Below are 283,764 nucleotides of genomic sequence, written 5' to 3' on the forward strand. Positions count from 1 at the left end.
TTCTGGGTGAAACTAGTTGCATTTTTTACATTTGGTTCTCAGGCCATTTCTGCAGCCCCCTCAGAGCTGGAGAAGGAAAGGTTAAGGACAGCTAGTACTGGTTACTATTCACACACCCAACTTGAGAAATAAGATCAGTGTAACACCCTAAGAGTGATAAGCATTAGTCCCACAATGGAAGTCACTGTCAGTCAAACATTTTACACTTAAAGTGAATATAGAAGCATTTTATTGAACATTCAAACTTCATTAAGACATGTGCAATATGGCAATTTTACTGGGTTTAACCCTAACTTAGACAATATGATTGCTTGCTGGGGCTTCAACAGGGTCCAGATCACTTACCACTATTTAAATACTTTATTGAATAAATACATACCAAACAATAATGCATTTTAATACTCTTTATAAAAAGTTATATATTTTAAAGGCCTTTCCAATTCAATCTAAAGTATAAGTAAAACATACAATAACAGAAGGTATGCTAGTTTAACATAATTGGCTGATTTGATACAGCACTTATATCTTTTAGTCCATAAGTAAATTATCAAATGATAAAGAACATCTAACACAACCACTTCTATTGAACTAGGAAATAAATTTCTAAGAAAGGAAAAATTTACAGACCCCATGACTTTCCACCCAACCCCAACAGTCTAACCCTAAAGTGGATAAAGCCAATGGCTTTCTCCACAAGAGCTCACGACAATGTCGCTTCGCTTATCAAAAATCTGTATTTCTGATACGTTATGAGCATTGAGACAAGATTCAATATATCCCCAAAGAAAGCACAATGCACGTTGTGAATCGCCTATTCAGCAACAGCGAGCACTGCATTCAAAAAACCTCTTATCCCAGGGATTAAATGAGATCAGCCACATTCATTGGCATCTCCTCCACTGTAGTATTGTAGAAAGTCTCAATATCCCGAAGTATTCTTTTGTCCTCTTCAGTGACAAAATTTATAGCCACACCTTTCCTGCCAAAACGACCACCTCGTCCAATTCTGCACAGAACAGAAGATATTAAGACATTTCTAAGGAGATACCCTCTTATAGGAATTTGAGAGATTTATGTCCATTATAGAGAGATCAGACTAGATGATCACAATGGTCCCCCCCCTGTATGCCCAGTAATCTATTGAACATATTTGTAACAGCCTCAATCCACTTATGTTCAAAATGCTAAGATCCTTATCTGCCAAAGGCCAGTGTATCCTTATTTGCAGTGCTAGTTGCCAATCAAAGTTATATTTGGCTAAAAAGTTAGCAGTTAGTGCCAACACCTTGTTAGAAATATCCAACCTATGAAGAACACAGTAGAGAAAGATTACTGTTTTGGCTGCAACATAATGGTGTAGCTCTTCTTGATGTTGTGGACATCCAAGTGCAAAATTATTTCAACTCCCCACTCTTGCACTTTTGAGAATGGCTTGCAATAAGACTTACACAGCCAGTCACTCTCCAGCCACTCATTCATTTCCCAAGCATGGGCAGAGCTTGGTCAGCCTAGCACACAGATCAATAATTCAAGAACATTAAAAATCAACAAGATTTAAGTACCATTCCATCAGATTTACTCCAATTATGTTCTGTAATGCAGAACAGTAGGTACTATTTCATAGCAAAAACTTTTTTTAGGATTTAAGATGCTGTTTTCAGTGGGAAAACTTAATAGTTTGACAAACCTAAACAAAAAAATCATAGCTTTTGTGTAACAGTTTTAAGAGATATTACACCACATTAGTTTTAGTTAGTTCACAGCCCACCACAGTTCTGCCTTCCATCATGAAAAAAACTGGACAATGTGAAACACCTTTTCCGTAATAACTAAAATGCACAAGAATGGCTCATGACAAAACTTAAAGTGAATAATCATGACAAAAGAAAAACAAATATAAATACCAACTCGCTCTTTATTCAAACAGTGTGCCGTTTACGAATCCACGTCCTAAATTAGGTCAACGCCGTTTCTGAGCACCATCTTGTGTCATCAACTGCTGCTATCGACTCCTGTATTTTTTTACATCAAGTAACAGAGCACAGTTTACTTCATTTAAGGACAAAGCCACTAGAAGTATTTAGCTAAGCCTACGGAAACAAAAATTTCTACCGGAAAAAGAACCATCACAGAGGAAATAATCCCACTATAAGAGGAACCACCAAGAACAAACAATGTAGTCACAAAACAGCACAATTAGACCTCTCAGGAATTCAACATATACTAACTGAAGTTGCTAATATGGAAGCCTACTAGCTGAACAGCAGCAACACAGGAAGTTAGCTAAGACTTATACAGTAAGATGTGGTGGACAAACTTTTCTAATAGTGTTCATTCATGCCAAGTCTAGTTATTTTGTTACAATATCTGCAACTCCACAAGATAATTCAGCAGCAGATGCCAATTGGACTAGACCTCAGCAATTAATGGATCTGGTAACAATGCTAAGACATCTAAGTTTTCCCACTGCTTTGTTTCATCGACTAACCAAGAAGCTCTGCCCCACCCCCATTTCAGAATTACGGAAACAGCTAAACATTAAAGCACAGATAGGTATGCCCTTTCTGGTATGGCTGGATACACACACACTATTCCAATTTTGCACCCATTGAGTGAGCCAAGAAAACCAAGAGTGGTAGATGTTGCCCAAGTTATGCAGATAACATGTAAAAAAAATGTGAAGCAATGAAAATACGAGAATCATTAAGTGATGCAGTGCTGCAGCTACTAACCTGTGAATGTAGTTTTCACGATTGGTCGGCAGGTCGTAGTTTATAACTAACGAAACCTGTTGCACATCAATGCCACGAGCCTAGAAGCCAATACAGATTCTTAATACAAGCCTATACACTTCACAGTTAAATAATTTAGTCTGTTTTGTTGACCACATTATAGTGATGAACTACAACTGTGTAGTGCATAGTGGAGTGTAGTCTTTACTCTTCCAAGAGCTTGAGTGGTTTGGTCACAGTAACCTTCACCAAATTCAGAAGCTTTTGGCAGCAAGTGTGCACATGCTGAACTAAAAGACACTGGACAGGTGCAGTATTCAAGTAACTAATATATTGGGGGACATGGATTAGGATTCACATCACATTCCTCCATGGCAGATGTAATAATCAAGCAGTGGATCAAATTCAATGATGAATCCTAGTCATGTGCCACCTGAAGTACATTGTACATATGCTAAAAAGATTGATATTTACCAACAAGTCAGTAGTGATCAAGACACGGCTTGATCCTGATCTAAACTCTCTCATGATAACATCTCGTTCCTTCTGGTCCATGTCACCATGCTGGAGAAATTTAAAAACATACTTTTACAATTCCAATATTCCATAACAGGTAAGTCTGTTTACTTATTTTAATATGTATGAGACCAAGCGTCCCCATCTGCTATGGGATTAAGACAGGCAGGGATAGTATGAAACATTTTGCTTTGAGCAGGGGGAACGACAATACAGCACTTCACAGCTACATTGTAACTTAACCTGCTTCTCTCATTTAAACAGCACTAGTTTTGATGCCCAGAGTCTGAATCCATCTGTTCAGCACTTTAGTGCAGGGAACCTTTAGCTTGAGGCTACAGACCCATGGGGTGGGGTGGGGTGGGGTGGGGGGGGGGGGGTGGTATGTGGAAGAAAAAAGGTCAGGCCACACAAGTGGGAAGCGAAAAAACCTGAAACCAACCACACCTTACTGATGTGGTCCCTTATTGAGAAGGAGAGACACTCTCCCACATTTGTCTTGCACACCAGCACCTACAGGGCACTGTGCTAGATTGTGCACTCCAGCTCTGTGGGGGGAGCCCTTAGCCTTGGGGGATGGATCCAGCAAGCCAGTTCCCCATCCCTGTTTTAGTAGGAATTGTTTGATTACATGAGTGAAGTGGAGATCAATATATTTAAAGCAGTCCTAAGGAGGACACAAAAGCACAAGATGTCTTAAGATTAAGCAAAACATCAACTCTTACCAGAGCAGAGACCGTGAAGTCCCTTGCATGCATTTTCTCTGTAAGCCAATCCACTTTTCTCCTTGTATTCAGGAAAATAACAGCCTGTGTAATGGTCAGTGTCTCATACAAGTCACAGAGAGTATCCAGCTTCCATTCCTAAATGAATTTTATATACATTTAGGACAGAATTTAATTTGAAACCCTGTGAGATTTTTCTTAAACTGGGTTTTGGGAAGGCAAGAAGTACAGAAAAACCAATTACAGTATTTCAGTATGTAGAATTATGCAGCTACAACATATGAAACCAGTTTATACTTAAGTGTCCACATAGATATTGCACCAAATCTTAAGACCTAGGACACTGGACATTAAGAAAGAGGTCCACCCAAGTCATTTTGGATCTAGTGCATTTATTCTTCTTCTTATGTGTACTCTGCTAGCATTACTACAAAAACTAAGGCTCAGCCCTGGTTTCTGTAATTTTAGCACAGTGCTTGAACAAGAAGGTGAAAGGACAAGAGTTCTAAATACTGCCAGGCTAAGGAAATGAAGTGAGCACCTACCTCTCTTTCAACATTAATATAGAATTGTTTGATACCCTCCAGGGTCAATTCTTCTTTCTTCACCAGAATACGTATAGGATCTCTCATGAACTTTTTGGTCACTTCCAACACATCCATTGGCATTGTGGCCGACAGCAATACAACCTAAGAAATACAATTTTAGAAGCCTCTCTCCTCCATTTCCACCATCAGGGAAATACCAATATTCAGAAACTACACTAATCAGAAACACTAATTCTAATGATACCATCAACACCAATATACAAGAGGGCAATTTGTGCAATATGAGCACACAAAAGAAAAAAGATCGCTAAGTCTTATCAATTGATTAATATTAATCTTAACACTGGAAAGTAAAGATATTACATGTATGAGACCAAGCGTTCCTGTCTACTGTGAGATCTAGGCAGACAGGTATAGTATGAAACAATTTATTTGAGCAGGGGGAACGACAATACAGCACTTCACAGCTACATTGTAACTTATCCTGCATTTCCCAACACAAGCTGCTCATCTTAGTTAGAAATGAACTCTGATTTTACCTGAATATTTGTGCTTAGCTTTTGAAAAATTTCATAAATTTGATCTTTAAATCCACGGCTCAGCATTTCATCTGCTTCATCCAAGACAAACATTTTTATCCATTTAGGTGCTAGGAGAAAGGGAGAATGTTCAGTGCATCTGAAATGGCTGTGAATTATCATCTCTCTCCTGAAGTGAGCGATCAGTATAAACTTTTATCATCATTTCTAAGTCAGTCCCGAAAGATGGTAAAACATCACTTCACTCAATTTTCACACCCTGCTGGTTGTGTAACTCATGTAGTTTCAAACATTAACTTTCTCCAAACTGTTGAATAGGAATATTTTTAAAGGAATATTCAGGTATACATCTACTGCCTTTAATGAGCAGTAGTTCCACAATTATTTACTTGTGAAATTGAACCCCAGAAATTAAAGCCTGCTTTCTTTGTATTGTCAATTGAAACTATCAGGAACCCCCGCATGTGAATATACTGGTTGCAAAAGTGAAACTAAATTCAGTACTTACAAAGATATCGTCTGTTTAACATATCAAACACACGACCAGGAGTTCCAACAACAATGTGTGGAGCCTCAGCCTGAAGCTTCTGCATCTCATTGCGAACATTTGTGCCACCAATACAAGCATGGCATGTTGCGCCCATATAGTCACCAAGAGCCAGAATTACTTTTTGTATCTAAAATAAAAACCTTGAAGTCAGTACTTCCAATGTGTTAACTTTCTCTAGGTTCCAAAACGGATTCCTATAATTCACTATTCAGTTCTGAACAAGTATCATGCACTTGCCTGGTATGGTAACTGAGTCAGAGTTAGTACTAAACTCCCCAAAATGTATTTAAAATATTAATTCAAGAGTACCACCAAAGGCATAATCAACATGTTAGTTTCTTGGGATGAATTTATACTAGTTATTTTCTTACCAACACAGTTCTATTATCAACTGCACCCTAGAACTTTTCCTTCAGATACGATAAGGAATTTTCTTTCATACAAGCCAAACTGCAAAGTTTCAACAGAGTTGAGAAAGCCATCTCTGGTGACATGCACTAGCAGAACAGCTTGCCAGCCAAGCCGAGACTTGTTTTTGGTCAGACAATCTACTCAGCTATGTGGTAAACTCATTGCTTTGTTAGGCAAACAAGACCCTCAGTGTTAAGGCCAAATGATGCAGGTAGCATCACCTGCAAAATACCCAGTTCTAGTTAGTCTCATTTTGTGAAGGCAGTGGCAGAGTAAAAATATTAGTGAACAATCTAATGAGAGATATCCACTAAACTGACTAATCTAGCACCATAATTTTTCCTCAATATCTTTTAGACTTTGATCAATTTGGGGTTTAGAATCATCTTTGGACAACTATCCAAGCATAGCAAAACTCTGATCTTTGATCTGAGGAAGCCAAAGATATCCTCACTTGAGTGCTAAGCAAATTTTTTGTGCTGTATAAAATGGTCTGCAATTTGGTTTTAAGATTGCTATTTATACTTTCACTTGTATCACTAAACCATGAATCAATGGATTCTTAGAACCATTTAACATTGAATCCTGTAATTTTAATCTGGAGAACCACGAAACAGCTCCACTTTAAGATGAATAAATTACTTGAATCTTTTGAGGGTGAAGTAAACATGCGAGGAAGCATGGGACAGACACCACAAGACAATGATCATATGTGCACTGCAGTTTTCATGTTGCACAACTGCACACTCAAATGCATTGTTTCCACTCAGAACATATTGCTTATTTAAATATTTTTACCCCGCCTTTCCATTTAAAATATTCAAGGCGGCTTACAAAAACAATAAAAAAATACAAATATTAAAAAATTTACCACTTTATCATATCATTTTTAAGATTTCACCATTTGCTGGGAGATGCCCATTCAGAACTACACAGCATATCAGCTGTTACCTGCACCATGTCCCAGCATCATCTCCCGAAGTCACATCTTAACTCCCTCTTTACGTGGATAGGGAAAACCTAAAACAGAAGCTAGTCTGTTTCCCCATTACACTCAAAGCAACAAGGATTCTGAATGGATATTACAGTTACAGATTCCTTTAAAAAGATCTGTTAACTGTCCTTCACAGTTGTGAAACCCGAAACCTATGCAACGCGCAAGCAGCTTTTTTTAACTACACTATCAATACCTGTTGAGCCAGTTCTCTGGTAGGGGCCAATACTAGTGCTTGGGTCTCCTTGAGATCAATCTCCAATTGCTGCAGGATGGAAATAGCAAATGTGGCTGTCTTGCCAGTACCTGACTGAGCTTGAGCAATCACATCATACCCTAAAAAAAGTAGGATATATATTTACTCCTCCCACAAGTAATTCATATTTAGTTTAATTCTATTCCTTTTGAAGTAAGTGATCAGCAATTAAGACCTCTCCATTCATCTCCCTTTTTCAAGCAAGAATTAAAAGTAGTATGCCATCACCACACTTAAATACAAGTGCATAAAGTACATACATTTAAAAAAGACCTATTTTCTAACATGTATATCTGCTATTGATGACCAGACATAAAATTTTTTTGTGCTTGCCTACCTTTAATACATGGAATAATAGCTCTCTGCTGAATAGCTGAAGGCTTTTCAAAACCATAAGCATAAATACCCCTGAGAAGGGATTCTTTTAAATTCATATCATCAAAATTGTCAACAATTTCATTCCAATTGCTCTGTAAGAAGGAAAAGAGGCAGATTATTACTCTATTACCTATGCCCATACTGAATTTGGGTCTAAAGGCTATTATGCTGCTGCTCACCTCAATGACACCATCAGGGTCCATTCCCTCTGGGCCGCCATGGTCTCTGTTGCCAAAAAAGCAGGCTGTTAACACTCTTTGCAGCTAACAAATGCCATGTAGGACAGGATCTCTATATCTTGGATACCACTAATCATCTAATAAACCATCTTGTTAGTCTTTAAAGTGCTACATTGTCCTGCATTTTGCTCGGATACCACTAGCATTTCTCACTCCATTAGAACTTAAACCAGTGATTGATTGATTATGCTAGCAAATGCTTTAGCATTTTGCCAGCCTGGAAACTACATCTCCTTTGCACCTCATTCATATGTATGCCATTACCCCAAGTCTCCACTGTCGCCCGCAGCCAGGGGCTGCCCTGTGCAGGTTTTTTCCTACTGGTATTACTAAAGCGAGATTCATGCTGATTGCACACATTGACTGAGACCGCCATACACTCCCTCTGCATTCATCTGAGGCACTGCTATGGTTTGAGGGATACACCCTGCAAATTACAGACACATACGAAATTAGCAAAACTATCCTATCCCAGGAAACTGTCTTGGTTCCAATAATCTTGCAGCCCCCACGGAGATGGAGGGCCAATCATAGGCTTAGGCTGCCCATCGCTGGTGTAAGATCACCTATATATTTCTAGGCGCGGCACACCCCAAAGGGCAGTACGGCACGCAGAGCTAGCAGGCCCCAACGTGCAGCACCTCCCTCGCCGCGGAAGCGGCACGTGGCAGAGGGTGCGCCCCCCCCCCCCCCCAGCACTCTCACCCTAATGGCGGGATCTGCTCTGAGCGCTGCAGCACCCGCCTGGCGAGGGTGGAGGCAAGAGCGGCCCGCGCCTGGGCCAGCTCGTCTGTAGAACCCAGAGCAAAGAGTTTCCCGCGGCACCCCGCCTTGCTCAGCCACCACCGGCCAACTCTCGCGAGAGCTCCACCCACCCCCGGGGATTGCGCAAATCCGACTCACTACGCAGGCGGAGGAACGCGCCCGGAGGGCCGCGCCCCTCCCCCTCTGCGTGAAAATGAACTCGCCCGAAGCCGGGTTCAGGAAGCGCCGGAATGAACCAAAAGGGGCGGGAGAAGGGGTTGCAAGCCGAAACGCCATGGCCGGCTTCCTTCGAAGTCGAATGAGGTCGGGCCACAGGAGTGGGGGTTGTGGAGAGGCGGGTCCCCGCAACGGACAAGCTGCGGGAAGAACTGGCCGATCAGACGAGCGCGAGAGGGACCCACCGGGGCTGGCACTTCCCACCAACGGCAGCGAGCCGACATCGCACACGCTTCCTCCTCCCCCGCCTTCCTTTTAAAATCACCTCAGAACGAAAACAAGACACGAACTCGCCCCCCAAACCCAGGAATACCTGCTATAATCCGTAGTACCACCTGACATGTTCCGGTCTCCAGCCCCCACGTCTGTTCTGCCCTCAACTGAAAAGGCAGCGCCTTCCCGGCGCCGGCTTTATATAGCCATCCAGCTGCCGGAACTCGTTCCGCCCTTCACAGCGGAGGCATATGTCTATCGTCACACAGCCCGAGCCATATACATGCCCCGTTTAGAGTTTACCTGTGTCACGGATAGCCCCACGACCACGGAGTATGATATTTCTCGTGGGGTTCGTGAGGCTGCAACGGCCAAAAGATCGGGCGGAGATGGGGACTCTTTTGTGTGACGCGAAGGCGGAAGGATATTGCAGCAGTTGGCGCTGTGACAGTGTCTCACTCCTTCCTCATCCTGCTCGTGCCCCCACCGCTTGAGCACGGGGTTTCTTTGGCCGCCCGTGCTGCAGACAGCCTCAGAGCGGGAGGGGGAGGAGAGCGAGAGTGGGGGAGGGGGGAAAGAGGAGCGGGGTAGCTGAGTCCTAGAGAAAGGGGCAAAGAAAGAGGAAGGGAGCTGGGGGTGGAGGGTATGTGGGTCCCAGGAGGAGAGGGGGAAAGTGGCACTTGCTGAGAAGGATTAATGGGTCAAAGCCTGAGCATCAGCAGTGGGGAAAGCCCACATGACAGGATTTTATCACCAGTCTTATAATGCTGGTGCCAAGCCCGAGCTCCAGGAGTCATGGGATTATGGGAGACTCTAGGCATTCATTTATCTCCCTCCTCCCACCCACCAAAGTCTACCCCTTGTGGGGAAAGGCTGGAAAACCATCCTCTGAAAGTCTTCAAAATGAGACCAGCAGCCAAAGAACCCCAAAAAGAATTGAAAGAAAAAAAAATCTTTTGATATTTTTAAATCAATCTTGTGGTGTCTTTGGGGTGGGTTGATTGATAGTTTTGAATGCATGGCTTTGGCAATACTGGAGCAAGACAAGGGGAAGGAGAAGCTGTAGAACCCCGTGTGGAAGCATCTCAGAGAACAAATTGCAGGGGAAATGGGGTAGTGAGTTTCAGCTGGCCTGACCAGTTCAGTATATCCCAATTAATGTAATATATGTTATAATCTGCATCTGTTGTGTAAGGTAATATTAGAAAACCCCCTGACAGACTGATTCCTGCATCGCTTATGTGTGTGAGACCTAAATGACTACACAAATATGAAAGAAATATGGGACTAAAATGTGTTTGGACCAGAAAAGTCTGGGAAAGTTGGCAAACATGTTTTTTCCAAGCAAAGGAAAAGCTGATGGCTCCATCCAAGTTCAGTTGCAGACATTTGGCAGACATTGACATAACAGAGGTTGGAGGAACCCATCAATTTGTATTATAGAAAGCACCAGTGGGAAAGAATCCAGCATGGAACCTCTCCATTAGATTAATTGCACTTTTCTTTGAGAAAGATACATTTCTAAAGTTCACTGGACTGTAAAAGAGAGGGGCAAAGAATCCCAAGTTATCTTTCGCATAGGAAGAAAAGCAAAGTCCTGTAGTTCCGTAAAAGGCCCTGACAAAGAGAAAATCAACTATGTCTGGAAAGAAGAAACATGGGTAAGAAATCTACCTTGAACAAAGATTGTAGTTTAAGTTTTCATCTCTAGAAAGCTTATTTTGCTTTTATTTTCTTGTAATCGTTTCTTTATCTCTTGTAATTGAACTCACATAAGACCTATCACTTTTTTATTACATTTTGTTACATAATCTAACTCAGCCCAGAATTAGGGTTGCCAACATTCCTGACCAGACAGATTAGATGCCATTCATGGCAATGGCATCTGGTCTGTCCTACTGGAAAAGCTGACAACCTTAATTTGAACTGAAGTGGTTATTAGTTCTAGGTAAAATAATGAGTTGTGCTTTTGTTTCTTTAAAGGAAAACAAATCTTATTGCTTCTGAGTATTCCAGGAGAGGGCTGGATACTTTTGGGACAGTTTGGGGAAATTTCAGAACTTGGTGTGTGTTGGGGTTAACCTGAAAGTAGTAAACAACGCAGATTGAGACCAGTGTAGGGTTGTGGTAGTGTAGGCTGGCTGCTGGAGTTCTAGCACACAGATACTCAGGAAACTGCATGCTTACCTGCTGACTGTGGGTGTTCAGGCTGTGAGTCACAGCACTTGGGGTTACAGGACAAGTGGTGGCAACCTCTTACTGGTCTGGGTTGAACGGCAAAAGGTCACACTGGCACAATTAGATTTCTAGTTAGAGCTAATGGACTCTTAGATAAAGCTAAAAGATAGTGAACACGCCATTTCTTTCTGTTTAGTTAGATAAATCCAAATATACAGAGTGTACCTTTATGTTGTAAGGAAACCACAAAACTGTATATTTTAATGTTACTAGCAGGCTGTGCCCCATGCTCACTACGCTTGCCAACCCCTCCTCTTTCTGACTGCTTTCATGGCCTGAGAGTGAAATAATGTCATTCTGTCACCTGGCATGAAAAACATTTTATATAGAAAGAGATAATGAGGACTAAAAATCCATAGGTAAATGGGAAGATTTCTGTGGAAGGCAGGAGGTGCAAGGAACTAAGTCATCATTTTATGCATAATTTAATTTGTAATTAAAAAAAAATGATTCCAGGCAATAATCAGAACCTTTGTGTCTGCCTTTACCTCGTGTGCCTTAAACTTTCCTGATAACTAAACTTCTTTGAAAGCTCATGCACTGGCTATATTTTGAAAAATAGGTGTAAATAAGCAAAGTTATTAATTTTGAATATGGATAGTTATGTTCTAGTTTTGCTCCTATGAGAGCACTTGACCCAATCCACTTCCAACTGATGTCAGAGTGTTTTTTTTCCTATTGATTTCAGGGAGAGCAGGATTTGGCAGCATGGCTCCAACATGCGCAGACCCATACACTAGCTATTTGCATGACTATTTTGATTTATTATATGATTTGGTGATTTATTTCTCATTTGAACGGAGCACCATTGGACTCAACTACCTTTTGGTACATTCATAGGTGTAATATACCCAGGGAAGTTGGCTACAGTAGTTTGGTGGAGGGTAGCTGGGTGAATGGTTTTCTGTTGTCTAAATAAACTGCCAGAGACTGCAGGCAGGCACTTGAGTCTATTTAAGAGATTGCCTGAAGTAGCAAACTAAGTGGGCACCTGCAGCAAATTAAGGCCTGCTGGGCTATTTTAAAAGGATTCTTCCGCAGGTAAGGGAGGGGGAAGGAGAAGAGTGGAGGACTGAGAGGAGGAAGGGGGTGGCTAGAGAGTACAAAACAGTGAGAATATTTGGGTTGAAGCAGGAAAGATTTGCTCAGGTATCAGTGGAGCGTTTGGGGAAATAGCCCAGGGAAAAGGCTGCTATATTGGTGGTAGGGGGAAAAACCCTGAGGCTATGTCTACACTCGTGGCTTCTTATGTGAGAAATATGCAAATGAGGCTAAGTGTAGAATATTGTGGAGCCTCATTTGCATATTTAATGAGCCACCATTTTTAGAGGCTATTGCGCCAGAAGGAGCTGTCTACACTGCCCCTTCTTGCACAAGAAAAATCCTCTTGCACAATGCCATTACGCCGATTATTTTCAGGAATAACTGCATTGCGCAAGAGGGTTTTTCTTGCACAAGAAGGAGCAGTGTAGACAATTCCTTCTGGAGCAAAAGCCTCTTATGCAAAAATGGTGGCTCATTAGGTATGCAAATGAGGCTCGGTGATATTCCACGCTTAGCTTAATTTGCATATTTCTTGCAAGAAGCCGCGAGTGTAGACATAGCCTGACAATGGCTGCTATGTAGGATCCCTGGGCTGGAGCCTGGAGTAGTGGGCAGGCAGGCCCGGGTTCCCCCAAACCTCCGCAAACTACTAAAAAAAGTCTGTTCCTGGGTAAAGGAGGCCAGGATTAGAAGAGGGATTCCTCCCATTTCTTTGACTGCCAATGATGAGAATGGTTCAGTAAGCTGTGACTCTGGCCTCAAGCAAAGATAAAAGGCAGTGTGGAGGACCACAGCGAGCCTCTGAGGCATACAATAACTGCCTAGACATGCAGGATCCATGGGGATCCATGGGGGCCAGAGCATTGCCACATAGGTTATAAGGTCCCTGTAGACTGCAAGCAGCCACAAGCATAAGATATTTGCTATGGTTGTTCTTGGCATGTATACATAGGCAACAGGTGCCTGGAAGGGAGGGGCTGCAGGGAGGGCCATGCAGAGGAACAGGGAGGGGGCATGAAGGGTCACCCAAGTTAGCCATTAGAATTTTGATGGGGGCATAGGAGATCAGTGCACCTCTAAGTGCTGTCATGAGTCACCTATGCATACATTACCTACAGATGATGTAGTCCTTAATTTTTCAGATGCCTACCTGTTTGCAGTAAAATCCTAAAATGAATGAGTCGGTGAGAACTTCCAGAGAATGAAAACAGTCTTTCTCACTACATCAGCTTGGATGGTCATTGCTGTCCACAGATGTATCCTGAGCTTTTTATGATGGGACTACAAGGCTAGATTTATAAAACAAACAAACTCTCTGTTCCCTTCTCAAAGAAACCCTCTTTGTCAGAAAGATATGTAGCGGGGAATCCAATCTTTCCTGCCAAAAAATCCATTGACTTAATTTCACCAAATGAGAGGGGGGAAGAGACTAATTTCCATGATGTGCAAATTAATAAAAAGGAGATTCTCAAGCCATTTTGCATCTCTGGGACACAACCCAAAGAAAGTTCAGGATTGTCACTTTGGTAACCATTCTGTCTCTTTTATAGAAAGGTAACTGACAATGCACTATAGAACGTGTTGCTATTATTATTGTGTTTGAGCAATGTCCCTAGTTGTAGGGAGAACAGCACAGCCAGTTTCTCTTTTTGTCTGATATCTGATCTGAATGTTTTTTTTTAAAAAAATGCTACGTAGCACACATGGCTTGCCTGGGGATTATATGTATTTACAGTATTCTCTTGATCAGTTATCACATAGGAATGTGCCAACAGGTCAGTTATTGTCACCTGTCTTAGACGTCCATTAGGATTTATTGTTAACGCTATATAATTCTTACCTATTCCTACCAGACAACTTTAAACCTTAATAATCATTCTAGACCTCACACATCTCAAAAACCTCTTGCCTAAAGACAGAATGAAAGACATCAGCAGGCAGAAGGGATATAAAAGAGTCACTAAATAATTGTTTTTCCTGTGCTACCAATGTTAGGCAGCACAAGCAGAAGTGGGACACTTGGGGACAAGAGCTAGGAAGCTTTGCTCTATGTCAGCCATAAAAATGTTGGAATACTGTGGGGCCATAAAGGTACCTATAGTAGTGCTGCTGACTTGAAATGATAAATTGTCCCCAAATCTGAAATGATTGTGGGTGAGAACAAAGTCACAAAGCACAGCAACTCGTCCTCTCTTATGGACAGCACCCCAAACCGGAAACATCTACTCAGCCATCAGCCTCATGCCCCACAACAGAAACACTTACACAGGAACCAGTCCCTGCAATAAACCTGTTGCCAACTCTGCCCATACATCATAGGATTATACTAATCACATCAACCCTACCATGAAAGGTTTGTTCACCTGCACATCTGCTAATGTAATATATGCCATCATGTTCTAGCAATGCCCCTCTGCCATGTATATTGGAGAAAACAGACTATCTCCATGCAACAGGATAAATGGACACAAATCAGACAAAAATGGCAACATACAAAAACTGGTGGGAGAATATTTTGACATCTCTGGATGCAGTTACAGACTTGAAAGTTGTCACCCTCAAGCTAAAAACTTAAAAAAAAAAAAAAGCTGCAACATGAAACTGTTGAGCTGGATTTCATATGCAAGTTTCACATAATCAGAATAGGTCTGAGCAGGGCCTGGGAATGGCTCACTCATTACTATAAAGTAGTAATAGAAATGTAGCCGTGTTAGTCTAGTGTAGCTGAAGCAAAATGCAGGACTATGTAGCATTTTAAAGACCATCTTTGTTAGTCTTTAAAGTGCTACATAGTCCTGCATTTTGCTTCTACTATAAAGTAATTTTCCATTTTAGATAGTCTCACCTTCTTATCCACATCTATCCTGATTGAGTTATCTCTGTTGTAATGCTCCCATCTCTTAAAAAAAAAGGAGTCCTGTAGTATCTTAAAGACTAATATTTACTTGGGTATAAGCTTTCATGGGTAAAACCCACTTCATCAGACGAATTGGAGTCTGTGTGTCTATTATCTGTTTCCTTTGTCTTTAACTTCATTCGTCTGAGGAACTGAGTTACAGTTCACAAAGGCTCATGCCATGATAAAATTGTTAGTTTTTAAGGTGCCACTGGATTCTTTGTTGTTTTGCTGCAAACTAACACAGCTCTGAAACCTGACATTGAAGTCAGTGGTTTTGTCTAGGAATACAGCCTCTTTCCGAGTTACGAACAAGCTACGGACCAAACACTTGACCGTAACTCGAGCTGTTCGTAACTCGGATCCCATTGAGTTACATGCGACTGCGCTGTTTGTAAGCACGGGTCACATTCGTAACTCAGGGACCACCTTTATGACCGCTCCATGGGAGCTTTGGTCGTAAGTGTGAACGGTCGTAACTCGACCGTTCGCAACTTGGGGAGCAGCTGTATAAAAGAGTAGCCGATGAGTCAACTACCCATAAGCATAGGCTTATTGGGTAGTCAAGTCAACTATTCACATTTCCTCTCCCCCTTTCTGCCTCTATTTCAGAGGCAGCAAAGGGGTGGGGAAGCAGGAGCTGGTGCTGGAGAGAACTGGCCTAAAAGCTGGTTCCCCAGCACTGTCTCTGCAGTGTGTGAGCGGGGCTGGCAGGGGAGGCAGAGGTGTAGTGGTGCTGCAGCTCTGCCTGTTCAATGTAGTAAGAGCTGTGTGGCTATTACTGCATTTAAAAGGCAGCGGCACAGTAGTCCAGACCCGGACTGCTTCAATCCTGGCTCACGCCAGGTCCCAGACGTACCCCCGCTGTGGCTGTACAGTTAAATGTAGTAGGAACTGGGCTGCCTGCACACTCAGCTACTATTGCACTTAAACTGCAGAGCCACAGCAGACCCTTATCAGCTAATTGTGTACTTGATCCAAATTGTATCGAGTACATGTTTGGATTGAGTATATGATTAGTCATTTACTCGCTACTTAACATCCTTAGTTTTGTCATTGGTTTCAATGGAACCAGGATCAGCTCTTTGTCTACTCTGCACTGTAGTTTCCTCATCTGTAATGTGGGAATACCAATACTTCCATCACAGGGGTTTTGTGAGGGCAAATTAAATGTTTGTGAAGAATGTTGAGATCCTTAATTGTAAGATATTTTAGAGTGCAAAATATAATTAGTTAATGGGAGTTGTGTGCATGTGTCTGAAGGCAGAGTTTGTCCTTTAGACTGCAATGCAAGAGGAAAGAAAGCTAGAAAAATTAAGCCACTGCTGATAGTATTTGGAAAGAGTACTGCATTTACATCTGTTTTTGCAGGCCAAGGAAGACTTCTGCACTACCCTAGTGTGCTACGTGTGCATTTGTCAGAAGCAGTCTGCAAAAAATAAGAGTGGTGTTTGCCTCAAAAATTCCAAGAAAAGGTACATTTGAACATATATATTAACTTGAGCACAATCTTGACATTGACTTGTTTTTTTCCTCAGTACAATTTAATCCTTCACGTAACATATTTATTCTCATGTTTGTTCAATTTGGTGTTGACAGATGATATTTGAATTAATAATTGCCAAATTAAATTAACTTCAGTTTGTACCAAAGTAGTCACATAGACTACTACTTATCTAACAACTGCTACAGTTGGGCCTGCTCACAATGTTGATTCCTTTTGGGGTCTTTTGTTTGTTCTGCAGCCATACAAATCTGTCCTACTATTGGTAAAATCTATTGATTATTCATTGGTAATTAGAATTATAATAATTTAAATTGTACAAGACTTCATTGGGGGACTGACAGATTCTCTGGGCCCCTGGGCAAGGACGGGGGGACTGGTTCCATGCCCTCAGAAGGGGCAGGGCCTCCAATGGTGATTTAAAGGGCCTGGGGCTCAAACAACCACTGTTCTCTCCGCAGAAGCAGCAGAGACTATGAGACCTGGGCCCTTTTGAATCGGCAGGCCCTGGGGCAATTACCTCCAATGCTCCCTTAGCAGGCCTGTCTGTAGATACAAAATTGATGGCAACTGTTGAGTGAAGAAAAGAAATCTTGTTACATTACTGTATACTATGAAGTTTAATTTTTGTGTGACTTCTGGTTGCAGTAGATTATACACCCAACATTAATTATGAAATCAAACCTATAAAATAGTGTGCTCTTAAAATTATTTACACCATAATAATATATATTTACACCATAAAATAATAATAGATAACTTTGCTGTTTTAGGTGAAGGCAAAATAACTCAACTTACAAGTGTCTCACTAACTATGGTGCTAAAAAAGTAACAACATATGCGTGAGTGGTTTAATCAGGCTACTGTCAGGCTAAAAGTAACAACTGACTAGGTTTTTATCAACTGGTAAAACACTGTTCAGAAAAGATCAGGGTTTAACGGACTTTCCAGACTTTTATTGTCAGAACATTAAAAAAATTAGCTTCATAACCACCAGAAAAGAAATGACACGAGGTATTCACTTGTCGGAATTGTAAGTTGCTTTTTGCTTGTTCTGCTCTTCATATGTCAGCCAACTAAGGCAAAAGTTTCCAGTCCCTAGGACATTTTTACTTCCCTCACTGAGTATTTTGTAGCATTTAAACAACCTATCACAACTAGTAATGGTTAACAACAAAGTCAGATCACTGCATCCTTAACCATAAACACTATATTCAAAGCCCAAACATGCACTGTCATCATGGGCTAACCTACATTTATTTCTACAGGATCAAAATTTTCTGTTGAGCCTTTATTTTTCTGACAAAATGTGGTGTAGTTGTGAGAGTAGGGAACTGAAGATCAGAACTCCTGAATTCTGTTCCCAACACTGTTACAGACTCACTGTCACAGGAAATTCCATATGCTGTATGAAAACATGCTTATGAATATGACATAACTGGAATAGGCTTTCTGCAAAATGCTTCATGTAAGGTAATCTATTAAATGTGGTTTTCCCATTTGTATGCATGTATCATATTTGTATGTGAAGTTAGAAATATTGAGTATAAACCTGTGTTGTTGCTAAGTGGACCATTAATAGTATCTTGATTGCCCATTGGCAAGAAAACAAGAGTTATGGCTGGTCCTTCCAAGACATGTTGCCATGTCACCTGCTGCTGAGACCCATCTTGGAGGCTGTACTTTTCTACTAAACGGGAGAAAATGTATAAACTGAACATATCACTCCCATTGGCTAGGAATTGTAGCCAATGAGAGCAACATGAGCAGTGCCTGCAAGCGAAGGGCAGTATGGAGCTACTTATGCCACCAGGGGAGCTGTACCAGGTAAGTGTCCCAATCCCCTGTCCCCTCCTACACCTCTCCTCCCACCTAGACCCCACACTCGGAGGGTACGTTTAAACTGCAGTATTTTTTGAAAAGCTCTGTCGCATCCAAGGACCAGTCTGCTTTTCCAAAAAAATTTCAGAAAAGCAGACACTTTTTTTGGCATCTCTGTAAACCTCGTTCTATGAGGAAGAAGGGAAGTTCTGAAAGAGGCTTGTTTCCCAGCATTTGGCCTAGTGTAGATGGGCCAATTGTTGGAAAAATCTCTTTCAGAAGAAAGGCAGAAAAAGATACGCAAATTGCGGTTTGCAATTTGCGTATCTTTTTCCGATAGAACTTTGTAGTGTAGACACAGCCTCAGCCTGCTCCTCCACCCTTTCACCTCCACTCCAGCTGCTCCTGCACCTTACCTCATGCCCAGATCCCACATCCCCCACTCCCAGCCCTCACCCTAGCAGCCTTCTCCCACAAACTGAACTCCCTCCCCTTTTTGGCCCCACCCTAGAGTCCAAGGGGGCCTTACAGAATCTACTAGCTCCAGGCCCCAGAAGCATTAATCAGATGCTGGGAGTAAGCCCTGAGCCCCTTTTATTTTTTGCTTCTCAATTGGCGGCCACATCTGTGAAGATTTTTTTTCTCCTCGCTTGGGGGCCAGGTCAGTGAGTTTTTAAAATTAATTAATTTATTGCTTTTCACTTGTGTGTGGCCCCCAATTTATTTTTATGTGGGTCAGTGACCCCCGATCCAAAAAAAGGTTCCTTATCCCAACTTAAATCCTACTTTTTATACTTTTTAAAATAATAAACTATTTTTATTTATTAATAAATCCAGACTAAGTAATTGTTATCTAGGGTGGGGGCAAGGAGTCTGTGCATTTCTCTCAAGTCTTTTCTCTGAGAAAGAGGGCAAAGAACCTGAGCTTATTCTGTATAAAACTTTATACAGAATAAAAAAGATTTATTATTTGGTGTTCAGACCCCATTCAAACTGTACTTTTGGTTGCTGAGACAAGACCTTTTGGCTGATCCTTCTGCACAGCAGGGCCAAATCTAATTAAGCTATGCAACTTCAGCCATGTCAATTGCTTAGCAGCTGAAGTCAAAATAGCTTAATGTGGCTTTTGGTGCTTTCTACACAGCAGGAAATTAAAGGAAGATCACTCTTCCTTTACTCCTCGTGAAATGAGGTTTACCATGAGTTGCAGTAAGAAGTCCTCCAGCTCCACATTATTTTGAAACAAAGGCTTGTAGAGTAGATGTACACTATGTTATTTTGGAATAATGTCAGTTATTCCAAAACAATGCTGCTGTGTAGACGTATCCTTCCAGAGCTGATCTGACCTCAGTGTTTGTATTATACTGCCAGGGCTGTCATCCCAGCTCTGTGTCCATACTGGTGGAGGCTGGAGGACCTGGCTCAGCAGAACAGAGTTGAGGCACATCCAGGAGGACAGGAAAGTAGGCGCTGTGGTATTTCAGCACATCAAATGACAATTACAAGGAGATTACACTTACTGTGGGTGAGTAATTATAACTATGCCTCAGTTTCCCTTGGCTTATAAAATAGGACTAACAATCCTTTCCTATCTCACAGGGTTTTCCTAGATTGTGAGTTCAGGGCAGAAATCATGTTTTGGTTGTGTGTGTTCTTATGCTGTCTGCCCCAATGGAGCACCCAGTTCTGAGTGGGGCCGTTCAGTAATACCATGATCTAAATATTAATAAATAACAAGAGACATTGTGGGCTTAATTATCTGAGGTTTATAAAAACTCTTTGAGATCTTTGAATGAAACTGTTGCTATCTAACGCTCTCTATGTATTGTATCTTTTAAAACTGGTTAGTGGTTTAGGTGATAAGTGTGCCCACAGAGCAAAGAGTGTTTCAGCTAAGCTTTCACTAATTGTCTTATGTAACTTGCTAACGTACAGTTTATGGGATGTTTTTGTGGAATGTGACATCCTTTCCAGCTGTCTGTGTGGTAGGACTTCCTAGAGGGCTGCTTGTGCCACACTATGTGCATGGCCTCTGAGCACAATGATCCTGACTGTCCACAGACAAAGAGATGTAAATATTACATGAGATGCAAGCTGATGGACAGTCAGTCTCTCTGTCTGTAGCTCAGGCACTAGGTAATACCTGCTTCCCAGATTTCCTTAGAATGCACTTATACAGACTCAGCAGTGTGATAGGTGGGGATACATGAACATGGCTGTCATAGGGTTATGTTGTGGAAAAAGCTGCCATTTGCACACAACAGTGTTTATAGCAGTGCTTGTTGTAAATGATTCAGAAGGCAGTTTCACAAATTAATTACCAAAGCACAGCACAAGGGCTTGGCATCACTCAAATAATAAACTGCTCTGATGTCTCAGTTTTGGACCACAATCGCCATCCAATAATTTTAAACTTTTTCCTGTTTTATATAGTCACATGCCAAATATCTCTTTGATGTCAGGGAAACAAAACTGAAAAACCAGCAGTCTACCAAACTCCCTCTGCTACAATGCAAATTAGAAGGTGTAGTCTTATTGTAATGTGCAGAACCTTATGCATAAAATGATCTGAGTGGTGCAGCAAATTAAGGAGTTAGCAAGTAGTTACAGTGGTAATTATTAGTGCTAACCAGGGCATGCACTTTAGCACAAGATGTCAGAGCAATCAGCAGTAGCCGTAGCCTTTGTTCCTTACACAGCAGGAACCAGAAATGACAATTCTCATTGGACTACAGAAGTACAGGCAGTCCCCGGGTTATGTACAAGATAGGGACTGTAGGTTTGTTCTTAAGTTGAATCTGTATGTAAGTCGGAACTGGCGTCCAGATTCAGCCGCTGCTGAAACTGACCCCCCAGTTCCGACTTACATACAGAATCAACTTAAGAACCCCAAGCATCCCCAAGTCAGCTGCTGCTGAAACTGATCAGTGGCTGATTCCAGGAAGCCCAGGGCAGAGCAACTCTGCCTCGGGCTTCCTGTAGTCAGCACTGGTCAGTTTCAGCAGCAGCTGACTTGGGGACGCCTGGGGCAGAGCAGCTGGGGTGCTGCCGGGTTGGTCCAGTAGCGCCCAGAGCGGCACTGCGGGACCAACTGGCAGCACCCCAGCTGCTCTGCCACAGGCGTCTGGAGAAAAGCCTAGTCTGCTGGGGGGGGGGGGGGGCGTACTAGCTGCGCCCCCCCCCCCCTCCAGCAGACCAGGAAGACACGGGCGGCAGATCGAGACGCACCCCGGTCCCGCCGCCCGGGTCCTCCGCGGCTTTGCTCCACGTCTCCCTGGTCTGCTGGAGACCAGCAGACCAGGGAGACAGGGAGCAAAGCCTCTGAGGACCCGGCAGCGAGACAACCGCGGCGCGTCTGGGCTGCCCCGCTGCCGGCTTCCCCCAAGGCTTTGCAAAGCCGCGGAGGGGCTTGGGCAGCGGAGCCCCTCCGCGGCTTTGCAAAGCCTCGGGGGAAGCCGGCAGGGGGGCAGCCCAGGTGTGCCTGGGCTGCTCCGCTGCCCGAGCCCCTCTGCGGCTTTGCTCCGCGTCTTCCTGGTCTGTAGACTAGGGAGACGCGGAGCAGCTTTTCTCGCCCCGGAGTACATGGGCGGCGGGACTGTGAGGTCCCGCAGTCCGTGTCCTCCGGGGCGAGAAAAGCCGCGTTCGTAACTGCGGAAGTCGGATCCGCGTAAGTCGGGGACTGCCTGTATATTGATTACTTTATCTCCTGTGTGCTTGTCACAGCACTTTCATTAAAAGCCTCTCATGATGTATGTTTCCGAGTCTCATATAGTGATTTATTTGCTATCATATTTGGTATTTAATTGCACTCCATTCTTTGATTAATATGTAAGTGAGGGAACGTGGGAAATGTCCTTTCTAACCAATCTGTTTCTTTTCTTGATAGTAGATATTCAGTAAGGGTACGTCTACACTTGCTCCCTAGTTTGAGCTAGGGATGCAAATGTAGGCAACCGAAATTGCTAATGAACCGGGGATTTAAATATCGCGCGCTTCATTAGCATGATCTCGCCGGCGTGTTACTCCGCTCAACAGCTGTTTCAAAAGTGAAAGTGCGCGCCGGGACGCGTTAGTTCGAACCAAACCCCTTGGTTTCAACTAACGTTACTAAAATGAGGAGTAACGTTAGTTTGAACCAAGGGATTTGGTTCAAACTAACGCGTCCCGACGCGCACTTTCACTTTAGAAACAGCTTTTGAGCAGAGTAACGTGCCGGCGAGATCATGCTAATGAAGCGTGGAATATATAAATCCCCGCTTCATTAGCAATTTCGGTCTCCTACATTTGCATTCCTAGCTCGAACTAGGGAGCAAGTGTAGACGTACCCTAACTTCCCAGTCATGAAATAGTTGGTTTCTCTGCTAAGTACTGTTCTGTAGCTTGTCTTCTTATTTCCAAATATACTCTGATGCTCAATTTACCTTGGTCTGAAATTAGAGGACCTTTGCCTGGCTTTACTCCTTTTCTTCCTCCAGGAATGTCACAACTAAATCACTGCTCTCGTACAGGTGTCTCAGTGAACAAAGGCTCATTCAGTTTATACACAAAATATTTAAAACATTTAAGGACCTCACTTGGACATGATATGTTATCTATTGGCCATTGACCCAAAGCTACTAGAATTTTATTTTTCATATGTGTCTGACTAAATCTGGGAAAGCCCATATGTATCACAAATGAAGATTATACATGGTTTATTCTGAGTACGTTAAAGGAATTTTCTGATGTCCTTTAATGCTTTGTAGTGAGACCATCATCTAGCTAGCGGGAAATACATCTTGGGAATCCTAAATAACAAAATCACTTGCAAAATGCACATGGAAATTGCATTTGCTAATGTACTGGGCAAACACATCATGCTTCTGTATACTGAGTGAGGAGAGTGAAAGCGAGAGGTGCAACGGATTTCTGCCTCCAAGCTGTGGTTGCCATAGAGCTGCTACTGCTGCTCAAGAAAAAGCTGCAGCATGTATTTCTTCTGCTGCTGAAGGTAAGAAGAGGGCACACAGCAAAGACTAAGGGGAGAGGGAGAGCCATTCGGTGCCCTTCCTGGCTAGAAAAAGGAAATTCAGTTTTAGTGTTTGAGGCTGAAACGCTGGTGAAAAACACCAGAGCTCTCTGAACTGTTTCATGTGACAAGAGTGAGAAGCCCGCTTGTTCCCCACTCTCCGGAGGAAACTCCGCAAAGGAAAGAGGGGAGAGGAAGAGCTGTGACTTTATCATTTAGATACTGCTGCTGTGTCTGAGAATTACCATTTGACACTGCTGTACAATAAATATTAGCCTAATGAGCAAAGGCAACTGCGAAAGCAATCCTGTATGGTGGATCGGCAGCCAGAAAATGTAATGCTGAATACCCCATATAATCTTGAACATGTCAGTGCTGTGTATATAAAGAAGATTTAATTGCTGTTTGCTGTTATGATTACTAATTTGGAGTGTCTGAGATTATAATACAATTGGTACCTTACATCAGTCTTTGGAGATGGCTTAGATTAGCTATAAAGAGAGTGAAAAAACATTTCACTGCTAAATATTGATGAATATTCAAAAACACCTTTGTTGGTGGTTGAGAGTCAAGAAGTGGCTTCAGACTTGCAGAGTGAAATTCTGCCAAAGTGGTTGAGATTTACAGTGTACAGTAGTCCTCAATGAGCCTTCCATAAGCCGCTGTTGTTGAATTAGCCACAACTGCTTAGACTCTCTGTCATGTCAAGCAGTTATTTGCACACCCTCCCCATTCCTCATGAGCCCTCACTGGTCCTCCATTCCATCAGAGATCCATTGCAGGCAGATTTAGCCAGGTGTGTTTTTGCAGCAGACCATATAGGATAGGAAGTTAGGTCCTTCACCTGCTAAAACCCGTCAATGCTGCTCTGGTAGCTTAAAGGGGCCTTAAAGATGGCAAAAGCAGATCTAAGACTATTTCCAGCATTGTGGCAGTGTGCCAATTCCCCATGCCACCCTGAGTGTAGTGGCATGGGGCATACTAAAATGTGTCCAAGGCAGGTGGAATCTAATGATAATTTGCTGCCATCTTAGACCTTCTCCTTCTAGGACCTCCTTTTCTACCGCTCTGCTCATTAGGACTGCCTTGAGTGTTGATCTTTCCCCCCTCCCCCCCCCCCCCAGTCATCAATGGGACCTCCTGTTTCTGCTGCTGTTAGAGGGAGAGTGAGCAGAGCATTGTGCATTCCTGTTATTCTGGCCTTTGGAGCAACCAGTTGACCGCGTTGGGGAAGCTACTGTAAGGGTATGTCTACACACAGCAGCTGGGAGGTATAATTCCTAGCTCGTGTAGACATGCATGGCTTTGGTGGCTTAGGTGGCCTAGGCTAGCTACCCCAGGAAGCACCCAAGGGCTCGAGCGGGATTAGTGTGAATTAGGTGCCCAAGTACAAGCCTGTCTGGGGTTTAGATAGGTACTCTGAATGTTTGCCTTTGTTGAAGCTCATGGTGCCATGTCTGCACTGCTACTCTTTAACCTAGTTAGATACAACTACACTGGTATGCCTGTCTGAGCTATAATCATACCTTCCTTTGAAAGGCCTCCAGTGCCTGAATAAAGGTTTTTAGTTTAATAGTTTTAAGATTGCTACAGTGATCCAGTTTGTGTTATCCCTGGGCACTTTTTGTTTTATGAAGCAAGCACTAGGGCAGCAGATACTTTACGAATTCATGGGGAATGGGGGCATATCCTGATATGTCCTGTTTTGGTTTTAGCTTAATACTCAAGTAGTGGAGCTGCTGGTGTGCGCAGATGCGGGAAGGAGGATCCAGCTATGGGAGATTTGCTGCTCATTGTGACATTTTACAAATGAATCTCTTTCATTGGAAGAGACTGCCATGCCATATATTTCTGCTGTCACTAGGAGGTCAAAATAAGAAATAGAAAAGTGTTCACCTCTATTTTACGTTCTTTGTATGTATCTGTTTTTTCAAGCTAGTGAACAACAGAGTTTGGGTACATTAGGCATTCTGTTTAACTGAATTATTGCTATCACTGTTTTACTGATGTGTGCTTGCATTCCTCCTGGAAGCCATTAGTAAACCATTCAGAATTGACCCAGACAGCTGATCTTAGAGTAATTTGAGCACAATATTAAAAAAAGGCCCCTCGGGGGCAAAGAAAGCTAGAAATGTGTTCACCTATCCCAGTCTCTTAGCCAGCATTGTATATTCACTGTCTCAATTCCTGGCGTTGTATGTATGTTTTCCATTCCAACCTGGGGTAGTTTTTGACAGCTGAGTAGTTTACTTCTGACTCCAGAAGTGCATGCATCTGGTGGAACATGTAGTATCACTCACTGAGTCTTTTCAGTAACTTTTCACACAAAAAAGTTGTTTTGGGTGTCAGCCACTCTTCCATCATGAGGAAAGAACGCTTCTTTGGCACAGATCCTAGCTCCTTGAATGGTTCTGATTAGGGATGTAAAGTTCTGTTCAATTAGTTAACTGATTGAACATTAGGTCTAACTGATTAAAAGGAATCCCACTGAAGGACTTGGTGAGGCTGCTCCCAATCTCTGGTTAACTGTTACCCCGTAAGCATCCCTAGTTCCAATATGCTGGGAGTCACTTTGAACCAGAGCTAGGTTTATATACAAAATAAGCATTCTGCTCTTTTGAGGGCCCAGTAATTTAATATCAGAGGGGTAGCCATATTAGTCTGGATCTGCAAAAGCGACAAGGAGTCCTATGGCACCTTATAGACTAACAGATGTATTGAGCATAAGCTTTCGTGGGCAAAGACCCACGTACATGCATCTGATGAAGTAGGTCTTTGCCCACAAAAGCTTACGCCCAATACATCTGTTAGTCTATAAGGTGCCACAGGACTCCTTGTCACTTTTGCAGTAATTTAATGTCTGCTTTTCAACTCACAGGTCAGCTTCTGATTTTGAATTAAAAAAAAAATAGGGCCAGAGGTAGAAGAATCAGTCCCAAATCTCCAGGACAGGCAAATTTATAATGTGGGACAAACATGCCCATCTTTCCCATAATTCATACGGGTGGTCTTGTTTTGAAGTTTGTGTCCAGCCTTTCACTGAATAGCAGATTGAGACCAGCACAGTAACAGCAATAACATCTCATTGTGACAACATGCCTTACCTAATTAGGAAAACCCTCACTTTTTCCTGCTTAAAGCAACCTTCCTCTTTTATTTTAGTGTGCTGTAGAATCATGTTGCAGCAAAGTCAGTTTTTCAATAGAACAACTTCCCTTTAAGCAGACAGTCTGTATAGCTGAGCTTGCAAGGGCTGATTCCCATCCTTATATGGTTTTGCATGAGGAATAGAATAAAGGGTTGTATTGAATATGGCCCACAAGGGTAATCAGACTCTGGAATAAAAACAGATCTCGCCAGTGTTTTGTAAGAGTAACTAAGAAACCTAAGCACCAGTAACTGAAGAGCAGCGCCTGTCTGTAGAACACCGGGGTAAAATATAACTGATTTTTAACATCTTTTTAAAACCTCTTTGCTCTTATGGCTGGCTGTGACTCCTAAATGAGGAACTGGCATGCAGCTGAGCCTATCATTCTTGAATGGATGAGTGGAATACATATTTGGCTCTATGATTCCTCTTTTTCTGAGATCAGGTGATGATGTCCTGTGATGTCATGATTAATCCAATGCAATTACCAATCAGGGTAGAGCTCCTGAGAGTAGTCACAATTCAGCAGCCCTTTCATAGTTAAAAGTCCCATCTTCAGATTTCTGTATAAATCAAAATGTAAGCTTTCTAGTACAAAGACTGTATTTTATTTTTATAGTTATAAAATGACACACGCATATAGTATGGCACGTTGTACATAATAATTGGGCACATTTTATTTCTATGCTGAAAGAGATTCAGCATTAATCAAGGAGGCACATAGGTGCAGTATGTTTATCTGCATAAGCACATGGTGATATCACATTGGCACAGAGGATCGTCCTGAGTGCTAAGCTTCCTGGTTATTTATCTGTAACCAGAAAGTCTTACTATATAGGAAAGTGTCATATCAATTCAGAAAAACAGCCATCTATTGGCAAAGCTAGAGATGTACTTGCTCAGGTATTAGATCTTCTCTTTTATCTTATGTAAAGGTGCAGTTTTACCATGCATGACTCAATCATAATAATTGAGTTCTGTAGAGCCTGTCATCATTTAATCAGAAACGGGGCTGATCAAAAAATGTTCAGAAAAAATATTTTTCTCTTGGCAAAAGCCATTTCCTCTCATTCAAAACTTTCGAGGGAATGTCAATTTTCACAAAATTTTATCTTGAGGCAAAAAAGATTGAAACAAAATATTTTGATAATGATTAAACTTTTCTGACATTTTTTGGATTTTAACATTTTAGGGTTTTTGTTTCAAAATTTATTTTACATTTTAAATTATAATATAAAATAAAAATCAGAATGAAACATTTTGATTGACCCTTATTCCCATTTGTAATTAAATGAGTTTAGAAGTTTCTATAAACTAGAAATTCTGTTTCCCTCACAAATTTAACATGAACACTTATAAACACTGAACTAATTTACAAAACATTAATTAATTCAGCCTCTCAGCATCACTGTGTGGTGTTATTCTGCCCATTTTCCATATGGGGAGGTAGAGAACGGGATAAGTGACTTGTTCAATCAATCTTATATAGCAAGTCAGTAGTAGAGTCTGAACTAGTGTTCAGAAGTTCTGGCTCCTAGGATCTTGCTCTAATCCACGGCTTGGCAACCGTTTCAAACCAAAGAACCAATTCAGAACAAGTGGTCAACAAAGAGCTGTATAAGAATGTCCATTTGCCTTACTGAAAATATATACAAGCTAATGCTACTAATAATTGGCATGATGACGATGATGATTAATAATATAAATAAATAAATAATAGTCCATTGTACTTAAGAACTTTATTTTATGGTTCTTCTGCTACTGCACTTTTTTTGCACATTTCTTTGAAATGTATGTCATAACTGGTCAAATTCAACTTCATGCACTCATTCAGGCTGTCTTCTGTCATTCTTGAGCACAAATTACCTTTGATGCAATTCAAATGATAGAAAGCCTGCTCACACATATAGGTGGAGCCAAACATTGACAGTAAGGCCATTCTGCATGGTGCTGTATGTGATAGGAAGTTCTATCCAAGTTTGTAGAATCAGATTATCCTTGTGTTGCAATTTCATGTCAGCTCAATTGTGCAGTTTTGCCAATTCTGCATGTAGTCAAGCAAAGCATTCTAAATCCGAATTCAGCATGATGAATTTTTCCACTCAGATATCTGAACCCTTGAAATCTGCTAATTCCATTTCCAAATTACTGACTGAGATGCCTGAATGACTGTCAAATCCAGGTCTTCAATGGACTCTATATGTGGATGAATCACAAACATAAACAGAGCACTGTGTTTGTAACAGTCAACAAAACAAGACTTGACTGCTATCAGGAGCTCAGAAACAAACCTGGCATGCTGCTGCAAATCCACGCTGTTATTTGGATTCTCACTCCGATAGGAATTACAAAACATTAATAAACTTTCAAAACGTGCAAGTCTTCCCATCTATATATTTTTGATGAAGCCCGTCAATTTTGACTGAAATCCAAACACTACCTGTTTGTTTCAGAGTCAGGACTATATTTCCTTGCCCTTGAAGCTTAAGGTTCAACTAATTCAAATGACTGGTAATGTCGACGAGATAGTAAAACTTGAGCAACCAGTCGCAGTCTGAAAGCCCAGTGTGTCTGACATCCTTCATATCAAAAAAAGACTCAATCTCATTAATGCAGGCGGCAAAACAAGACAAAATGTTGTCACGAGATAACCAGTGAGCACTGTGCATTAGTAGATCATGGTATTTGGAATTTACTTCGAGCAGTGACTGAAATTGATGGTGATTAAGGGCTTGGGCGGGAATCCAGTTGACAGTGTGAACAACCAGTCCCATTACATTTCTGAGCTTGGTTCCACAAGAATGCACACAAAGTGCCTCCTGATGCACAATGCAATGAAAGTTCAAAAACAGTCAGTTCAGCTGTTCTGACCCCTTAATTTGCCAGCCATGCTAGGTGCAGCATCTGTACATACAGACACAAGACTATCCAACTATATTTCTTTCTTGTTTACAAAGTTCATCACAGTTTTAAGGATATCTTCGCCCCCTGTTTGATTTTTCATGTCTCAATCATTTCTTCATGAACAGCATTTCCACAAATATATTGTCCCAAAATACACAACTGATTAATATCACACATGTCAGTTGTCTTGTCCAAAGCAAACAAAAAATAAGTAGCTGTATTCACATTTTGCATTTGTTCCTTGTCCATTTGTTGGGCCATTTTCACAGCTCTGTCGTGAACTGTTTTTGCTGATAATGAATGGTGTATTTTGAATTTTCTGTAAGATTTTGTCCTTGTTGTGACACTCATCAAATAGTTCATGACCAATTTTTAGCAGGCATCTCTTCATGTAATCCCTCCTTTTTTTGACAATGCCAGCAGGCTATTTTGTTCGATGTTAATTTTTCACAGCAGCTCTTCGCAGCCTTTTTTTCGCGTGTCATCCTCAGGGTATTTTGTAGCAAATGCTGCATGTTTTGTCATGTTTTTTTTTAAGAACAGTCTCTCATTACAAATGAGATAGTGTGGAGATCCAGATCTAACCACAAATGCATATAAGTCTGTCCGCTCCTATTGAAAATGTTGGTACTCGTCACCTCTCTGTCTCTTCGCCATTTTTACTGTTAGGGGATTACAGAGTTTACTATCCTGGATGATGATGGAAAGATTTCTTGACCAATCAAATAAAAAGAGAATATGAATGGCCTCCAGTGAGTGGAGAGGATGGATGGGTGTTAAAATGAACAGTTAAAGGTGAAATAGACAAAAAAAAATCAGCTTGACATAAGTAATTATGCGTTTTTAAAATTTTGAATTCATTTTTTATTTTAATTTTAAAAGTTGTGTGTATTTTGGGAATGACAAAGGAGCCATAATGGGTCCATACTGAGCCTTACGTTGCAGACCCCTGCTCTAATCGATGCCTCATTACATGTATCCTTACACACAAACTTGGTGGATGGATGGGTTAAGCTGTTGGCTGCCTTTTCAGTCACAGTGGAGGGATAGGACAGAAGTAGTTGTTTTATTTCTGTCTCTACCTATTTTTCTCACTATATTTCTCCATTATTTCAATTTTATAACAATCCAAAAGAAAGCCCATCTCAAGCTCACGGAGCCCCCCCACCCACTATCTTTAAAGCTTTTGAAGAGAATGAGCAGGTTCCAGCTACTTCCCAAAACATAGTGAAGCAGAATAAAGGCCAACCCTCTCCCTCCCCCACTCCAATGAAAAATCCATCAGAATCCCTTCTACCCGGTCTCATACATTTACCCACTCTATGTGTGGCAACGAGAAGAGATTGCCTTCACCTAAAAGGGATGGAGTGAGTTATGGGACCTGAACAGAGACTGTCTCTTCGTTTTGAAACCTTGAAACAAAATACAGGACTATGTAGCACTTTAAAAACTAACAAGATGGTTTATTAGATGATGAGCTTTCGTGGACCAGACCCACTTCCTCAGATCAAATAGTGGAAGAAAATAATCACAACCATTGGGTCTGGCCCATGAAAGCTCATCATGTAATAAACCATCTTGTTAGTCTTTAAAGTTCTACATAGTCCTGTATTTTGTTTCAGCTACACCAGACTAACATGGCTACATTTCTGTCACTTTTGAAACCTTGTGAGGCTGAAGCTCAGGTCCCTATGCTAAGACCACTTTGAATGCCTGTGAAGGATTTTGAATGTGTTATGGAGCTGAAGGGGAAAAGGTACTTCCTCTGACTAATGTCTTACCAGTCCTGAGCCACCCTTTATTTGTTCTGTTTATTTCAGTCATCTGTCTGGTCTATGTATTTTTTTAAACATACAAATAAACTGTAAAAGGAATGTTAAGGTTGTAACATAATGCATTTGCTCAGTGGGGCTGAATTAAGGTTGCACAGGCAATTTTAATTGAGGTGATTCTCAACCTTGTACTGCTTGATTTTCCTTAATGTTCTTTTAATATGGCTTTCTTTAAGATACATTCTTAAGCTTTTTAGAAATTGAGAAACTGAAACAACAACAAAATCCATCAGGGTGCTGCAGGACTATTTGTTGTTTTTGAAGTAAAATCCATCACAAGTACATAAAGTGGCCATACAGGGTTAGAATGATGGTCTCTCTAGCACAGTCTGTCTTCTGACAGTGACCAGTACTCGATGCTTCATGGGGAATGAAGAAAAAGGCTGATTATTGAGTGATCCATCCAGTCTCAGTTTGTGGGAGCTGTCGCCTTAGGGACAACCATAGTATGAGGTTGGGTTACTGATCATCTTGGCTAATAGCCATTGATGGACTATCCTCCATGAACACACGGAGAATGGGCAGTGGGTATAATAGATCAGAGGTATAATATCTTCCATCCTTATCTAATTCTTTTTTAACCGAGTTATACTTTTGCCTTTCACAGCATCCCTTGGCAACAAGGTTCTCAGGTTGACCATTTGTTGTATGAGGAAGTCCTTCCTTATGTGTCTTTTAAAACTTCTTTCTGTTGATTTTACTGGGTGATGTCTGGTTCTTGTGTTACGTGAAAGGGTAAAATAACACTTTCTCGTGTCATGAATTTTATAGTCCTCTATCATATCCTCCCCTTAGCTATCTCTTTTCTAAGTTGAACAGTCCCTGTCTTTTCAATCTCTTCTCAGCGGGAAGCCATTCCATACCCTTAATCATTTTGTTGCTCTTCTCTGTATGTTTTCCCATTCTAATATGTCTTTTTTGAGTTGAGAAGGAGGAGGAATCATAACTGCACATAGTATTTCAAGTGTAGAGTACCATGGATTTATATAGTGGCATTAAGATATTTTTGTCTTATTATCTGCTCCTTCCACCAAAGACCCTCTGTTTCCTTCCCCAGTTCCCCACAGCCAGAGCTCTGAGATCTGTGTCTCAAACCCTGAAGCCCCCTGCCCTCCTTGTGACCAGAAACCTGAGGTCCCCTGCCCCACCACCCTGTCATGGCTGGAGTTTCATACCCTTTCCCTCTTCCACTGCTGGAGCTCCAAGACTTTCCCCCCATCCAGAAGAGCCCTGAGCACCCTTGGCTGGAGGAGGCCAGATCTGGCTGAACCCATGAAGCCCTTCCCACATGCCCAGAGGAGTCCCAAGCCATCTGCAGCTGCATTGTGCCATTCCTCCCCTCCCCAGGCCCCAGGCTACCTTGGGAAAAAGTGTCTCTGTTCTGGAGGACACTTTTGCTGTGCCCCATGCAGATTCCAAGATGGCTGAGGAGGTGGTATTTACTTCTCAGTTTTCTGGGTTCATCCCCAATCTCCTCCCTTGGCCTATTATACATATTGCCTATGTCTCTAGTAGGGATGTAAACTCCTGATTAATTAGTTAACAGGTTAAACATTTACTTAACAGTCACATCCCTCGTCTCCAGTCATCTGGTACATAGGTTTAATTTAGCATTAGGTTATGTCACTTAGTAGTCCTGCAATTTCATATTTGGGTTACTTCAGAATTCTTGGGTAAATCTTGTCTGGTTCTGGTGACTTACTAATGATTCAGTCATCATTTTTTCCAAAATCTCCTCTGGTGACACCTCGATTTGGGAGAGAGTCTCAGATTTGTCACCTAAAATTAATGACTGAGGTGTGAGAATCTCCTTTACATCTTACGCAGTGAAGTCAGATACAAATAACTAATTTAGCTTCTCTGCAATAGCCTTCTCTTCCTTTCATGCTCCTTTAGTGTCTTGATTGATTGGTACCCTTGCTGATTTTGCAGCACCATTTGGAATGACATTGATGTCCCATGTGACTCATCAGCAGGATTTGGATAGATCTGTACCTTTTGACCTAACAGTGTAACTGATAGCAGAGGTAGGTTGTTATCTTTTATGTGGACTAGGAATTAAAAAAGCGAGAGACATATTTTGCCAGTAGATTATTCTCAGCTAATTGTGACAGCAAAGGAGTATTAAGGCTCAAGAATAATGGTTTCATTTCCAGGCTCTGTCCAAGAGTGCACTCTATTGGTAATAAACATTTCTGTTCTTTCTTTCCCCAGACTCTTCTTATGCCCCTTGCTCCTATTTTACCTCTACCCCAGTTTTTCCTGCTTTTTGTCCTCTATTGCTATCCTCCTTCCTCCTGTCAGTGACTCCACTCTGCTCCTGCCCCATCACCCCACTCTGCTTCTATTTGCTCCTGCTCAAACCTTGCCCCCATTTTCTTCCTCCTGCCTCATCCTTATTCTTTGCACATATTTCTCATCGCCCCATTTCCTAAACTCCTTGTGCTCCCTGCTCCTATTTTCTTTCCTCCCACCTAACTCCTGAGTCTCTTCCCACACCCATCTTTTCCAACACACATATATCCCTCCCCCCTACTCCTGCACTGTAATCAGGGTATTTGTCCTACTCCTTCCTTTGCTGTTTGGCGGTCAGCAGCAAGAACAGTGTGGGCACAGGAGAGACATTCTTCCTGATACCAGTTCTGATGCTGGTGCCACGGTGGCCTTAGCAGCCAAGATGCACAACTGTAGGGAGAGTCCAGCTCAGCTCTTGAAAACCTGGGCTGGAGCATGAACAGTCTGGATAGAATCTTCAGAGACTTTAGTTGCCAAACTCTAACAAACATTTACTTAGTATGTGCTACCTGCAATTTTTCAGAGGCTTATAGCTAGACCTAATTTGGTTGGATTTTCATGGGGATAGCAAAATACACATGTGTAATACCAGGATGAAGTCTGGCCTGTCAAATTTTAAGTCTGTTCCAAATCACCAAGGTTCTAGAGTTTTTCAGTAAAATGGTTGTAATACATTGTTTTGCCCCTGTTAAAAAAAAACCTATTTCCCCTAACCTTGTTCTACAAATGGTGAAACTCTTTTAGCTGAAATTTTCCAAATAAAAAATAAAATAACAAATTAGTCTCTGGCAGACACCCAGCATGCAAAATATCAGTCTGAACAATTCACAATGGTTATATGAAGAGTTATAAGCAGGGGTCTCAAACTCAGTTTACCTTGGGGCAAGTGGGCATCCCCTAATGGCAGGGGTCTGGGGCATGCAGAGGTCTCTGCATCTCTCCCTCCTGTGCATCTGCTGGCCCATGTGCCCTCCATGTGTCCCCCAGCCTCGTCCGCCATCACTAGTGGCAAGGCTAGAGTGGCTGCCTGCTGCTAGCTCCATGCCACTGCTAGCTCATCCCTGTGGAAGGTGTATGCAGAGCCACCCAGTCCATAGATGTAAGCTGTGAAACCATTAACTCATTTTGTGAAACTGACTAGATATTAGTAATGCCAAGTCTCCCAATTTGATCACAAGCCTCCTGATAATTGGGGCTTTTTTTTTTCCTGGAAAGCCCCAGCCACATTATTATAATTAAGCCAGATCTGGAAACTTCACAACCTGATGCCTCATGCACTAACATCAATTGTCATCTCAGTAGTTTATGTTTGTTGGTGCATGATATTAGGAAAGAATCCAAGCCTTCTTTTTCTTTTCTTTCTTTTTTAAAGGAGGACTTTAGTTGGAGAAAAGCTAGAAAACATGCCCTGAGTTCAGCCAAAGACCTCAAACACCAGCTGCCAAAAAGAAAGATCCCCAAGTGTATTTTTATTGGTGATTTCAAGATGCCCTTCTCTTTTTGGGAGAGGGAGAGGCTAAAGCATGAATTTTGAATGCTTGAAGTTGGAAATAGTGTACATGCAAATTGATAGTATCTCCCCCTGTGTACAGGAACCCTTACAGAGGATTGCCAGGTGTCTGGTTTTCATCTGGACAGTCTGGTAATTGCGCCTTCTGTCCAGTAAAAAAAACAGAAAATATCAGACAACAGAAAATACTGGACATGTAAAATGTCCAGTATTTTCTGTTTTCCTCGGATGGAAGGCCGATGAGGACATTTTTCCCTTTCCACATCTGGCGTGGGAGTGAGGGGAGCATGAGAATTTAAAGGCGCAGCCTTTTTTGGCTCAACCATTTTCCCCCCCGCCATGTTCGGTTTTGTGTGTGTGAAGGTAAATGGCACCCCTACCCAGACAGAGACTAGGCTCCTACAAAAGACATGAAACTGACTCCTTACCCTGATACCCCCATGTTCTTGCACTGGGATGCCCCCACGCCCAGCTAGCATCTGTGACCTTGCACTGGAATCATGCCTGCCTCTGCTGCTAACATCTGCAGTTTTGCACTCCTTACCACCACCTGGAATAACCAAAAGCCAAACCCAGTGGCCAAGCCCTGCTGGCTGCAGAAGTGCATCAGCTCAGGCGGCTCCCTGGCCAGCGCGGTTTGCATAGCAGCAGAAAGCAGCCAGCATGGCTTCTTGGACTAAATGGCACGCTCTGCAGCTGGGACTAAGTGGGTGCTGGGGGCCTGGATGCAGCTGAGAGCTATGTGTGAGGTGAGTTCCTGCATGCTCCCCTTCTGCTATGGGCTGGCAGCCGTGTCAGCCTGACACATTTTTTCAAAATGTTTTGTGGGCTGGATTGGGGAAGTGCTCAGGCTGCAGCTATCCCGAGGCTGGGAGTTCGAGATCCCTGGTAAAAAGCAAGGAAAACAGGATTGTATAGTGGAAAGTGTCAGACAGCCTTAAGTATGGATTGGGGAGCCTATAATTGGAGCCTATAATTGGTAAAGTGAATGTTCATAGGACTTTAAAAATAGCAGATGTCATGATTTCAGCTATTTAAATCTGAAATTTCAGGGTGTTGTAATTGCAGGGATCCTGACCCCAAAAAGAGGTTTATATGTCTGTGGGTCATGAGGTTGTTAAACGGGGGGGTTGCTGTCCTGTTGCTACTCTTACTTATGCCCTTCTGCTGGTGACAGAGGTGCCTTCAGAACTGGATGGCTGGAGAGCGGCAGCTGCTGACAGGGAGCAGAGCCACTGCCAGCAGCAGGGCAGAAGTGAAGATGGCATGATATGGTACAGCTACCCTGACTTCTGTGCTGCTGCCTTCAGAGTTAGGCCTTCAGTCAGCAGCCACCATCTTCTGGATGCCCAGCTCCAAAAGCAGTGAAGGAGTGAGGGTGGCAATACTACAACCCCTAAAATAATCTTGCCACTCTCTGGAATTCCCTTTCGGATCAGAACCCTCAATTTGAGAAATGCTGATTTCCCCCCAAGAAATGTGTATAGTATAGGCTTAAAGCACATAAAGACAAGATTTCACAGAGAGAGACCAGATTTCTAAGTCCATAATGTCTTTTTAATGGACATGGATTTAGTAGGACCTTACTTACATTACTGTAACCAGCAGGGGCAACTGGTGCTTGTGTGGGGAGGGGGTGCAGGGAGGGCCACCCAGAGAGAGAAGGAGGGAGCATGTGGGGACATCCCATTTAGCAAGTACAATTTTGGAGGGGAAAATGGGGAGGTGCATCCCCCAAGTGTTACTGTGACTATCTTGGCAGACAGACCTAAGGTGTGTGAGCATTTTTGCCACGTCAATGTCTCTCCGTTGCAGTGGCAGTCCTTTATACAAGAGTTCATATTTTATATACAGAAAATAAATATGCAGCTTTGAAAATGTATTCTAGCAGGAATCTGCATGGTTGAGAATTTTTTATTTTGGATTCTCTGAGCTGCTCTCTAACATCTCTTCCATGAAGGCAACCTGATAAGAGAATTGCTGGCAGAAATGTAAACTGGAGTAAATAAATGAACAAGTCATGCATTCCCTTTTTTATTTTGCCGTTTCCAGACATTTGTCAGTCCTGGAGAGATGAAAAATGTGCTTTTAAACATCCAAGTAAAGGCTTCTCACCCTATTTCATCCTGTGCCCCTTTTCCCACTACACTTAAGCTTCATTTGATTAGGTTCCGTCACATGATTCCCAGAATTCTTTGTTCCATCTCCCACATGGATGGATTCAAAAATGGTGTGATGGATTCAGCACAGTGGTTCCCAGAATGCTTCTGGCATCTGAGGATGATGAGTTACAAGTAGCTGAATAAATCCATGTCAGCACAGCCTGACTTTCCCCTCACACTTTTTCTACGCCTTTATAACTCACTGATTTCAATGGAATTACTCCTGATCTATAACCGAGTCAGGCTTATGCTCTCAGTTCCTCCAGAAGACTGCTGGTGACTCTCTTTCAGTATCATCGCTAACAAGATGAGAGCCACCACTGCTTTACAATGTTATACATTTCAAAAGCAAATCATGTTTATGATTTTCTATTTGTTGCCTGAAAAATATGCATCATATCAGGAATTAAAGTAGAAGATCCTGCAACGTCAAAATCTTTCAAGTCCTGGGGCGCATATGTGTATGTTTCTGTTACTGGATTGTTGTGTTTAGACAGATGAGGGAAAAGATTCTCATTTGTAAGTACTTTGGGTTTCTTTACTATATGAGAGGTTTCCAGGGCTTTCCAGGACACTTTGGGGCAAATGGTTCATGGTGATCTGGCAACCCTCCATGCCAGTGCCCGTGCCCGTGCCCGTGCCCGTGTCCGTGTCCGTGTCCGTGTCCGTGTCCGTGCCCGTGCCCGTGCCCGTGCCCGTGTCCGTGCCCGTGCCCATGCCCATGCCCATGTCCATGTCCATGTCCGTGCCCATGTTCATGCTCACACTGAGTATCATGTCCATCCCCCTGTTCATGGGCTGCTTTACACCTACTATCTACTCCTGGCCCTTTGCCAGGGGCTTGTCCATCTCCAGGTCCCTCTTCAGTTTTGATGTGGGTTGTGTTTTGAGCAGCTACTTCCATAACTGGAGATCGGAGAGGAGTAAAGCCAGGAGGCAATCGTAGCAAACTAATCTAAAAAGGAACAGGAGATAGTTAGATACATGTATTGCAATAATGTTACTATCTGCACAGAGTACATACACACTTTGGAGAAATTCTACCTGGGGTTGGAATGTAAAAGGCAAATATTTCTTGCCATGTTTTTGAAAATACAGTGTTTAAAAAAAGAGGTGTTGGGGGCGTAGGTATGTGAAAGGTAAACTGGTTAACCAGTAAGCCTTAACCATTAAGGTGAGGTTTACCAGTTCTGGTTAACCGTAACTGGTGGGGGCTAGAGGAGCTCCTGCCTGCCGCGTCTGAAGCAGCCGCTGTCTACGATGGGCAATAGACAGGGGCTGTGCTGGTGTCAGAGCAGCATCTGACTGCAGGGAGCTTAACCTGCCGTGTTCAAGGCCTACTCCAGTGTGGGCTGGGATCTGGTGGCAGCCCCAGGCCCCTGCAAAGGGGCTGGGAGTTGGGAGCCAGTGGCAGTCCCAGCCCCTGCATTGGAGCTGGGGACCGTGAGGTTGGGGGTGGGAGCCATGCGGGCTGGGGGCTGTTTCAGCCAGTCTGGAGCGGTTCCTTGCATGAATCCCAATTAATTGGTTAAAAAACAACTGACAAACCTTCACTTGCACATTCTCTTATGTGACTCAATAAAAATTGTTGGCAGATCTCCTAAGCTAAGCAAGATAATAATGTACATCTATAAAGATAATAGTACACCACTTTATAGAGGTATAAGCGTATGCATTGGTTTTAAACTGTGAACAATACTTTTGAACTGTGTAGCTAAAATGGGTCTTCCATAAGCACAGAATATTATACCAGGAAGGATGGTAATGCACACTTTAGTCTAGCCTCAAAGCAGGCACAAGCCAAACACCTTTATTATTTTATTAAATGAAATATTACTTATTGAAGTTTTAGTTTCTGGTTGGAAGATCTGCATAGTATAGGAGTAGCTAAAGAACAATAAACATAGGTTAATGTCTGTGCTACAAAATGTTGTGTTTGATAGCTAACCAAAACAGCACCCCTGCCTGCCTACACTAATGTAGTTTTTCTGTCTTTTCAGCTAATCAACAGAAGTTTATTGCATTTTCTATATCAAATGTCCATCATGGTTTGGTTTGATTTACAGCAGACATAGCTAGAGTAGACATCTGCCGTCAATACATAATGAGGAGGATGTTATGAGCGCACCAAAAATGCTGAATATGAGCTTGATTGATTCATTAAATAGGTCTAGCACATGTTTTTTTTCTTTTCCTAATTTTAGTAAAGACCCTATAATGATCAGAATTCCAGAAGTTTGATTTTATATCCCTTTTCTGAGACTACCAACCTGTGACACAGAAACAGGGCTGGATAATAGTTTGTTTTAGGGGGAATTTGGAAATGTCTCCTACAGACAAATCTACAATCCAGGCCCACCTTGCCTAGCAATAGGGGTCTGGACTGATATTTGCTGCCCTTCTAATGTGAAAAGGTCAGCAGACACCATGGAGAGCTATTTATCCCTTAAACATGGTAATTCCCCTTTTTGCCCAGTTTGCAAATTCAGTCAACAACGATATCAGTAGAGGTTGACAATGCTCAGCACCACTCAGAATTGAGCATGAGAGAACCTGCAAAGAATCAGTCATCAGGCAGACAAAATAATCTCTAATTTTATGGTAATTTTGCTTTCTTATTCTGCACATTCTGCATTTTCATTCATTTTGTTTAAACTACATCTGGAAGTGAGCTTTCCAGGCCAAGACCACACATTTGTATTAGCAGAACTCCTGTGAGTGCACTGAAAATATCTGCATAGTAGACAGTACTTTCATGTTGTCAGTTGGACTGGGAGGCTCGCTTCCAGATGCAGTGTAAACATATCCTTACTCAACCCAGCATCTCATCTCAGGAACTGCATTAGCTCAGCCTAGGTCACTGCGGTCAGAGGACAAGAGGAATGGTCACTACATTACTAAAATGAAAAAAGTGACCATTGCCCTTTTTAAAAAAAATACAGGCTATTGAGCTAATGTGAGAAGTGGACGTTTTGGGAGATGGATAAGTCAGTGTTTCTTAAACTTTTTAAGACAGAGGAACACCAAACAATATTTTATTTTATGAGGATTACCAAGGCCTTTTTGTTGAGGGGGAAGAAAAAAGAGGTCGGGGAAAAGCTATTGAGAGGGGGGGAAAAAAAGGTTGGGGGGGAAAGTTATTGAGGGGGGAAAAAAAAGTCGCTTGTCCTTTTAAGGGCGGCAGTTTTGAAATCTGTTGTTCTCCATGGCACACCTCCGAGAGCCACGGAACACAGTTTAAGAAACACTGGATAAAGGGTTACAAATATTTCCCCATTACAAATTTTGTGTAAAAAGTTGTAAGTAGTCTGAAGTGTAATAATATATGTATTGAGAATTCATACCTTCTTTTTGATACAGTTGACCCTAGGCTGTATTGTGTTTGTCCATGGCACCACAATAACTTGTGCTCTGCATAGCAAAGTGTCCTGTCAACAATCAAGCGATCAATCAATCAATCGAAGCCAGCTTAGGCTCTTAAAACAAAAAAAATATGCCACAAACATGGAAATAGACTTGTATATAAATAAGGATGTACAATTTTAATAACCCTTGTAAACATCTTATTATTTTTGAAGCTTTATGTGAACATTGTAGAATCCATCTACCTTACCTTTGTAGATTCTTATATTGGAATCATATAATCACTTAGTTCTATTTAGCTTTAGCAAGCTGGCATGAATATCACAATTTAACTCATAACACTAATTCTCAGCACATTTCATTTCCAAAGTACTTTACAAGCATTAGCTAGTTAACACAACACTCTAGAGGGATAGGTAAACGCTGATCTCATTATCATTATTTAAGATGGGGAAACTGAAGAACAGAAAGGTTAAGGTCAAACGTTTCTGAAGTGGCCATTGTTACTGGGTGCCTTGGTGGAACTGAATTTACGGTCTCTTGCTGTAGTATTTTTCAACCCCCAGATATGAGCAGGTGGAGTGTGTGTGTGGGGAGCAACCCACCCACCACCACTCTGCTACAAATATCAGGCATTTCCCTCCCATTTCTTGAGTGTTTATTCCACACGCACTAACCCTGTAGTCAGCCCTAGCAGCACCCGACTGGCAATATGTCCCTTTGCCCCAAGTATGCCAGCCCCTCACCATAGCAGAACGTCACTTCAGCGACATCACCCTGCCCACACCCTGGTACCATTTCACCCCCTTTCCTTTTTGATCAACCACCCATGAAATGGTCAAAATTATTCCAATAGCTTTGCATTAATCAAATGGATTGCGCAGTTGGTGTGAGTTGACCAAAGCAACTCTTTCTGCTGTCCTTTAGCAATATCCTGGGTCACACACAGAACTAACGATAAAGGTAAAGATAATGCTGAGAGAGAAAAATCCCTCCGTTTATTGAGGAATAACTAGCCTTTACTAATTTGGCTTGCTATTGGCATCAACGACCATTTGAAGTTATTTAATAAAAACACCAAACCTGGGTTGCTGGTATGGTGGTGGCTATTTTTGTTTTGTTGGGATTGTTTTTTTAACAACATAGTCATTTCTGGTGCAGTTCAGTTGGCTTAACGGAGAGCCATTGTGGTGGTCTGCAGCATTCCAATCACTTACACTGTCTATTGTAGCCGCACAATATTCATTCATTTTTTTGACATTTGTCTTCGAGCAGTTTGTCTTCCTCATTTTAAATGTTATATCAAATTTTTCTCCAGCAACCACCTGAAAAATCATGAAGAAAATTGTCCTCATTAAAAGTGTTTTTATTGCAGCAGTTTCACAGATAACACAGTGCTCTAAAAACTTAACCATCCCACCAAGGATGTGAGCATAAAAACAGACCCCTTTGACAGTGAAAGAGACAATCAATATACATTTCTAATTAACCTATATTATTTACTCCCATTCCACCTCTCAAAAGCATCACAGCATTGACATTGGAGGAAACTAGCAGGTGAAAAAATCTGAGATTCACAATTTTGACTTTGTTTTACTGCGTGACTGCAGTAATATCCTTACTAATGAAAGAAATCATTCCGAGGCACCATTGTAGTGAACCAAATATAAGGAAAGGGAAGTTGGATGAGGTAAAATGAAGAGTCTGATAAATACAACTGCAGTGAAAAACAAACTATTTGTCAAGCACATGAAAGAACTAAACTGTAACAATTCATTAATGTTCCTGGGAAAGTTGATTGTTCATGTTCTTGTTATTATATAATCTTTTTTAATCATACCCAAAAGGGAGGTAGATACCTCACAACAGAAACAACAGACAAAGGATGAAATTCTGGTTTGACTGAAGTCTATGGGAGTTTGCCTCTGATTTCATCCCTGTTTTCTTCCCTAAAACTGTCCATATGCAGTTGGAGCCTCTTTAATCTGGCACTCCCTGGTCCAGGAACATATGGGGGTGGCATGATTTTAGTTAGCTGGATGTTCCCAAATTATGGGTGTGGCCAAGTTTCCTGCAGTCCCATAAAGTTTGTTTACAACCATTAGTCCGGGCTCTCAATGTTCTGTGCTGCTATTTAGTTCTAATTTGTACCTTAACATCCTCTAAGAGCCCAGTGAGCAGTGGAAGTGTTGGTAATGCTGCTGGACCATATTGACCTCTCGTGGTTCAGCAAATGAAGTGGGTTTTACCCACAAAAGCTTATGATACTATATATTTGTACTAGTCCTTAATGTGTCACAGGAATACTTGTTTTCAAATTCTTTGGTTTGGCACCAGTCAGGCCTGTAGGGTGCTGGACTAAAGAGGTTCAAGCTCTCCTAATTTCACTCATGATTTAAGAAGGGAGTTTCTAGACAATAGGAACAGAGTTAAAGAAGGAAGCACAGGTAAGATCAATAAGATTACTCTGCGAAGTAGCGCCTGCCAGGATAGGCTAGAAATATTTTTTATATTGTGATATTATATAACAAATCGATTAGTTGGCTAATTTTTTGTTGGCTTCACAGAATAAATGAGTCTTAGGACCTAATCCAGAGCCCACTGAGGTAAATGATTTAAGTTAGACTAGGAGTGTATCTACACTGAAGGGCTTAACTCAAAATAAACTACGGAAATTGAGCTACGTGAATTGCGTATCATATTTCAAAATAGGTTATTTTGAAATTGGAAGCATCCACATAGCACTTATTTTGAAATAGAGCACTGTTCCTCTGACTTCCCTTATTCCTCGTACAGTTAGGGTTATAGGAATTGGAGTAAGAAGTCCTCTAGCTTGACAGTATTTTGACGCAATTTCAAAATAACTGCCTGCTGTGTAGACGCAGACTAAGTTATTTCAGAATAGCGCTAATTATTCAAAATAGTGTTTCAGTGTAGACGTACCATAGAACAGATCAATGTCCATGTGGAGAGTGTGGATAAAGGCCTTTCGGACCATCCCATGGTAGGTTAGAAGCTGATATTTTTGGTGAAGCAGTGAAAATGAGGATAGTCATGTTTTTAAAATATACCATATATAAACTAATTTGTATTTTTCCCAGTTAGGCAGATATTTTTACCTTGAAAATTATTATAATCAGCAAGGATTTTAAGTATATCTTCCCATGGACAAAGCAGCATTTGCTAACTTAAAGCTTCAGTAATGAGTACCTAATAATGAAGCTCTCTCTACTGAAATAACTGCCTATAAATATTTTTATGGGTAAACAGAAGGCAGGAGAGAGATTGTTTAGGATGGTTAAGAGGTAAGGAGATGAGACTCAGAACAAGAAATTTTAAGTCGTTTATCAAGTATTTCCAGATAGGAAGATTTGTTAGACTGTGAAATGGTTATTATATATTTGTGCCTCTGTCTGTGAGCCTGTCTGTTCTGAATGACAAGAACTAGGACTTTAATGGCAAGAGCGTGGACCACCAAATTTGATATGCACCTTCCTCTCGTTGTAACTTAAAGTAAGATCAGTTTGGTTGTTCCAGGAAAATGGGAAGTGCTAGGAATGGGAGTGTTTTCCATTACATGGAAAGAGAGGAGCACAGAGAGGAGGGACATGATACTGAGAGTGGCCCCTGGAGGCAGCCAGCTTGCAGGGGAGAGCTATTGCTCAGTGGACTCTGGGGGCAGCCGTACTACCAAGAGAGTGGCCACTAGTGTTGGGGCTCTGCCATCTTGCTTGCCAACAGACTGGATAAGTAGTCTCTAACCCAAGTTCTTGACTGCAGCACTGCGGGGAGAGGATGGAGGAGAAAAGGCCCTTTGTGGCTGGGGAGGATGGAGAAGGGGAGGGGGAGAAAAGGCCCCTGGTAACTGGAGGGGAGAGAAGGCCCTGCTGGATGGGACACCCCCCCAAATATCTCCTTAGCTCCCACCCCTCACTCTCACACACACTCAAGCTCCCAGCTTCATGCCCTGTTCTCCCCCCATATCTCCAAAGCCCTGCCTGAGTTCTGCACCCCTACATTGCCAGCCCCCTATTCTGTAGAATCCGGGCAATGCCGGATAAGTCTTTTAGTTTATTTATATAGTTGGCAATGTTGGTTAACAGATAAGTAATATTCAGGGAACCAAATTCTATGCTGAGTTACATTGCTGTAAATCAGGAATAATTCCACTGAATTTGAGCAGAGTTACCCTCGAGAGTTACTCAGCATGTAGGTTAACAGATTCCCAAGGAAAATACTGAGCACTCCATTGCTTGGGATTTTTAAAACTGCTGTAGGATAGACAAAGGAAAATACTGGTATAGAATGCTGGCCTGGAGGATGGGCTAGGGTGGTTAAATACTGGAATAAATTGTCCAGGAAGGTTGTGGAATCTCCATCTGTGGAGATATTTAAGAGTAGGTTAGATAAATGTCTATCAGGGATGGTCTAGAGTCTAGACAGTACTAGACTAGTCCTGCCATGAGGGCAGAGGACTGAACTCGATGACCTCTCGAGGTCCCTTCCAGTGCTTATATTCTGTGATTCTGTGATCTAACTCTAACTCATAGATCTTTTCTACTTCTTATGTCGTATGAAATGATGCCAAAGGACTTGGTAAAGAGGAGGGTATAACAGACATCAGAGTCCTGAATCTGAAACCTGCCCTATTGTTTTGGGTCCAGGTCAGACAAAATATACATTGAAGGAGTTTTTTAAAAAAATATCCTTTTGGATGACTGAAATTTGTAAGAATGTGCTTTCAGTGTGATCAAAGTGGTATAAACATTGGGGTAGAAAGACCAGCTCCCAAGTTTTCAGACTCAAATCTAAACCTTAACTATGCTTCAGCCCTGACCCTTAGCATCGTTATATCTTGGCTCATCTCTATTAAATATGGAGAGGTGGTCATAAATAAAACTGCACATGAAGAGGAAAGAAGAATTCCAACCTGCACTGTGGCATGTAATAGTGCTTCAACTTTATAATAGAAGTCATCACTGCACTCTGCGTTATACTTCTCCACAGCAGCGTTCAGTGGTTCCTCCAAGTTCTTACTGTCAGCTGGGATGGGAACTGGACAGCCAGCACAAACAGGAATGCCTGAAAGAAATACCAGCGTTCAAGTAAATTGAAGAAACAAAAGATTCACTGTGCATTGGGCTCAGGTCAACCACTGAGGCAGAAATGCACTTCTGTCAGGACTGCCTAGATTTGACTCTGCTAGGTGGGACCCAGAATATTTTGAGATTTGATTTGGTAGATGTCTGTGTTGTCCTATCAATGATGTGCATAGGAAAAAAGCAGAATTTAGATGCCTGGGCATAAACAGGGCATTTGATGAATACTATGCTCCTCATAGAAATGAGAGTACAAATGGAAGGTGGCAAGTGGCTGCTGTAGAAGAAACAGCTGCACTTTTGTGATGGGCTGGACTAGAGGAAACAGGAGGCTCCCTTCATCTCTGAGATCTATGTGTGCACACTCTGTGCAATGAGTGATTCTATTTTGATGAATTATATAACCATTCCTTGAAGAAAAGCAAGTCTATGTATGGATGAGAAAGCAGCACATGCTACATATGACCCTGTACCTGAAGAACTAAATGACCCTGTACCTGGAGAACTAAAATCTTGGAACAGTAACAGACTGTGTCCCAACAGAAGACTAGAAAGAAAGGACAGTAAACAAAAAAAAAAAAAAAAAAAAAAAAGCTACCAGAGGAGAAGCTGTTCTGGATTTGGTTTTAACAAATAGGGAGGAACTAGTTGAGAACTTGAAAGTGGAAGACAGTATAGGGAACAGTGATCACGAAATAATAGAGTTCATGATCTTAAGGAAAGGTAGAAGGGAGACCAGCACAATTGAGGTAATGGATTTCAGGAAGGCAGATTTTGATAAGCTCAGAGAACTTGTAGGTAAGGTCCCATGGGAAGCAAGACTGAAGGGAAAAACAACTGAGGAGAGTTGGAAGTATTTCAAAGGGACGTTGTTAAGGGCCCAAAAGCAAACAATTCCGCTGTGTAGGAAAGATAGAAAATATGGCAAAAGACCACATTGGCTTAACAAGGAGATCTTGCACGATCTCAAAATAAAAAAGGAGTCTCATAAAAAATGGAAATTAGGACAAATAACAAAGGATGAATATAGGCAAGCAACACGGGAATGCAGGGGCAAGATTAGAAAGGCAAAGGCACAAAATGAGATCAAATTAGCTACAGGCATAAAGGGAAACAAGAAGACCTTTTATAAATACATTAAAAGCAAGAGGAAGACCAAGGACAGGGTAGGCCCACTGCTTAGTGAGGAGGGAGAAGCAGTAACAGGAAACTTGGAAATGGCGGAGATGCTCAATGACTTCTTTGTTTCGGTCTTCACCGAGAAGTCTGGAGGTGTGCCTAACGTAGTGAATACAAGCAGAGAGAGGGTAAGTTTAGAAGATAGGATACACAAAGAACAAGTTAAAAATCACTTAGGAAAGTTAGATGTCAGCAAGTCACCAGGTCCTGATGAAATGCATCCCAGGATACTCAAGGAGCTGATAGAGGAGGTATCTGAGCCTTTAGCTATGATCTTTGAAAAATCATGGCAGACAGGGGAGATTCCAGAAGACTGGAAAAGGGCAAATATTGTGCCCATCTATAAAAAGGGGAATAAGAACAACCCAGGAAACTATAGACCGGTCAGTTTAACGTCTGTCCCAGGGAAGATAATGGAGCAGGTAATTAAGGAAATCATATGCAAACACTTGGAAGGTAATAAAGTGATAGGGAATAGCCAGCATGGGTTTGTGAAGAACAAGTCATGCCAAACTAATCTGATAGCTTTCTTTGATAAGATAACGAGCCTTGTGGATAAGGGAGAAGCGGTGGATGTCATATACCTAGACTTTAGTAAGGCATTTGATACGGTCTCGCATGATATTCTTATTGATAAACTAGGCAAATATAACTTAGATAGGGCCACGATAAGGTGGGTGCATAATTGGCTGGATAACCATAGTCAGAGAGTGGTTGTTAACGGTTCTAAATCCTGCTGGAAAGGGATAACAAGTGGAGTTCCTCAAGGGTCTGTTTTGGGACCCATACTGTTCAATATCTTCATCAATGATGTAGATATTGGGATAGAGAGTACGCTTATTAAGTTTGCAGATGATACCAAACTGGGTGGGGTTGCGACTTCTTTGGAGGATAGGGACATAATTCAGAATGACCTTAGCAAGTTAGAGAAATGGTCGGAGGTAAACAGGATGAGGTTTAATAGAGAGAAATGCAAAGTGCTCCACTTAGGAAGGAACAATCAGTTCCATACATACAAGATGGGAAGCGACTGTCTAGGAAGGAGCATGGCAGAAAGGGATCTAGGGGTCATAGTGGACCACAAGTTGAATATGAGTCAACAGTGTGATGCTGTTGCAAAAAAAGCAAATATGATTCTAGGTTGTATTAACAGGTGTGTTGTAAGCAAAACTCGTGAAGTCATTCTGCCGCTCTACTCTGCACTAGTTAGGCCTCAGCTGGAGTACTGTGTCCAGTTCTGGGCGCCACATTTCAAGAAAGATGTGGAGAAATTGGAAAGGGTACAGAAAAGAGCGACAAGAATGATTAAAGGTTTAGAGAACATGACCTATGAAGCCAGGCTTCATGAACTGGGCTTGTTTAGTTTGGAAAAAAGAAGATTAAGGGGGGACATGATAGCGGCTTTCAAATATCTAAAAGGGTGTCACAAGGAGGAAGGAGAAAATTTGTTCCTCTTGGTTTCTGAGGACAGGACAAGGAGTAATGGGCTTAAAGTGCAGCAGGGGAGGTTTAGATTGGACATTAGGAAAAAATTCCTAACTGTCAGGGTGGTCAAATATTGGAATAAATTGCCAAGGGAGGTGGTGGAATCTCCCTCTCTGGAGATATTTAAGAACAGGTTAGATAGACATCTGTCAGGGATGGTGTAGACGGAGCTTGATCCTGCCTTGAGGGCGGGGGGCTGGACTCGATGACCTCTCGAGGTCCCTTCCAGTCCTATGATTCTATGATTCTATGAAAATGCTCTTGTTAGGGGTATGGTGCTGGGTAATAATGAATGAGGTGTAAGTGGGGTAAGTAACCCTGAAAAGAAACTAAGTTTCTGTGTTATTAAATGCAAGAGTAGAACGGTGACAGTGATGTAACAAGAAATAAAAGCAGCGATACCACTAGATCAGGGGTGGGCAAATCTTTTGGCCCAATGGTTACACATAGTATGGAAATTGTATAGAGAGCCATAAATGCTCACAAAATTGGGGTTAGGGTGTGGGAAGGACTGAGGGGTCTGGCTGGGTGTGTGGGCACTGGAGTGAGGCTGGGGATGAGGAACCTGGGGTGCAGAAGGGTGCTCTGGATGGGACAGAGGGGTTCAGGGAGCAGGAGTGGGATCAGGGCTATGTCAGGGGGTTGGGATGCAGGGTGAGTCTCAGGGGCACCGGCTCTGTCCTGTGCTTACCTCAAGCAGCTCCCAGAAGCAGTGGCAAGTCCTCCTCCTAGTGGGTTCCTAGGTGGAGGTGTGGCCAAGCAACTCTGTGTGCTGCCCACCTCTCCCTCCCCTCCCCCTCATCTGCCAGTGCTGCCCTAGCAGCTCTCACAACAGCTTCTTCGGGCAGGAGAATTGCATGGACCCTTCTGGTTTCCCTTTCATGCAGGAACTGGAAGGCGGGGCATGCTTCTAGGAGCTCCACAGAGTCATGCCATGTGTGAAGAAGGCAAACCCCAGACCTTGTTTCCCATGGGATCTTGAGGGCCAGATTAAAATAGCTGATGGGCTGGATGAGGCCCACAGGCTGTCATTTGCCCTCCCCTGCACTAGCTGAATTCTTGAGTCCAGTTGACAAGCTGTAAGTGGCTCTGGCTCTTTAATCTAAGGAGGTGATGCACATACAAAACCCAGTTGTGAATGTGGAGTTCTTGGTGAAAGTTCTTTAAATCAGTAGTTCTCAATCTTTTCAGATTACTTCACTCCTGGCAGGAGTCTGATTTGTCTTGCGCACTCCAGTTTCACCTCACTTAAAAACTACTTGCTTATCAAATCAGACTTAAAAATACAAGTGTGGTGAGAGGACTGCACAGTATGCAAGCACTTCCCCTCACACCCTTAGCATCTGGGGAATGAATGGGATGAAAAGCTAGCTGCGTCCCAGAGTGCACAGTTTTTGCGGCCTCCCCCACCATGCACTTGAAATGGTGCCCTTGTGGTGTGCCTTCTGCCTTCCCTGTGCTCCAGGACTGAGGAGGCTGGGGCTGCATGCTCTCCTCTCTTCCTGGTGTGCCAGCCCCAGGATGCTGAAGCTGTGTGCCACCTGCCCTCCTTATTCTCTGGGGCTGGGGAGGCTGAGGTCTTGTGCCATTCACCCTCCCTGTGCTCTGAGCTGGGAAGTTTGGGGCACTTCTCCCCTCCTTATGCTGCAAGGGGTTGAACCCATTGGTGGGGGACAGGAGAGCAGCTTGACTCCCATTGTGGGTGGAGCCTTAGCAAAAGGGGCAGGGCTAGAGGTGGGGCTGAGGGCTTATCAACCATCTATGACAGAAGTATAAACAAGTCATTGTATACATTTTCACTTTGTACCCACGTCAGTAATGATTTTTAGGTAGCTTGCTGTAAACTAGGGAAATATTTAGAAGAGCTGATGTAGCCCCTAGAAATAAATAAATAAAAATGAAATAAAGCTTAGGGGGACAATTATACTCTCTGAGCTGTGCTACTGATCTTCATGGTGGGATTGCTCTTGCATTTAACCCTGCAGACCCCATTCAGGGTTTAGAGGCCTGCTTCACATATCATAGAATTTTGGGAATGTAAAGATCAGAGAAGAGAATTTCCCCCTGGATTTTCAATACTTTGTAGGAAATGAGAAGATTATTTGTTAAATTTCCATTATAGGGGGGCAGAAGCCTTATTGTTTTGCTGTACGAGCAGATTTGCTTTCCCCCTCCCATGTTTTTTTTTTTAGTCCCTTGGCATTTTTATTGTACAACTATCTGCAATTGTAGTAAACCATTAGCAGTTTTCAGCTGACACATGATCACCACGTACCTATAAACTGGCATTTCTGTGCAACATTTGCAATTGTGTTACTGAGATCCACATATATCTTGGCTCCACAGCGACCGATATGCTGGGTTGGGAGAAAAAAACCTCTTAATTTTCTCTTAGAAATACTCAGTGAGCATATTTGTAAATGTCCTGATGGCCTCCTTCATAGCAAACAAACACTGGGTCATGCAGAGAGAGATGAGAGGTCAATTTGTGGTGTCTTGTACACTGATCAGTCTCCATTGTCTCCAGAGAATTTTCTCCTGATCTACACTGATCTGAATGCACCTTCAAAAGCAAGTCCAGTGATTTCTGATCAGGAGAAAAGATGACCCTGGGAAATCCACCAGAGAAAATGGAAGAGGCCTTTATAGATAGATATTGATGAAAGATTAATGGGGCTGCTTTCATCTTTGTCTTGAAAGGTACTGAACAACTCCCTTGACTCCCTTTGACTTGAATGGGAACTTAGAATGTTTAATAAGTACAGAATCATACTCTTGGGGGATGTCTGCACTACAGTATAAGTCCAGGGTTTAAACTCAGGCTCAAGCCTTCCCTTCCTTCTGACCACACACAAACAGTGCTAACCCAAGATTCACACTCTGCAACCCCCTTGGTGTTTCAAAGGGGCAGCACCGTGGAGACCGGGGTCAGCTTGGGACTCCCCAGATGACCCTGGGTTCTGGGGAAGTGCCATGCTGAACCCGAGGTCAGCTGGGGACTACCCAGCTCATCCTGGGTTCCACTGAAATGCTGTGCGAAACCCGAGGTCAGCTGGACACCAGGCTCTGTGTGGCATTTCAAACCAGCAGTGCCGCATGGAGCTCGGGTCAGCAGCAGACTCTGAGTTCCCCACTGGCCCCAGGCTCCATGACGGCACTTCCGCTTCGAAATGCACAAGAGCCCCTGCTGGCGATTCTTGTATATTTCAAAGCAGGCATTCCCGCTGGCCCTGGGCTGCACATGGAGTTCCATGTTCCTCCTTTAAAATGTACGAGAGTCCCAGTGGGGGCTCTTGTACATTTCAAAGGAAGAATGCGGAAGTGCCTGTCAAGTAGTCAATGGAAATTCCATTGACTACTTGACTAGTCAATTAACTGCAACTTAACATCCTTAGTCTACAATACACCATTACATCAAGATAACTAGTGTTATTTTGAAATAACAATGTGAATGTCTACACAGCCATTCCATTATTTCAAAATAATTTTGAAATGACAGACAGCTTATTCTGAAATCTGTAAACCTCATTGTCGAGGAATAACCCCTATTCCAAAATAGCTATTTTGAAATAAGTCATGTGTAGACACTCCAATGCAGCTATTTAGAAATAGCCCTTCACCAGGGCCATTTTGTCATTCCTTCCCAATGTCTCCTGGGGCTCTGAATCAAGATAGCACATATACATTAGGGAAGCCTTCCTCTGACTAATTTTGAGGCTTCTCTGCAGTGTAGACGTTCTATTTCAAAATAAGCTATTTCAGAATAACTATTCTGGAATAGCTTATTTTGAAATAGCTATGCAGCATAGACATACCCTAAGGGAGACATGAGAGAGGTCTATAAAACCATGATGGGTGTGAAATAAGTGAATAAAGAAAAGTTATTTACTTGTTCCCATAACATAAGAACTAGGGGTCACCAAATGAAATTAATAGGTAACAGGTTTAAAACAAACAAAAGTTTTTCTTCACACAGCACACTGTGGAACTCTTTGCCAGAGGATGTTGTGAAGACCAGGACTTTAACAGGGTTCAGAAAAGAATTAGGTAAATTCCTGGAGGTTAGGTCCATCAATGGCTATTAGCCTCTGTTTGTCAGGCTGGAAGTGGATGACAGGAAAGGGATCACTTGATGATTACCTGTTCTGTTCATTCACTGTGGGGCATCTGCACTGGCTGCTGTTGGAAGACAGGATATTGGGCTAGATGGATCTTTGGTCTGACCCAGTATGGCCATTCTTATTTTTGATGAGACTGGCTCTAAATGGGCATTTGCAAATATTTCAGAGCCATGGCCTTTGTAGGCTTTAATTTAGCAAAAGACTTCAACATTGTGCTTAAATCCACTCCTAAGGAGCATAACATTTAAGCACGTTTAACTTTAAGCCTGTGCTAAATTCTATTAACATTAAGGGTATGGCTACACAGCAGTAAAATGGGCATGGCTGAGTTATGTCAGCTGACTTGAACTTGCAGGGCCAGGCTATATCTACATTACAGCTCAAATTGATTCTCTGACATTGTTCCACTAGCTGTTGATTTAGCGGGTCTAATTAAGACCTGCCAAATCCAACACAGATCACTCTCTTATTGACCCTATTACTCTTCCTTGGATAAGAAAAGCAAAGGAAGTCAACAGGAGAATTACTCGTCACCCTCTCGCAGTGTAGAGTCCGTGGTAACTTACTGAAGGTATATCGACTCTAGCTATGTTAATTACATAACTAGATTTGCATAGCTTAAGTCAATTTTCTGTTGTACAGTAGTGTAGTTGTAGTCTCTGAGGGTACGTCTAAACTACATGGCTCCATCGACGGAGCCATGTAGATTAGTGTACTTGAAAAAGGGAAATGAAGTGGTGATTTAAATAATTGCCGCTTCATTTAAATCAAAATGGCCACCGCGCTGCGCCGATCAGCTGATTGTTGGCACAGTGTGGCAGTCTAGATGGGGATCGGCCGACCCCAGAACCCTTCATCGGCAGACCCTGTAAGCCTCATTTCACGAGCCATAAAGGATCTGCCGATGAAGGGTTCTGGGGTTGGCAGATCCCCGTCTAGACTGCCGCCCTGTGCCGACAATCAGCTGATCGATGCAGCGCGACGGCCATTTTGATTTAAATTAAAATTATTTAAATCGCCGCTTCATTTCCCTTTGCCATCCTGCCTAATCTACATGGCTCCATCAATGGAACCATGTAGTTTAGACACACCCTAGTTTAGACTGCATACAGGGCAATAGAATTGCAGGGTAGACATTGGGCTTGGAGTGGCGTCTGGGCTCTGGAACCCAGCCAAAGTCTAGACAATTAGGCTGTATTTTTACAGCAGTCCGTTCAAGCTTCATGAGCCTGAGTCAGCGGACACAGACCAGCCACAGGTGCTTTACTGCAGTGTACAAATACCTTAAGTCAGGCAGGTGCTTAAGTACTTTCCTGAATCAGAATCTCAGTAATTAATTACCAACATAAGAAGTTTTGATAAACTGGATGTGAATATCACTTACACCTCCAGGAATGGGTTTGCACTCAGGTCTTAACTTAGGAAAATGATGCTTGGAGCAATTAGTCTCCTTGATTTCATACTCAAATGCATAATTCCGTCCAGCCACCACCTGGAACAAATATTTAGGAAATAATTCAATATATATTTAAAAGAAAAATGATTAAAATCACCACATAAAATATAAGATAACACTGCACATCTGTAATGACTTCCAATATAAGTGTTTCAAATTGCTCAGCTGCCATTCAGGCACACAACTGCCCAGTGCAGCAGGAAAATATAATTCTCATTTTACAGACAGATAAACTGTGACTATGTCTAGACTGCAGGCTTCTTTTGGAAGAAGCTTTTCTGAAAGAGATCAAGGACTTAACAAGTCTTTGAACTTTCTCACCCATTACCAAGACAGTTTCCCCAATTATCACCTGTAATACCATTAACTCACAAACATCCCACTCTCCCTACCTTTAATATCAGCAATTCACAGACACTTACCTTCCTTCCTCCCCCTTCCCACCCCCCCGCATCCTCCTTCTGTTCTGCAATGTGATTTGTCCTTTTCATATTTGTTCATTTTTTAAAATTGTATCCTTTGGTATATATGGTTGTGACTACTTTCTTCCACTATTTGATCTGAGGAAGTGGGTCTGGCCCACGAAAGCTCATCATCTAATAAACCATCCTGTTAGTCTTTAAAGTGCTACATTGTCCTGCATTATCTTCCAAAAAAGCTTCTTCCAAAAGAGTGTGTCCACACAGCAAAAGCGCAATGAAAAAGCGATCTGCCTTTTCGAAAGATAGCGTTCACACTGAATGGATGCTATCTCTCATTTAAGCTCTGATTGCTAAGGACAGAGTTGCCACCAGGGCACCTGTGCTTTTTCCTCTTCTTCTTTCAGAAGAATTCTCTCTTCCCCGTTCACACACGCCTTTTTCCAAAAGAGCTCTTTCACAAAAAGGCTTCTTCCTTGTAGAAAGATGTTTACCAATGTCAGAAAAACCCCTCTGTTGTTTCGATTTTTTTTCAAAAGAACGCGATTGCAGTGTGAACGTAAATAAAGTTTTTTTCAGAAAAACAGCCATTTTCCCAAAAAACCTCCACAGTGTAGACATAGCCTGAGTCACAGAGATGAGCCGTGAAATTGGTAACCAGATTCAGGTTCAGATTCCAACCTCTTCTGTCCCAACGTCACAGTGCAGGGTTTCCTACATCTTAATTTGAAGTATCTGGTACTGGCTACATGGCTAGAGGGTTCTGGTCTGGTGGTGCAATTGCTATGTTCCTAGGTATCGCACATCACATAATACTACTTTGAGGTGTAGGTGTCATTTATTACCAGGTGTGCTGCAGTTATTGTTACGAGGAATTGTGTCTGCCTTGGGCATTTTCTGACTTCTGTCTTGTTCAGGGTTTTCATCACTTTCTTGTTTGTGAAATGGGACTTTTGAATAATATCTGCTTTAAAGGTGATACCTTTAGGTGTACCTAATTCACATGAATTCCAAGTGAATCCCAAATCCATCCTCTGACCTGGACTCAAGGGCTGTTTCTAGACTGGCCAGTTTTTCCAGAAAATCAGCCGCTTTTCCGGAAAAACTTGCCAGCTGTCTATACTGGCTGCTTGAATTTCCACGAAAGCACTGATGATCTCATGTAAGATTGTCAGTGTTTTTGCGGAAAAGCGTCCGTGCCAATCTAGACGCTCTTTTCCGAAAATGCTTTTAACGGAAAACTTTTCCGTTAAAAGCATTTCTGGAAAATCATGCCAGTCTAGACGTAGCCAAGATGTAAGGATGCAGCTCACTGCTTGTGGCTACTGCTCCCAACTTTTGGAAGAGCAGGGTAGCCTTATCCTTGCTGCATCACCATGGACACTATCCCATTGACTTCAGTGGGCTTTGGATCAATCCCCATATGCAGAAGTGATAGAGATGCTGAATCAACATAAGAATGCATTGTATTTCTTCCTAGTCCACCCCAATAAAATCCTTTGACTAGTTTATTCTAGTCGGACACAAAAGGCCATTCAGAGTCCATAGATGGTGTGGCAATCTCCTCTCCAGCAGGTACAACATAGCCCCCTTGGAGTAAGGAATATGTCTTGTGGCTAAGGTGACCGATGGAATTAACAAATGGAGGGTGGAAATTGGTTTCTTAATACAATTGATTTGCCTCATGATATTTTGAGGAAGTTAAACACTTGCTCAAACTGACTTGGGGAAGAACACACAGATAAATGAACACAAATATGCACAGGAAAAGGATACATAGCTTGCATCAAGTTATATAATACTTAAAATCAAACCAGAAACATGTCTATGAGCTCTGTCATACCAATGCCTAAGCTGAGTCGCTCGCACAGCTATGTAGCCTTTTCATGGAATAGAAACTGGCATGGAATCTGGGGGATTTGAAGGTGTATTCCTTGTACAAGTTGAACCTCTCTAGTCCAGAGCTCTCCGGTCCAAAAACATGCGTCATCCAACTCCATCATCCGGACAGGTCCCAAGAGGGCTGGATTAGAGAGGCTTAACGTGTATGCACAAAATTCCATCTGAAGACCAAAATGCAAAATCCATTTCTATCTCACAGGTGGAGTGTAGGCCTTTTATTTTTCTGAACCGCTTTCTTCATTAGCCTTCTTTAAACCACAAACAATACCAGTTGCTGACAATAAATGTTGGCAATGCACAGGCTGGGTGACAGGAAGTAGAATGGGTCAGGCAAAGGGGGAGAATTATCCTAGGCCCTAGCGATTTTAAAGAGCCTGGGACTCCTGGCTGCTGCCGATTTTCAGTGGGTGGGGGGCTGCATGGTGTGTTACAGGTGGTGCTCCTGGCTGCTCCTTCCCCACCCCTTCTGCTCGAGGCCCCATCCCTTATAAGAGCACAGAGCCATACCCACTCTACCCTGCCTATCGGCCTTCTGTGGCTGTCGGCTCTCCTGGTAATGTGTGCAGCTGAACCAGTGCTACTCAGTGAAATTGAAGACAAGGACAAACTACATGCAGTAGCAATTCAGAAGCCAGTGGTACAACCACTGAAAACCAGGCATTTAGGCTTTTTGTAGGAATTAAGTGTTATTTTTATATCACATATGTTACTACTGTAAAATGGAACTTACTGCTTGCAGGTAGATAGATATAAATAACCAAAGTATCTTATTTTAATAAATACGCAAAAAAATGCCTGCTATACAAACCTGCGTGGCAGCCTTTATTATTTGACCCACTTCATAAAGAGAAGAGTGGTTACTCTGATTGTTAAAGATCTCAATAGCACGTCTCACAACATGTGAAAGTTCCGTGTCATCTACTTGTATAGGTTGAAAGGCTCCAACTAACACACGTTTTCCTGAAAACAACAAACCAACCAAAAATTCAGCTTTTTGCTTAGTATAACAGCCTTCTGATTTTTTTTGTGAACAAGAGAGAGAGTTTGAGGAGGAAATATCCTCACTTCTTTTAATTGGCAAAGAGCTGGGACAACAAAACACAGATCCAGCCCCCCTGACATTTATGGTGGTCAGAGTCTGGCTTCTGGGCTCAGTTCAGTATAGCTGTAGGGGGCACCTTTGAAAATCTGGATCCAGATCTGAGTACAGATGCCAAACTCTTCACCCCACCCAAATTCAGGAGTTTTAGGATTGAAGGTTTTGTTTCAGGCTCTTCTCTACTTTTAATGTAAAAATACAGCATGCATCTTTGCAAGAGAGGAAGTCATCTATCAGCCCGGGAGATTCCCTAGGAGATTGTGGTTTTTACCAGAGAGTTCACAACCAGTGCGCAGCAGTTTGTGCTCCACACTATACTGCAATGGAAAACTCAACATTAACATTTCAACTGGCACCTTTGGAGGTAAGCCACTGTAATTTGGAGCTCCTGATACTCTTAGCTGCATTGTCTGAACTGCTCCCACAATGGCTGTCAAGCGCTTACAAGGTGGAATCAACGTCCAGGCACCACAAAGCTGGACTAGATTTGAATGGGCAATCTGGAAGGAGGAGTCTCCGAATTCTGTTTCCTGCCACTAATCTTAATAACTCCGCTTCCTGCCTTGTAAGCGTGGGTTGGATTTTCATAAATTAATTTCATAGTTTAGTGCATAAATTAAATTTGTAATTCAGTGACCTTGAGAACTGATGTGACACAATATCAGATCTCAATGGAATTTAAGTGTAATCAGTGAGCCAGATTTACTCCAGCCAAGGATCTGACCCAATATCTACATAAGGACAAGTGGAACAGTTCCATTGGTGAAAGCTCACTAAGTAGAGACAGAGCTGTGAAATCCTTCACCAGACTGACCTGATTGTTTACCTCTTCCTCTAGGCATCATAGGACATGTTCCTCTCACTGGTATAAAAGTGCAGTAAGACTTCTTTAAGTAATTGCCCTATTCCTACTTTCTGTCAGTGTAGCTGACTCTATTTTCAGTGTGCACTCACAAACCAGAACGTACAAACCATCCCACCCATCCTGTTCAAAAGTGAGTGAGACCTTATCTACAATTTTAGCTCTTTTTGCAGGCAATGGAAAACATCTACACTTTTTTGCAAAACTTCACCTGTGCCTCCGATGCTGGACTGATGGGCTGTGTCTACACTGGCATGAATTTCCGGAACTGCTTAAAACGGAATACTATTCCGTTTTCAGTTTTCCGGAAAAGGAGCGTCTACATTGGCAGGCTGCTTTTCCGGAAAAGCCCTTTTTCCGGAAAAGCGTCTGTGGCCAATGTAGACGCGTTTTTCCGGAAAAGAGCCCCGATCGCCATTTTCGCGATCGGGGCTTTTTTCCTGAAAAGACTATTGGGCTGTCTACACTGGCGCTTTTCTGGAACAGTGTTCCGGAATAAGGACTTATGCCCGAGCGGGAGCAGAATAGTTTTTCCGGAATAGCGGCTGATTTTGTACAGTAGAGCATCGTTGCTTTTCCAGAAATTCAAGGGCCAGTGTAGACAGCTCGCAGCTTATTCCGGAAAATCAGCCGCTTTTCCGGAATAAGTGGCCCAGTGTAGACACAGCCATGATGTTTGTAAAATCCCAGGGCTGGAAGGGACCTCAGGAGGTCATCGAATCCAGCCCCCTGCCCAAAGCAGGACCAGTCCCAACTAAATCATCCCAGCCAGGGCTTTGTCGAGCCAGGAATTAAAAACCTTTAGGGATGGAGATTCTGCCACCTTCCTAGGTAACGCACTCCAGTGCTTCACCACTTTCTTATAGATTGGACCTCGCTTGTCTGGCACCCTCGGGACCTGACTTGTCCTGAATGAAGGGATTTGCCAGACCAGGGAAGGTCTTTCTCCTCCTGGTTTGTGTTGGCACTGGATTAGGGCTCCAGCCTGTCCCCATTGCTGACCCAACCTCCCAGGGTGCTCTAGATGCTGCTCACAACTGCTGCTGCCGGAGCAGAGCGCCACTGCCGGAGTTCTGCAGCTGGGGCAGAGCTCCTCAGCCACCTGGTTCCACGATGGAAGCTGCACAGCCGGGGCCATAAAGGCACCGCCATCTGATGATGGAGCTGGAGTTGCACAGTTGAGGCAGAGCTCAGCAGTTGCCTGGCTCCAGGGCTGGAGCTGCACAGCCAAGACTGGGGCAGAGGGCTGGGAACAGAGTTCCCTGGCCGCTGTTGGGGCTGGAGCTCCATGGCCACTGCTGGGGCCAAAACTCCCTGCTGTGCTGCCCATTTCCTTCTTCCCCATACACACACTGGCTTGTCAGTGCCCTGTAATGTGCTCCTGCCCCGCCACCAGGCCTCCCTTTTCCTGGGCTTTGTAGTCCAGGAACATCCATGGTCCAGCATGGGCCACGGATGTTGCCGGACTAGGGACTCCTAGTTAAGGGAGGTACAACCTTTAGTGAAATAGTTTTTCCTAATATCCAACCTAGTCCTCCTCCACATTCAATTAAAGGTAGACTTTTAGCTCTCCAAACAATGCAATCAAATGCATCCATTCCTTAAGTTAACCAAGGGATGCACATTAACCTTACTGGCTGCTAGATGTCACCATTGCCCTACAAATGCATCTGATAGAAAATATAATTTAGTATGAGGCCTGGAGGCTGTAGTTTGCCTGCCCCTGCACTAGAGGGATTCTTGAGTCTAGTTCACAGTCGTGCACCATCTACCACCCTTGTTCTTCAGGGCTGGGGAGGCTATGGTACACGTGCCTGCCCTGCTCCCCTCCCCATAGTGGACCATGCGCATGGCCATATTCACCCTCACGTTGTTTTAGTCCATGTCTCTGCTTGTGTCCTGCTCCACACACCGTGTCGTGTCCGTGCCCATTTCCATGTTCTGGCTCACATCCAGTATCATGTTTGTCCCCCTGTTCATGTGCAGAGGGCAAGAGGAATGATTACAACATTACTAACTTGAAAAAAAATGACCACTTGCTTTTAAAAAAAAATGCAGGCTACTGAGCTAATGTGAGAAGTGGATGTTATGGAAGCCCGATAAAGGGTTACAAATATTTCCCCATTACAAATTTTGTGTAAAGAGTTGTAAGTAGTCTGAAGTGAAATAATATATGTATTAAGAATTCATACCTTCTCTTTCACGCAGTTAACTGTAGGCCTTAGTGTGTTTGTCCAGGGCATCACGTGAACATGTGCTCTGCACAGCAAAGTGTCCTGCCAACAATCAATCAAACAATCGATCAAAGCCAACATGGGCTCTTAAAACAAAAAAATAAGCCACAAACATGGGAATAGACTTGTATAGAAATAAGGACATACAATTTTAATAACCCTTTTAAACATATTATTATTTTTGAAGCATTATGTGAATATCTGTAGAATCCAGCTGTCTTATCTTTGTAGATTCTTATATTGGAATCATACAATCCCTTAGTTCTATTTAGCTTTAGAAAGCCGGCATGAACATCACAATCCAACTCATAACATTAATTCTCAGCACTTTTCATTTCCAAAGTACTTTCCAAGCAATAGCTAGATGAGTTTGATGAGCAGGTGGAGTGTGCGTATGGGGAGAAACCCACCCACCACCATCCTGCCACAAATACTAGGCATTTCCCCCCCACCTCAGGAGTGTACATTCCACAAGCACTAACTCAGCATTCGACCCTAGCAGAACCTGACTGGCATATCTCCCTTTGCCCCAAGTGTGCCAGCCCCTCGCCATAGCAGAATACACTTCAGCAACATCACCGTGACCACACCCTGGTAGTAGCATTTCACCCCCTTTCCTTTTTGATCAACCACCCATGAAATGGTCAAAATTATCCCAATAGCTTTGCATTAATCAAATGGATTGTGCAGTTGGAGTGCGTCGACCAAACCAACCCTTTCTGCTGTCCTTTAGCAATATCCTGGATCACACACAGAACTAACGATAAAGGTAAAGATAATGCTGAGAGAGAAAAATCCCTCTGTTTATCGAGGAATAACTAGCCTTTACTGATCTGGCTTGCTAGTGGCAGCAACGACCAATTGAAGTTATTTAATAAAAACACCAAACCTGGGTTGCTGGTTTGGTGGTGTCTATTTTTGTTTTGTTGGGATTTTTTTTAAGAACATGGTCTTTTCTGGTGCAGTTCAGTAGGGTTAATTGAGAGCCATTGCTCTGAGTTGGTGTTCTGCAGCATTCCAGTCACTTACACCGTCTGTTGTAGCTACACAATATTCACTCTGTTCCTTGACATCTGTTTTCGAGCAGTTTGTCTTCCTCATTTTAAATGTTATATTATAATTTCTTCCAGCAACCACCTGAAAAATCAGTAAGAAGATTTTTCTCATTAAATGTGTTTTCATTGCAGAAGTTTCACAGACAAGACAGTACTCTAAAATCTTAACACCATCCCACCAAAGACATGTGCATAAAAACAAAGAGAACGCTTTGACAGTAAAAGAGACAATTAATATACATTTCTAATTGATCTATCTTCTTTACTCCCATTTCCCTTCCTCCCCCAAAAAAGCATCACAACCCTGAAATTGGAGACTAATAGGTCAGAAGAATCCAAGGTTCACAATTTTGACTTTGATTTACTGCATGACTGCAATAATTTCCTTACTAATGAAGGAAATCTTTCCGAGGCACCATTGTAGTGAGCCAAATATAAGGGAAGGGAAGTTGGATGAGGTAAAATGAAGAGTCTGAAAAATACAACTTCAGTGAAAAACAAATTATTTGCCAAACACATGAAAGAGCTGAACTGTATCAATTCATTAATGTTCCTGGGAAAGTTGATTTGTTGATGTTCATGTTATTATATAATCTTTTTGAATCATGCCCAAAAGGGAGGTAGACACCTCATATCAGAAACAACAGAAAAAGGATGAAATTCTGGTTTGACTAAAGTAAATGGCAGTTTGCCACTGATTTCAATGGAGCCAAGATAACATCCATGTTTTCTTACCGGGGGTTACAGTGGATGAGAAGCTGGATATGAGTCAACAGTGTGCCCTTGTAGCCACGAAGGCTAATGGCATATTAGGTTGCATTAAGAGGAGCATTGCCAGCAGATCCAGAGATGTCATTATTCCCCTTTATTCAGCTCTGGTGAGACCACATCTGGAATATTGTGTCCAGTTCTGGGTCCCCCACTACAAAAAGGATGTGGACACATTGGAGAGGGTCCAGTGGAGGGCAACCAAAATGATTAGGGGGCTGGAGCATATGACCTATGAGGAGAGGCTGAGGGAATTGGGTCTGTTTAGTCTGCAGAAGCAAAAAGTGAGGGGGGATTTGACAGCAGCCTTCAACTTCCTGAAGGGAGGTTCCAAAGAGGCTGGAGAAAGGCTGTTCTCAGTAGTGACAGATGGCAGAACAAGGAGCAATGGTCTCAAGTTGTGGTGGGAAAGGTCCAGGTTGGATATTAGGAAAAACTATTTCACTAGGAGAGTAGTGAAGCACTGGAATGGATTACCTAGAGAAATAGTGGAGTCTCCATCCGCCGAGGTGTTTAAGTCTCGGCTTGACAAAGCCCTGGCCAGGTTGATTTAGTTGGGATTGGTCCTGCCTAGAGCAGAGGGCTGGACTTGATGACCTTCTGAGGTCTCTTCCAGCTCTATGGTTCTATGAGTCTGTGATTCTATGAAATTATCTATATGCAGTTGGAGCCTCTGTAGTCTGGCACTTCCTGATCCAGGAACATCTGCGGGTAGCATGATTTTAGTTAGCTGGATATTCACATATCATGGATCCGGTCAACTTTCCTGTGTTCCTATAAAGTTTGTTTACAACTATTAGTCCTGGCTCTCAATGTTCTGTGCTGCTATTTAGTTCTAATTTGTACCTTAACATCCTCTAAGAGCCCAGTGAGCAGTGGAAGTGTTGGTAATGCTGCTGGATCATAGTGACTTCTTGTGGATCAGCAAATGAAGTGGGTTTTACCCACAAAAGCTCATGTTACTATATATTTGTGTTAGTCCTTAATGTGTCACAGGAATACTTGTTTTCAAATTCTTTGGTTTGGCACCAGTCAGGCCCGCAGGGTGTTGGACAAAAGAGGTTCAACCTCTCCTAATTTCATTCATGATTTAAGAAGGAGGTTTCTAGACAATAGGAACAGAGTTAAAGAAGCACCAAAGATAATTTGGCTTACTCTGTGAAGCTAGCTCCTGCCAGGGTAGGCTAGAAGCATTTTTAATATTGTGATATTATATAACAAATCTATTAATTGGCTAATTTTTATTGGCTTCACAGAAGAAGTGAGTTTTAGGCTGTCTACACTTGCGGCTTCTTGCGCAAGTAATATGCAAATGAGGCTAAGCGTGGAATATCGCCAAGCCTCATTTGCATACCTAATGAGCCACCATTTTTTTCAGAAGAGGCTCTTGCGCAAGAAGGAGCATCTACACTGCCTCTTGTTGCGCAATAAAAACCCTCTTGCGCAACGCCGTTCTTCCTGAAAAGTAATAGGTGTAACGTCATTGCGCAAAATGGTTTTTCTTGCGCAAGAAGGGGCAGTGTAGATGCTCCTTCTTGCGCAAGAGCCTCTTCTGAAAAAAATGGTGGCTCATTAGGTATGCAAATGAGGCTCAGCGATATTCTACGCTTAGCCTTATTTGCATATTACTTGCGCAAGAAGCTGTGAGTTTAGACATAGCCTTAGGTCCTGATCTAGTGCCCACTGAGGTAAAAGACTTAAGTGAGACTAGAACAGATCAATATCCATGAGGAGAGAATGGATAGAAGTCTTTCAGACCATCTCAGGAAGGGTGAACCATGTGTCCAGGCTATGTGGAAGAGACACACAGACTTGTGTGAGAGGCTAACAAATCAGGATGTGAAACTGATATTTTTGGTGAAGCAAGGAAGGTGAGGTTTGTTATGTTTTAGTGATGTACCATGTATAAATTAATGTGCATTGTTTCTCATTCAGGCAGATATTTTACCTTGAAAATTATTATAATCAGTAAGGATTTTAAATATATCTTCGCATGGACAAAGCAGTATTTGCCAGCTTTAAGCTTCAGTAATGAGTACCTAATAATGAAGTTCTCTCTACTGAAATAAGTGCCTAAAATATTTGTATGTGTAAACAGAAGGAGGGAGAGAAATGATTTAGGGTGGTTATGGGGGTTCTGTATTCAGAGATAAGGAGATGGGATTTAGAAGAAGAAAATTTGGAATGATTCCAAAAGACTTGGTAAAGAAGGGAGCATAACACACATCAGAGTCCTGAATCTGAAACCTGCTCTATAGTTTTGGGTCTAGTTCAGAGAAAAAAAAATATTGAAGGAGTTTTTTTTAAAAATCCTTTTGGATGACTGAAATTTGCAGGAATGTGCTTTCAGATACGCAGATGATCAAAGTGGCAGAAACACTGTGGCAGAAAGACCAGCTCCCAAAATTTCAAACGTAAATCCAAACCTTAACCCTGCTTCAGCCCTTCGACTCCAGCCATCACTATATCTTTGGCCTATCTCTATAAAATACAGAGAGGTTGTGTTACAAAAAAACTGAACATGAAAGGGAACAAAGAATCCAAACCTGTACTGTGGCATGTGATATTCCTTCAGCTTTATAGTAGAAATCATCAATACTGTCTTCATTAAACATCTTCTCGGAAGCACTCAGTGATTCTTCCAGTTCCTTACTGTCAGTTGGGATGGGCATTGGGCAGCCAAGACAAATGGGAGAGTGAGGAGGAATCACTGAAAGAAACACCAGAGTTCAAATAAATTGAAGGAACAAAAGATTCAGTTTGCATTGGGCTCGGGTGAACCATTGAGGTAGAAATGTATTTCTGTCAGGACTAACTGTGTTTGATTCTGCTAGGTGGGAACTAAAATATTTTGAGGCTTGATTTGGTAGATGCTTGTGTTGTTGTCTTAGGAAAAAGCAGAATTTAGATGCCTGGGGGCAAACAGTGCATTTGATCAATGTAATGCTCTACAGAAATGAGTGTGCAAATGGATCAGTGGGGTAGCCGTGTTAGTCTGTAATTGAAAATACTTAAAAAATAACAAATAGTCTTGCAGCACCTTGGAGACTAACAAAAATGTATCATGAGCTTTCGTGGGCACAACAAATGGAGTTAAGGGGTTCAGTTTCCAAATAAATAGCAGAGAAAGAGAGGGGACCGGGAGGGGGGCAGGTAGAGAGAAAGAAAAAGGAGGGAAAAAAGGGGAAAAAATATTGTCAATTAGGCTACGTCTAGACAGCAGGGCTATTTCGGGATACTGGAAGTATCCCGGAATAGCAGTTCTGGTCTTTAAACGCACACGTTATTTTAAAATATATTTCAAAATAATAGGTGCAATATTCCAGCATCCCTGTAACCCTCGTTCCACGGGGGTTAAGGCACTCATCAGAGTAGCACTTTATTTTTAAATTTGGTGCTGTGTAGACAGTGCCAAAGTTCAAATTAAGCTACTTTAAAATTACCTGGAAATAAGCTACTCAACTTGCACAGCGAAACTTGCGTAGCTTATTTTGAGGTAAGGGTGCTGTGTATACACCCCCGTGAAGTGTCTATTGTAAATGAAGCTGATGGAGTGGGTACTAAGTGCTCTTAAGTACCCAATGTTTGGTTTTTTATGCCATTAGGATGTGGAATGTAGCGGGTAACCCACTTAAGGTTTTTGTTTAAACCTCTATTGTAGGTATCAAACTTGTAAATGAAATTAAGCTACACAGCTTCCTTTTCAAACTGGTTTTTGAAATTGGCTTGCAATAATACAGTAACTTTGAGATCCATTAATGAGTGCCCAGGGAAGTTAAAATGTTCCCCGACAGGTTTCTGTGTGTTACCTTTTCAAATATTAATTTGTGTCCATTAATCTTGTCTCATAGAGACTGTCCAATTTGGCCAATATACATCGCAAAGGGGCATTGCTCACCTCATGCAGCTACCAGAAGCAATAGCAAGTCCCCCTTCCTGTGGGTTTCTGCATGGAGGTGTGGCCAAGCAGTTCTGTGTGCTGCCCGCCCCCCGTCTGCAAGCACTGCCCCTTCAGCTCCCATTGGCCACAGTTCCTTGTGTTTTCCCTTACATGTAGGAACTGGAAGGCGGGGCATGCTTCTAGGAACTGCACAGAGCCATGGCATGTGTGGGACAAGGCAAACCCCAGACCTTCCTTCCCAGCTGGAGCTTGAGGGCTGAATTAAAACAGATGATGGGCTGGGTGAGGCCCACAAGCTGTCATTTGCCTGCTTCTGCTCTAGATGAATTCTTGGGTCCAGTTGACAGGCTCTGAGAACATTGGTCTAAGTGGCTATGGCTCTTCAATCTAAGGAGATGATGCACACACAAAACCCAATTGTGAATGTGGAGTATATTTACGCGTGTTCAAGGGGCTGTCCCTCTATGACTTTTTTTTTTTTTTTGCTTATATCTGTATCTTTGTGAAAGTTCTTTAAATCAGTACTTCTCAACCTTTCCAGACTACTCCACTCTTGGCAGGAGTCTGATTTGTTTGTGTTCTCCAGTTTCACCTCACTTAAATACAACTTGCTTATCAACTCAGACATAAAAATAAAAGAGTCACAGCAAGGATATTACTGAAAAATTGCTGATGTTTTCATTTTTACCATTTAATTGTAAAATGAATCCACTGGAATCTAAATATTGGATTTTTATGTCAGTGCAGAGGACACAGAGCACATGGGCAGCCATGTGCTAGGCAAACAGCCAGCATGGCCCCGCCTACACGCTGCCCCCACAGCACCTACTATAGGCGTTCTGGGGGTGGAGTGTTGGTGCCCTGAAGTGCCTGCCCTCCCCAGCACCATGTTCTAGAAGGCTGAGGCTGCACGCCCTTCTCCCTCGCCAATGCTCTGGGCCTGGGATACTGGAGCCACCCTACCTCCCTGTGCCATGGTGGTGGAGGAGTATGGAGGCAGCTTGTCTGCCATAAGGGGCGGGGCCCCCTAGCAAAAGGAGTGGGGCTTGACGGGCCATGCGTGATAGAGCAGTGTAAACAAGTCATTGTATGACATTTTTGTTTGTACCCACTTCAGTAATTTTTTTAGGTTTTTTTGTTGTAAAACTAGGAAAATATTTAGATGAGCCGATGTAGCCCTTGGAAATAAATAAATAAAAATGAAATAAAGTTTAGCGGGACAATTATCATCTCTGAGCTGCCCTGCTGATCTTCATGGTGGGATTGCCCTTGCGCTTAACCCTGCAGATCCCCAATCAGGGTTCAGAGGCCCACTTCTCATATCATAGAAGTATGGCAATGTAAAGATCAAAGAAGAGAATTTCCCCTTGGATTTTCAGTACTTTGTAGGAAATGAGAAGATTATCTGTTAAATTTCCATTGTGAGGAAGGGGGTGGGGGGAGGCCTTATAGTTTTGCTGTGATAGCAGAATAGCTTCCCCCCTCCCGTGATTTTTGTAGTCCTTTGGCATTTTTATTGTACATCAATTTGCAATTGTAGTAAACCATTAACCGTTTTCAACTGACACTTGATCATCACATACCTGTTGACTGGCATTTCTGTGCAAAATTTGCAATTGCGTTCCTAAGATTCACATAGGCTTTGGCTTCACAGCGACCTATATGCTGGGTTGGGAGGAAAAAAACTCTTAATTTTCTCTTAGAAATACTCAGCGAGCATATTTGTAAATGTCCTGATGGCCTCCTTCATAGCAAACAAACACTGGGTCATGAAGAGAGAGATGAGAGGCCAATTTGTGGTGTCTTGAACACTGGTTAGTCTCCATTGTCTCCAGAGAATTTTCTCCTGATCTACACTGATCTGAATGCACCTTCAAAAGCAGGTCCAGTGATTTCTGATCAGGAGAAAAGATGACCCTGGGAAATCCACCAGAGAAAATGGAAGAGGCCTTTGTAGATAGATATTGATGAAAGATGAATGGGACCACTTTAATCTTGGTCTTGCAAGGTACTGAACAACTCCCTTGACTCCCTTTGACTTGAATGGGAAGTTAGAATGTTTAGTACCTACAGAATCAAACCCTTGGGGGATGTCTGCACTGCAGTATAAGCCCAGGTTTCAAAATCAGGCTCAAGCCTTCCCTTCTTTCTGACCACACACAAACAGCGCTAACCCAAGACTCACACCCTGTAGCGCCCAGGACGTGGAACGTGGAACTGTCAGTCAAGCAAGAACTGAGGATTCAGACCCCATTGCTTTGCTGTAGAGATGCATCCTTGTGGGATTCTTTGAACCTGGACAATTATGCTGTACTTTTACATCCTTCAGCTCAAGCTTCATGAGCCCGAGTCAGTGGACACAGACTAACCACAGATGCTCTATTGTAGTGTACATATACCTTAAGTTAGGCAGGTGCTTAAGTACTTTCCTGAATCAAAATGATCAGTAATTAATTACCAACAGAAGAATCTGTTTTGATAAACTGGATGTGAATATCACTTACACCTCCAGGAATGGGTTTGCACTCAGGTCTTAACTCTGGAAAATGATGCTTGGAGCAATTAGTCTCCTTGATTTCATACTCAAATGCATAATTCAGTCCAGCCACCACCTGGAACAAATATTTAGGAGATAATTCAATATATATTTAAAAGAAAAATTGTTCAAATCACCACATAAAGTCCAAGATAGTAATAACACTCTGCACATGTGAAATGTCTTCCAATCCAAGTGTTTCAAACTGTTCTGCTGCCATTCAGGCACACAACAGCCCAGTTATTCTCATTTTAAAGCTGGGTAAACTGAGTCATAGAAATGTGCTGTGCAATTTATAACCAGATTCAGGTTCAGATTCCAACCCCCTCTGTCCCTACTTCACAGTTCAGGGTTGCCTACATCTTCATTTGAAGTATCTGGTACTGGCTATGTGGCTAGAGGGTTCTGGTCTGGTGTGTCAATTCCTATGTTCCTAGGCATCGCACAAAGCATAATGCTACTTTGAGGTGTAGGTGTCATTTATTACTAGGTGTGTTGCAGTTATTGTTATGTGGAATTGTGTTTGCCTTGGGCATTTTCTGACTTCTGTCTTGTTCAAGGTTTTCGTCACTTTTTTGTTTGTGAAATGGCACCTTTCAATAATATCTGATGTAAGGGTGCAACGTACTTAATCCACGTGAATCCCAAGTGCTCTGACTTTATGGCAAGTGAAGCTCTGGAACGTGGAGAGGCAAAATTCATCCTCTGACCTGGTCCAAGGATGTAGCTCACTGTTTGTGGCCGCTGCTCCCAACTCATGGAAGAACAAAGTAGCCTTATCTTTGCTGCATCGCAGCAGACACAATTCCATTGATCCCATATTCAGAAGTGATAGAGATGCTGGATCAACATAAAAATACATCATATTTCTTCCCTAGTCCACCCCAGTGAAATCTTTTGACTAGTTTATTCTAGTTGACATGAAGACTGTTCATAGTCCAGTGGTAGTGTGGCAATCCCCTCTCCAGATGCTCCAATGTAGACCTTTCGGATTATGGAATGTATAGACCCATGTGTTTTGTGGCTACGGTGACCAACGGAATTAATAGATAGAGGATGAAAACTGGTTTCTTAATACAATTGATTTGCCTCATGATATTTTGAGGAAGTTAAACACTTGCTGAAACTGACTTGGGGAAGAAAACACAGATAAATGCACACAAATATGCACAGGAAAAGGATACATAGCTTGCATCAAGTTATATACAGTAGAATTCCAATAATCCGGAACCTATGGGATTTAGGTGGTGCCGGATTATCAGATATGCCGGACTATCAGGAGGTACTATAAGCAGGTTATATATATATATATATATATATATATATATATATATATATATACTGTATACATTATATACTGTATATAAAGTGTTCTTAACCCTTTTTATTGTACATACTGTATACAGTATGCTGTAATGTTTTAGTTTTTTAAAGCCTTTTTTACCCTTTTTGCTCAGTTCAGCTGCAGCCGCTGTTACCTTGTGACTCATTTTTTGCCGAAGCTCACTCACTAGGCTCTTGCCATTTTGATGCCGGACTATCAGGAGTGCCGGACTATTGGATGCCGGACTATTGGAGTTTTACTGTAATACTTAAAATCAAACCAGAAACATGTCTGTGAGCTCTGTCATACGGTACCTAAACTGAACCACTGGCACAGATACATAGCCTTTTCATGGAACAGAAATTGGCATAGAAACTGGGGGATCTGAAGGTGCATTCCTTGTACAGGTTGAACCTTTCTAGTCCAGAACTCTGTAGTCTAGAAGCATCCATCAACTGGAATGACTTTAGCCTGTGCATTGCAAACATATATTGTCACCAACTGGTATAGTCTGTGGTTTAGAGAAGGCTAAAGAGGAACATAAGAACGGCCATACTGGATCAGACCAATGGTCCATCTAGCCCAGTATCCTATCTGCTGACAGTGGCCAATACTAGATGCCCCAGAGGGAGGGAACACAACAGGTAATCCTCACGTAATCCCTTCTCTGTCACCCATTTCCAGACAGACAGAGGCTAGGGATACCATTCCTACCCATTCCAAGGAAAATGGTCCAGAAAAATAGCAGGCCTACACTCCACCTTGAGACATAAATGAATTTTGTATTTTGGTCTTCAGTGGGAATTTTAAGCATACAGGTTGAACCTCTCTAATTTGGCACTCTTGGGACTTGACCGGTTCTGAACCAGAGAATTTTCCAGACCACGGGAGGTCAATATTGTCTAGTAGCATTACCAACGCTTCCACTCCTTATTGGGCCGTTAAGAAGACATTTGGGGGTAAATTACAGTTAAATAATATCAGAGAACACTGAGAGCCAGGATGGACGGCTGTATACACATTTTATGGGGCCATGGGACACTTGGCCACACCCGTGAAAACAGGACATTCATCTAAGGCTGGGCAACAGGAGGTGGAAGAGGTGAGGCAAAGGCGGGAAGTATCCCAGGACCTAGCGATTTTTAAGAACCTGGGGCTCCTGGCTGCTGCTGATGTTCTGGGGAGTGCATGGTGTGCTACAGTTGGTGCTGAAGGCTGGCTTTCCTGTTGCCACCCCTTTCACTTGAGGCCCTGCCCCATCTGGGAGCTCTGAGCTGTCATTATCCCCCCCTGCCCGTGGGCCTCGTGTGGCTGTTGGCTCTCTGTCCTGGTAACGTGTGCAGCTGTACCAATGCTGAACATTGAAATTGAAGACAAGGACAAACCACATGCAGTAGCAGTTCAGAAGCCACTAAAACCCAGTCCGTTAGCCTTTTTATAGGAAATAAATGTTATTTTTATATCACATATGTTATTACTGTAAAATGGGATTAACTGCAGGTAGATAGATACAAATAACCAAAGTATCCTCTTTTATAAAATAAACAAAAAAAGCCTGCTATACAAACCTGCTTGGTGGCCTTTATTATTTGACCAACGTCAAAATGGAAGTAGTGGTTACTCTGGTTGTTAAAGACCCCAACAGCATGTTTCACAATGCGTAATAGTTCCTTGTCGTCTACCGGTATAGGGTGAAAGCATCCAGGACACACATGTTCTGATTAAAAAAAACCAGACCAACCAAAAAATTTAGCTTTTTGCTTAGTAAAACAGCCTCAGTTGTTTAGCTCCTAAATTTTTTGTGATCAAGAGAGAGAGTTTGAGGAGGAAATATCCTCATTCCTTTTCATTGACAAAGAACTGGGGCAAGAAAATATCGATTCAGAGTCCAGCCTCCCCTCCACCCAACATTCAAGGTGGCCAGAACCAGGCATTTCAGTATAGCTGTAGGGGCACCTTTGAAAATCTGGATCCAGATCTGAGTACAGATGCCAAACCCTTCATCCACCCAAGTCCAGGAGTCTTTGGATTGAAGATTTTGTTTCAGGCTCTTCTCTACTTTTCATGTGAAAATACATCATGCAGCTTTGAAACTGCGCAAGAGAGAAAGTCGTCCATCAGCCCAGCAAGGGGCTGCAGTAAAGGGAGATTCCTCAGGCGGCTGTAGTTTTTACCAGATAGTTCACAGCCAACGAGCAGCAGTTTGTGCTCTACACCATACTGCAATGGAAAACTCAACATTAACATTTCAGCTGGCACCTTTGGAGGTAAGCCACTGTAACGTGGATCTCCCCTACAAATGTAGGCCCAGATACTCTTAGACGCATTGTCTAAATTGCTCTGACAAATGCTGCCATGTGCTTACGAGGCGAAATCAACTTTCAGGCACCACAAAGCTGGGCTATATTTGAATGGGCAATCTGGAAGGAGGAGGCTCCAGACTTTGTTTCCTGCCACTAATCCTATTAACTCCCCTTCCTGTCTTGTAAGCACAGGTAGAATTTTCATAAACTAATTTCATAGTTCAGTGCATAAATTAAATTTGTAATTCAATGACCTTGAGAATCAACATGAAACAATATCAGATATCGATGGAATTTAAGTAAAATCGGTGGGTCAGATTGTGGCCTTACCTACAATTTTAGCTCTTTTCACAGGTAGTAGAAAATATTTACACTTTTTCCAAAACTGCACCTGTGCCTCTGATGCTGTGCAGCAGTTTCATTTGATTCAAATGTAGGCTTTAACTTTCTAAAAAATGCAATCAAATGCATCCCCAAGAAATGCACATTAACTTTCCTGGCTACTAGATGTCACCATTGCCCTACAAATGCGCGTGAACTAAAATATGATTTAGTTGGTACTTAAAGATGGACACTCAAAGAAGCGCAGCTGTGGTGTTTTCAATCTTTGTAATGCAAGAATTTATGCACGGATTTGATAACCACATATGAAGGGGATGCACTGATTACAAGCAGAGCTGGGGTCACCAACTATTGTTAAGATTGCTTAAATATTTCCATTCCAAAGGGCCCTTTTCAGATTATTAAAATTCTGTCAGTCTTTTACTATTTGGAATGATTTTTTCCTCATTGGGCAGAAGAGTCATTGGTGGAGGGTGGGGATTTAAATTTGAGCAAAACCAGTTTCAACCATTTTTAATATGAAGATAGTGAAAAAGATACATTTTTGCATATAGCAAAACTTTCTTCTGTCTTTATTTGAACATTAGCTGTGCCTCAGGGGCTGAAGATAGACCCTTCTAATTTGAGGGAGATCCAGCTGATAGGTCACTGATGGACCTTGAACCAGTGAAAATCAGTTTTGATTTGGCTGAAATGTAAAGGGTTAAAAATATTCTTCAAGCAGAGTCTGGTTATGAGCAGCAGATATAAAAGGCCAGGAGAGGCTAGAGATTCCCTCTTATTTTTTCATTCATGTGCAAATGTGCACCGCCAGTAGAAACATATGCTGCTGGCTGTGGGTTCTGTGGGCACTCTGCTAATCAGCTGGGCGGCATTTGAATCGCTCCTGGGTGGCCGCCCAAGTGCTCAGCTTACAGGGAACCCTGAGGCTATCCTCCCCAGAGAGGATGTGGCACACCTTCCTTTGGAGGCACGTTGCTGGTCTGCATCTTTGGAGTGCTGCTGCTGAAAGGGTCCCCTGGCCATGGCTCCACCCATGCTCCATTGCAACGTTCTTCTTTGCCCATGGCCCCAACTACACAGTTTCTCTTCCTGTCCCTCTGACATCTCTTCCCCGTGACACCTTCGGCTTGCGCTTCTCCTCTGCTTCCCTGCACCCACCCGCCTCTGCTGCCCCTTTGGCTCCTCCCTGCTGCCTCACCACCTGCGACTCGTACCTCCTTGCCCCTAAAGGGGCAGAGAAGTGCAGGCGGGCAAGCCCTGTAGGGCAGAAAGGTGTGTGCAGCAGGAGTGGGGAGGCCCTCTGGGATGTACAGAGCAGAGAGGTTTAATGATGGCTGGGAGGGCCTAGGGATGGGCTAAGTGGGAGTGGGGTCTGGAGTGGAGTGAAGAGGAGCTGCAGGGGGCAAGACAGTCAGCGTGCCAGTATCTTCCTACATATCTATTGAGCTTCTGGCACTCAGGTCCAGCCTCCCCAAATTCAGGAGTCACACACTGCCCATGACTCTGGTTTTCTTTTATGATAACTGAGTGGCATTTGCACAGCATGTGCTTGTATAAAAAAGTGGAGCGGAATTTCATTTTTAATGTGTTTTTAACCTCTGGAAAATGATGTCTGAGGTTTTCAATGGAATGATGCAGGGTTTTGCCTTCTGCCTTTAAAGCTATCTGAGAAGCAAAATAGATGCTATCTTTTCTTGGAACAATTTCTGTTGCTAGTGAACAGATTTAAAATTCAGGGTATATACCTTAACACACTTCAACTCTCTTTTGCTAAACAAGGACATTCCACCAGAGAGGTAGATTGCCTCATGGAATGGGCCACCCAAATGGGAGAATGGAAAAAACCTACCCACCGACTGCACACCTCTACTTGTTACCTACCACCCTACAACTAGAACTCGTCATTAGAAGCAAGGTCTCTACAGACTAGGACAAGTCGGCTCAAGACAGCAGCAGAACCTTCTAGAACAGTGCATGGAAACCCTACAGACATATCTCCATGGCAGTCCTGGTCGGTATACTCACAACACTCCTTTCAAGATCCGTGATTCCACAGTTCTCACGTGTGCCTATCACAGCCTGCGGTGTATCACCTCCAGCATGTCAAATTCCCCAACAACAACGTGAGTAAAACCAGATAATCACTGTGCTCTTGAATGAACCCACACAGAAAAATGATAAGAAAACAAAAATCCATATCACCAGAATGTGAACATTTTTCACAAAGCAGTCACTCCGCAGTTTGTATCCTCAAAAGAAATCTGCACAACACCTACTAAAGCTGAGCCCGAGAAGTTAAATTCATCACTCTGTTGGACATGAACGGCTTGGACTTAACAGAGACGCTGATTTTATGCCCTATTACAATTTGCAACACACTCTGTACCTCCTAAGCTTCCATTGTCCTGTAACTGCAGAGGTATTGTTTCATTCATTTTAAAGTGGTCTCCTGTAAAATGTGTGAATCCCTTACATCTGTCCCACCTGGTATTTAGTCGGGTCACTCTGGTTACCTTCTTTAGACCTGAAGAAGAGCTCAGAAGCTTGTCCTGTCCACCAACAGATGTTGGTCCAGTAAACGGTATTACCTCACCCACCTTGTTTGTCTCATATCCTGAGACGAACACAGTTACAACAACACAGCAAACAAGGTAAAATTACCTGGAAACTCAACAAAGTTCTTTTGCAGTTTGAAGTTCTTTTTTTATTCAATCCAAGTATATAAAGCCACTCTGAGAAGTAACATACCTGTGATTATTCTGCATTCTTGTGTAACGTTACTTATATTCTTGCTCTTGTCAACGTAAACTTGAGCCGTACATTTGCCTGATTCCTACAAACATAAATGACACCATTTGTCTTTAAGCCACCGGATGCAGAAATACATTTAACACCGTATTTATTGCTGTGAAATACTCCTGTGGTAGTTTGTTGCAATAATAAAACACAATTGGGAAGTGTAACTAATGTTTAATGGAGAAAAGGAATACGAACTGATAGCATTCATACCAATGCACATGGCCATCCTGAGAGGGGTGCAGGTCCTACCCCCACTCCACTCCTACTCCAAGCCCCATCCGTTTCCCCCTCTGCGGCTTCTTCTGTCCCTGGAATCAGGGGATCACTAGGGACCTAGTGTGGCAGCAGCAGGGGCCACCCCCACCCACAGCTACAGGAGCTAGAGTCATGCTGCCCTCCCAGTCTGCTATGCCCTACTTCTCCACGGCAGCAGGAAACAGAATGCCTAAGGACTGGGGCGCTCTGCTTCCTGCTGCCACTGAGAGGCTGAGTGCAGGGGACAACCCCTTCTGCCGCCACACAAGGTCCTGGCTCCAAGTCATCCCTTGGGTCGCCTCTGTAGGATGTTTGAGGCAGCTGCCACAGGGCTCCCAAAAGTGTGAGGCCTTGGATGGCCTCTTGAACTGTTCTTTGGACAGGAGGACTCTGCCCTTGCAATCCGCTGACAGCAACAAGGGTTGTACAGTTGTCAATGAGGGCATAACTTGGCCTGCTGGGGCTTAATTTCTGGAGCATGCCGGAAAGGATTGCCCAGCTTGACTAGAGGACATCAGGCTGGGTTTGCATAGCTGCCAGTTAGGAATAAGAGAGGGGAACCAGGTTGCATCATTTTACTTGTAACCTGAGTACTTCCTCTTCAGTTCTACTAAGACTCAATAAATATGGAACCCTCCAGTAGCATTTTCAGAATCACTGGCAGCGGAAGTGCACTCTATCCCCAGGAGTGTGCTATCTTGCTAGTTACACTGCTACCCAGCTATGGCATTTTTTTTTAAAAAGAAAGCAGCTCTTACCGCATCTGCACATGGCCTGTAATCACAGTCTTGCCAGCGTTTATCTTCTCCAACAGCACAAGAGCTCTCTCTTATTTGGTACGTCACAAAGAACTGTTTGTCAGGGCCCACCTGGAGAAAACAACATGTAAGTTGTCATTTGCGTAGCGATAAAACAGAAATCATCGGAGAGGATGAGGTTTCAAAGGGATTTCATACTGTGTATACTTAGGACTGATAAAGCGTGCTTTAACGTAGCTAATGTTAACATATTTAATTATATTATTTGTCCTTTTTAGGCATTGTCTAAGTTTTCCCACATACTATCTCTAGGATGGAAAAATGGTGCAAAAAGCTGTCGTATTTTCAATTCATTTGCATCCTAGTATTTCAAGTGCTCTCTGATTTAGCAAATATGAGCTGCTTCTTTGGTGGTCAGCAGCTCGAGCACATTGGCATGGGTGTTGAGTGAATGTAGGGCTGGGGGAGGTAAGCCCTCATATGCCCCCTTCTGCCTGAGGCCCCACCACCACAGGGGCAAGGTTTCAGTGCCCCATGGGAGCCTCCCCGGCCCCAGAACACCATGGGGAGGGTGGGCAGCATACAACCCAAGCCTCTCTGGCCCTTGAGCACAGGAAGGGCAGGCAGCACGCAGCCCTAGAGTTTGCAACCTCAGCATGGCTGAAGTCTGGAGGCAGCAACACTCTGCCCCAGGAACACCTATTGCTTCACCATGGCTCCCAGGAACAGCACTACTGAAGCAATAGGCATTCTGGGGGAGGAGTGTGGGTGTGGTCATGCCTGGGTATTTGGGAAGGCTGTGCCTTTCCCCGCCATTCGATTGTGCTTGTGTCAGCCTTTATTTATTATAGTTGGGCCTGGTTGGTAGAAGGGTGGGAGGCACTTCCTTCCACTCTCCAGATTTGGTGAATCAATGTCCTCAGGTGGTATTAGAAGGCACTTTATCAGAGGGGGAGTCATGTTATTTGTCTGCAAAAACCACAAGGAGTACTGTGGCACCTTACGTGTACACAGCAGGGCTAAAGTCAAATTAAGCTATGCAACTTGAGCTATGTCATTTGTGTAGCTGAAGTCAAAATAGCTTAATTCGGCTGTTGGTGCTGTCTACAGAGCAGGAAGTCGAAGAAGGGACATTCTTCCTCTGACTTCCCTTACTCCTCATGAAATGAGGGTTACCATGATTTGGAGTAAGAAGTCCTCCATCTTGACATTATTTCAAAATAAAGGCTTGAAGTATAGGCATGCACTATGTTATTTCAGAATAACGTCAGTTATTCCGAAATAACGCTGCTGTGTAGATGTACCCTTAAAGACTAAGGGTATGTCTACACTACAGCGTTATTTCAAAATATCTAATTTTGACATGGTTATTTCGAAATATCTTATTCCGAAATAATGCGTCTACACACAAGATGCATTTCAAAATAGCTGTTTGCTATTTTGAAATAGCGCGTCCACACTGATTGGATGCTGAATCACATTTAAGTCCAGCAAGAACTGGTTCCGGCAGGGCATGAGGTCAGAAGTTACCTTGTGGCCAGGGCGGCCAGCAGGGCACCCTGGGAAGGGCTGGAGGCCCCCTATTTTGAAATAAGCGTCTATGCAGCGCTTATTTCAAAATAGCAGTTTCGAAATTGGCACTATTCCTCATGGAATGAGTTTGCCAATTTTGAAATAAGCCCTCCGCTATTTTGAATTAATTTCGAAATGGCAGTTGGCTTGTGTAGACGCTAGGAAAGTTATTTCAAAATAACGGCTGTTATTTCAAAATAAATTTGCTGTATAGACATATCCTAACAGATTTATTTGAGCATAAGCTTTTGTGGACAAAGATGTTTTTAAAACAATTTTTAAATGGACATCCTGTCCACTAATACAGTAAATTCACAAACTAGTATATACCCCGGGCTGCAAACACTTTTTAAATAGCTTCATTACCAACTGAATAGCTCTTTTACCCGCTCAACGTTCTGCTAATAGGTCTAGCAGGCTTTTTAACTTTTTAACTAGATCTTCTGCAGAGGAAGCAAAGCCAAAGAACACAGATAGGAAGGGACAGGTGAATGGACATTAAGACCCAGTGGTGCCCCAAATTTTCAGATGCCCTATGTAGCTGCGTATTCTGCATATGGGTAAAGATGACCCTGTGTGCAGACTGTATCAAGCTGGGAGAGGTTGCAAGTGCTTTGGAGGATAGGATTAAAATTCAAAATGATCAGGGAAAACTGGGAAATCATCTGATGTAAATAGGATGAAATTCAACAAGGACAAATGCAAAGTACTCCAGTTAGGAACAGTCAATTACAAAATGGGAAGTGAGGGTATGTCTACACTACCCTCCTACTTCGAACTAGGAAGGTAATGTAGGCATACCGCAATTGCAAATGAAGCCCGGGATTTGAATTTCCCGGGCTTCATTTGCATAAGCCGGGCGCCGCCATTTTTAAATCCCGGCTGGTTCGAACCCCGTGCCGCGCGGCTACACGCGGCACGAACTAGGTAGTTCGAACTAGGCTTCCTAGTTCGAACTACCGTTACTCCTCGTGGGCTTCATTTGCAATTGCGGTATGCCTACATTACCCCGCTAGTTCGAAATAGCAGGGTAGTGTAGACATACCCTGACTGCCTAGAAAGAAGAAATGTGGAATGGGATCTGGGGGGGATAGTGGATAGGAAACTAAATATAAGTCAACAGTGTAACACTATTGCAACCCCACCCTCCACTGCACATATCATATCATTCTGGGATGTATCAGCAGGAGTGTTGCAAGCATGAGAAATAATTCTTCTGCTATACTCTATGGTGATTAGGTTCCAACTGGAATAGTGTGTCCAGTTTTCAGTGCCACATCTCAGGAAAGATATTGAGAAATTGGAAAAAGTTCAGAGAAGATCAACAGAAATTATTCAAGGTCTAGAAAACAAGACTTATGAGGGAAGATGAAAAACTTGGGTTTGTTTATTCTGGAAAAAAGAAGACTGAGAGAAGACATGGTAAGCGTTTGCAAGTACATAAAATATTGTTACAAGGAGGAGAGAGGAAAATTGTTCTTAACAGCTCATGATTGTTCAAGAAGCAAGGGGGTTAAATTACAGCAAGGGAGGTTTAGGCTGGACATTAGGAAAAACTTCCTAATGGTCAGGGTGGTTAAGCACTGGACAAAATTGCCTAGGGTTGCAGAATCTCCATCATTGGAGACTTTTAAGAGCAGGTTAGACCTCTCAGGGAAGATCTAGATGCTGCTTGGTTCTGCCATGAGTGCAGGGTCCTGGACTTTCCCTTCCAGTTCTATGATTCTATGACTTTAATCGAGCTATGCGAATTTACACCAGTTGAGGATCTAGCCTGGAATGGCCCATATTTTGCTGTCTGTTACATTGTTGTAAATCTGGAATAACTTTACGTCAGCGAGTAACAGATGTAAATGAGAGAAAGGATTGGCTCCTTATGTCACATTGTTTGTTATTTTATTTCATAATAATGGCTACTAGCTAGGTTTTTAATCAGGGCAGGCTCAGTTTTTCAGTAGCCATCCTTTATGTTTAATTATCTGATCAACGATTAATGTACATAAAAGTGTAATCAGAAGCCATTTAATTGATGAATACAACAGTGGAAGACTGGTGATAAGGGAAATCAAGACTATATTTAGAAAAAGCAATAAGACCAGATCAAATCTGGATGGAGAAAGGCTGTTCTCAGTATTGACGGATGGCAGAACAAGGAGCAATGGTCTCAAGTTGAAGAGGGAAAGTTTAGGATGGATGTTAGGAAAAATGATTTCACTGGGAGGGTGGTGAAACATTAGGGCTATGTCTAGACTGCAAGCCTCTTTCGAAAGAGAGCGTCTAGACTGCACGTTGAACTTTCGAAAAAGCGGCTTGCTTTTTCAAAAGAAAGCATCCAGTGAGTCTGGATGCTCTCTTTCGAAGAAGCCCTATTTACATTCAAGAACGCCTTCTTTCGAAAGAGGAACTTTCGAAAGAAGGCGTTCTTCCTCGTAAATTGAGGTTTACCGCCATCGAAAGAAAAGCCGCGTTCTTTCGATTTAATTTCGAAAGAACGCGGCTGCAGTCTAGACGCAGGTGAGGTTTTTTCGAAAAAAGGCTACTTTTTTCGAAAAAACCCCTGAGTCTGGACACAGCCTAGAATGGGTTACCTAGAGAGGTGATTGAATCTCCATCCATTGAAGTTTTTTAGTCCTAGCTTGACAAAGTCCTGGTTGGGATGATTTAGTTGGGGTTGGTCCTGCTTTGGGTAGGGGTTTGGACTTGATGACGTCCTGAGGTCTCTTCCAGTCCTATGATTCTATGAAATCTCTTTTGTAGGCTTTGCAGTCCTCCCTTCTTGCTCCTCCCTTTCTTTCCCCCACAAGATAGACAGTGCTTTGAGATCTTTGAGTGATAAATATTCTTATTAATATATTGTTTCTGATGATCTACAATTTAAAATCCAATGCAGTAGAAAGACATCAGTGTAGTTCCCAACTCAAGTAGGGCTGATCGTTCTCATTTTACTAACATCCCCATTGTGTGGCTCTCGGGATTAAGTGCTCTTTTGTTAGACTTATCACTATATACCAGTAAGAGCTGATGTTGTGGGTAGATTCAGGACTCAGGCCTGGAGACCATCAAATAACATTTATAAGTAATTCAGAATCTTTCTGTCATTTGCCATATCAATTATTTGCAGATATATTTTCCACATTGCAACCAGCTCTTCAAGACACGTTTTTGTTAATAAATTAGTATGCTTCTGACATAGGCCTCAAAGATTTCCCCATGATGGGTCAATGTTAGCATTTCCAACTAGTAATTTGGTAAGGAGACAACACTAGGTCAGTTGTTAAGCAGTGAAAAGAAACCAAGTTTCCTAACTTAGTTCTGCAATCCAATTCCCTTTAATAGTCCAAGAGAAGGTACTGCCATACAGTGCAAAGAAAGAGCCAAATTCTGATGCCACGGCTCATGTGGAGTAGTTCATTGCTCCTTGAGTAGTCCCCTTGAGTTTTATGAAAAAAACTACTCAGAGATCTTTTAGTACTTGCCTCAACCTAGCTACAAGAATTTAAAATTTTCTTTTTCTCCATGGGGCCAGATTTTTAAACCTTTATTCACATTGGTGAGCATTTTCTGGCACGAGTAATCAAACTGACAGGAACTGCTTACCGGTGTGAGTAAGGGCTCAGTATTAATCAGGAACAGCAGAAATATACAGAACTAGATTCTGCTACTTGTTTCCATGAGTATTAATATCTTGCTCTGCCACCAGTTGCTTTGATTGCATTGAAACATGCAGACCAAGGTGTGATTCCCCATAATGGAGGTGGGCCGAATCTGGCCATAAGGAAAAAGTACAAAGATGCTTTTTCCAAAGTTTACTTACTGTTTTCTTTGCTTCCATCACCATGTACAGAGCAAACTGGTTGCCATCTTTTTTGTCTGCATTATATTTTGTCAGTGCTATTTCCACAGCTTCAGTGACATCAGGGTCATCACAGCCTGCATCCTCAGTTGGGACAGGGCTGGCTCTGCAAGAGAAAAAAACACAGCAGAGAACTAGCACAGTGGAAAGTTTCATAATTGGACAGAGAAGCCTCCTCTGAAATTGGGGGACTCTTCCAAATACAAATGAAAGAGAACCCCCTTGGTAGGGATTTAATAACCTCTCCTTTTTTGACAGAAGCAGTTGGCCAGTAAAGAGATCTATGGGGATTGGTGGACTCCCATCATATGCTGTTTGTCCAGCAAACAACCCTCTGGGTTTATCCAAACAGACTTTGCACAGTCACTTTAATGACACCAAGGTTGTCCAGCTGCTGTCCTGATAACAGGATAAGCCTCTGCACGTTAGAGTCACAGGGTTAGATGCCCAATGTCAGCAGCCCAAGGCCTGGAGCACAGGAGAAAGTGTCAGAACATTTGGTAGTCCTCTGGCTCCTGGTTACTTTTTGACATCAAAACGCCCACTCTGAATGAATTATTACACAAGGCTTATAAAAAGACCCCTAAAGGTCCCTGAAACAAGTGCTATTTTTCATGACAGTGGCACTGTGATCTTCAGGGATCTGTTTATTAATAAGGCACAAGAGTTCTAGGAAGTCAGCACATTTCAGAAACGACTGCACAACTGTGCATAACTGACTGATAATACATGGCATTTAAATAGTGCTTTACAGACACTGACACTTGCCTTGCAAACGGAACTGCTAGTGCCCACACTTGCAATCCTGTGGGGCTTGCATCTGGGCCACAAACCAATCAGTCCCCACCATTCTCTAGTGCACTAGAAAAGCCTTATTAAGCATTTGCTAAAAATGAGGCAAAATGAAGTGAGTTACTCAGCCTAATGTTCTTTCAGCTTAGTTTTTCTTTGTTACAATTTCCTAAGGGTTTGTTTGTTTTTTTAAAGCCAACTGAAAAAAGGGAAAGTCCATCATATGGCATCATGATTATATCCACTTGGGTCATCAGCAGGACTGGACCCTTTAGTTCTTCTTTGAGTGATTCCTCATGAACACTCCAAGTTAGGTTTGTGCGCGCTACATGCACAGTTGCTGTGAAGCTTTTTCCTTCAATCGTCTGCCCATTCGATCCAGGTGTAGGCCTAATTAACGGCCTTTCTTATGCATGTCCCTGTCCAAGACATTTGTTGAGCAGCCATGGGGTCCTTGGTCTACGTGTTTACATCCCACTATGTCATCCAACATCAGACTAGAGTGATGCTGCGTTTGGGAATGCTGTGTTGCAGACTAGTGATCGCCGACCTCTCCGCTGGATAGCAGCTTGGGAATCACCTAACTTGAAATGCGTATGAGCAATCACTCGAAGAAAAAAGACAATTACCTTCCATAAGTGGTGTTCTTCGAGATGTGTTGCTCTTGTCCATCCAAAACCGTCCCACTCTCCCCTCTTTCGGAATCACTTCCAGCAAGAAGGAACTGAAGGAGGGAACAGTCATCAAGGTGCTATATACCTAGTCATACTGGTGCCCCTCTAGGGGTCTCCCTACCGACCTACAGTATCCTGCTATTGAAAAAGCTTCCCATCAACTGTGCACAGAGTGTGCACGCCTAACTTGGAATGAACATGAGCAACACATTTCAAAGAACACCAGTTACAAAAGGTAACCGTGTTTTCCATTGCAGAGACCTCAGCCCCTTGAGCTAACAGTAACTGGTAGCAACAGTACACTGGTCTCTGTACACCAGCATGAGACAGGGGGAGGAGGGTTCACAAATAGCTGGTGACTGAAGAGGAGTGATGAGACTCAGGAATCATTCCAGGCAGTCAAAGGGAATATTCTCTAATGGGCACAGACACTTCTGCCTGTCTCGCACAGCTGCGCCCCTTTCTGTGCTCTTCCCCCCCCCCCCCATCCTGTCTCCTCCCGGCCCCCTTGTCCTGTTTTCATTCTCCTCACCTGTCTAGTCCTGATCACCACTCATTAGGCTTCTCATTCCAGTCCTACAATTCTTGCTCAGGCAGTTCTGACCCCTCCCCCCCCGGGCTCTGCCCAAGCTCCAGTCTCCCCTCCTCCCGCCCCAGCTTCCATTCTGTTCCCTTCCTCACATTCAGTTTCATTCTCTGTGCACAGCCAGTCCCACTCCCCCCTTCCTGGCCCCTCATCTGTTCTGTCTCTCCATCCTAATCACAGACTCCCAGTCCTAATCTCCCTCCCTTAATTCACAGTCTAATCTCAGTCCCCCCTCAATACTTACCTGACTCTTGGCACCATAAATATCAACTAGTTAAATCTCATACGGTGCCTGTAAGGTAAATAAGTAAATATGATAGAACACTGGGCTGGTACCACTATGTCATCTAATCCCAAACACGGCACGTCTAGACAATGGGATGAACAAACCTTTGGAATTGAAGTGTTAGTTCATCCACAGTAGCTCACCTGTCATTGCATCCTCTATGGAACTGCCCCTTTGAAAAATCAGGCCCATAAAGCGATACGTGTTTCTACATCAGGAAAAGTCGGCATTTTATGTGTTTTATTTGCTTTGAACATTTTTTGAGGTAGTGCTGAGTGAAGGCAGTGCTGAATTAGCCAGTGTTAAGTACCGTCCGCACAGGCTCCCTGCAGACTGCCCTGACACAGCGCCTCACCTGTGACTGGAGGGACGAGGTTTGCAGATCAGTTGGCAATGGAAACAGTCTCCATGCCTATGCAAAACTTACTGAGACTGCTCAGAGCAAGTGAGCCGTGCACTAGCCACCTTTCTAACAGAAATGAGACTAAGTTCACTTTGTACACTCATTGCATGATAACCATTCTCAGTTCTGACCTGGGCTGGATTTCAATTTGTGACATTCAGGTGGGGGGGGGGGGGGGGGGAAGCTCTTCCCCAGTAGTAATCCCTGAGCTATTCAGCTTTTTGTGAGTCTTAGTAAGTTATGAAACTTTTGTGAAGTGTTCACATTTTGGCTTCCAACTTTCCCTAGGGTTGCTCAGCCCTCCCTCCTCGGTTCCCAGGGAGCACCCCCACCCCACTCCACCCTTCCCCCAAACCTCTACCCTGCCCCATTCTATCCCCTCTTCTCTGCATGCCCCATCCCTGGTCCTCCCCTACCTCCCAGAACTTCTTGTATGCTGCAGAACAGCTGTTCTGTGGCAGGCAAGAGGTGCTGCGAGGGGGAGGGTGGAATTGATTGGCAGGGCCACCAGAAGACAGGAGGCTCTGGGGAGGAAGGAAGGGGAATTTGGCTGCTAATGGGTGCTAAGCACCCATTAGCTTTTTTCCGTGGGTGCAGCCATGGCGTCAGTGCATATGGAAGACAGACTGCGTGATGAACTGTAGAGCTATATTGGCATGAATTTGGAATAGGTGCATTCGTCATAACAGTGTTCCGTACAGAAGCATGTATTGTAGTTTTCACTACAAAAGATTGTAGTTTAACATTCATTGCTAGGATATTTTCTTTTGCCATGTTCTATCTTTGGAGCTATGTATAAACCAGAATAGCACCATTGAAGTCAACGGCATGAGACCATTTTACACCGATTGAGGGCTTGGAATGATGAGTATTTCAATTAAGAGGGAAAACATTTACTGTGAAGATACAGGTGGAAAATAAGGCAAAAGATCATATTTGGGCTTTCCTAGGCATGATTTTGATTCTGAAGGAGCTTGTGGAAAAGGCAGAATTGCTGGTTTCTCACTTACACATTTGCCAAATGGATCATGGCGCTGGTGGATGGTCGGGGATAGGGATGTTAAGGACTAGTTGACTAGTCACTCCTCTCCCCCCCCCCCCCCGCCTCTATCAAATAGAGGCAGCAAGCCAGGTGGGAGGGGGAGAAGAGGGTACTTCAAAGGGGCAGTGCTGTAGGAACCCAGGGTCAGCTACTCTTTGAAATGCAGCGTTGCTGCTTTGAAATGCCTGTGGCGCTTGAAAGGGGCAGCACCATGTGGAGTCTGGGATCAGCTGGGAGCTGACCCTGGGTTCCGTGGTGTGCTGCCGCTTTGAAACACCACAAGTGCGTTTCAAAGGGGCAGCACCGCCCTATCGACTAATTGAATAGTTGATGCAAAAATGCATCGACTATTCAATTAGTCAATTACACAATATTTAACTTCCTTAGGGTATTTTGTAGCAGGAACTTGGAAGACCTCATGTTGATTTAAAGCTAGAATATAGTCAATGGATCCAACGTGTTTTTATGGACAGGATGAAGTGTGCTCTTCTGAGGAACTGGCCTCATTTCCTCTTTCCTGGGAAGAATTGCTAGACCCCCTAAGTGTATAAAAAGATGTCTGTGATCATGGTCACAACCATGAGGAGGATGAGGAGGGGGAGATCCCCTGGAAGGAGGGCATGGACCACTAGGAGGAGGGGATGGATAATGAGAACTGGGTGGAGGAGGAAGATGAGGAGGCTCGTGTTGGTGCTCTTCTGCAAAGAAATTGTGGTGATGCTCAGATGTTCAGAATTGACCCTATTTTCAGGATGAGGTGGGCATCTAGGCTAGTGTCTCTTAGAATATCCAGGGTCAAAGCCGTAATTCTAATGTCTGTGATGTGGTCCCTCAGGGTGTTTGTGGAGATAATGAGGATCTGACAGAGGAAGAAGACGCAGAAGGGTATGTTGGCGCTTCTCTGCAGAGAAATTGTGGTGATGCTCAGATCTTTCAGGGGTGACGACTCTAATTTCAGGAGGTGGTGGTCCAGAGCCAAAGTTGTGGTGATGATGTCTGTGATGGGGTCCACCGGTAGTGGGGGAGGATAATGAGGATATGGTGGAAGAGGATGATGATGATGATGATGATGTCTGTGTGATGGACGTACCTGGGGATGTCTGCGTATTTGGCCAGAGAAGTGATGGTGGTGATGATGTTCTCCGGAGTGCGAGCGATGGTAGAAGGGAGGTCTGTCATGCTTTCCATAACCAAACCAATGTAAGTAGTCAAAGATGTTCATGTCACACACTCACGTGCACAGACATACTACGTCTAGACTGGCATGATTTTCCGGAAATGCTTTTAACGGAAAAGTTTTCCGTTAAAAGCATTTTCGGAACAGAGCGTCTAGATTGGCATAGACACTTTTCCGCAAAAGCACTTTTTGCGGAAAAGTGTCCGTGCCAATCTAGACGCGCTTTTCCGCAAAAAAGCCCCGATCGCCATTTTTGCGATCGGGGCTTTTTTTGTGGAAAACAAAGCTGACCTGTCTACACTGGCCCTTTTGCGCAAAAGTTTTGTGCAAAAGGACTTTTGCCCAAACGGAAGCAACATAGTATTTCCGCAAGAACACTGACAATCTTACATGAGATCATCAGTGCTTTTGCGGAAATTCAAGTGGCCAGTGTAGACAGCTGGCAAGTTTTTCCAGAAAAGCGGCTGATTTTCCGGAAAAACTGGCCAGTCTAGACACAGCGAAAGAGAGAAAAAGCAATAAAAGGAGTTATTTACAAGGCTTTCAATTATGGTTTAACTAACACTTCCAAGTCTCAGACATAGAACTGTAAGCGTATGTCTACACTGCCACCCTAGTTCGAACTAGGGTGGCTAATGTAGGCATTCGAAGTTGCAAATGAAGCCCGGGATTTAAATATCCCGGGCTTCATTTGCATCTTGCCAGGCACCGCCATTTTTAAATCCCCGTTAGTGCGGACTCCGTGCCCGCGGCTACACGTGGCATGGAGTAGGTAGTTCGAATTAGGCTCTCTAATTCGTGGAATGAGGTGTACCAGTAGTTTGATTGACCCAGGTGCCTGCCTGATTATTCTGTACTTAGGCTTGGACTTTTTTTATTCAGGAAGGAGAAAGCTATTAATCCAAGCTCCAACATATATTTTCTCCACCAGTGAGTGCAGATGGCTTGACTGGGTCTGGCACAGAACACATGTAAACTGTCTGCAGAACCAGAGCTTAAAAACATAACACACATGAGTTACATTGAACGTTTACCAGCAATAGGCTTGGACCTGTGAGGTGTTGAGTGCCCTGAACTCTTTTCATGGAGTTGAGCACCTCACCGGATTTTGCCTTGTGTTAATCAGTCTGAAGATGTGTTGTCACATACCCACATTATAGCTCTTTGTACTTTATCCACCTGGAAGTACTGTGTGTGGTTACTATCCTCATTGTACCTTTCCATTGTTCTCTCAGCTTCTCCTCTATGCTGCTCAATGTCTTCTAAGGCTGTTGGACTTGCAGGGTAGTATTCACATTTATATAACTGTGAAGGATCTGTGACAATGGATTGGTTATAAACAATGTATTATGTTAACACTGAGTCATGGATGGCCCTGTATATACTTTTAACTTCAGCTTACAATGAGAAATTGAACAGCTCAGGATTTTCTCTCAGGTGACTGATCCACCCCTTCATTCCACACAGGGGTTTATTTTGGGGGAAAAAATCAATTAAAATGTACTTATTTACACATTTTTTCTGTCCCTTGTTAGTAGCTGATCATGACGAAGTAGTCCCCTCAATGGAGTTGTCTTTCTTTTCAGCATGTATCCATGACTTTGATTTGCTTTTAAACATTCAAAATGTATATAAATCTTAAATCCATTCTTAACTTTAATTTTACTCTTTTACTTTATTCAAACCTGTCATAGTTACCCTACATTCGTACCACACCTGCTTGTGCATCTGTATTGAGAATGATTTATTAAAAATACACTGATCGTTGAACTGGTTATTGTATCTGGACTTACTGTACAGGTATAGCTGTGAAGTATTTCTTTCTTCAACTGTCAGTTTATAGGCACGATGGTTTTACATTGCCCAAATGCCTGGGAGGAAAAAATAACCATGATTGAAACTGTGTTATATTCTAGGATAAGGTATGTGATAGAATTTTAGGAGGGCATGAGGCTCTTTCATTGATTTTATTGGAGTTACTCAGAGGCAACTGAATGAAGAATTTGGCCTGCCCTTATATATATAGTAAGTACATGTAAGAATCTGAAGACCCTTTAATCTGCTTGCACCTGAAATGTGGTAGTGCAGATAAAATTGGATTTATTAGCAAAAGTGTTTCAGTTTTGGTTTTGCCCAGCTGAAAAGGCATTCCAAAACCAATGCTGGTTCCAAAATCCAGCTTTCTCAGCCCATTGCTAACTACTCGTGAGTGTAGAATGTTGGAATTCCAGAAGCACACAGGAGCTGCAAAGCTCATTAACCAAGGGTATGTCTACCCACAGAGGCTTTTTTTTGGAAAAATGGTGGTTTTTCTGAAAAAACTTCAATTACGTCCACACTGCAATCATGTTATTTTGAAAAAAATCAAAAGAAGGGATTTTTCTGACATTGGTAAACTTCTTTCTATGAGGAAGAAGCCTTTCTATTAAAAAAGGCGTGTCTGGATGGGGAAGAGGGAGTTCTTTCGCAAGAAGAGGAAAAAGCACCAATGTCCTGGTGGCCATTCCGCCCATAGTAATCACAGCTTACATGTGAGATAACGTCCATTCAGTGTGGATGCTATCTGTCAAAAAAGCAGATTGCTTGGCTGTGTGGCTTTTAACCAGTCACTCAGGAAGGATGACTTTGTAGTTAAGGCATGGGAATGGGAGCTGACTGATCTGGATTCTCTATGCAGATTTGTCAGTGACTTGCTGAGTGTTGTTTCACCTCTCCGTGCTTTACTTTTCCAGCCATTGTCTCCAAAATGGCTCACCAGGGTGCTTTGAGTCAATTAATTTAATGCCCATGAAATGCTTAGAGATCTGCAGATGGAAGAAGCCCTCTTTATTTAAAATAATCATATAATGCCTGAGAGCTATCACCTAAGGCTAGGTCTAGACTACACTCTTTTATCGGAAAAAGCTATGCAAATTGCGCTTCATAATTTGCATAGCTTTTTCCAATTGTTTTTCCGGAAAAGGCTTTTTCCTCATTTGGCCCTGTCTAGATGGGGCCAAATGGCGAAAAAGCCTCCTTTTTCAAAGGAGCCCTTATTCCTCGTAGAACGAGGCAAACAGGGCTCCCTGAAAGAGCACGTTTGCTCTTCTGCAAAAAAAAAAAAAAAAAAAAAAAAAAAAGCAGAAGAGCAAACACATTCCCTGGACACAGCAGAGTTTTTCTGGGATACCTCTGGGATAGGTGTGCTCAAAGGATGTGGCTATATAAAGTTATAACTGCTGTGTAACTAAGGCTAATACCTTGGCCCTAAATTAATATCTGCAAATAGAAAGTAAATGATTAAGTGATGCTTAAGCAAATATTGAGGAAAGCAGGCTAAACTAGTGGTTGTCAACCTTTTTGGGCTCAGGACTTATTTGTAAATGTTTATGGCCTCCCATGACCCAGTAAGTACTTGGGGGTTGGAGACGCTGGGCTGGTTTTCATCAGATTCTGCACCCTTGTGGGGTTGGGTCATGTCTGATACTCACCCCACCATGGACTGGGACACCACTTCCCACAGCTTCTGCTGGCCAGGAACAGTGATCCATGGTCAATGGGAGCTATCAGTGGCCATACTTGTAGATGTGCAGATAAATAAAGTGCTGGCAGCCCTTTCAAATCATGTCTGGCCTACAGGCCACTTATTGCCATCCCTGCCTTAAGGCAAGAGAGGAATTGGAGCAGATAGGTAAGGGTAATGGGATTTTTCCATATAGGTAACCCCTTCACTTTCAGCCTAGATTTGTAGTTATAAGAGATTATAAGATCAGGACTGCATACATACATACATACACACAAACACATCCGGCATATGCACGTGTGAAAGGAGCTTGTGATCTCACTGCACTTCTTAGCTGATAGTTCATAACATATCACAAGTGGTAGCAAAGTGCTTGAGAGAACTTGCAGTTTTGCATACCTTTAATAATATTTGGGCAAAACTGGATGGAGATGATTTTCGCTATCCATTTGTAAATTTCCATAGAAAATTACATGGATGGTATCTGATGCCTAGACACATTTGGAAGGAAAAAAGGTAGCTACAGGTTGAACCACTCTAATCCAGAACTCTTTCATCCAGAAACATCCATTTTCCGGAATGATTTTAGTTAGCCAGATATCCACTTTTCATGGGTTTGGCCAAGTTTCCCACAGTCCTATAAAGTTTGTTTACAGCCACCAGTCCTAGTTCTCAGTGTTCTGTGCTGTTATTTAGGTCTAATTTACCCCTAAATGTCCTCTAACAGCCTGTAAGCAGTGGACGTGTTGGATATTGTGCTTGACAATATTGACCTCCCACGGTCCAGAAAATTATCTCATTCGAAACTGGTGAGATCCTGAGGGTTCCAGATAGAGTGGTTCAACCTGTGGTAATTATTGGCAGGGCTCGACAATTAATGTAATCTACTCACCCGTGGCGAGTAGATTACAAGCTAGCACAGCCACACAGCGTGGTCTGCGCATGCGCAGCGTGGTCTGCGCATGAGCAGCGTGCCAAACCGTGCAGCTGGCGAGCCCTGATTATTGGAATCGCTGTAGTGTACTGTCGTGTCTTCATGTACTTAGATTTCCAGAAAGCTTTTGACAAGGTTCCTCACCAAAGGCTCTTAAGCAAAATAAGATGTCATAGGATAAGAGGGAAGGTCCCCTCATTGATTTATAGCTGATTAAAAGATAGAAAACAAAGCGAAAGACTAAATGGTCAGTTTTCAGAATGGAGAGAGGTAACTAGTGGTGTCCCACAGGGGTCCGTACTGGGACCAATCCTATTCAACAGATCATAATGATATGGAGAAACAGATAAACAGTGACATGGAAAAAATGTGCAGATGTTTCTAAACTGCTACGAGGGATTCCTAAGAAGCACAGAGATCAGCTGTGCCTTCCCACAACAGTGCATTGTGGGATGCTTACCCATATTGCTTTGCTCTCTCTGTCAACAGGATGCTAGCAATGTGGCCATGAAATGTCGAGAAGCAAGGCAGAAAAACTGGCTTCACCGGTTTTCACTTTTGGCGACTTTTGCATTTTGGCAGCACTTTTGTTGTCAAACCTTCCCAGTATAGACATAGCCTTAGTCTTTAAGCTGCCACAGGACTCCTCATTGTTTTTGCTGAAACAGACTAAGATGGCTCCCTCTCTGGAACTTGGATCTTAGTGCACTCAAACTGGGATGACTGGATAATTTCTATTTTAGGATACTGAAAGAACTGGCACCTGAAATTGCTAGCACAGTAGCAAGGACATCTAATAACTCTGGCTGTGTGGGGGTAATTATAGCCTGCTAATCTGACCTCAGTATTATGCAATGCTTTAGAGCAAATTGTGAAGGAGTTAAAATTCATACAGGTAAATGGTAAAGAGAATAATACAACATAGGTTTAATCCAGGGAGATCACACCAGACTAATTTGATTTCTTGCCTTGAGAAAATAACTGATTTTGTAAGATAAGCAATGTGCAGTAGCTCTACTATTCTTGGATTTCAGTCAAGAATTTGACAATGGGAAATTTTTAATTAAATTAGGTAAGATGGGGATCAGTGCAAGCATTGTAAGTTGGATAAGGAAATGGCTGAAGGGGAGAAGGCAACGAATTGTCCTGAAAGGTGAAATATCAGACTGGAGGGAGGTTACTAGTAGAATTCTGAAAGATCAGTCTTTGAACCAATCTTATTCAATATTTTTATTAATGACATGGATACAAAATGTAGGCATAACATACCGAGATAAATTTGCTGATGATGCCAAATTGGGAGGTGTGGTCAATACAGAAGAGGATCTGAATATTATACAGGAAGAGCTGGATGGCATTGAAGGCAGGAGTGACAGAAATTAGGTGAAATTCAATAACACAAAGATTCTGCAGTCATGGTCTAATGAAAAGAATGTCTGTTACAAGCTGCCAGCTCATTAGTTGTAGGCAATGGAAGAGGTGAGAGACATGGACGTGTGGATGAATCACAGGATGACTACAAGCCACTTGTGTGATGTGTCAGTAGAAAGGCAAATGTGACCCTATGATGTATTAGATTTCCAGGAAAGAGAGAGAATTTATGCCATTGTATAAGGCACTGCTAAGACCTCACTTGGAATACTAAGTATAGTTCTGGTCAGCCATGTTTGAGAAAGATGAATTTAAATTGGAGCAGATGCAGAGAAGAGCTATGAGGATGCTTAGGGAAATTAGGGCCTCTTATGAAAAGAGACTTGAAGAGGCTATCTTTGTTAGATTAGGAAAACACAGGCTGAGTAGGGGTATGATTACTCTCTATAAATACATTAAGGCTACGTCTATACTGCAGGCTTTTTGCGCAAGAATGGCTGTTCTTGTGCAAAAACAGCTGTTCTTGTGAAAAACTGCACGCGTTTTCTTGCGCAAGTAAATTTACAGTACAGTGTCGGAAAACAGAGCTCCTTCCGGAAGAGTTATTCCTCTCCCCACGAGGAATAAGCCCACTTGCGCAAGAGCTGTCCCACAAGAAGGCAGTGTAGACAGGCAATATGAATTTCTTGCGCAAGAAACCCCTATGCTAAAATGTCCATCAAAGCTTTCTTGTGCAAGAGAGCGTCCATACTGCCATGGACGCTCTTGCCCAAAAGCACATCTCTTGCGCAAAAGCTCATGGCAATGTGGACACGCTCTTGTGGAAGACCTTTTGCACAAGAACTCTTGTGCAAAACATTTCTTGTGCAAGAAGCCTGCAGTGTAGATGTAGCCTAAGAGGAACGTATAGCAGGGAAGGTGAAGAACAATTTATGTGAAAGGATAGTGTTGGCACAAGAAATAATGGATACAAACTGGCCATGAGCAATGGCATGTCTCTTTTCCAGATCGTATGTGGCGGTGTAGCCAGGTGGCTCCATGCACTGCCCTATCTGAAGGTGCTGCCCCTGCAACTCCCGTTGGCCACAGCTCCCAGCCAATGGGAGCTCCAGAGCTGGTAGTTGGGGCTGAGGCATCATGTGGAGCCCTTTCGCTGCCCCTAACCATAGAATCCCAAGAGGGAACATGCTGCTGCTTCCAGGAGCCATGTTTGGAGCCAGGGTAGATAGGGAGCTTGCTTTAGCTTCACTGTGCTGCCAACTAGATATTCCATGGCCTAGTTGTCTGTGCTGACTGGAGCCACCAAGGGCCCTTTTCAAGCAGGCATTCTGATCAAAAAGTGGACACCCGGCAACTCTACTCAGCACTGAGAAGGAAAATAACAAGACTACTCACTTACTATTTTTTAAAGGTCTCATGATTTTGAAGCCATTCTCAGGATTTCTGGGGCCTGTCTCATGATTTTTGAACTCTTAGGCTACGTCTACACTGGCAAGATTTTGCGCAAATACTTTTAACGCAAGAGCTTTTGCGTTACAGTATTTGCGCAAGAGAGTGTCTACACTGGCATGTGCTTTTGTGCAAAAGCATCCGTGCCAGTGTAGATGCTCTCTTGCGCAAGAAAGCTCCGATGGCCATTTTAGCCATAGGGCTTCCTTGTGCAAGAAATTCATGTTGCCTGTCTACGCTGGCCTCTTGCGCAAGAACAGTTATGCAAAAGGGCTTATTCCTGAGAGGGAGCATCATAGTTCTTGCGCAAGAAGCCCTGATTTCATACATTAGAATAATAGAATCATAGAATACTAGGACTGGAAGGAACCTCGAGAGGTCATCGAGTCCAGTCCCCTGCCCTCAAGGCAGGACCAAATACTGTCTAAACCATCCCTGATAGACATTTGTCTAATCTACTCTTAATTATCTCCAGAGATGGAGATTGCTCAACCTCCCTGGGCAATTTATTCTAGTGTTTGACTACACGACAGTTAGGAACTTTTTCCTAATGTCCAACCTAAACCTCCCTTGCTGCAGTTTAAGCCCATTGCTTCTTGTTCTATCCTCAGAGGCCAAGATGACCAAGTTTTCTCCCTCCTCCTTATGACACCCTTTTAGATATCTGAAAACTGCTATCGTGTCCCCCCTCAATCTCCTATTCTCTAAACTAAACAAACCCAATTCCTTCAGCCTTCCCTCCTAGGTCATGTTCTCTAGACCTTTAATCATTCTTGTTGCTCTTCTCTGGACCCTCTCCAATGTCTCCACATCTTTCTTGAAATGCGGTGCCCAGAACTGAACACAATACTCCACTTGAGGTCTGACCAGTGCAGAGTAGAGCAGAAGAATGACTTCTCGTGTCTTGCTCACAACACACCTGTTAATGCATCCCAGAATCATGTTTGCATTCTTTGCAACAGCATCACACTGCTGACTCATATTCAGCTTGCGGTCTACTATGACCCCTAGATCCCTTTCTGCAGTACTCCTTACCATACAGTCACTTCCCATTCTGTATGTATGAAACTGATTGTTCCTTCCTAAGTGGAGCACTTTGCATTTGTCTTTATTAAACCTCATCCTATTTACCTCAGACCATTTCTCCAATTTGTCCAGGTCATTTTGAATTATGACCCTATCCTCCAGATTAGTCGCAACCCCTCCCAGCTTGGTATCATTTGCAAACTTAATAAGAGAACTTTCTATACCAATATCTAAATCGTTGATGAAGATATTGAACAGAGCCAGTCCCAAAACAGACTCCTGTGGAACCCCACTTGTCATGCCTTTCCAGCAGGATTGTGAACCATTAATAACTACTCTCTGAGTACGGTTATCCAGCCAGTTATGCACCCACCTTATAGTAGCCCAATCTAAGTTGTATTTACCTAGTTTATTGATAAGAATATCATGCGATACTGTATCAAATGCCTTACTAAAGTCTAAATATACCACATTTACCATTTCTCCTTTATCCACAAGACTCGTTATCCTATTAAAGAAAGCTATCAGATTGGTTTGACATGATTTGTTCTTTACAAATCCATGCTGGCTGTTCCCTGTCACCTTGCCACTTTCCAAGTGTTTACAGATGATTTCCTTAATTACTTGCTCCATTATCTTCCTTGGCACAGAAATTAAACTAACTGGTCGGTAGTTTCCTGGGTTATTCTTATTTCTCTTTTTATAGATGGGCACTATATTTGCCCTTTTCCAGTCCTCTGGAATCTCTCCTGTCTCCCATGATTTTCCAAAGATGATAGCTAGAGGCTCAGATACCTCTTCTATCAGCTCCTTGAGTATTCTAGGATGCATTTCATCAGGCCCTGGTGACTTGCAGGCATCTAACTTTTCTATGTGATTTTTAATTTGTTCTTTTTTTATTTTACCTTCTAAAACTCTTCCCACTAGCATTCATTATGTTAGGCATTCCTACAGACTTCTCGGTGAAGACCGAAACAAAGAAGTCATTGAATATCTCTGCCATTTCCAAGTTTCCTGTTACTGTTTCTCTCTCCTCACTGACCAGTAGGCCTACCCTGTCCATGGTCTTCCTCTTTCTTCTAATGTATTTATAAAAAGTATTTTTGTTTCCCTTTATTCCCGTAGCTAGTTTGAGCTCATTCTGTGCCTTTGCCTTTCTAATCTTGCCCCTGCATTCCTGTCCTGTTTGCCTATATTCATCCTTTTTAATTTGTCCTACTTTCCATTTTTATGAGACTCCTTTTTTATTTTTAGATCATGCAAGATCTCATGGTTAAGCCAATGTGGTCTTTTGCCATATTTTCTATCTTTCCGACACATCGGAATAGCTTGCTTTTGGGTCCTTAACAATGTCCCTTTGAAAAACTGCCAACTTTCCTCAGTTGTTTTTCCCCTCAGTCTCAATTCCCATGGGACCTTACCTATCAGCTCTCTGAGCTTACCAAAATCCGCCTTCCTGAAATCCATTGTCTCTATTTTGCTGTTCTCCCTTCTACCCTTCCTTAGAATTGTGAACTCTATGATTTCATGATCACTTTCACCCAAATTCTCAACCAGCTCCTTCCTATTTGTTAGGATCAAATCTAGAACAGCTTCCCCCCCAATAGATTTTTCAACCTTCTGAAATAACAAGTTGTCTCCAATGCAGTCCATGAACTTATTGGATAGTCTGTGCCCCGCTGTGTTATTTTCCCAACTGTTACACTGAGGATACCTAAGCCTAGTTTTGCACTCTGATTACTATTAATTAAACCTCAGTGGAAGTTGCAGATAACACCAAACCTCATCTATCATAGGTGTTTGTTGATTAACATTTCGCAGAGAAATAAAAACTTTACACAATTTAAAGGGGCCAAACCATATATTGTAAAAATTTAAAAGGTACAACAAGGCAATAGGTGAACACTCTTAATATCCCAACCCAAGAAGAAATAGGAGGATAGAAAAGTACCCCACAAACACAAGGATTACACAGACAATAATTACACTATCCAGCTGTCGACGATGGACAAGAAGCACCTGTCTCTCAAGCCTTTGGCTAATTAAAGCCTCTGGCGAGAGACTAGGAGGCGATCCCTCGCAGCGATGCCCTCTGCGGTGCTCTCGACCTCAAGCCGTAAGCTCCTTCTGAGCCCTTGGCGAGGAACAGAGAGGCAGTCCCTCGTAGACCCTGGGGACGGGTGGAATGCAGGCAGGTGGTGAAGTCCTCCTCCGGGGCCTTCCACTCCTAGACGCAGGATTCACTGCTGGTAAGTTGCCTGGCGCTTGCCTTTGGATTGATTCCGCTCTTCAGCTGGAACCAGCGATAGACGAGCTTCTTCTATACCCAGACTGGATACACAAAATCCCTAACTAAACTAACACGACGCCTCCCGTCACGATATAATACCCCGGCCACTTGAGCGTAGAATCGATGCACTACACTAATGGACAGACTTGATTTTGAACCTCTAACTAACCTAGCTACCTTTAGACGTGGACAGGGGATAGGGCGTAACGCTGCAGAAGCAAACAGCGAACAGTGAACAAGCGGGAAAGGTTAACCAGAACTTAAATAGTCTCTCCCCATAAATATTTATGAGCTGTAGTTTTAAACTCATTGGACCTTGTCTGGGTAAACAAGGGTTTCTAATTGGGTGCTTGAATAAACAGCTTCTGACAGTCTGGGGTGAGTGTACTGTGTGCAGCAGCATATGGTGACATGTGCAGCTACTTGCGTACCGTGTGCAGCAGAAACTAGAACCATCTATGTAACTATTCATGACAGTTATTACATATTCAGTGTCACTGCTCATGCATATTGTTGAGAAGGTGGAGGACCATGTTACACAACATATATCTGAATAGTTGAAGTCCCCCATCACCACCAAATTGGGCTTTGGATGATTTTGTTAGTTGTTTAAAAAAGCCTCATCCACTTCTTCCACCTGAGTTGGTGGCCTGTAGTAGACTCCTAGCATGACATCACCTTTGTTTTTAATCCCTTTTAGCCTAACCCAGAGACTCTCAACACTTCCGTCTCCTATGTCCATCTCCACCTCACTCCAAGTGTGTTCATTTTTAATGTATAAGGCAGGCATGTCCAAAGTCCGGCCCGCGGGCCAATTGCGGCCTGTGTTCCGGTTTAATACGGCTCCACAGGTAATTTGGCAATATCTATCTTTTATGGCCCCCAACGAATCCATATGTATTGAGATGAATACATTGTAAAATCTCAGTTAATGTCAGTTGGTCTAAATCAGTTATAAATATATTTGGACACAACATATATACTTGGTGTTATGTTCCTGTTCATATTTTTTGAACTTAAAAGTTGACAGACAACCTTTATTACCAATAATATGTAATGTACTTTACAATTTTCCTGACATATATTTCAGCTTCCTCGATTTTTTTTTTCATCTGGCCTTCAGATATGAAAGGCAGAGTGATTTAACACCTGTTTAGATTTGTCATCCATGTGACGAAATGAAAAGTATGCCATTTGCAATAAACTTTGCATAAAATAGTTAATTTGCATTTAATTTTAATGGTTCAAAGAATGTCAGGCAAAATGGTCGGCCCTCACGCATGTTCACTTCATCAAATCTGGCCCTCTTTGAGAAAAGTTTGGACACCCCTGGTATAAGGCAATACCTCCTCTCTTTTTTCTCTGTCTATCTTTCCTGAGCAAGCTGTACCCTCCTATACAAACATTCCAATCATGTGTATTATCCCACCAAGTTTCTGTGATGCCAACAATGTCATAATTGTACTTATTTATTAGCACTTCCAGTTCTTCCTGCTTATTTCCCATACTCCTCGCATTTGTATATAGGCATCTAGGATCCTGATTTGACCTTGCCTCCCAGTTTTGCCCTGACCCTCCTTTCTTTCTGCCATTGTAGCCCATGCTTCTTCCTATTTCTGACCCATTTCCCAGATCTCCATGTTCTCCACTTACCTGTGGGCTTTGCTCACCTGTCCCCATCGAACCTAGTTTAAAGCCCTCCTCACTAGGTTAGCCATTCTTTGTCCAAATAGGGTCTTCCCCCTCCTTGAAAGGTGAACACCATCCCTGCTTAGCAGTCCTTCCTGGAATAGCATCCCATGGTTGAGGAAGCCAAAACCCTCCTTGCGACTCCATCTTCACAGCCAGGAATTCACCTCCAGGATGCACCTGTCTCTGCCTGGGCCCCTGCCTTTGACAGGAAGGATCGAAGAGAATACCACCTGCACTCCAAACTCCTTCACCCGTACCCCCAGAGCCCTGTAGTCACTCTTGATCTGCTCAGTGTCACACCTCGCAGTATCATTAGTGCCCATGTGGATGAGTAGCATGAGGTAGTAGTCAGAGGGCCGGATAATCCTTGACAATGCCTCTGTAACATCTCAGATATGGGCCCCCGGAAGACAGCGTACCTCTCGAGATGAAATGTCAGGGCGACATATGGGCGCCTCCGCCCCCCTTAGAAGAGAGTCTCCGACCACCACTACCCTATGTTTCCTATTCACAGTGGTAGCAGCGGACCTCCCAGCCTTGGGGGTACGGGGCTTCTCCTCCTCTGGTGTAGGGGATAATTGCTTATATCCTGTATAAAGAAGAGCATAATGGTTTCCTAGTACCATGGAGGGAGGGTTCGGAGCAGGGGTGGAGCAGTGCCCGCTGCCAGAAGTAACCAGCTGCCACTGTCTACCTTGAGCGTCTCCTCCTCCACCAGTGGTGTATCCATAGTCCTGTGTACCGGGACAGCTACCTCTGTCTCCTCATGAACAGGGTCCAGGAATTTCTCACGGATGTGGATGCTCCTCAACCTAGCCACCTCCTCCTGTAGCTCTGCCACCTGCTGCCTGAGAGATTCCACCAGCAGGCACCTTTCGCATTGGATGATCTCCCCAGCCTGGATATCAATAAGTGGGAATTGCAATCCACCGTCCCTGCAAAACCACACCAGGATCTGGGTAGAGGCATCCATGCTCAGGTGCTCTGTCTGGCTACAGGTGCCAGTGGAGGAGACAGGAGCAGTGCTGGCACAGGTGTTGTGGGTCTTCCTGACCATTGTAGGCCTCCCTCTGTCACACTCCCTCTCAAACTCCCCGGTCTGCAGCTCCTGTCCGCTTCGCTCCCTGGTCGCTCTGCCACTGACTTTTAAAGCCATTAGAACATCAGTGTTCTTGTGCAAGAACTCCCCGCCAGTGTAGACAGGCAGCATGTTTTTGCGCAAAAGCGGCTGCTTTTGTGCAAAATCATGCCAGTGTAGACACAGCCTTAAGACTGGCAATATTGAGATGGGAACAAACTAAAAAAATAAGTGGCTTTTCTACTAGAGTGCCTTCCTAAAGCTGTCCAGCAGGCTCAGAGTGTCACTGCCAACGTCATCCTGTGTTCTTGCAGGCTGTACTTAAGGAACAAACTTTGAAAATGTAAATTGACAATGTCTAATGCATAGGAGTTCTTCAGCCATAGGGGCTCTGTTCCCGAGGGAGACACAGCGTCCATGTGACATTTGGCTATCACCCTCCTCCCCAAAAATAAACATTTCAGACAGGATTGTGGAAAGACTTTTCCCATGTGAGGCCTCCTCCACTCTTTCCCACATTGAGGCACCAGATACAACTGCAATCACTGGTACACTCTTCCAGATGTTTGCAGTTTAATTCCTTAATTTCTTGCTCCATTATCTTCCCTGGCATAGAAGTTAAACTGAGTAGTCTGTAGTTTCCTGGGTTGTTCTTATTTCCCTTTTTATAGATGGGCACTATATTTGCCCTTTTCCAGTCTTCTGGACTCTTTCCCAACTTCCGTGATTTTTCAAAGATGATAGCTAAAGACCTCCTCTATCAGTGCCTTGAATATTCTGGGATGCATTTCATCAGGCTCTGGTGATCTGAAGATATCTCATTTTTCTACATAATTTTAACTTGTTCTTTTTTAATTTTAACTTCTAAACCTACCCCATTTCCACTGGCATTCACTGGGTTAGTCATCCCATCACCATCAAACTTTTTGGTGAAGACAGAAACAAAGAAGTCATTAAGCACCTCTGCCATTTCCTAGTTTCCTTTTATTGTTTCTCCCTCTTCACTGAACAATGGGACTGCCCTGTCCTGGGTCTCCCTCTTGCTTCTAATATATTTATAGAACATCTTCTTGCAGGGCCAGCTCTCGGTTTTTTGCCGCCCCCTCCTTTTTGTTGGCTTTTATATATGTTTGCACTTTGCAATTTTTTTTTATGTTGTTGGTTTTTTTTACTGTTTAAAATAAAAAAAATGAAAACAGACAATTTGTAGTTCGTGAAATAAAATAATCTCCTACTAGTGTACTCATTTAATTTTAACAAAACCACAATTACAAACAATTTGGGTTCAACTATACACTGTAATGAAAAATGTTAGTGTCTTCCAGTGTGCCCAGTTTCTCATAAATTAAAAGAATGTATATGAACTGAATTTTTCTGGTTTTTATACTTGCGTAGCCTTTTGATAATTCAGTAAAATCTAAACTTTTTGCAGTGGTACTTTCAATTGAAATTAATGCGAGTCCTGACAAACGATTTTGAGACATGGTGGACCTCAAATAATTTTTTAGTAATTTCACTTCTGGGAAACTTCACTCACCAGAAGCCACTGATACTGGTAATGTTAAAAGAATGCGTAATGCTATAGCAGTGTTTGGAGTGAAAAAATCATTTCTTGCTACAAGTTCTAATACTTTTAGAGGAAAAGTTTTATGACTTATTAGCTTAGATAAAGCTATTAATTTAAAAAAAAATTCCATAAAGGGAAAAGCGCTTCAAGTAAACTCCCCCTCCCCTTTCACTCACTGCTGGGTCACAACAGCCTTGTCCCTGCCCCGTCCAGCCCCTCCCTATGGACAGGCACCCCTCACTCCCGACCCACAGCCCCCATAGCCAGCCCAGCTCTGGCCCCTCCCCACCTGATGGTGCCCCTCACTCCCTGACCCACAGCCCCCACAGCCAGCCCAGCCCAGCCCTGCCAGTGCCCCTCACTCCTCACCCACAGCCCTGCCAGTGCCTCTCACTCCCGACCCACAGCCCTGGGCATTCCTGCCTCGCCCCGCCCCCACTGCCTGGGGGCCAGTACCTGGAGGCTGACCCCTCCTGACAAATTCCCTCGGGGCCTCCCTTGAAGAGCTTGGTGGCCTGCTTGGCCTTGCGCTGGAGGTTGCTGAAGAAGACGGGGAAGTAGCCGGCCTCCCAGAATGGTGGCCCAGGCTGGCCCCAGATCAGCAGCAGGTGCTGGTGTGTCTGGGGCAGGAGCTGGGGCCGGCAGGGGGGACTGTTCCTCAGCCCCAGGCCTGGCTGCTCCACCAGTACCTGCAGCTTCTCCAGCGCCTGCAGGGCCTTGTCCAGCGCGATCTGTGTGGCCATGCCCAGGGCACAGGGGCTCTGGTGGGTGCCCAGCCCCCCTGCAGCCGCCATGGCTCTTGCCGGAGGGGAGACTGCACTTCCTGCAGTGGGGCCATCCCCCCGCGAACCTGCTCTGGCCCCCCGTGGGCAGGGCTGACCCAAAGTAGGTGGTGGAGCTGGGCAGCAGCAGGAGGCAGAGGGCAGCCAGCAGGCTCCAGGTGCACATGGTACCAGCGCTACGCAGCGGGTAGTGGCGTCTCAGCCCTTTAAAATTGGTGGGAGGGCTGCTAACCTGGAAATGCGCCTCCCCAAGCACGTGCTTGATTTGCTGGTTCCTAGAGCTGGCCCTGTCTTCTTGTTACCCTTTATGTCTCTAGCTATATTGCGCTTGTTTTGTGCCTTTGCCTTTCTAATCTTGCCCCTTTATACCTGTGTTGTTTGCTTATATTCATCCTTTGTAATTTGACCTAGTTTCCACTTTTTTTACAACTTCTTTTTGATTTTTAGGTCATGTAAGGTCTCCTGTCATACTTTCTATGGAATAGTTTGCTTTTGGGCCCTTAATAATGTCCCTTTAAAAAAGCTGACAATTCTCTTCAGTTGTTTTTCTTCTTAGCATTGCTTCCTATGGGACCTTGCCTATCGGTCTCTGAGTTTACAAAAACCTGCCTTCCTGAAATCCGTTGTCTCTATTTTGCAGTTTTCCCTTCTACCTTTCCATAGAAACATGAACGCTATGAATTCATGATCACTTTCACCCAAGCTGCCTTCCACTTTCAAATTTTCAACCAGTTCCTCCCTATTTGTTAAAATCAAATCAAGAACAGCTTCCCCCGAGTAGCTTTCTCAATCTACTGAAATAAAAATGGTCTCCAGTGCAGTCCAAGAACTTATTGGATAATTTGTGCCCAGTGCTGGCTCGAGGCATTCTTGCGCCTCAGGCAGCGGGCGCATGGCGCATGCATGGCTCCCGCCCCCCGAGTGTGTGGCACCCCTTACAGCTGTAATCAGGCGCCACGCGGACCCCGCCCCTGGGCTGTAAGGGGCACCGTGTGCCCGGGGCGGGGGCCATGCAGCGCCTGATTGCAGCTGTAAGGGGGTGCTGTGCACCCGGGGGCAGAGGCCACGCGGCACCCCTTACAACTGCAATCAGGTGCCCCCCATAGGTTGGCTCCCCGGGCAGCTGCCCAGCTACCCCCCCTTAATCCGGCCCTGTTTGTGCCCTACTGTGTTAGTTTCCTAACAGATGTCTGGATAGTTGAAATCCCCCATCACCACCAAAACCTGCTGAAGTCATATAGGTCTTCACCGAGCAGTCTGATGAAGGAATGCCTAACATAGTGAATGCTAGTGGGGAGGGGGGAGGTTTAGAAGATAAAATAAAAAAAGAACAAGTTAAAAATTACTTAGAAAAGTTAGATGCCTGCAAGTCACCAGGGCCTGATGAAATGCATCCTAGAATACTCAAGGAGCTGATAGAGGAGGTACCTGAGCCTCTAGCTATCCTCTTTGGAAAATCATGGGAGACAGGAGAGATTCCAGAGGACTGGAAAAGGGAAATTAGATCAATGATGAGGGTCAGCGCAAATAGGGCCTAAGATGTTACATTGGCCACCAAAACTAGACAAACTCAATAGCCATAAGATGCCCACCTGGGATATTGCATTCTCCCCATACTCTATCCTCCACATATGGGCTTATGCCTCAATGGCTTTCTCCTCTGTACATTCTGTGTTTAATCTGACTGTTTTCTGTGACTATGAAGGTATTTTAAGATCTGTCAATTAGGCCAAAGACTATTTCAGCCTCAGTGCAAAAAATAAGCCTTTTAATGGAAATCGTTTGATAATTCAATTTACATTAGGAATAGAAGTGGGCCAGCCCAGTCTGGGTTTGAATATAACAAAACTCCAGGAGGATTTAAATCCAGGTTTTGTTTGTTCCATTAAAGACCAGTTGCAGAGTTTAGAATCTAGGATCCAAACTTCCACCGAGTTTGATTCTGGACAGGAGAGCTGACAGCCTGCATGGCCCCTGGGCGAGGTGGGGGGGGGGGGGATCCCTGACACCAAACTCCGGGAAGGGGTGGGGCCTTGGGCAGAAAGGGCAGGGAAAGGGGCAGCCAGCCTTCTGTGCTGCCCAGAGCAGGGCATTCCCTCTGCCTCCCGGCCTCACAGCCTCACGGAGTGTGTGGTGCAGCGCTCCGGTGGCAATTTAAAGGGCTCCAGTTGCTGCTGCTGCTACCTTTTAGAATCATGAGGCTCCAGAGCACCTGTCCCTTTTATACCCCCCCGAGCCTGTCGGTGGGCCTGACTCTGAAGCTTTGTTTTGAGACCATCTCCCATGAAGAAACTGAAAATGAGAAACATCTAAAAAATCAGACTCAGTAGTGGAATGCCCCATTGCTTTGGCCATATAAAGCTAGACTGATCAAACCCCTTGCAATGTAGGGTACAATAGGAAACTCCTGCCCTTTCAGAAGGATGGGACGGGTAATTAAACATGCATTTCCCAGCTCTCATATCTTCAGATTTCTCAAACTGGTTAAAGAAAGATGGCTCTGTCAACTGGGAGTTTGAGACCCCTGATATAGTGCCTGATCTTCCATGGACTTGGACCTTGTGTTATGAGAGTTTCAGAAAGATAATATTACACACCCTTTGCCCTCGTGTAAGTGGAGGCACAACATGCCAAGTGATGGAGAATCAGTGTTATGCATTTCAAAGCAGACTAGGGATTTAGGCCCATCTCTTCCATTGAAAATAATAGAAAAAGTGTGCCTAAATAAACTGCTTTGAAACGCTCAACATGGGCTCCATGTGTATAAATAAAAAGTTAATCTGAAAGTCATCAAAAGAACTTTAGTTTTTAATACCAGATGATAAACCATAAGAGGATCTTCTTCCAAATTTACAAACAGGATGAAGTTCAATAAAGACAAATGCAAAGTGCTCCACTTAGGAAGGAACAATCAGTTTCACACCTATAGAATGAGAAGCGACTGGCTAGGAAGGAGTACGGCAGAAAGGAATCTAGGGGTTATAGTATAGTGGACAACAGGCTAAATATGAGTCAACAGTGTGATGCTGTTGCAAAAAAAGCAAACATGATTCTGGGATGCATTAACAGGTGTGTTGTAAAACACGAGGAGTCATTCTTCCACTCCACTCTGTGCTGGTTAGGCCTCAATTGGAGTATTGTGTTCAGTTCTGGGCACTGCATTTCAAGAAAGATGTGGGAAAATTGGAGAAGGTCCAGAGAGGAGCAACAATAATGATCAAAGGTCTAGAGAACATGACCTATGAAGGAAGGCTGAAAGAATTATGTTTGCTTAGTTTAGAAAAGAGACGATTGAGGGGGGACATGATAGCCATTTTCAGGTATCTAAAAGGGTGTCATAAGGAGGAGGGAGAAAACTTGTTCATCTTGGCCTCTGAGGATATAACAAGAAGCAATGGGCTTAAACTGCAGCAAGGGAGGTTTAGGTAAATAAATTGCCCAGGGAGGTTGTGGAATCTCCACCTGTGGAGATATTTAAGTAGGTTAGATAAATGTCTTTCAGGGATGGTCTAGACAGTACTTGGTCCTGCCATGAGGGCAGGGGACTGGACTCGATGACCTCTCGAGGTCCCTTCCAGTCGTAGTATTCTATTATTCTAGCCCATGACCATTTACTGAAAGTCATTAAGCGTCCCCTTGCAAAAATTATTGCCCACTTCTGTCCTAATCTATGACTGGGGCTTTGAGATTGCCCACTGTTGCTGCAGAACCTTTGAAATTGTGGGTTTTACTCACAAAAGCTCACAATATTATATATTTGTGTTAGTTCCTAAGGCAGGGGTGAGGAACCAAAGGCCTGGTGTCTGGATGTGGCCCCCAGCCTGCCTTGGTCTGGCCCCCAAGGCTTGGGGCTCTTCCCCCAGCATTGGGGCGCTCATGCTGGCACTCCAGCTCCTTCACCATTCTCTACCTTCATGGGGCTGGAGCACACAAAATTTACTAGCCTGGGCCCCCCTTAGCTCCAAAACTCTGGTGTGCAAAGGGAATGTGGGGAATATCTGCTTCTCAGCCAGGGGCCGTGTCAATGAGGATTTCTTTGTTGTTGTTTTGCTTTTCATTTGTGTGCGGTCCCCGACTGAGTTTCCTGTGGCTCAGTGGCCCATGATCCAAAAAAGGTTCCCCACCTCTGGTGCTCTAAGGTGCCATAGGACTACTTATTGTCTAACTGGCATTGGTGAATGTAAACTTCCATGCCAGGGGATTGCTGGGCAGGAGCTAGTAGAAAAAGCATCTAATAGGAGAGATGTGGGTAAGCTAAAAGGAGAGGTTGCTTTATCTTACAGCCTTTAGGCAATGGCTTCCTGCTAACCCCATCTCACACCTCCTTGGCATCTGTAAAAAGTATACTTGTGTTGCACACTCATTTAATGCCATCTTGTTGCAACAAACATGACTTTGCACTTTCACCAATTTTCTGACCAATTTACACTACGATTAACATCACCACTAAATTTGTTCCACAGGCCAAAGAGAAGTTGCTGCTCTTTGCACCGGCTCTGGTGTTCAAAGACAGCATGATTGTCCCCCTAAAGTTGTCAGCAGCCCTGGAGTGAGTCCTGGCTCAGAGGAAAGACCACTACTTATTGAATTGTTAGCTCTTTGGACTTTCCTGTCTACCATGCACTGACACAGCCTCTCCCTGTTTAGGCTGTGGACCGGCCCTCTCAGAGAATGACAAAGGCCCGGGCTACTTTGGCTATGCCTAGACTATGTTTTTTTGGTCCTAAGGATCCCGGGAAGGAAAGGTGCCTTCCTTTCCATGGAAGGGGAAAGACAAAAAGGGTGATGTGTTTTTAAAGAATTATAGTGCATCCAGGTGAAAGGTGCCAAAGAATCAGCCTTGGCAAGTGAAGGCAGCAGCAACACTGTCAGCTTCCTTACACTGCCTCCTGCCAACTTGCTTCCACCTGCCTTGGGTAGCGTTTCCCTCATGTGTAGGGCACTATCAAATTCATGGCTCACTTTGGTCAACTTCATTTATTTTAAAAAATAGTAAATGTCATGATTTCAGCTATTGAAATCTAAAATTTCATGGTCTTCTACTTATACGGGTCCTGACCCATGAAGTAGTGGTGGGGGCACAAGGTTATTGCAGAGGGGGTTGTGATATTGCTACCATTACTTTTGCACTGTTTCTGGCAATGATGCTGCCTTCAGAACTGGGCAGTTGGGAAGGCAGCAGTGCAGAAGGAAGGGTGTCATGCTATGGTATTGCCACCTTACTTCTGTGCTTGGCTGGGGGGGGGGTGCTGCTTTCCGAGCTGGCTGCCTGGCTAGCAATCTCTGAGGTCAATCAACATTTTGGCACCTGAGGCAGGGAGCTCAAATGACACCCCCATCCTCCTTGCTTGGGCCAAAAATGTGAAAGGTTTCAATTCTGCCTTCTTGCTGTGCTACTCCTCTCATGGTCCTGCTCTGCTACCTACATATGCACCAGCAGCAGACACAATTTTCTACACTCTGGGTCCTAGTGGCACCCCCCTCTCCCCCGACAGTCTGGCACCTGAGGTGGCTGCTTCAATTTGCCTCATGGTAGGGCCAGCCCTGAGGTCAATGCAGAAGTAAAGGCAACAATACTGTAACTGCTCCTAAAATACCCTTACAGCCCCCTGCCATTCCCTTCTGGGCAGGATGCCGAATCTGAGAAACTCTGGTCTTCCCCTTGAAATCTGTATAACATAGGGGAAAAGCACCTAAAAGATCAGATGTCATGGGGGTGACTAGATTTCATGGTCTGTGATGTATTTTTCATAACTATGAATTTGGTAGAGCTCTACTCGTGTGGTGAGAATGCACTCTCCATTTCTTGGCCTCTCTCCTGATGGGGGTGCCAATCTAATGGTGGGGAATTCTTACATTCTTGTCTCTGTAGCATTCCCCTCCCCGCATCCCTGAACATAAAAACAGCCAGCCTGGGACAGACCAAAGACCCATCCAGCCTTAGTGTCCTGTTTTCTGACAGTGCACCATACCAGGTGCCCCAGAGGAAATGAACAGAACAGGTAATCAGGTGATCCACCCGCTGTTACCCATTCCCAGCTTTTAACAAACAGAGTTATGGGACCTGAACAGAGACTACCTTTTCATTTTGAAACCTGGTGACTGAAGCTCAAGGCCCTATGCTGAGACCACTTTGTAAGCCTGTGAAGGATTTTGAACGTGTTATGTAACTGAAGGAGAACATGTACTTTCTCTGATTAATAGTTCACCAGTCCTGACCCACCCTTTGTTTTGTTTATCTATTTCAGTCATCTGTCTAGTCTAGGCTTTTTTACATCCAAATAAAGTGTGTAAAAGGAATGTTAAGGTTGTAACAATGCATGCGCTCAAGAGGTCTGAATTAAGATTGTGGAAGTAACTTCAATTGAGGTGATTCCTAATCTTAGACTGCTTGACTTTCTTTCATTAAGATAAATTCTTAAGCTTTTTGAAAACTGAGGAATTGAAACAACAACAACTAGATCCCTCAGAGGAACATAAAATGGCCACACTCGGTCAGAATATTGGTCCATCTAAGCCAGTCTGTCTTCTGACTGTGACCAGTTGTCTGATGCTTTATAGGGAATGAAGAAAATAGGGCAATTATTGAGTGATCCATCCAGTCCCGGCTTGAGAGAGTTGTCGCCTTGGGGAGAAGCAGAGTATGGGGTTGGGTTACTAATCATCTTGGCTAATAGCTATTGATGAATCTATCCTCCATGAATACATGGAGACATGGGTATAATAGGCTAGCGGTACAATATGTTCCATCCATAACTAATTCTTTTTTAACCCAGTTATACTTTCGGCTTTAACAGCATCCCTTGGCAACACATTCCGCAGGTTGAATGTGCTTTGTATGAAGAAGTCCTTCCTTACGTGTCTTCTAAAACGTCTGCCTATTGATTTCAGCAGTGATGCCTGGCTATTGTGTTACATGAAGGGGTAAATAACACTTTCTCCTGTCATGAATTTTATAGTCCTCTATCATACCCTCCCCTTGGCTATCTCTTTTCTAAGTTGAACAGTCCCAGTCTTTTCAACCTCTTCTCAGCGGGAAGCCATTCCATACCCTTAATCATTTTTGTTGCTCTTTTCTATACATTTTCCCATTCTAATATGTCTTTTCTGAGATGGGGGGGAGGGACCAAGACTGCACAAAATATTCCAGGTGTAGATTACCATGGATTTATATAGTGGCATTAAGATATCCTCTGTCTTATTATCCATCCCTTTCCTAAAGAGAGCTAACATTGTGTTAACTTTTTGCCTGCTGCTACACATTGAGTAGATGTTTTCAGAGAGTTAGCCACAGTAACACCAAGATCTGTTTCACGAGTGGTAACAGCTAATTTAGAACTTAACATCCTTTGTGTATAGTTCTGATTATGTTTTCCAATATGTCTTACTTTGCACTGATAAGCACTGAATTTCATCTTTAATTTTGTTGCCCAGTCACCCAGTGTCGTAAAATCTTTTTGGCACTCTTTGTAGTCACATTTAGACTTAACTATATTGAGTAAATTAGCATCATTGCCACCTCACTGTTTAACTTTTTTTTCCCAATCATTTATCAATATGTTGAACAGAACAGGTCCTGCTATTTACTACTTTCCATTGTGAAAAATGAACATTTATTTCTATCCATTGTTTTCTATCTTTTAACCAGTTATTAATCTGTGAGAAGACATTCCCTCTTATCCCATGACTGCTTACTTTGCTTAAGAGCCTTTGGGGTGGGACTTTGTCAAAGGTTTTTTGAAAGTCCATGTACACTGTATCACCTGGATCACCCATGTCCACATGCCTGCTGATGCTCTCAGAGAATCCTAATACACTGAAAAAACGAGTAGTTCTGTAACATGGTATCTGTAGTATCATGAGCTTTCATGGGTTGAACCCACTTCTTCAGATGAGTGGGGAATAAAGGACATTGGTGAGGCATAATTTCCTTACAAAAGCCACGGTAACTCTTCCCAAACACTGTGTTAATCTATGTGTCTGGTGAGTCTGTTCTTTATTAGAGCTTCCACTAGGGATGTGAATGGTTAATCCATTGACCCTTAACGGAGCCTAGGGATGCCTGGAGATTAGGGATATGAAGCCTCAATGGATGAGGCTTACAGTTTTTGGTTAACCAGTGGGGGTTGTTCTGGCTTTGCGGGGCCCACAAGATGGAGTCTCTCCCCCTTTAATCAGTTAACCAGCTAAACATAATGCTTAACCATTTAAATAGTCAAACGGGATTTTACATCCCTAGTTTCCACGAGTTTGCTTGTTACCGAAGTCAGGATTACTGGCAGTAGCTAGTATCACACCAGGTACCCTTTTTAAAAATCAGCATTACATTAGCTATTCGACCAGGCAGTGAGTGGAGTCCCCTAGGGGAGGCTAGTCCCAGCTCCGCCCCTTCCACCCACAACCCTCTGTCACCTCCCACCATAACCAGAGCTCTGAGACTTATGGCTGGAACCTAGAGGGCCTCTACCCCACCACCCTGCCATGGTCAGAGCTTCATACCCTTTCCCCCTTCCAATGTTGGAGCGCCAAGACACACACACCTCTCACCCAGAGAAGCCCTGAGCACCCTCCTCTTAGCTTGAGGAGGTTCCATCCAGCCAAAGCCCCAAACAGCTTCCCATGTGCCCAATGGAGTCCCAAGCCAGCTGCAGCTGCACTGTGCCATTCCTTCCCTCCCCAGACCCCAAGCTGCCCTGGGAAAAAGTGTCTGTGCTCTGGAAGACACTTTTGCTATGCCCCATTCAGGTTCCATGGTGACTGAGAAGGTGGTATTTACTTCTTAGCTTCCTGGGTTCATCCCCAGTTTCTTCCCCTAGCCTATTATACCTGCTGCTCATGTCTCACATTCACATCCCTAGTTTCCTATCATCTGGTACACAAGCTTATTTTACCATTAGATTATATCACTTAGTAGACCTGCAATTTCATATTTGAGTTACTTCAGAATTCTTGGGTAAATCATGTGTAGTTCTGGTGACTTACTAATGATTCAGTCATCATTTTTTCCAAAATCTCCTCGGGTGGCACCTCGATCTGGGAGAGAATGTCAGATTTGTCACCTAAAATTAATGACTGAGGTGTGGGAATCTCCTTCACATCTTACGCAGTGAAGTCAGATACAAATAACTAATTTAGCTTCTCTGCAATAGCCTTCTCTTCCTTTCATGCTCCTTTAGCGCCTTGATTGATTAGTACCCTTGCTGATTTTGCAGTATCATTTAGAACTACATTAATGTTCCATATGGCTCATCAGCAGGATTTGGATAGATCTGTACCTTTTGAGCTAACAGAGTAACTGATAGCAGTGGTAGGTTGTTATCTTTTATGTGGACTAGGAATTAGAAAGAGAAAGAGACATATTTTGCCAGCAGGTTATTCCCAGCTAATTGTGACAGCAAAGGAGTATTACGGCTCAAGAATAATGGTTTCAATTTCAGGCTATGTCCAAAAGTGCACTCTATTGGTAATAGATTTTTCTACCCTTTCTTTCCCCCAGTATCTTCTTATGCCCCTTGCTCCTGTTTTACCTCAACTCCAGTTTTTACTGCTTCTTGTCCTCTATTGCTATCCTCCTTCTCCCTCTTCTGCCCCATCACCCCACTCTGCTTCTATTTTCCCCTGCTCAAATCTTGCCCCCCATTTTCTTCCTCCTGCTTCTGCTCCTGCCCCATCCTCATTCTTTGCCCATTTTCCTACACTCCAGCTGTCATACCCCTAGTTCCTAAACCCCTTCTGCTCCAAGCTCTTACTCACTTCCCTCCCACCAAACTCCTATGTCTCTTCCTACATCCATCTGTCTTCTCACACACATATGCCTACCATATTCCTGCACTCTAGTCAGGGCGTTTGTCCTGCTCTCTCCCTTGCTGTTTGGGGGTCAGCAGCAAGAACAGTGTGAGCACAGGAGAGACATTTTCCCTGATACCAGTTCTGATGCTGGTGCCACAGTGGCCCTAGCAGCCAGGATGCACAACTGTAGGGAGAGTCCAGCTCAGCTCTTGAAAACCTGGGCTGGAGCATGAACAGTCTGGATGGAACCTTCAGAGAATTAAGTTGACAAATTCTAACAAATATCTACTGAGTATGTGCTACCTGCGATTTTTCAGAGGCTTATAGCTTGGCCAAATTTGGTTGGATTTTCATGGGCCTGCGTTCAGCCAAAGACCTCAAACAGTAGATGCCAAAAAGAAAGATCCCCAAGTGTTTTTTTCATCTGTGATTTCAGGAAGCCCTTCTCTTTTGGGGGGTGGGAGAGGCTGATTCATGAGTTTTGAATGTGTGAGGTTGGAAATACAGTCCATGCAAATTGATAGTTTCTCCCTCTGTGTACAGGAACCTGGACAGAGACCAGGATCCTACAAAAGACATGAAACTGACTCCTCACCCTGACACCCCCATGTCCTTGCATTGGGATGCTTTCCCTTCAGACCCCACTAATATTAATGACCTCGCACTGGAATCCTACCTGCCTCCCCATCTGCACTTTCACGTTCCCTGGCCAGCGCAGTTTGCGTAGTGGCGTAAAGCAGCCAGCATGGCTGTGGGACTAAATGGTACCCACTGCAGCTGGGACTAGGTGGGTGCTGAGAGCCTGGATGCGGCTGAGAGCTATGTGTGAGGGTGAGTCCCTGCATGCCACCCTCCCTTCATGGGCTGACAACCGCCCCAGCCTGATTAAATAACTTTTTCAAAATATTTTGTGTGCTGGATTGAGGAAATGCTCAGGCTGCAGGTCCCCGAGGCTGGGAGTTTGAGATCCCTGGTTTTAAGCAATGGAAAACAGGATTGTATAGTGGAAAATGTCGGACAGCCTGATGGATTGGGTAGCGCAGGGGTGGGCAAGAGGCTGCCAGCGGGATCAGGATCTGGCCTGCCCAGTAGCCGCATCTGGCCTGTGGCTGCCTCGCCAAGAACCTTAGACAGAGAACAGCTCATGCTTTAAACAGCCAGCCATTCTCTGCTCTGGACCACTGGGGAGGGAAGAGGGAGTCTTCGCACACTGCCCCTACCTGCCTAGCAAAATCTCTCCGCTCTCATTGGCCAGTGTGAGAAGCTTCCCTCTCTGCTTCCCATGCCCGCAGCAGGGCCACATGGAGCAGTCAGCCGCTTTGGATTGCAGTGGACAGTCTGCCTCAGGATTCTGCAGGGCTGCTGGCTGGGAGCCACCTAGGTAAGCACCTCCCAGCCACAGCCTGCCTCTGGCATCTCACCCCTTCTCTCCCCTCTGACTACCTGAACCTGGCCTCCTCCCAAACCCTCTGTTTCCCTTTCCCCTCTTCTCTCAGGTCACAACACCCTCCCAGACTCTGCTCCCCCTCTGACACTCCTTCTAGAGGCCAGAATCCTCTCTCCCATACCCCCTCCCTGCCCCAGATCACCACCCAAACCCTCTGCACCCCTTTTCCCCCTTCTACCAGGTCACATCTCCCTCCCAACGTTGCACCCACTCCTAGAGTCCTCTCCTGCATGCCTAACCCCTCCTGGACTGTGCACCCCAAGCTCCTGCCCCAGATCACAGCCCCCACCTTTACCCAAAATCCCTCTTAGACCCCACACACCCTCCTGCACCCCAGTTTCCTACCCCAAGCTCCCTTCTGCATCCAACTTCCATCACAAACCCTATACCCCCTCCATAGAAGTGTGGCCCTTGACCACTTGCCAAAATCTTGGAGTGCCCCCCCTCATTGAAATTATTGCCCCACCCTTGTGTATTCTATAATTAGAGCCCTACCACATTGATGGTCTGTTTTGGTCAAATGTATGGTCATAGAACATGTCATGACTTCAGCTATTTAAATCTGAAATTTCAGGGTGTTGTAACTGTAGAAATCCTGACCCAAAAAAGAGGTTTGTGTGTCTGTGGCTCATGAGGTTGTTGCTGCCCTGCTACCCTTACTTATGCCCTTCTGCTGGGGGCAGATGTGCCTTCAGAACTGGATGGCTGGAGAGCGGCAGCTGCTGACAGGGAGCAGAGCCACTGCCAGCAGCAGGGCAGAAGTGAAGATGGCATGATATGGTACAGCTATCCCGACTTCTGTGCTGCTGCCTTCAGAGTTGGGCTCTCAGTCAGCAGCCACCACTCTCTGGCTGCCCAGCTCTGAAAGCAGCGAAGAAGAATGGCAAAACCCAGAACTTCCTAAAATTGTCTTGCCACTTCCTAGAATTCCCTTTCAGATCAGAACCCTCAATTTGAGAAATGCTGGTTCCCCCCCAAGAAATGTGTATAGTATAGGCTTAAAGCATATAAAGACAAGATTTCACAGAGAGAGACCAGATTTCTAAGTCCATAATGTCTTTAGGGACATAAATTTAGTAGGTCCCTATTTATATTACTGTAACCAGCAGGGGCGACTGGCCTGCGCAGGGAGGGCCACCCAGAGGGACAAGGAAGGGACATGTGGGGGCATCCCATTTAGCAATTAAAATTTTGGAGGGGAAAATGGGGAGGTGCATCCCCCAATTGCTACTGTGAATATCCTGGCAGACAGACCTAAGGTGTCTGAGTATTTTTACCACATAAAAGTCTCTCCATTGTAGTGGCAGTGATAGTTATATAAAATAGTTCATATTTTATATACACAAAATAATTATGCAGTTTTGAAAACGTATTCTAGCAGGAATCTGCATGATTGAGAATTTTTTATCTTGGATTCTCTGAGCTGCCCTCTAACATCTCTTCCAAGAGGGTAGCCTGATAAGAGAATTGCTGGCAGAAATATAAACCGGAGTAAATAAATGAACAAGTCATGCATTCCCTTTTTATTTTGCAGTTTCCAGACATTTGTCAGTCCTGGAGAGATGAAAAATGTGCTTTTAAACATCCAGGTAAAGGCTTCTCACCCTATTTCATCCTGGGCCCTCTTTCCCACTACCCTTAAGGTTCATTTGACTGTTTTCCTCAGATGATTCCCAGAGTTCTTTGTTCCATCTCCCACGATGATTCAAACACGATGTGATGGAATCAGCGCAGTAGTTCCTAGAATGCTTCTGGCTTCTGAGGATGATGAGTTATAAGTAGCTGAAGAAATCCATGTCAGCACAGCCTGACTTTCCTCTCACTTACACTTTTTCTAAGCCTTCATAACTCACTGATTTCAATGGAATTACTCCAGATCTATACCTGAGTCAGGCACAGGGAACTGGCTTATGCTCTCAGTTCCTCCAGAAGACTGCTGGTGACTCTCTTTCAGTATCATCACTAACAAGATGAGAACCACCACTGCTTTACAATGTTATACATTTCAAAAACAAATCATGTTTATAATTTTCTGTTTGTTGCCTGAAAAATATGCATCATATCAGGAATTAAAGTAGAAGATCCTGCAAGGTCAAACTCTTTCAAGTCCTGGGGTGCCATATGTGTATGTTTCTGTTACTGGGTTCGTGTCTTTAGACAGATGAGGGAAAAGATCTTCATTTGTTGGTACTTTGGGTTTCTTTACTATCTGAGAGGTTTCCAGGGCTTTCCAGGACACTTTGGGACAGGTGGTTCTGGGAGATCTAGAAGGCCAACTAAAATATCAAGATCACTTATAGGACTGTCTGGTTCTGTAGGGAAATCAGGGATTTCTGCAGGGAGATCAGAGATACCAGTAAAATCATCTGTTAGATCTGTTGTGGGCTGCTGAGCAGTAGGTAGCACATCTAGCTCTACCTGATCAGGCTTATGAAATTGTGTACCCTCTGCTAGGTGCGTTTCCTTTTGGTCAGTGACCTCATCATGGAATTCTTCAGAAGACTCATCTTTTGAATGTTTATTCTTTATCTTTTTTTGCTTATCTTTATGTTTTCCGTGCCCGTGTCCAGGTTTATCCCCATGTTCATGTTTTGGTCTACACCTCCGATCATGGCCATGGCCATGGCCATGGCCATGGCCATGGCCATGGCCATGACCATGACCATGGCCACGCCCTTGTTCACCCTCATGTCCTTGTCCACGTCTTTGTTCGTGTTCTTGACCACACACAGTGTCATGTCTGTGCGTATGTCCATGTCCATGCCTGTGACCTGGCTCACACTGAGTATCATGTCCGTCCCCCTGTTCATATGCTGGGTCACACCTGCTCTCTTTTCCTGGCCCTTTTCCAGGAGCTTGTCCGTCTTTAGGTCCTTCTTCAGTTTCTTTGTGGGGTGCATTTTGAGCAATTGCTTCCACAGCTAGGGATCGGAAAGGAGTAAAGCCTGGAGGCCTTCTGAACAAGTCAACCTAAAAAGGAGCAGGAGATAGTTAGACAAATGTATTGCAATACTGTTACTACCTATGCAGAGTACATCATTTGGAGCAATTCTGCTTGTGGTTGGTTGCAATGTAAAAGGCAGATATTTCTTGCTAAATTTGAAAAAAAAAATACTGTTAAAACAAGGTGTGTCGGGGGGGGGGGCATACGGATGTGAAAGGTTAACTGGTTAACTCATTAGCATTGCCGATAGTGGGAGAGACTTACTAGTTCTGGTTAACCATAATTAGTGACGGCTCCCCACTTGCTGGAGCAGCCTCTATCCATGGCAGATGACAGGCAGAGGCCACGCTGGCGTCCGGAGCAGCTTCTGACTGCAGGGAGCCCAGCCTGCCATGGACAAGGGCTACTCTGTGGGGGCTGGAAGCTGGGACTCAGCAGCAGCCTCAGCCCCTGCACATGGGCTGGGAGCCGGCAGATTCAGCCCCAGCGTAGGGGCTGGGAGTCAGGAGCTGTTGGCAGCCCCAGCCTCTGTGCTGGGGCTGGGAGCCACGGGACTGGGAGTAGGAGCCATGTGGGCTGGGGGCTGCTGCAGCCATTCTGGAGCAGTCCTCTGCCCAGATCCCACTTAATCAGTTAACTGTTTAAACATTAGTTTGACCTCATGTTTAACCTGTTAACTCAGTGGTGCCCAACCGCTGGCCTGCGGATTGGTGCTGGGCCACGAACTGCTGGCTGCTGGGTCACGCTGCCAGGCTACACCCAGACTGGTTGCTCTGGGACTGAGGCTGGAGTTTACCCTGGGTGCGTGGTGGGCAGCTGCCACAGATGAAGCCATCTGTCCATGGTGGCTCGGAGGCCAGGACAGGGTTACAGCTCGGCTCCCGAAGCCACCACACAGCAGCCAGCTTCAGCTCCTGCAGCTACCATGTGGCAGGGAGCCGACACAGCTGAAACTGGCTTTTTGCAGTGGCTCTGGGGGTCAGGGCTGGGGGACATATTTTGGCAAACCGGGCACATTTTATTTGCATCGTTGCATACTAATCATTTGCATGACGATTGTGGAAATATACATATAAAATGTTTCCAGCCTTTCAAAAGTTTGTGAATGGGTTTGCTGATAAACAATATAAAAAAGGTTGGGAACCACTGAATTAACTAATTAACCAGGATTTTACATCTCTGAGGGGGAAGGAAGTTCTTTGTTGCCTGCTCACCTCAGTGCATGAGTTTCAAATATTCGAGAACTAGCAAATTGAAGATGATGTGTAAATGTGACCAGTTAACATAAATATGTTAGCAGATCTCATGAACTAAGTACAGTAGGAAAAGTGCAGGCAGAGTTTATAAGCATATGTATTGGTTTTAGTCTGTGAACAATATTTCTGAATTGTGGAGGTAAAATGGGGCTGTCATAAGCACAGAATATCATACCACGGAAGGGTTGTAATGCATATTCAGTCTAGCCTCTAAGCAAGCACAAGCCAGAACCTGGATTATTTTATTAAATTAAGTATTACTTATTGAATTTTTAGTTTCTGGTTTGAAGATCTGTGTTGTATAGGGGTAACTAAAGAATAATAAACATAGGTTAATATCTGTTTGATATCTGTTAACCAAAACAGCACCCTCCGCTTGCCTACACTAATGTAGAACAACAAAGTTTATTGCTCTTTCTACATCAAATTTTCATCATGATTTGGTTCTTGTCCACTCCAGTGACTGAATCGGATTCAACCATTGTTCAGGAAAGCTGAGGGTGGAGCCATGTTAGAAAACTGAATTCAGGTACTATGTGATTTGCAGAAGACATAGCTAGAGTAGGCATCTGCAGTCAATACATAATGAATAGGATATTATGGATACACCAAAAATGCTGAATGTGAGCTTGATTGATTCATTAAATAGGTCTATCACATGTTTCTTTCTTTTCCTAGTTTTAGTAAAGGGCCTATAATGATCAGAGTTTGATTTTTATATCCCTTTTCTGAGACTACCAAGCTGTGACACAGAAAGAGGGCTGGATAATAGTTGGTTTTAGTGGGGGGATTTGGAAATGCCTTCCGCAGAAAAAATGTGCAATCTAGACTCATGTTGCCAAGCAAAAAGGGTCTGGACTGATATTTGCTGCCCTTCTAATGTGCAAAGATCAGCAGACATTGTGGAGAGCTGTTTATCCCCTCAACATGGTAATTCCTCTTTCTCCCCAGCTTGCAAACTCCATCAACATTGACATTAATGGAGGCGTACAATGCTCAACACCACCCAGAATTGAGCATGAGAGATCCTGCAAAGAATCAGTCATCAGGCAGACAAAATAATCTCTAATTTTATAATAATGTTGCTCTCTTATTCTGCATGTTTTGCAGCTACATTTAGTTTGTTTAAACTACATCTGGAAGTGAGCTTCTAAGACCACAAATCTGTGTTAGCGGAACTCTTGCGAGTGCACTGAAAATATCTGCATAGTAGACAGTACTTTCATGTTGTCAGTTGGGCTGGGAGGCTCGCTTCCAGGTGCAGTGTAAACATATCCTTACTCAACCCAGCATCTCATCTCAGGAACTGCATTAGCTCAGCCTAGGTCACTGCGGTCAGAGGACAAGAGAAATGGTCACTACATTCCTAAAATGAAAAAAGTGATTGTTTCTTAAAAAAAAACCCAAGATATTGAGCTAAGGTGAGAACTGGACATTTCGGGAGACAGACAAAGGGTTACAAATATTTCCCTGTTACAAATTTTGTGTAGAGAGTTGTAAGTAGTCTGAAGTGAAATAATATATGTATTAAGAAATCATACCATGCCATTTTCTTTGACGCAGTTAACTGTAGGCCTTACTTCCTTTGTCCAGGGCACCACATAAACTTGTGCTCTGCATACCAAAACGTCCTGTCAACAATTAATTAATTAATCAATCAATCAATCAATCAAAGCCATCATGGACTCTTAAAACAAAAAATATGCCACAAACATGGGAATAGACTTGTATAGAAATAAGGCTCTACAATTTTAATAACCTTTTAAAATATCTTATTCTTTTTGAAGCTTTATGAGTATCTGCGGAATCCATCTGTCTTAATTTTGTAGGTTTGTATATTAGAATCTTATCATCGCTTAGTTTAGCATGCTAACATGAACATCGCAGTTTAACTCATAACACTAATTCTTAGCACTTTTCATTTCCAAAGTACTTCACAAGCAGTAGCTAGTTAACACAACACTCTAGAGGGATAGGAAAATGCTGATCTCATTATTATTATTTAAGATGGGGAAATTTGAGTGTAGAAAGGTTAAGGTCAAATGTTTCCAAAGTGGCCATTGTTACTGGGTGCCTTGGTGGGACTGAATTTGGGTGGTCATTGGGACTGGGTGGCTTGGTGGGACTGGGTCCCATCCTGTAGTATTTTTCAACCCCCAGAGATGAGCAGGTAGAATGTGTCTGTGGGGAGAAACCCGCCCAGCACCATCCTGCTACAAACACACTTTCTGCCCACCTCAGGAGTGTTCATTCCACTAGTACTAAACCAGCATTCGACCCTAGTGGCACCCAACTGGCAATACCTTCCTTTGCCCCAAGTGCGCCAGCCCCTCGCTGTAGCAGAACACCACTTCAGCAACAACATCCTGCCCATACTCTGGTAGCACTTCACGCCCTTTCCTTTTTGATCAACCACCCATGAAATGGTCAAAAATTATCCCAATAGCTTTGCATTAATCAAATGGATTGTACAGTTGGAGAGAGTCGACCAAAGCAACCCTTTCTGCTGTCCTTGGCAATATCTTGGGTCACACACAGAACTAACGATACAGGTAAAGATAATGCTGAGAGAGAAAAATCTCTCAGTTTATTGAGGAATAACTAGCCTTTACTGATCTGGCTTGCTAGCGGCAGCAACGACCAATTGAAGTTATTTAATAAAAACACCAAACCTGGGTTGCTGGTTTGGTGGTGTCTATTTTTGTTTTGTTGGGATATATTTTAAGAACATGGTCATTTCTGGTGTAGTTTAATTGGGTTAATTGAGAGCCATTGCTCTGAGTTGGTGGTCTGCAGCATTCCAGTCACTTACACCATCTGCTGTAGCTTCACAATATTCACTCTGTTCCTTGACATCTGTTTTCGAGCAGTTTGTCTTCCTCATTTTAAATGTTATATTATAATTTTTTCCAGCAACCACCTGAAAATTAGTAAGAAGATTTTCCTCATTAAATGTGTTTTCATTGTAGCAGTTTCACAGAAAAGACAGTGCTCTAAAAACTTAACACCATCCCACCAAGGACATGAGCATAAAAACAAACTAAACCCCTTGACAGTAAAAGAGACAATCAATATACATTTCTAATTGATCTATCTTCTTTACTCCTATTCCTCCCCCCAAAAGCATCACAACACTGACCTTGGAGGAGACAAAAAGGTCAAAACAATCCAGCGTTCACAATTTTGACTTTGTTTTACTGCATGACTGCAGTAATTTCATTACTGATGAAGGAAATCTTTCAGAGACACCATTGTAGTGAGACAAATATAAGGGAAAGGAAGTTGAATGAGGTAAAATGAAGAGTCTGATAACTAGAACCTCAGTGAAAAACAAACTATTTGCCAAAGACATTAAAGAGCTAAGTTGTAATGATTAATTAATGTGCACGGGACCATTGATTTGTTGATATTAATATTATTTAATTTTTTTAGCATACCCAAAAGAGGGGTAGACACCTCACAATAGAAACAACAGACATAGGATGAAATTCTGGTTTGACTGAAGTTAATGGGAGTTTGCTATTGATTTTAACGGAGCCAAGATTTAAACCTCTCTAGTCTGGCAACATCTGTGGTCTAGGGTGATTTTAGTTAGCTGGATGTCCACATATCATGGGTGTGGCAAAGTTTCTTGTGGCCTCATAAAGTTTGTTTATAGCCACCAGTCCTGACTCTGTGTTTGGTGCTCTTATTTAGTAGCAATTCATCCCTAAACATCATTTAAGAGCCCAGTAACCAGTGGTAGTGTCTGTAGTAACTACTTGACTACTCGTTGTCATTTCTAGATACTCTATATTTTTGTTAGTCTCTAAGGCCATGTCTAAACTAGGAGATTATTTCAAATTTTCTAAGTTCGACTTCTGGGCGCCGATTTTACAAATTCGAAGTTCTGTGTCCTTACTACGGGGAAGTATCAAATGTAGTCTGAGGCAGGCTCTGTTAATGTGGGCATGCTACCTTGGACTCAGAGCCCCAGGAAGCATTCTGAGAAGTTGCGGGGGGCCTCCCAAAGGCCAATTAGTTCAAATTAGTGGCACTGGAGCATCCACAGTAACATTATTTTGGTTTTACAGGTTCGGGAATAGTGTTATTGCTCATGAAAAGGAGGACTAGAGTTTGAATTCTACAACCTCTTATTCCAAAATAACAGGCTTGGTAGTGTGGAAGCATTGCTGACAATATCGACTTTGGGGGGCTAATTTCAGAATAAGTTCCCAGTATAGACCAGGCCTCAGGTGCCACAGGGCTACTTTTTTTTTTCAAATTCTTTGGTTCAGCCTAGTCAAGTCCTGAGGGTGCTAGACTAGAGAGGTTCAGCCTGTAGTAATTTCACTCATGATATAACTAGGGGGTTTCTAGACAATAGGGACAGAGTTAAAGAAGGAAGCACAGGTAAAATCAACAAGATAATTTGGATTATTCTGAGGCTAGCTCCTGCTAGGGTAGGCTAGAAGTGTTTTTAATATTGTCGAGGAGTCCTGTGGCACCTTATAGACTAACTGAAGTGTAGGAGCATAAGCTTTTGTGGGCAAAGACCCACTTCGTCATCCTCCTTGATTGGATCCACCTCGTCATCTCCAGCCTGATCTTGGCCTGCATATTTATACCTGCCTCTGGAAATTTCCACTACATGCATCTGACGAAGTGGGTCTTTGCCCACGAAAGCGTATGCTCCTACACTTCAGTTAGTCTATAAGGTGCCACAGGACTCCTCGTCGCTTTTGCAGATTCAGACTAACACGGCTACCCCTCTGATATTTAATATTGTCATATTATATAACACATCTATTGCCTATTTTTTTCTGGCTTTATAGGAGAAGTGAGTCTTGGGGCCTGATCCAGAACCTACTGAGGTAAATTACTTTGGTGAGGCTGGAACAAATCAATACAGAAGCATGTCAATGAGGAGAGAGTGAGTAGAGCCCTTTCAGACTAGCTGATGTCTTGGGGGCCATATAGAAGAGGCAAACAATCAGGGCAAGAGGCAAACAATCAGCGTGTTGAAGCTGATACTTTTGGTGAAGCAGAGAAGGGGAAGATTGCTGTGTTTTAATAATATACCATGTATAAACTAACTTCCACTTTTCCTAATTATGTGGCTACTTTTACGTTGAAAATGATAATCATCAGTAAGGATTCTAATTATATCCTCCCATGGACAAAGCAGTATTTGCCAACTTCAAGTTTCAGTAGCGAGTACCCAATAATGCAGTTCTTTCTACTGAAATGATGGCTACCTAAAATATGTGTGCGTATAAACAGAAGGAAGGAAATAAATGATCTGAATGGTCATGGGGGTTATGTATTCAGAAATAAGGAGATGAGATAAAGTAAAGGAAATTTTAAGTCAATTATTAACTCTTTATGGATAGGAAGATCTGGTAGACTGTGGAATGGTTATTTATTTATGTAATTAGGAATGATGCTTTATAGACAAATAAAATTCAGGGGACCAAATTCTACTCTGAGCTACAGTGGTGTAAATCAGGAGTAATTTCACCGAGTCTGAGTGGAATTACTCTGGAGTGTTATTCAGCATGTAAATTACAGATTCCCAAAGAAAATAGTGTACACTCCGTTGTTTGGGATTTTTAAAACTGCTGTAGGATAGACAATGCTGACCTGGAGGATGGACTAGATTTTCTTACTCCTAGATTTTTTCTATTCTGATGTTGTATGAAATGATGCCAAAAGACTTGGTAAAGAAGAGGGTGTAACAAACATCAGAGTCCTGAAACTGAATCTTGCCCTATTATTTTGGGTCCAGGTCAGACAAAAAATAATGTTGAAGGAGGGTTTTTTTGTTTGTTTTAAAATACTTTTGGAAGTCTGAAATTTACAAGAATGTGCTTTCAGCTACCCAGGTGATCAAAGTGGTATAAACTCTGGGGCAGAAAGACCAGCTCCCAAGATATCAAACCCAAATCCAAATCTTAACCCTGATTCAGCCCTGACCCCTGCCATCACACCATCTTGGCCCATCTCTACAAAATACGAAGAAGTGATTTTAAATAAAACTGACCACGAAAGGGAAAGAAGAAACCTAACCTGCACTGTGGCAGATGATATTTCTTCAGCTTTATAATAGAAGTCATCATTGCTCTCTTCATTATACTTCTCCACGGAAGCACTCAGCGGTTCCTCCAATTCTACACTGTCAGCTGGGATGGGTTTTGGACAGCCACGACAAACGGTAATGCGAGGAGGTACAGTTTCATCAACTGAAAGAAACACCAGGGTTCAAGTAAATTGAAGGAACAAAAGATTCAGTTTGCATTGGTTTTGGATGAACTACTGAGGTAGAAATGTATTTGTCAGGACTGCCTGGATTTGAGCCTTGTAGGTGGGACCCAGAGTATTTTGAGGCTTGCTTTGGTAGATGTCTGTGTTGTCATATTAATGATGTGCTCAGAAAAAAGAAGAATTTAGATGCCTGGGGGCAAAGAGCGCGTTTGATCAATACTATGCTCCTCGTAGAAATGAGAGTACAAATGGAAGGTGGAAAGTGGCTGTTATAGAGGAAACAGCTGCACTTACGTGATGGGCTGGACTAGAGGAAAGAGGAGGCTCCCTTCGTCTCTGAGATTGTTAAATGTGAGGGTAGAATGATGACAGTGATGTAACGTGAAATAAAAACAGCGATACCACTAGATCATGGGTAGGCAAACCTTTTGGCCCAAGGGCTACACCATAGTATGGAAATTGTATGGAGAGCCATGCTCACAAAATTAGGGTTGGGGTGCGGGAAGGGCTGAGGGCTCTGGCTAGGTGTGCGGGCTAGGGTTGAGGCTGGGGATGAGGAGTTTGGGGGTGCAGAAGGGTATTCTGGATGGGACAGAGGGGTTCAGAGAGCAAGAATGGGTTCAGGATTGCATCAGTGGGTTGGAGTGGAGAGGGACCTCAGGGGTGCAGATTCTGGGCTGTGCTTAACTCAAGCAGCTCCCAGAAGCAGGGGCAAGTCCTCCTTCCTGTGGATTCCTACATGGTGGTGTGGCCAAGCAGCTCTATGTGCTGCCCCCTCTCCCCCTGCCCCCCGTCTGCAAGTACTGCCCCTGCAGCTCCCATTGGCCACAGTTCCTTGGGACAGGGGCAGTCTGCAGAACCCTCTGGTTTCCCTTAAATGTAGGAACTGGAAGGCGGGACATGCTTCTAGGAGCTCCGCAGAGTCATGGCACGCATGGAACAAGGCAAACCCCAGACCTTGCTTCCCAGAGGGAGCTTGAGGGCTGAATTAAAACAGATGATGGGCTGGATGAGGTCCACAACCTGTTGTTAGCCTTCCTCTGCTCTAGATGAATTCTTGAGTCCAATTGACAGGCTCTGAGAACATTGGTCTAAATGGCTATGGCTCTTCAATCTAAGGAGGTGATGCACATACAAAAGCAAGTTGTGAATGTGGAGTATATTTACGCATGTTCAAGGAGCTGTCCCTCTATGACTTTTTTCCCCCTTATATCTGTATCTGTGTGAATGTTTTTTAAATCAGTAGTTCTCAGCCTTTCTAGACTACTACACATCTGGCAGGAGTCTGATTTGTCTTGCGTACTCCAGTTTCATCTCACTTAAAAACCAACTTGCTTATCAAATCAGACATAAAAATACAAGCGTCACAGCAAGCTATTACTGAAAATTGCTGACTTTCTCATTTTTACCATTTAATTGGAATAGAAATATTGTATTTACATTTCAGTGCATAGTACATAGAGCAGTGTAAACAAGTTAATGTGTAAAATTTTAGTTTGTACCCACTACAGCAGTGGTTTTGATGTAGCTTGTAAAATTAGGCAAATATCTAGATGAGCCAATGTAGCCTCTGGAAATAAATACATACAAATAAAATAAAGTTTAGTGGGACAATTATAATCCCTGAGTTGCCTGCTGATCTTCATGGAGGGATTGCCCTTGTGCTTAACATGCAGACCCCATTCAGGTTTCAGCAGCCCATTTGTCTTATCATAGAATTATGGCAATGCAATTATCAGAGAAGAGAATTTCCCCCTGGATTTTCAGTACTTAGCAGGAAATAAGACAATTATCTATTAATATTCCATAGTAAGGAGTGGGAGGAGAGGCCTTATTGTTTTGCTTTGTTAGCAGAATAGCTTCCCCCCCGCCCATGATTTTTTTTAAGTCCTTGTATTGTACATCAATTTGTAATTGTAGTAAACCATTAACTGTTTTCATCCGACACATGATTGTCACATACCTATAAACTGGCATTTCTGTGCAACATCTGCAATTGTGTTACTAAGATCCACATAGGCCTTGGCTTCACAGCGACCCCTATGCTGGGTTGGGGGAAAAAAACCTTTTTACTTTCTCTTAGAAATAATCAATAAGCATATCTGCAAATGTCCTGATGCCCTCCTTCATAGCAATCGAACACTGGGTCATGCAGAGGGAGATGAGAGGTCTACTTAAGAACATGTAAGCGGAGAAATGGTCCCGCAATTGTGGGGAACTTTCCTGGCATCTATACTACCCTGGTGAAATGGACCAGAGAAAGGATCTGAGTCCCCGCTCCCACTTCTTTTACCCAAAGGCCTCCCTGACTCTGAGGGCTCCCCTTCCACTCCCTGTATAGCAGAGTCCTCGGTTTTCTGGGGCTTAATCCCCAACCTTGTAGTCACTTGGGGTAGGAGCTAGGGTGTCCCCACTCCGGGGTGCTCTCTGCACACTGCATGCTTTCTTGACCCAGTGATCATTTCATACAGTTCAAAGCAAATGCAATTTATTAAACAACAACTGATTAAAAAGAAAAGAATGAGAAACGAGAAAGGTTAAATGAGAACACACAGTCCTGCTCTGTAGCATGGGGGCATCACAAACAGCAGTCTGCAGAGTGTAAGGACAGTTCACAGTCTGTTCCTGTTAGGTCCCAGGGCTCTTTCTCAGGACTGGCTCTGTTGCAGGGGCGCTGCAGGTTGGACACGCTTGCTCTGGCAGTGACCACACGGCCTCAGGCTCTAGGTGGCAGGACCCCTCTCCCAGTTGGAGTTACAATTCCTCTCCAAGTCTGGCCTGCAGGGCCTCTTAGCTGGTGGCCTATCCCTGCCCAGAGCCTTTTTTCCCCCTTTGCCGGTCCCAGGGGCTCACCTCACCCAACTGCAGACTGTGCTGCTTTGTCAGACTCCATCTCCTTGTGTTGCTTCTCTGACCCCTTTGGCTCTCTGGTCACTGCAGGTCTGCTGCTCAGCACAGGGTCTGCACTCCTTGGGCTGTGTGTGCCTGGCTCTGACACTGCAGGTCTGTCTCTCCACACACCTTGCTTTTCCTGCTGCTCTTCTCAGCTCCCTCTCCTTTTCTCACAGAGACCCAGAAAATCCCAGCTCACATGGAGGACGGGGCCTTCTAATTCTCTCATTGATCTGTCCAACCTGTCAGTCAGGCTGAGCTGGAGTGTTGGCCTCTTCCCATTGTCCCTGGGCTCTGTCAGTCTCAGGGCCCTGATTTCTCATGGACCCTTCCCCTTTTGGTACTGGGAGCTGGCCAACCAAAAACTCCCACAGTCCCTTTAGAAATATAACAATGGTCATATTGGGTTGGACCAAAGGTCCATCTAGCCCAGTATCCTGTCTTTCCTCAGTGGCCAATTCCAGAGGCCCCCTCGGGCATGAATAGAACAGGGAATCATCAAGTTATCCCTCTTCTGTCATCCATTTCCAGCCTCTGACAAACAGAGGCTAGGGACCCCATGCCTACCCGTCCTGGCTAATAAGTATTGATGGACCTATCCTCCATGAATTTATTTAGTTCTTTTTTGAACACTGTTAAAGTCCTGGTCTTCACAACATCCTCTGGCAAGAAATTCCACAGATTGACTATGCGCTGAGTAAAGAATAACTTCCATTTGTTTGTTTTAAACCTCCTACCTGTTAATTTAATTATGTTCTTATGTAAGAGCCCTTTATACATAGATAGAATCATAGAATACTAGGACTGGAAGGGACCTCGAGAGGTCATTGAGTCCAGTCCCCTGCACTCATGGCAGAACCAAATACTGTCTAGACCATCCCTGGTAGACCTACTCTTAAATATCTCCAGAGATGGGAATTCCACAACCTCCCTGGGCAATTTATTCCAGTGTTTGACCACCCTGACAGTTAGGAAGTTTTTCCTAATGTCCAACCTAAACCTCCCTTGCTGCATTTTAAGCCCATTGCTTCTTGTTCTACCTTCAGAGGCCAGGATAAAACAAGTTTTCTCCCTCCTCCTTATGACACCCTTTTAGATACCTGAAAACTGCTATCATGTCTCCCCCTCTATCTTCTCTTTTCTAAACTAAACAAACCCAATTCTTTCAGCCTTCTTTCATATGTCATGTTCTCTAGACCTTTAATCATTCTTGTTGCTCTTCTCTAGACCCTCTCTAATTTCTCCACATCTTTCTTGAAATGCGGTGCCCAGAACTGGACACAATATTCCAACTGAGGAGTATTGATAAAAGATTAATGGGACCCATTTCAAGTTGGACCTGCAAGGTTCTAAACAACTCCCTTGACTCCTTTTGACTTGAATGGAAGGTTAGAATGCTTTATACTGGGGGTGGAGGGGAACCTGAGGCCCAAGGACCGGATGCAGCCCCAGGCTTGACTAGATCTGGCCCCCCAGATTCAGGGCCCTCGCCCAGCATTGGGGAGCCAGCACTGATGCTCCAGGCTCCCTGTTGCCCCACTATGGGGCTGGAGCACATGAAATCTTCTAGGCTGGGTCCCCCTAGGCTCTTGTGTGTGAGGGGAATATGAGGAGTGTCTTTCTGCTTCTCAGTTGGACACTGCATCAGTAAGGGGGGGTTGGGTTTTTCCCCCCTCACTTGTGTGCAGCTCCCGGCTGATTTTTTTGTGGGTCAGTGGCCCCCTGACTCAAAAAAGGATTCCCAACCCTTCCTTATACCTACTGAATCAGACCCTTGTGTTAACCCAGGACTCATACCCAGGACCCCCCAGGAGTGGAGTGTCTGAGCGTGAGTCAAGCCAGAACTGAGGATTCAAGCCCTCTTGCCTTGCTGTGTAGACGCAACCCTGTGGGGTTCTGGGAGCCTGGGTCCGAGCCCTGGGGCAGTGCAGTTTGTGGGCAGACAGAAGGGGAGTTAGGCTGGAGCTGGAGTTCAAACGGAGGGTTTACACTGAACTGTAGACATACCCCAAAGGGTGGCCAGTCTCTCCAGTAGTGCTGTGAGCAATTTCCAGGGCACACACTAGTAAATCTTGAAACATTAGATAGATTTCAGAAGTACCAGTGGGAGGGTACAACAAGCAGAAATGTGCTAAGGGACCTCCTTATCCTGCTAATCCCTGCCAACGGGCAGCTAGTAAGTCCAGTGGTTCAGGTATTGTATGGCTAAGGCCCAATCTTACTAGCTATATGCAGTTCAATTGTACATGCCATTACTGGTAGCCCTCCTGAATACACGTAACATTGGCAGATATTCCATTTGACAGAGGGGAAACTGAGGCCAAATAGATTAAGTGACTTGTTGAATGTTAAAGAGCAAGTCGGTGTCAGAACCTGAAATTGAATCCAGATAGTCTGACCCTGCCCTGTTCTTCTTTCAGTCCATTACACTAGGCAATCATTTCTTATAATTTCCATCAACACTTCTGAAATTGGGTAGCATTCTCAAGGTACCCATGAGCACAGGAGCGGTATTCTGCAGAGAACTGTTTGTAACAGATACCTGCAGTGTAGATGTAGCCTATTTGTCGGCAAAGAGTATGCTAATGAAGCACTCATTAGCATTTGTCGCGCTGTCATTTGCATATCTCTGCTGATGCTTTTTGTGCAAGCAGTATAGACGGGTCTGTTTTGTGCAAAAAAACCCTTTTGTGCAAGATCCCTTCTGCCTCAAAAAAGGAGATATAAGGCTCTTGCACAAAAGGGGGGTTTTGTGCAAAATGGACCTGTCTACACTGCTTGTTTTTGCGCATAAAACCTCTTGTGCAAAAAGCATCAGCAGAGATATGCAAATGACAGCATGACAAATGCTAATACATACTTTCTGCCGACAAATATCTGCAGTGTAGGCGTAGCTGTAGTTTTTGATGCAGTAAAAGTGGGTTTTGGTAGCATGGTCATTTCCATCTACAAGACAATTTTTTCCTCCATTAGCAGCAGTTGGGGAGAAAAAGAATGGATGTTTCAGCCATTCTCCTGAAAGATGTTAGCCAAGGAAGTTGGTAACTTATGGAGTATGTGCATTAATTTATCATATCCTTTGTAGTTTTCCCAGACTGCAGTGCAAATAATCAACAAAATCTCTTCTGATAACGCGATTGGAAGAAGATATGCAAATTAGCTCCAAATTTGCATATCTTCTTTCAGCCGAAGAAAGCAGTCTAGTCGTAGCCAAAGTGGACGAACTGCAGGGAAGGAAGGTGCTGAAGAAGGTGTGGGGAAGTACCCCAGGGGTCTTGGAGCTGTCTTATGGCTGGTGCTGGGGACTCAAGTAGGTAGCTACTGTAATAGGGCCCTGGGTTGGAACCTGGAGTAGAGAGTGGGCCTGGGTTCCTCCCACACCCAGCTCTACATTTCTACTTGGGGAAGAGGTCCAGGGAGTTTATTCTCCACTTTTACCATATGCTGGCCAATGATGAAAAGAGCTCAACGAACAGCAAACTAATGCCCTAGGCATGGTGCCTAAAATTGTGGGCTGCTGTGAGCCTCTGAGGCAAGCAAATCTGCCAGGAAGCACAGGACCCACCAAATTTACATAGCTTTGTCACTCTACATTATTTACGTAACTGGAGTTACATAGCTTACGTCAACCTGTTGTAGTGTAGTTAGAGTTGCCAGGTGTCTGGTTTTCTACTAGACAGTCTGTTTTTTGGGGCCTCTGTCTGGTAAAAAAAAAATCCAGAAAATACCGGACATGTGCAATGTCTGGTATTTTCTGTTTTCCATCTGGGCCCTGGACGGAAGCCTGGTGGGGGCGGGGAGAGTGGCTGGGAGAACCCTGGTTGCATGTGAGGAGGAGGGGCAGCCTGGTCCGTGATCCTGCATGCTGGTCAAGCGCGTGGTGGAACCGCAGCCGGATTGACTCGCGCTTCACCTGGACCCTATGCAGGACAGGAGCGCCTTGGGATCTACGTGTGCCCAAGTCAGTCCCACTCCCCGCTGTCGATTTGCTTCCCCTCCGGTCGGCCGGTTGGTTCTCCCCCACTTCTCCTCGCGATCTTCTACAGCCAGCCCCCCTGCACCCAACCCCCGCTGCCAGCTCTGCCTCCCGCCAGCTGGTTCCTGCTCCGGATCTTTCCCGATAAGCCCGCGGCACCCCCCGGCAGCTCTGCTTCCGGTGGCCAGTTCTCCCCTACTCCTCCTGAGCTCCCCCAGCCAGCCTCACTCCCACCAGCCGCCTTCCCCCCGATATCTCCCGGCCAGCCCCACTCCGCCCAACCCCTCCCCCCAACCAGTCCTGTTTCCCGTCAGCTCCCCATCTCCCCTGGCCAGCCCCGCTGCCCCTCCCCGTCAGCTCTGCCTCCTGGCCCCCCTTTTCTCCTGGTCCCCCCCGCTTCCTCCCAGCCAGCCCTGCTCACCTCCTGGCCGGTGCCTCCTCCCGCCGCCCCTGATGAAGTGTGTCCGGTATATTTTTTTATGACTACCTGGTAACCTTAAGTATAGCTGTAGTCTCAGACTGCGTGCAGGGCTATACAACTGCAGCATTGACATTGGGCTTTGCGGGGCACCTGGACTCTGGGACCCAGCCAGAACCTGGACAATTATGCTGTACTTTTATAGCCTTCAGCTCAAGCTTCATGAGCCAGAGTCAGCTGACACGGAGCAGCCGCTGGTGCTTTATTGCAGTGTACAAATATCTTAAGTTAGGCAGGTGCTTAAGTACTTTGCTGAATCAGAATCTCAGTAATTAATTACCAACATAAGAAGCTGTTTTGATAAACTGTATGTGAATATCACTTACACCTCCAGGAATGGGTTTGCACTCAGGTCTTAACTCTGGAAAATAATCCTTGGAGCAATTAGTCTCCTTGATTTCATACTGAAATGCATAATTCAGTCCAGCCACCACCTGGAACAAATATTTAGGAGATAATTCAATATATATTTAAAAGAAAAATTATTAAAATCACCACATAAAGTGCAAGATAATAATAACACTCTGCACATCTCTAATGCCTTCCAATCCAAACGTTTCAAATTGCTCTGCTGCCCTTAAGCCACACAACAACCCAGTGCAGCAGGAAAATGTTATTCTCATTTTACAGCTGGGTAAACTGAGTCATAGAGATGTGCTGTGAAATTTGTAACCAGCTCCAGGTTCAGATTCCAACCCCCTCTGTCCCCATCTCACAGTGCAGGGTTTCCTACATCTTCATTTGAAGTATCTGGTACTGGCTATGTGGCTAGAGGGTTCTGCTCTGCTCTGGTGTGTAAATTCCTATGTTCCTAGGCATCGCACAAAGCATAATGCAACTTTGACGTGTAGGTGTCATTTATTACGAGGTGTGTTGCAGTTATTGTTATATGGAATTGTGTTTGCCTTGGGCATTTTCTGACTTCTGTCTTGTTCAGGGTTTTCATCACTTTCTTGTTTGTGAAATGGCACCTTTCAATAATATCTGCTGCAAGGGTGCAGTGTACTTAATCCACATGAATCCCAAGTGCTCTGACTTTATGGCAAGTGGAGAGGAAAATCAGTCCTCTGACCTGGTCCAAGGATGTAGCTCATTGGTTTTGGCCACTGCTCCCAACTCATGGAAGAGCACAGTAGCCTTATCTTTGCTGCATCGCAGCAGACACAATCCCATTGACTCCATATGCAGAAGTGATAGAGATGGTGGATGAACATAAGACTACATCGTATTTCTTCCTAGTCCACCCCAGTGAAATCTTTTGACTAGTTTATTCTAGTCGGACATGAAAACCAAATGTGCTGTGGCAATGCCCTCTCCAGCTGCTCCAATGTAGCCTCCATTGGATTGAGAAACGTATAGACTCAGGTGTCTTGTGGCTAAGGTGACCATTGGCATTAAGAAATAGAGGGTGGAAATTGGTTTCTTAATACAGTTGATTTGCCTTGTGATGTTTTGAGCAAGTTAAATGCTCAAACTGACATGGGCAAGAACACAAAGATAAATTCACACAAATATGCATAGGGAAAGGATACATAGCTTAAAATCAAACCAGAAACACATCTTAGATCTGTGTCGTACTGATGCCTATGCTGAGTCGCCGGCACAGCTAGGTAACCTTTTCATGGAGCACAAATTGGCATGGAACTAGAGGGACTTGTAGGTGCATTCCTTGTACAATCAAAATTCCCACTGAAGACCAAAATGTAAAATCCATTCCTGTCTCTCAGGCAGTTTGGGCCTGTTATTTTTCCTTCATTAGCCTTCTCTGAACAACAGACTTTCTCAGTTGCTGACAAGATATGTTGGTGATGAGCAGGCCTGCCGCCAGGAGGTGCAAGGGATGAGGCAAAGGGAGCAATTACCCCAGTACCCAGCAATTCTAAAAGGCCCAGGACTCCTGGCTGCTGTCTACCCCATCCTCACCTTTTCTACCCAAGACCCTGCACATTCCGGGAGCACAGCGCTCCCCCACCCTGGTGCCTAGTGTGGCTGTCAGTTCCCCACTGATGTGTGCAGCTGTACCAGTGTTGAACATGGAAACAGAAGACATGAACTAACTACATGCAGTAGCAGTTCAGAAGCCAGTGATAAACCCCCTGAAAACCAGACATTTAAACCTTTTTGTAAGAATTAAGTATTATTTTTATATCACACATTTTACTACTGTAAAATGGAACTAACTGCAGGTAGATAGACGTAAATAACCAAAGTATCTTCTTTTATTAAATAAAGGAAAAAAAGACAGAGATACAAACCTGCCGGGTGGCTTTTATTATTTCACCAACTTCATAAAGGGAAGAATGGTCACTCTTATTGTTAAAGATCCGAATCGCATATCTCACGATGGGTAACAGTTGCAGGCTGTCTCCCGGTATGGGATGATAGCATCCAAGACACTCAGCTCGAGAGAGAGTCACTTTTCCTTCTAATGAAAAAAACAAACAAACTAAAAAATTCAGCTTTCTGCTTAGTAAAACAGCCTTGATTGTTTAGCTCCAGAATGATTTGTGAACAAGAGACAGAGTTTGAGGAGGAGGAAGAATCCTCACTCCTTTTCGTTGGCAAAGAGCTGGAGCACCAAAATACAGATTCAGAGTCCAGCCCTCCCGCTAGGACATTCATGGTGGTCAGAACCAGGCTTTTTGGCTCAGTTCAGTATAGTTGTAGGGGGCACCTTTGAAATCTGCATCCAGATCTGAGTACAGATGCTAAACCGTTTACCCACCAAGTCCAGGAGACTTTGGATCGAAGGTTTTATTTTAGGTTCTTCTCTACTTTAGTGTGAAAATATATCATGCAACTTTGAAACTTTGCAAGAAGGAAGTCGTCCATCAGCCCAGCCACGGGCTGCAGTAAAGGGAGATTCCCCAGGGGTTTTGTGGTTTTTGCCAGAGAGTTCACAGCCAATGAGCAGCAGTTTGTGCTCCACACTATACTGCAATGGAAAACACAACATTAACATTTCAGCTGGCACCTTTGGAGGTGGGCCACATAACTTGGAGCTCCCCTACAATTGTAGGTGCAACTACTCTTAGCTGCATTGTCTGTACTGCTCCCGCAATGGCTGCCAAGTGCTCACCAGGTGAAATCAACATTCAGGCACCACAAGCTGGGCTAGATTTGAATGGGCACTCTGGAAGGAGGAGGCTCCGAATTCTGTTCCCTGCCACTAATCTTATTAACTCTCCTTCCTGTCTTGTAAGCACCGGTTGGATTTTCATAAATTAATTTCATAGTTCAGTGTATAAATTAATTTAGTAATTCACTGACCTTGAGAATCAATGTGAAACGATATCAGATCTCGATGGCATTTAAGTCAAATTGGTGGGCCAGATCCTCAGCTGGTGGGAGCGATGCCAATTTACTCCAGCCAAGAATCTGGCCCAATATCTACATAAGGACAAATGGAACAGTTCCACTGGTGAAAGCCAAACCGTGTATTACTCACTAAGTAGAGACAGAGCTGTGAAATCCTTCACCAGACTGACCTGATTGTTTACTTCTTCCTCTAGGCATCACTGGACATGTTCCTCTCACCGGTATAAAAGTGCGGTAAGTCTTCTGGAAGTAATTGCCCTATTCCTACTTTCTGTCAGTGTAGCTGACTCTATTTTCAGTGTGCACTCACAAACCAGAACGCACAAACCATCCCACCCATCCCGTTCAAAAGTGAGTGTGGCCTTATCTACAATTTTAGCTCTTTTCACAGGCAGTGGAAAACATCTACACTTTTTGCAAAACTGCACCCGTGCCTCTGATGCTGTGCAGCTGTTACGGTCAGTTCAAATGTAGGCTTTTTGTTCAAACAATGCAATCAAATGCATCCCTTTCTTGAGTTAACCAAGAAATGCACATTATCCTTTCTGGCAACTAGATGTCACCATTGCCCTACAAATAGATCTGTACCAAAATGTGATTTAGTTGGTACTTAAACGTGGACACTGAAAAAAGCGCAGCTGTGGTGTTTTCAGTCCTTGTAACTTGCTTCTAATGCTGGAGTTTATGCATGGATTTTGTAACCACATATAGGGGGAATGCACTGATTACAAGCAGAGCTGGGGTCACCAACTATTGTTAAGGTTGCTTAAATATTTCCATTCCAAAGGGGCTTTTTCAGATTATTGTAATCCTGTCAGACTTTTACTATTTGGAATAATTTTTTTCCTCAGGCACAAGAGTCATTGGTGGAGGGAGGGGGGACTTAAATTTCAGCAAAACTGGTTCATCCATTTTTTAATATAAAGATAGCAAAAAAGAAACAAAATGTTTGCAGATAGCAAAGCTTTTTGCTGTCTTTATTTGAATATTGGCTGTGCCTCAGGGGATGGAGATAAATACTTATAATTTGGGGGAGGTCCAGCTGATAGGTCACAGATGTATCTTGATCTGGTGGAAATCAATTGTGATTTGGCCGAATTGTAATGTTTAAAAAATATTCTTCATGCAGAGACTGGTAATGAACAGCAGGTATAAGAGGCCAGGAGAGGCTAGAGATTTCCTGTAATATTTTCCATCCATGTGTGAAATAAATTTTTATGTGCACCAAGGCATATGCAAATGTGCACCTCCAGTAGAAACACATGGCACCAGCTCTGGGTGCTGTGGGTGCTCTGCAAATTAGCGGAGTGGCATTTGAATCTCTCCTGGGTGGCCACCCAAGCGCTCAGCTTACAGGGAACCCTGAGGTTAACCTCCCCAGAGAGGATGTAGCACACCTTTCTTTGGAGGCACGCTGCTGGTCTGCTGTCTTTGGAGTGCTGCTGCTGAAAGGGTCCCCTGGCCATGGCGCCACCCATGCTCCTCTTCTGCGCCCCGCTCTTTGCCCCAACTACACGGTTCCTCTTCCTGTCCCTCTGCCACCTTCTCCCCATGGCACCTTTCGCTTGCGCTTCTCCTCTGCTTCCCTGCACCCACCCATCTCTTGTGCCTCTTTGGCTCCTCCTTGCTGCCTCACCACCTGCTGCTCGTGCTTCCTTGCCCCTAGAGAAGCCGAGACGGATGGGCAGGTGAGCCCCGTAGTGGGGAAAGGGGTGAGCACCAGGGTAGGAGGCCTTCGGAGAGGCACAAAGCTAAGAGGTGTGAATAGCGGATGGGAGAGCCTGAAGGGAGGGGTCAATTAGGTGGAGCAGAAGGTGAGGCCATAGTCAGAGTACCAGTGTCTTCCTACACTTCTAGGTTGCATCTGCACTGCATTCTTATCTCAAAATAAGCTACACAATTTGTGCTATGCTAATTGTGTAGCTTATTTTGAGGTAATTTTGAAATCACTTATTTTGAAATGCCCCTTAACCCTCATGGAATGAGAATTACTGGGACATCGGAATAAGCCTCCCGTTGTTTCAAAATCTATTTCGAAATCACGGGCTGCTTCAATAGATGCGGAATAGCTATTTTGGGATATTTCCGATAACCTAAAATAGCTCCACAGTGTAAACGTAGCCTTAGGGAGCTTCTGGCACTCAGGTCCAGCCTCACCAGATGCAGGAGTCAAATGCTGCCCATGATGCTGGTTTTCGTTATATGATAACAGGTATTTTAATGGCAGACTTACAGGGTTCCATTGGCACAGCACATGGTCGTATAAGAAAGTGGAGTGGCATTTCATTTTTAATGTGTTTTTAACCTGGGGAAAATTATTTCTGAGGTTAGGAATGGAATGATATTGGGTTCTGCCTTCTCCCTTTAAAATTACTTGAGAAGCAAAATAGATGAGTGGCTATCTTTTCCTGGAACAACTTCTGTTGCTGATAAGCAGAGAATATGCTCCTAAGAGAAAATTAAGGTTATACACTAACACACTTCAACTCACTTTCATTAAACAAGGACATTCCACCAGAAAGGTAGATTGCCTCATGGAATAGGCCACCCAAATACTTTGGGAGAACTGAAAAAAACCCACCCACCGACTGCACACCTCCATTTGTTACCTATCACCCCAAAACTAGAACTTGTATGGGTTATCAATTACAACCCACACTTGATGGGGACCAAATCCTCAAAGGAATCTTTCCTGAACCCCCTCTTCTGGCCTTCAAGCAACCCCCCACCTCACCAAACTCATCCTTAGAAGCAAGATCTCTACAGAGTAGGACAAGTCAGCTCAAGACAGCAGCAGACCCTTCTAGAACAATGCATGGAAACCCTACAGACATATCTCCATGGCAATGCTGGTCGGTACACTCACAACACTCCTTTCAAGATCCGTGATTCTACAGATCTCCTATGTGCTTATCATAGCCTGCGGTGTATCACCTCCAGCATGTCAAATTCCCCAACACCAACAATGTGGGTGAAACCAGATAATCACTGTGCTTTTGAATGAACCCACACAGAAAAATGATAAGAAAACAAAAATCCATATCACTCAGAATGTGAACATTTTTCACAAAGCAGTTACTCCGCAGCTGATCTATCAGTTTGTATTCTCAAAGGAAATCTGCACAACACCTTCAAAAACTGAGCCCGAGAAGTTAAATTCATCACTCTGTTGGACATTAACAGCTTGGACTTAACAGAGACGCTGGTTTTATGCCCTATTACAATTTGCAACACGCTCTGTACCGCCTAACCTTCCATTACCCTGTAACTGCAGAGGTATTGTTTCATTCATTTTAAAGTGGTCTCCTGTAAAATGTGTGAATCTCTTACACCTGTCCCACCTGGTATTTAGTCGGGTCACTCTGGTTACCTTCTTTAGACCTGAAGAGAGCTCAAAAGCTTTGTCCTGTCCATCAACAGATGTTGGTCCAGGAAAAGGTATTACACCACCCACCTTGTTTGTCTCATTTCCTGAGACCAGTAGGTTAGATACAGCAACAGAGCAAACAATCATAGAATCATAGAATACTAGGACTGGAAAGGACCTCGAGAGGTCATCGAGTCCAGTCCCCTGCCCTCATGGCAGGACCAAATACTGTCTAGACCATCCCTGATAGACATTTATCTAACCTACTCTTAAATATCCCCACAGATGGAGATTCCACAACCTCCCTGGGCAATTTATTCCAGTGTTTGACTACCCTGACAGTTAGGAACTTTTTCCTAATGTCCAACCTAAACCTCCCTTGCTGCAGTTTAAGTCCATTGCTTCTTGTTCTATCCCCAGAGGCCAAGATGAACAAGATTTCTCCCTCCTCCTTATGACACCCTTTTAGATACCTGAAAACTGCTATCATGTCCCCCCTCACTCTTCTCTTTTCTAAACTAAACAAACCTAGTTCCTTCAGCCTTCCCTCATAGGTCATGTTCTCTAGACCTTTAATCATTCTCATTGCTCTTCTCTGGACCCTCTCCAATTTCTCCACATCTTGAGGAGACTCCAACTGAGGCCTAATCAGCACAGAGTAGAGCAGAAGAATGACTTCTCGTGTCTTGCTCACAACACACCTGTTAATGCATCCCAGAATCATGTTTGCTTTCTTTTCAACGGCATCACACTGCTGACTCATAGTCAACTTGTGGTCCACTATACCCCCTAGATCCCTTTTTACCATACTCCTTCCCAGACAGTCACTTCCCATTCTGTATGTATGAAGCTGATTGTTCCTTCCTAAGTGGAGCACTTTGCATTTGTCTTTATTAAACTTCATCCTATTTACTTCAGACCATTTCTCCAATTTGTCCAGGTCATTTTGAATTATGACCCTATCCTCCAGATTAGTCGCAACCCCTCCCAGCTTGGTATCATCTGCAGACTTAATAAGTGTACTTTCTATACCAATATCTAAATTGTTGATGAAGATATTGAACAGAGCTGGTCCCAAAACAGACCCCTGCGGAACCCCACTTGTTATGACTTTCCAGCAGGATTGTGAACCATTAATAACTACTCTCTGAGTATGGTTATCCAGCCAGTTATGCACCCACCTTATAGTAGCCCCATCTAAGTTGTATTTACCTAGTTTATTGATAAGAATATTAATGTAAAATTACCTCATAGTCTCCACAGAGTTCTTTTGCAATTTGAAGTTTTTCCTTTTTTATTCAATCCAATTATATGATGCCCCTCTGAGAAGTAACATACCTGAGATTATTTTGCATTCTTGTGTAACATTACTTATATTCTCGGTCTTGTCAACGTAAACTTGAGCTGTACATTCGCCAGATTCCTACAAACAGAGATGTCACCGTTTGTCTTTAAGCCACTTGATGCAGAAATGCAGTTAGCACCATACTTGTTGCTGTGAAATACTCTTGTGGTAGTTTGTTGCAATAATAAAACACAATTGGGAAGCGTAACTAATGTTTAGTGGACAAAAGGAATACGAACTGAATTTACATCTGTGCACAGGGCCATCCCAACGGAGGTGCAGGGCCTTCAGCAGCTCTCTACCTTGTGCCCAACATGAGGGGCTCAGGGCAACCCCCATCCTGCCACTGCAGACCCTGCCTCCGCTCCACCCCTTCCCCAAGCCCTGCCCCTTGCCCTAAGCCAGGGGATCAATGGGATCTGGTGCGGTAGCAGCAGGGGTTGCCCCTCTACCACAGCATTGGGAGGCAAAGCAGCCCAGCAATCTGATCCACCCCGCCATGCTGCCCTCCCAGCATGCTATGCCCCACTTCTCCATGCCAGCAAGAAACAGAGCACCTTGGGGCCAGGATGCTTTGCCATTTGAGAAGCTGAGCACAGAGGGCTGGGAGAAGATGGTGAGGCAGACTAGAGCAGGCAGTTGGGCTGCTCCAGATCCTGCCACCGCAGTGAGTGCAGGGGGCACCCTGGCTCCATGTAATCCGTTGGGTCCCATCCACAGGATGATTGGGGCAGTTGCTGCAGGGACCTCAAAAGCATGAGGCCTGGGATGGCCACCCCGAACCGACCTTTGGAGAGGACGACTCTGCCCGTGTAATCCACTGAGAGCCACATGGGTTGTACCGTTGTCAATGAGGGCATAACTTGGCCTGCTGGAGCTTAATTGCTGTGGTAGCATTCAGGAAGGAATTGCCTCACTTGACTATACGATATCAGGTTGGGTTTGTATAGCTGCCAGTTAGGAATAAAATGTAATAGAGAGGTAGCCATGTTAGTCTGATCTTGATCAAACAAAAGGGAAAACAAATAGGTAGCACTTTAAAGACCAACAACTATCTTGTTAGTCTTTAAAGTGCTACATAATTTTTTCCCTTTAGTTAGGAGTGAGAGGAAAACCAGGTTGCATCATTTTACTTGTAAACAGAGCACTTCCTCTGCAGCTCCACTAAGACTCAATAAATATGAAACCCTCCAGTACCGTTTTCACTGACAGCAGAAGTGCACTCTATCCCCAGGAGTGTGCTATCTTGCTGGTTACGCTGCTACCCAGCTATGGAATTTTTTAAAGAAGGCAGCCACTTACCACTTCTGCAGATGCTCTGTAATCACAATCTTGCCAGAGTTTATCTCCTCCAACAGCACAAGAGCTCTCTCGTATTTGATACTTCACAAAGAACTGTTTTCCAGGGCCCGCCTGGAGAAGACAACATGCAAGTCGTCATTTGCATAGTGATAAGACAGAAGTCATTGGAGGGGCTGAGGTTTCAAAGGGCTTTCATACTAAGGAACGATAAAGTGAACTTTAAATTAGCTAATGTCTCTGTTGCACAGATCTCCAAAATCTTTCTGACTCAGTAATTAACATATCTAATTATATCATTTGTTCCCTTTAGCCACTGTGTAAGTTGTTCCACATACTGTCTCTAGGATGAAAAAATAGTGCAAGGCAACTGTCTTGTTTTCAATTCTTTTGCATCCTAGTATTTCAAGTGCTGTCTGATTCAACAGATATGGGCTGCTGCTTTGATAGTCTGCATGGGTATCCCGTGACTATAGGGCTGAAGGAGGCAAGGTCCCAGCCCCACTCCTTCTTCCTGAGGCCCTGCCCCACAGTTGGGGGCAGCAACATTTCGCCCCAAGAAGATCTACCGTTTCAGCATGGCTCCCAGCAGTAGGTGATCTGGGGGTGGAGTATGGACAGGCTCATGCCTGGCTGTCTAGAAGGCATTGCCTTTCCCCACATATTATACTTGCTGCCCATACACATTGGATTGTGCTTGTGACAGCCTTTATTAATTATAGCTGGGCCTGGTTGGTAGAAGGATGGGATTCTTTTGAGCAAATCCTTGAGCTGCTGCTAATGTGGTGTACGTAATTCAGTGGAGGCACTTCCTCCCACCCTCCAGATTTGGTAAATACCTCGGGTGGTATTAGAAGGCACTGTATCAGAGGGGTAGCCATGATAGTCTGGATCTGAAAAAACCACGAGGAGTCCTGTGGCACCTTAAAGACTAGCAGATTTATTTGAGCATGAGCTTTTGTGGACAAAGCTCTTTTAAAAACAATTTTTAAACTAATGTCCTGTGAAGTAACCCAGTGAATTCAGATACTCAGAGTTTATACCTGGGTTTTGAAACACCTGTTAAATGGCTTCATTACTGCTTGAATGACTCTTTTAGAGGTTCAGTGTTTTGCTCATAGGTCTGGCAGGCTTTGTCACTTTTTAACAAGATCCTTTCCAGAGGAAGCAGAGGAGAGGAACAGGGATAGCAAGAGATGGGTGAATGGATATTAAGACCCAGTGGTGCCTCAAATTTTCGGATTCCCTACATAGCTGCGTATTCTGCGTATGGGTAAGGATGACCCAGCATGTGGACTGTACCAAGTTGGGAGAAGTTGCAAGTGTTTTGGAGGATGGGATTAAAATTCAAAATGCTCAGGGAAAACTGGGAAATCATCTGATGTAATTAGGATGAAATTCAACAAGGACAAATGCAAAGTACTCCACTTAGGAACAGTCAGTTGCACACATACAAAATGTGAAATGACTGCTAGGAAGGAGAACTGTGAAAAGGGAACTGGGGGTGATCGCGGACAGGATGCTAAAAATATGGGTCAACAGTGTAACACTGTTGCAGAAAAAACCCCAAACATCATTCCGGGATGTCAGCTGGAGTGTTGTAAGCAGGACATGAGAAATAATTCTTCTGCCCTACTCTATACTTATTAGATTCCAGCTGGAGTTCTGGGTGCCACATTTCAGGAAAGACTGGACGACTTGGAGAAAGTACAGAGAAGAGCAACAGAAATTATTATTATTAAAGACCTGTGAGGGTAGATTGAACAACTTAGACTCATAGGGCTGGTCATCGAGTCCAACTCCCTGCCCAAAGCAGAACCAATCCAACTAAATCATCCCAAAACTTGGGTTTGTTTATTATGGAAAAGAGAAGATTTAGGGGACATGTTAAGAACATAAAATATTGTTACAAGCAGGAGAGAGGAAAATTGTTCTTCTTAACCTCTGATGATTGGTCAAGAAGCAAGGAGGTTAAATCGCAGCAAGGGAGGTTTAGGTTGGACATTAGGAAAAACTCCCTAACAATCAGGATAATTAAGCACTGGACAAAATTTGCCTAGGGAGGTTGTGGAATCTCCATCATTGGAGATTTTTAAGAGCAGGTTAGAGAAAAACCTGACAAGAATGGTCTAGATGGTGCTTGGACCTGCAAAGTGTTCAGGGAACAGGACTTGATGACCTTTCAAGGTCCCTTCCAGTTCTATGATTCTGTGACTTCAATGGAGCTATGCCAATATTCACCAATTGAGAATCTAGTCCACAATGGGTCATTCTTATGTCTATTACACTGGTGTATATCTGGAATAATTTTACATCAGTGAGTAACAGATGTAAATAAGAGAAAGCGTTGGCTCCTTATGTCACATTGTTTGTTATTTTATTTCATTATAATTGCCACCAGCTAGGTCTCTAATTAGGGCAGGCTCCATTTTTCACTAGCCAGCCTTCATGTTTAATTATCTGATCAACAATTAATGCACATGAAAATGCAGTAATAAGTCATTTAATTGATAATACAGCACTGGAGGACTGGTGATAAGGCAAATCTAGATTATATTTAGAAGAAGCATTAAGAACAAATCAAATCTCTTTTGTGGGCTTTGCAATCCTCCTCTCTCGCTCCTCCCTTTCTTACCCCTTCCCTCCACAATATAAATAGATCAGAAATTCAAAGCAACATGTTGTTTTTACTACAGAACTTCTGTCAAGTTAGATCAACGTGTCTAAGTAAGGAAAGGCGAAGAGTGACTGCAATGGACATGTATCTATTCAAATAAAAGTGTCCAGCATAGACTCTTATGAATATTAATAATGTGCATTACCAGAAAACTAGAAAGGAATGAAGTGTCATTAAGGCTCTGATTTTGCAAAGATTCGTGTATGTGCTTAACATTAAGCATGTGAGTAGTTTCATTGAAGATCATTGAACTAATGTGCTTAACATTAACAAACACAGTGTTTGCATAATTGGGACTTTGGCATTTGATACTGTGCACTGAGAGTCTCTTCAACCCTCTTTCTCCATCTTCCGCTAGCCTGAAGTGGCTCGTAGCAAGTTTAGAAAACACAGGTCGTATTTCTAACTCTGTCTAAAGACACGACAATGTCATCTACTGGTTAGAATGGGGGTAGGCAAAAGATGGTTTGCGGGCTGGATCTGGCCCACCAACCGACTGGAGCCGGCCCACGAGAGCCCCAGCCTGCTCCTTGCCTGCCCCGCCCCCACTCTGCACTCCATAAAGCTGGCTGCAGGGCAGTGTGTGCGTGTCTGAATACTGAGAGCCTGGGGGAGAGGGGGAGAGGTTTCTCACTCTGCCCCCACCCCCAGTAGGTCCCATTGGCTGCTTTCTGGCTAGTAACAGCTGCCTGTTTGCAGGGCAGGAAGCACGTGAAGTGCCCCTCTCTCCCTCATCCACTCACAGCCCCCATACACCTTCCCAGACCCTGCACCCCCTCCTACATCCCTCCTCAAGTCACCAGACCCTGGTCACAACCCAATTCCCTGCACCCCCTCCTGCACTCCTGCCCCGGGTCACAGCTCCCTCCCAGATCCTGCACTCCTTCCTCCTACACCTCTCCCCCAGGTCATATCCCTCCCAGACCCTGCACTCCAATCCCCTGTCCTAGGTCACAACCCAATTCCCTGCACCCCTACCCTAGGTCACACTCCCCTCCCAGACCTTGCACTCTCTCCTGCACCCCAGTTCACTGCCCCAGGTCACAATCCTCCCCCTCACCAAATCTCCCTCCGAGATCCCACACTTTAATCTCTTCCCGTAAGCTCCCTTTTATACCCAACTTCCATCCCAGACCCCCATACCTCTTCCATGAATGTAATGGAAGAGTGCAGCCCTCAACCACTTACCAAATTCTTGGCGTGCCCCCCCATCAAAAATTATTGCCCACCTCTGAGTTAGAGCCAGGGGGCTAGATATCAGATGTGGGTTCCAGTCCTACCTCTAACATGGGCTCACTGTATGCCCCAGAGCAGGGCTACTCGATATGTGGCCCAGGGGCTGCATGTGGCCTACAGCCCGCTTGTTTGCAGCCCATGGTGTGATTTGGATTTCTGTGTGGCTCAACACGCGGCCCACAGGTGGAAGCCAAAACAAAGAAGTAGCCACTATAACGGTGTTCTGTTAATATGCATTTTAGAAGTTAAATTCCTGACTGTCATTGCTCATTAAAAGTGCTGTCAGATGGGTGGAAATTGGGTAAATATTGCATTTTATTAATACCAGCAGAAATGACTTAAATGGGGCCTGTGTGTTGTGTAGTCTTGCCTTAATCTTTGTATTCATGCCCGTCAGTGTGAAAGAGGCTATTTGCATATATTTGCATATATATTTGCATGTATATGCAACCACACTTAAGTTGTAGACCTCGGCATGTGCTATGAGTATTATTGTGGCCCGCGGGGCTTTCAAAGTTGAGTAACCCTGCCCTAGAGCAAGATACTTCATCTTTCTTAGCTCAGTTTTTTATCTGGGTAAAGTGCTTTGAGATCTTTGAGTGCTAGATATTCTTATTAATATATTGTTTCTGGTTGTCTATAATTTAAAATCCAATGCAGTAGAAAGACATCAGTGTAGTTCCCAAGTCAAGTGGTGCTGGTCATTCTTATACTAACATCCTCATTGTATGGCTCTCAGGAATAAGTGCTCTTTTGTTAGACTTGTCACTATAAATGAGCAAGAGACTGGCTGATGTTGTGGGTAGATTCATGACTCAGGCTTAGAGACCATCAAATAACATTCATAAATAATTCAGAATGTTTCTTTCTTTTGCCAAATCAATCACTTGCAAATATATTTTCCACACTGAGACCAGCTCTTTTCAAGACAAGACCACATCAAGTTTCTTTTAATAATAGCATGCTTCTGCCATAGGCCTCAAAGATTTCCCCATGATGGGTCAATGTTAGTATTTCCATCTAGAAATTTGGTAAGGGGACAACACTGGGTCAGTGGTTAAGCAGTGAAAAGAAACCAGGTTTCTTAACTTAATCCTGAAATCCACTTCCCTTTAGTACTTCAAGTGAAGGTACTGGAGAGACCCTGCCATACAGTGCCAAGACAGAGCCAGATTCTGATGTCACAGCTCCTGTGGAGTAGTTCATTACTCCTTGAGTAGTCCCTTTGATTTCTATGTAACTACTTTATTCGTAGATTCTTTAGTATTTGCTTCAACTGGGTTACAAGAGTTTAATGCGAGTAGCTGTGTTAGTCTGTAACTTAAAAAGGTGCCTCTTGCTCCTCTCATCTGCAGAAGTGGGTTGTGCCCAAGAAAGCTCACGATACTATCTGTATTCTTTTGTTAGCCTCTAAGGTGCTATAGGACTACTCTTTTTTTTAGTTAAGAATTTAAAGGTTTTTTCCCCCCATAAAGCCAGATTTTTAACCCTTTACTGGCAGGTGTAGTCCAATAAAGGAATTGAGAGGCACTGCTTACCAGTGTGTGAGTAAGGGCTCAGTAGTAATAAGAAACAGGAGGATTAAACAGAATTAGATTCTGCTACCCTTTTTCATGAGGATTAATATCTTACTCTGCCACCAGCTGCTTTGATTGCATCGAAACATGCAGACAAAGGTGCGGTTCCCCATGAGGGAGGTGGGCAGAATCTGGCCATAAGGAAAAAGTGCAAAGATGCTTTTCCAAAGTTTACTTACTGTTTTCTTTGCTTCCATCACCATGTACAGAGCAAACTGGTTGCCATCTTTTTTCTCTCCATTATATTCTCTCAGTGCTATTTCCACAGCTTCAAAGACTTCAGGGTCATCACAGTCTGCATCCTCAGTTGGGACAGGGCTGGCTCTGCTAGTGAAAAAAACACAGCAGAGAACTAGCACCGTGGAAAGTTTCATAATTGGACAAAAAAGCCTCCTCTGAAATTGGGGGACTCTTCCAAATACAAATGAAAAAGAAACCGCCTGGTAGAGATTTAATAATCCCTTCTTTTTTTCAGGAGTTGGCCAGTGAACAGAGCTATGGGGGGTTGGTGGACTCTCATCATATGCTGTTTGTCTAGCAAACAACCCTCTGGGTTTATCCAAACAGACTTTGCACAGTCACTTTAATGACACCAAGGTTGTCCAGCTGCTGTCCAGATAACGGGATAAGCCTCTGCACGTTAGAGTCACAGGGTTAGATGCCCAATGTCAGCAGCACAAGGCCTGGAGCACAGGAGAGAGTGTCAGAACATTTGGTAGTCCTCTGGCTCCTGGTTACTTTTTGACATCAAAACGCCCACTCTGAATGAATTATTACACAAGGCTCATAAAAAAGACTCCAAAAGGTCATGGCATGTCCCTGAAACAAGTGCTGTTTTTCATGACAGTGGCACTGTGATCTTCAGGGATCTGTTAATTAATAAGGTGTAAGAGTTCTAGGAAGTCAGCACATGTTTCAGAAACGACTGCACAACTGTGCATAACTGACTGATAATACATGGCATTTAAATAGTGCTTTTCAGACACTGACACTTGCCTTGCAAACGGAACTGCTAGTGCCCACACTTGCAGTCCTGTGGGGCTTGCATCTGGGCCACAAACCAATCAGTCCTCGCAGCTCCCTGGTGCACTAGAAAAGCCTTATTAAGCATATGCTGAAAATGGGGCAAATGAAATGACTTACAGGCAGTCCCCGGGTTACGTACAAGATAGGGACTGTAGGTTTGTTCTTAAGTTGAATTTGTATGTAAGTCGGAACTGGCGTCCAGATTCAGCTGCTGCCACTGAAACTGACCAGGGGCTGACTACAGGAAGCCGGAGGCAGAGTTGCTCTACCCCCAGCTTCCTGGAATCAGCCTGATCAGTTTCAACAGCTGCTGAATCTGGAGCCTGGGACAGAACAGCTGGGGCGCTGCCCGGTAGGTTCCCACAGGACCAACCCGGCAGCACCCCAGCTGCTCTACCCAAGGCATCCCGCAACAAAAGCCTGGTCTGCTGGGGGGGGGGGGGGCGCACTAGCTGCGCACCCTCCCCCCCCCCAGCAGACCAGGGAGACTCGAGCAAAGCCGCACAGGCAGAGGGACCCCGCTGCCCGTGCAGCTTTGCTCCTGTCTCCCTGGGGTGCTGGGGGGGAGTCCCCCCCAGCACACCAGGGAGACCCGAGCAAAGTCGGCCAGGCGGCGGGATGCCACCTGTGAGGCTTTGCTCCTGTCTCCCTGGTCTGCTGGGGGGGTCCAGCAAAGCCGCTGGACCCCCCCCCCAGCAGACCAGGGACACCCAAGCAAAGCCGCCGCCTGGGTGGCTTTGCTCGTTTGCCCGGGAGCAAAGCCGCCCAGGCGGCGGCTTTGCTCGGGTGTCCCTGGTCTGCTGGGGGGGGGGTCCAGCGGCTTTGCTGGACCCCCCCAGCAGACCAGGGGGACCGGGAGAAGCTTTTCTCGCCCCGGAGGACACAGGCGGCAACCCACCGCCCGTGAGCTCTGGGGCGAGAAAAGCCCCGTTCGTAAGTGCGGATCCGACATAAGTTGGATCCGTGTAAGTCGGGGACTGCCTGTACTCAGCCTAATGTTCTTTCAACTTAGCTTGTTGTTGTTGTTGTTACAATTTCCTAAGTTTAAAAAAAATCCAACTGAAAAAAGAGAAAGTCCAACATGTGGCATCATGATTACATCCACTTGGGTCATCAGCAGAACTGGAACCTTGGTTCCATTGCACAGACCCGAGCCCTGTGAGCTAACCGTAACGAATAGCAATATCAGTCTCTGTAGACCAGATGGAGGGGGAGGTTTCATAGATATTTGGTGACTGCAGAGAAGAGATGAGAATCATTCCAGGCCCTCATAAGATACATCTACACAGCACCATTTACCTCAAAATAAGCCAAATTGCGTAGTTTATTTCAAGGTAATTTCGAAATAGCTGTGTTTTGAAACTTGGTGTTTGTCTGCACAGCACCAAATTTCAAAATAAAACTCTCTTCGAAAATGTCCCTTAACAAAATGTGCAATGAGGTTGATAGGAATGTCAGAATAGCGAGCCTATTGCATTTCAATATAATGGGCTTGCTCTTAAGACGCAGAATAGCTATTTCGTAGCCATAGGGAATATTCTCTAGTGGGCACAGACACTTCTGCCTGTTTCGCGCAGCTTTCTGTGCTCTCCTCACCTGCATCCCAATCCTCTCTACTCCCTGCCCCCTTGTCCCTGTTTCATTCTCCTGGCCTGTGTGGTCCCAATCACCACACATTTGGCTTATTCCAGTCCCAGTCTCCTTGCTCAGCCCTCTCCCTCTGGGCTCTGTCCAAGCCCCTCCTCCCGCCCCAGCTTCCATTCTGTTCCCTTCCTCACATCCAGTTTCATTCTCTGTGCACAGCCAGTCCCACTCCTCACTTCCTGGCAAGGGCGGAATTTCAGGTGGGTGGGGGGCAGCAGCCGTGTGCTCCAGGACGCAGCTAGCTTTTTACTCTTTCCCCCAGATACTAAGGGAGTGAGGGGAAGTACTTTCATGCCGTGCATGCCTCTCACACCTGGCTGGTGCTGCTGGGAGGGAGAGGAGGAGCTGGCTGGTGTGAGAGGCATGCACAGCATGAAAGTACTTTCCTCTCACTCCCTTAGCATCCAGGGCACGGGGTGAAAAGCTAGCTGCGTCCCAGAACCCAGGGCTGCTGCCTCCCACCCACCTGAAATTCCGCCCTTGCTTCCTGGCTCCTCATCCGTTCTGTCTCTCCATCTCCCTAAACTCAGACTCCCAGTCCTAATCTCCCTCCCTTAATTCACTGTCTAATCTCAGTCCCCCCTCAATACTTACCTGACCCTTGGCACCAAAATTATCAATTAGTTAAATCTCATATGGTATCTGTCAGGTAAGTAAGTAAATATGATAGAACACTGGGCTGGTACCACTATGTCATCTAATCCCAAACACGGCACGTCTAGACAGTGGGATGAACAAACCTTTGGAATTGAAGTGTTAGTTCATCCACAGTAGCTCTCCCGTCATTGCATCCTCTGTGGAACTGCCCCTTTGAAAAATCAGGCCCATAAAGCGACATGTTTTGCATCAGGAAAAGCCGGCATTTTCTGTGTTTTATTTGCTTTGAACACTTTTTGAGGTAGTGCTGAATGAAGGCAGTGCTGAATTAGCCCATGTTAAGCACCAGCCGCATAAGTTCCCCGCAGACTGCCCTGACATAGCACCTCTCCTGTGACTGGAGGGACGAGGTTTGCAGATCAGGTGGCAATGGAAATAGTCTCCGTGCCTACGCAAAACTTACTGAGACTGTTCAGAGCAGCTGCTCTGTGCACTAGCCACCTTTCTAACAGGAATGAGACTAAGTTCACTTTGTATCGGGCCCTGAACACCCATTGCATGATAACCATTCTCAGTTCTGACCTGGGCTGGATTTCAATTTGTGACATTCAGGTGGGGGAAAAAAAAGCTCTTCCCCATTAATAATCCCTGGGGGTATGTCTACACTACAAAGTTAGTTCGAACTAACGGACGTTAGTTCGAACTAACTTTCATAGGCGCTACACTAGCGCTCCGTTAGTTCGAACTTAATTCGAACTAACGGAGCGCTTAGTTCGAACTAGGTAAACCTCATTCCACGAGGATTAAGCCTAGTTCGAACTTACTAGTTCGAATTAAGGGCTGTGTAGACCCTTAATTCGAACTAGTGGGAGGCTAGCCCTCCCCAGGTTTCCCTGGTGGCCACTCTGGGCACCACCAGGGAAACTCGTCTGCCCCCCTCCCGGCCCCGGACCTCTTAAAGGGGCACGGGCTGGCTACGGTGCCCGTGCCAGGTGCAAGCCTGCCAGCACCCAGCCAGCAGACCCTGCACCTGGCACGGATCGAGCCACCCACTTGATGCCCCCCAGCCCTCCCCCTCTTCCCGGGACCAGGCTGGCGGCTCCTGGGAGCTTGCCCGGGACCGCAAGAGGCGGGCACCCGCCTGGGCTAGTGCGGACATCGTGGACCTCATCCACGATCTCTGCACTAGGCACAGGAAAGTGGCCAGCTAGGGCAGGAGAGCTGCCAGCCTGGCCACCCAGGAGCAGGTGTGCATGAAAATCAAGGGGGTCCACTGAGACCCCCAACCCTGAGCCCTGAGCTTACAATGGCCGTCCTGGGTCAGACCAAAGGTCCATCTAGCCCAGTAGCCTGTCTGCCGACAGCGGCCAACCCTAGGGACCCTGGAGGGGATGGACCGAAGACAGTGACCAAGCCATTTGTCTCGTGCCATCCCTCTCCAGCCTTCCACAAACCTTGGGCAGGGACACCACTCCTACCCCCTGGCTAATACCAGTCCATGGACCCAATCTCCATGACTTGATCTCACGTCCCTTTAAACTTTGTTCTAGTTCTAGCCTTCACAGCCTCCTGCAGCAAGGAGTTCCACAGGTTGACTCTTTGCTTTGTGAAGAACAACTTTCTGTTACTAGTTTGAAGCCTGCTACCCATTCCTTTCCTTTGGTGTCCTCTAGTCCTTCTTTATGGGAACTAATGAAGAACTTTTCTGTATGCACCCTCTCCACCCCACTCCTGCTTTTAGAGACCTCTATCCTGTCCCCCCTCCATCTCCTCTTTTCTAAGCTGAAAAGTCCCAGTCTCTTTAGCCTCTCTTCATATGGGACCTGTTCCCAACCCCTGATCATTGTAGTTGCCCTCCCCTCTCCCACCCTCTCTCTTCCCCTCTCCCATCTCCTTTTCCCAGTCTCCCCCAGTTTTGTTCAATAAAGACAGATTCCATTTTTGAACACAATTGTCCTTTATTTTGTACATCAAGAAAAGGTGCTAGGGAAGGGTAAGTGGAAGGAGGTGAGGGAGGAATGGGGTACGAGCCCCCGATGGGGAGGACTGGGATGGCTCTGCGGGCTTCTGGGTGTGGAAGCTCTCCTGCAGCCCCCCAATTGCCCCCTCTCCCCAGATGGCAGCCTGCAGCAAGTGCAGCCGGTCTGATGGCCGAGTGGTGTGATGTGCCCAGTGTGGGCACTCCGGGCACTCCAAGCCAGGACTGCTTTGCAAGCGGGGCACCCCTGAGAACTGTCTGTCCGGGGTGGGGGTCGGGACCCTTTAAGCGCAGCCCTCGGCTAGCCTGAGACAGCATCTCCACGCTCTAAGTCCTCCTCTGATGCCCTGCCGGCACTGCTTCCGGCCATCCTTAAGCCCGGTTCAGGGTCCACTCAATGTGGACTTGCTAGTTCGAATTAGCAAAACGCTAATTCGAACTAGTTTTTAGTTCTAGACGCGTTAGTTCGAATTAGCTTAGTTCGAATTAACTAATTCGAACTAAGTTAGTTCAAATTAGCGCTGTAGTGTAGACGTACCCTGAGCTATTCCACTTTGGGTGAGTCTTAATAAGTTATGAAACCTTTGTGAGGCGTTCACATTCTGGCTTCCAACTTTCTCCAGAGCTGCTCAACCCTCCCTGAGTCCTAGGCACCACTCCACCCCCTCCCCCAAACCTCTGCTCTGCACCATTCTGCCCCCTCCCCTGATTATGTCCCATCCCTGCTCCTCCTCTCCCTCCCAGCAGCACCTCCAACAGGAGCTGCTGCGAGGGAAAGGGAGGATTTGATTGGCAGGGCCACCAGGAGGTGCTGGGGAGGAAGGACGGGGAGCTTGGCTGCTGGTGGATGCTAACCACCCACTCGCTTTTTTCCGTAGGCGCTGTGATGACGCGTGGGAGGTCCCCCGCCTCCTGCACCCCCATAATGGCACGAACAGACTCCACCAGTCAGTAGAATAGAGGGAGTTTATTGCTTCTCCAGGATACAGCACAGCACAGAAGTCATCTGGTTACAGGGCAGGCCTAGGATGCCTCAGCCCCCCTTGAGATGGGGGAGACTGGGCCCCTAAATTCCAGCCCCTTTCCCTAGGCTGTCTCCTCCATCCTCCCAGACAGAAACTAAAACTCTTCCAGCCCTGTCCCCCCAGCCAGGGGCGGCATTTCACCTTCCTTTGTTTCTCTCCCTGGGGGTAGCTGGTCGGACAGGTTGAGAGACCCTTTTTGCATAATGACTCACCCCCTGCAGACAGCAGCCAGTGGAGGTCACCCACAGCCCACTGCCCAGCATAGCAACCAGCAAGGTACCCCCCACTACGTCACAGGCGCACCCATGGAGTCAGTGTGTATGGACAGTGTGATGAACTGTTTGTTTAAATACACAGTCATTTTACATTGCCCAAATGCCCGGGAGGAAAAAAAGAACCATTATCAGCTCTGTGTCATATTCTAGGATAAGGCATATGGAAGAATTTTGAGAGGACATGAAGCACTTTCATTGAGTTCATTGGGATTACTCAGATGCAACTGAATAAAGAATTTCAACTTCCCTTATATATACAATGAGCAGTCCTGTGGCACATTGGAGATTAACAAAAATCTATGAGCTTTCATGGGTGAAACCCACGTTAGATGAGTTGGACTGAAGAAGTGGGTTTTCCCCACAATAGCTCATAGATTTTTGTTAGTCTCTAAGGTGCCACAGGACTACTTGTTCTTTTTAAAGTTACAGACTAACATGTCTACCCCATGATACTTCTATAAATAGTAAGTACATTTAAAAATCAGAAGACCCCTTAATCTGATTGCACCTGGAATGCGGTAGTGCAGATAAAATGGGACTCATTTGCAAAAGTGATTCTGTTTTGGTTTTGCGCGATGGAAAAGGCATTCCAAAACCAATGCTGGTACCAAAATCCAGCCCATCTCTAACTATTCATGAGTGTAGAATTTTGGAATTCCAGAATTACACGGAAGTTGTAAAGCTCATTAACCAAGAGAGGAAATTCCTATCTTCCCTGGTAGTAAGAAGGGCAAATGTCATCTCAATGCTTTCCTTTACCTACTGGCTTCACCTCTATCTTACCTTGATTAAACTGCAGCCAGCTGGTTTCCATCCCAGATTGCAACATATGGGTCTGATCTAAAGAAAATATATTGCTGCATATTATCTGCATACTGACAGCATCACAAAATTCAAGCCATAGCACAGTGGGATCACAAAGATATTGAAAAGGAGGGTGGCAAAAACTAGATACTTGGTACAATATCTTTGGATTAGTGTTCCTGAGCTAAGTAAGTGGAGTATAAAGGCACGACTACACATCAGGGCTAAACTCGAAATAAGCTACGCAACTTGAGATATGCTAATTGTGTAGCTTAAGTCAAAATAGCTTATTTTGACTTTGACTTTTGGTGCTCTCTACAAAGCAGTTATTTCAAGATAAAGCACTCTTCTCCCGACTTCCCTTACTCCTCATACAGTGAGGGCTACAGGAGTCAAAGTAAGCAGTCCTCCAACTCTCCATTATTTCAGCATTATGCTGAAATAACTGCTTGTACAGAGACATGGATTAAATGTATAGCCACATTTTGCCAGACTGGTTAACTGAAGCTGGGTTTAGATGATAGGGCCATATGACCTCTTCTCAGCCTATTAACTTGTTTGCTTGAGTTCCCCAAAGATTTACAGTAGAATATGGTAGCAGCCACTTTTTAATATATGGGGAAAGTGAGGGTAGATAACTTGCACAAGGTCTCGGTTGCTCTGTGATAGAATCAGGAACCAAACACAGATGTTTTAAATTGTCAGTCCAGTACATAAATCACAAGATCACACTCATTCTACGGTTTGCTTAGATTTCAATGTTTAGCCTAGAAAGCCCCATAATTAAAAGGTGCCAATTTAATAGGTTGGGATAATGCAAATGGGAAGATAAAGGCACAGGGAAGGAAGCAGGGGAGATAATCAAGATCAGAAATACCTTACTCTTCCACATCTTGTTCAGGGAATTGCATTGGATGAATGACAAGGATTATGTGTATACGGACAAATCAGTCCTTTCGGTAATATAATTTTCAGCGGTCTGAACCAGGAGGAATTTTCCAAAAGTGAAATAATTGAATGAAAAAAAAATCTGAGTAACTTGATAAAAGCAAGTGGGTCAAATTCATCCCTGGTCAATATCCATTCATTTAACCAGTCACTCAGAAAAGATGGCATTGTAGTTAAGGCATGGGAATGGGAGCTGACTGATCTGGATTCTCTACACAGCTTTGTCAATGACTTGCTGGGTGTTGTTTCACCTCTCTGTGCTTTACTTTTCCTACCAACCACTGTCTCCGAAATGGCTCACAAGAGTGGTTAGAGTCAATTAACTTAATGTGCATGAAGTGCTTAGAGATCCTCAGATGCAAGAAGCCCTATTTATGTAAAATATTCATATAATGCCTGTGAACTATCTCCTCAGTGCAGTTTTAGTGCAGACACTCTACAAAGCTATGAAGGGTGTCGCACCGATCCTAAAATCCCCACTGAAGTGCATGAGACTTGAGGGCACTCAGCAAATTGCAGGATGAGGTTCATACATAGCAAACCAGACTGTTTTTCAAATGAGCACAGAGTGAGATCCCCAGCTGGTGTTAATTAGTGCAGGTCAATCAATTTACATCAGCATAGTGCCATTGCATGCAGTGGAGCTATGCCAATTCATATCAGGGATATAAAAATGCAGTTATTAAAGTAAATGTGTAACCACTGAAATATTCATGGTTACATGGTTACACATGGGGGGATGCAATTGGCTCCCTGGGAGTTGGTGTGCTCAGGGAACCAGATTTCAGCTGGCTCCCCATAATACCGACTTCTGCCTCCCACTGCCCCTGACAGAGGCAGCAGCGGGAGGGGGGCAGGTAGCTCCCTGGGGTCTGGTGCTCATCAGGAGCACCACCCCGCTCCCCACTGCTGTTGCCTCTGATACAGAGGCATCAGAGTGTGGGGTGGGGCAGGCAGGAGCTGGTATGCACAGGGATCTGGCTTAAAAGCTGGCTCCTCACATGCATCGGCTCCTGCCTGCTCCCCTACTCTGCTCCCTCTGACACAGAGGCAGCGGGGGGAGGGCTGCATCTAAACGGTGACACTTTCACATTCGTAATTTATACCAGGATCCGGCTCATCTTTTTTAAACTAAAGGGCTACGTCTACACTGGCCCCTTTTCCGGAAGGGGCATGTAAATTTCACTAGTCGTCGTAGGGAAATCCGCGGGGGATTTAAATATCCCCCGCGGCATTTAAATAAAAATGTCTGCCGCTTTTTTCCGGCTTTTAAAAAAGCCGGAAAAGAGCGTCTAGACTGGCCCCGATCCTCCGGAAAAAGTGCCCTTTTCCGGAGGCTCTTAGACTTCCCCAGGCCAGCTGGAGCATGGGGGAGGGAGGCTCAGGCGGTGAGCTGCTTCTGCCTTCCCCCTGCCTGACGCAGCACGCTTACTTGGGGGACCATGCGGGGAGGGTGTGCGTTTGCACCCTTGCCATCCACACTTACAAAAAAAGCACCCCCGCACAGAAATTCCTGTGTATGGGCCTGAGAACAGAGCAACAATGTGAGACAGAACACTGCAGACAACAGTGTCATTTTGTCTAAAATATGAAACCCCTTTCTCCACTCTGTGCTTTGCTAATGCCAGTCATTTGGCTTTATAGCCGAATTGTCTATAGACGCCTGTATAAGACTGCTCAAAGGACATGGTTATATACATTTATAGCTGCCGTGGAACTAAGGCTAATACCTTGGCCCTCGATTGATATCTGCAAATAGAAAGTAAATGATTAAGTGATGCTTGAGCAAATATTGAGGAAAGCAGGCTAAACTAGTGGTTGTCAACCTTTTTGGGCTCAGGACTTATTTGTAAATGTTTGTGGCTTGTCATGGCCCAGTAAATATTTGGGGGTTGGAGACCCTGGGCTGGTTTTTAGTCAGATCCTGCATCCTGGTGGGGTTGGGTCCTGCCTGACACTCACCCCACAATGGGGTTTCCTGTAGCTCCTGTGCTGTGCGGCTGGCTAGACGTGACACTCTGCCTCTGGGCACTGCAGCCTTTGGGGTAGCAGCACCGCTCAGGTGTGGCCTTTGTCTCCTTGACTACACCAAATTTGTACAAGTGTAGTTGTGAGCTGGCTCCCGGGGATGCAGTGCCACTTAGTCACACTCAATCTATTCGGCCTCCTGTCATCGTGACAGCTGGACTACACCCGAGTGGTACTGGGACTCCAGAGGTTGCAGTGCCTGCAGAAGGGAGGTGAGCTTGGCCAGCCCCATGGGACAGGAGTACCTGACCCTTTGGAACATCTTGGTGACCCAGTTTTGGGTTCCACTCCACAGGCTGAGAAATCCTGGGCCAAACGGTATCGTTGAGATAACGAGTATTGCACAGGGTAGAATTGTTCAGGGGGGTGGAGAGGGTTGCAGGCAGAACAAAAGCAAAATCTATTTTTGCTGGCTCGAATGGCTGGAGTTGTATAACGCAGCGCTGTTAATACTGAGGGGCTCTCATGAGAACTGATATTTGACTGGCTCTTAGGAGCCTTGATCCTGATTAGCAGCTGATCTTAAGGAAGGAGTGGGCAATAAGCCAGAGGCAGTTTGCTGTGGTTAGCCCTTGGTGAGCCGCCAGCAATTTCTTTACCTGAAAATCCATAGGTATGGCTGTTTGCAGCTTCCATTGGCTGTGGATTACCATTTCCAGCCAATGGGAGCTGTGGAAAGTGTTGCAGATAAGAACACCACTTCCCACAGCTCCCATTGGCCTGGAATAGTAATCTGTGGCCAATGGGAGCTAAAAGCAGCCATACCTGGGGATGTGCAGGTAAATACATTTCTAGGAGCCCAAAAGGCACTAACCCTGGTTGAACCACGTCCAGCCTGCAGGTGACTTATTGCCCATGTCTTCCTTAAGGCAAGAGAGGAACTCTTTAGGTACCCACTTCACTTTCAGCCAAGATTTGTGGTTATTAGTGACTGTCATGTCAGGATTCCATAGAGTTATGTATATGGCATATGGGAAAGGAGCTTGTAATTTCACTCCTCTTCTAAGCTGATAGTTCATAACATATCACTTGTGGTAGCAAAGTGTTTGAGACCATTTGCATTTTGCATACTTTTCATAATAGTTGGGTAAAATTGGATGGAGATGATTTTCACTATCCATTTGTAAATTTCCACAACATGCCAAGTGATGGAGAATCAGAGCTATACATTTCAAAGCAGTCTAAGGGATTTAGGCCCATCTCTTCTTTTGAAAATAACAGAAAAGGTGTGCCTAAATAGACTGCATTGAAATGCTCAGCCTGTATAATTATTAAGGAGTTAATCTGAAAATCATCAAAGAAACCTTAGCTTTAACACCACATGATAAACCATAAGAGGATCTTCTTCCATATTTACAGACTCTTAGACTGTGTCTAGACTGGCCAGTTTTTCCGGAAAATCAGCTGCTTTTCCGGAAAAACTTGCCAGCTGTCTACACTGGCTGCTTGAATTTCCAGAAAAGCACTGACGATCTCATGTAAGATTGTCAGCGCTTTTCCGGAAATACTGTGCTGCTCCCGTTCGGGCAAAAGTCTTTTTCCGAAAGACTTTTGCACAAAAGGGCCAGTGTAGACAGCACAGTGCTGTTTTCCGCAAAAAAGCCCCGATCGCGAAAATGGCAATCGGGGCTTTTTTGCGGAAAAGCGCGTCTAGATTGGCCACGGCTGCTTTTCCGCAAAAAGTGCTTTTGCGGAAAAGCATCCTGCCAATCTAGACACACTTTTCCGAAAATGCTTTTAACGGAAAACTTTTCCGTTAAAAGCATTTTCAGAAAATCATGCCAGTGTAGACGTAGCCTTAGGCTGTGTCTAGACTGGCCAGTTTTTCTGGAAAATCAGCTGCTTTTCTGGAAAAACTTGCCGGCTGTCTACACTGGCCGCTTGAATTTCCGCAAAAGCACTGACTTCCTGCTGTAAGAAATCAGTGCTTCTTGCGGAAATACTATGCTGCTCCCGTTCGGGCAAAAGTCCCTTTTGCGCAAAACTTTTGCACAAAAAGGCCAGTGTAGACAGCTGAGATTTGTTTTGCGCAAAAAAGCCCCGATGGTGAAAATGGCGATCGGGGCTTTTTTGCGCAAAAGCGCGTCTAGATTGGCCACAGATGCTTTTCCACAAAAAGTGCTTTTGCGGAAAAGTGTCCGTGCCAATCTAGACGCTCTTTTCCGAAAATGCTTTAAACGGAAAACTTTTCCATTAAAAGCATTTCCGGAAAATTGTGCCAGTCCAGACGTAGCCTTACAGTCCCCGGGGTGTGTTCTGCTCCTGGTGCTTCCGGAGCGCTGAACAACTAGCATCGCCAACTTTCACTTGCTCAAAGGCCTGTGAGCAGCTATTTTGAGATTAGCCAGGGTCACGTCCCTCTTGGACCCATGCTTGTCCACGCTAACAGATGTTGGGGGAACTCAGCCTGCACCTTTTCAAGGTGGCAGTAGATGTTGCTACTTAGCATGCTCTCCCGAGGCATTCAGGCTGTGTCTCTCCAGCATTCTGCCTTCTTCAGGCTACTGCACCTTGTCACTGCTCTACACCTCATGGATGCTCTGCCCTGTAGGGAAAAACCAGAGTTTGACCCAAAATTCTCTTGCTGGAAAATGCCTAATAAAATTCCTTTCCATGGCCAGTCCCTGAGATCACTTTACCTCCCTGACCCCCCAACACCAGAGACCATAACTGGAAAGAAAATGTTATTTATTGAAAGTTCTTACATGGCAATGGGAAACATGAACTTTATTCCGTTGCAGTTTGTCGCGGTATCTCTGGTAACGTTTTGACAGGGGGTTTGGAAAGCAAACGGAGGATGAGTGAGTTAACAAACGTGGGCTCTCCTGGGCACGCATCTGACTGCGAGTGCCCTTCAGGGAAAGGGAGAATGGCTGGGCCAATTGCAGGCTTGGTCAAACCTGGCTTTTCTTCTGGCCTGGCTACCAGAAGCTTTTTTGCATCAGTGCCATCATGTGTTTCTGGATGGGCTGGCACTGGCTTTGCCTTCTGTGGGGGAACAGGCTTTCCATCGATATGTTCAGCCTCAGGCTCTGGTAAGGTGTGGAGAGACACGTGCTCCTCTTTAGCAGGGAGAACTTTAACCCAGCCCACTGTTTTGCCCAGACGTGGGGAGAAGTGATTAGGTTCAGAGGGGGAAGGCTGGTTTTGGTCGTGCTGGTGGCGGCTGTGGTGGTGGTGGTGATGATCGTGAGGGTGTTTGTGCGAGTTCTGGTTCCCCTTCTTTCCATGTTGGTGAGGATGTTCATGGCTTTCATCATCATCTTGATTGGGTTTTTGAGATCTATGGCCAGTGTGCTTCTCCTGTTCTCCAGGAGCCTAAATTGACAAACAGCAAACACATGCCTATATTAATTAAAGCTACTTAAAAACCTTGTTCTGATATAAGGAAAGGCTCAGGATCAATCCAAATTCCAGCAGTCAGTGCCCGCCACTGATCTAGCTGCACCAATGGAATCTCCAATGGTAGAGAAGTAAAATAGCTGCTGCTCCCAAAGGAGAGTACCCTTTCTTGGAAGCAGGATAATTCAGCTATTTCATTAATCTCTCCCTATATTGTTATTATGAGTGTTACATTGGTTCTGTAACTATTATTTTCAAAAGCTTTGTAAAGTGTTTGGGATACTCGGACATACCCTGCTGCATGTGGCCTGGGGACAGGCAGCCTGGCTTGCCCGACATGCCTGCTGGCTGCTGGGGGCTGGTCTAGTGGGTTCAGGAGGTCCCTGGAAGGGCTTGGCTCTGGGATGGAGTTTGCACTAGCTTGGGATGAGCCACTCCTGAGCTCATCATGTTTCGTCTACAGAGGAGAAGAGTGATGGGGGATTTGATAGCAGCCTTCGATTACCTGAAGGCTGTTTCCAATGGTGACAGGTGACAGAACAAGGAGCAATGGTCCCAAGTTGCAGTGGGGAGGTCTGGGTTGGATATTAGCAAAACTGTTTCACTAGGAGAGTGGAGAAGCACTGGAATGGGTTACCTGGAGAAGTGGTGGAACTTCCATCACTAGAGATTTTTAAGTCCCAGCTTGACAAAGCCCTGGCTAGAATGATTTAGTTAGGATTGGTCTTGCTTTTTGCAGGGTTTTGGACTCAATGACCTCCTACGGTCTCTTCCAGACCTATGATTCTACGATACAGTTGGTTTTAATGACTATGTCTGCACTACAATCTGTCGTGCGACTGCCGCCCAGGTAGACATATTTCAGCTGCCTTTGATCTAGCTAGCTCATATAACAATAGCAGTGATGCCCTGGGCACATGGACTGCATAAGCCTTCTGAGGACCTTGGGTGGTGGCTCCTCTGAAATTGTATTGAATTGCCTTTTTTCGACATTTGGCAATGATCTCATTTCAAGTGTGTTAGTTTCTGATTCGGCCTATCCATTTCCCTTGTGTCTGCAGTCCATTTCTTTGTGGCTAATCCTAACGGAATTATCAAACTTTCTTCATTCCAATGTTATGTTATGAAGGACCTTTTTGTAAACTTGTGAGTAGATGGAGAAATACCTGTGGATCGTAGATTTCACAGGCTATGCTGACAAACTGATGATGATCAACTTGGCTTTTCACTACAGAGCCTTTGCATAAACCAGTATGCTGGAAACAGAAATGGCAGATTAGGACAAGTGAGCATCAAACCACATTGTATCACTAATAATTAGATTTTAAGATTGTAAAATAGGAGATGATGAAAGTCCAGAGTTAGCTCCACGAATACATCTGCGTGGATCTATAGCTAGTGCAAACTCTGGATTGTTGAGCTGGCAAAGTTGCCTAGGAGGACAGATTTCCCAGATGGATTTTTTTAAAATCTTTGAGTGGAACTAGACACCATGATGCTAGAAATGCTGGCAGCTGCCAGTGCGCCGTCTATGTTATACTGGGAGTACTTTGGTATTAGGGGACAGAAAATGTCATTAGAGGCATTTGAGAACCCTATAATACAGGGTTCTCAAAGAAAACAAGTCTCTTCGTGCTGATCGAGCAGACATTGCTAGAATACTGATAGGAACAACTGTGGGCTTGTTACATGGCACTGTGGGGTCTGAAATGTAGAGAGGTCTAATGTGCTCTTCTCTAATTTCCTCATGTGGATCCTTCTGGTGTGAATGAAAAGGTACACAGTGCATGTAAATGTGGTCCTGTTTGGGGTAGGGATGTTAAGAGTCGGGTAATTGACTAATTGTGTAGTCAATACAATTTGGATCAACTACATGATTAGTCGATAAGGGGAGGCACTCAGTCCCGGTTCGCGCTGGACCAGGAGCTACCTGCACTGCGGCTCTGCAGTTTAAAGATTGTGAGAGCTGGGTGCATAGCCAGCCTGGCTGTTACTACATTTAAATGGCAGCGCCGCACTGGGGGTAGATCCTGGACCAGCACGAGCCAGGACAGAGTTGGGACCACTGTGTCTCTGCATTTTAAATATAGTGAAAGCCGCTCAGCTCTTACTACATTTAAAATGCAGAAACGCAGTGGTCCCAGACTGGTACGATCTCGGCTCACACCGGATCCAGCAGCCCCTGTTCATAGCAGCCTGGACTGGCTGTGGGCAGAGGCTGCTTCGCAGTAGCCTCCCTTAGCCCCCACACTCCGTGGGGGGGGGGAGGAGGAAGGGGAGGTAACATGGCTGAAATGGTGCAGGGGGGAACCAGATTTTAAGCTGGCTCCTCCCAGCACCAGCTCCTGTCCCCATCCCTGCTGCCTCTGATACTCAACTCGACTACTTGCTTGCATCCCTGGTTTGGGATAGGACTACATCTGTGCAAACTAAGTACCACTTAGTTCATGCCAGTTGGCCCTGTGTGGGGCTATCAGATCTCAACACTTTAGAGCTCTCTACATTTCCTGCTCCATTGCAGTGCCATGGATGTAGACAAGCCCTAGGATTACACATGGAGGTAGGTAGCACAGTTCTCTTCTTAGTGCAGACAGAGATTAAGAGAAAAGAATCGATTGGCTACTGTACTAATTTAATCTTTCAGATGTCTTGTCTTCGAGTTCCTCCCTCTAATTCCTAAAGTCTTTCTGTATTTGACTTCTTGAGCGCAGTGTGCGTATATGGTGTATTTTTTATAATTCATAAGTTGTGACTGCTTATACAGAAGAAACCCTTGAGAACTAATAACTTTTGCAAAGTACTAGCTACTCTGCTTATCCTGTACGGGTACGTCTACACTAGCTCATTAGTTAGAGCTAGGTAGGGTAATTAGGGCAAGCAGAGTTGCAAATGAAGCATGGGATTTAAATATCCCGGGCTTCATTTGCATGTTCCCGGGCGCCGCCATTTTTAAATCCCCCTTAGTCCGAACTCCTTGCCTACGGCTACACGTGGCACGGAGTAGGTAGTTCGAATTAAAGATAGTAGTAACTACCGTTACTCCTCTTGGAATGAGGAGTAACGGTAGTTCAAATTAGGATCTTTAATTTGAACTACCTACTCCGTGCCGCGTGTAGCCGCGGGCAAGGAGTTCGGACTAAGGGGGATTTAAAAATGGTGGCGCCCGGGAACATGCAAATGAAGCCCGAGATATTTAAATCCCAGGCTTCATTTGCAACTCCGCTTGCCCTAATTACCCTACCTAACTCTAACTAACGAGCTAGTGTAAATGTACCCTACTGTATTTTTCTATGCCATCCATGTTCATAAATTTCCAAACAGTTATCCAGAACTTTGTTTGGGGGACTTTTTCTATCTTATCTTAGATGGTACATTGGGGTGGGGAGGAGGAACTGTTTTTAGTTCTGTGTTTGTCCAGTCCCTAACACAATGACAACCTAAGCTATAATTGGAGCTTTGAGATTCTACAGCGGGTGGCCATTAATTTTCACAGGTGAGCCACTTAATGACTTTTGGTATGTGGTTAGGAGCTGGTTCCACTCCTGGAAGGGGCTGGGCAGAAGGTGCGGGGTAGGAGAGTAGCCTCCCCCCAGACTTATCTGGGGCTGGAAGCTTTGAATTAAAAACATAGCAAAGGGCTCCCAGCTCCTGACTCCGCTATTACCAAGTTTCCCGGCAGCTTCCTGGGGTTGCTGCAGCTAGTTAAAAGGCTCATGGCTCCAGCTTCTGCTGAGATCACACTACGACTGGGAACTGGGAGCCATTTCAATAGGATCCTGCTGCCTGAGCCACCTCCTGGAAATTCAGTAGCATGGGCAGTAGGATATAAATAGAAAGTGGTCAGATGCAGTCTGAGGTCCAGATCAAAGTGTAAGGATGGGCCAGATCTTGCATCTTGCCCATTCCTGTTCGACAGTAATACAAATAATAAATAATAATCATGTAGCACTTGATCCAAAGTCCAATGAAGTCAATGAGAAGACTCCTGTTGACTTCCTTGGGCTTTGGATCATGGCTGTAAAGAAGAAAAACAGAAGATATGCAAAATGCCCAATGCGAACTGATTATATCCACAACGTTATGGCTACATCTACACTGGCCCCTCTTCCGGAAGGGGCATGTAAATTTCACTAGTCGTCGTAGGGAAATCCGCGGGGGATTTAAATATCCCCCGCGGCATTTAAATAAAAATGTCCGCCGCTTTTTTCCGGCTTTTAAAAAAGCCGGAAAAGAGCGTCTAGACTGGCCCCGATCCTCCGGAAAAAGTGCCCTTTTCCGGAGGCTCTTATTCTTACTTTGAAGTAAGAATAAGAGCCTCCGGAAAAGGGCACTTTTTCTGGAGGATCGGGGCCAGTCTAGACGCTCTTTTCCGGCTTTTTTAAAAGCCGGAAAAAAGCGGCGGACATTTTTATTTAAATGCCGCGGGGGATATTTAAATCCCCCGCGGATTTCCCTACGACGACTAGTGAAATTTACATGCCCCTTCCGGAAGAGGGGCCAGTGTAGACGTAGCCTATGTGTGTTTGCAAGTAGAATTACTTACAGCCAATTCCGGTGAGAGAGGCTTGCAGTTGGAGACTTCAGCAATGGATTCATTTTTGGAACAGGATGTCTCTTGAATTATAAACTCTACAAAGTGTGCTGGTCCAATGACCCACTGTCAAAGTGTTGTATGGAAGGAGAGAGAACAGTGAGTGTTATTGTTAGCCTTTGCAAATGTGCCACCAAGCAGAAAACACTCTCATAATCCCAGTCAATGCAAAACTCCCATCAACAACAGAGGGAGCAGGGTTAGACTTCTGAGTTTGTTAGCTACATTGCAGGGGAATATACTCTCCATATTCTCTGAATGTTGCTCTACAGTAGGGATGGGCAGTAAGGGTGTGTCTAGACTGCAGGGTTCTGTCAACAAAAGTAGACTTTTGTTGACAAAACTATACCTGCGTCTACACTACCGCCAAGTTCTGTCAACAGTATGTTGACAGAACGCGGCAGTTTTGTCGATGGCGGAAAACCTCATTCTGGGTATGTCTAGACTACATCCCTCTGGTGACAGAGGCATGTAGATTAGGCTACCCGGCATAGGAAAATGAAGCGGCGATTTAAATAATTGTCGCTTAATTTAAATTAAAATGGCTGCCGTGCTAGGCCAATCAGCTGTTTGTCGGCTCAGCGCGCTAGTCTGGATGCTCCGCGGTCGACATCAAAGGCATTTGTCAATCTCCCGGGTAAGCCTCATCCAACGAGGCATACCAGGGAGGTCGACAAATGCCTTTGATGTCGACCGCAGAGCGTCCAGACTACCACGCTGAGCCGACAAACAGCTGATCGGCACAGCGCGGCAGCCATTTACATTTAAATGAAGCGACGATTATTTAAATCGCCGCTTCATTTTCCTATGCCGGGTAGCCTAATCTACATGCCTCTGTCACCAGAGGCATGTAGTCTAGACGTACCCTCTATGAGGAATAATGCCTTTTTTCGACAGAGTTATGTCGAAAAAAGGCGCTATTGCATCCACACCGTGCTTTTTCAAAAGAGAGCATCTAGACTCTGTCGAAAAAGCAGCTTGCTTTGTCGACAGAACTGGCTGTAGTCTAGACACTCTGGGTACGTCTAGACTACATGCCTCCGTCGACGGAGGCATGTAGATTAGCCAGATCGGCAGAGGGAAATGAAGCCGCGATTAAAATAATCGCGGCTTCATTTAAATTTAAATGGCTGCCCCGCTCTGCCGATCAGCTGTTTGTCGGCAGATCGGGGCAGTCTGGACGCGCCGCGCCGACAAAGAAGCCTTTCTTGATCGGCACAGGTAAACCTGGTTTCACGAGGCATACCTGTGCCGATCAAGAAAGGCTTCTTTGTCGGCGCGGTGCGTCCAGACTGCCCCGATCTGCCGACAAACAGCTGATCAGCAGAGCGGGGCAGCCATTTAAATTTAAATGAAGCCGCGATTATTTTAATCGCGGCTTCATTTCCCTCTGCCGATCTGGCTAATCTACATGCCTCCGTCGACGGAGGCATGTAGTCTAGACACACTCTCTTTGTCAACAAAGCCTCTGTCGAAAAAAGCCTATAGTCTAGATGTACCCTAAGTGGCCTGCAGACTGGATGAGGTTCTCCAGGGTTAGCCACTGGCAGGCTGCCAGATGCTTTATTTACCTGTTCATCTGCAGGTACAGCTGCTCCTAGCTCCCATTGGCTGCTGTTTGCGATTCCTGGTGAACAGGAGCTGCGAGGGGCCTTACCAGCAGATGCACAGGTAAATAAAGCATCTGGCAGCTCTCCAGAGATTAGCCCTGACAAACTGTGTCTAGCCCAAGGGCCAATTATTGTCCACCATTGAGCCCAATCCTTACCTTTTATACAGAATTCCCACTGACGTATTGCTAGCTGTCAAAGCTGAAACTAGATTAATTTTTTTAAAATACTCTTAGCAATTGATATTTACAGAGCCTTCCATCCAAAGATCCTCATTATGCCTCAGCCAACTTTTTATCCATAGGTATCACTTCACCCCGTCTTGAATTGCAGCCACTTCTGGGCTTGAAACTGGAAACATTTTAATAGCACATAGTCTGGTCTGCCATATGCTTTAGATGATCATGATGATCTCTTCGGACCTTAAAGTCTATGAATAACAATACAAAACTGTTAGAGAGTGAAGACTATCCAGTAGAAATGAATTTTAGGGAGGAAAAATATAATTGTAAGGCACAAATGGAATTTAGCCAGGACACTGATAATTAGCACCTCCTCACAGTGCAATGAGATTTTAAATTATTTTAAGTTAATTTGGTGAGTTACAGGTGTGCATGGAAGGGAATCTTTCTGCTACACTAAATACTTTTTCACTTGGGCTGTTTGTCAGAGGTAGGCCTGAATCAAAAGCCCAAATAGGAATACTACTGGACAAGGCTGTTCTTAGGAATTATGAGGCCCTACACAACACTATTAAACTGGTACCTCTGTTCCTAATGATAGCCCAAAGCAGGAATTGATGATTTTTTAGAGATGTGATTTCATAATCTTCAGCAACATACTAACAGAATATTTTAAAGCAAATTTTAAACTAAGTTCCTATTGACTAACACAGTAAATTCAGAAACTGACCACATATACTTGGATAGGGATATAAGGGACTAGTTGACTAGTTAACTGTCGGATAAGCATAAGCTTATCAGACAGTTGACTAGTTCCTCTAATAGTTGCTTCTCCACGATCCTCTGCTGCTTCTATCAGAGGCAACAAGGGGGGGAGCAGGAGCCAGTACTAGGAGGAGCTGGCTTAAAAGCTAGTTTCCCCCAGCACTGTTTCTGTGGGGGGCAGAGGAGATAGAGGGGTTGCAGGGACTGAGCGTGAGGTGGGAATCAGCTGATCCCGAGCTCGTGCTCAGTATCAGATGCTGTGCCCAGAGGCTTAGCAAAAGAGGTGCAGGGGGGGGCAATTGCCCCCCGGGTGCCATGCTAGGGGGGCGCCGGGCCGGGGTGAGAGTGAGCGCATGCTGCGCAGGCTCACCTGGCATGGGAGGCGTGTTATATGGCCGTTCCCCCTGGCCCCCGACTGTGTCTGCCGTGCGCAGCGTTCATTTGGCTCCCCCTTGCCTGCGCATGCTGCCGGCTGCTGTTGCCATGTGCAGCGTTTCCAGGTGACCGGGGAGATGCCCGGGCATGACGTGATGTCACGGCCTGAGACTTTAAAAGTGTGCGGTGCCACGTGGTGCTGTGCAGCCTAGCTTCCAGTTTGGAGTCCAGGGACATCTGGGGCCCGAGCACAGAGTCTGGCCCCGCAAGGCAGAAGGTACAGCAGGGCAGGGCAGGGGGAAAACTAGGGGGAAGGGTGGGAGAGGAAGGGGTTTGTGTGGAGGGGTAGGGGAGGGGGAAGATACAAGTGCCAGGGGCCAAGTGGAGACAATGAGGAAAAGGGCAGGAGGGGAGGTGTCAGTGGGAGCGGGACAGGGTGATGCTGGGAGAGGAGAGGGTAAGGGCATTAGAGTCTAGAGGGGGGAGGGGCAGGTGCTGGGAGAAGGCTTGAAAGGGGGGTGGGCATGAGAAAGGCGGGGATGGAGCAAGTCATGTGTGAGGGCCCAGAGGGGCATGAGGGAAATGGGGGCAGAGAGTGGTGAGGGGGGTGGGCATCAGGGAAAAAGAGAGAAAAGGGGGCAGGGGCAGTGAGGAAGGGGGAGGCACCAGGAAGGTGCAGGGCTAAGGGAAGGTGCAGGTGCCAGGAGATTCTGGGGGTGAAGCAGAAGGGCAGACACCTGCATGGGAGGGACCAGCACCAGAGGAGAGAGGCAGGGCAGGTGTGTAAAGGGAGGTGTTAGAAGAGGGGATGAGGAGGGGTAGCTCATCTGATCAGAGTGGGGCTACTGGAGGAGTGGGCACAGGGGGGAGAGAAGGGCTGGTGGAAGGGGCCAGGTCGTAGGAGGACTGAGGGCAGTGAGAAGGGTAGGAGTCAGGACAGCAGAGGAGGGTGAGGAGTTGGGGGGCAGCAGGGGAGATGATGGAGCAAGGAGACATGGCAGCAGAGAGAAAAGGTCAAGGTTTATAAAAATGTATTAATAACTTGGTATGCTGCCCATGGCCAGTTTGTTTGCGCCCTGCGGTGTCGTTTGGGTTTATTTGGGGATCAACACGTGGCCGGCGAGTGGGAGCCAAAACCAAAAAATAGTCAGTGTAATGATCTTCTGTTGATTTGTGTTTTAGTAGTTAAATTCTTGGACTGTCATTGCTCATGAAAAGTGCTGTCACATGGGTAGAAATCGGGTAAATATTGCATTTTATTAATATCAGCAGAACTGACTTAAATGGGGCCTGTGTGTTGTGTAGTCTTGCCTTAATCTTTGTATTCATGCCGGTCAGTGTGAGAGAAGCTATTTGCATATATGTGCTTGCATATGAAACCACACTTAAGTTGAGGCCCTCAGCATGTTCTGTAAGTATCAGCGTGGCCCCTGGGGCTTCCACAGTTGAGTTGCCCAAGCTGATCCCTGACAGGTATCTGTCTAACCTGGTCTTAAATATCTCCAGTGATGGAGATTCCGCAATCTCACTAGGCAATTTATTCCAGTGTTTAACCACCCTGACAGGCAGGAAGTTTTTCCTAATGTCCAACCTAAACCTCCCTTGCTGCAATTTAAGCCCATTGCTTCTCATGCTAACCTCAGAGGCCAAGGAGAACAATTTTTCTTCCTTCTCCTTATGATACTCTTTTAGATACTCGAAAGCTGCTCTCATGTTCCTTTTCGGTCTTCTCTTTTCCAAGGTAAACAAGGCCAATTCCTTCAGCCTTGCCTCATATCTCATGTTCTCTAGACCTTTCATCATTTGTGTCGATCTTCTCTGGACTTTCGCCAGTTTCTCCACGTTTCCTGAAATGTGGGGCCCAGAACTGGACATGATACTCCAGCTGGGGCCTAATGTAGATGGCTCATTCCCTGCCTAGGGGACGTGAGACTGGGCGGGTTAATTTCCAATCCTCCTGTTTATTCTTTTCCTAAGCACAGTAATTTTGATGGGGGGCTCTGCAGGAAGGCAGCCCGCACTGCTCCCTGCCTGAAACCTTGTACAGGTGTTAAACAGCTGTCCAGCCCACCCTAGAGGTGACTGCATTTCAGCGTGTCTGAAGCAACACAGCACCAGCAATGGACAGGAGAATGGCTCCCGGGCATGGCTTGCTCATGACTGCTTCAGTCCCATTGGATGGGCCTCAGCCTCTTTTCTTCCCCTTCCCTCGCTTTGCAATGGGGTTGTAGACTCTGTGGGGAGTGGGGTGGAGGCAGGCAGAGGTGTCTCCCTGCAGCAGATGTAGACACGTCTCTGTATTAATCATTTTCTCATTGAAGTTTTTAGCTTTGTAGTGAGTCCTTTTACATGGAAACTTTGTATTACGTCTTGGTAGAATAGTCCCTAGGACAAGTGAGGCAGAGACTGTCCCTGTGGGGTGAATGAGGTGGGAATGGATAAGGCAGATGGTGAGCACCTCTGGGCAGTTGCAAAGGTTGGAGAGGGAATGGAAGCCAGGTCCAAGATCAATGAGCCCTGGGAAGTGGGCCCATTGAAAGGAGATTGGACCTGTGGATGCCTTGAGGGTCTGCAGCAAGGGCCTGCTTTGGGAAGCCCCCTCTTTGGAGGTGAATGTGGCAGCATTGAGACACCACCCAGAAGCCGGCGCCACAGACACTAACTGCAGATCGGCTCTCACAGATCTTGCACATGCATAAGATGATAGATCTGCAGGAGGGGGGGCAGTGGCGTAGCGAGGGGGCCGGAGGGGTCAGTTGCCCCTGAGCACCATGCTAGGGAGGCGCCAATTTAATCCCATTCTGCTCCCCCCATTATCCCTTCAGCTCCCATGCTCCTACTCCACCTGCCACCGGCAGCTGGAGCCTCCTCCCTGCCTCGCTGCTCCAAGCCTGACCCTCCTCCATCTCCACTGGTGGGTTAGTGTATGTGGGAGCCCAGCCCCAAACTGTAGGGGGTGGGGGAAGATGCGATACAAGTTCCCCTCAGCTGTGCACCAGGTTCGGGGCCATGCCACATGGTGGCAGGAGGGGGTATGTGCAAATTTTTCCTTTGTCCCCAGGCTCATAACACCCTCACTACACGTCTGGCTGTGCCTCTGCTTTTTAAATACATTTAAAAAGCAGAAGTGCAACCGGGAGGACCCAACTGTCCCAGCTCGCACTGGCTCCCCAGAGCTGCGCACCAGCCTTTGAAATATATTAAGAGCTGGCTCAAAACTAGATCTGAATTTTGCAAATGGCACTTCTTTCTGTAATAACCTGAATCGAAACCCCAGGTCTACACAGCCTCACATTTTGCAGGAAAATCAGAACCCTTTCCTGAACTAACTGCTGGTGTGCAAACCCATTTCTGCACCTTATTGGGCAACATGAATAAGTGCGGTAGTTGTATCAATGCTTCACAGGGCCTAAAATGGGTGGTGTGAATCTCAGCCTTACCTGCATCGAAGCTTTGGTAACATTGAGGACAGAGAAAAGATGAGCTTCCTTGCTTTCTTTGTTGAATTTGTCCAGGCTCACAACAGCAGCTTCCAGATATTTGGGCTCCGTTGGACAGCCAGGAGTTGGACAGTCAGGGCAGAGCCTTACAATGGAGCTTGATGGAACTTTGTAGAAAAAACACAAATACACGCTGATAGGAGAGGTGTCATAACACTGCAATCCCATTGTCAGAAATAGGTTGGCAGGGAGGTGTGCAGATTTCATTCTTATTTCTTTCTTTGGTGTTTCAAGCTCTTAGCATTTCAGTTTCAAGCAACACTATTCGATTCGAAGGGTAGAGCCATTGACCTATGAATTGAATTGTCATGGGACACCCCCCACGATTCAAACCCCACAGATCCACCTCAGCCGCCTGCCCCCTCTCCAAATGTTGCCAGATAAACACTAGAGAGCTTGGTTTGCTCTGGGCCTGGGGATGTCACGTGGGCTGCAGCTATGGGCTGATTGGGGACCATGGGTTGAGAGCCACTGCTTTGGAGACTCTGCTGGCTTTTGCCCAGGCAGATGCCCCCAGAGCAGAGGGGTCCCATTCAGAGGATGAAAAGAGGCAGCTGCTCTCTGCCCTGCACTTTTGGGAGCCCTGCTGTGGCTGCCCCAACAGTTCTATGGCTGGGAGGGACTTGGGGGGCTAAGAGAGATGACAGCTAGGGTTGCCCCCTGCATTCGCCATGCAGTGCCGGAGCAGCCCAGCAATCTGCTTCACTTCTCCTTGCTGTGCTGCCCTCCCAGCCCACTGTGCTCGACTTCTCCACAGCGGCAAGAAGCAGAGCGCCCCAATCCCGGAGCAGGTGGAGAAGTGGAGAGCACGGTGGGGGGATGTGGGTAGTGGGGGGTGCGGCCTCTGCTGAGGCTGCACCAGGCCCCTGTAATCCTCCGGGCCACATCGCTCAGGCGAGGGGGCATGGATGTGGAGCAAGGGTGGGTCTTGAGGAAGGAGTGGCGCACAGGTGGGTAGGACCTACAGCAGGCGGGTTTGCCACAAGGCCCTGCCTCAGCGCTTCCCTCCTCACTGTTTAGGGAGAAGTCACAAAGGACTTGGAATCCCTGCTCTGGCAGCCAGCCAAAGAACGCCCTGAACGTGTGCAGCTCTGGTGAGGGAGGGGCAGATAGTCAGAAGAGCCAGGAGAGACTGATTCAGCACCTCTAATGGCCAGCCTCCATCAGCCAGGCTCCCCGAGAGCACTAGATGCACTTTAGAAACCTGGAAATGGCAGAGAAGATAACACTTGCACTTCCCTTGGGGATGCCAGGAGGAAAACAGCTTTCAAGTACCTAAAAGATTGTTACAAGGAGGAGGGAGAAAAATTGTTCTCCTTGGCCTCTGATGACAGGTCAAGAAGCTTAAATTGCAGCAAGGGAGGTTTAGGTTGGACATCAGGGAAAAGTTCCTAACGGTCAGGGTGGTTAAGCACTGGAATTGCCTAGGGAAGTTGTGGAATCTCCATCACTGGAGATTTTTAAAAGCAGATTAAACAAACCTGTGTCAGGAATGCTCTAGATCAGTGGTACCCAAACTTTTCGGCATCACGCCCCCTTTTTGATTTTTGAGAAACCCTCACATCCCCCCTCCCCCCAGCAAAACTTGAGCAAAAAAAAAAAGGAAGTGACTGGGGCCAAAAAAACAAAAATAGCAGCAAAACTTGAGGCGGAGAGGGGGGGAGGCTGGGTCACCTTATGCCCCCCTCCTGGAATTTCTACATGCCCCCCCAGGGGGACACGCCTCCCAGTTTGGGAACCCATGCTCTAGATTGTGCTTGGTCCTGCCATGAGGGCAGGGGACTAGACTTGATGAACTTCCAGTTCTATGAGTCCATGCCTCCCATAGGCCCCACTCTATCTCCCCACCCCTGGTCACAGCTGGCAGTTTGCACCTCTTGCATCAATGGGGCAAATCAAATCCACGTTGGTTCTAAAAGTCCTCAAGGACTTTCTGACCGAAGAAAGTCAGATCAGAATGCCATTAAGTGAAAAATACCACAAAACACTATGATGCCATTTTTACAGTCACTTCTCCAAATGGAGCTGTGCTTTAAGTAGAGCCCTGCACAGGTGCAAAATGTCATCTGACCTCCATGAGCCACAAAAACAGTCCCTGGATATCCATGAATTTGCTGGGCTAAAGCTTTAAGCATTCTCTTCCAATTCTTTATTATAAGAAATGTATTTAAAAATAGCATACCTGGCTGTAAAGTGCACTCATAGCTATACAGGTGAACAATTCTCCTTGGCTTGTTAATGTAGAGGATTGCTTTACATTGCCCAAAAACCTAAAGGAATATAAATATGCATTGTGACTGTAGGTGAAATTTAGTTTTGTGACCTGTCAGCAGCCATGAGGCCTCTAAACAGTACATTGTTTTTCATACATTTATATAATTCTTTACAAAGAAAAGTTTTGCCTTGTGCTCAGCTGAGAATTAAGCGAGTTTATCACCTGAAAAGAACTGTTAAGAAACAAAACGCCTGATCTTCAGTTGGTACTAATCAACATAAATGTATTGACCTCAGTGGAGCAATGCCTGTTTACACCAGTTTCATATCTGATCAGTGGGTTCAGATTCTCAGTTGGCCACTAAGAACAGCTGAGAAAAACCCAGTTTTGGCTCCCTGATCACAGGGCATCTGGACAGTGCCAGTTAGCTGCCCAGCCTAGCCCCACTTCTTCTGGCAACTGGGGATTGTTGTGGTACAGGGACGCACTGGCACATTTCCTTTTATCTGGCTTTGCCCCCTCCATTGGGAACATAGAGGACCAAAGACCAACCATCTGAAAACAGTTGGAGCTCAGTACCGTGGGAATGTCCTATCCCCTCTCTCTATCTTCCGGCCGTGCCCATTGTAATACGATGTTGGTAGCAAGAGGGGAGAATGGCATGTGCCTCCGTTCTATGGCATTGGAGGATCTACCAGCAGTATTCAAAGAATCTCGACTAGTCTGTTCATCCCCTCAGTGACTTTAAATATTAATGCTCAGGTCCTCTGACTATTTTCTCTTGTGTTATCAAGACACCTGAGCTGGGAGTTTCTGAAATCTTCTTATGATTACTGTCCATTGGGGCCACTCACCCTTCACTGTTTCTCTCTTTGTGGAGGGCTCCAGAAAGGTATAAAAGGGGTATAAAAGGTATAAAAGAACTCAGTCACCTGTGAGTTCCTTCCAACCCCCAAAGGTGCTGCTGTGGTGGCCAGGAAATTGCTTTGTTTTTGGATTTCACATTTCCATTTAAAGAAAAACTGCTTGAGAAACACCAAACATTTTTGTTTGTTTTTAACCAAAACTGGAATATATTCACCAGGTGCTAAAACAGTTTTTCATGCAAAATTCCTTTATCATGAAAATATTTTGTCACAAAAAAGCTGACTAGCTCTAGTAGTGAGCCCAGGTTGCTTGCTGCATTGATGAGGCTTAACTTGTTGATTGTTCTTGGTTTTTACTCCTTCAGGCCTCTAGTTACATTGTCAGAACAACAACAACAAAGGATTAGGTTCAATAAAGATAGTCTCTTTCATTCCTCCTTTGTCAGGCTATTTTTCAGAGAAACCCTTACAGGGATGTTCAACACTGCTTAGCCTGCATTTTTATTAGTAGCCGCTTATTAGATCTGGTTGAAAAAACTGTTGAAATTTTCAATTTGAGAACGCTATAAACTGGTTGAAAAACAGCAAAATATTTTCATAGAAATGTTTTTAAAATATTAAACAATATATTTTCAATTAAAAAATGTCAAATTTTTAATTAGCCGGCTGCTTACAAGAACCATCCGGCTGTGTCTACACTGGCATGAATTTCCAGAAATGCTTAAAACAGAATAGTTTTAGTTATAAGTATTTCCAGAAAAAGAGCGTCTACTTTGGCAGGCTGCTTTTCCGGAAAAGCCCTTTTTCCAGAAAAGCATCTGTGGCCAATGTAGAAGCGCTTTTCTGGAAAAGAGCCCAGATCGTCATTTTCGCAATCGGGGCTTTTTTCCGGAAAAGACTACTGGGCTGTCTATACTGGCCCTTTGCTGGAACAGTGTTCCGGAATAAGGACTTATGCCTAAGCGGGAGCAGCGTAGCTTTTCCGGAATAGCGGCTGATTTTGTACAGTAGAGCGTCGTTGCTTTTCCGGAAATTCAAGGGCCAGTGTAGACAGCTCGCAGCTTATTCCGGAAAAGCGGCTGATTTTCCGGAATAAGTGGCCCAGTGTAGACACAGCCTCCGTGTAAGGAACTTTACTTCCTTCAGGAATAACTGAGCCATATGCTCCCATGTGCACCTAAATCTAAAATAAAATAAATCCTTACAGTTTCATGGTCAGCTCTGTTCTTACAATCCTTCCACAACTTTCTGCTGAGTACATGGCATTCAGTTTCTACCACATCCAAGGTGAGATAGAAGACAGAACCAGTGATTTCCTAAACACAAAGAAGAGTTATGTCACAATTTCACCCTCACAAAGAAAAAGGAACAATAAGGGATGGACAAATGTTTAAAAGTTCATACTAGCACTCCCCCCACCTTGGAGTGCCACCTGGAACTGCAGTACCACTGAGCCCTTTGACTCATCAGCCTGTGCTGTAGTGACAAGCTGTGGACCCACTTCTGGTCCTGCACTTCTCACAACATTCACACAGGGAGGAGCACACCTAGTTGCAGTTGCATATGTAACCCTCACACCTAGGGCAACGTCTACACTGGCAGCTTCTTGGGTAAGAACTCTTTTGCGGAAGAGTTCTTGTGTAAAAAGTCTTCCACAAGAGAGTGTCTACACTGCCATGTGCTTTTGCGCAAGAGCATCCATGTCAGTGTAGACGGTCTCTTGTGCAAGAAAGCTCTGATGGTCATTTTAACCATAGAGGCTTCTTGTGCAAGAAATTCATGTTGCCTGTCTACACTGGCCTCTTCTGGAAGAGCTCTTGCGCAAGAGGGCTTCTTCCTGAGAGGGAGCATAAGAGTTCTCGTGCAAGAAGCCCTGATTTTCTACAGTACATCAGTTTACGTGCACAAGAATGCACGGCCAGTGTAGACAGGCGGCATGTTTTTGCGCAAGAGTGGCCGTTTTCACGCAAGAACGCGCCAGTGTAGACACAGCCCTAGTGTGGTTACTGAGCAACGCAAGTGGTATCTAGACCACAGCAACAGTTAAGCTCAAGAGACCTCTACAGCATGAGCTGGGAGCCAGCTGGCTTTTAGCTCAGAGGGTAGAGGCTCCTATACTCTGTTTTAGAGGTCCCAGGTTCAAATCCGCCTGGTGCCGGTTTTACATGCAGGCTCTCTGACCAGCTCCTGCATAGAAAGGCTACAGCCCAGGAATCTCCCATTTCCCCAGGCATGCGCCTCCTCTAGAGTATAAATCCCAAATTATGCCATCTTGTGCTGCACAGGGAAGTGTACAGTGTAAGCTCATAAAGTTTGCTCCCTCCCTCAGTGTGGAGAGGAATATGTAGTAGTCTTTGTCCCTTGAGCTAAGATGGCCTCTTCATTCCAAGTCACTGGTTTGGACAAAGCAAAAACAAGTTTATTAACTACAAATGATAACATCAGAATGGGTCAGACTAAAGGATCATCTAGCTCAATATTCCAACAGTGGCCAATGCCAGCTACCTCAGAGGGATGAACAGAACAAATAATTCTCAAGCAATCCACCCCCCTATTGTCCATTCCCAGCCTCTGGCAAACAGAGGCAAGATACACCATTCCTGTCCATGCTGGCTAATAGCCATTGATGGCCCTATCTTCTATGAATGTGTCGAGTTCTTTTGTGAACCCTGTTAAAGTCGTGGTCGTCACAACATCCTCTAGCATAAAATAGATTTTAAGTGATTATAAGGGATAGCAAACAGATTCAAACAGATTACCTAAGAAATAAACAAAATGCAAACTAAGCTTAATAAGCCAGATAGAATTCAATACTAATTAGCAAATTCTCACCCTAGAGATGACTCACACAGGTTGCAGAGTTTTAAGGGGCAAGCTGCACTTGCTTTACAGCATGGAAGCCGCAGGTCTTTCATACACAGGCTAGAAATCCCTTTAGCCTAGACCCAGTACTTCTTCCAGTTCAGTCTTTGTTCCTCAAGAGTTTCTAGACGTTCTTGTGTGGGGTGAGTGAGGAATAGCTGCGGATGTCACTTCTTGCATTTTATAGCTTTAGCATACGGGGGAAACCTTTGTTTTAAAATTTGCTTCCAAGCAAAGACGGGATATGATAGAGGTATATAAAATCATGAGTGGTGTGGAGTGGGTGAATAAAGAAAAGTTATTTATTAGTTCCCATAATAGAAGAACTAGAGGACATCAAATGAAATTAATGGGTAGCAGGTTTAAAACTAATAATAGAAAGTTCTTCTTCACACGGTGTGTAGTCAAGCTGTGGAACTCCTTACCAGAGGAGGCTGTGAAGGCTAGGACTATAACAGAGTTTAAAGAGAAGCTAGATAATTTCATGGAGGTTAGGTCCATAAAAGGCTATTAGCCAGGGGATAGAAATGGTGTCCCTGGCCTCTGTTTGTCAGAGGCTGGAGAGGGATAGCAGGAGACAAATCGCTTGATCATTGTCTTCGGTCCACCCTCTCTGGGGCACCTGGTGCTGGCCACTGTCGGCAGACAGGCTATTGGGCTAGATGGACCTTTGGTCTGACCCAGTACAGCCATTCTTATGACTGTTTTTTGCAAAAATACTGATATCCCAAGATGGAGTCCAGAATCATGTGATCTGGTCATATGTTCTTGTAGAGTCAAAATAGCCATTACTTACAGGCTGTAAGGAGTAATCTCAGGAAGGCTCACCAGCTTCTCCCAAGGCCTATTCTTTTTTCTGAATGGCCCAATATCCTGAATAAACCCTTCCCCATCTATTATATAGACTGAAAACATCTCGACTAGGGGGTATTTCCTAGGTGTAACTATATTTGAAATGCAAATACTTAGTCATAACTTCAGCTACAAAATGATACATGCATACAAATTGGATAATCGTATTCCACAAATCATAACTTTTCTAACACCACCTCACCACATGTACAGAACGTGTCACAATTAAGTCATAATCATATAATTACATGCATGTGACAACTATAGGGTGCAGTGTCACGCAGCAAATGTCAGCTGCGGGTCTGGCCTGTAAGGACATGCTCTCTTAAAGTATTTCTGCTGCTTCTTGCCCTCAGTAAGGTCAGAATTATTCCAAGAACAGCCTTTCCATGAGTGATTTTCACACTCCCTGTTCTGGTGTCAACCAGAACCTAAGAATGAAGCTGAACCATGGCCAGAAATGAACGGTTTGGTTGAAATGTAGGTCTGCTCTAATTTTAGTGAAAAGAAAAGAATTATCTGCAGGTACGTTGTATCAATAAATAAAGAAGGGAGATGGTTGACGTTTCTAGCATGCACAGAGCTTATGACATCAGAAGCATCCTACGGGATACAGCACTGGATGGGGGCTCAAGTTCTATTGCTGGCTTGGCCACTGGCCTGCTGGGTCACTGTGGGCAAGTCCCTGCCCTCCTCTGTGCCCAAGTTTCCCAGCTGTACAATGTGATGTTGATACTGGCCTCCCTGGTAACGTGATTTTGAGATCTAAGGAAGGAAAGTGCAGAGCATTGTTATGGAAAGAGCCATTCAAGCCTCTCCTGTGCTTTGTCCTCGCTGAATGGATATTGTTTTCTACACAGTCAAATCCTTTGCTTTGATACTGTTGACACTTAGACCACAGTCCCTGGCATGCTGGCAAGTGTTGCAGCCAGAAGGGAATTGGCAACTATAGTCAGCAGCTCTGGAGGTATGGGGGTGGGGGGAACACATTGCAAAGGAAAGGAGAAGTAAATATGTGCACAAATCTAATGGTGGTTTAAGAGCTAGTTAAAAACCTATTACTGAAGTACACTGCTTGTTGTTTCCTGTGAAGACAGGGCTCTGTCCTACTCCCATCTGAATCAATGGCAAAAGTCTTAAAGTAGGATCAAGCCACAAATCAGGTGGGGAGGAGGGCAGATTTGAATCTGAAAGCACACAAGTTTTCATCGTAAGTAGTGGTCACAGAAACGAGGAGGAAAGAGGCGGTGTGGCTTTTCCTCTGGTTTAAAACACAGGCAAAGAATAAGTTTCTCGACCGTTTCTGAGGAACAAAGGTGTCGGAGGGATCGACGCGCATTTTTGTTTATTAATATGACCTATCTGAATGCATGCTGTGTTCCGTTTTTGCATGGCACAGATGTGACACAGCCTCCTTAGTGCTGTTGGTGCTTTTGGCTCAGCCACTGGGTTTAGCTGTTCTATTTGGTTGTTATATGGAGGGGAGCCCTCAGCATTGCCAGATCCCAGGGCAAGGTGGGAAAAGGCTGATTCCATGCTCCCGGAAGAGGCGGGGCCTCGGGCAGAAGGGGCGGGGCTGGGACAGCCACCAGTGCTGACCAGACCACAGCATGTTCCTCCCAGCCCTCAGCACTGACAACTGCGTGCTGCACGGCGCTCTGCTGGCGATTTAAAGGGCCCATGGCTTTGGCTGCCACGGGGAGCCCAAGGCCTTCTTGAACCACTGAGTCCTGGGGCAATTGCCCCATAAGTCCCCCCCTTTAGGAGGCCTGGTTTTATGCTGTGTCTAGGCACCTTCTTTTGTATATTTTTTAGAAATAAATGAATACGAATAACTAAAAAAGCCAGGATAGAAGCTGCACCTTAAAGGTAATGAGTGACGAGGCAATGAAAGTGACTCTCCCTGGGGAGCTACGTTTATTTTTAAATCCAGTCTGAGCAACTTGTGATGTGGTTTCAATGCTTAGGAAGTCAGTCTTCAGTGAGGTGTCCAATTGGGTGTGGAAAAAATTACCTGAGCCTAAGACATTCTTAGTTTGCTCCTTGTATAGGCAAACACACCTGAGCCAAGTGGGTTTACAGTGTGATTATAGGAGAGTGCTGGTATTTCCCTCCCACTGGACAGATGCCAGAAGCATTACTATGTGCATGGGCAGAGAGAATCCGATCCCCCTATTTCCAATAGTCCTAATTGCTTTAAATTGCTCTTGTGAAATTCCATTCATTTGTAGGTGACATTGCCACTGCCCTTATTGTGCTAAGAAATTTTAGCTCTTCACATTTTTGCCACATCGGAATAGATTCCTAGCCTTTGTGAAAAGTCTTTCTGAGCATTCCCTGGTTCAAACCCCCATTCCTAGGGCAGATGGACAGTACACACAAAGTACCCCTCCCTCCCCCGGAGCAGGACCACCGCTCATCTAGAACGAGAGGATTCCTTACCTGGGGATGTTCTTGGACGCTGAAAATGCGATAGAGACTGAGCACATAGCCTTCTCTTTGGTTGGCATTGATCTGGCTCAGAGCCAGATCTGCAGCTGCCTCGACTGCAGAATCATTACATGCCAGGGAATGTAAGAGAGGTGGCGGTTTCTCGGCTGGAGGAGAGACAGCCCGGGAGCATAGTAACTGCATGCCAAAGAGAAGCAAAGCAAACAGGGTCATTCTGCTAAGAAAACTGGATGAGGCAGCTCAGAATTCCTGTAACCTCTGGGAAGCCAGACAGAGAGGCCAGGGCCAGCCTGAAAGAGTAAACTTTTGAAATGGAATCAGGCCTCTTTATATACTTTGTTGGGTCCTCTTTGTACGATACCCTGACCATCACCTTTAAACCTGCATACATGGCAACTGCAAATACTAGGTCAATGATTAGAAGGTTGTACACGAAGGGTAGCCACTTGTAAACCGGGGCCAAATTCTGTGCTTGGGTTCACACATCCAAGGTGGATTTCATTGGGTGGGCCACATACATTTCACCTTGTTGATTTAAATAGGCATGTATGCAGTAAACTGAGAGGAAGATGTTATAAATTCAAGGACCAGACTCCCGTTCACTTGAACAGAAACAGGATCAGTTCCAAAGTTTGAATTTACACTTTTTATTTTAATAATTAAAGATACGCTGAAAAAATAAAGCCACAAGCTTCCATGAAACGTACAGAGTCATCTGCATCTGAGATGGAGAACACGGATCTCCCTCCTGGCAAGAGATGATATAACAATTTGGACACGGCCTAAAAAGACCTGTAGACTATACCATGGGGCTTATTTTTAGCAAAACTTTCCACTGACTTCAGTGGGGAGTTACGATGATTTATTGCAGTGAGCTAATTAGTGCCCAAACATATAAATGGACACAGTCACTGCCCCCACAAACTGAAATACTATTGGTAGACTCGAGGCAGAAGGAAAGTTACTGCCATAGGTGGGAGAAGATAAGAAGATGAGTGCACAAAGGTTACCAAAATAAGGCCATGCAGTTGCATGTCTTGTTACGAAACACATGCACAGCAATCTCTCCCCGGCCCACTGATATCTTTTTCCTGGGGCTGTTGACCTCTTGCTCAGCCCATACACCCCCCCCCCTCACTGTCTAGCACACACTCGCGACCTAATCCTCACTGCTTACCCTCGCTGTCATCATCCCGCCACCTCTCTTCACCATGCAAACCTCCAGCTTTACCCCGTCCTCTCCTGCCATCCCATTCTCAACCCTCACTTCAATGGCAACCCCAGGCAGTTCATCTTGCAAACATGCCAGAGCTCCCTCTGACAATCAGCATGTCCCCCAGGCAGCCCCGGGGCTGGAGGGATAAGGGGTGCCCTGACAGTAAGGTGGTGGGGCAGGTTCCCCCGTGGGCTAGGGCACTCGCCTGGGGAGGACAGGGTTGTGTGTTCAAGTCCCAGATCAGGTCAGGACAGGATGGCCAAAACCAGTCAAGCACATGGCAGGTGACAACAATACCACAGATTGCAATGGCTGCTCCTATTTTCACCTCTCCCCTCCCCACATGTGAACAAGCACCTGGGATTGTCTCATTTGGGTCCTGAGCTGGAGGCAGATGGCTACTAGCAGGAGCCTACTAACCCCTACACTAATAAAAACACACTGCAACATTTTTATTAACGTGGGCCAAACCCAGTGTGAGCTGGCCAGAAATAGGATGTATGAGGTAAACTGTCTAACTGGCCTCAGAGGGGTAGCTGTGTTAGTCTGTAACTTTAAAAACAGCAAGTAGCCCTGTGGCCCCTTTGCAGTCTACACTGCAAAGTTAATTCGAAATAACAGCCGTTATTTTGAATTCACTTTAATAGCGTCTATACATGCAAACCGCTAGTTCGAAATAGCGGAGCACTTAATTCGAATTTGGTAAACCTTATTCTACGAGGAGTAATGCCACATTCAAAATAGCTAATTCGAAATAAGTGCTGTGTAGACACTTAATTCGAATTAGCTGGCCTCCAGCCCTTCCCAGTTACCCCTGGTGGCCACTCTGGACCAAACCAGGAAAACTCCTCTCCTCTCCCCCAGCACTGGAGCCCTTAAAGGGGTAGACTCTGGCCAGACTGCACGTGCCAGATCCAGGCCTGCCAGCAGTCTCTGCCCTTGACCCAGTGGCCCTACCCTGAGCCAGGCAGTCAGTGCTAGCCAGCCGTCCCCCACCCAGCACCCAGGAGCCAGCCGGGGGTTGTAGACGCCATGCTCCTTCCTGAACTAGTGAGGAGATCATGGACCTCATTGAGGTTTGGGGGCAGGCCCCCAATGTCCATGATCTCTGCACTAGACGGAGGAACGTGGTCGTCTACAGCCGCATAGCAGCCACCATGGCCCAGAAAGGCCACAGGCGGACCCAGGAGCAGGTGCGCCTGAAAATTAAAGAGCTGCAGCAGGAGTATGCCAGGGCCACTCGGGGCAGCTCCGCAGCAGGGGCAGACACCTGCCCCTACTTCAAGTCACTGGACCGCATCATGGGGGGCGGGACGGTCCGTGCCACCCCGGGGGGGGGGCAGCGAGCCGGGACCAGAGGACCCTGACCAGGGTGCAGAGGAAGAGCTGCCATGGAGGGTGCCACACCGGCCAGACCCCCGAGTTGCCCCAGCAGCGGAGTCACCAGGGTCATCCGGGGAGGCCACACCATGTAAGTGCCATCACTGTCCCCTTCCCAGGAGGGAGACCAGGGACCGCGCGTGTGGGCCTTGCTTACCACAGATCATGCAGCAACCTGCGCACGTGCGAGCATGTACCGTGCCACCCCTGGGCAGGTGGCTCCAGCTGTCTGCCACACAAGGGCTGTGGCCTGATAGCCACACGAGTATGTGAAGAGACCTGACATGCTCCTGACCCCGGAGTGGGACACAGCAGGACACCCTCCCTTCACAAGCCTCCTCTAACATCTCTCCCCACCTCACCCACACTATACGCAGCACAGGGGCATGGATGCAGTCTCAGGGCAGCTCCCAATCCTAGGGATAGCTGGACATTCTGCCCATGGCCTCTGTGCAAGCACAACGGCTCTGACGGTGCAGGGCACGGTCATCCTCACCTCGCAGAGGGGGGCTGGGCTTCTCCCACTGTGTCCCCAGGGAGAACTGACCACTTCTTTCTCCACAGCCGCACCAGCTGCACGTGCAGGGCGCACCACCCCACCCGGGACATGTTCCCGTATCCAAAGGCTCCACAGGACGACCGCAACACGGCAGGGGTACCGAGAGCAGCAGCTGGGGGCCCTGCAAGCCCTGACCCGCATCATGGAGCAGCAGGCACAGGAAGAATGGGAGTTCCAGAGGGAGCTGCTTGCCCAGGGTCGTGCCATCTGTACCCATCTGCCGACCCTGGTGCAGAGCGTGCTGCCTTGTGCTGCTCCAGCGCCTGCTGTACCCACTAGGGTGGTAGTGTAGACATACCCTAAGTCCTAACCTGATGTCCTGCCGGCACTGGTTCCAGCCAGCCTTAACTTCGGTTCAGGATCCACTCAGTGTGGGCATGAGATTTCGAAATAGCAAAACGCTATTTCGAAATAGTTTTTGTGTATAGATGTGTTATTTCGAATTAGCTTAATTTTGAATTAAGTTAACTCGAATTAATGCTGTAGTGTAGACCTACCCTTAGAGACTATAAAAAATATATATATGTAGTATATAGGCCACAGGACTACTTGAGCTTTTGTGGGTAAAACCCACTTCATCAGATGAATTGGAGTGAAAATAACAGAAACCAAGAAATAAATATAATAGCAGAAGACGTACCAGTCTGTGATGTATTTTTCATGGCTGTGAATTTGGTAGAGTCCTACTCATGGGCAGAGGGTGAGAAATCACTCTCTGTTTCCATGCTTTCCTTGGCCTCTCTGCTGACAGGGGTGCCAATCAGTGCTCACTGCAATGGTGTGTGTTAGGGTGGAAAATGGTTACATTCTTGGCTCTGCACTCATTCTCCTCTCCCCGCCCTCCCACCATCCCGGAACATAAGAGTGGCCAGACTGGGACAGACCAAAGGTCCCTCCAGCCCAGTGTCCTGTCTTCTGACAGTGGCCAATGCCAGATGGCTTAGACAGAATGAACCGAACAGGGAATCATCAGGTAATCCATATAATCCATCCCATCACCCATTCCCAGCTTCTGGCAAACAGAGGCTAGGGACGCTTCAGAGCATGGTTCTGCAGCTGTGCCCATCCGAATAGACATTGGGGGAACCTATTCTCTATGGGTATGTCTACACTACAGTGCTATTTCGAATTAACTTATTTCGAATTTGTTAATTCAAAATAAGCTAATTCGAAATAATGCATCTAGACCCAAAAACTAATTCAAAATAGCGTTTTGCTAATTTGAAATAGCGTGTCCACACTGATTGGACGCTGGGTCGCATTTAAGGGCAGCTGAAACCGGTTCCAGCAGGGCATCAGGTCAGTAGTTGCTTTGTGTGGCTGCTGTCTGAGGCTATCTGAGGCTCGTGCTTAAAGGGACCCCCCTGGACAGCCGGTTCTCAGCTTTTTCGCTTGCTTGCCTACCTCGCCGAGGGACAGCAAAGCGTTTTCCTCTCTGCCTGCCTGTGTTGGTCATTCTCATTGGGGACGCTGCCGCAGTTGGCACCATGGAGCCAGAGCTCGCCCTGGGCATGCTGCTCCAGTTTTTGGACTTGCTGCTGCCAGCCTGCCAGCAATGGCTGGAGGCTGCCTGGCACCATCTGGTACACGTCAGCCCCCTGCCTCTCTCCTTGGCCTCCCTGGGGGCCATAGAGGAGCCGCAGCAGCGCCCGGACGCCAGTGTGCCCCACCGCATCTGGCGTCTGGACACCAGCAGCGACTGGTGGGACCACATTGTCCTGGAGCACTGGGGAGAACAACAGTGGACCCAGAACTTCAGGATGAAGAAGGACACCTTCCTGAAGCTCTGCGAGTGGCTCGCTCCTGCTCTGCAGGGATGAGACACTCGCATGAGGCCCGCCACCCCCCTCCAGAAGCATGTGGCCATCGCCCTATGGAAACTCTCCACGCCGGACAGCTACCGATCCATCAGGAACCAGTTCAGCATGGGGAAATTCACCGTCAGAGCAGTGCTCATGGAGGTACGGCACTCACCGGCCACTGGGCCAGCGGGGGGGGGGGGGGGGGCTGCAAGGAGAGGATGGGCTGCCCCAGGGAAAACAAGGGGGAAGAGGCGAAAGTGCCCTTCACGGGAGGGTTTGGTCTGTCCCAGCCGTACTACACACCACCCGCGGTGGCCAGGATTGCAGTGGGAGTTGCTTCTGGGAGTGGGGCGCGGGGCAGTGCCAGGGAACGAACATTCCCAGCTACCCAGGCACCCCAGTGATTCTCAGTTTTGTGTGTCTCTCTGCAGGTGGTCAAGGCCATCAACAGGGTGCTGCTCCGCAGGGTTGTCTGCCTCACTGACCTGGACGCAGTCATCCAGGGGTTCGGCGCCCTCAGCTTCCCCAACTGCGGGGGAGCAATCGACGGGACACACATCCCCATCCGTGCCCTGGAACACCAGGCCTCTCTGTATATCAACAGGAAGGGGTACTTCTCAGTGATCCTGCAGGCTGTGTCTGACCACTGGGGCCAGTTCATGGACATCAGTGTGGGCTGGTCTGGCAAGGCACACAACACACGGGTGTTCCATAACACCTCTGTGTGCCAGGGGCTGCACTCCGGGACCTTATTCCCTGACCGTCACATCAGGACATGGACATGCCCGTGTGCCTGGTGTGGGATGTGGCCTACGCCCTACAGCCCTGGCTGATGAAGCTGATGAAGCCATACATGGAGCACCTCAACCCCTCCTGGCAGGCCTTCAATGCCAGGCTCACCAGGGCCCGCATTGTGGTGGAGGGGGCCTTCAAACACCTGAAGTCCCGCTTCAGATGCCTCCTCACCCACCTCAACCTCACCGAGCACAGTATTCCTCCCATGGTGGCAGCATGTTGTGTGCTGCACAATTTATGTGAGAGGAAGGGAGAGGCTTTCCTGCCAGCCTGGATGGCTGAGGTGGAACACTTGAATGGCCTGTACCTGCATCCCTGCACCTACACTGTCCGGGAGGCCCAGCGGGGGGTTGTCCGGATCCGGGAAGCCCTACGGGAGAGCTTCCAGGTGGAGGAGGACTGAACTCTCCCTGCATGCCCCACTGGAGCCTTCTTCCACCCTCATCTCCTTCTCCTTTCCCCTTCCTAACCCTCCTTCCTAATGTAAAATAAAAACACCTGTTTTGCCAACAGATATGTCTGTTTATTTCACAGAACTGAGGTGGGGGGAGAGGGGAATGAGAGTGGGAGAGGGGAGGGGGAAACCTGAGAGGAGGGAGCTGGAAGGGGGAGGCAAGGGGAGGAAGGGAAGGGAAAGCTTAGGGTTAGGGGTCTTGCTGGCTCTCCCGTCTCACAGGTCTGCAGGTGTGAGGGTGTCGGGGGGGAAGTGAATGTGGAGGGTGGGGCAGGAGGGACGGGGGGGTGGAGAAAGCAGGAAGGGGAGCAGGGGTGGGAGGAGAAGTGAGAGCTGGGGCAGCCGCAGGGGCTGGAACAGGAGGAGGTAGGAAACTGTCCGCCAGGGTCTGGAGGTGGCCTCGGAGGGCACAGCCCTGCTCCTTCAGCGCCTGCAAGCTCTGCTGCTGCAGCCGCAGGTCCTCGTGGACCCAGTGCTCCTGGTTGTGGAGCTGCTGCCCCAGTAGCCACAGGTGCCGCCGCTGGTGGTCCTCCAGGTTCCGGGTGCGGCTGCTGGCCTGGGTGCAGGTGGCTGGTCCAGGCAGGCCGGTGCACCCTGCACTCGCAGGTGCTGCAGCTGTGGTGAAACAAGAGCAGTGGTCAGCTCTCCCTGGGGACACAGTGGGTGAAACCCAGCCCCCCTCTGCAAGGTGAGGTCGGCGTGTGGGGAATAGGCCAGGGCCCCTGCGTGACATCCAGCTGCTGCTCCAGGGTAGATAAGGTCCAGGTGCACAGTCCCTGGGATCTCTCTCCCCCCACTCCCCACATAAGGGGACCATGATGGCACTCACATGTGGAGCCCTCCCCGGCCTCAGATGACACAGCTGAAGGGCTCTGTGGGATGACTCGGGGTGGTGGACAGGTTCCCTTGCAGGCTCTTGCAGCTTCTGGCGGTCGTCCTCCTCCTCTTCCCTTGTTTCAGGGGCTGGGCCCTCTGCCCAGAGGTCGATCACCACCCGGGGGGCACGGACTGTGTGAGCCCCCAGGATGCGGTCCAGGGCCTCGTAATGAGGGCAGGTGTCTGGGTCAGCCCACGGTTGGGAGCCCCTGGCATAGGCCTGCCGCAGGTCTTTAATTTTGCAGCGCCCCTGATCCTGGCTGCACATATGACCTCTGGTAGCTAGGCTGGCAGCCATGTGGCTGTAGACGGCAGCATTCCTGTGCCTAGCACGGCGATTGTGGGCATTGGATCCCTTCCCCCAAACCTCAATGAGGTCCACGATCTTCACACTAGACCAGGTGGGCGCCCGTCTTTTTCGGCCCCTGGCAGGCTCCTGAAAGCTGCCAGCCTGGTCCTGGGAAGAGGTGGAGGCCTGGTGGCAGCGGGTGGCTGGCTCGATGCAGGGTCTGCTGGCTGGGTGCTGGCAGGCTGGCAACTGACACAGGCACTGTGGCCAGAATCTGCCCCTTTAAGGGCTCCGGGGCTGGGAGGGGGGCAGAAGAGTTTGGCCCAGAGTGGCCATCAGGGGAACCTAGGAAGGGCTAGCCTGCAGCTAGTTCAAATTAAGTGGCTACACAGCCCTTAATTCGAACTACTTAATTCGAACCAGGCGTTAGTCCTCGTAGAATGAGGTTTACCAAGTTCGAATTAAGCGCTCCGCTAGTTCAATTTAAATTCGAACTAGCGGTTTGTATGTATAGCTGCTATTAAAGTTAATTCGAACTAACGGCTGTTAGTTCGAATTAACTTTGTAGTGTAGACATACCCTCTGAATGTTACTAGGTATAAATGTAACTGGGTACAAACAGCTTCCTTTCTATGAAGTAGCTGATCTTAGTGCGCCACCTGGAACATGGATGTAGCCAGTGAAATTCAGTGATCCCTTCAGGAATGCACACAGAATACCCAGCCAGTAACAACGCAGCCTTTTGAGCCCTGGCAATCAAAACTGCTGAAACATGCAGTGAGTTAATGAGGCAGAGCTGACCCAGCTGTTGGCTCTGCCACTCACAGAAAGGGAGCATGTTTAGTTGGTTGATTAATTATCATTTCTAGATCGCTCATCCCATAACATGAGTGCTAAGAGCATTAGGGGACAGCTGGAGCACTTGGGGGGTGTACACACAGGACAATAGGCTGCAGAGTGAGAGAAGAACAATGCTTGAAGTCAGCGGCAGAAAAAGGCAGCAGGTGTTAGGGAGAGGGAGGAGTGTTGTGGTTATTAATTTGCTGCATTTGATCAGCAGAAATGTCGTGTGATTCCTCTGTTTTACTGAGAGGTAGGAGAGAGTATGTACAGCAGGAAGCGGTTCAGGACCAGGGAAGCAGAAAAATCTCCTTTGTGCCCTTGATGTGCTGTGGCTAAAGAAAAGCAGAATGAACATGATTCCAGCTACTGAGTTAATCACAGGGAGCTGCAGAAATTCCAGCTACAAACGCGTGCTCAGCCCTGCTGTGGAATGGAAGCTTTTCCGGAGCACAAGGAGCATTGTTGGTAGGCGAAGACAAATGTACACTGGAGTGTAATGATGGGAAATTCAGAGTGTCCCGACACAAAAGATAGGAGACCTTATTTCGTCTGGGAGAAGTGAGAAGCCAGCTCATTATGGTCCTTGTGCGGAGGGTCTGTGAATGTAAATAAACCAGCAACAATTCAGACAGAGCCTGCATTGTGTGGCGCTGATGTCCAAGAAATGAGTGGGTGTGACGAGGACCTATGGAATCTCCCCGCTCCCAAAAACCAGCAGGGCAGACTCTCTTTGAAGGAAATAGTAGGTGATATGCTTATCTGGTGCTCTCACACTCGTGCCCCATCTCACTTAGGACAGGTGTTAGGCGTGTTGCTTAATGCTTCCCTGAAAGGTGCTTTTCTAGGGCAATGACTCTAAGTCAAGTCTAGAATGTGGCCAGCACATTTGGCAGCAAGTCCAGCTGGTTGGCATATTCAGAGGGGCATCAGTGTGTGCCCCGCTCACCTCTCCCCACCCCCTTGTGGAATCGGCTGGCAGGATTCCCACCCCAAATTGCCCAATGGCCACGTTCTTTGATCATTGTCCCAGCACTAACCTGGGACCTTCTATATGTGAGAGAGGCAGAGAGAGACGTGGTCTATGAACACAAAGTAAACTGCAAGCATGGTCCTGTGACAGTCACCCAGGACTGCATGCAGATAGCATGCATTTTATACTGCTCTTCCCTCACATACATGCCCATGTGCAGCACATCATGGTCTCCAGCCAGGAGAGCGAGTGGCATTGAGTGTGCCTATTCCTGAACTGCACATGCTGCCAGCATGTGGCACTACTGCAGAGCTGCATGCAGCAAATGTCAGATGTGATTAAGAGACTCAAGCCTGGCATATGTATTGAATTAGGGAGCAGAAGGAAACCTGGCCGTCTTATTGTTATCTTATGCACGTTTGGCTAAATATTCCCTCTCTCTGTCTTTGTAAGTGAACATGGATGTTAGCACGTATGAGGTCATGCCCAGAAATGAACTAGGTGCTTTAAACAAATATTAATGCCTGAAAGAACCCGTGAACTAAAATAGACTAAGTCTGGGAGGGAAAGCAGAAGATCACATTTGCAATCTCCCCCCTCCAAGTCTTTTCTGCCTGTAGAGCAACAACTGTACTAGCCTGAATTTCAGGAGTGCTGAGCATCCCCTGATCCTACTGTAGTCAATGGGAGCTGCAGGCACTCAAAGCCTTTGAAAATCAGGCCCAATATTTGACTCATGATCAATGTTCCTTCTAATATTTGCCATCAGTGGGTGGAATAAATTTTGTTGTGTGTTGCAAGGCATGTGTGGATGTGCACCACCAGTGGAAACACATGTTGCTGGATGTTGGCGCTCTACTGGGTGGCACCTGAATGTCTCCTGCATGGCCTCCCAAGCACACAGCGTACAGGGAACACTGCTCATGACCCAGGAAGCGGGTTACTGAGCAATTGGGAGAGGCAATGCAGATGATGCCTATGGATAGAAAGACAGCAAAGAGGTGTTCATGATGAAAGGTTTATTTGTGAAGCACCTTTGGTTGGTTTTCATATCACGAAGTGACGGGTTTTGCGGCAGCCACCGAAAGTGGTCACCTGCTTTCCAAAGCAGATTATTGTGCGCTTTCGATCACTTTCATAAATTGTGTTGAAGCCCATTAGAGCTCAGAGATTCAAGCGCTGTCAGGTACTTATACTTGGCAGTGTGCTATGCAGGTAGGTGATGTCACCTGCTACCTCTTGATCAGGTGGCTAATGTACCTTGCCCTACACTTGGTAATGCCGTATCCTCCCAGGACACAGAGGAAGTCTGTGACCTGGAATTGGATCTATTGGGGGAGGAGGGTGAGATGGATCGAGTACAGCCCCAACATCTCTTTTGGCCACGGGCGCTGCTGGTGGTGTTGCAACAGGAGCTTCTTGGGAGCTGGAGTCTGATGTATCCTGGGCAGGGCCGCGGTGGAAATGCCTGAGATCATGGTGCTTGAAGCCTTTTGACAAGGAGGGAATCTCTCCTCCCAAGTGTTCTTTGGTCAGGTGATCATGGGTCACTCCAGCCTGGAAAAGAAAGCCATCTGTCCTCATTGTGTGCTCTGCCACTTGGAACTGATCTCAGATGGGCACTCAGGTTTTGACTAGAAATGGACCCAGAAGCAAAGCCCCAGAACAAAAATTCCCCTGACCTTTGGAAAGGGATAGCTCCCGATTCGAATGCAGAGACATGACCTGCTATGGTCCGTTCTTTAAGAACCAGGGGGGCTGTGGCATCTGTTTGCCCTTGCACCGGAATAAACCCTGAGCAAATCCCCAGTGCAATACTTAGGTCCAGATGCTGCCCTAATCTGCATTTTACTTTCCCCCCCGTAAAACGTTTTGTCATGGCTAACACTGCTCTACTGGTGGCATCAGTGATGGGTATGCTAGGCCAGGGACGAGCATTTTAACTGCCAGGTCATTTAACAGCAATACAGTGGCTAAAACACAAGCAGATGCCTGAGCCCCAATATAGATGGGCACTCTCACTATTGCTATCACCAGTGGAGCTACACCTGTGATGGAAAATTTTAAGCACAGTGTCTAATGAAGACTAAAGAGTGTTCAACGGCTGATCCAAAGCCAGGGCATAGTCGCGAGTGGGCCTGGGTGGGCCACAGCCCACATAGCATCCAAGTTCCCATGACCACCTTATGCTCCAGTAGGGTAGCAGAGTCAAGGCACATTCACCCACCCTAGTCATGCCTCTGCTCCTGCACATTTTTATGGCAATTCCAATTTTTACAGTGTCCTGGCCAGAGCATCTATCCCTCCCCCTTTCAAGTCTGGCTTGTGTGGGAGAGGCGGCTCCACCGAATTCAGTGCCCGCTCATCTGTCCCATTTTGGCTACGCCACTGATTCGGAGAGTGTAATAGACACCTGTTAGAATGAAGGACTGATCAGGCTTTGTAGCAATGGACCTGGTACACAGGTTGGCCTCTTTGCACATAATTATGACCACATCCAGTCTTGGCTGTGGGGACCAAAGTGGAGCTATGTTTGATGTCAGCTGACAAATGTGGCTAAGTTTCCAGCACAGATCCCCTGAGGGAAGTCGGATGGAATGCATCCCAGGCGTTATGCCAGAAAGTGAACCCCTTGGGTGCGTCTAGACTCGTTTGCGCAAAAGCAGCTGCTTTTGCGCAAAAACTTGCCAGCTGTCTACACTGGCCGCTTGAATTTGCGCAAGAGCACTGACTTTGTAATGTACAAAATCAGTGCTTCTTGTGCAAATACTTTCACGCTCCCGCGCGGGAAAAAGCCCTCTTGCGCAAGAATACTTGCGCAAAAGGGCCAGTGTAGACAGGGAAGAACTGTTTTGCGCAAAAAAGCCCCGATGGCTAAAATGGCGATCAGAGCTTTCTTGTGCAAAATCATGTCTAGACTGACCATGGATGCTTTTGCGCAAAAGTACTTTTTGCGCAAAAGCATCCGTGCCAATCTAGACGCGCTTTTGCGGAAATACTTTTAACGGAAAAACTTTTCTGTTAAAAGTATTTCCACAAAATCATGCCAGTCTAGATGCAGCCCTTGAGTTGCACATAGGAACTAGTGTGATCCATGGAGGAAGAGCTCATTCCTGGACATGTCCTCCAAATACTTTTAAGATTGTGGAAATATTCTGAAAATAAAGCCTGTCCACAGAGTTGGTACCTGATGGCCATAAACTTCGCAGGACACTGTGATGTTGCCTTCGGTGAGAACTGATGCCTTGCAGAAGCCAAATCGCTGTCAAAACGAGAAGACAATTAGCTACAGAATCCATAGTTAAAAAGTGGAAGATGGTTGCATTACAATACCTAAGATACAGTCTGCAAAAACAAAACAAAACAAAACAAAAAACAACAAAAAACTCCTAACACCTATACATTGTTTCCTTCTTTAAGCTGTAAAATGCTCCCATTGAAGTCAATGATAGCATTATCTTTAAAAGCTTCAGAGGGGTAGCCGAGTTTGTCTGTAACAGGAAAAACTTAAAAAACAACAAATGGTCTGGTAGCAGTTTAAAGACTAACAAAACATGTAGATGGGATCATGAGCTTTCATGGGCACAGCCTACTTCTTCAGATGACTAGAGTGTTGGACGTCCAGAACCAATATAAAAATGCACAATCAGTGAGTGTGTGTTAGCACTTTTCCAGTGTGTGATTGTATGCAAGGACAGCCAGCTAAAAGACCTACTCCCTGTACAACTACATAGGACTTAATTTGTATAGAGGAGAAAGATGAAGCACTATGTACATACAATCTTTGATCCTAAGGTGTGAGGGAGCATAGGTATCAAAACAAAGGGCGCTAACAAAACTTAGTCTGAAGCACGTCAAGGTATGGACCCCAGGCTCCAAATTTCTTCTTCTCCATCCCCACTCTGCCCCACGACAGTGCTCCCCCTTTGCCCCTTCTCCTAATGCCCCACCCTTGCTCCACTTCTCCCCTCCCCCATTCCAAACCTCCTCCCATGGGCATGTTCTGCCTTCACTCTGCCTCTTCCCTCCTGCCCCCACTCCACCCCTTCCTCCCACACCACCAAGCAGCTGATGTGTTTTCCAGCCTTGGTGCACCCTGGAGTCGGCACCTATGGTAGCAAGTGCAACTGTTCTTTGCTGTGTGTTTGCACAGTGCCTTAGCAAAACATGGCCGGGGTCCCTAATTGCTAATGCAGTTCAGATAATAAAGGGTAACGTGCAGCATGTGAATGATTCACCTGGCCTCACCCTTTTAAAACTGCCTGCACTAGAGTGCATCAGTGTATAACTCCTGCATAATAAAGGGGGGGGGGGGAAAAGATGGGCTGTGGTCCTGGAAATCACGTCACAAACAGGATATGCCCCTTGCACCTTATCTCCAGATAGACTCTAATCTCATTCAGGATCAGGTCCAATATCACCTGCTTCATCTCAGCCTCTGAGTTGGATTGATCAGGATTCTGCATACTTACCACTTGATCTTCAGGCAGACAACCATCCACGTGTTCCTGGGCATCTTTGCCTGAGCAGTTAGTGACAACAACGGCAAACTCGACCGAGACAGAGTCTGGGAGATGCTGATAAAACATGAATACCATTTAGCTGTCTTTGCAGCATGAAATTATGCAACTGCCAAGGGCGTATAAAGGGGTGGATTTTCTAAGAGGACGGTAAGTTTCAGTCCTGTGGCTCCTTTGAAGTCTGTGGGAATCACATGACTGGATGCCACTGAACTTTGGGGAAATAACATTGTGTTTAGCACAAGCCAAACTTTTTTGCAAACTCAAGCATAATAACCACAGCAGGGATGTTCTGTATTGTAATATCACAAGGATCAGAGTTTCAATAGTTACCAGAATTTGAGCTCGTCCGATTTCAACGAGTCTGAGGTAGACATCTTCATGTTCTCCGTTATACTGAGCGAGTGCAAGATTAACAGCATTGATCACCCGAGTGTCATTTAAAACGGCTAAAAGTGGACAGTCGGGGCAGATTTGAATAATATCTTCGGCTGAGTCTGTAGATGAAACAAGACAGGTTAGGCTTGGACAAGATTACTCGTTGTACCTGAATACCCTGTAGATCAGTTCTGTGGGATATGGATTATTTTTATACTCTCCCAAACTGTGCTTTTGGTTTTGTATGATGGGCAAGAATCACTGAACTCTGCCCAGAGATGGCAACTTTTCACAGATGGGGATGTGCATTTGCATGCCAGCATCTTGAGAAAGTTTCTCTTGATCTTCAGTAGCTCTCTGCTGAGTTCTCATTCAGTTTTAATCCATCCTCACTTGGACAAACTACCAGTGGCATCGATGAGAGTTTGGCTAGGTGAAAATGAGTGGGCTTCAGCATTTAGCCAATTATTATCATTAGAAGAATATGAGAGAAAGGTGAGTGTAACCTACTGGAATGTGTGGGGTGTGTTTCTCCTGACTAAATTGAGTGCTTCTCACGTGAAGGGGAAAAAGGTACTAGATGCTGCCTGTAACTACAGCTGTCCAATTCAGTTGACTTCACTGGCATTTCACAGGTATATGTGAGGGCAGAATTTGGCCAAGAACATCCTACAAAAATCCTGTTTACCTGGTAGGTTGCAACACAATAACAGACCACTATGAGACATCAGGTAGCAACAAAAACTCTGTGTAAGTAGAACCACCACAAGGAGCCCAGATAGTGGAAGAAAGGAGCAGTTTGCTTTCTTACACTACTCCCCTTGCTGGTGCTGCTGTTCTGGTTGTTGCTTCTGGTGCTGCTCTGTTCTTTCAGTCCCAACTCCCATTTCTAGAGCAGCTTCTTAGCCCCACTGTACAGCTGGGGACCTGAGCTACAGTGAGACGGTGACTTGCCCGAGATCACACAGGAAGATCACAGCGAAGCAGAGACTTGAATATGGCTCGTCCAAAGCCTAAGACAGTGCCCTAACCACTGCATTGTCCTTCCTTGCTAGAGGACTTCAACTGGAGGAAAAAAGGACTTGGAAAGCCCATTAACTGGCATGTTCTTCCATCTCGGAATGCTTATACACCTCACTGTGCAATACTTTAGAAGAATCATAAATACCCCTAGGCTGCGTCTAGCCTGCGCCACCTGTCTACACTGGCCGCGAGTATTTGCGCAAAAACACTGACTTTGTAATGTACAACATCCGTGGTTCTTGTGCAAATACTCTGACGCTCCTGCTCAGGGATAAGCCCTCTTGCACCAGTGTAGACAGCAACATTAATTTCTTGCGCAAGAAAGCCTGATGGCTAAAATGGCCATCGGAGCTTTCTTGTGCAAGAGAGCGTCAACACTGGCACGGATGCTTTTGCACAAATACTTTTAACAGAAAAACTTTTCCATTAAAAGTAGTTGCACAAAATCATGCCAGTCTAGACGCAGCCCTAGAGTTTATGCTGATAATATTCCTGTTTCCCCATCACCATCCCCGAGCATAAATCTGACAAAGAACAAAGCTTTCACCTGGTTTTGAGTGACATTTTCTAGATAACATGGAAAAGCTTCCATCCAGCTTGAGCAATTTAACATCACACTCGCCTTCAACAACCTACCGGTACAAAAGCAAAGGGTTACATTATCCACATAAGTAAGAACTTCTCAGAAAGGAAGCAAGATTTGAAGGGGATAGATTTTTATTAGTAAGTGCAGGGGAGTGAGGCTTGGCATGGTTCTTTCCTCCAAACCCGGAGAGCCTGCCAAACTCTTCCCATGGGCTGTGTCTAGACTGGCCAGTTTTTCCGGAAAATCAGCTGCTTTTCCGGAGAAACTTGCCAGCTGTCTACACGGGCTGCTTGAATTTACGCAAAAGCACTGACTTCCTACTGTAAGAAATCAGTGCTTTTTGCCGAAATACTATGCTGCTTCAGTTCAGGCAAAAGTCCCTTTTGTGCAAAATGTTTGCACAAAAGGGCCAGTGTAGACAGCTCAGATTTGTTTTCCGCAAAAAAGCCCCGATTGTGAAAATGGCGATCGGGGCTTTTTTGTGCAAAAGCGTGTCTAGATTGGCCACGGACACTTTTCTGCAAAAAGTGCTTTTGTGGAAAAGCATCCATGCCAATCTAGACGCTCTTTTCCGAAAATGCTTTTAACGGAAAACTTTTCCGTTAAAAGCATTTCCGGAAAATCATGCCATTCTAGACGTAGCCATGGGGTGTGATTTATAAAAGGCAGACGCAGACCCTGAGCTGCAAAATTTGGATCCAAACCTGAATGTCAGAAGTCTTGATAGTTCAGAGGTCTCCTTTAGTCCAAGCTTATCTCTAATAAAAATGTTCCAAGAAAGCAAACAATTTCAACACACCTTTTGCAAACAAAGGCTTCCTGCAGAGTCACCATCAGTGTTCCCTTTGCTGATCAGTGCCATGGTGGCAGCATAATGTGCTGTCTGTGCATGATGCCTGACTATATTGTGGATGTGATGCATGAGCAGAGGGGCTCTCCCAAAGAAAAACAGGGCTCACTGGAGAAATGGAACAGGTAGAGATGGCCTGGAAATGGATGACAATCTGAGTTTGAAGCTGGATTCAGCCTTGAACTGGGTTGCTTGGGCCCATCTCTAAAAACAATGAGCAAAATTCTGGCTCAGTTTTCTGCTCAGCCCTCCTTTAGGCCGAATCCCCATTGATGTGGATGAGAGTTTTGGCTCAGAAAGATTTTCAGTTTTGGTCATAAGAGTCTACATTCCTCCCAGGCAGAGGATCACTTAAAGTTCAGTTAAGCCCTTAAGGATTTTAGACTTGTCTGTACTTGGGATTTATTCTAGTTCCACTATGGGTGGACAGCCACTGGTGCGCCTATACCAGTACAAGCCCCAGGGGTAGCCAAAGAAAACTGTGGTTTGCACAGATGACCCTGACCATAGCATCAAGCAAGGGTGAGTCCAACTGGTGCAAATCACAATTTTCCTTGTCTACAACTTGTCTGTGTCTAGACTGGCCAGTTTTTCCAGAAAATCAGCCGCTTTTCCGGAAAAACTTGCCAGCTGTCTACACTGGCCGCTTGAATTTCCGCAAAAGCACTGACTTCCTACTGTCTGAAATCAGTGCTTCTTGCGGAAATACTATGCTGCTCCCGTTCAGGCAAAAGTCCCTTTTGTGCAAAGCTTTTGTGCAAAAGGGCCAGTGTAGAAAAGCTCAGATTTGTTTTCCGCAAAAAAGCCCCGATCACAAAAATGGCGATCGGGGCTTTTTTGCGGAAAAGCACGTCTAGATTGGCACAGACACATTTCCGCAAAAAGTGCTTTTGCGGAAAAGTGTCCATGCCAATCTAGACACTCTGTTCCGAAAATGCTTTTAACGGAAAACTTTTCCATTAAAAGCATTTCCGGAAAATCATGCCAATCTAGACACAGCCCGTGGGTTTTACAGATAGCTGAATCCTGAGCACAGACAAGCCTTAGAATGTGCATGGGCCATATGCAGAAAGTTTAATCCAGCCAGGATCAGTATTTTACCAAACTTACTCTTCTGTCCTCCCCTCCTGTGGAAAGGTGGCCTAACAAGACTAGCTAGAAATCCTGGAGACAGTCAGAGGAAGAGAGGAGCTATAGGCGGGTAGGAGTGGGAGAAGGTAGACTCAGCATGGAGGAGGCGATTGCTCACATTTGAACGACTAGGAGAAAGGAAGGGATTAGTGTTTCAACGCACTGAACTCTTTTCCCTGGAACAGGCTGCGATTGAAACCCTGCCAGAAACAAGTGGCAGCACCTCCCCGACCTGTGCGCACCGAGATCCTTTCCTGAGAACTATGTGACAGTTTAGCCACCTATTCTCCACTTCCCTCCCCGGCACTCCCACAGTTATAATATGGGGCTGGCGACGTGGTGAGGGAGCCCAGCAGGGGAATGGCGCTAGGAACATTTTTGTTGTGCTCAGTGTTTTCACCATTTATGGATAGGGCCAGCGTGTATTTGCTTAAGGTAGCTCCTGGAACAAGCCTCCCAGACCTGATAGACAGACTCATGCGAGCATGGCTGAGGCTGGCACACTAAAACAGCCATGTGGATGTCCTACCGCAGGCTGCAGCATGGGCTCTGAAGCCTAGAGGATTGGGTGGACTTGAAAGCCTGAGCCACAACATCCACATTTAGAGCACTAGCTTGGGCCATGCTAGAATGAGTCTGGGAAGCGAGACTCCCTCCCAACTGTAAGGCTGTGTCTAGACTACATGCCTCTGTCGGCAGAGGCATGTAGATTAGGGTTGTAGGCAAAGGCAAATGAAGCCGCGATTTAAATGATCGCGGCTTCATTTACATTTACATGGCTGCCACGCTGAGCGGACAAACAGGTGATCAGCTGTTTGTCGGCTCGCGCACTAGTCTGGACATTCCCCCTGTCGACATCAAAGCCCTTTGTCGGCAGCCCCGGTAAACCTCATTCCACGGGCTTCATTTGCATAAGCTGGGCGCCGCCATTTTTAAATCCCGGCTAGTTCTAACCCCGTGCCGTGCGGCTACACGCGGCACGGAGTAGCTAGTTCCATGAGGAGTACAGCTAGTTCGGATTAGGAAGCCTAATCCGAACTAGCTACTCCGTGCCGCGTGTAGCCGCACGGCACGGGGTTAGAACTAGCCGGGATTTAAAAATGGCGGCTCCTGGCTTATGCAAATGAAGCCCGGGAAATTCAAATCCCGGGCTTCATTTGCAAGTGCGGTATGCCTACATTACCCCGCTAGTTCAAACTAGCGGGGTAGTGTAGACATACCCTTGGAGAAGTAAACTAGAAATGTGCCCATTCATGCAGTAAGTCAGTCAGGTGTACCTTGCTTTATAGGGGTATGTCTACACATCAAAGTTATTTTGGGATACCAGAGGTATCCCGAAATAACTACCCCGCGTCTTCACAAGCCACCTGTTATTTTGAAATATTTTTTGAAATATCGGGCATGCTATTTCGGCATCCCGGTAACCTTCATTCCACGAAGGTTAAGAGATGTCTCGAAATAGTACTTTATTTTGAAATGTGGTGCTGTGTAGACAACACCAAATTTCAAAATAGCCTATTTTGAAATAAACTTGAAATAAGTACACCATTTGCGTAATGCAGATTGCGTATCTTATTTCGAGTTTAGAGTGCAGTGTAGACATAGCTTGGCAGTGTCATGCTATGGATGTAATGTCTTTCTTAAGGCTCTAGTTTTGCATGTGCTCACCTGAGGCACGGACCTTTTGTCTGATATGCACAGTAATGGTCACATTTGTTATTCTGCTGTGGTTTGTTTTCTGATATGTGTGTGGATTTGCCATTGATTTCTCTCTTTGTTTAGAGGAAGGAGGGCAGCTGTATAAGGCAGAAGAGCTGGCTTCTGTTCCTAGCTCTGCCACAGCGCTATTATGGGATGTTCAGCAAGTCACTGTAATTACTTTGTGCCTCTGTGTCCCACATCTGTAAAATGAGGATAATATATATTTCACCAAGGTCCTGGAAGGTTTATCTAATTATCATTTGGGAAGTGAATCAGGCTTGTTGAATGGAAGCCATTAGAGAAAAGTAAAATGCCAAATAGTATTATTATCTATGTATGTAAGGAGAACAGATTATCAATGTTGAGCTTTACGAGATGAACTTCATGAGCCTGATCTCACAGGAGATTTTTGCCCTGGAAAAAGAGAAATACCCAAGGAAAGCTTGTCTTGCCCTGCTGTAATCAACACATAAATTCACATTTCCATATACCCACCGAGCTAGTAATAATTTCAGACACTTACATGGTCTGTTATTGGCCTTACAGTACAATTCTCAGCAGGCAGGGGATTCACAATGTGGCATTCAGTCTGTAGTAAGTCAAGTTCAAGCAGAAATAGCTCTCCAGTAGGCCTCTGGAAGGAAATGTAGAGATTTTCACTAATTACTTCCATAAACATCACCAAATTTCTCCCATTGAACTAAGTTCTAGTCTCTGCTGCTGATGCCATTTGAATAATGATTTCAGTTGGTAGCTGCGATCAGGAAAATACCCCATAATGTTGAACTCTATAAGAAAGATGAGCCAGATCTTTAGCTGGTATAAAGCAACTCAGGTTCAATGAAGCTCTACTGATTTGCACCAATTCAGAAACTGGCCTAAAATGGGTCTAATATGCCCAATCTGAATTTAGTGGGTTGTAAAAGAAGAAACCAAAAACCAAACCCAGATCACCTGAGTCATTTAGTCTCCTGCTGTCCGACAGTCCTTTGAACGTGACATGCGGCTTTGCTGGCACAAACACTACAGCTGAGTAACTCCATAGTGTTAGGCAAAGTACCAGACAAACAGCATGCCAGGATGGGCTCAGTCCTGCTGGCCTAGGGTTGCCAAGTCTAACTGAAGCTCTTTGGGGAGATTCTTTTTCCCCCGCATGACGTAAAGTCATTTTCTTAAAATCTCCAGGATGGCTTTCAGTAGTCTCTGGGAGATGGATGCCGATTCTGGGAGACTCCAGGCCAATCCTGGGGAGTTGGCAACCCCATGCGGGCCTCGTTCAGCCAAAAGAACATATCCTCAGCTGCTGACTATTGGATTCGTTCCATGGGCTGGTGAATACTGAGTGCGTTCTGTTAACTGGACTGGAGACACACTGAGTTACAGCTGCTGAGCATTGGCTGAGAGACCCCCACTGCTTTAGGACTACAGGACTTGTTTCAGCCACACCTCCACCTTCACAGCCACAGCATCTGAGTACAAGCGAGGGCTGAGATACTCCTGAGTTCTAAGCTTGGAGTCGGTCACTGACTCCATGGCATTGGGGACTCACGTGTGGGACTTCTTTTCTTATGCATTCAAGTGCAAACCAAGAGTAATTCCCCTACAGCCAATGGCGTGAGATTGGTGTAAAACGAGGGTGGGTAAGAGGAGCATTAGGCCTGCCTGCCCAGTGAATTATTGTGTGGAAAGCCCTGGTGTGAATCTGTAGAGCATGAGCTGGCTGGACAGTAACGTCCTGGGTGGTCACAGCCACAGTGATGTAACAGGCCCCTCACACAAATGAAAATTCAGGTCATAGTTGTTTATTCTCCATGTCCCCCAGTGCACAGTGGGGATTACTGGTCAAATTTAGATCCGGTGTCACACCACTAAAGTCGTGGTGTTACACTAGGAATAGATTTAACCAAGTAACATGTACATGCCTCACAAGGGCAATCCTCACGCTGTGGGTGCCCAGGTTCCCTGGGAAGCACATAAATGAGCCTCGGATGTGTCTCAAGGCCTAACAAGGAGATCTCATTTGTAAAGTCAGCCCCTCGAATTACTATTTTAATATCGCCTAACGCCTCTCTCTCTTTTCGAAGAGGCACGTTTCGTGCTAAGGATAATGGGCCCGATTCTCATCTGATGTAAACCAGTGTAGCTCCATTGGCATCAACAAAGACAGGGCAGTGAACACCAATTGAGGACCTCAACTCTACATTGATCCCATCAATTATTTCTAAGCCTTTGGTTTCTGAAACATTTGATTTGCCAGACAACCTCATTGCATTTTTTTTTCTTTTTTTGAGGTAGCACTTACCCTGGGCAGCACCTTGATCTTCTCAATGCTGTTCAGTGCGAACTTGTATCCATGAAGATTGTGGCTATTGATGTAGTCCACCGCTATAGCGGCTGCTTCTTCGGACTCTGGGTCGTCACAGTCAATGACTCGTGAAAGCAGGGGCTGGAAGGGACCCACTGGGATACTTTTGCAGTTTAGGAGCTGAGTGAGCAATAGTAAAGCTACTAATGCCTTCATGGCCCAATGAGGAAAGCTGGTTTCTTTCAGCACAATAGAGCTAGAAACAATGTTCTAATGGCCAGGTAGAACGAGCTAGAGGAGAGTCTCGTTTATATAATATACCACAACAAAAATTTGCATAAGTGCAGGATTAATATTTGTCCCAGTTCCAAGAAGCCACGGCAAACAATGAAAAAAAAAAAGAAAAGTAAATATGTTAGAACATGAAACTTCCTGATTAATATTAGCCAAAGTAAATTTTATCAGGCAGGACATTGCAAAATCTGCTAAAAAGAAGACAGCATCAGCAAAATGTAAGACAGCTTTAGGAGCTCTTGTTTACCATCAAGTGCAGTGGGTAAGAGAAGGGAACAAGTCCTGCTGCAGAGTTAGGTGCAGAAGAATTCAGAAGTATTGTAGATGGGCCCAACTCTACTGAAATCCTGATGTGGGAGGCTTATCTCACTCTGGTGCAAATCAGGAATAAGTCCAACAAGATCAGTGGAGTTAGCCTGGCATAAATTAAATCAAAATCAATCCCTTGGAATCAGAATCAGCTCTGAACTAAATTGTATCTGAGCTTTGCCTCTCATTTCAATGGTAGTAACAGTGGATACTCTATGGATTACTATACATTCAGATTTCAGTTATCCTGGAGTAAACCTGGAATAATGCCAATGACTTCAGAGCAGTTACTACTCTATCTGAATGCTGGTATAAATTAAATTATCCTTATGCTGGGAGAGGCATAAGGATCTTGCACAAAAACGGGTTTTGGCGCAAAACGGAAATGTCCACACTGCACAAAAACCCCTGGCGCAAAAACGGATCGGAAGAGATTATGCAAATGAAGTGTGAGAAAATGCTAATCAGCACTTCATTTGCATTGCCTCTTCTGGCAAAACTTGTAGTGTAGCCATAGTCTTAGGGACAGTGAATGACAGTTTGGGAGTCCCAGGTGAATCACAGAATCCTAGATCTCAATGGGACCAGCCTAAACCTCCTTACTGCAGTTTAGCCCCTTGCTTCTTATGCTCTCCTCAGAGGCCAAGGACAACAATTTTTCTCCCTCCTCCTTGTAACACCCTTTTAGGTACTTGAAAGCTGCTATCATGTCCCCTCTCAGTCTTCTCTTTTCCAAATTAAACAAACCCAATTCTGTCAACCTTCCCTCATAGGTCATGTTTCCTAGTGCTTTAATCATTCTCGTTGCTCTTCTCTGGACCCTCTCCAATTTCTCCACATCTTTCCTGGAATGTGCTGCCCAGAACTGGACACAATACTCCAGCTGAGACCTAATCAGTGCAGAGTAGAGAAGAAGAATGACTTCTCGTGTCTTGCTCACAACATTCCTGCTAATGCATTTCAGAATCATGTTTGCTTTTTTTGCAACAGTGTCGCACTGTTGACTCATGTTTAACTTGTGGTCCACTATGACCCTTAGATTCCTTTCTGCAGTACTCCTTCCTAGACAATAATTTCCCATTCTGTATGTGTGAAACTGATTGTTCCTTCCTAAGTGGAGCACTTTGCATTTGTCCTTATTAAACATCATCCTATTTATAGGGCTTGACAAACCATGGCAAAATCTACTCGCCAGCCCCTCACTGTGCATACACAAGACCCGCATTGCGCATGTGCATGCCGCTGGTGAACGGGGTGACCGGTTGAAATCTACTCACCACTACTCACTACTCCGCCCTGCCTATTTACCTCAGACCATTTCTCCAATTTGTCCAGATTATTTTGAGTTATGACCCTATCCTCCAAAGCACTTGCAACCCCTCTCATCCTGGTATCATCTACAAACTTTATATCCGTACTCTTTATGACCATATTTAAATTGTTGATGAAGATAGTGAATAGAACCGGTCCCAGAACTGACCCTGGCAGAACCCTACTTGTTATACCTTTCTAGCATGATTGTTAACTGTTAAGAACTACTCTCCGAGAATGGTTATCCGGCCAGTTATACACACATTTTATAGTAGCCCCATCTAGGTTGTGTTTCCCATAGTATTGATAAGAAGATAATGTGAGACCGTATCAAATGCTCTACTAAAGTCTAGATATACCACATCTATGGCTTCTCTCTTATCCACAATACTTGTTATCCTATTCAAGAAAGCTATCAGTCTGGTTTGACATGATTTGTTCTTTACAAATCCATGCTGGCTGTTACCTATCACCTTATTTTCTTCCAGTTGTTTGCAGATGAATTCCTTAATGTTTTGCTCCATTATCTTCCCTGGCACAGAAGTTAAGGTGACTGGTCTGTAGTTCCTTGGGTTGTCCTTATTTCTCTTTTTATAGATGGGCACTATATTTGCCCTTTTCCAGTCTTCTGGAATCTCTGCCAACTTCCATGATTTTTCAAAGATGACAGCTAAAGATTCAGATACCTCCTCTATAATCTCCTTGAGTATTCTAGGATGCATTTCATCAGGCCCTGGTAACTCGAGGACATCTAACTTCTAGGTAATTTTTAACTTGTTCTTTTCCTATTTCAACTTCTAAACCTACCTCAATGCCACTAGCATTCCGTTAGGTATCCAGTCACCACCAACCTTCTTTGCAAAAATCAAAACCAATAAGTTGTTAAGCACCTCTGCCATTTCCACATTTTCAGTTATTGTTTCTCTTAGTAAAACTAAGAGTGCATCTACACAGCACAGCTTAACTAAAAATAAGCTACAGGCAACCTGCACTTTACGACCTAATTGGTTCCTGGAGAACCGTCGTAAGTGGAGCTGTCGTAAGTCGAACTCTTATTTCCCATAGGTGCAATGATATAAATGGGGGTTCCATTCCTGGTCTGCTTTGCCTCCTGGGAGTTGTAGTCCCCAGCTGTGCCAGGTGGAAGCAGCGCAGTGCAAGCTGCTCCCATAACCAGCTGGGGCTGTGCTGGGAGGAAGGACAGGACCCACTCTGGGGAGCCGGCCGAGCAGCCGGCAGGCATGCTGAGTGGGAAGGGGAAGTAGGAAAGGATCTGCGCTGGAAAGCTGGTGGAGCAGCCATAGCTGACTGGGAGCTATGCTGGGTGGAAGCGGCGCTGTGCGAGCCATTCCCATAGCCAGCCTGGGGCAAGCGGGCTTGAGAGGCTGGACCGGAGCAGGGTGGTCGTAAGTCGGGGGTCACCTGTAAGCAAATTGAGCTACATCAATTGTGTAGCTTATTTCCAAATAGCTTATTTCGAAATCGGGAGCGTCTACACAGCACTTATTTCGAAATAGAGCGCTCTTCTTCTGACTTCCCTTCCTCCTCGTACAATGAGGGTTACAGGGGTCGGAGTAAGAAGTCCTCCAGCTTGACAATATTTTGACACTGTTTTGAAATAACTGCCTGCTGTGTAGACGCTGTGTAGACATACCCTAAGTTATCACAATGGTCCTTTCTTGCCTTGAAATCTGAGAGTCTATGAATTAACATTGCAATATGTGCTAATCTGCCACAGTCTGTGGTGTCCAACCGGAGGAATTAAAATAACTCCCTCCGTAGCATACAAAAAGTAACTCCTCTCACATTTTGCAATGCACATTGCCCTTTCTGTACAGTTATGTACCCAACATAATAAAACAAACTTTGAGACAGAGTGTAAACACGTATGCAGCCAAATGGGAAAATATTTGAGTCCAGGAGGATCAGAGTGTGTGGGTGGCATTGCACAGAGTGTTGGTCCCAGCCACTCCCTTGAAGAATACCTTTAAGGTGTTGGTTTTGTCCTAGACACCCTTTAATGGCTTGAGAACTATCTGCATGAGACACATCTCTTTCTACCATTTGATGCTGCCACAGATGAGATCTGTGGAGGTGCTTGAGTGACAAAGTCCCTTCTTTATGACCTCTTCCTTTCTCCATGAGCATTCTTTGGACTTGGAATTTCAGTCACCACCTTGGTCTAAATAGCTTGAATCTGGTGAACATCTCTGCATGCTATAATGCCCACATATTTGGGCACGATTTGAGGGGACGCCTGATGTTTGTGGGGGCTGAATAGCAGTGGGAAGTTGTTATTCACAGACCAGCATTTGCAGAAACTGAGGTGGGATCACTGGCATAGCCAGAACGGCTTACTTGGGTGGACCCTAACATTGCATGGGCAATGTTGGTGGGTGGAGTTAAGTGTCAGCACCCAAACCCTGCTCTCTAGCTGCAGCGCTGGGTGGAGTGAGGTAAGTTCCAGCATCCTGACCCCACTCCCTGGCTGCAGCTCCAGGTACAGCTGGATAATCACCAGCGCGGTGCCCCCCACTCCTCAGGTGGAGTGGGATAAGTCCCGGCTCTGCTCCTTATGTGCACAGCAGGGTAAGCCCCCACATCCTGCCCCCCCGCTCCTAGACTGGAGCACCAGGAGGAGTAGAATAAGCCCTGGTGCCCCAAACCTGCTCCCCAGCTGGAGTACCAGGCGACCTGGTGAGGGTGGGCTTGGATGCAACGTGGCCCATTCAGACCCACCTGTGGCTATGCCTCTGCGGGAAACATGTGGAAGTTTTGGAGTAGCCAAGAGGGAAGAGTTTGACCCTGGAAGACTCCCCAAGACTAACTGTAAAGACTCAGTAAATTGGGCCCTGGAAGAGGAATATTATTCTAAATAATTTAGATTGTGGAAAGTTAGTGGGGATATGTCTACCCTGGAATTAAGCACCTGTGACTGACACATGTCACCTGACTTGGGCTTGTGGAGCTTGGTCTACGGGGCTGTTTAATTGCAGTGTAGACATTTGAGCTCAGGTCTACGGCCCTCTCCCCTCGTATAGCCCCAGAACGTAGGGTCTAGCCCAAGCCCAAACATCTACTCTGCAATTTTGAGACCCACAGCCTGAGCATTGCAAGCCTGAGTCAGATGACATGGACGTTCCAAAAAGAGCTAGATAAATTCATGGAAGTTATATCCATCAATGGCTCTGAGCCAGGATGGGTAGGCATGGTGTCCCTAGCCTCTGTTTGTCAGAGGCTGGAAATGGATGACAGGATACTCGGCTAGATGGACCTTTGGTCTGACCCAGTATGGCCGTTCTTATGTTTTCATGGGCCTGCCATGGCTGTGCTGTGGGTCTTTTATTGTAGTGTCAACATACTGTTAGGCTTGAATCATTAGAAGATGCATTCTTCCTCAATTATGCGAGCTTTTTATAAATTAGGCACACACAGTATTGAGCTGTACACTAGAAAGACATTTAACAACAACACATTAAGGGTATGTCTACACTAGAAAGTTAGTTCGAACTAACGGACGTTAGTTCGAACTAACTTTCCTATGCGCTACACTAGCGCTCCGTTAGTTCGAACTTAATTCGAACTAACGGAGCGCTTAGTTCGAACTAGGTAAACCTCATTTTACGAGGACTAACGCCTAGTTCGAACTAGCTAGTTCGAACTAAGGGCTGTGTAGCCCTTTAGTTCGAACTAGTGGGAGGCTAAGGCTTCCCAGGTTTCCCTGGTGGCCACTCTGGCCAACACCAGGGAAACTCTATTGCCCCCCTCCCGGCCCCGGAGCCCTTAAAGGGCCACGGGCTGGCTACTCACTTTGTGCCAGTTGCAAGGCTGCAAGCACCCGTGCCTGCACAGCCTGCACCTGCCACACAATGAGCCAGCCATCCGAGGGCTCCCAGCCCTCCACTGCTCCCCACGACCAGCCTGGCGGCTCCCGGGAGCCTGCCCGGGGGCGCAAAAGGCGGGCGCCCGCCTGGTCAAGTGTGGAGATCGTGGACCTCATCGAGGTTTGGGGGGAAGCCTCAAATGTCCACGATCTCCGCACTAGCCACCGGAACGCGGCCGTCTATGGACGCATGGCTGCCAGCCTGGCCGCCAGGGGCCACCAGCGCAGCCGGGAGCAGGTGCGCTGCAAGATTAAAGACTTGCGGCAGTCCTACTCCCGGGCCTGCCTGCCAGGGGCTGACCCGGAGGCCTGCCCCCACTTCCATGCCCTGGACCGCATCCTGGGGCCTCATGCCGTCCCTGCCCCCCGGGACGTGATTGACCCCGGGGCAGAGGGACCGCTCCTGGACACCGAGGAGGAGGAAGAGGGCTCTGAGAGCCAGGAGCCTGCCGCCAGCCTTCCCAGGACCCGGGACCCCCGAGGCACCCCACAGAGCCGCTCGCCTGCATCATCAGAGGCCGGGGAGGCGTCCACCTGTGAGTACCCTCGTGTTCCCCTTATGTGTACGGGGGGCTGGGGCGAGAGGGAGCCCCGGGACCGTGCGCCTGGGCCTTGCCCACCACGGAGCAGCAGCTGGGGATCCTGCAGGGGCCCTGGCCTTGCAGAGGGGAGATGGGTTTCACACACCTGGGCCCCTGGGGTAATTGACCGCTGGTCTTCTTGCACCACAGCTGCAGCACCGGGGCCTGCAGGGCGCACCACACCGCCTGCAGCAGCCGCCCGCGCCCGGGCAAGCAGGACAGCCAGGAACCAGGAGGACTACCAGAGGCGGCATCTCCGGTTCCTGGACCGACAGCTCCGTCTCCAGGACCACTGGGTCCAGGAGGACCTCAGGCTGCGCCAGAGGAGTCTGGAGGCCCTGGAGGAGCAGGGCCGTGCCCTGCGAGGCCACCTCCAGAGCCTGCTGGACCGCTTTCCATTTCCTCCTCCCCCTGCTCCCCCTCTTGCTCCCCCTGCTCCTCCTCTTGCTCCCCCTCTTGCTCCCCCTCTTGCTCCCCCTGCTCCTCCTGCTTCCCCTCCTGCTTCCGCTCCTGCTTCCGCTCCTGCTTCCTCCACACCCCCTGTCCTCTCTGCCCCCCCCTCCACAACCATTCCCCACCGACGCCCCCGGACCCGCAGTGTGGCGAGACGGGAGAGGCACCCAGACTCCCACCCCTGAGCTTTCCTTTCCCTTCCTCCCTTCCCTCCCCTCCCCTTCCAGCTCCCTCGTCCCAGGTTTCCCCCTCCCTTCTCCCACCTTCATTCCTCCCTCCCCCACCCCAGTTCTCTGAAATAAACAGACGTTTTTGTTTGAAAAACAGGTGTCTTTATTGTACAGTAGATAGGGAGGGGAAAGGGAAAGGGGGGGGGGTAGGGTGGAAGAAGGCCCCGGTGGGGCATGCAGGGAGAGGTCAGTCCTCCTCCTCCTCCACCTGGAAGCTCTCCCGCAGGGCTTCCCGGATCCGGATGGCCCCCCGCTGGGCTTCCCGGACGGCGGCGGTGCGGGGCTGACCGTAGTGTCCAGCCATGCGGTCAGCCTCAGCCATCCAGGCTGGCAAGAAAGCCTCCCCCTTCCGCTCACACAAATTGTGGAGCACACAACATGCCGCCACCACGGGAGGGATGTTGTGCTCGGCCAGGTCCAGACGGGTGAGGAGGCATCGAAAGCGGGCTTTCAGTCGCCCGAAGGCCCCCTCCACCACGATGCGGGCCCTGCTCAGCCTGTTATTGAAGGCCTGGCGGGAGGGATTGAGGTGCCCCGTGTAGGGCTTCATGAGCCAGGGCTGCAGTGGGTAGGCGGCATCCCCCACCAGGCACACGGGCATGTCCACGTCCCCGACCCTGATGTGGCGGTCGGGGAAGAAGGTCCCGTCCTGCAGCCGCTGGCACACGGAGGAGTTCCGGTACACCCGTGCGTCGTGTGCTTTGCCGGACCAGCCCACATTTATGTCCGTGAACTGTCCCCGGTGGTCACACACGGCCTGCAGGATGACGGAGAAGTACCCCTTGCGGTTCACGTACCGGGACGCCTGGTGTTCCGGGGCACGGATGGGGATGTGCGTCCCGTCGATGGCCCCCCCGCAGTTGGGGAAGCCGAGGGCGCCGAATCCCCGGATGACGGCGTCCGGGTCGGCGAGGCGGACCACCCTGCGGAGCAGCACCCGGTTGATGGCCTTGACCACCTGCGGAGAGAGACACAGCAAAGCGTCAATCAGTGGGGCGCCCGGGTGGCTGGGAGCATTCATGCCCTGGCAGTGCCCCGCGCCCCACTCCCGGAAGCAACCCCCCTGGCGGCGTGTAGTACGGCCGGGACAGCCCGACCCCTCCGGTGCGGGGCGCCTTCGCCTCCTCCCGCCCCCCCCCTTTGTCCCTGGGGCGGCCCATCCCCTCCTCGCAGCCCCCTCCCCCCCGGCTCGGTGGCTGACGAGCGCCGTACCTGCATGAGCACTGCTCCGACAGTGGATCTCCCCACGCCGAACTGGTTCCCGACGGATCGGTAGCTGTCCGGCGTGGAGAGCTTCCAGAGGGCGATGGCCACCCGCTTCTGGAGGGGGATGGCGGGCCTCATGCGAGTGTCCCTTCTTTGCAGGGCAGGGGCGAGCCACTCGCAGAGCTCCAGGAAGGTGTCCCTCCTCATCCTAAAGTTCTGGGTCCACTGTCGGTCGTCCCAGTGCTCCAGGACGATGCGGTCCCACCAGTCGCTGCTGGTGTCCAGACGCCAGATGCGGCGGGGCACGCCGGTGCCGGGGCGCCGCCGCGGCTCCTCCACGGCCCCCAGGGCGGCCAGGCGGAGAGGCAGGGGGCTGACGTTCCCCAGGTGGTGCCAGGCAGCCTCGAGCCATTGCTGGCAGGCTTGCAGCAGCAAGTCCAGAACGTGCACCAGAAGGTGCAGGGCGAGCCGTGGCTCCATGTTGCCACCTGCGGCGGCCCCCCCCGAAGGGAAGCACCGACACAGACGGGCACAGAGACCGACGCTTTGCTGTCCCTCGGCGAGGTTGGCAAGCAAGCAGGAAAAGCTGAGAACCGGCTGTCCAGGGGGGGTCCCTTTAAGCACGAGCCTCAGATAGCCTCAGACAGCAGCCACACAAAGCAACTGCTGACCTGATGCCCTGCCAGAACCGGTTTCAGCTGCCCTTAAATGCCCCCCTGCGTCCAATCAGTGTGGACGCGCTAGTTCGAACTAGCAAAACGCTAGTTCGAACTAGTTTTTAGTTCTAGATGCGCTAGTTCGAACTAGCTTAGTTCGAATTAACTAATTCGAACTAAGTTAGTTCGAACTAGCGCTGTAGTGTAGACGTACCCTACGTGATTAATCAAATACTTGGGCCATCTCCTGATCTTCAGAACACTTCCAGTGCCTGCATTAGAGACTGCTTTTTCTTTACCAGATTCTGTTGGCCTTTTGTATCTGACTAGTGTAGTTTTGGTTTATACAATGTGTAGCAGGGGGCAGTGGTTCAACCCTCCACTTTTAGATCCAAGGGATTTGGGAGTTTTAAAAATAATTAGAATTGTTAAACAATTAAAAAATTACTTGTGATTAATTGCATGATTCATCACTCTTTTAAAATAGACTACTATTTATTTTAAATATTTTGGATGTTGTTGACATTTTAAAATATATAGATTTCAATTACTAAATGGAATACAGAGTGTATATTCCTCACTTTGTATTTTTTATTACAAATATTTGCACTGTAAAATTTTATTTTTCAATTCACTTCATACAAGTACTGCAGTGCAATCTTTTTCATGAAAATTGAACTTACCAATGTAGGATTATGTACAAAACACTATTCAAAAAGTGTTCCACTTACAATTCCACTCAGTCCTACTTGTTGTTCAACATGTTCAGTCAGTCACTCAGACAAACAAGTTTGGTTACAATTTGCAGGAGATAAGACTGTCTGTTTACAACAATGACACCCGGAAGTGAAAACAGGAATTCACAGGGCACTTTTGTAGCAGGTGTTACAAGATATTTACATGCCAGATATGATAGAGATTCATATGCCCCTTTTATACTTCAACCACTCCAGGGCCCATTCTTCCATGCTGATGATGCTTGATAATGATCCAAAGCAGTGCTGACTGACGTATGTTCATTTTTATTTTCTGTGTCAGATGCTATCAACAGAAGGTTTTTTTTGGTGGTTTGGGTTTTGGAGTGTTGCTATTTTAAGACTTTTGAAAGTATGCTCCACACTTTTTCTGTCTCAGATTCTGGTGACATTATAAGTATGAATCAGGAAGTAGTATCTCTCATATATATATAAACAAACTTGTTTGTCTTTGAGATTGGCAGAACAAGAAGTAGGACTGAATGGACTTGTAGGAGCTAAAGTTTTACATTGTTTTGTTTTTGAGTGCAGTTATGTAACTAAACAAAATTTACATTTGTAAGTTATACTTACACACTAAAAAAATTGCACTACAGAACTTGTATGAGATTAACTGAAAAATACTATTTCTTTTGTTTATGATTTTACAGTACACATTTGTAATAAAAATAATATAAAATGAGCACTGTACACTTTGTTTTCTGTATTGTAATTGAAATCAATATTGAAAATGTAGAAAAACATCCCAATTTAATACATTTCAATTGGCATTTTATTGTTCAACAGTGCATGTAATCACAGTTATTTTTAATTGCAATTAATTTAATATGAATTAATTGAATTAGTTAATCACATGAGTTAACTGCCATTAGATCAACAACCCTGAAACTAATTCTTAAATAATTGTAGAATTTCATACATGTCCTTTTGATTAGGGGCCATTCTGTGGGAGAAGTGTTTTTTACATTAAGAAAGTACACAGAGCAATTCAATTTTTGCTCTTATGCCACCCTCATCTGAATTATTGGAGAACCTTCTAGAAGGACACTGAGCACACGATTTTTCTTTCCAGTGGGAAAATTATATTAGGTTCTCTGGTTTGGGGTTTTTATTTTGACTTTTCCCCCCATTTCCTCATTTTCTCTGATGTGTGTTGATTCTGCAGCCGGTAGCAATAACTTACTGTCTGATTTGGGGGGTTCCAGCCCCTCATTGTGTCTTGCCACAAACTGTTCTGTCCTGATATGTAGGTCCTGTCTTTCTGGTTTCCTTACTATAAATACAACTTTTCAACCTTGTCATCAAGGTCAAAGTTGCCATGCAACTGATGCCATGCTGCAGAGCAACCATCTCCAGGGGCTAATTGTGTCAGCTCTGCAGTTATTTCAGGGTGCCATTAAAGTCTTGCTTATCCAACTTGAAGGACAGAGGGCAAGCTCCATCCAAAATGGGATGAGTGGTAGTTATGGGAGAAGACACACATCTCCCTATTGCGGCTGAAGCCAATTTTCAAGCTGTCTTTATTCTACAGTTTGCGTTTCCAGCCTTGATGGTGCCAATCCTGACAGCTGCCTACCATCCCAGCAGCTAGTACAGTAACATGCAACATGATTTTAAAAGGGACTGACGAACAGAGGGACATTGAAACAAATCCAGCGATTCTTCAGATTACATAAACGAGCCCACCGAATGAAACATGCTTACCAGCTAAGCAAACAAACACCCACAGATGAAACGGCACTTCTCCCCTCCCCTTGAACAGCGCAGCAGCCTGATAAAATGTAAGGCAGCCTACAAATATGGAAAATCACAGAACCTGTGACGAGGGGAAAGGAACAAAACTGGCTGCTGCAAAGTCCCAAGAGACTTGCCACTCTTTAAATTGAAACACCCTGTTTCAAGAGATGGAAGGTTTCCAAAGTTCCACTCATCATACGGCCTATTGATCGTGCTGTCACTGCATGGCTAGCCACAGATCACTGACTCATCTCCCCGTCTGAAAGAGGAAGATTAATGTTCAGGACACTTGAAAATGCAGCATTAGATTCTTCTACTTAATGCAGTTTCAGGAGGCTTAAATGTACAATTTACACTGATGCTGTCATGTCTTATGATGCAGACAGTCTGAGACAGTGAATTCTACCCTGGCCTTTGTGAGCCAATGCCTGAAATTTACTAACAGTGTTAGGGAAACCTAATGCATTGTATTGAACCATATATTGTCAGCTGCAATGACACACTCATAGTGAATGACCTCCTAAGATCGCAAACCAAGTTCAGCCCTGGTATGAGAAGATGTCATTCCTACTGAGGTCAATGGGAGCCAATAAATTACTCCTAAGCATATGTAGTTGTTGCTTAGATACAAAGGGCCCCTTTTTGCTCACTTCTCAAGTTGCACATTCAACTGATAAGAGGTCCCATCCTGTTAAAGTCTGTGGAGACAAGATAGACAGCAATGCTGGTGCATGACCACAGGGAGGATGGCAAAACTGGATTTTCTCTTTTCTGATTCCCACCCTAAAAAAAGGCAACATCTTAGTTTGGGGAACCACATGCAGAACATGATACGCCCAAATGAAAACCCCTATACAAGACTTACCTAATTCTCACGAGTTTAGTTTAAAAGTGCTACAGAGTTAGTTTTTTAGGGGGAGAAGACTGTGTGGAACAAGTCCCACTCCATCACACACATGCTCTTTCTGTTGCCCTTCAGTCATGTGGCTGGGAATCCTAGGAATAAAAAAGAAAAGAATAAAACTGAGAGGAACATTTTAGTGTCCTCAGGCAAGGATTGTTTCGTCACCGACATAAATATTTAGAGACTGTTAGGAGTTGGATAAAGTCAGTCTTTTCTGCTTAATATATTTTTTAATTTTCACACTGACTTCTTTTGCTTAGTGAATTCGCTAAGAAAATTCACATGCCAGATTTAAAGCTCTGTCCCATGTTGCAGCAAAGTCATTGGACGTGTTGCTTCCCATGCTGAATTTAGGAAGGGTCGGAATAACAGCAGATGTGGACTCCATGCTGCCTAGAGCAATAAACGTGAGGTACTCTGAATGGACGCTGGTGACCTCGTCCTTAGTGCCTACAGGAAAGAGAGGCACAGGCATTAGTTGCTTTGGCAGGCACCATGCACTGCTGCATTTGTACAAAATCACCTGCTTTTCATTGGATAGGATTGGGAATTTGTTAAATCCTGTAACCTCTGATAAGTGAGATCTGCCTCAGTGCTCATGCTGTTCATTCAGAATCGCAGAAACTGAGAGTGAAGCTAGGTTCAACCAACTATACTGAGAGTGCGTGTACATGTACATAGCTGGCAGTGAGAGGCCATTGAATAAGATCTCAGCAGAGCCACTTTTGTGAGGCTCAACGGCTTAGCAATAGGAACCTTGGCTTATCCCTACGAGCTGTCGTCTTAAACTGAACAGTGCCCTCAATGAGCTCCTTATCTTCCTACCCCACATCTCCATTCTGTGTCAGTGCTGATGGTGCTACCCTCCTCTCTGCTCCCCAGGCCTGTGACCGTAGGGGCCATCTCTGAGTCCGCTTTCACCTTGTCTCGTCCCGAGGTGGAATAAGCCAATAAGGCCAGGCACACGGTACTGGCAAGAAAGTGGCCAGCAAGATCCGGTGCACAGTGCCAGCTATAAATAGACACTGCACCTATGACCCCCAGTCCTTCCATGGAGCTGCCTCTCCTCCAGCTCTCGCTGTACGGTAGCAGCCCTGCAGGAGAATAGGGCTGGGGCATGGGAGAGCTGCCAGCATTCTGCTCCTTTCTCTGCTACCCATCCCAGCTTGATCCCATCCTGACTGGGGTGGGCAATGGGGTAGGAGTTGTCGGTGGTGAAAACAGTGCCTCCCCTCCCGGCCAGGGAAGAGGGGGTGAAAACAGCATCCACAACTTATAGGAAGGCAGTGCCTTGGGCTGGCAGCTTTGCCTGCGAATCAAAGTGTCTTTAATTCCTAGCTGTATGTGGGTACCCTGTGTGTGGGGGTAAGGATGGGGTGAGGGTGGGGACAGGCAGCCCAGATGTGCCTACTTTTAAGATACAATACAGGCACAGAGCAGTATTTGTGTGTTTGATTTTGGTCCCTGCTGCCGCCCGATTGGTTACTTATACCGGTCAGTCCATAATTCTGATGTTCGTATCTTTGAGATTCTACGGTGTTTACTATACAAGGGGAGATGAGTCCCCATTCGTACATTTTAAGCCCTTTCAGATCCTAAGAAGAAATGTGCTAATATTCGTGTCAAGTAATTTTATTTGTACTGGTTGGACCTTCCTGGTCCAGCATCACTGGGACTTGACCAGTCCCTGATGAGGAATTTTGCTGGATTAGGGGAGGTCATTTTTGGCCCCCCTACCACCAGCTTCCCCAGCCCAGACGTGGCCACTGGCCTCCTGCCTGACCCCGTTCCCCAGCCATGCTGCCCTGCCATGTGCCCAGTCTCCCTGGACCCACTGTCCTGCCGCATACCCTGCCACTCTCCGGCTGCTCTGTCCTGCCACAGGGCTCCCAGCTGCCAGCCCTCCACCAGGACTCTGGTCCTGGAACATCTGGTGTCTGGTTCCAAACCAGAGAGTCCCTGTTTAGAGAGGTTCAACAAGTAGTGTCACATACCTCACCTGGGGTAAGCTGCAGCTGTAGCTGTGAATTACAGCTGGAACGTAAGTCTCGAAATATATGAAAGCATGGCAAGTCCCAGATACTTTCTGTAAGGAAACAAGTTATTTTGTTAGCTTTGTCCAAATAAAAATATATATGGGATTACTGTAGCTTCTCTGACAAAGTGCCCACACACAGTTTTTTCATTGTGTGTAATAATGTCAAGTATCAGAGGGGTAGCCGTGTTAGTCTGAATCTGCAAACGCGATGAGGAGTCCTGTGGCACCTTATAGACTAACTGAAGTGTAGAAGCATAAGCTTTCGTGGGCAAAGACCCACTTCGTCAGATGCGTCTTGCATCTGACGAAGTGGGTCTTTGCCCACGAAAGCTTATGCTCCTACACTTCAGTTAGTCTATAAGGTGCCACAGGACTCCTCGTCGCTTTTGTAATAATGTCGTACACTTAGTATCAAGATGAAGGTGAAGCCTTCCAAAATAGCACAGGCAATTTTGCTAGACACCTTCCATTAACCTGCATCACTTGCTTGGCATGTAAACGTAACGTCTTCCATGCCTCAACTGAGTGTTTAATGTCTGAAAAATAAAAAATATTGTTCAAGATCATTTTACACCTCTAGGTCATAACAATGCCTAGCACTGATCTTGAAAAAGGAGGAGGTGGTGGAGTAAAAGGCTATTTGCCAGCTATTGTCAGTGCCTGTCTTTTGACTTCTAATATTGCCAGAACAGGAGACGTGGAGCTGGCTCACTGCCTCTGGATGAACAGATGAGTTACTTGTGCTTGGGAGAGGTAACGCACCACTCCATGTGTTATTTGCATACAAAGGGGACCTATAAAAGAGACTCTCTTATTCCCCACTCCCTAGTCAAAGACAAATCCCCAGCTGGGTGGGAATTCCATATCCCAGGATTTCTGCATCCCCCTGGACAAAAAGAAGCCAGCGTTGACACAGATTGTTATTACTTCCCTGCTGTGATCCACCGCATCACATTCCTTCTCAGTGTAATTAAGCCAGGACTTGAACTCTCAAATGCCTAGGGGGTCAATGTGTTAATATACCTCGTATCATTACAGGCCATTTCAAATAATGCTGATGATGACAGATGGATGTTAGTAGCTCGTTAGACAATGCAATGACTGAGACATCACATTCCTTTCAACAAGAGTAAGCCCGGACCATTTGCCGTTGTGCATGAAGGGGGAGACACATTTTTCTTTGTATCCTTCCCTCCCTTCCTGCATCCTGTGTAGATTTCAGACAGCACCAGTCTCAGGGCTGTCATCATATGTGGCTGTGCTAACCTGAATAGTTCTGCTTCAACGATCAAGGAGTAAAGCAAAATCCAAGCAGCAGGTGTATTGTGTATAATATATGAAAGTATCTTACTGTTTGAACGAGAGGCCCCCATGGTGTATGGCTTCTGGTCCAGCACTTGCTTTCTAGCTCAGCCAGATCCATGCAGTACATTGTCCTGGCGTTCCCTGGGAAGGGAGAGAACAGGCAGTAAACATGATGGAGGATGTTTGTTAGGCTGTGCCCTTCTCCGGCCCTGTATCATTTGTGTTTTGACAATGCTTCACCCATTTTGGGTGCTCCCTCACTCGAAGTAATAAACCATCATCGTAATCCATCCTAAGCAGCTAGTGAATAGTGCACAACTTGTTGGCTCCCGTCAAAGAGTGAAATTAGAGAGATGTTAAAAGTAAGCAAAGAGCTGAAGAAGAGCTCTGTGTAAGCTCGAGAGTGACTCTCCCGCCAGCAGAAGTCAGTCCAATAAAAGATATTACGTTGACCACCTTGTCTCTCTAAAAGTAGACAAACTAATAAGTAGCCTTGTAATACTATGAGCAACCTGTTTATAATCACAGTAGGTATTTATTCAGAACTTTTCCTCTCCATAGTGTTTTTGCAAATCTTAACAGGCTAATCATGCAGAACTCATAGAAGGTAGGTAGGCAGGAAGGTAGGTATCTCCTCATTTTATAGGTAGGGAAACTGAAGCAATTAGGTTATATGAATTGTCCAAAAAGGCCAGTGTCCGAATCAGGCCTGTGACTCCTCCCACTGAACTCCAAGGAAGATTAGCTATTAACTTAAATGGAATCAAGATCAAACTACTAGGTTTTTAAACTATAAATAAAATGCCTTCAGCTCCTAGTATTTCCATTGTCATGGCTCTCGCAACTACATATAAAGGGACCTTATAACTTTATGTAATGATGCAGTGAATGAAATGATTAGATCATCGAATCATAGAACACTAGAACTGGAAAGAGTCTCGCAAGGTCATCAAGTCCAGTCCCCTGCCCTCACAGCAGGAGCAAGGACCATCTAAATCATCCTTGATAGGTGTCTGTCTAACCTGCTCTTAAATATCTCCAGTGATGGAGATTCCACAACCTCTCTCAGACATTTATTCCAGTGTTTAACCACTCTGACAGGAAGATTTTCCTAATGTCCAACCTAAACCTCCCTTGCTGCAATTTAAGCCCCTTGCTTCTTGTCCTATCCTCAGAGATCAAGGAGAACAATTTTTCTCCCTCCTCAATCATGGAACAAAACTTATGCTATATATGTATATTTTCTTGGACTAAATATCATTGTCAATCTAATACTGTGTTAGTGCCACAAGTGGGCCAATAATCAAATTATGGAACAAAATAATTGAAATAATACTCTCTTAAAAATGAGTATTCAATCTATCTGTACAGCTGCTCCCCAAGTTACGAACAAGTAACTCGACGTGTTCGTAACTCGGATCCCATAGAGTTACATGGCGACTGCGTTGTTCGTAAGTGCGGCTCACCGTTAGTAACTCGGATCCGCATTTACGACCGCTTTGGTCATAAGTGTGGATGGTCGTAAGTGGAGGTGGTCGTAACTCGGGGAGCGGCTGTATTTCTTTTGTAATACACACCCCAACTGTTAGTAAAGAAATCCTGCAACTGCTATACCCACTCAAGAGTTAACTGCAGGATCAAGGCCTACATGCTTGTAAATACATCCTTCTATAACAAAGGAAAATGAGAAATGACACCAGCTGTACGAGATGAGAATGCCAGACAATTCCCAGTCTAGAATGTCTAGACACCTTAAATCCAGGGTCATTGGTTGCAAGACCAGCAATAAAATTACATCTTACTGCAGATTCCAACTTGGTGGCTCACAAACACTCTACTGGTTCTGCCCAGGCTGAGTTTGCAGCCTCTGTTCCATTTTTATTTATATAACCAATAGCCAAACATGCTTGTTCTCTCAGTAAGTGTTGCATTAGTGGGCAGTGGGTGTAGGGACAGTACCTGGCCCTGGCAGGCTAGCAGCAGTGCACATGCTAACGAAAGAATCAGTTGCATCATTTCCAAAGGCTTTGTGGATCATTGGGGGTGAAAATGTGTGGTTCCTTTGACTTGGAAATTGCATTAGCCCAATACTAATAAAATAATTCCCCATACAATCATGCAATGATTTCCAGTGCTATTTCTTTTAAGTGCATTGTATAGCCGCCTATGATGACTTTGGTATCAAAGGTCCATGGAGGGTGAATGATTAAATCATTTGAGTGCTGCTGTCTCTGCAACTAAAACTCCCGGTAGGGAGAAGCAAACTGAGCTTGTCCTTTTGACAGTGGGAGAACAAAACTAATTATTAAGGCCTAACTGCAGAGCTGATCGGTCCGGTTCATGATTAGGGCCCAGAGGCGGGTCAAGACAATATGCTACTTTAAGCAAAATGTCCATTTCTGGGGTTTCTTCCTGCCCCCTTACACATTTGCCTCTCCTATTGCTGCCACCCCCATTCCAACCACAGAATCTTACACAGCCAGGTTAGAGGCTGACAGGACGGACCTCTGCTTTAGGCTGCAGAGGGCCCCGGAGACACCTCTGGGATGGGAATTGCCCCACACTTGGGTAGAATGAGCTGGATTAAGCCAGAATGCAAATCTCCCCCGGCCTCTGCAAGTGGCTGAGACCCACTCTGCGGGCAGGTGATACCCCAGCCTGAGCTGTCCCTCCCAATGGTCCTTCCTGAGCAGGTGAAGAGAGAAGTGCATGAGCCCCAGCACAGGGCCCAGGATAACATTAGTTCCTTTCTCTGAAGCCACTCACTTCAATCGCTCTCAGCTTGCAGCCCATAGACCTCCCGTAAATTGGCCAGTGAGGATTCTTGCCTCACATGAAGCCACGTGGGCTGGGGCCACTGATCACCCTCACTCAGGGGTCAGTAGGGTCCATTGTGCCAGGCAGAGTGAAGGGGGTTCTGCACCTTGGCCCCTGCATCCCTAACCTGGCCTCCGCACTGCTAGTCCCCTGCCGACCCCCTTGCACTCTGTGGTCCGCACACCCCCCTCCAGCCCATACTCCCTGTCAGGCCCCAAGGAGTCCCCTCACTTCCTTGTGCGCCTCCCATACGTTTCCAAAAGAACTTCGTGTTGGGCTGATAGCTAGGGCTGCCAGGTGTCCGGTTTTGAACCGGAGAGTCCAGTATTTGAGCTTTCTGCTCGGGAAACAATTGAGAAAATAGAAATGTCCGGTGTTTTCTAAATCAGAGGTAATGTAGATTGTGACGTAATGTCAAGTGTGTCCGGTATTTTTGTTGAAACCATCTGGCCACCCTACCATAGCCCGTGGCGGCAGCACCTCCCAAGGCCAGGCTGTGTGGAGTCGAAGTGGTAGTGGAGTCCAGGGCAGGGACTGCAGGGCCTACAGGGGGTATCAGGGTGGCAGGTCCAGGCTGACCATTGACATAGACCTGATGCTGTTCAGTGGCTGAGCTGTGTCCATGATCTTACCCTTGGCAGCCCGGTGGGGATTGCTTCCTGCTCCTCTGGGCTTTGGCCGGAGACTGCCTCTTCTGCATGCAGTTCATACAGCCTTATCCCCTGCCACCCACAATCTGCAGCCCTACGCAGCTGCCTAGTCTGCCCACGGCCCCTTGTACTAGAATCAGTACATAGTATCATGCAAAAATGGTGCCTGCCCCAAAGAGCTTATCATCTGACTACTAGTCTAGACATCAGGCCAGGGCAATAAACGGCCCACAGGCTGCATCCAGCCAATGGACACTTTGGGGAGCCACAGGCAGTCTTCCCTGCTTGTCCTGCGGCTTTGCACATCGCTCAGAAAAGTGCCTGTGGGGCCAAATCTCTTTAAAAACTGTGAGGGGGGGGGGGGGGGGGGAAGGCTTCAGGCATAACTCCCGCCCCCAGCACAATCCCATTGGCCAGCTTCTGGCCAGAAACTGACCAATGGGAGATGCCTGTTGGAATAACAGGCAGCCATGAAGCACTAGCTCCCTCCCTTCCGGCTCATTTATTCACATAAGCACATGGCTGGGGAGCCTGTGCAGGCGTGGAGCAGCCAGGCTGGCTGAGAAATGTTTTTAAGCTCTTCAAACATTTAGCTCTGCAGGCAGGCAGGCTGGTTGGGCTGCTGGCTGGTAAGTCTCCTGACCAAAGTCTGCCTCTGGCTCCCCAGCCCAAACTCCTGCACCCTTGTCCCCTCCCCTAGGTCACAAACCAAACCCCTGCGCCAGTCCCCTTGCCTAGGTCACATTCCAAAACCTTGCACCCCAGTCTCCTGCCCTAGGTCACAACTGCCTTTTTCACCCAAACACCCTCCCAGACTCCACTCTCCCTCTTGTACCTCAGTCCCTTCCCCCAAGCTCCCTTCTGCACCCAACCTTCATCAAGAGTGCAGCCCTCAACCACTTTCCAAAATCTTGGAATGGCCTCAATCATTATCTGGCCTTCTAGTCAAGTCACTAAACTTCCCTCTCCCTCACTTTCCCTGTCTGTAAAATGCGGATACTGGGACCTTCCACTCAGGGGTGCTGGGACACTTGTAAAGAAGTCTGAGATCCTCAAGTGGAAAATGCAAAGTATTTTCATTGAACCCACCTGCTGTGTTCCTGGTGTAGGACTGTATGCCATCCATTGTGTGGGGTTTGTAAAGTAGCATTTAAGTGCGGGGCCATCTCTGTTCAACAATTCACACATCTAAGACGGATCATATTCCCCTACCAAAACCTCTATCCTAGAGCCTCTACAGATGGGATAATCTTGCTCTCTTAGCCAACCGTCCCTTTCTCCATAAATATTAATCCCCTGGTTACTTGGGAGCTATTACTGCAGACATAATGGCTGTCGTATTTGCCTACACAGTCCTGCTGTACCCAAGAAAAAGGAATACATACCTCTATCCCTGGACAAAATCTGTTTCAGCCTGCAGCAGAAGCAAATAGTACTTTTTAAAGCAAATATGTACTTACTGTCAATATTTTACAAAAAAAAATATTTTTGAAAGGAACATGGGCCCTTTTCCAGCAAAAGTATAAGAAGTTTGGAAGCGTAATTTAAAATAGTGTAAGAGAAAATGGGTTAATGGACAAAGTTTAAATCAACAGAACAATTTCTTTCTTTGTGTTTGTAAAACCAACACTTTCTGATGTAATAATTAAAAGTTCATGGTCAGTTTACTCCAGTGAAAATCTGAACAATATTTCTGGGGTCTGTCTCCTTTTCATTAAATCCAGATTCTAAAGCCTCATTGCTCTGATTGAGGCAGGGAATGGATGCATACTGGCTGCAAATCCATCCAGAGAAGACAGGGAAAACACTGGAACCCACTATATCTGCACCATCTCTTAAGAATGTCTGGCTGCTTCTAACTGGCATAGGTTGCAGCTGCTGATCCCCTTACAACCAGATCCACATCTGGGCTGTGTCTAGACTGCATCCCTTTTTCGTAAAAGGGATGCAAATTAGACACATCGCAATTGCAAATGAAGCGGGCATTTAAATCCCCCCCGCTTCATTTGCATAAACATGGCTGCCGCTTTTTTCCGGCTCGGAGCTTTGCCGGAAAAAAGCACCAGTCTAGACATGGGTCTAGACGTGGCTCTTTTAGAAAATAAAGCCTTTAAAATAAGGAATAAGGAATCTTTCGGAAAAGGCTTTATTTTCCGAAAGATCCGCATCTAGACTGGCGCTTTTTTCTGGCAAGGCTCCAAGCCGGAAAAAAGCGGCAGCCATGTTTATGCAAATGAAGTGGGGGGATTTAAATCCCCGCTTCATTTGCAATTGCGATGTGTCTAATTTGCATCCCTTTTACGGAAAAGGGATGCAGTCTAGACACAGGCCTGGATTATTGGTTAGCCTCTGGGACCTTTCATCATTTACGTAGGAGACCATACTTCATGTTTTGGCTGGGACAGTCCTTTTTTAAGCCCTGTCCTGGCCATCCCAACATTTTTGGCAAAAATGGACATTTATCCCATTTGTTCTTGCCAGCTGATCAAGTTGGCAAGAACAAACAAGACAAATGCCCACTTCAGTCAAAAAAATGAGGTGTAGAGGTGTGTGTGTGTACGAGAGAGAAAGAGAGAGAGAGAGTGCAGCAATGTCAACTCCACACGGGGAAAGGGAAGAAACAGGACTCCAATGGGTGGGAGAGGACAGGAGAACAGGCAGGATTTAAGTGATCAGCGACGTCAGCCTCAGCCTTGGTGAAATACAGTCACTCTACACCCATAGCTAGCCTGGAGTGACTAATACTGTCTCCTGCAGACCTCACAGTGCTCTGTCGTGTTTTTGTCACTTCCAGGCTAGACCACTGTCTTGTGCACCATGTAGAACTAGCCTTGAAGTCTTGCTGAAACTTCCAGACAGTGCAGAATGCATCTGCCAAGCTTCACAGCAGAGTGAGATGCTGTGACCTGGCTTCTTCTTTGCATCCATATATTCTTCAAAGTGCATGACTGGTAAGGCCCTGACCCATCTGAGACAGCCAGCGACTCTATTGCCTACTGTGAAAGTTGTAATCTGCCAACAGACTCCTGCTCTGGGGTCTGCGTGTGAGTGTCCATGCAAGTGTGGCTGTGAGTAAAACCCATCTGTTCCTACTGGCTGAACGTTCTCAAGGTATCTTACAGACCCTCAAGGTTTGTCAGGGGCCAGGTCTAGGCAGGGTCAAAATCCTGCTGCCCAACACTTATTTACTTGGTTAGCTCTGGTTAGTTTTTGGTGTTTCGTCTTTATCTTGTATGTCCATGGTGGAATGATATGAGGGTTGCAATAATATCTGTAGAATCAAAGAATCATAGAACTGGAAGAGACCTCAGGAGGTCATCAAGTCCAGCCCCCTGCTCTAGGCAGGACCAATCCCAACTAAATCAACCCAGCCAGGGCTTTGTCAAGCCGAGACTTAAACACCTCTAGGGATGGAGACTCCATTACTTCCCTTGGTAACCCATCCCAGTGCTTCACCACCCTCCTAGTGAAATAGTTTTTCCTAATATCCAACCTGGACCTCTCCCACCACAACTTGAGACCATTGCTCCTTGTTTTGCCATCTGTCACTACTGAGAACAGGCTCTCTCCATCCTCTTTGGAACCTCCCTTCAGGAAGTTGAAGGCTGCTCTCAAATCCCCCCTCACTCTTCGCTTCGGCAGACTAAACAGACCCAACTCCCTCAGCCTCTCCTCATAAGTCATATGCTCCAGCCCCCTAATCATTTTGGTTGCCCTCCGCTGGACCCTCTCCAATGCGTCCACATCCTTTTTGTAGTGGGGGGCCCAGAACTGGACACAGTACTCCAGATGTGGCCTCACCAAAGCTGAATAAAGGGGAATAATGACATCTCTGGATCTGCTGGCAATGCTCCTCTTAATGCAACCTAATATGCCATTAGCCTTCTTAGCAACAGGGCACACTGTTGACTCATATCCAGCTTCTCATCCACTGTAACCCCCAGGTCCTTTTCTGCAGAACTACTACTTAACCGGTTGGTCCCCAGCAGAGGTCATTTATGCTAATGGATAGTTTTACACAAGTTACGGCTCCTTTGCTTAAAAATAAGCAACAATCTTCTGCTGCAATTGGCGTGCTATACATTGATTAAACAAATACCTAAGTTCTATAGGCTACGTCCTTAAATGGTGTAAACTGGTGCAGCTCCATTGGCTTCAATACAGCTATGCCAGTTCACTCCAGTTGAGGATGTGTCTCCATATATAGCGAGAGAGACAGAGGCTGAGAGAGAGAGAGACAAAGAGAGAGACTATTGAAAATCAAGGATTAAAGAATATGAAACACAACACGTTTTTGATTAAAATTGAGCTTGCTCTTTTATTACAGCATTTCTCATGTTGGGTCTACATACAATGGGGGGCAACCTGCAGCCCGAGGGGTTCTTTGTGTGGCCCACAAAACTTTTCGTTTACCATTGCCCATGTGCAGGCTTCTGTCTTATCGTTGTTTTCCTACTGGTATTACTAAAATAACGCACACATAAAGCAAGGACTTACAAAGTGAGGTGCGTGCTGATGGCACACAACATTGATTGTGACAGCCATGCACTCCCTCTGCAGCCACAGGGTTGCTATAGTTCACCCTGCAAATTCTAGGTACACAAGCACAGTTACAAAAACTACCCTATCGTGGGAGATCATCTTGGTTTTAACAGTCCTGTGGCCCACTGAGACGAAGGAGGGTGAATCACGCAGCCCACTCCGTAGCCCAGGTTACCCATCACTGATCTACTATAAACGCAGTGTGAGATTTGACAGTCGTGTTGTAAATGACATGTGGATTGGTGAGCAGATCTACTGCAGCCATTTTGGAAGCAGCACATGTCCAGTAAATCTTAAAGACTGGGCCACATTCGCCTGGAGTAGATGCATGCAATTCCATTGACATCACTAGAATTCCATCTGCTGCTATCTGGCTGGATTCCAGCCCATTGTGTTATTTCCATGCTGGGAAGGCGCTGGGAGATGTGTTTTGTATTAAAATGTGAATGTATGTAGGTTTTTGGAGTGGAGAAGGTTGTGAGTTTTCTATTTGTGCCCAGTGTAGACAAAGTTGTTTGCCAGCTGAACGGTATTTTAAGATAAGAACGTTCGTCAAACGATACCAACCACAATAAAACTAGTTGGTAGATTGCTCTAGAGTCCTCTAGATTTGTTATTTGTATGACAATAGCATCTCAGAGCCCAGACATGGAACAAAAAGGACAGTCTCTGTTAGGGATAAGCGGTGAGGAGTCCTGTGGCACCTTATAGACTATCCAAAGTGTTGGAGCATAAGCTTTCGTGGGCAAAGAACCACTTTGTCAGATGCATCTGATGCATCTTGTGCAAAAGATGCCTCTGACGAAGTGGGTCTTTGCCCATGAAAGCTTATGCTCCAACACTTCGGTTAGTCTATAAGGTGCCACAGGACTTCTCGCCGCTTTTGCAGATTCAGACTAACACGACTACCCCTCTGTTAGGGATGTAATAGTATAGTCGGTTAACCGATAAGCAAAAGCTTATAAGTTAATGCTATAGACTACATGCATTTCCCCCCTGCTCCTTTGCCTGTACATTTTTTAGCAGGCTGGCCAGCAGCCCAGCTCAGTCCCGGCTTGCGCTGGACCTACCCCCGCTGTGGCTCTGCATTGAAAGGGTATTAGGAGCCAGGCGGGCAGGCAGTCTGGCTCAGTTATGGCTCATGCCGGGTCCAGGACTCAGACCCCTCCCCACAGACAGGGGCTGCCTGGGGACTATAGGATAATTGACTAACCGATAGGAATTCATGCGGTTAATCGACTATTCAATTAACCGATATTTAACATCCCTAGTCTCTGTCTCTGTGAGCTTGTACTCTAACGGCAAGACAAGAAACACCAGGTGGAAATGCAGACAAAAGCACAAGGAGACAATGAATCAATAAGTCAGCATGATTGACGGTGGTCTGGCCACACCAGCTGCCTAGTTCTTGTCAAGTTTGTGTAGTCATCATGGCAAAGGCAAGTTTTAAGGAGGGATTAGAAGGAGAAGAGTGAATTGGTTTAAACTTTTAAGGGCCTCTTCTGAATCTCTCACAATAGATAGGAAAGGCAAATGAGTGTCAACATTAAGCTTAAATCTTGGTTGGCCATTTGCATTTTCAATCGCATTAGCCTTAAGAATATGGTTTTTCTAGATCCATCGACTCTGAAATGCAGACATGAGACCTGAGTCTGACCTCAATTATACCGGTTGTCTAAGTCTGGAGCAACTCCATTGAAGTCATTGGGGATACTTTGAATTTACACCAGTGCAAAGGAAATCAGAATCCTGCCCATATTCTGCAATAGTTCAGATTAATATGTTTCTTATCTGGGAGCTTGTTTGACCATTTATCTTTGGACCTTTATGAGCAAATGAGAGAAGATAAAAAGTTTTGTCCTAATCTTTGACCCTTTTGATGACTTAACCGACAGTACAGACATACTTAACATACCTCTGTACACAAGGCAAAGTTAATTGGGCCAGACCTGAGGTCGATGGAGGTATTTATATTAATTTATACCAGCTAAGGTTATGGCCTAGTGGAATGATTCCATCTGACTTCCTCTGCTCTGATATGCAATAACAACCCGACCAGAACTTTCCAAACCTACAGAAGATTCAGCAGGAATTTTTTTTCTCTGTTCCCTATCCCAAGCTGGGTATTTAATTTCCATTTAGTATTTGAGGAATGTCAGAGCTGGTCAAATTTGTCACTGAGCACCAGTTATCAATACTTAGCCCTTTTTGTTCTGTTCATGAACCAGTCACAAATTTGGGGATTGTCTTAGTTGGTTAATATATTTGTTAGTCTTTAAGGTGCCACAGGACTGTTCGCTGAACAGTTAGGATATATCTACACTACAAGGTTTTTGTGCAAAATCTGGTGGAGCGTCCGCACCTCAAATGCATTTTTGTGGAAGAAAATCGACAGACCAGAGGGCTTTTGCCGTTAGGGTTATTCCTTTCCCCACGAGGAATAACTCCTTTTTGCACTATAGCTCTTGTGCAAAAAGGCAGGTGTGAATGTTCCGGAGGGTTTTTCGCCCAAGAAACCCCTACAGGAAAAAGCACAGGTCCTCTGATAGCCATTCTGTGAATGGCCATCAGAGCTTTCGTGTGCAAGTGTCCATGCAGCGTGGACCTCTCTTGTGCAAAAACACATTGCTTTTGTGATGCACTTTGAGGTCTGGATGCGCATTTGCACAAGAAGTTTTTGCACAACTCTTCTGCAAAATACAGGACTATGTAGCACTTTAAAGACTAACAAGATGGTTTATTAGATGATGAGCTTTCGTGGGCCAGACCCACTTCCTCAAATCTGAGGAAGTGGGTCTGGCCCACGAAAGCTCATCATCTAATAAACCATGTTGTTAGTCTTTAAAATGCTACATAGTCCTGTATTTTGTTTCAGCTACACCAGACTAACACGGCTACATCTCTATCACTCTTCTGCAAAAGGCTTCTTGCGCAAAACCCCCGCAGTATAGACAAAGCCTCAGGGTGAGCAATTTTCAGGCTACAGGTTGATCCCAAGACATTTACTTTTAATGCATTGTGATTTGCATGGGTTGCCATTTAAACCCTGAGTGTGATTGCTGCTCCTGGCTGGCTGAGTGAACGAATAATCTCATTTGCATACAAACAAGTCCTTTTGTGCAGTGGGTATTTGTTGAAAGACCAGCCATTCCCCAAACATCGCCCAGTGTGTGAATGTTTATGAATAGTGAATAAAAGAGAGTGAAACCCAAATGTATGGTCTGCACCAGCAATTAGTGGTTCTCTCTCTCTATTGCATTGCAATTGATGGAGCCTTACCAAATAGCGCAGCATTAGTCAAGAGCAAAAGTATGAGTCCAAGTACATTCACAAACCCATAAAACAAGAAACCCTGATTTTTTTTCATGGTTTCCTTGGTAGGACTTCAGTTGACCTGCTGCACTAGTTGTTCAAATGAGACTGATAGTTGAGGAGTCCGTGGGTTTAACAGGGTTGCATTGGGGGGAAGGATAGCTCAGTGGTTTGAGCATTGGCCTGCTAAACCCAGGGTTGTGAGTTCAGTTCTTGCAGAGACTGTTTAAGGATTTGAGGCAAAAAATTGTCAGGGATGGTACTTGGTTCTGCTGTGAAGGCAGGGGACTGGACTCAATGACCTTAAAGGTCCCTTCCAGTTCTAGGGGATAGGCAATCTCTTATATATATATTTATCAATCTCAGAAGGGTAGTCATGTCAGTCTGTAACTTAAAAAACAGCAAGTTGTAGCACAACAGAAACCAAGAAAAATAGATATGGTGTCATATATTATATTTAACAAGATAATTAGATATGTAACCAGAAATGTGAACAATGCATTATTGATTACGTAACAGTAGATGGCGCTAATGCAGTTCTAGTCGATTTGCTTTGGTGGGTTTCTGAACTGCAGCGACGAAAGTTAAAAGTGCAAATGAAGGGTTAGCTTGATTTGAGTTCTAAAAAAATCTTGAGCCATCCAAGAGCGATAGAGTAACATCTCCTCAACCTCAGCAGATGCTTAGCAGCCCAGTCACGGCCTTGCTTCTGTCCACTGGGCGCTGCTGTGCTCTCTCTTCTTCTGCTGAAAAGGGGCCACGCAGAAGAGCAGCAGGAAGAGCAGCAGTTGTAAGAGACTTTGTGAATTTTAAATCTCTTTTCCTGAGTTGATAAAAAATTCTCTCTGGTCTGTGCTGCATCATAGAAGCACTCTGAAAAAATATTGCCATGATTTGAAAGACCAGGCTGGAAGATTTCTGAGATATAGAAGAAACATGGGGATTATTTGCTGTTTTACCTTTTTTTTATTCTCTTGGTATCTTCCTTCAGCCTTTTGAAAATTTTGTTTGGAGAAAATTTTACCTCTTCCTCTCTGGGCATACAAGGTCCTTCCAATAGCAGAAACGGCATCAAATCTAATACAGATATTTTCAAAGAGGTGACAGACGGAGTGGCATAACTAAAGCTATGTTGCCATTATAATAGATGACTGGAATCCGGTACATTCATTTATTATGAATTTCTGAGTTGGGTGTGACGGGAAGGATTTGGCCTTTGACCTTTTCATCAAAGGTCACTAAAGTTTATCAGCCTTCCTTAATTGGATTTCAACCAGTCAGGTATTCTTGTGAGCAATGCTTTCTGAAATTTGGTAAATGCAAACATTATGAGTTGCTGAGTGGAGAGACAGCCAAATTTGCAATTTGACAGTTTCTATCATAGGTCACCAAAAGGTCAAATTGTTAGTGACATCCTCCTCACTGACCCACTCTTCCTCTTTAAGTGGGCTACATGCACCAAAACTAATTGCCCCTACCATGTAAAGGCTGCACTGCTCACAGCCAGTAAGATACGCTGCAAAAACGTCACATAAATTGTCATGAAAATTTGCACATGTAAGGCTGTCAGTCCCCAGTTCTCTGCAGGCAGAGTCAAACTTGGGACCTCAGGAACTTAGTGCATGAATCTTTACTGCGTGAGTTAAAAGCCAGATGCCTATTAGCTATGGCTATAAAACAAACTGATTATTTTCTCTGTATGTGGTCTCAGTGCCACTAGCTGGGCTAGTACATCACACCCAGACGCTGTGTGAGTTACACCAGCCCTGGCACAAAATCCTCTTGGCTCATCTACATTGTAGTAGTGATGATAGTAGCTAAAAAAATAAATAATATATTATAGGGAAAAAATAGTTACCTAGGCCAATGCAATTGTGCATGGCTGTTGAATGTGTTCATTCACACCTCCAGCTTGTGTGTGCACATGAATAGGTAGGTGTGCAGAGGGTTTTGCAATGTGCAGGCATTGCCTATGACATGTACAGCACCCTTAATTCACTGTGAAATAAAGAGGTGCTCAGCATCTGTTGGATTGGGCTCTTGGGCACGAACCAGCATACTTATCCGGTGCTCAAAATCAGGATTAATACAACAATAATAATTAATCATAAAAAAATAATAAAGCCACAAGACCTTGATCCCACTTCCACTGAAGTCAGTATAAAAAGTCTATTGACCACATTAGAAATTGGATCAAGCCTAGAAGACCTGACCAATGTTCCCTCTAATTTTTTCCATCCATCAGCAGAATAATTTTATGTGCACAAAGGCATGTGCGGATGTGCACTATCAGTGGAAACAAAAAACCTAGCTGTAGGCGCACTTTTAATCAACTGGGCAGCATTTGAATATCTTCTGAGTGGCTGCACAAGCGCCCAGCTTACAGGGAACGCTGGACCTGACCCAAAATCCACTGAAAACAATGGAAAGACCCTTATTGACTTCATTGGGTGCTGGGCGCTACAGTGTCAAATAAAGAAGGCTGATCTTCAGTCTGTTTCTGTGATGGGGCGTCTGCCCCACACTGGCCCTTTAGAAAGTTAAAACCCAGCCCTGGCTGAGGGCTGGTGGGCTGGAGCCATGGAGCAAGCAGCTGCAGCAGATAGCTGCTAATAGGGCCCAACTGTGGGCTGTATAAATAAGGGCTCCAAGAGGAAGGAGGGGAAAGACTCACTTTTGCTCTGTCTGGAGAGCAGGAGGGAACAGGCTGCTAGGGATGCTGGAGGCTTCCTGATTTAGGGCTGGGAAGGGGAAAGTCAGGCCAGGCAAGCTCCCAGGCTGCAGGGCCTGAAGCAAGGCCTCAGGGTTCTAGGGCTGCAGAGAGGCAGCCAGGGTAGGCGAAGGCAGCAGGTCCACACCCCCTTTCAGTGATGAGTGGCCATTTCATACTGCAGTTTGCCCCATGGCAGGGGTTAGATGAAGACTGGCAGTGGGTTACTCAGGCAAGGTGGGCATAGGATGATTGAGGGTCCCCAGAGGGGGAGGACTCCAGAGTGTGGGGGCACTGTGGGAGGGCATACTGGGTAGGAGAGGGCCATGGTCGGGGAGAGGCGTGGGCCTTGACTAGGGTTGCCAGATGGTTGAAACAAAAATACCAAACACCTGCACCCTCCCAAATAAAACACCAGGAAAAAATTCTGTGGAAGAAAAAAAAAAGGGGGGGGGGGAGACCAAAGTTGTTGAGCCAAAAAAAAAAAAAAAGGACTCCAAGACTTATTAAATAAAGTAAAGCAGCATGTCCCCCTTAAGAGTGCAGGGATATCAAGAGGGGAGAAGTTGAGCAGTCAGACCCAGGGGAGTCATTGATTCCCCTTGGTCTTTTTGCTAGAAGCCATTTTGTGCTGGCAGCCTTGCAGAACCAGGTAAGCATGGGGTTGGAGGTCTATGGGTGTTGGGGGCCAGGCGGGGTTTTGGGGGGAGGCTGGGTGCTGAGTTTTTGTAGGGTTGCCAGGTGCCCAGCATTTTTGCCTCCTGGACGGGGGGAAAAAAATCAGAAAATACCAGACATCTTTGGTGTCCAATATTTTCTGATTTTTTTTTTACCAGACAGGAGGTGAAAATACTGGACTGTCCGGGTGAATACTGGACACCTGGCAACCCTAGCCCTGACCTAGAGTGGTGGAGAGTAACACTGGGTGAGACACCAGCCAGAAGGGGGCGCTCTAGCACCAAAATGCTAATTCCCTGAGTGACCAGCTGGAGGCGCTCTTGGTGATGAGGTCTGCCCTGTTACAGTTTCCATGAAGGATTTTTTTGAACTCTCTGTTAAATTTGTCCTCAAAAAATGTTGGTTCCTTTTGGTACACTTGAAATTAACATGTTTTCATCTGTGCCGTGTTTACCTAAAGCCTAGAGGTGTCTGCTGCCCATGTTTTAACTAGTGTCTTCAGTTTAGCAACATCCAGCAGCTAATTCACCTGGTTAGGAAGCGTAGCTTTTCCCCGATCCGTGTGCAATTCAAAGAGCGCAAATGTCCAGACAAACTAAATATAGATAAGAAATGGTTAAGTCGAGCCTTGAAAGTGCTGCCAGTTAACTATATTGTTTTACTAGTTTTGTTTTGCATTCTTTTCTGACTCGTATATTCGGGAAATTCTCAAGCTTGTTTTAGAAGAGGTTTCAGTTACATGATCTGTAGTTACCGTTGCTAAAACATTACATGCTGTATTTAAAAACAAGAAATTCACTTCTATTGCATAGACCATCAAAGCAGTTACATACTATTTCCTTGCACATATGGACTATGATTTAAATAAACCCTTCTGAGCTGTTAATAATTGAGCAACATGCAATTTGCTGTGTTGGGCTCTTTTAAATGTGACCTTTCAAACTCAGGTCCTAACCGTTCTGTATGGACACTAGAAATGTCGTTGGACGTAAGTGTGACTGGGGTCATGTAACTGTCCCTGAGCAATATTTCCTTCCCCGTACTACAGTGCATAGTTCTGTGTGCTGCCACCTCTCACACTAGAGATGGCTGCATTTTTGTGACACTGCAGGTCCAAAGCAAAACAAAAAAAAAGTCATTTTTTCCTTTGCAGGGGACGCTAATGACAATTCCATGCAACCTGTTCTTTAAGAGACAAAATTTGCCATTAGATATGCACTGCCTGGCTACACTGCAGGCTTCTTGCGCAAGAGTGCATCTACACTGCCATGTGCAAGAGATGTGTTTTTGTGCAAGAGAGCGTCCACCCTGCCATGGATGCTCTTGTGCAAGAAAGCTCTGATGGCCATTCACAGACATTCTTGTGCAAGAAACCCCTGTTGTCCGTCCACACACACCTTTTTGCACATGAGCTCTTGTACAGAAAGGCTTATTCCTCGTAGAAAGAGGAATAACTCTTGGGCAGAAAGCCCTGTCTTCTGACGATCTACTGTACTTTTTCTTGTGCAAAAATGCACTTGTAATGTGGACGTTCCACAAGGTTTTTTTGCTCAAAAATTCTGGGCTGTGTTTAGACTGGCATGATTTTCCGGAAATGTTTTTAACGGAAAAGTTTTCCGTTAAAAGCATTTTCGGAAAAGAGAGTCTAGATTGGCACGGATGCTTTTCCGCAAAAGCACTTTTTGCGGAAAAGCATCCGTGCCAATCGAGATGCTCTTTTCCGCAAAAAAGCCCCGATTGCCATTTTCGCTATCGGGGCTTTTTTGCAGAAAACAAATCTGAGCTGTCTACACTGGCCCTTTTGCACAAAAGTTTTGCGCAAAAGGACTTTTGCCTGAAGGGGAGCAGCATAGTATTTCTGCAAGAAGCACTGATTTCTTACAGTAGGAATTCAGTGCTTTTGCGGAAATTCAAGCGGCCAGTGTAGCCAGCTGGCAAGTTTTTCCAGAAAAGCGGCTGATTTTCCAGAAAAACTGGCCAGTCTGGACACAGCCCTGCAGTGTAGATGTAGCCCCGTGTTGGTTTTTGTCAGTATTGAAAACAGAATTAAAAACCAGCTCCTCACTTTCCCTGGGATTCAACAGAATTCTGACTGGCAAACTGCACAAACTTTCCTCTTGTTATGTCCCAAAGTATGTGCAGAACTTGAGAGCGATACAGGGTGCTGCTCTCAGTTTCCACACCAGGGTTGGAAGCTGATTTATATGACGTGTGGAAATGGAATGTTGTAACGTGCAAAAAGGCAACTAGAAGGACTAGCAAGCAGTGCAGAGGAACAACCTCTGAACGGATTGCCTGTGTGCATGCATTTAGATTCTACCCTGAGCACTTGCTGAATGTGCTATTTGTTGTAGGGAGAAAGTAGGCGAGGTCATATTTTTTTCTGGACTAACGTCTGTTGGTGGAAGCTGTTGAGTTGTCTTGTGATGGCTCAAGAGCGTAAGTACCAACCTTAGGGCAGACTGTTAGGCTATGTCTCCACTGCGGAGGTATTTCGGTATTTCGCTATTCCGACACCCCTGTAAGCCTCAATGCACGTGGATTAAGGCATGTTTCGGAATAGCGCTTTATTTCAGATGTTGGCAGTGTGTAGACAGTGCCAGATTTCGAAATCAGCAGTTGCATAGCTTATTTCGAGGTAAGGATGCTGTGTAGTTGCACCCTTAGGAAACAGTGTACAAATCCCAAATTGCCTGTGAGTTCTGTACTTAGATTTAAACTCGGCAGGTGCTATAGCTGCCTAACCATGGAGTCACAGACGGTCCCCTTGGGTCAGGCCCGCTGATAGAGACAGACGACACCGCCCAGGTAAAAGCTCTGCAGCCTCCTCCCCTCACCTTACTGCGTGCAGGAGCAGCCCCCTCAAGCAGGGGTGGAGGGAGTGGGGGGCACAGGAGTGCTGGAGGGGGTGGGGACTGCTGCATGGAGGAGGGTCCCTGTTTCCAGCACACCTGTCCACCAGCACCTGGGTGGTGAGCTACCGTCTGTTATCGCCGGCTCCTCCCGGCTCTGTCCCCTCGCCCGCAACACGAGGGAAGCTCACCATTGCCCAGGACCAGAGACAGCAGAACTCGCAGGAGCTTGCCTGGCAGTAGGGAGCAGAGGGGCTTGGAGCTGGCTGCTTGCAAGGATGGCTGGAGGAGGCAGCTACCCAGTACTCCTGGCTTGGTGCTGCTGGCAGCGGGCCTGGTGCCACAGCTGTGGTGGCTGAGCTGAAAGGTGTGCATGACCTGCCACACCTCCTGGTGCTTGGCACAGCACATCACTTAGCTGAGAGCCCCCTTCCGGAGTCTGCAGGTGAGGAGCTCCCTACTCCCTTCACGCCCATCCCGCTGCCACCCCCTCTACCACTGCCCTGCAACTCCACACCCCCTATCCACCCATGCCTCTTCCGAGCCCCCTTCTCTAGCAACGCACCAGGCTGCATGCCCAGAGCAGAGCAGCCCACTTCTATGACAGACACCACCACCCAGAGAGGCACCTCCATGCTCTGGCAGGTGTTCTGCTTTGATTCCGGCTGTGGTGACGGATCTCTGTCTCTGTGCCATCCCTGATAGTGGCAGGAGCCAGGAGAAAGAGGACATGGGGAGGCAGAGAGATGGCTAAATGTCTAACTGGAAAAAAAAGAGAGGTTTACAGGGACAAGTTCCATCGCAAGGCCCTAGAATTATCTGTTGCCCACTGGGAAAGGTGGCAGGTCAAATGCTTCAAGCTTCCTGGCTGTGTAAAGGTAGGGTGAGGTGGGATAAAGGTTTAGAGCAGAGCAGCAAGAGGCGTGTCAAAGGATGTGGAGAATGATGATGGTTTGCTTACCACAGGATGAGCAATCGATGGACCAGGGAGAGCCAGGAATCAAAGTTCTGTAAGAGACCAGCCATTTGATTGTTCTCCTTACTTGGCCAGGACCACACCTTTTCAAGGAGACAATGAAAGCTGAATTCTTTTAGCTCTGCGTGTGTGTTTAGCTTTGTTGTTGTCTCTACTGAGAGAGATGACCGATCACTGCTTTGTTTCAGCTACATCCCATGTACAGATTAAATGGCCCACAATTAACTTTTGTGATGCATAGGAACAAGCACAATAAAAATGCAGTGGTGGGGATGGGGTATCTAGAAGGGATAACTCAGTCTCACAGCCACACAACCGTGATTTGGAGGGCATGAGTAGGATGGTAAATAATACAAGTGACAAGGGATGGTCCATCTTCAATGAGTCACTGCCCTTATGACAAAATGGAGAGCAAAATGGGAGTCCCAATTAGCCAGCTTTAGAAAAAATCCCTCCTTCAGTGGCTGGAATCAGAAACTTGGCCTAGGACTTTGTTTCTAGAGATATAGTAGGGGGACATCGACACCCCCTAACCATAACCCATTACCACCTTTTTAGTCTGAAATACACATGGCTGCTCTCTCAAGGCTATTTTGCAATACTCTTGCACTGGCTACAATAGGGGTTATTTGGGACACATGCTTCCCAATGGAAGAATGGTGGAATGGATGCTTCCCAGTTTAAGGCCCTTCCCTTGCAAACCTTTGCTCATGTGAGTGTCTTTATGCACACTGAGCAATCCCATTGTGCTGAGTTTGCAGGACTGGGGTCTGAAAGAGCCAGCATGGACTACAGGTTCAGGGTCTAAGTTGGCACATGTTTCTCAAACATATGGCCAAGATGCAGTGGTGCGGAGGGGCGAATACATTATTGTTAGACTCAGAGCCCTGCAAGGATACAAAGCTGGTATCCGGCTCTGCATCTGCAAAAATGGCATGTGGATATAAAGCAGATATCTGCAAATTTGCGGGATTCTAGATGCAAAATTTGTATTTGCATCAGCAAAAATGAGCTGCAGATATCCACCTCCACATCCGCGAATGTGGATACCTGCCAATATAAAGTAGATTTGCAGGGCTCTAATTATTGTTACTGTCCAGCTGCTACCTGTTGGCGTCACGCTGGATGCTACAGCAAAAGAGAGAAGGCAAAACATAACCCAGTGGTTCTGCAGGTTACTGTTGCTTCCTTGCTTATCATGTTTTGTTGAAAGCTGTGACAAACCTTCCAGGGACATCAGTAGTTGTGTTGACTGAATAGGGATCAGCGGGATTAGGCCTGAGGTAACATAGTATACAATCTACTATATATTTGAGAGAGTTTGTGTATCTGGCTGGCTGTGTGTCCATCCGTCTGTGAGTCTGTTTATTCAAGAACTCTTCCTAAACGGTAAGAGCCAGGACTGCCAAATGTGATGTGCAGCTTCCTCTTATCCTAAATTAAAGCAAGGTCGGGGTTTGGTTGCGCCAGGACAATGGGATGTGTGTGAAATGTGATTGTTTCGCATCAGATGGAAAGGGAGGGCTGTGATAGCAGGGACGGTTACATTTGTGAATGACCACAGGGGGGCAGTAAGCACCCCAGCTCTGGGGAGCAGCTGCCAGCAGGGCAGCACAGCCTCCACCACCTCAGTATGGCCAGGGAACAGCCACTGGCTGGGCAGCGTGGTACCTGCCACCCCAGGCCAGCCCTGGAGATCAACTTCCTGCCTCACTTACCCCTTGTCCTGAACCCCCAGTTTCTCCCGTGAGCCCCCCACATCTCCCACCCCCCGCCATAATTCCTGCACCCTCGCCCCCTGTCCTGAGCCCTCACTCAGTGCTCTGACTCCTGCATCCCCCATCCCCTGCCTTGATCCCCTCCAACCCTGATTCCTGAACCTCCCACGTCCCCAGCCCCCTGTCTTGAAGTATCCAAGCAATGTGAGGTAAGTCTTCTAGCATGATATAGAACGTTGAAAGTCAATGGCTGAACTGCCTGCACTAGGACCAGAAGCAGGGCTTTAAAGCTTGGGCCAGATACACAATAAACTTTTGTCAACATAGCTACCACAGTTCTGGGTGTGACCCCCTCCCCACCCACCCACACATAACTGAGATAGGTATGCAGCAAAAAACCCGGAGGGTAGATGTAGCCATGTCTCCTGCTGACAAAGTGCTATCCACGCGAACACTTTTTGTTGTTAAAACTTTTGTCGTTCCGGGGGCATGGGTTTTTTTCCACCCCAAATGACAAAAAGTTTTGACACTGAAAGTGCAGCGTGTCCATGGCCTTCGCCTCTCCACAGAGCAGAGATTTTAGAGCTTATGGTACAACTCTGTCTCAAAGGTGAGGAATAAAGTGGATGCAGTGTTGTTGCAGTCGTGTTGGTCCCAGGATATTAGAGAGCCACGGAGGGGAAGATAATATCTTTTATTGAACCAGTTTCCATCAAGGAGAGAGCTCTGACCTGTGTCTGGTAAAAGGAAGCATGCCTCCCTTTCCGTGTGAGCAGTTCAGCTGTACATCTCTCTATGGCTACGTCTGCACTGGCACCCTTTTCCGGAAATGCTTAAAACGGAACAGTTTTCCGTTATACGTATTTCCGGAAAAAGCGCGTCTACATTAGCAGGATGCTTTTCCGGAAAAGCACTTTTTCCGGAAAAGCGTCCGTGCTAATGTAGATGCGCTTTTCCGCAAAAAAGCCCCGATCATCATTTTCGTGATCGTGGTTTTTTTGTGGAAAAGAAATCTGTGCTGTCTATACTGGCCTTATTCTGGAACAGTTTTCCGGAAAAGGACTTTTGCCCAAACGGGAACAGCATAGTTTTTCCGGAAAAACACTGATGATTTTACATTAGCTCGTCAGTGCTTTTCCGGAAATTCAAGGGGCCAGTGTAGACAGCTGGCAAGTTATTCCGGAAAAGCGGCTGATTTTCCGGAATAAGTGGTCAGTGTAGACACAGCCTATCTCTACCCATTCCTGAAGCAAAGCACTAAATAAACAGGGGAATTAGCAGTCCATGGAGCTCAGGCTTGGCGTGAGCACCTCCCCAAGCAATCTAAGCTGCTGGTTGGCTTCAGGCATCTAGCAAACACACTACGGTGCTCCGGCAGGGGTTATAGACCTAGCAAACAGTTTAGGCCTAAAGGAGGAGAGTACTGCTTTCCTGGGGTGGGGAGAGTAGGTTTCAGGTTTGCCCAATCCACTATGTCTCAGCCCAGAGCCTTTATGCTGGGAGAGTGGGCTTCCATCCTCAACATGTGCCCTGTGGTGCTGCCGGAGACGCAGTCAGCAACAGCAGAGGCATTTTAGGAAACCAGGTCTGTATCCTACACAGGTGACCTGCCTTTTCCTTTCCACCTGCTCTGCCCCGCAGCCCAACTCCACTCCCACCAAAGTCAAAGGAGAGACATCTGCCGACTGCCGTCAGAACCGGATTGAGCTGCCGGCCCGTAAGAAGAATGGACAGTGACTGTTAGTTTAGCGCCACGGAACAAGTTACAAGCCAACAAGCAATAGCCATATTAAATCCCAGGGGTTACCAGCATTTTCATCCATGTAACATTGTCCCCGATTGATAACCTTTGCCATTCAGTCACTCATAATTTTCTGTGTCACGCGTAGCTAAACGTTTATGCAGTTAAAATAGTCCAAGTCTCCCATCTGGCAGCCCTAGTCAAACCTCCTGATGCATCAGTGGGAATCTGCCCAAGGAAGGACCAGAGGGCGCACAAATTGTGAGGTGTTTTTCAGAACAAAGAAATCAGCATCTGAAGTGAGGCGGAGTGGCTGGCCACTGACCCAGAGGGTGAGGAACCCGTCACTGAGCCCTGCTGGGCCGAGGTCCGCCCCCTGACTGAACTACAACCCTTTGCAGTTTTCTGATACAGTTGAACATGAAACTCAACATTCAGCCTCCTGTCATGTCTTGGTTTCCTTTTCAGCAGCTTTCTGAGCCCCCGGCAGCAAGTGTGAAGGTGTTGAAAAGCATCCTGCCATGCAGCATTTCAGCTGTCACGCTCTACAGGGAAACACACCTACAGACAGATTAAAAGCTGATATGAGCACCGATACTGGTGTAGTGAAGGATCAAGAGTCAAGTGTAGCCAGGGCGGGGCATAGGCTCCTGTAACTAGGGATCCCCAAATAAAATTAATTGGTAGCAGGTTTAAAACAAAGAGAAGTACTTTTCCACACAAGCCATGGTCAACCTGTGGAACTCCTTGCCAGAGTATGTTGTAAAGGTCAACAGGGTTCAAAAAGGAACTAGATAAATTCATGGACGATAGGTCCATCGATACTTATTAAGCAGGATGGGCAGGAATGGTGTCCCTAGTCTCTGTTTACCAGATGCTGAGAATGGGCAACAGCGGTTGGATTGCTTGATAATTATCTTTTCTACAGGCAGTCCCCGGGTTACGTACAAGATAGGGACTGTAGGTTTGTTCTTAAGTTGAATCTGTATGTAAGTCGGAACTGGTGTCCAGATTCAGCCGCTGCTCGGGTGTCCCTGGTCTGCTGGGGGGGTCCAGTGACTATGCTGGACCCCCCCAGCAGACCAGGGGGACAGGAGCAAAGCCGTCCAGGTGGCGGGGGTCCCGCTGCCTGGGCGGCTTTGCTCCCGGGCAAACAAGCAAAGCCGCCCAGGCGGCGGCTTTGCTCGGGTGTCCCTGGTCTGCTGGGGGGGTCCAGCAGTTTTGCTGGACCCCTCCAGCAGACCAGGGAGACCGGGAGAAGCTTTTCTCGCCCCGGAGGACACGGGCAGCGACCCGCCGCCCGTGAGCTCCGGGGCAAGAAAAGCCCCGTTCGTAAGTGCGGATCCGACATAAGTCGGATCCGCGTAAGTCGGGGACTGCCTGTATTCATTCCCTATGGAACACCTGGCACTGGCCACTGTCAGAGGACAGGATGCTGGGCTAGATGGCCCTTTGGTCTGACCCAATATGGCCCTTCTTATGTTCTCAACTACAAGAGGCACCTTCGTGGCAGTACAGCTTATAGAGAGGTCAGTTTTCATGCTCCTACAGTGGATCTGAATCCTTTGTTTTACTGCACACAGGGAAATCCATAGTACAGTATTATAGACTGTGTACTGAAAACTGTTTCTCAATGGAAACTTGGCAGAGGTTTTTTTTGGTTAAATTTCCAGGCTATATCTACACTGCCCAGTCTTGCGCAAGAACGTATGCAAATGAGGCGTGGTGATGAATATCACCACGCCTCATTTGCATAGTTAATGAGCTGTCATTTTGTACAAGGGGCTTTTGTGCAAGAAGGAGCAGTGTAGACTGGTCCTTCTTGCGCAAGAGCCATTCTGCCTGAAAATAAGCGGCAGAACGGCTCTTGTGCAAGAGGGGATTTCGCGCAAAAAGGAGCAGTGTAGACTGCTCCTTTTTGTGCAAAAGCTCCTTGCTCATAAATGGCGGCTCATTCAGTATGCAAATGAGGCACAGCAATATTCATCACCGCGCCTCATTTGCATATGTTCTTGCACAAAACTAGGCACTGTAGACACAGAGCCAGTGTTTGCTTTTCTGACAAAAAGTTAAATTTCTCTAATGACACAGCCCATTTTCAGATCATTTCTGATCATTATTAGTGAAGCACCTTGCAGGCACATAGTCCTTCACAATAAGGAAAAAGTGCTAGACAGAGAACAGGGGCTCAGATTTTGCTTTTCACTTGTGCCGGGGTCAATCCATGCCAATGTCACTGAAGTCAGAGGTGTTACTTTGCGGAAATGCTTCAGTGTATCAAAGGCCCTGATTCAGCAAAACACTTAAGCCTCATTAAAGTCAAATATGTGCTTAAAATGAAGCACAAGCTGTGAGGAATCAGACCTTAGACCAGGGGTGGGGAGCCATTTCTGGGTCAGGGGCCATAGAAAAGTCATTCGGGGGCCACACACAAGTGAGAAGCAAAAAACAAACCTTCACTGACGTGGTCCCTGACTGAGAAGGAGAAAGACCCTCCCCACATCCCCTCACACACGAGAGCCTAGGGTAGTAGATTTTGTGTGCTCCTGCCCCACAGATATCCAATGCTGGGGGGTGGAGCCCTGAGCCTCAGGGCCTGATCCAGGCAAGCTGGGGACCGCATCTGTCCCCTGGGCCTAAGTTCCCCACCCCTGCCTTAGACCTTGTCCCACAATGTCCACAGTTGGCAGCATGTGTTTCTATTGGTGGTGCACATCTAAACATGCCTCAGTGCACGAGAACAAAATTTATTCCACACATGGATGGGGAAAAAAATGAGAGGGAACATTGCAGCAAACTCTAAATGTTGAGCATGTAATAGACTTTGATGGTTCTTTCAAGGCTGGCTGAATTAATTACCGTGGTGTACGAACAAAGCTGAATGCCATGAAAGTTGAATGCCCTCTGGCCAGTGCTTTAGAATGTTTTGCCCTTGCTACTCACTTGTGGCAGAACAGATGCAATTCCTTCCCCCTTAGTTCAGAAATTGAGGGGTAAATGTGGATTTGATTATGACAATGCAGGGTCCCTTTGTCAGCTCTGTCGAGTTCTGAGAATTATGTAAATTGCTGAGCTCATATCACTGACAAAATAGTGTTCTGTCCTCTTGATGATAAGCCACAGACTCCAAGTAGCTCTTCTGGTACCTTTTGAAGTGAAATCTCAGGTATGTGTCAGTGCTGATTAAAGGACAGCTGTGTGGGAGGCTGGTTTGGGCCTTGATTGTGTCAGTAGCACCAGTAGTCAAAGTACTGGATCTCTTGAGCTGTCATCTGGGTAATTTGGAAGGACTTGCCTAGGGAATAATGGCTGTAGTGGTAAAGTGCAATTTGAGAAGCTGCTAAATAACTTTTATGGCATGATAGAACTGCTAAATAACAGGAGCTAGAGTGTCATAGAGTTGATTTAAGGGTGCTATCTGGGTTATTTTTTTAAAATAGATATTGTGGGTCTCATTTATCCTTGGGTAATGAAATTGAAATCAGCAGAATAACCGTAGGGTGGATTAAAAAAGGAGAATGCCATAGGTAAAGTTAAAACACCACTAGCAGTTCTCACAATCTCTGGAGGAGAACTGGATGTAGTGATGTTAGTACTGATATATTAGTCTTATTCATAATTAACATCTCAAAACAAACAGAAAGTAAACTTATCTTCCAGCTGCTCTTTTATCTCAGCCTATTTATCATCTTTATGTCATGAAGTCCACACAAACAAGAGAAAGACATTTATAGATTGCAGTGGTGGAGCTAGGACAGTAAAAGTGGGTGGGCCCCAGCTTGCAGGTGGGTGAGCAATGATGGGGAGGAGGGGGGAAGGGATGGAGGGCCTGGGGAGCCAGGAACAATCGGGGGGCCGGAGGGATCCAGCCCTGTGGGAGGAGGGTGGGAGGGATGCAGTGCTCTGGGACGGGCAGGAAGGGGATGGAAGCAGGAGGCATCTGGTACCCTGGGCAGTGGGGCAGAAAGGGGAGAGGGCACAGACGGGATCCAGTTCCCTGGCGAGAGGGGGCAGAAGGGATGGGGGACCTGCCTCCCCCCATCTCTCCTTCCTGCTCAGCAGGCGCCTGGGGCGCACAAGCTACAGGGCTCACCTATGGGGCAGAGTGGGGCCCAGCTGAGGCTTGAGCTCCACCCAGCCCTCCCTGCTGCATCACCAGGCCTGCCATGGGGAGGGGAGCAAAGGGGGGAGTTGCCCTGTGGCCTGGCAAAAGTTGCCTGGGACTTCCCGGCCACTGCTCCTGCGATTACTGCAGCAGTGGCCAGAGACCCAGGCCCTTTAGATCCGGGACAGAGCCCCTGTGATGCGCCCAGGCAGCACTAAGGGCTGGCTGGGGAGGATGCATCCTGGGTGGTGCAGAGGCTTGACTGCTCCTAGCCCCACCTCTTCCATCCAAGGTCCTGCCGCTGCTGGGAGCTGCTTCCCTCCCCTTGCCCAGGCAAATCCATTGCCCCCTTGCCCATCAGTCTCCTGTCGGAGCTGGGTGCTGCTGCCCCATTTCCCAGCCCCAGTGCTAGCCCCGCCCAGACCTGCCCCATGAGGCACCCCCTATGGGGCTGGAGCTGGAGAGCAGGGCAACAGTGCAAGGTGCTAGCAGGAGGAGAATGCGGTCAGGCTGACGGACACCCTGCTGGGGTCAGGAGTCCCAGACTGTGGATTCGAGTGGCTCCAGCCTCGAGTTGGGTGGGTCTGGATGCTAAGTGGGTGGCCATGGTCCACTCAGGCCTACCGTAGCTACGGCCCTGATTTATTGGGTACTTTTATTTTTCAATGCACAATTCAAAGCTGGGAATTGTTTTTCCCAAAGGAGACAAATTCATTTTTAAATACATGTCTCCACCATTTTTTCTTTAATGGATTATACCAAATGGCCACATTGGGGGCTTTTCTTCTTTTTGTTTTTAATTTCAAGAAACTTTCTGAATTCGTGAAAAATTGGAGAATTCAGTGCCCACCTCCTGCTTTGGTGAGGAACAGAATTAGGCCAGCAAATGCTGATTTGGAGTTAGGCAGAAGGCTCTTCGCTGTGCTGAGCGGTATCCTAGCAATGTTGTCACTGTAAATAATTTAAGTCGCTTTGAAATATTTGTTTTGGCTTTTACCCTGTGCAAATGGATGTCGCACTCTGGACTGGTGTTTGTATTGTAATTAGAATGATGTGGTGTGATGACGTTCCTGCTGCCATGTGCAAACATGTTGGCTCTGGAAAAGTCTCATATGGCCAAAAGTTAGAGGTTCTGATTTTGGTTGGTTGCCCTGAACTTTGTGTCGTTAGTTACACTAGTGCCAAGTAAGTGGAAAATGCTCGTGTTCTGATTGACTAGTGTTTTGCTCTGGTTTTTTACTATCCACCTGCTGCTGGACAATGGAGAATTGGGCCTATGTAATGTTATTAAGGCCAGTCAAAGCCAAAGGCGAAGCTTACATTGGCTTCAGTAGCAGCAGGCTTTCAGTTTGCAAACTGCATTGAAGGCAAAGGGAGTACTGCGTGTGTGAGAAGCAGATGCAGATCTGGAGTCTGTACCGGATCTCTAGGGCATCCATTTTCTCCTGTATTCAGCCAGCCATGTACATTTTCAGCAGCCTGATTCATTCTGTTTTTTTTTAATTGATATAAATGAATTTAGTGCTGATGACAGGTCCTGAGCTGACAGTTCTGCAGGTTGAAGTCCAGTTACTCAGTGCTCAGAGGCCATGGTAGGTGCTTCACAGATACCTAGAGATAAATATGAAGCTGCCTGCACATTTTTTCACTATGTGCCTCTCCCTTTGCAGTGCCTGCAGCCATGCACAGAGGTGCACAGAAGGCCCAGTGTTCTGGGTATCCTTTCTATTCTGGCTACTGTAGTGGGTGATAGGGTTCCAAATTCATACAGGATTTCTTCTAATTGGGAGGAATTTCAGAATCCAGGGCTATTTAAAAAAACAAACAAACTGGTTTGTAGACATGGGGGGACCCCATTCAAACGGTCAGTTTCAAATATCTTCTGCCCCTCGTTCCTGGAAGTGCTGTCTACAGCTGGAATAACCTGTGGGGAGAGGCAGGGAAAGGAGTCGTGGTTCAGTCATTGTTGGCTCAGGATGGGGTGTGGATCATTCCCCTGGGCCCTGGCAGAAAATGAGCATGGCTGTTCATGAAGCTTGTAAAGGTGGCTTCTAGAGAGCAGGGCCGGACCGAGTCATTTTGGTGGCCCGGGCGCACGGCGCCATCCCTGGACACACAGAGCATGCACGGGCCCGACTACGAAGCGCACAGCACACGCGCTGCCCGGCCACGGCCACTGGCACACAGCCCGGGGCGCACGGCACATGCGCTGCCCAGCCCGGCCCAGCCCAGCCAGGTCCACTAGCGTGCAGCCTGGGGTGCATGGCACACGCGCAGCCCGGGGTGCACGGCGCATGCACAGCCCAAACTGGCCCGGCCGCCACGCCTGGCCGAGTAGGGCCCCACGGCTGTGGGAAGAAGCACCGCAGGGATGGGAGTGGCAGGTGCTGCGGGAGCTGCCCGGCTTGCCCACCCCTTAGTCTGGCCCTGGTAGAGAGCACCAGACGAAGTCACAGTGGTCCATCTTCATAGAATCATAGAATACTAGGACTGGAAGGGACCTCGAGAGGTCATCGAGTCCAGTCCCCTGCCCCCATGGCAGGACCAAATACTGTCTAGACCATCCCTGATAGACATTTATCTAACCTACTCTTAAATATCTCCGGAGATGGGGATTCCACAACCTCCCTGGGCAATTTATTCCAGTGTTTAACCACCCTGACAGTTAGGAACTTTTTCCTAATGTCCAACCTAAACCTCCCTTGCTGCAGTTTAAGCCCATTGCTTCTTGTCCTATCCTCAGAGGCCAAGGAGAACATGTTTTCTCCCTCCTTCTTATGACACCCTTTCAGGTACCTGAAAACAGCTATCATGTCCTCCCTCAATCTCCTCTTTTCTAAACTAAACAAACCCAGTTCTTTCAGCCTTCCTTCATAGGTCATGTTCTCTAGATCTTTAATCATTCTTTTTGCTTTTCTCTGGACCCTCTCTAATTTCTCCACATCTTTCTTGAAATGCAGTGCCCAGAACTGGACACAATACTCCAGCTGAGGCCTAATCAGCACGGAGTAGAGCGGAAGAATGACTTCTCGTGTCTTGTTCACAACACACCTGTTAATGCATCCCAGAATCATATTTGCTTTTTTTGCAACGGCATCACACTGCTGACTCATATTCAACTTGTGGTCCACTATAACCCCTAGATCTCTTTCTGCTGTACTCCTTCCTACACAGTGGCTTCCCATTCTGTATGCGTGAAACTGATTGTTCCTTCCGTAGTTCGAACTCCCTGCCTGCGGCACGGATTAGGTAGTTCGAATTAAAGCTCCTAATTCAAGCTACCGTTACTCCTCATTGCAGGGAGTTCTATGTAAAGTCTTTAATGGACCATCATTCTTCTCAGGCTTTAGTTGGTATACTGGTAGTCCAGGCATTTTAGTCTCCACAATATAGGGCTATGAATTGCATCGGTCTGCAAGTTTGTGTTTTCCAGGGAGACCCAGGTTCCGGATAAGGACACGATCACCAGGTTGCAGATCATGGTATCACACTTTCTGATCATAATGTTCCTTGTTGCCCCAGTTCATTTTATTAGATGCAGCCTGAGCAAGTTGATAAGCAGCACACAAATCCTTTTCTAAATTAGCCACATACTGAAGGTAAGACTGGTGAGACGACCCATCTGCGGAGACCCCAAAGCAGAGGTCCACTGGTAGTCAGGCTTCAGGACCGAACATCAGGAAATATGGAGAATACCCAGTGGCCTCATTTTGGGTACAGTTGTAAGCATGCACCAGGTGGCAAACATGCTGGCTCCATTTAGATTTCTGTTTGGTAGTCAAAGTTCCCAACATATTAAGTAGGGTCCTATTAAAATGTTCAGGCTGAGGGTCCCCTTGAGGATGATAAGGGGTTGTCCTAGATTTCTTTATGCCCAGCATAGTCAGAAGTTCCTGAATTAAGCGGCTCTCAAAGTCCCGTCCTTGATCTGAGTGCATTCACTTGGGCAACCCATAATGCACAAAGGACTTTTCCCACAGGGTTTTAGCAACAGTAGCAGCTGTTTGATCCTTAGTGGGGAAGGCCTGGGCATACCTTGTGAAATGATCAGTGATGACTAGCACATTACAAGTATTCCAACTATCGGGTTCAATTGTGAGAAAATCCATGCAGACCAAATCCATAGGGCCTTCACTCTGAAGATGAAACAGTGGAGCAGCTCTGGTGGGTAGAGTCTTCCTTTGTATACACCGGGCGCACATCTTACAATACTGCTCAACATCAGCCTTCATTCGTGCCCAGTAGAATCCGTCTCGTACAAGTCCATAGGTTTTATCAAACCCGTGGTGTCCATGGTCATCATGTAAGGACTGTAGTACAGTTTTGTGAAATCGTTTAGGTAAAACCAGTTGTTTCTTTGTGTATTGCCTGGGCTGTGATTCTATACAAAAGTGATTCTATACAAAAGGCCATCGTCCAGAGTAAGTCGATCCCATTCCCTCATTAGGAGTGGAATATTAGGGTGTCTGCTTCTATTCACGGCAGCTGGATTTTCCTTATCAACTGCCAACCAGATCTCTCCAATAAAGGCATCATTCTGTTGTGCAGCCTGAAGTTCAGAACGAGTCAAATGGGGAAGATGGGAAGTATCCAAAGAAGCAGCATTGCAGTACGCTTGAGGAATAGCATGGGCTGACACTCCCACAAGATCTATAAAGCGAGCAGGTGGCATGTTAGTCGGCTTCCCATAAACTGTAGAAACATGACACAAAGCTCGAACCCCAGGGGCAGATACCTCTTCCCACTCATCTTCAGGAGCTGAGATACTATGTGGTCGTCTAGATAATGCATCAGCATCTATGTTCTTGCTTCGTGGGCAGTACTTTAGGCTGAAGTTGTATGTGGACAATGCTGCTAACCACCGGTGACCAGTAGCATCCAATTTGGCTGCTGTCAAAATATATGTTAATGGATTGTTATCCGTGCGAACCTCAAATCATGCTCCATATAGATAATCATGCAACTTATCTACTACAGCCCACTTTAAAGCCAGAAATTCAAGTTTGTGCACAGGGTAGTTTCTTTCCGAGGGTGACAAACTTCGACTGATGAAAGCTACTGGCCTCAATACCTCAGGATATTCTTGATATAATACCCCTCCTAAGCCATCCATGCTGGCATCCACATGCAGAACATACGGCTTTTGAGGATCAGCAAATGCTAATACAGGAGCTTTGGAGAAGCATTCCTTAATATTCTGAAAAGCCTCTTCACAGTGTTCATTCCATCGGTCCCCAAAGGGCTCAGAAGGTTGGAAATAGGTTTTATCTGTTGGAATATCTTTAGGGCTTGAACCATTTTTGTGAGGTGGTGGAGGGTAGCCTTGCAACAACTCATTCAGTGGTCTTATCAATCTGGAGTATCCCTTCACAAAACGCCTATAATAGCCACAGAGTCCCAAAAATGAATGTAGGGCAGTTAAATTCTGAGGCCTGGGCCAACTGGAAACAGCCTCAATTTTTTATGGGTCCGTGGCAATACCTTGCTCTGACACTATGTGTCCCACATAAGAGACTGAAGTGCGGCAGAATTTACACTTATCCAAGGATAGTTTCAAGCCTTCTTCTTTCAACCGATTAAGGAATTTAAGCAGCCGCTCTTCATGCTCTTCACGAGTTCGCCCAAAAACAATTAGGTCATCCAAGTAAATCAGAACTTCCATGAGATTCATGTCCCCAACTGTTCGCTCCATTAATCTTTGAAAGGTGGCAGGAGCTCAACCTGACTATATGTCTATGTATCTTGAACCCTTAGGTACGTCTCCTGGGTCTGCAGTAATGTCACTTGAGTCAAGTCAGCCCAACAGTGCAACTAGCACACGATCCTTAAATCCTGATGCTCTTCCATTCTTTCCTGGGGGAGATACTGCAGGAGAGGGCGTAGGTATGTCCCATAATCCTCTGGGGTCTTCCAGTGAGGGGGACGAGATTACACGGGCAGTGTAGACATACCCTGAGTGTGGTTTTCCAGCCACTTATGCACCCACCTTCTAGTAGCCCCATCTAAGTTGTATTTGCCTAGTTTATTGATAAGAATATCATGTGAGACAGTAACAAACGCCTTACTAAAGTCTAGGTATACCACATCCACCGCTTCTCCCTTATCCACAAGACTCATTATCCTATCAAAGAAAGCTATCAGATTGGTTTGACATGATTTGTTCTTTACAAATCCATGCTGGCTGTCCCTATCACCTTGCCACCTTCCAAGTATTTACAGATGTTTTCCTTAATTACTTGTGCCCCCCATGCTGTGTGCAGGATTTCTGACAGCTGTCAGACTTTGGGCTGTAAGCTGCATGACGGGCAGCTTTGCAGCCCAGCCGCTACAATTCCTTTTAGTGGTTCAAACCAGGCTTGTTTTGAAATTCTCACTGTCAGACCTTAATACAGAGAGCTCCACATGTTAGTGCAGGAGGCCTTCTGACCATAGGCAGTGGACAGGGGCATCCCGTAAGCCTAGGCAGACTCGGCGGTCGCCTAGGGGGCCGCCGGCTCGGGGTGCCCGATGATGACGTCATGGGGCGCCTGGCCGCCCGATGATTACGTCACGGCCATTGATGGCCATGGAGGCGGGGGCACCACACCTTCCGCCTGGGGCACCAGCTGCCACAGCCGGCCTCGAGCCGCTCCTGGTGGTAGATAATGTAAGCAAGGGAAGGCATTGGCTTCCCAAAACTGCCTACACTGCCTAGCCACCCGGGAGGGTTGGGGCCACACTGCGCAGCACCCCTGGCCCTCAGCTGGGTTTGGGTGGGACTTGGCTGCTGGGGGAAGTTGTTGAAGGGGCATAGTCTTGGGGGTGGAGGGGAGGGGAGGAAGGGGCAGGGCTTTGGCTGCCTTCCCCAGCTGGGTCTTCACCCATGCTTCTGACTCTCTCAAATATGGCTAAGGCCAGATACTTCACTCCTTACCACTACTTATTTGGGCCCGATTCTCCACAGACCTCTTAGTGCCGGTGCAGAGGACGGCGCTCCTCTAGCAGTGTGATGGGGGCTGGATAAGAACCAGAGTAGAACAGAACGTGGTAAGGGGTTGCTGTGACGGACCCCTTCCTCCATGCTTTATGAAATGGACTCATGGACATGAATATACATAACTCAAAGGTGGTTTGAGCAAATTATTTCATGTAACCCATCGATCTTCATGTCATGATCTGCTGGTTTGGTTTGTCTTACTCTGTTGTATGTACCATTTGTGTGTGGAAAATTAGACACATGGAGTGGGGAGTACTTTGTGGGTTTCAAACATGTGAATGAGAGACTTGGAGGGTGTTACCCTCGACTGTTAAACTCTCTCTTTTGTCCTTCAGTCTGAGCAGTGGTTGGTAGGGAGGGGCCTCAATTCGTTAACACGGTGTTTCCCAATTGGTGCTCCGTGGAACCCCAAGGTTCTGCAAAGTGAAAGTAAGGGTTCCGCGAGAACGCGGCATTGCCCCGCCCCCTCTTAAAGAGACAGTATTTTGCAGGTTTTTTTGCTCAACCAATTCTGGTGGGGCTCTTTTTTTTTTTTTTTGCTTGCTTGCCAAATTTTACTCTGGGAACCCTCGTGGTTCCTTGAAATTATTTTAAGCTGAAAAGGGTTTCGTGGCCAAATAAAATCAGGAAACGCTGCTTTAACAAAAAGAACAGCAGAGGTGAGGCCTGAGTCTTTTTGGCTGGGCTACACCCGAAGGAAGGGGCCAGGGACCCGAGGGTGCAGAAGACAGCCCTGGTTTAGAGTGGCAGCTGGAAAAGAGGTTTTAGGGTGAGTTTAAGTTTGTACTGAGGTTTCAGTGGAGAATGGGCCAAGCGGTTTTGTTTCTTTTGATTTGTAACCTACTTTGCTCTGCCTGCTTTCACTTATTGCTACTTAAATCCTACGGCTTCAACGTAATAAAACCATTTTTATTTTCTATCAAACCCAGTGTACGTGATTGTTACCTGGAGGGGCAACCAGTGTGCATATTCCCCCTTCCATTGCTAAAGGGGGCTTACCTAATTCTTTGGGGTTTGATCCCATCTGGGGACTGCTCTCTCAGGAGGCTGGGCCCTAAACTGCGCTCTCCTTGGACCTGAAATGGTTCAGTGTCTGTACTGCTCTTGGTGGGGGCAGGGACCTCAGCTCAGGGCCTTGGCTGGGGGAGACAAGCGGAGCTGGCCCAGCAGGACCAGGCAGTGAGGAGCCCCAGAGAGCAGGGAGTGGCCGTGTCAGCACCCCAGGAGGTACCCCCAAGGGGTCGTCTGTGACCTCACCCCATCACAGTCGCTATGGAGCTCATCTGCCCTCAGGGCTTATGAAAACTCCTCTGTTCCCATGTACTGGGCTCTTCAGTAACCCATGCTCATCTATCTACGCAGAGCTGTCCGGAGCACCTGGCCAGCTGCGAGTTCCAGAGGTCTCCGCAGACAGCGAAGCGGGGGGAATACCCCCGCCACGCCAGGCTTGGGGCTTTGCAGCTGCCTGCATGTGGAGCTGCGGTGTTAATGAAGAATGCCCAGGGACACAGAAGTGCCATTCAAACCTGTGTGGTTACACCCGTCAGCCCCAGTGAACGTATACAAGTGCAACCCCGTTGTCTGCAGCTCTGGGCGAAGCTGTTGTTCTGCACCAGGATGAATTAGTGTGCTCTGCAATAATCTGAGGTAATTATTCTTACAGACACAATAGCAGTCATTCTGTGGCAGCTCTCTGACAGCTAAAGAAGGTGGCGGCCTGTGAAAAATCAAGACGGCTTAATGTTCTTGTGCTGAATAACATTTTCCTGTCTCTTCTTGGTAATGATTTTTTACACCGTCGCAGGAGAATGGGTGCTCTGTGATCTGCAGACGCGGGCTGGCTGTGTGCTAGGATCCTGGGAATGGGGTACAGAGCCCCTCACTGTCACACAGAGACTGGCCCTTAATGAGGAGATGGGTCCAGCCCTACCTGTGACATTCAGCTCACCTCCAGGCAGAGACAATAAGCCGGGTTACGTGAGAGACAAGCGTCCTGGGGCAGAGGGGTAAAAGCAAAAGTCCCTGGAAAGCAAGAGAGGGTCTGCGAAAGAGCTGGCATGCAGCCTGGTTACTGAGGAGATGGGGAAGCGGGTATGAACCATTGCACTGCCCTGGGAAAGAGAGAGAATGGGTTCTCTCAGCTGGGGATCAGCTGAGCACAACCATGGGAAGAGGCTGGGGATTCCCTTAGCCCAGTGGTCCCCAACGATTTGAGGTTGCCGGTCACCAGGAGGCGTGGCCGTTCGGCCGCCGGGCACCAGAGGGTGGGGACACTAGCACGCCCGGGAGCGGGGCCCCCCTCAGAGCTGCGTGCCCGGGGGCAGGACTCCCTCCAAGTACCGCGCACCCGAGGGCGGGATCCCTCCCCGGGATCCCTCCCCCAAGCGCCGCCCCCCCAAGTGCCGTGCGCCCAGAGCACGGGCGGCCAATCTGCAGCGCTCCCGGGGCTGGCGCTCACCGTGCGCCATGCGCCCGGCTCCGGCACCATGCATGCATCACGTGTCCGGGGCCAGGCCAGCCCTGAGAACTTGTCGGGCGCACACAAATGCCCCTGGTGCCCGCGGGCACCGTGTTGGGGACCCCTGCCTTAGCCGCCGGCAGCAGGGCAGAGAACAGTGGAATCTCCTACCCAGGGGGAAGGGTGTGGGCCTGATGGGGCAAAAGAAATTCAATGACTATAAAGACACAATAAATTGGCCCCTGGAGAATACGCTGACAGTTCTTGGGCTGGGAACAAGTGATTTGGGAGAAACCAGAGGGCACTGAGAGGCCATGCTGGGACAGCACTCTGCCATGTGTCCTCGGCCTGAGTGCATGCCAGGTCAGCAGTGCCTGCCTCTCTCCTGGCTCTGAGGGGGCCCCTCTGAAGTGGCTTGTCTTGTTTCCTCCTCTGGTCTGTGCCACAAAGCACATTCCAGAGTTAGCGCTAATTGGCACGTCTGCATAGACGCCAAGGGAGGAACTGACCTCAGGGAGCCAGCTATCCTCTGGCCTCCCTGCTGGGTGGTCCTTGTGGTGAGGGCTGACATTGGGAACTCGGCCGTGTACGGTGCCGTTCTGTGTGTACCCAAAGGGCTCCCGGCCCACTTTGGCTCTCGGTCTGAGGTATTTCAGTTAAAATTCCTACACCCACCCAATAGCGGATTAACCACTGAGTCAACGGGATCTGTGTCCAGGGACCCGCGCCATTTGGGGGGGCTCTGGTAAAATGGTGCCCCTGTGCCCTGACCTTGCTCCCCCTGCCCACACAGCAGTCCTGCGAGGGGGCAGGGAGAAGACCCCGTACCCTGACCTGGCTCCCTGGACAAGGCAAGCCCCTGAACCTGACCCATTTTGCCAGCAGGAGTGCCAGGGAGGGATGATGGGTGACTGCAGGCGGAAGGGGTGAGGAGTGGGGGGGGGGGCTCCCACTTGCTCTGACCCAGAGCCTCAAAACACTGTAATCCGCCTCTACACCCACTTGATACCAGCACCACACACACTGCAGCAGCTGTGCACTTGTCGTTTTCAGGTATTCCATGAAAGCCTAGACCTCGCCTTCCTCAAGGACTCTGGTGGGACCCTGGAAGGGTTATGGAAATCCAAATGCACCATGTCTGTAGAGCCCATATTTTATATCCTGCCAAGAAGGTGGAACTCCAGGATTCAGCCCAGGGAAGACAGAGCAGCAGAATGGCAGACGGAGAGAACAGGTTGTTCTATATCTGTGGTTATTTATGCAGAGTGCAGCTTCATCCGCAGTGGAACATATGGGAATCCAAAAAGCAGGTGCCGGCTCTATCTACTGATCTCCAGTTTTTCGGGTAGGAAAGGGATCTATGAAACATCATGCTTGAGAGATGATACCCGCATTACTTCAGGAAGGGTCATTTCACTAGCAACTGGTCACTAAGCTAGTTATTCCGGTCACTAACACTGCAGCGAGATGGTCATTTCTGCCAATTCAAACCGTATCTGTACAGGAGTTAGCAGAGAAGGAACGCTGCTAAGGAGAGGCTGGCTGGCGGGCCTTGTGGTGAAAGCACAAGATTAGTATCTGGGCAACCTGGAGTGAGTTCCTGGCTCTGCTGTGGATCTTTTGGGTATGTCTACACAGCAACAGTTATTTCGAAATAACTTAGTCCGCGTCTACACAGCAGGCAGTTATTTCAAAATATTGTCAAGCTGGAGGACTTCTTACTCCAACTCCTGTAACCCTCATTGTACGAGGAGTAAAGGAAGTTAGACGAAGAGTATTCTATTTCGAAATAAGTGCTGTGTAGAGCTCCCAATTTCGAAATAAGCTATTTTGAAATAAGATAAGCAATTGACATAGCTCAATTTGCGTAGTTTATTTCGAGTTAAGCCCTGCTGTGTAAACGCACCCCCTGTGTGATCTTGGGTACATCACGGTCTCTCCTTGCCTCAGTTTCCCTTTCTGTAACGTGGTGCTAGTAACAGTTCGCTAGCATTGGGGCGTGGAGAGGATTTGTTGGGTGATGTTTGTGAGGCATTCAGATATTGTAAGGAAAGAGGTCATACAAACACACACACACAAGACTCACAGGAGAGACAGTGTCTCTGCATTGGCCTTTGCAAGTGCTCTGGCTTTGCAGATGTAAATTGCTGCTGGTGGTGTCATTTACTCCTGTGTGTTAGAGGCAGCAATGACAAAGAGTGGTAGCAAAGTAGGACTGTGAAAGACACAGGAATCCAAGGTGCTGAGCAGATAGTTGCTTGTCAGCTCCTGTTCATCCTACTTTTCTACTAACTGAAATATCTGTATCCGTGAAACTGCAAAACTCAAAGTCCTGCTGCTTGTTCTACAGGATAAATGTGACAATGGGTATTTTGCTCAGAGGGTCTGACAGGGTAGCCGGGCCCCTGCGCAAGGTGTTTGGGAGATCCGGCTCTGTGCTCCCACACGGGATGGGGTTTTAGAGGAAGGAGCAAGGCTGAGGCAGCTGGCCCTTAGCGCCACCCAGGGTGCACCGTGCTGACCCCTCAGCCAACCCTGAGAGCTGACCGGAGTATGCAGTGCAGTGCTCCAGAAGCAATTTCAAGGCTCTGGATGCTGCTGCTCCTGCAGTAGTAGTGGAGGTAGCCTAGAGCCCAGTGCCGTTTTATCCCTGTTGCCTCCCCGCTGTTGGCAGGCCTGAATTTGCTTTTGCGCCACCTCTTTCCTCGGAGGGTTTCATTGTGTTTTTCAAGCATGAAGACCTGGCTTGTATCGGGCCACGACATAAGTACATGCATGGGGGAGGGGGACAGAAACCTCTCCATGCCATTGTGTTCCCCCGGTGTAGTGGCCAGGCACATTCACAGTCCTTCCTAGTGGCCACCTCAAGAAGTCATGAGAGAATTAGAGCTATGATGGCCGCCTTCTTGGCCAATACACTCAGGACCTCTCTGGTGTAGACATACCCTTACTTGACCACTCTCCCTCCCGCCCCCGAGCTCTCACAGTCACCATCAGAGGGTTTGTGATCCTGGCTGCATTGTGGGGGTTGCTGCCCCAGCCTGGTATCTTGTTTGAAAATTCTAGATGTTGGAGGACAATGTGCATCTGTAAGGCATAAGACCAAGCCGATGGCTCCCGTTCAGAATAGCTGCAATCAATGTCTACAGAACATGTGATCTCACTGCTCCGAGCAAACATTTCCTCTCCTCTACAGGTGAGAAACTGGCAGCTAATAACCAATCACTGAGCTCTCCCTTTCTGTAGAATGGGAATCTTTCCTAAAGAAGTAACATCTCTTCTATATGGAGGCTTTGGCCTTCTTCCGCCAATGGACTCTTTCAAGCCAGCAATATTTGTTTAAGGCAGCAATGGGCAGCCTAGGCTAGTGAGTGGGGCACACGAGTGGCCCTCCTTCATCTCAGTGGGTCACAGGACTGTCGTAATCAAGATGGTCCCATGACCCCAGGCTAGGTTAGTTTTGCTCACTGCGCTTGCATGCCTAGAATGTGCGGGGGTGTGGATCGAATCGTAGCAGTGCTTTGATTCGATGCAAAGGGAGTGCATGGCTCTCAGTCAATGTTGTGTGCAATCAGCATTCATCTCACGTCACGTGCCTTTGCTTTACGTGCATGTCACTTTAGTAAAACCGGTAGGAAAAAAACTACACAGACAACCTTGCCCCTGGCAACCTTTCATCTGCGTGATGGTAAATGTCTGGTGGGCCACGCATAGGATCTGATGGGCCGTATGCAGTCCTTAGGCTGCAGGTTGCTTGCCACTGGTTGAAGGTGAATTCAATAGGAGTACTCTCCTGCGGAAAGTCACTTGGCCGCATCAGCATTTGTGTGACTGTGGTGGAGCTGATCTGTAATAATTTATGAACACTGTATGTTGACCTGGATGTTGGGATGTGCACTGTATGACCAGTGGCTTTCACATCAGCAGTGTTGACAATCACTCTGGATAAGGCGTCTTCCAGTGAACATTTGGGGGCTCGTACAGGGTAGCAGGAAAGCCACTGGCCCAGAGGAGACTGGTTCCATGTCCCACAGACCCCACCAAACTGGTTTTGGACAGAGGGGCCTGAAAGCCTATGCACTGAGGGTACATCTACACTGCATGTGTATTTTGGGATACTACTTACCATCCTTCAGTTCTTCCTCATTTTTTCAGGAAGAATGACTCTTGCGCAAGAGGGGGTTTTTGCACAAAAAGGATCAGTCTACACAGCTCTTTTTTGTGCAAAAGCCTCTTGTGCAAAAACAGCCCCTAATTCATTATGCAAATGAAGCACAGCGATATTCTATTCCGTGCTTCATTTGCATAAGCTTTTGCGGAAGAAGGGTGCAGTATAGATGTAGCTAGGTGTGTGGGTTACATAAGGTATTGTTTTTGCAAATTCTAGTGACAAACATTACACCGTGAATAACTGAGTAGCTACAGAAACCTACGTTCTAACGTGCCTGGTAACCATTTAAAAAAGCAGCGTTTCCATTCTGCTGGAATGTAGTGTTTCCAAAGACAGGGTTGGCTTTGTTCTGTACTTGAGAGAGCGATGACTGATGCAACAATCTATTCAGTTCTGTTCTATATCGGTTCTGGTCTATATTGGTTCTGTACCGCGCTAATCATTGCAGTATCTCAGCACCTTTGAGTTGCACGTTAGTGTAACGTGACTAACATCTGTCATGCATGTGTTCTCTCATCCTCTGCCTGGGCGAGAAATGTGTGCTGTGGAGGGTCGGGGTAGGGGTTTTTAAGACAGATATCTGCTGCTCTGTGTGTGTGAAAGAAGGAAAGTTCGAAGAAATGGGCCTAATGCTTGAAGTGGAATGTGATGTAGTTTGTGATCATCCACAATGGGAAGTCTGATCTACCCAACCTTAATTACACATGTGCTTTTACTGATGCACCCGGTCCCCTTGACTTCAATGGGGGCTTAGCTCCTCTGCAAAATAACCCCCTTGTTTATGCCTGTCACAAGACATGAACACCTTTTAAAGAAGGTGGGCTTAGTTCCATCAGTGACTAATTAACTGCTGAGGCCAGGAATCAGGTGAAAGCCTCCAGATCACCTGATTCTTAGATAAAAGGCCAACAACTATTTTGGCTGGTAGAGAGACTTTCCGAGCATTGGTAGGTGCCTACCAGATCTGCAAAGAGGCCAGGTAGCAGTATCTGGATTATGATGGACTGTTTTTGACACACAAATTCCTCCTTGAAGAAAGTGCTTTGAGATCTTCTGTCACAAGAGAGCAAAAATTGTCTTTTCATGCCTTTATGCATTACTACTGGTCCTGATTCTTCTCCTAGGTCGGCTGGCCTATGATGTAGCCAATCTCTGCAGCTTCAAGTTTGAGGGAATGGCTTGTCCAGAAGGCATCTAAGATCTTTTTTCCCCGGACTCGGCCCTATCACTGAAGGTGAAGCTCTCTGCCCTTTAAGGTGCAAAAGAAGCATCTTAGTTAAAACCAGCAGCAAAACCCTAACACGCTTTTCCGAGCCTACCGGTTGGTGTTCTGCGCTGTCATTATAGCAGGGGACCTTAAATCAACTGTAGATGTTAATTTAACCAATATGAATCCATTAGTCTAATTTGTCAGGGAGCATCCCTAACTGATTATCTGGGCTTATAAATTAATCCAAATGTCTGTAGCTAAGAAATGTAGCAAGTCATAGGTCACTGCTCTAAGCCGCACAGGCCCTAGATGAAAGGGATGTCAGTGCTGATAGCTGGCGGGAGAATGGAAGCCTAAATGACAGCTGCTTAATCAGTGGGCACAAAGACAAAGGGGCCATGGTTTCAATGTAAAATCGAGCCATTGTTTTAAAAGCGGCATTGAGGTAAGGATGGGGGGGTGTCGATCACAGCAGATAAAGGGACAGGCAGGCTAAACATCAGACTTTTCCCAGGAGCATTCACCCTGACATCTGGACTCCTGCCATTAAGGAAGCCAGATACAGGTCCTTGCCTACAAGGGATGTGTTAGACCAAGTAACACAACATTTGGATCTGGACTTGGCACAACCTTTAAATGGCTCTTTAAAGAAGCCTGATTAAAGAGTCCATCTAGGACAGGGGGTGTAACCTGGAGCAAGGTCTGGGAAGGGATATGGGTGCAGGAGAAGGATTCTGGCCAAGGGGGAAGAATTTTGACCTGGGGTTGGGGGTGCAGGAGGGTTTGAGTTAGGGTACCTGAGGCAGGGAATTGGGATGCCAGAGGAGTAGGGTGCCAGAGGCACTTACCTAGGTGGCTTCCAGCCAATAGCCCAGCAGGACCCTCAGGCAGGCTCCGTGTCTGCCACAGCTGCCATGTGCCTCTCTGCACCATGCACCAGTGCGGGGCGGGGGGGCGGCTTTGCACGCTGCCTCTGCCCCCAGCGCAATCGCTCAACTCCCACAGGCTGGACCAGCCAATGGCAGGTGAGAGATTGTGCTGGGGGCAGGGGAAGCACATGACACCTCCCTCCCTCTGGTGCAGGGCACAAAGAGGCACATGGAGCCTGCTGGAGGGTCCCTGCGGGTTGTGGGCCAGATTCAAAGGCTTGGCAAGCCGGATTCAATCTGCGGGCCATATTGTGCCCACCCCAGTCCAGGAGCAGGTGGTGTTATTGTCCCCATTTCACTGCTGGGTAAAATGAAGAGCCTGGTCCAAAGCCGAGTCTTTTCATTGCCGCCCGTGGGTTTGCATCGGACTTTCGGTGACGGGTGTAAGGTCATTCAAGATGTCAGCTAGACATTAGAATAAATCCCAGATCTCCTCGATTCCAGGCTAGTGCCACAAGTAACTCTCTTCTTTCTGGTTAGAAAACCTGAAAACGTCCTCCTTTTCCCCCGTTCCTGGACCTCCAGTCCATCACCTGTGGAGTAGCTTTAGAGATAAAAGCTTGGTTGGTTCATCATGGAACAAAATATTCCAGTCTTCTCTTCCTGGTGTGTGTTTTCTTCTACTTCCACCAAGGGGACATAGTGGGAACAGACAATCATTTTCTCAGCTGCAGCCAAGCAGTATGCTGTGCTGGTCCAGAGGGAGGTGCAAAGCTTGGTGTTGTAATCCCTTACCCCCAGGCTGGCTGTATGCAGTCCTTGTCAGATATCTCTGCAGCTTGAAGGCTGCTGTAAATGAGGCTGGCTCCCACCAGACGCAAGGAGCCAGAATGACAAGATGGGGATTGAGATTGGGGGGGACACTCCAGTCATGCTCCCCCCTCCCCTTGCTCCATCTTTGCTCTCAATGCTGACATCTGGAAATGAAATAGTTTAGAAGTCTCTATGCAACCCCATGCACTAGCATAACCCTCCTTGGGGCCAATTATGCTGGCTTGACAGTGTATGCGTTTCATCATCATTCATGAGGATGAGGTTGTTTTAATCTGCAGAACCTAAAATCATCCACAAAAGTTTAAAACCTGCTGTGTCAGGCCATAGATCATGGGTGGGGGAATCAAAGGTCCAGGGGCCAAATGTGGCCCCTGGCTTGCCTGGCTCCAGCCCCCAAAGCTCAGGGCTCCCCCTCCCCAGCATCGGGGAGCTCATGTTGGTGCCCTCTCACCCCACTGCAGGGCTGGAGCACACAAAATCTACCAGCCTGGGCCCCCCTCGGCTCTGGTGTGTGAGAGGAATGAGGGGAGGCTCTTTTTCCTTCTCAGTCACAGGCCACGTCAGTGTGGGTTGGTTTGTTTGTTTTGCTTCTCACTTGTGTGCAGCCCCCGGCCCAAAAATGGTTCCCCACCCCTGCCATAGATTAATCATGAATTGCCTGGAATTAGGCAAAAACTCTCCCCGCATGCTCTGGTATGTTACTGCCTAATCATAGAACCCTGGAAGGGACCTCGAGAGGTCATTGAGTCCAGTCCCCTGCCCCCATGGTTGATGATTGAACATAAGATTATAGTTGATGATTGAACATAAGAATGGCCATACTGGGTCAGACCAAAGGTCAGTCTAGCCCAGTGTCCTGTCTTCTAATAGTGGCCAATGCCAGGTACCCCCAAGGGGAATGAACAGAACAGGGAATCATCAAGGTATGTCTAGACTGCAAGCTTCTTTCGAAAGAAGCTTTTTCGGAAGAGATCTTCTGAAAAAACTTCTTTAGAAAGAGAGCATGCACACAGCAAAAGCACATTGAAACAGAGATCTGCGTTTTCAACAGATAGCATCTATTCAGTGTGGACGCTATCTCACATTTAAGCTATGATTATTATGGACGGAGTGGCCACCAGGGTACCTGTGCTTTTTCCTGTTTCCTCTTCTTTCGAAAGAACTCCCTCTTCCCCATCCACACACGCCTTTTTTCGGAAAGAGCTCTTTTGGGAAAGGTGTTCTTCCTCATAGAATGAGGTTTGCCAACGTCGGAAAAACCCCTCTGTTCTTTCGATTTTTCTCTCAAAAGAATGCAATAGCCATGTGGATGTAAGTGAAGTCTTTTTGGAAAAACGGCCGTTTTTCTGAAAAAAACTTGCATTCTAGATGCACCCCAAGTGATCCCACTCCTTGTTACCTGTTCCCATCCTCTGACAAACAGAGGCTAGGGACACCATTCCTACCCAGCCTGGCTAATAGCCATTGATAGACCTAACCTCCATGGGGTTTTGTACCTTTCTCTGAAACATCCATTCTGGGCTCCTTTCAGAGGCAGGATACTGTTGGCCTGATATACCTTGGCAATTCCTTCCTGCCTATGTGAGAGCTCATCTGCTATCTTTCCTTCTGAGATTCCTCCAAAGCTTTTAAAGCAAAGAAGGCCAGAGAGAGTTTTTAGTCCATCCACCGTGGTCCATCCATCATTTTACAATCAAAAACTCTCCACCCCATTGATCTGTCTCTGTGAACAGATGACTGGAGTCTGTACTATCTATGCCTTTCAGCTATGCATTGTTATTCGTACAGCTTGGACAGGTTGTGGAGAATTAAAGGTGAAGAGGCGAATGTGGGGGGGGGGAGGAATGGGTAGTAAAGCAGCTGCTTAATGAGTCAAGCTGGAGTGCTTCTGGAAAACCACCTTTCCCTACTTTGTCTGTTGTTCATTATGTAGGCTTTTCCACTGGAGAGCACATTAGCACGGTTACCATAGTTTAATCTGTTTCACCTCCTGCAAGATCACTCTTTCATCTTGGTCCCAGTTTGCTCATTCCTAGCAATCATCACAGTCGTTTGCATCCATCTTTCCTTAAGAGGCCTCGCCCCTGCCTTAGGCATCTGTTGCCTTGTTGCTTTTGTTTTGGTTACAACTAACAGATGTTCTTCTCGTGCAAACTCGAGGTGCAATAGGAATTCTAAGTACAGGTGGTCCCAATCTGCAGAGTTCACATGTGGGTCTAAATGATCCCAAATTTCAGTAGTATTTGAATCCAAGCCTGGTTATGAAAGTGCATCGAAGTGGCAGATCCAAATACTACTAAAATAGATGTAGGATTTATAATGCGGATGTGTTTTATGCTGGTTGTTAGGCCTTGATTCTGTGAAGAATGCCAGTCTTCTTCCATCATGGACACCAAGGAAATCCATGATGGTGGCAAGGAATAATAACTGGAAAATGACAGAAGTCCATTCGATGTTGTATGTAATGCCTTATTTGTTTTGTCCCCACAATGCCACACAGGCATCAGGAGGGGTAGCTAGCTAGTCCAGGTTCTCTGAATGCGAAAAGCAGGTAAACAGATTATATATTTTTACTGGTATAAGAAATCAGCCACCATTGATGGGATACTAATGTTTTCTGTAGCATCCTGCCAAGGGTATGTCTACACAGCAGTGTTATTTCAGAATAATTGATGTTATTCCGAAATAACACGGTGTGCGTCTACACTACAAGCTTTTATTTCAAAATAATGTCAAGCTGGAGGACTTCTTACTCTGACTCATGGTAACCTTCCTTTCACGAGGAGTAAGGGAAGTTGAAGGAAGAGGGTTCTTCCTTTGACTTCCTGCTGTGTAGACAGCGCCAAAAGCTGAATTAAGCTATTTCGACTTAAGCTACGCAATTGACGTAGCTGAAGTTGCGTAGCTTAATTCGACTTTAGCCCTGCTGTGTAGATGTACCCCTAATGATTCGCAGCGTTATCAGAACTTACATTCACATCTGCTTGATTTCCTGCCTTGCTTCTTCCAGCATGATTTAAGTGGCTGCTCTCTCGAGAACTGAGTTTCAGCTGCACCATCACCTAGGGCAACAGTACAGTGAGGTGCATGCCTGCCTTGGTGAAGAATCACATCTGCTGTTGCCCATGTTTGTATCATTTTCCGGCCGGTGACCCAGTCAGTCCTCCTGTAGATTGGGTTACTGGAAACAAGAATTCTTTCACCAAGGAGGTCTTCCAGAGTCCCTTGGTGGCAGTGTGTTTGGGTAAATCTATACCTGTTTTGCGCCGCCACCTTCTGACTGTTCTCTTTCCCCAGTTTTGTTGCAGCTGGCTTGCCTCTAATTTTAACATGCATTGCTGGGCTGGTTTTATGTTTGTTTGTTCCCTGCACTATCACAAATACTCTAGTGGGAAATAGATCCTTAAAAATAAACCTACCTCTGCCATCAAAACTGCTCCACCAAGCCCCTTTGCTTTCTCCTTCTTTGCCCTACCCTTAGTCATGACACCTTAGCAAAAGTGCAAGGTCCTTGTCTTTGTACAGGTCTGTAAAGTGCCATGGGTCTTATGGAAACATAGAACTAAAAAGAACAGAGACAAAGAGATCGATAAGAAAATTGTGCACGTGGGCATAACCAGGTGTTGCTAAACTGTCATGCAGTTTTGAAGCTGTTTCACATTTTTAATGACAACTATACATAGCTACAGATATAAATACTGTATAGATAGAGATATTTTAAGGCCCTAAATACGTGGTAGCTTTTGTTCTAGATGAAGTCTGAAGCAGAACTGAGAGGACCCCAGGGGTGTGTCTAGACTACATGCCTCCTTCGACGGAGGCATGTAGATTAGCCAGATCGGAAGAGGGAAATGAAGCCGCGATTAAAATAATCGCGGCTTCATTTAAATTTAAATGGCTGCCCCGATCTGCCGATCAGCTGTTTGTCGGCAGATCGGGGGAGTCTGGACGCGATGCCCCGACAAAGAAGCCTTTCTTCATCGACACAGGTAAGCCTCGTGAAACCAGGTTTACCTGTGTCGATGAAGAAAGGCTTCTTTGTCGGGGCATCGCGTCCAGACTCCCCCGATCTGCCGACAAACAGCTGATCGGCAGATCGGGGCAGCCATTTAAATTTAAATGAAGCCGCGATTATTTTAATCGCGGCTTCATTTCCCTCTTCCGATCTGGCTAATCTACATGCCTCCGTCGAAGGAGGCATGTAGTCTAGACACACCCCAGGCCAATACAGAGCACCTGGTGCAGATTCAGGCTGTGGCTTTTTGAGCTCAGAAAGTCTCTGCTGCTGCTAAATATACCCCCATGAGGCGCAGCATCAGCCCTTGGTGAATTTTCTTTCCAGATCTATTGGTCATTTTATTGTCTGGATTTTCCTTCTCTTGGAGTGGAGATGCCCATGAAGATTCTAATCTGCACACTACCCTGAATTAGTAGGGAAACTCGGTGTTTCACTCTCTCTGCCTCCTTTCCTGCGACCCTGTTATCTGCCCCAGCTCCTCTGCTGCCACATTCTAACACCCCATGTCTGGGTGGAATGAATTTGGTGCTTCTCTGTCCCAGTCCAATCATACACAGGTGCATGTCACACAGTCACCACCACAATTATCACTGGCTGGATCATCAGGTTCCAATGCCCTTCAAGTAGGAGGGCTCTTTCAGTGCCATCATAGATCACTATCCATCCTCAGAAGCCTCTGTGTGGGTTGTTTACAGACCTTCCCAAGCCATAGCCTGCTGATCTGGTGTGCCTGTGTTAACCCTCCTTGTTTTACTCTTTCTCTCTAGAGGAGCAGAAATCTTTGGGTGAAAATCTGGCTTGGGAGTTTTGCCATTAACTTCATCCTTTCTAGTCTCCCAGAACGGTCGCTCACCACTTGTTCCCCCTTAAATATTAACAGTCCAGAATAAATGACAGTTAGACTAAAATTGTTGTTAGCAAAGTAATAGAACATAAAAATTGAAACAAACCCTGTACATTTCATCTCACCTAGGCACAAACTACAGTGTTCTAGTGCAAGGGGTAAGGCTGGGGTAGGGTGCAAAGGAAGAAAGCCCTGACCTTTATAAATTAGAAGTCCACAGATTTTTTTTTCCTGTAGTGCTCAGAGCTTGAAGCTGCAGGAAATACAGTGTTGGTACATTTACCCAGGGAGGGGGGGGATAGATAAGTGGTGCCCAGAACAGCATATGTGAAAGGAACAGCTGTTAGGACATAACACAAGGCAGTATGAGGAGCATCAGTAGACCATGACAAAGAATTTCTACCTCATTATGTCATGCAAAGTAATTGGTTTCACGACATGTTAATCAAGGTCTCCCCGCCCCCTTTGTTGCTGGATGCATTGACTACAGAGTTAGCAGGAAGGACTGGCCTATTCCTGCGTGCCCCACAAAAGAAGAAATCCTTTGGCTTACCATCGGTCAGAGTGCAAATCTTGTATGCTGTGTGGATGCTGGACATGAATTGCAGATGTGCCCTTTTGCTGCACCTCCATCTTTCTTCATGGGAGATGACGGGGGAAGCAGATTTTACACAGCTATTCCTGCAACTCAGTTCATTGTGACCTTTGAATATCACGACTAAGGGGTTAGCACAAATATCACTCTTGTGCCCCGCATTATAAAAGGCCAAACTGCATCTTCCTAGCCCCCTTGTTTTCTGTATATCCCTACCCCCTTGTAGAGGCTGAAGTGGACAGAATGCTGATGACCAGCGACATGGTGACAACATTCATGCTGCTATTTCGTAACTTGGACACATGCAAACTGCCCTGCGTGTCTTGCCTGTTCTAGGCATTGCAGAATGAGATGTTCTGGATAAACCAAGTGGGAAAAGTCACAGAGGGAATCCCAGCATCAATAAATTGGCATCCTCTGTCATTTCCCATGGGCCATATCCGAGTATGTTTCTTCACCCTGTTTCTCCAGGGTGCCCCTGAGACACAGGGTGATGACCTGGAGGGATGAAAAGGTAGCTCAGTCTCCATGTGCCTGTCCATCCATAACCCTGGGAACAGGGTTGAGACCTTAGTCTTGATATTTCCTACTACTGCCGCCAGCAAATGCACATGATGTGTCCATCTGTACAGTAGGAATTAGGCTAAGATGTGCATCCCAGCTCTTTTCATGTAGCTATCGGAAAGCACCAGCTGTCAGTCCCAGCCAGCCTGGGCCAAACTGAAACCAGTGACCTGGAGTAAAAGGCTGTTCCTCATTACCAGCCAGGCCCCACTCACAAAATATACACTGGGATACTTTTCAGTTAGATCCAATGTTGGTCTTTATCCAGCCATCATGCTGCAACTGTTCAGATTCTGTGATACCTTGAAGGGCAAATTTAATTTTTTTTTACCTGTAGTTTATGACAACCAAATCTTGGGTGTCTTGACTCTACTCAGTGAAGGGGGAACGGGTCTATAGATACATTCAGAATCAGAAGATTTTAAAAGAAAGCTTTCCATGACAGCGTTCGTGGAAATTATTTTTTATATTTACTGATATTTATGTAATGGTGGAAGGCTTATTATTTTATTCATACTGCTTTGACCGTTAATATAGCTATCCTTCCCGGTCCTGTAAACCTATAGCTCCAGCGCTGTTTGCCAGCTGGAAGGTGCTGAGTGCTTTCAGCTCCCACTGAATTTGAGGGGCATCAACAGCAATTAATATTTCTAGAAGGTGCTATAGCACCTTCCAGGATCAGCCCCTCCATCTCCTATTACAATTTTACAGCAGACTGTTACTATAAATATGTGATATCTCCATCTTGCATTGAGATTTGAGGTGTGCCCCCCCTCCCCCCCGTCACACTGCGAAGGTATTTAATGAATTTCCAACATCCCATAAAGTACACTACGTATTATTATGATTGTCAGTTGCAGGTGGAAGTACAGTTGAAGAAAGGAAAAGGTAATATAACGAAGGCCTTGCCTGCACTAAATGGAAGATTCCCGCTGCTGCAATCAATCTTCCAGTGTTTGATTTAGCGAGCTTAGAGGGCACCCCCGTTGGCGTCCAGTACTCCTGCCTTTCTGAGCAATAAGAGAAGCCAATGGGAACGTTTGCTCCCATCAGCCTTCTGCTTTGGGGACTCTACCAAGCTCGGCTTAAGGTATTCTATGTAGCTGGAGTTCCGTATCTTAAGCTGAGCAGCTGAGTCTAGTGTAGACCTGGCCTAAGTTTGATAATGCTGTTCTTGATGGTTAAAGAGAAGGTTATTCAGCTACTGGCAGCAGAGACAGAGCCTGTAATACCTGATGGAAGAACTGGATTCTTGGCAAAGAGAGAGAAAGCTCAATAGGCTCTACCATTTCAAGCTTATCCTGTGAAATAAGTTTGATTGGTAAGTGGGCCCTGATCCATCAAAGCACTCAAACACATAGCCCATGCCGAAGTCCCTTTGACTTCATTGGAACTTGAGTGTTTTTAAGTGCATTGTTAAGATGAGGCCTTAGACATCAGCTTCAAATGTATTCGTTGCTTTTGAAATCATCTAGGTCCATAATGAAAGTTTCCTGCATTGTGCTATGACATTTTTGTTTGACCTGCTAATGGTTAAGGGCTCCTTGTCCTGTGAGTGCAGAGGAGGAGCTGCTAGGACCCAGGAGAAGAGCTCTTTCAGTGGCATCCTCCATTCTGAACCCAAGAATCTGGACCATCGCTCCTTTATAAGTCCTCAGGCTCTGCATTATTGACTGGTCACACCCTCTGCCTTCCCACGAGGGTGACTAGATGTCCCAGTGTTATAGGGACAGTCCCAATATTTGAGGGTTTGTGTTATTTAGAAACCTATCACCCTCCACCCCCGTACTGATTTGTCACTTGGTATCTGGTCATTCTACTTCCTGCCCTCCAGGGGTGTGTCTAGACTACTGGAGGCATGTAGATTAGACAGATAGGCAAAGGGAAATGAAGCCGCGATTTAAATAATCACGGCTTCATTTAAATTTACATGGCTGCTGCGCTGAGCCGACAAACAGCTGATCAGCTGTTTGTCGGCTCAGCGCGCTAGTCTAAACGCTCCGCGCCGACCTGGAAGCCTTTTATAGACATCCCCGTTATGCCTCGTAGGATGAGGTTCACCGGGGATGTCGATAAAGGGCTTTCATTTCGACAGAGGAGCGTCCAGACTAGCGCGCTGAGCCAACAAACAGCTGATCAGCTGTTTGTCGGCTCAGCGCGGCAGCCATGTAAATTTAAATGAAGCCGCAATTATTTAAATTGCAGCTTCATTTTCCTTTGCCAAACAAACAAATCTACATGGCTCTGTTGATGGAGCTATGTAGTGTAGACGTACCCCAGGTGGCCTCTCCACCAGAATGCCTGGTATGGAGGGATGGGGGGGAGGCAGGGGGATGGCAGGGTGAGAATATGTTTATATTGAATTCTTTGTGAAATCAAATTCAGAGGGCCAAATTCTGCTTGTAGTTTCTTACACCATATAAATCCAGAGAAGCTCCATTAACTTCAATAGAGCTATGTATGGTTTAACCCACTGTAAATGAGAGCAGTAAAGCTGGTTGAAAATTGGAATTTCCATCCCATAGGATAGTCTGCTGTTTGTTGTCATCCCAAATTGGGACTAGGGATGTTAAATTTCTATTAATCAGCTAATCGAGTAGTCAATGGAATTTCCATCAACTACTCGTTTAGTTGATAAGAAGGGTGTTTGCTATCCTGCTGTGCCTCTGCCTTTGAAATGTACAAGAGCTGCCTGTGGCTCTTGTACATTTCAAAGGCAGAGGTGCAGCAGGGAACCCGTGCAAGTGGGGACCCAACTGCTGCACCTCTCCCTTTGAAATGTACAAGAGCTGCCCACATTTCAAAGGAACAGGCGCAGCGGGCTAGTGAGTGCCCGCTCCCCTCATCGACTAATCGAGTAGTCGATGGAAATCCCCCGCTGCGCCTCTTCCTTTGAAATGTACAAGAGCTGCAGGTGACTCTTGTACATTTCCAAAGGAGAGGCGCAGCAGTTGGGACCCCACACGAGCAGGGACTGCTTCAGTCCCGACTCACGTCATTTCCCCCACTGTGCCTCTGCTTCCTCTGCCCCACCACAGGAACAGTGCTGGGGGGAACCAGCTTTTAAGCTGGCTCCTCGCAGCATCGGCTCCTGCTCCCCCACACTTGGTGCCTCTGATACAAAGGCAGCAAGTGGGGGAAAGCGACTAGTCGAGGAGTGACTTGACTAGTTGCTTACATCCCAAATTGCAACAAACACTTGACCTATTGGATTTTTTTGGAGGAAAGGAAATTCCAAAAACAATTGATTTGGAAATGTCAAAACCCAACATCTCAGCTCGTCTTAGCACTGAGCTGTGACTGCGTGAACTGCCACAGCTCCTCATGGCATGGGCGCTCTGGTATTTCAAAGCCCTGTTCTCCATGAACTGAGTGCTCAAGCTGGACTGTCACTTTAACAGCGCTTCCTGGTCAAGGAACTCCCATAATGCATTTTGGCTGTTCAGCTGGCAAAGAGACTGGTGCCCTATAGGAGAAGGGAGGCATGAGACACTTGAATTACCATTCCTGTGATGCCCCACAATGGCTCGGGCAGAGGCAGATTAATGTTGTCTGAAATGAAATGTTTCAATCTGACCAACCAAAAATCTTTTAAAAGCTTCAGAGGGACAGCTGAGTTAGTCTGCAACTAGAAAAACTGAAACAATCACAAATAGTCTAGCAGCACCTTAAAACTAACAAAACATGTGAATGGCATCATGAGCTTTTTGTGTGTACAGCCCACTTCTTCAGATGAAAAAATCTTTTAGTTGGGCTCCACCTGATCCAGAATTAAATATTTCCCAATGGAAAAATTAAAAAAACGTTGGGAAAAAATTGTCTGCTGGAAAATGTCAGTTGTCAAAACTACAGTTTCCATCTAAAAAAATAAGTTTGATAGAAAATTCCCAACCAGTCCTAGAGAATTCTCTTTGCCCCAGCAGGTAAAAAATCCTGGTTGTATCAGCGTGGATAGGAGTGTTGTTATGGATTTCAGTAGGACCAAGATTTCATCCGTGGTGTTTTTTCTTTTGTAGCAGGAGGGAACTCTGTAAGTCTATAGCTGGAGATACCAGTGCATCCTTAAAGCTAGTTGGCCCTTTTGGGAAAAAAAGGGCAGCTGTGTTGCTCATCGCTTCGTCAGAGGTGTGGTTCCACATGCGTAACATGTTTTTTGTTTTTATTCCAGAGAGCCACAAAGAGTCTAGCACATACTTGTTAAAATGGAAACCAGCAATACGTGCTGCCGACAGTACAGCAGCTGCAGAAAAGGCAGCTGTTCAGATAAGATCTGGACTCTGTGCTGTACGGTGTTTAAAAGAATCACTGTGAGCTGGTTATGTGAAGGGGAGTCACTGATGAATGCAGTAAGTGCTGGTCCTTACTTCTCTTGCAGGAGCTGTGCTGTATATCACACGGTCTCTGCTCCCTTGGTCTCAGTGCATGCCATGAGTCACCTACTAGAGAGGCTTCCTGTCAGTACAGAAGCTGCAGATTTTATTAACTGCCAGAGTCCAGTCTGAGAGCAGACATTCAATCCCAGGCTGCGGGAAGATTATTAACAATCTTCTTTGAGAAAGGTGCAATTCCTTGTATTGCTAGGTCAGGGAATGACCCTTAGCAACAATTGTACCCTGGGGCAAAGTGCAGTGATAATAGTCTGAGAGAGAAGAACAATAACAAGAGCAGGGGTGGAGGGAAATAACATCTCTTTCCAATGATGAAAAGAATTTTTCCCAAAGCTACACTCCTAAAACGTTGGGGGCTTCGGAATGCGCGTTACTACGTTTGTTCAGAATTCGTTTATTAATCAAATTAAATAAAACTACAGATGGGTCTGGGCCACCCTGGCTCTAAACCCACCTGTCCTTGCTTTCATTGAGAGAAAGTTGCACTATCCACTTGAAACTTTGCACCTCAAGTCGATCTGCTTTCTTTCTATACAACACTCCTGGCTGGGTGCAGTGTTTGCATACTGCTGGAAGCAGCTGAATTGCTGGCAAAGGAGTTTGTAAAAGGATTGATGCCCGGTTACGCAGCTTGCACTCTTCGCATTATTGCTTCAGGTGTGTCTGCGTCATCAGACTGCTGTTTAAAGCAGATTTCTCCAGGAGGATTTCATGTCTCCTTCTTAAGGACCAGATCTTGAAGGTGGAGATCTTCTAAGTCACGTCTACCTGCCATTTGTGCCTTGGAAAATCTTCCCCAATGTTCTTGATGAAGGCCACTTTCTGCTCTCCAACAAGTGTAAATCCATAACTCCATGATGATCAGTAGTTACACCAGCATAATCAATCCAGGTTGGACCTCTCTCATCCGGCACCCATGGGACCTGGCTGGTCCCCAACAAGGGGATTTGCCAGACCAGGGGTGGTCCTTTCCAACGTGGCCCATGCTGAACTGTAGCCCTCAGCTAGGGCTCCAGCCCAACACTGCTGCTGCCTGCCCAGCCATCTCTCCCCAGGCTGGAGCTCCCTCGCTGCTGGTGGGGCCAGAGCTCTGTGGCTGCTGCTGGACCCCAAGCTCTGTAGCCAGGCCCAGAGCTCCGCAGGTAGAGCCGGAGCTAGAGCTCCCTGACTGTGGCCAATGCTCTGTGGCCACTCCCAACCCCCACTATCTCCCAGCCCAGGGGGAAGATCTCCCTGCTACACTGCCCACCCCTCCATGCCTCTCCCCCAGCACGGGGCTCCTGGCTGAGTCACCCCTCCCCCCCCCCACACACACTCCTGCCCAGTGGTCCAACCCAGGGCCGACTTATCCAGTATGCACAGTGCCTAGGGCCCACAATACTTTTAGGGGCCCTTGAAAATGTTTTAATTTCTTTTAAAATCAGAAGAAAAAAAATGAACTTTTAGGGTCGAAGAAAATGTTTAATTTTTTTTTCTCACATCAGAAAAAAATGAAACTTTTAGAGCCCACGAAAATCTATTACATTTTGCTTAAAACAGAAAAAAAATAAAATGTTGAAGTATTTAAAGTTATATCCAAAATAATTTTTAATATTCTTTTTTTTATGGAGGAAGGGGCCTCCGAAGGCAAAAGTGGCTAGGGCCCACGAAAATCATAATGTGGCCCTGACCCAACCTCCATATACTGGGACTCTGTGGTCCAATTATTTAGAATTTTTAAAAATGGCCTCTACTTTGATGGTTGTCTGTAAGTGCCTAGCTAGGGATGCCTGCAGCTCTTATTCATTGGCTTCATTTGGAGTTATGAGAGCTCAGGAGTCTGAAACCTGACCTATAATGTTGGGCATCCCGACTAGAGGCCATTTCTAGAAATCTAGGCCTTAACCTTCCTGTGTTTCAGTTTCCCTGTCTGGAAGCTGGGCTAGATGGACCCTTGGTCTGACCCAGTATGGCCATTCTTATGTTGATACTGCTTCTGTCTCACTGCACACATTCATGCACCCCCCAGACACAGAGGGGTGTCTATGCTTACACAGGACATGGGAGAAATAGAACGTATTATTATATTTCCATCTGAGGCTAGGGTTGCCAGGTGCCTGGTTTTCGACCAGAACACCTGATCAAAAAGGGACCCTTGTGGCTCTGGTCTAGGGATGTTAAACAATTCACCAGTAAGCGTGGAGTTTATTGGTATGCTTACTGGCTAACCAGCCCATGCCAGTGAACTCTGGTGGTGGTTGGAGCATCTCTAGCCATGGAGGGGATGGCAAGCCAGGTCGTGGAACCCCACGGCCATGGAAGGGCCAGCAGCAGGACCTCAAAGCCGCAGTGGGGGCCCCATGGTCACAGATGTGGCAGGGTCATGTGGCGGGCCAGGCTGGGGACTGTAGGATGAAATGGTTAACTGGTTACATGCTATCATTTATCTGGTTAACCCGTTTAACATCCCAACTCTGATTAGCACTAAAAATCCGGTTGGTAGCACAGTGAAACTAAGGCTGTCTCCCTGCCTGCCCTCACTTCACATAGATCTTGGAAGCGGCTGGCACGTCTGATGTCTAGGCACAGGGGCAGCCATGGGAGCTCCACCTCTTCCCCTGCCCTGAGTACTGGATCTGCAGCTCCCATTGGCCACAGATGAAAGTGCATGTCACAGACTGGATCTGCAGCTCCCATTGGCTCAGTGAAAGTGAGTGAGGGTGGGCATCAGAGGGCAGGGGATGGAGAACTCCAACCCTGTAGCGACAGCAGGAGGGGTCTCGGAGTAGGGATGGGCGGGGGCGGAGCCTCAGGGAAGGGGCAGGACTGGGGCAAGGATGCTCAGTTTTGTGCGATTAGAAAGTTGGCAACCCTACGCTCACTTCGTACTTATGAAACACTAATTAATCAGTCATCACAGTGCTGCTGTGTGCTTGGAGCGGGGTGTGGCAGCCCTCGCTGTGTGGGCAGAAGAATCTTCTGTTGACCAAGCCACATTTATGCCGGGAGTTAGGTAGACACTCGCTGAATCACACAGAACATGGAATTTTTCACAGCAAAGTCACTAAGTCAATCTAAATTTTAGGTGTAGACGAGACCTACGAGACTTACAGGCCCAATTTCAAACAAATGATGTTTCTACACAGCAAAGCAAATCCTCACAGCAGCGTGTCGGCCAGCTGATGGTCTCATGCAACCAGGCTAAACCCAGCAGTGTAGACATTTGGGCTCACGTGGAGACCAGCCTCTAAACCCTCCTCCGTCATGGAGTAGAGCTGGACTCTGAGATGCACTGCTGTCAGTTTGAGGGTAGTTTGTTTTGTTACGTAGATGTGCCCATAGACACTTTGAAGCCTAATGAGACTTAGGGCCTACTTACATAAGAACATAAGAACAGCAGTACTGGGTCAGACCAAGGGTCCTTCTAGCCCAGTATCCTGTCTACCGACAGTGGCCAGCACCAGGTGCCCCAGAGAGGGTGGACCGAAGACAATGACCAAACGATTTGTCTCCTGCCATCTCTCTCCAGCCTCTGACAAACAGAGGCCAAGGACACCATTTTATCCCTTGGCTAATAGGCTTTTATGGACCTAACCTCCATGAAATTATCTAGCTTCTCTTTAAACTCTATGATAGTCCTAGCCTTCACAGCCTCCTCTGGCAAGGAGTTCCACAGGTTGACTACATGCTGTGTGAAGAAGAACTTTCTTTTATTCGTTTTAAACCTGCTACCCATTAATTTCATTTGGTGACCTCTAGTTCTTCTATTTAGGGAACTAATAAATAACTTTTCTTTATCGGCCCTCTCCACACCACTCATGATTTTATAGACCTCTATCATATCCCCCCTCAGTCTCCTTTTTTCTAAACTGAAAAGTCCCAGTCACTTTAACTTCTCCTTATATGGGACCCGTTCCAAACCCCTAATCATTTTAGTTGCCCTTTTCTGAACCCTTTCCAAGGCCAAAATATCTTTTTTGAGGTGAGGAGACCACATCTGTACACAGTATTCCAGATGTGGACGTACCATAGTTTTATACAAGGGCAGTAAGATATTCTGTGTCTTATTTTCTATCCCTTTCCTAATAATTCCTAGCATCCTATTTGCCTTTTTGACCATCGCTGCACACTGTGTGGAAGTTTTCAGAGAACTGTCCACGATAACTCCAAGATCTCTTCCCTGATTTGTCATAGCCAAATTAGCCCCCATCATACTGTATGTATAGTTGGGGTTATTTTTCCCAATGTGCATTACTTTACACTTATCCACATTAAATTTCATTTGCCATTTTGCTGCCCAATCACTGAGTTTGGTGATTCTAAACTTACCTTATAAAATGGGACCTAGCCTCCTATGTCTCTTAAATGCTTTGGAAAAGTTTACCTCCTGCCTTTTGTGGGTTAGATGGTTCCAGTTACAGGAAGGAAACAGCCCTCACAATGCCTGTAAGTCTCTTTGATCTCATCTATACTTAAAAATTAGATCAACCTAACTACCTTGCTGTGAAACATTTCATGACATGTGTGATGCAGCTAGAGTCTACCTAACCTGGCCATGTTCAAGGCAGTAAGTTTTTGTAAACTATACTTTTAAAATATGTGAATGAGTTTATGCTGCTAATGTTGCTCCTGCAAATTCTAGTCTAAACTAGGGCCTAGACTCCCAAGTTTGCACCCTCACCTTCTTTTTGAATAATTCCACCATTATCTTAATGGAGATAATTCATAGGGGCCAGATTCACAGCTGGTATAAACAGGCACAGCTCTATTTAGGTTAATGGAGAAACTCAGAGTCACGTGGAGGAACTGCTCCATAATCTGGACATTGCAAAGCTTTACTGTGTTGCTGCTCCAGGAATCACCCCCGAAGAGCCACACTTTTCTCCTCTCCACAGCATACTGCCAAGGCAGGTCCCTTGAACTGCATCCTCCTAGGTACATGCTCCGTGCTGATTTCAGAGTGGTGTGTGAGCAACGTTTGCAACTACCTTGTGTTGCCATGCAGAATGGGGAGGGCCAAGCAATACTTTGAAAAACAGTGTGCTGGGCCACACTAAAACACTGCTTTACCAAATGGGGGGTTCACACGCTCTGCTCCATTCATATGCTAGCTGGCTAGCCTGTTATAAGCTGGCTGAGCAGGGTAGCCTGTTTTTAATGTGATTTTTAAGCACAGCAGTGAAGCTAGTGTAGATGGGGCCTGGCTGCTTTCCAGCAACCCTGACAGTCTCCTGGGAGAGATAATAAAAGCAATTGATAGAAGCTTGTTAAAAAGGTTCAATAATGCATTATAGGAGCTGGAAGAGTGATTCTAATGAGCTTCCTAGCCACATTCTTCAACGCTGTGCTGACTGCTCCCCACTGCACGTCAGCTTCCTGCAAATTAATGCATGCAACTTACTCCTCCTAGCCTGGTAGCAAGGCAGAGATTGTGATCAGTTATTCCCTTTGGATGGTGCAAAAAGAATTGCTAGAATATGTCTTAGGTCATCAGGCCATTAATTTTTTAATTTAATGTGCAGGCTTACAGCTTCCCTGAGCAGTGGAGATGTGGCTGGTTTTGGATCAGCTTTTAGTCTGGCAAACTCTGTCTGCTCTAAAAAAAAAAGCTATGGTGAGTGATGGTTCATGTGTAGTTTCTTCAGTTATCTATGAATTAGAATGGGGAGGTCTATGGACTGTCACCCATAAATTTCGGTCCTACCTGCTGCAAAGCAGTGTCCCACTCTTTCCAGACACACAAGGTAAATTGCGGTTGTTGCAACTTGGGCAGAATGCCTGTGTGTTAATTTCATTGTGAGTAGCTATTGGAAGTAGAAGCTGAAACAGGCATCACTTGGCCCTACAGTTCATGGCAGCAGCTCTGCCGTTTTGCAGAGTCATGCTCAATCATGTCAGAGAACGCGGGGAGGGGGAGATAAGAGCATTTTAAAAATATCTCTATGAAATGTTCTAGCGCTAAAATGGGCAGGCAAAGGACTAGCCTTGGAAGTCCAGAATTCTGCTGCAGTTCGGAGGGCTGGAATCTGTTTCCTTTGTGTTTAATGTTTGACATTTGGGGATTTTTTTCACATGGGGGATGGGAATGAATGTGATGCAAATGGTTCGACAAATCCCGATGCAAAACTAGAGGCCTGATCCTGCAAGGCGCTGAGCACCATCTCTGCCTATTGAATACAATGGAAGTTGAGAGCACTCAGCACTTCAAAGGGTTTCAGTGAAGTGGCCCAAGTTTTATTTAGGGAACAATTGTGATCACTTGCCTCGTTTATAAATTGCCTAAAGCCTATCTGTAGATTTATGTATCTACTAGAAGACTTACCCGGTGTTGCTCAAGTTCTTAAATAAGTTTTTTCTTCATTTAAGTCTTTGTTCTGGGGTGGGGCTACAGATGAAGGGATCAGTATGTCCCGGAGAGAGAGGACAACCCCAGCTCTCTGGCAGTGCAACAGGTTGGGGCCAGATTAGAAGCACCTGTCCATGGCCACTGCAGCTGCAGCTGTCATGGCTGGGGGGACAGACAGACACACAGACAAACAGGCACACAAACAAGAAAACTCTCTGCAATATAATTGATAACTGTCCCTTTCTCCACCCCTGTCTCCTGGTCCCCAGCTCTGGCCCTTTCGTCCCCCCATGTGATCATTCTGCAGTATAACTGTCCCGCCTACCAGACTCCTCTCTTTCCATTTTATGAGAAACAGTTGAATTCCAGGCACATCCCATTATCCTGGCACAACCAAACTCTTACCTTGTTTTAAGTTATGGTAGGCGGAAGCTGCACGCCAAATTTGGTGGTCCTAGTTCTTACTGTTTAGGAGGAGTTCTTGAACAAATGGACTCACAGATGGATAGACTGACAGATGCACATTTCTAAAATATATAGTAAGATGTACTTATCTGGCCTTTATCACTGTACTGTCTGAGCACCCTGGAATCGTTAATGCTTTTTATCCTTGCTACAGCCCCCTGTACGGCAGGAAAGGAATGTCTCCATATCATTGAGCACTGGATACATTAAGTGACTTGCACAAGATTACGCAGGAAGTCTGCGGCAAAACTGGGAACCAAACAGGGCCACCCAAATTTGAGTCCTGTGCCATGTCCATAAGAGGCTACCTTTTCCTAAAAGTAAAATATAATCAGTATTTTAGCAACAACAACAACAAAAAGCTTCTATTCATTCATATCATGTGTGAGTAGTAACCAGTACTTCTGTTCCTCCTGAATCTGAATCACGATTCTCTGGATTTGTAATTTCTAGTTACAAACAAGTATATTTATATAACATTGTTTTTCTCTGACTGTCCTGTGCAGCATGGACAGCTTTACAATCCCTACTCCCCCATTTGTCCTTTTCTTCTAAACCAGGGCACCGCCAGCTGGCTAGGGAAATGATACTGAAACCTGAAATTGCTTCTTGCAAGAGTGTGAATGGTTTCATTGAAGGAGAATGGTTTCACTAGCAGGCTTTGCAGAGATACCAAATACAGCAGCCAGTGACTGGCTATCAGTTTTAGCTGGACAGAAATCTCAATTATCCATCAAGAAGCTGCTGTCCTTGATGGTTGTGTCTCTCAGAGACTAATACTTCCTCCTGTAAGTGTAATCAGTTTCAGTCCACTATGGGCTGTCATACAGCACATTCTATTAGGTCGCATTAGGAATTTTCTGTAATATGGTATTTATTGATGGGATCTGTATAACTAGACTCGTTGGTGCAACGTCTCCGCAGAGTGATCATCATCAGTTCACTCAGCTCAGACATTCAGCTCAGATCTTTAATTTCCTTCCTTTACCTGTGTTCATTTGTCTTTGGCTAGGGCAATGTGCAGTACTTCCTACAGAATAGGGAATGGACATTTGCTAAAGGTCTATTACTGCATATCACCTTTAAAATGTTTACGGGCAACATCTCTGCACTTGGCTATACTGAGGTCAATCTTGGCTTCACAGTAGTGAATCTAGATTTACACCAGTATAAATCCATTGAAGCTAATCCACAGTTTTACACTGACTTCCGTGGGCTTTGGATCAGGCTTGAAAGGGAGTGGGAGAAAAGAAGGTTTTTTAAACATGATTACTATCACATTTTAACTAACACTTTAAAACAATAGTGTAGACAAGATTTAATACCTTTAAAAACATGTTAAGTGCTCATGATCAACTCTAGCCTCTGCCTTAGCATCAGCCACGATCAGTTAAAATGTTTTTAAAGGTGTTGAATCCTGTTTACACTAGGTCATAAATGATGTCTTAAAAGTGTTAATTAAAACATGTTTTAAAATCACACCTTTTTCATTAGACTAGGCAAGGCTAATGAGAACTGAATTTGGTTCACTGTTTATCGACCCGTCCACTTAGCAGTCCCTTGGAAAGATCAGTCTCTGCTAACAGCATGGTGAGGTTCAGACATACATACACTGCCAATTTGTTACAATGCCAGAATATTAATCTGACAAACAATAAAAATGTAGAGGGGTTGGTTAGAGAGACAGTAGGCAGATACAGGCAGTCCCGAGTTACGCGGCCGCACTTATGAACGCGGCTTTCTCGCCCCGGATCTCGCAGGCAGCGGGACCGCCCAAAGCGCAGCGGTCCCGCCACCTCGACCTCCGGGGCGAGAAAAGCTGCTCCAGGTGCCCCTGGTCTGCTGGAGACGGTCCCCAGCAGACCAGGGGCACCGGGAGCAAAGCCGCAGCAGCGGCGGGGTGCCGCGCCTCTGAGGCTTTGCCCCGGGCTTCCTGATGATCAGTTTCAGCAGCAACTGACTTCAGGACGCTTGGGGTTCTTAAGTTGAATCTGTATGTAAGTCAGAACTGGCGGTCAGTTTCAGCAGCGGCTGAATCTGGACGCCAGTTCCGACTTACATACAGATTCAACTTAAGAACAAACCTACAGTCCCTATCTTGTACGTAACCCGGGGACTGCCTGTACTGTTTTAAAGTGCAATAAAGTACTTCTTGAATCGTCGTAAGTCCAGTTGCTATTATAGAGAAGCAGTGTGGCCTAGCAGGTAGGGGCCTGGACTAGGAGAGGGGAGTTCTACACTTCTTAGGAGATCAGGACTGCAATGTCCCTTGGGGTTTGATTTAATGGGTCTAGTGAAGACCCACTAAATCAACTACCGATCATACTCATATTAACTGAGGTACTCCACTGGAGTGAGAAGAGTAAGAGAAGTTGATGGGAGCATTTCTCCTATCGACCCCCTGCAGTGGAGACTCCGTAGCAACTCAACGTAAGGTAAATCGACTCTAGCTCTGGTATTTACCTAACTGGAGTTGCATAAATTAGGTCGCCATTGCCCTGTAGTGTAGACCTGTCCTGGTGGGTTAGTCGTGCCACTTCTGTTTCTTCTCGCTTTCTTTGTTTATCTAAATTTTAAGTTACTCAGGGCAGGATATAGTCTCTCTCACTGCCTGTGTACAGCTTCTAGCATGATGGGGACCCTGACCTCAGCCAAAGCTGTGAAGCATTCTAGCATTGCAAGTAATATTGTAGGGCTTCCACTTCAATAGGATTTTAAATATAAAAAAATTGTATGTATCTATTTGGCCATCCCCTGTTCTTCCCTTTTGAGGAGCCACCATTTGTGATAATCAATGGTCTTAAACCCTCAACCATTTACCAAACTGAAGTTCAAGTGCTCTCAGCCACTGGTTGTGGGCCAGCCACGCTGGATACCTTTCAAACACCAGAGTCTGAAGCTGCAAGCTAATAAGGTTAGCTATTCACTGGGGACCTCGCAAACACTGATGCACACGAGTAATCCTTGGGATTACTAACATGAGTGACATGTTTGCAGGGTGAGGGCCCATAGACAATCATTCATTCCAAGTGCTGCTCATACAAATGTTTCTGTTCTGAGAGAGTTCAATGCTCTGACAATGAAAGGCTGTTTCTGTTTCCACTGCTACTTGCCATTGGGACAGTCGGATGGGAAGAAGTTCCTGTACTTTTAACACATTACTTCCCAACTTTCTGGACAAGCTGCTAATCTGACCTGTATTTAAAAAAACCCCAAGGATGTCAAACGCACTGGCACATCTGAGCTGCAGTTGACTGTGAAAACTGATCTCCTGCCATATCCCTTGAAATAGGTGAATATTGCAGATAATCATTTAGTACTTCATCTACAGAAATGACAGATACCAGATTTACACAGCCTTTAGCTTCTTATGTGAGCATTCCTTGTTAATCTGTAACCTCACTGAAGGAAAGTAGAGGTTTCAGAGAATAAGGAACACAGAATGGCAACCTTTATAAACAGATCAGTTGTGAGCTAAACTGTCCCAATATTTTCACTGGACAACTTTCGGAAATGCCCTTCATAATGCCCTGATGTCATAAAATACATCAGGGCTACGTCTAGACTGGCATGATTTTCCGCAAATCCTTTTAACGGAAGATTTCCATTAAAAGCATTTGTGGAAAAGAGCGTTTAGATTGGCACAGACGCTTTTCCGCAAAAGCACTTTTTGTGGAAAAGCGTCCGTGCCAATCTAGACGCGGTTTTGCGCAAGAAAGCCTCGATCGCCATTTTCACCATTGGGGCTTTTTTACACAAAACAGTTTTTAGCTGTCTACACTGGCCCTCTTGCACAAAAACATTTCCGGAAAAGGGCTTTTGCCCGAACGGGAACGTCAAAGCATTTGCGCAAGAAGCACTGATTTCAGACAGTAGAACATCAGTGCTTTTGCGCAAAATCAAGCAGCCAGTGTAGACAGCTGGCAAGTTTTTGCGCAAAAGCACTTGCTTTTGCGGAAAAACTTGCCGGTCTAGATGCAGCCCAGGCGTATCAAACTTCTTATATATGTAAGTTTGATGTTTAAATCTGTTAAGTACCAGCTGTTGGTGTCTGGCACTCTTCTTATATGTATGCCTTGCTGGGACTTTGATAAAGATCAGAATTTTCAGTTCTCTATTTCATCTTATTCTCCTACCTCTTAAAATTTGCAAACTCTCATAAATCTGAAAAAGTCTATTTGAAGATTGCCATTTATCAATGAAGGAAAGCCCAAATCTTTTACTCTGTCTTGATCATTTGTGAGACATGATTCGCTGCAGTACAATACACTGTACAAGGTTATACAATAGAATTTTGACTTTGGTGTTAGCAAATCTGATGAAAGACCAGTTACAGGAACCATTTTTTCCGATGGGAGGCAGGAAGGAAATCACATAATGAAAAGGATGTTGATGAGGAACAAGTTGATATTTCTTTATATTCTGATGACTTCATGGTATTTTGTATCTACAGTAAGTTTGAGGTGTTCAATTTTCTGATCATTTTTATGATTCAATTTTATGGACTCCTTACTCCCCAGTTAGTTCATACAATAAAAGTTTCACTAAAATACACTTCTTTGTCTTGCTGGCATTGTCACTGCACACCACATTTCAGAAACAACTAGAGCATGGGTTCCCAAACTGGGGGGCGTGAAGAAATTCCAGGGGGGACGTGAGGTAAACCCCCCTCCATCAAGTTTTTCTGTCCCAGTCAGGTTTTTTTTTTTGCTCAACAAGTTTTGCTGTTGGTGGGTGGGGGCATGAGGGTTTTTCAAAAATCAAAAAGGGGGCGTGATGCCAAAAAGTTTGAGAACCACTGAACTAGAGTAATTATAATAACCTTGTGGATTAGATTCTGATTTTCTGCAATAAGAGGCTTTTACCTAGTTCTAAAAAAGCCAGTGTTAAAAATGAAGAGCAGTAACAGTGTTGCCTGGTTCCAATTAGTTTTTTATTCCATTTTTTAAAATTTTGTTTCAGAGAAAATATACTCCATAATCTGATACCAACTAAAAGAAGCATGGCATCAGTAAATAGTTCAATGTTTTGTCGTCAAGTGAGAGACATAATGGGTCCAGCAGAACTTCATCTCTAACCACCACTTCCAGGAGCAGCTGTCCTCCTAATCTTCTCCCTGATGAGACTCAGTTTGAGAGAATAGAGCCACAATAGAAGATTTACCCAGCACTGCTTGAGTCTTGAACTCAATTTTACTTTTTTGAAAATAAAATTAATGACCTGAAGACTATCTGGGGGGACAGGGAAGCATCTGCAAGGGCCCAGCCCCTCCTTCCAGCGGTCCCCAGGGCCTGCAGCCTGTTCAGAGAGGGCCAGACTCCTTTGGGCTGCAGGCTGTCCGGGGTGGGTGGGGCAGAGGCCCTGTAGCCTGCAGGCTGGCTGCTTGTGAGGCTAAGACTCCAGTGACCAGCCATGAACTCCAGTGCCCCCTCCCCACCACGTTACCTTCCAGGACACAATCAAATATCACCTTAAAAATGATTTTATTAACAAAAAAAACCCCCTAAAAGGTATCCTTATTAAAGCACACTTGGTTGCTAGGTGTTATAGAGCAGCTGAGAAACAAATTAAAACATAGAGAACACGGTATCTCTGGGTACAGCTTAGGTAATGAATGGGGGAGGAGGGGGAGAGCAAATGGATTTTACACAAAGAAGCTTGACCAAACAATCAAAACAAAAATACCCTGATCGTGACTAATCATACATTCCTCTCTCTACTCACAAGCAGTGCTGATCCATACTTCTAGGCCCACTTTTCTCCCATGCCCAATATTCCTTGTAGACATGGTAATTCTGATTACTGCATCTTGCTCCCTCCAGCCCTTAACTTAGAACTCACACAAAGGGTGTGTCTAGACGACTGAGTTTTGTCGACAAAAGTGGACTTTTGTCGACAAAACTATACCTGCGTCTACACTACCGCTGAGTTCTGTCGACATAACGTCGACAGAACTCAGCAGTTTTGTCGACGCTGGTATACCTCATTTTACGTGGCATAACACCTTCTGTCGACAGAGTTCTGTCGACAGAAGGTGTTATTG

At 45.7% G+C, this 283,764-nt stretch overlaps 5 protein-coding genes, 1 long non-coding RNA gene and 4 other non-coding genes across 13 annotated transcripts; 1 reads left to right on the forward strand and 9 right to left on the reverse strand.

Annotated features, from left to right (window-relative positions):
• Positions 1 to 212: 212 nt before the first annotated feature.
• EIF4A2 (eukaryotic translation initiation factor 4A2) lies at positions 213 to 9,324 on the reverse strand. 3 transcript variants are annotated; one of them, XR_003087218.2, is made up of 12 exons: positions 9,183 to 9,324; positions 7,829 to 7,874; positions 7,609 to 7,741; positions 7,212 to 7,351; positions 5,569 to 5,737; positions 5,061 to 5,170; positions 4,519 to 4,662; positions 3,974 to 4,111; positions 3,207 to 3,296; positions 2,733 to 2,812; positions 1,909 to 2,012; positions 972 to 1,006 (listed from the first exon to the last, which is right to left on the reverse strand). XR_003087218.2 is itself a non-coding variant. In XM_006138476.4 (11 exons), the coding sequence occupies exons 1-11, from the start codon at positions 9,209 to 9,211 to the stop codon at positions 862 to 864; spliced, it is 1,224 nt and encodes a 407-aa protein (XP_006138538.1). In that variant the 5' UTR covers positions 9,212 to 9,324; the 3' UTR covers positions 213 to 861. The 3 variants fall into 3 exon arrangements, 1 of the variants encoding a protein (XP_006138538.1); XR_333079.4 differs by having other exon boundaries at positions 1,905 to 2,012; XM_006138476.4 differs by lacking the exon at positions 1,909 to 2,012 and having other exon boundaries at positions 213 to 1,006.
• Positions 3,370 to 3,497, reverse strand: LOC112543936 (small nucleolar RNA SNORA63). Its single transcript, XR_003087229.1, has one exon. It is a non-coding gene; the product is annotated as a small nucleolar RNA SNORA63 (small nucleolar RNA).
• LOC112543934 (small nucleolar RNA SNORA81) lies at positions 4,285 to 4,463 on the reverse strand. Its single transcript, XR_003087227.1, has one exon. It is a non-coding gene; the product is annotated as a small nucleolar RNA SNORA81 (small nucleolar RNA).
• LOC112543937 (small nucleolar RNA SNORA63) lies at positions 4,885 to 5,011 on the reverse strand. Its single transcript, XR_003087230.1, has one exon. It is a non-coding gene; the product is annotated as a small nucleolar RNA SNORA63 (small nucleolar RNA).
• On the reverse strand, positions 5,237 to 5,307 carry LOC112543935 (small nucleolar RNA SNORD2). The gene has a single exon (XR_003087228.1). It is a non-coding gene; the product is annotated as a small nucleolar RNA SNORD2 (small nucleolar RNA).
• Positions 9,325 to 19,879: 10,555 nt separating the features above from the next.
• Positions 19,880 to 139,809, forward strand: LOC142830805 (uncharacterized). Its single transcript, XR_012906319.1, has 2 exons — positions 19,880 to 20,110; positions 135,321 to 139,809. It is a non-coding gene; the product is annotated as an uncharacterized LOC142830805 (long non-coding RNA).
• Positions 37,304 to 82,355, reverse strand: LOC102454693 (uncharacterized). 2 transcript variants are annotated; one of them, XM_075938067.1, is made up of 17 exons: positions 82,094 to 82,355; positions 76,708 to 76,818; positions 75,644 to 75,728; positions 71,816 to 71,964; positions 68,892 to 68,999; positions 67,971 to 68,052; positions 65,033 to 65,196; positions 61,693 to 61,800; positions 60,622 to 60,705; positions 60,299 to 60,401; positions 57,277 to 57,428; positions 54,076 to 54,183; positions 50,846 to 50,927; positions 45,738 to 45,889; positions 42,025 to 42,132; positions 40,789 to 40,872; positions 37,304 to 38,399 (listed from the first exon to the last, which is right to left on the reverse strand). In XM_075938067.1, the coding sequence occupies exons 1-17, from the start codon at positions 82,286 to 82,288 to the stop codon at positions 37,986 to 37,988; spliced, it is 2,289 nt and encodes a 762-aa protein (XP_075794182.1). In that variant the 5' UTR covers positions 82,289 to 82,355; the 3' UTR covers positions 37,304 to 37,985. The 2 variants fall into 2 exon arrangements, with proteins under 2 accessions (XP_075794182.1, XP_075794181.1); XM_075938066.1 differs by having other exon boundaries at positions 60,293 to 60,401.
• On the reverse strand, positions 115,520 to 147,135 carry LOC102454442 (T-kininogen 1). Its single transcript, XM_006138530.4, has 10 exons — positions 146,807 to 147,135; positions 141,141 to 141,251; positions 139,832 to 139,916; positions 134,064 to 134,233; positions 132,135 to 132,242; positions 126,426 to 126,507; positions 124,268 to 124,440; positions 121,032 to 121,139; positions 119,761 to 119,850; positions 115,520 to 116,989 (listed from the first exon to the last, which is right to left on the reverse strand). The coding sequence occupies exons 1-10, from the start codon at positions 146,999 to 147,001 to the stop codon at positions 116,225 to 116,227; spliced, it is 1,887 nt and encodes a 628-aa protein (XP_006138592.2). The 5' UTR covers positions 147,002 to 147,135; the 3' UTR covers positions 115,520 to 116,224.
• A 12,488-nt stretch (positions 147,136 to 159,623) lies between these two features.
• On the reverse strand, positions 159,624 to 180,905 carry LOC102461211 (fetuin-B). Its single transcript, XM_006138474.4, has 7 exons — positions 180,555 to 180,905; positions 175,604 to 175,714; positions 173,500 to 173,587; positions 171,258 to 171,424; positions 164,838 to 164,951; positions 161,461 to 161,550; positions 159,624 to 160,270 (listed from the first exon to the last, which is right to left on the reverse strand). The coding sequence occupies exons 1-7, from the start codon at positions 180,774 to 180,776 to the stop codon at positions 159,680 to 159,682; spliced, it is 1,383 nt and encodes a 460-aa protein (XP_006138536.2). The 5' UTR covers positions 180,777 to 180,905; the 3' UTR covers positions 159,624 to 159,679.
• A 9,846-nt stretch (positions 180,906 to 190,751) lies between these two features.
• On the reverse strand, positions 190,752 to 202,536 carry AHSG (alpha 2-HS glycoprotein). The gene is made up of 7 exons (XM_006138473.4): positions 202,239 to 202,536; positions 200,460 to 200,570; positions 196,216 to 196,300; positions 194,601 to 194,764; positions 194,220 to 194,324; positions 192,935 to 193,009; positions 190,752 to 191,304 (listed from the first exon to the last, which is right to left on the reverse strand). The coding sequence occupies exons 1-7, from the start codon at positions 202,455 to 202,457 to the stop codon at positions 191,014 to 191,016; spliced, it is 1,050 nt and encodes a 349-aa protein (XP_006138535.1). The 5' UTR covers positions 202,458 to 202,536; the 3' UTR covers positions 190,752 to 191,013.
• Between the last annotated feature and the right edge of the window lie 81,228 nt (positions 202,537 to 283,764).

The sequence above is a fragment of the Pelodiscus sinensis genome, chromosome 10, assembly GCF_049634645.1.
Source record: "Pelodiscus sinensis isolate JC-2024 chromosome 10, ASM4963464v1, whole genome shotgun sequence".
Lineage (NCBI taxonomy): Eukaryota > Metazoa > Chordata > Testudines > Trionychidae > Pelodiscus > Pelodiscus sinensis.

Excerpts from the sequence above, each read along its gene's own strand:
- EIF4A2 (XM_006138476.4), bottom strand. The coding sequence starts at position 9,211 with ATGTCAGGTGGTACTACGGATTATAGCAG. Across the intron at positions 5,738-7,211 it reads CCAGAGAACTGGCTCAACAG|ATACAAAAAGTAATTCTGGC; the intron begins GTATTGATAGTG and ends TTTTTATTTTAG. Across the intron at positions 4,663-5,060 it reads AGCTAAGCACAAATATTCAG|GTTGTATTGCTGTCGGCCAC; the intron begins GTAAAATCAGAG and ends TGTATTTCTTAG.
- AHSG (XM_006138473.4), bottom strand. The coding sequence starts at position 202,457 with ATGAAGGCATTAGTAGCTTTACTATTGCTCACTCAGCTCCTAAACTGC. Across the intron at positions 196,301-200,459 it reads TAAGGCCAATAACAGACCAT|GTTGTTGAAGGCGAGTGTGA; the intron begins GTAAGTGTCTGA and ends TTGTACCGGTAG. Across the intron at positions 193,010-194,219 it reads GTCTGCCTGAAGATCAAGTG|CGATTTGGCTTCTGCAAGGC; the intron begins GTAAGTATGCAG and ends TCGTTTTGACAG.
- LOC102461211 (XM_006138474.4), bottom strand. The coding sequence starts at position 180,776 with ATGACCCTGTTTGCTTTGCTTCTCTTTGGCATGCAGTTACTATGCTCC. Across the intron at positions 171,425-173,499 it reads TGAGTGCACTTTACAGCCAG|TTCCATCAAGCTCCATTGTA; the intron begins GTATGCTATTTT and ends TTTTCTACAAAG. Across the intron at positions 160,271-161,460 it reads GTGAAATCTACGATCCACAG|GCTCCTGGAGAACAGGAGAA; the intron begins GTATTTCTCCAT and ends TTGTCAATTTAG.
- LOC102454693 (XM_075938066.1), bottom strand. The coding sequence starts at position 82,288 with ATGAAACTTTCCACTGTGCTAGTTCTCTGCTGTGTTTTTTTCTCTTGC. Across the intron at positions 69,000-71,815 it reads TAATAAAGGCCACCAAGCAG|GTGGTGGCTGGACTGAATTA; the intron begins GTTTGTATAGCA and ends TATTTGTTCCAG. Across the intron at positions 68,053-68,891 it reads GCAAACCCATTCCTGGAGGT|CATATAGGTCGCTGTGAAGC; the intron begins GTAAGTGATATT and ends CTCCCAACCCAG.
- LOC102454442 (XM_006138530.4), bottom strand. The coding sequence starts at position 147,001 with ATGAAACTTTCCACGGTGCTAGTTCTCTGCTGTGTTTTTTTCACTAGC. Across the intron at positions 134,234-139,831 it reads AGAATGCAAAATAATCTCAG|AAGGAAAAGTGACTCTCTCT; the intron begins GTATGTTACTTC and ends TTTTTTCATTAG. Across the intron at positions 121,140-124,267 it reads TATCATCTGCCACAGTGCAG|GTGGTTGCTGGAAAAAATTA; the intron begins GTTAGGTTTCTT and ends ACTAATTTTCAG.